This window comes from Ovis aries, chromosome 18 (genome assembly GCF_016772045.2).
Source record: "Ovis aries strain OAR_USU_Benz2616 breed Rambouillet chromosome 18, ARS-UI_Ramb_v3.0, whole genome shotgun sequence".
NCBI lineage: Eukaryota > Metazoa > Chordata > Mammalia > Artiodactyla > Bovidae > Ovis > Ovis aries.
The window spans coordinates 63,405,744-63,688,775 of record NC_056071.1 but is presented as its reverse complement, the minus strand read 5'-3'; the positions used below and the strand labels follow the sequence as shown (position 1 = coordinate 63,688,775).

General features: G+C 46.6%; 2 protein-coding genes, 87 non-coding genes and 3 pseudogenes across 104 annotated transcripts; 1 reads left to right on the top strand and 91 right to left on the bottom strand.

Moving 5' to 3' along the window:
- Positions 1-84,834: 84,834 nt before the first annotated feature.
- Positions 84,835-265,596, bottom strand: LOC105606646 (uncharacterized). Of its 16 annotated transcripts, XR_009597285.1 has the most exons (38): positions 265,487-265,596; positions 264,975-265,310; positions 259,158-259,271; positions 254,738-254,808; positions 254,488-254,633; positions 253,856-254,018; positions 250,748-250,861; positions 239,734-239,804; positions 236,865-236,952; positions 230,036-230,121; positions 200,901-213,194; positions 198,956-198,997; positions 198,040-198,089; positions 196,269-196,327; positions 193,876-193,959; positions 192,997-193,056; positions 192,021-192,091; positions 191,575-191,633; positions 190,588-190,671; positions 187,211-189,704; positions 185,000-185,087; positions 184,154-184,229; positions 183,182-183,262; positions 179,511-182,517; positions 178,782-178,873; positions 175,616-177,132; positions 174,736-174,819; positions 174,071-174,155; positions 173,458-173,520; positions 168,199-173,019; positions 167,637-167,781; positions 166,801-166,877; positions 164,596-164,668; positions 162,625-164,089; positions 161,618-161,674; positions 160,671-160,756; positions 154,187-159,827; positions 153,024-153,551 (listed from the first exon to the last, which is right to left on the bottom strand). XR_009597285.1 is itself a non-coding variant. In XM_060401931.1 (5 exons), the coding sequence occupies exon 4, from the start codon at positions 93,142-93,144 to the stop codon at positions 92,134-92,136; it is 1,011 nt and encodes a 336-aa protein (XP_060257914.1). In that variant the 5' UTR covers positions 93,145-119,470; positions 119,561-120,274; positions 120,359-120,683; positions 121,211-131,473; the 3' UTR covers positions 84,835-85,219; positions 86,328-92,133. The 16 variants fall into 16 exon arrangements, 6 of the variants coding, with proteins under 6 accessions (XP_060257914.1, XP_042091437.1, XP_060257913.1 ...); XR_009597279.1 differs by lacking the exons at positions 153,024-153,551; positions 154,187-159,827; positions 160,671-160,756; ... (3 more) ...; positions 166,801-166,877; positions 167,637-167,781 and having other exon boundaries at positions 170,374-173,019; positions 175,616-175,688; positions 176,461-176,654; ... (2 more) ...; positions 187,472-187,523; positions 189,628-189,704; XR_009597280.1 differs by lacking the exons at positions 153,024-153,551; positions 154,187-159,827; positions 160,671-160,756; ... (3 more) ...; positions 166,801-166,877; positions 167,637-167,781 and having other exon boundaries at positions 170,374-173,019; positions 175,616-175,688; positions 176,461-176,654; ... (1 more) ...; positions 187,211-187,282; positions 189,628-189,704.
- Positions 90,774-90,883, bottom strand: MIR323C (microRNA mir-323c). Its single transcript, NR_107934.1, has one exon. It is a non-coding gene; the product is annotated as a microRNA mir-323c (primary transcript).
- On the bottom strand, positions 91,286-91,411 carry MIR410 (microRNA mir-410). The gene has a single exon (NR_107933.1). It is a non-coding gene; the product is annotated as a microRNA mir-410 (primary transcript).
- On the bottom strand, positions 91,619-91,725 carry MIR369 (microRNA mir-369). The gene has a single exon (NR_107932.1). It is a non-coding gene; the product is annotated as a microRNA mir-369 (primary transcript).
- MIR412 (microRNA mir-412) lies at positions 91,766-91,889 on the bottom strand. The gene has a single exon (NR_107931.1). It is a non-coding gene; the product is annotated as a microRNA mir-412 (primary transcript).
- On the bottom strand, positions 91,916-92,016 carry MIR409 (microRNA mir-409). Its single transcript, NR_107930.1, has one exon. It is a non-coding gene; the product is annotated as a microRNA mir-409 (primary transcript).
- Positions 92,433-92,537, bottom strand: MIR3957 (microRNA mir-3957). Its single transcript, NR_107929.1, has one exon. It is a non-coding gene; the product is annotated as a microRNA mir-3957 (primary transcript).
- Positions 92,817-92,930, bottom strand: MIR541 (microRNA mir-541). Its single transcript, NR_107928.1, has one exon. It is a non-coding gene; the product is annotated as a microRNA mir-541 (primary transcript).
- On the bottom strand, positions 94,739-94,868 carry MIR377 (microRNA mir-377). Its single transcript, NR_107927.1, has one exon. It is a non-coding gene; the product is annotated as a microRNA mir-377 (primary transcript).
- MIR496 (microRNA mir-496) lies at positions 96,347-96,465 on the bottom strand. Its single transcript, NR_107926.1, has one exon. It is a non-coding gene; the product is annotated as a microRNA mir-496 (primary transcript).
- MIR154B (microRNA mir-154b) lies at positions 96,870-96,978 on the bottom strand. The gene has a single exon (NR_107925.1). It is a non-coding gene; the product is annotated as a microRNA mir-154b (primary transcript).
- MIR154A (microRNA mir-154a) lies at positions 97,183-97,287 on the bottom strand. The gene has a single exon (NR_107924.1). It is a non-coding gene; the product is annotated as a microRNA mir-154a (primary transcript).
- MIR323B (microRNA mir-323b) lies at positions 100,514-100,623 on the bottom strand. The gene has a single exon (NR_107923.1). It is a non-coding gene; the product is annotated as a microRNA 323b (primary transcript).
- Positions 101,274-101,384, bottom strand: MIR485 (microRNA mir-485). The gene has a single exon (NR_107922.1). It is a non-coding gene; the product is annotated as a microRNA mir-485 (primary transcript).
- MIR668 (microRNA mir-668) lies at positions 101,423-101,527 on the bottom strand. The gene has a single exon (NR_107921.1). It is a non-coding gene; the product is annotated as a microRNA mir-668 (primary transcript).
- Positions 101,972-102,078, bottom strand: MIR134 (microRNA mir-134). The gene has a single exon (NR_107920.1). It is a non-coding gene; the product is annotated as a microRNA mir-134 (primary transcript).
- Positions 102,336-102,461, bottom strand: MIR382 (microRNA mir-382). The gene has a single exon (NR_107919.1). It is a non-coding gene; the product is annotated as a microRNA mir-382 (primary transcript).
- MIR487A (microRNA mir-487a) lies at positions 105,291-105,393 on the bottom strand. The gene has a single exon (NR_107918.1). It is a non-coding gene; the product is annotated as a microRNA mir-487a (primary transcript).
- Positions 105,709-105,809, bottom strand: MIR3959 (microRNA mir-3959). Its single transcript, NR_107917.1, has one exon. It is a non-coding gene; the product is annotated as a microRNA mir-3959 (primary transcript).
- On the bottom strand, positions 107,721-107,827 carry MIR655 (microRNA mir-655). The gene has a single exon (NR_107916.1). It is a non-coding gene; the product is annotated as a microRNA mir-655 (primary transcript).
- MIR544 (microRNA mir-544) lies at positions 108,631-108,731 on the bottom strand. The gene has a single exon (NR_107915.1). It is a non-coding gene; the product is annotated as a microRNA mir-544 (primary transcript).
- MIR539 (microRNA mir-539) lies at positions 110,240-110,349 on the bottom strand. Its single transcript, NR_107914.1, has one exon. It is a non-coding gene; the product is annotated as a microRNA mir-539 (primary transcript).
- On the bottom strand, positions 111,013-111,119 carry MIR487B (microRNA mir-487b). Its single transcript, NR_107913.1, has one exon. It is a non-coding gene; the product is annotated as a microRNA mir-487b (primary transcript).
- MIR381 (microRNA mir-381) lies at positions 111,505-111,632 on the bottom strand. The gene has a single exon (NR_107912.1). It is a non-coding gene; the product is annotated as a microRNA mir-381 (primary transcript).
- MIR3956 (microRNA mir-3956) lies at positions 112,431-112,559 on the bottom strand. The gene has a single exon (NR_107911.1). It is a non-coding gene; the product is annotated as a microRNA mir-3956 (primary transcript).
- Positions 113,188-113,293, bottom strand: MIR1185 (microRNA mir-1185). Its single transcript, NR_107910.1, has one exon. It is a non-coding gene; the product is annotated as a microRNA mir-1185 (primary transcript).
- MIR376A (microRNA mir-376a) lies at positions 115,142-115,244 on the bottom strand. The gene has a single exon (NR_107909.1). It is a non-coding gene; the product is annotated as a microRNA mir-376a (primary transcript).
- MIR376B (microRNA mir-376b) lies at positions 115,518-115,623 on the bottom strand. Its single transcript, NR_107908.1, has one exon. It is a non-coding gene; the product is annotated as a microRNA mir-376b (primary transcript).
- Positions 115,745-115,849, bottom strand: MIR654 (microRNA mir-654). Its single transcript, NR_107907.1, has one exon. It is a non-coding gene; the product is annotated as a microRNA mir-654 (primary transcript).
- On the bottom strand, positions 115,896-116,005 carry MIR376D (microRNA mir-376d). Its single transcript, NR_107906.1, has one exon. It is a non-coding gene; the product is annotated as a microRNA mir-376d (primary transcript).
- MIR376C (microRNA mir-376c) lies at positions 116,266-116,370 on the bottom strand. Its single transcript, NR_107905.1, has one exon. It is a non-coding gene; the product is annotated as a microRNA mir-376c (primary transcript).
- MIR376E (microRNA mir-376e) lies at positions 116,642-116,747 on the bottom strand. The gene has a single exon (NR_107904.1). It is a non-coding gene; the product is annotated as a microRNA mir-376e (primary transcript).
- MIR3958 (microRNA mir-3958) lies at positions 119,327-119,430 on the bottom strand. The gene has a single exon (NR_107903.1). It is a non-coding gene; the product is annotated as a microRNA mir-3958 (primary transcript).
- MIR495 (microRNA mir-495) lies at positions 121,268-121,393 on the bottom strand. The gene has a single exon (NR_107902.1). It is a non-coding gene; the product is annotated as a microRNA mir-495 (primary transcript).
- MIR543 (microRNA mir-543) lies at positions 122,711-122,833 on the bottom strand. The gene has a single exon (NR_107901.1). It is a non-coding gene; the product is annotated as a microRNA mir-543 (primary transcript).
- Positions 124,517-124,619, bottom strand: MIR1193 (microRNA mir-1193). Its single transcript, NR_107900.1, has one exon. It is a non-coding gene; the product is annotated as a microRNA mir-1193 (primary transcript).
- MIR494 (microRNA mir-494) lies at positions 124,917-125,013 on the bottom strand. Its single transcript, NR_107899.1, has one exon. It is a non-coding gene; the product is annotated as a microRNA mir-494 (primary transcript).
- On the bottom strand, positions 127,798-127,901 carry MIR329A (microRNA mir-329a). The gene has a single exon (NR_107898.1). It is a non-coding gene; the product is annotated as a microRNA mir-329a (primary transcript).
- MIR329B (microRNA mir-329b) lies at positions 128,093-128,216 on the bottom strand. The gene has a single exon (NR_107897.1). It is a non-coding gene; the product is annotated as a microRNA mir-329b (primary transcript).
- MIR758 (microRNA mir-758) lies at positions 128,814-128,913 on the bottom strand. The gene has a single exon (NR_107896.1). It is a non-coding gene; the product is annotated as a microRNA mir-758 (primary transcript).
- Positions 129,114-129,214, bottom strand: MIR323A (microRNA mir-323a). Its single transcript, NR_107895.1, has one exon. It is a non-coding gene; the product is annotated as a microRNA mir-323a (primary transcript).
- MIR1197 (microRNA mir-1197) lies at positions 129,266-129,394 on the bottom strand. The gene has a single exon (NR_107894.1). It is a non-coding gene; the product is annotated as a microRNA mir-1197 (primary transcript).
- Positions 129,632-129,732, bottom strand: MIR411B (microRNA mir-411b). The gene has a single exon (NR_107893.1). It is a non-coding gene; the product is annotated as a microRNA mir-411b (primary transcript).
- On the bottom strand, positions 129,791-129,893 carry MIR380 (microRNA mir-380). The gene has a single exon (NR_107892.1). It is a non-coding gene; the product is annotated as a microRNA mir-380 (primary transcript).
- On the bottom strand, positions 131,047-131,100 carry MIR299 (microRNA mir-299). Its single transcript, NR_107891.1, is given in 1 exon segment — positions 131,047-131,100. It is a non-coding gene; the product is annotated as a microRNA 299 (primary transcript).
- On the bottom strand, positions 131,477-131,601 carry MIR411A (microRNA mir-411a). Its single transcript, NR_107890.1, has one exon. It is a non-coding gene; the product is annotated as a microRNA mir-411a (primary transcript).
- MIR379 (microRNA mir-379) lies at positions 132,738-132,862 on the bottom strand. Its single transcript, NR_107889.1, has one exon. It is a non-coding gene; the product is annotated as a microRNA mir-379 (primary transcript).
- On the bottom strand, positions 153,032-153,105 carry LOC114109238 (small nucleolar RNA SNORD113/SNORD114 family). Its single transcript, XR_003585917.1, has one exon. It is a non-coding gene; the product is annotated as a small nucleolar RNA SNORD113/SNORD114 family (small nucleolar RNA).
- MIR3955 (microRNA mir-3955) lies at positions 154,023-154,128 on the bottom strand. Its single transcript, NR_107888.1, has one exon. It is a non-coding gene; the product is annotated as a microRNA mir-3955 (primary transcript).
- LOC114109237 (small nucleolar RNA SNORD113/SNORD114 family) lies at positions 155,934-156,009 on the bottom strand. Its single transcript, XR_003585916.1, has one exon. It is a non-coding gene; the product is annotated as a small nucleolar RNA SNORD113/SNORD114 family (small nucleolar RNA).
- Positions 156,745-156,816, bottom strand: LOC114109232 (small nucleolar RNA SNORD113/SNORD114 family). The gene has a single exon (XR_003585911.1). It is a non-coding gene; the product is annotated as a small nucleolar RNA SNORD113/SNORD114 family (small nucleolar RNA).
- On the bottom strand, positions 159,371-159,446 carry LOC114109217 (small nucleolar RNA SNORD113/SNORD114 family). The gene has a single exon (XR_003585898.1). It is a non-coding gene; the product is annotated as a small nucleolar RNA SNORD113/SNORD114 family (small nucleolar RNA).
- Positions 161,220-161,293, bottom strand: LOC114109214 (small nucleolar RNA SNORD113/SNORD114 family). Its single transcript, XR_003585895.2, has one exon. It is a non-coding gene; the product is annotated as a small nucleolar RNA SNORD113/SNORD114 family (small nucleolar RNA).
- Positions 162,167-162,239, bottom strand: LOC114109233 (small nucleolar RNA SNORD113/SNORD114 family). Its single transcript, XR_003585912.1, has one exon. It is a non-coding gene; the product is annotated as a small nucleolar RNA SNORD113/SNORD114 family (small nucleolar RNA).
- LOC114109221 (small nucleolar RNA SNORD113/SNORD114 family) lies at positions 162,793-162,869 on the bottom strand. The gene has a single exon (XR_003585901.1). It is a non-coding gene; the product is annotated as a small nucleolar RNA SNORD113/SNORD114 family (small nucleolar RNA).
- On the bottom strand, positions 163,976-164,047 carry LOC114109234 (small nucleolar RNA SNORD113/SNORD114 family). Its single transcript, XR_003585913.2, has one exon. It is a non-coding gene; the product is annotated as a small nucleolar RNA SNORD113/SNORD114 family (small nucleolar RNA).
- LOC114109225 (small nucleolar RNA SNORD113/SNORD114 family) lies at positions 165,159-165,230 on the bottom strand. The gene has a single exon (XR_003585905.1). It is a non-coding gene; the product is annotated as a small nucleolar RNA SNORD113/SNORD114 family (small nucleolar RNA).
- On the bottom strand, positions 167,023-167,095 carry LOC114109213 (small nucleolar RNA SNORD113/SNORD114 family). The gene has a single exon (XR_003585894.1). It is a non-coding gene; the product is annotated as a small nucleolar RNA SNORD113/SNORD114 family (small nucleolar RNA).
- LOC114109227 (small nucleolar RNA SNORD113/SNORD114 family) lies at positions 171,038-171,110 on the bottom strand. The gene has a single exon (XR_003585907.1). It is a non-coding gene; the product is annotated as a small nucleolar RNA SNORD113/SNORD114 family (small nucleolar RNA).
- On the bottom strand, positions 173,663-173,737 carry LOC114109204 (small nucleolar RNA SNORD113/SNORD114 family). Its single transcript, XR_003585885.1, has one exon. It is a non-coding gene; the product is annotated as a small nucleolar RNA SNORD113/SNORD114 family (small nucleolar RNA).
- Positions 175,207-175,278, bottom strand: LOC114109226 (small nucleolar RNA SNORD113/SNORD114 family). Its single transcript, XR_003585906.1, has one exon. It is a non-coding gene; the product is annotated as a small nucleolar RNA SNORD113/SNORD114 family (small nucleolar RNA).
- Positions 176,195-176,266, bottom strand: LOC114109207 (small nucleolar RNA SNORD113/SNORD114 family). Its single transcript, XR_003585888.1, has one exon. It is a non-coding gene; the product is annotated as a small nucleolar RNA SNORD113/SNORD114 family (small nucleolar RNA).
- On the bottom strand, positions 178,399-178,473 carry LOC114109218 (small nucleolar RNA SNORD113/SNORD114 family). Its single transcript, XR_003585899.1, has one exon. It is a non-coding gene; the product is annotated as a small nucleolar RNA SNORD113/SNORD114 family (small nucleolar RNA).
- LOC114109220 (small nucleolar RNA SNORD113/SNORD114 family) lies at positions 179,349-179,419 on the bottom strand (annotated as a pseudogene).
- Positions 180,344-180,418, bottom strand: LOC114109210 (small nucleolar RNA SNORD113/SNORD114 family). Its single transcript, XR_003585891.1, has one exon. It is a non-coding gene; the product is annotated as a small nucleolar RNA SNORD113/SNORD114 family (small nucleolar RNA).
- LOC114109229 (small nucleolar RNA SNORD113/SNORD114 family) lies at positions 180,915-180,984 on the bottom strand (annotated as a pseudogene).
- Positions 182,998-183,070, bottom strand: LOC114109215 (small nucleolar RNA SNORD113/SNORD114 family). Its single transcript, XR_003585896.1, has one exon. It is a non-coding gene; the product is annotated as a small nucleolar RNA SNORD113/SNORD114 family (small nucleolar RNA).
- LOC114109240 (small nucleolar RNA SNORD113/SNORD114 family) lies at positions 183,734-183,814 on the bottom strand (annotated as a pseudogene).
- On the bottom strand, positions 184,529-184,602 carry LOC114109212 (small nucleolar RNA SNORD113/SNORD114 family). The gene has a single exon (XR_003585893.1). It is a non-coding gene; the product is annotated as a small nucleolar RNA SNORD113/SNORD114 family (small nucleolar RNA).
- Positions 189,205-189,279, bottom strand: LOC114109242 (small nucleolar RNA SNORD113/SNORD114 family). Its single transcript, XR_003585920.1, has one exon. It is a non-coding gene; the product is annotated as a small nucleolar RNA SNORD113/SNORD114 family (small nucleolar RNA).
- LOC114109211 (small nucleolar RNA SNORD113/SNORD114 family) lies at positions 190,179-190,256 on the bottom strand. The gene has a single exon (XR_003585892.1). It is a non-coding gene; the product is annotated as a small nucleolar RNA SNORD113/SNORD114 family (small nucleolar RNA).
- On the bottom strand, positions 191,343-191,419 carry LOC114109205 (small nucleolar RNA SNORD113/SNORD114 family). The gene has a single exon (XR_003585886.1). It is a non-coding gene; the product is annotated as a small nucleolar RNA SNORD113/SNORD114 family (small nucleolar RNA).
- LOC114109206 (small nucleolar RNA SNORD113/SNORD114 family) lies at positions 191,841-191,915 on the bottom strand. The gene has a single exon (XR_003585887.1). It is a non-coding gene; the product is annotated as a small nucleolar RNA SNORD113/SNORD114 family (small nucleolar RNA).
- On the bottom strand, positions 193,521-193,593 carry LOC114109216 (small nucleolar RNA SNORD113/SNORD114 family). Its single transcript, XR_003585897.1, has one exon. It is a non-coding gene; the product is annotated as a small nucleolar RNA SNORD113/SNORD114 family (small nucleolar RNA).
- LOC114109231 (small nucleolar RNA SNORD113/SNORD114 family) lies at positions 194,482-194,558 on the bottom strand. Its single transcript, XR_003585910.1, has one exon. It is a non-coding gene; the product is annotated as a small nucleolar RNA SNORD113/SNORD114 family (small nucleolar RNA).
- On the bottom strand, positions 195,845-195,919 carry LOC114109209 (small nucleolar RNA SNORD113/SNORD114 family). Its single transcript, XR_003585890.1, has one exon. It is a non-coding gene; the product is annotated as a small nucleolar RNA SNORD113/SNORD114 family (small nucleolar RNA).
- On the bottom strand, positions 196,765-196,836 carry LOC114109239 (small nucleolar RNA SNORD113/SNORD114 family). The gene has a single exon (XR_003585918.1). It is a non-coding gene; the product is annotated as a small nucleolar RNA SNORD113/SNORD114 family (small nucleolar RNA).
- On the bottom strand, positions 200,452-200,524 carry LOC114109222 (small nucleolar RNA SNORD113/SNORD114 family). Its single transcript, XR_003585902.1, has one exon. It is a non-coding gene; the product is annotated as a small nucleolar RNA SNORD113/SNORD114 family (small nucleolar RNA).
- On the bottom strand, positions 202,611-202,684 carry LOC114109224 (small nucleolar RNA SNORD113/SNORD114 family). The gene has a single exon (XR_003585904.1). It is a non-coding gene; the product is annotated as a small nucleolar RNA SNORD113/SNORD114 family (small nucleolar RNA).
- On the bottom strand, positions 205,498-205,572 carry LOC114109223 (small nucleolar RNA SNORD113/SNORD114 family). Its single transcript, XR_003585903.1, has one exon. It is a non-coding gene; the product is annotated as a small nucleolar RNA SNORD113/SNORD114 family (small nucleolar RNA).
- Positions 207,949-208,023, bottom strand: LOC114109236 (small nucleolar RNA SNORD113/SNORD114 family). Its single transcript, XR_003585915.1, has one exon. It is a non-coding gene; the product is annotated as a small nucleolar RNA SNORD113/SNORD114 family (small nucleolar RNA).
- On the bottom strand, positions 209,663-209,740 carry LOC114109228 (small nucleolar RNA SNORD113/SNORD114 family). Its single transcript, XR_003585908.1, has one exon. It is a non-coding gene; the product is annotated as a small nucleolar RNA SNORD113/SNORD114 family (small nucleolar RNA).
- On the bottom strand, positions 211,778-211,852 carry LOC114109235 (small nucleolar RNA SNORD113/SNORD114 family). The gene has a single exon (XR_003585914.1). It is a non-coding gene; the product is annotated as a small nucleolar RNA SNORD113/SNORD114 family (small nucleolar RNA).
- On the bottom strand, positions 238,779-238,884 carry MIR370 (microRNA mir-370). Its single transcript, NR_107887.1, has one exon. It is a non-coding gene; the product is annotated as a microRNA mir-370 (primary transcript).
- RTL1 (retrotransposon Gag like 1) lies at positions 245,872-269,551 on the top strand. The gene is made up of 4 exons (XM_015102054.4): positions 245,872-246,096; positions 246,306-246,384; positions 255,467-255,526; positions 264,500-269,551. Exon 4 carries the CDS (start codon positions 264,585-264,587, stop codon positions 268,584-268,586), a length of 4,002 nt encoding a protein of 1,333 aa, XP_014957540.2. The 5' UTR covers positions 245,872-246,096; positions 246,306-246,384; positions 255,467-255,526; positions 264,500-264,584; the 3' UTR covers positions 268,587-269,551.
- On the bottom strand, positions 251,894-251,970 carry LOC114109252 (small nucleolar RNA SNORD112). Its single transcript, XR_003585930.1, has one exon. It is a non-coding gene; the product is annotated as a small nucleolar RNA SNORD112 (small nucleolar RNA).
- Positions 264,585-264,676, bottom strand: MIR136 (microRNA mir-136). The gene has a single exon (NR_107876.1). It is a non-coding gene; the product is annotated as a microRNA mir-136 (primary transcript).
- MIR432 (microRNA mir-432) lies at positions 264,771-264,860 on the bottom strand. The gene has a single exon (NR_107875.1). It is a non-coding gene; the product is annotated as a microRNA mir-432 (primary transcript).
- MIR127 (microRNA mir-127) lies at positions 266,244-266,357 on the bottom strand. Its single transcript, NR_107874.1, has one exon. It is a non-coding gene; the product is annotated as a microRNA mir-127 (primary transcript).
- On the bottom strand, positions 267,344-267,457 carry MIR433 (microRNA mir-433). The gene has a single exon (NR_107886.1). It is a non-coding gene; the product is annotated as a microRNA mir-433 (primary transcript).
- MIR431 (microRNA mir-431) lies at positions 268,224-268,314 on the bottom strand. The gene has a single exon (NR_107873.1). It is a non-coding gene; the product is annotated as a microRNA mir-431 (primary transcript).
- Positions 269,552-272,539: 2,988 nt separating the features above from the next.
- Positions 272,540-272,634, bottom strand: MIR665 (microRNA mir-665). Its single transcript, NR_107885.1, has one exon. It is a non-coding gene; the product is annotated as a microRNA mir-665 (primary transcript).
- Between the last annotated feature and the right edge of the window lie 10,398 nt (positions 272,635-283,032).

Here is a 283,032-nt window from a genome sequence, read left to right as displayed (position 1 = left end):
CAAAAAGTCAGATATGACTGAGCGACTGAACTGAACTGAACTGAAGGAAGAATATTAAGGCTTCTGTGTTCTTGCCTGGAGAATCCCAGGGACGGGGGAGCCTGGTGGGCTGCCGTCTATGGGGTCGCGCAGAGTTGGACACGACTGAAGCGACTTAGCAGCAGCAGCAGCAGCACCTCAGCAGTAAAGAATCCGCCTGCAATGCCAGAGATGCAGGAGGCGCAGGTTTGATCCCTGGGTTGGGAAGATCCCCTGGAGGAGGGCCTGCCAACCCACTCCAGTATCATTGCCTGGAGAACTCCATGGACAGAGTAGCTTGGCGGGCTATAGTCCATGAGGTCGCAAAGAGCTGGATACGACTGAAGCGACTGGGCACACACACAAGGAAGAATGTTCCAGTATTCACAAGTGTCTCTCTGTGAGATGGGTGTGGGGAGGGGCTGAGGTCCCCTTACCACTCACAGTGAGGTTGCTGGAGGCTGGAGAGGGCTCTAGTCCTGGGCCTGGCTCCCAGGCCTCCATGTGCCCAGGTTGCTTGCCCACCAGTTCTCCTGGCATAACCCTGAGACAAGTTGGGAGGTGGCTGGTGGCCTCTCTAGGATTCCAGCCCTGGGAAGTGAGTCTGTCCACCTCCTGTGGGGAGTCTGCACATGGCCTCCGCGAGTTCTGACCTCAGGGCTTAAGGTCTGCACCCTTCCCCAGTGCAGAGCCTGGGAGGCTGGGCCAGTCTGAATCCTGGTGTGTGAGGGCACACTCTCGGGATGGCACCTTCACAGGGGGTCACAGAGTCTCCCTGCTTCAGGCGACCCCCACCACCACGCTGCAAGGCCCACCGCCCTTCGTCCCACAGCAGGCCCTGGATGGGGAGCTCGAGCCCCAGGGTCACTTAAGGGCAAAGGGACTTGGCCCTGCTCACTGGCCCTGGCACTGAGCTGTTGAAAATAGCTGTGCCACCGAGTGAGTTCTGAAACACGAGAGCTTGTGCCCAGGAGCTGGTGCTAGTACTGGGGGTGGAGGGGGAAGGTGGACACAGGAGAGAGGAGAGCTGCATCCATGCTCCAGACAGCTTTCAGAAAGGAGGCTGTTTGCTTTGGGGCTGGCAAAGCTGCCAGGCATGTTCATGGCGGTGGGACCACAGCCTCAGGGGAACCGATCTGCTGTTTCTTGGAGAGCCCCGCTCCTGGCCGTCCATCCATGCCAAGGCCTGCACTGCTTGGGGCACAAGGAGAGGCCCTCGGGGTGGGGGTGCTGAGGGCCCCCGGGGCCACACAGGATGGGGCGCAGCATCCCCTGGCTGGTGATTTCAGGAAACGGAGCGTGAGGTGGAGCCATGAGATCAGGGAGGATGGGGGCAGCCACGGAGGGGAAGGAGACGGTGATAGGAAGGGAGGCAGAGACCCCAGGGGGCCCGAGTGGTCACGTGTCCCTCGTGGGACCTGGGGCTCCGTCTCTGAGGCCCTTTGTGTGTGCAGCCAGCGTCCCCATCAGGGCGGCGGGGACTGCTGCTGCCCCGGTTCCGGTTCCCTTCTCCTGACTCTCTGCCGCCTCCCTGCAGCCCGAACCTGGCCTCCTCTCCACCAGAACCCTGGGCTAAGGACTCAGAGCAGGCAGCTTGGCCACTGTGGAGTCTTCCTAAGGTCTGAGATGGGAGAGGTGAGTGCCAAGCAGCCCTGAGGAGTCAGAGGGAAGGGAAGGGAAGGGTACTGTCTCCCTCCAGCTGCACCGCGGGTGTGCCACATGGCCAGGCCTAGGTCCCGGGGCCCTGCTCGGCTCTGCACACCATGTCCACTCAGGAACCCTCCTGTGGAGGCTCACAGAAGAGAGGGACCAGGTGTAGCGGCCTCCTTCCTACCCACCCCTAGTCCCTGCCCTCCCCAGGTGAAGGCAGGGGGAGTCCTGCCTTCTTGGATGGGCGCTCCTTGCCCCCTGATGTTCCCTTCTTTAATCTCTCCCTTTCTTCCTCCACCTCTAAGTAGCCCCAGGCCTCTGCTCTTACCCGGTGGGTGTGGAGGCCAGGACACCCAGAAATCAGCCCTCCAGAGCTCTCCTGGCTGTGGAGGAGGGACCAACACACAGGTGGTCACAGGTCAGGGGGATGCGTCCCCTACGATGCTGACCAGGGAGCTCAGATGGCTGGGGAGGGGCCCGGCTCCACCAGAGAAAAGTAGAAGCTGGTTTCAGGCAAAGGAGGTCGTGGGTGCGGGCAGAGCCTGGCTGTGCCCTGTCTGGCTGACCTGGAGCCCAGGAAGCCCACAGGCCTCCTCCTTGAGGGCAGGCAGTTCCCAGGGGCCTGGAGTGTCAGGCCAGATGTCCGAAGGACCACAGGCTTCAGAAAAGGGCTGTGAGAGGGCACGAGGGCTGCATCTGTGGAAGTGGCCAGAAGTCAGAGGCAAGGAAGACAGCAAGGGGGCTGTCACAGTAACCAGGAGACGGCAGGGGTTTGGGGAGCCTGGAGCTGTGACTGGAGAAGCTTCGAGACCCCTGAGACCATCTGCCAGGAAAAGGGCGCCCCCCTGGGTGGGCATTTCCCAGCCTTGGGAGGGGAGCATCCTACAGCCTCCTCAGCTCCATCACCCCCAAGGCACGACACCCTGTGCAGCCCCCCATGCTTCTGGAGCTTGATTCCAGCTCCGTGGCCTCACGGGATTGGGCCCAGAGTAAGAGGTGCGGTTTAGCGCACGACTTGTTCCTAAGATGGCAAATCCAATTACCCTAAGGACCTTGAGATAGAGAATTGATCCTGGGCTACCCAGATGACCCCTAGTGCAATCATAAGTACCCCTGTGAGAGGAAGACTTGATGCAGCAGCAGAAGGCAATGTGCCCACAGAAGTGCCATGCTGTGGTGCTGGCTTTGAAGGTGGAGGGGGCTCATGAACCAAGGAACGCAGCTTTAAAAGCTGGAAAGCTAAGGAGACCGATTCTCCTGGAGGGCTTCCAGCCTGCACACACCTTGTTCCTGACCCAGTGAGACCATTCTGGACGACTGGATCCAGAGCCGTAAGAGACCACATTCCCATTGTAAGTCACTGAGTTTGCAGCAGCCCTAGGAAGTGAGTGCAAGGATTTTCTGGTCAATAAGCAGGGCAGGACTGGGATCCCTGAAAGAAACTGACAACCAGAGGAGCCAGCTTTCTGCTTCCAGTCCGGTCTACAGCACAAGGGAGAGGACGTTGATGTGGACAAGGTGGGCTCATGTTGACGGGCAGGACTGCAGCTCAAGCCTGCTCGGGCAGCTGAAACCGGGCAGCATCAGTTCAAGAAAGAAGGGCTCTGTGTAGAGAAGGAGCTCCAGGAATCTGAGGAGGATTGGGTCTCTGAACACTAAGCTGTACACGTGCCAGGCAAGGCTCCCTGAGGCTGGGCCGGGGGTCATTCTGGGCAGATGTGGACTGGATTGGTCTCCAGACCTGGAAGATGTTCACATCTCAACTGGCTGGAGTGGAGACACTGGAAAAGCCACACTTCAAAGTAGGACGACAGCAAGGAGATCAAACCAGTCAGTCCTAAAGGAAATCAACCCTGAATACTCATTGGGAGGACTGATGCTCAAACAGAAGCTCCAATACTTTGGCCACCTGATGCAAAGAGCTGACTCATTGGAAAAGATCCTGATGCTGGGAAAGATTGAGGGCAGGAGGAGAAGGGGATGACAGAGGATGAGATGGTTGGCTGGCATCAACGGACATAGTCTGAGCAAACTCCAGGAGATAGTGAGGGACAGGAAAGCCTGGTGTGCTGCAGTTCCTGGGGTTGCAAAGAGTCAGGCACCACTGAGCAACTGAGCAACAACAAAACCAGCCCCAAAGGAAAAGCTGCACAGTTTAGAAACGTCTTGAAAAGAACAAGCTTACCCACAAGAGAATTAACCACCAACTGAAGCAAAACTCAGTATTTTAAATAAAGGAGATGGCAAAACCAGACATTTAGCCCAAGAGCATCAAAATGTCCAGAATTTAACAAAAAGAGGAAAAACACAATTCATAAAACTATTAGTAAAAAAATTGACCCCCAAATATGGAATTAGTAAATATTTTTAAAATCATTAGGAATATGATCTTGGATTCAAGGAAAAATATGCACTTAATGAGGAAACAAATAGAGAATGTCAAAAGAGCAAAGAAAACTATTCAAAAAAGAATAACATGGGAATTTTAGAACTGAAAAATGCTAAGTATCTAATGTGAGTTAGATGGGCATTACAGAAGATTAGCTGTCTACAGCTAATATCACACATAACCATGAAGAAGACTGAATGCTATCCCTCTGAAGTAGAGAACAAAGCAAGGATACCCACCCTTATCATTTCTATTCAGCATGTGTTGGAGGTCCAACGTGGTGCAGAAAGACATAGCAGCTATAGCAGATATACAGGTTAAGTGAATATATAAAATATGCATTTGCAGACAACATATTTATCCATGTCCTGGAGAAGGAAATGGCAACCCATTCCAATATCCTTGCCTGGAGAACCTTGTCTCTCCCTTGTGCTGTAGACTGGACTGGAAAGGCATCTAAGCAGAAAGCTGGCTCCTCTGATTGTCTGTTTCTTTCAGGGATCCTGGTCCTGCCCTGCTTATTGACCAGAAAATCCTTGTACTCACTTTCTAGGGCTGCTGCAAACTCAGTGACTTACAACAGGAATGTGGTCTCTTACGGCTCTGGATCCAGTCATCCAGAAGGGTTTCACTGGGTCAGGATCAAGGTGTGTGCAGGCTGGAAGCCCTCCAGGAGAATCAGTCTCCTTAGCTTTCCAGCTTTTAAAGCTGCGTTCCTTGGTTCATGAGCCCCCTCCACCTTCAAAGCCAGCACCACATGGACAGAGGAGCGTGGTGGGCTACAGTCCATGGGGCCGCAAAGAGTCAGACATGATTGAGTGACTTTCACTTCACTTATTTATCCATGTAGAGAACCTCAAAGGATCTACAGCCTATTTCCTAGAACTAAGTGAATTTACTAAGACTGCAGGTTATGAGGTCAATTTTTAAAAAATCTACAGGAGTATATGAAAATGGAGAAAACTGTAAAACAGTGAAATTAACAATATCACCCCAAAGTCAAATATTTAAGTATAAATCCAACAAAATACGTGCACAAACTGCATGTAAAAACTCAAAAGCACTGATGAAAAAAATAATGACCTACATAAACGGAATAATGTCCATCGACCAGAAAACCAATTACTGTTAAGACTTCAAATCTCCCCAAATGGATCTATGAATCTCCGAAGTATATTTTCCAGGTTATTCACAGGCTTATTCTAATATTTATATGGACAAGCAAAGAAACTAGAAGAGCTAAAATAATTTCGAAAAGAAGAACAAAGTTGGAGGCCTTACTATCTGATCTCAAGATTTGTTATAAACTACAGAAATTAAGACAGCATGGGAATTGGTAGACGGACAGATCAATGAAAGGGAATAGACTCCAGGAATAAACCCGCTCATCCAGCCAGTTTTGATTTGGGTGTACAGGTAATTCAATGGAGGAAAAACTGTCTTGTCAATAAAAGATGGTGGAATAATCGGATATCCGAATGTGAACTGTGAAACTTTCCTTATACTGCAAAGCTTACACACACACACACACACATACACACACACACACACACACACACACACACAAAGTTCAGAATGGGTCCTAGACCTAAATGTAAAACCCAAAGCTACAAAACTTTTAGAAGAAAATATAGGAAAAAATCCTTATGGTTTTCCTTGAATCAGTTAAAGATTTCTTATGTATGTGCGTGCCCAGTCACTCAGTCGTGTCTAACGCTTTGCAACACTGTGGTTTGTAGCCCACCAGGCTCCTTTCTCCATGGGATTCTCCAGGCAAGAATATCAGAGTAGGCAGCCATTTCCTCCTCCAGGGGATCTTCCCCCACCCGGGGATCGAACCCACATCTCCTGCACTGGCAAGAGAGCCTCTGGGAAGCCAAAAGTTTCTTATAAATGATACCAAAAGCACAATTCATAAAAAAATAAAATTAATAGATTGGACTGCATCAAAATTGATAATTCTAGTGTTTCTAATGTTGTCACTAATACTAAAATATAAGCCACAGATAGAAGAAAATATTTGATAAACACATTGCTGATAAATGACTTTTATCCCAAATGTATAGACTCTCACATGCCCCAGTGGTGGAGAGGGTATGAAGCAACTCAAGCCTTCATTTTTACTGATTGAGATGCAAAATGTCACAACTTTGCAAAACAGTTTGGCGGTTTCTTACAACTTTAAACACATGCTCACCACACAGCCTGGAAACCCAGCTTCCAGGTATTTATCCAAGGGAAATGAAAACAAATGTCACACAAAACCTGTATTTGAGAGTTTGTGGTGACTTTATCTACAGTCACCCGAAATTGAAAATGACACAAATATCATTTGACCAGTGAATGCATAATCAAAGTGAGCTACAGCCACAAAGTGGACTGCTATACAAAACAAAACAAATGATGGATAAATGGATCAATATGATGAGATTCAAAAAGCGTATGCTAAGTATGTCTGGACAAAGCTATAATTCAAAGAGATACACACCCTTCTGTATTCCTATCGGCACTGTTTACAACAGCCAAGACATGGAAACAACCTGAAAACTGTCCATCAACAGGCGAGCGGATAAAGAGGATACAATACACACGGAACACGGATAAAGAAGACACAATACACACGGAATGCTAGGAGGAAAGAAAGAAAGTGAAGTCGCTCAGTCGTGCCTGACTCTGTGCGACCCCATGGACTGTGGCCTGCCAGGCTCCCCTGTCCATGGGATTATCCAGGCAAGAGTACTGGAGTGGGTTGCCATTTCCTTCTCCAGGGGATCTTCCCGACCCAGGGGTCGAACCCGGGCCTCTTGAACAGCAGGCAGACTCTTTACCATCTGAGCCACCAGGGAGGCCCACATGGAACAGTACTCGGCCATAAAAAGAATGAAATAATCCCATTTGCAGGAACCCGGATGCAACTAGAGATTATCATACCGAGTCAAGAAAGACAGATAAAAGCAGTTATCATATGATGTCACTTATATGTGACATACCGTATGATGTTACTTACGTGAAATCTAAAAAGTGACCCAAATGAAATTATTTATGAAACAGAAACACATTTACAGACATAGACAATAGACTTATGGTTGCCAAAGGGCAGGTGGGCTGAGGGAGGGTGGGGTTCAGAGCTTGGGACTAGGCTAGCAGAGGCTAACGATTATTTATACAGTGGATAAGCAAGGTCCTGTCGTATAACACAGGGGGCTATACTCAACATCCTGTGATAAACCATAATAGGAAAGAAAATGAAAAATAATACACACACACACACACACACACACAATATATATATGGGGCTTCCCAGGTGGCGCTGATGGTAAAGAACCTGCCTGCCAATGTAGGAGTAAGAGACCCAGGTCGGGAAGATCCCTGGAGAAGGGAATGGCTGCTCACTCCAGTATTCTTGCCTAGAGCATTGCGCGGACAGAGGAGCCTGGCGGTCTATAGTTTGTGGGGTTGAGAAGAGTTGAATATGACTGAGCGACGAACACCAACAGCATCCATATACATGTATAACTGAATCACTTTGCTGTACAGAGGAAATTAACATAACATTTAAAATCAAACATACTTCAATAAAACATCTTAAAAAAAAAAAAAGACCTGTGCAAAGCATGGCAGAGCAAGAAACTCAGGGAAACCACGTTCCCTCAAAAGCAACAAAAAGTCTTGCAAATGGTAAAATTCCACCATTTTGGAATGAGAGCAATTATAGGCAGAGAACAAACTGAAGGGTTTCAAGAGAAACTGCTGAAGCTCAGAGAGAGCAGTGAGTCTGTGGCAGTCCAGATCTGCGGCTGTTCTGGTCTGTGCCCTTTTTGCAGCTCAGGGTACATTCTGTGAAAAGCTCAGACCCAGAGCGCAGTCAGTAGTTTGACAGGGAACTAGATTGTGCAGGAAAATCTCTATTCCCAGGGTGTTATTACTCTTTGATTTGACTGTGAGCTCGGCTCTGTGAACAAAGCCCTATGCCCAGGGCGTTACTGAAAAAGAAAAAAAAAAAAAAAGGAATCTGCTGGTAACATCACAATTGTCAGAGGCTGCGATTTCAGTTAGCGCAAAGGAGAGAGCCTGGTCAAAATTTAAAAGGAAGACCTGGAGAACTGGGAAACTAAAGGGAACTTTGAAGAGTTCCAACACATTCTGAGGTTCGAAAATGTTGTGTGAATGCACAGGGCTAGGAGGGCACAGGAGTGGAAAAGAACCCGCCTGCCAATGCAGGAGGCATAAGAGGCACCGTTCGATCGCTGGGTCGGGAAGACCCCCTGGAGGAGGGCACGGCAGCCCACTCCAGCACTCTTGCCTGGAGAAGCCCATGGACGGAGGAGCCTGGTGGGCTACAGTCCATGGGGTTGCAAAGACTCAGGCAGGACTAAAGCGACTTAGCATGCACACAAGCATACGTGTGCCCAGGAAAGATCTGGAAAAGGCCGAGAGTCTGTTACTCCCCGCGGACTGACATTGAGGCCCTCTGAGAGCAAGAAGGAAAAACTAGGGACAGTGTGGAAACCACCTGAAGTTTGAAGGTCACCTTCACTCACAGATAAACTTGACTAAGGACGGAAAACTGATGGTCAGGGCAGTCAAGGAAATCTGCTCCATCACTGGCTGAGCGCGATGCTGTACAGACATGGGGCGAACCCCAGGAAGCCAGGCTTTAAGACGCAAGCAAGGACTTCAAAACACAAGAAAAAGTAAGCAGAGAACTCGGCGGCTGCACACCGCAGGGAATACACTTATCCCAGGAAAGCCACTAAAGCAAAAGGCAGCAAACACAGAAACAAAGGCAAACAAACAGCCCCCGAAACCCCAGCAGCGACACCAGTCCCTGGAGGGAGAGGAGCTGATGGCAGAATTGTTACAAACCGTCATTTAAAATTTCCAGTTTTCAACAAAAGAGTCTGACCCAGGCCCTGAGACAAGAGCGTATGCAGAGGAATGGAGCACTGAACAGAAAACACCCCTGGGGCAACCCAGATGTTGGATTTAGGAGGCAAGCAATTTACATCAGTTAGTGTAAATACGTTCAAAGAACTTTAAAAACTATGTTTAAAGAATTAAATTGAAGAGAAAAAAAAATAAAAGAGCCAAGTATAAATTCTGGAGTTTAGAAGTACAAAATCTGAAATGAAAAATCCACTAGAGAAACTCAACCACAAACCTGAACTCACATAAGAAAGAATCTTTGTGTTCTTAGTCGCTCAGCGGTGTCCAACTCTTTGCAACCCCACGGACTATAGCCTGCCAGGAGCTTCTTGTCCATGGAATTTTTCAGTCAAGAATACTGGAATGGGTTGCCATTTTCCTCCTCCAGGGGATCGTCCCGAAACAGGAATCAAACCCATGTCTCTTGCATCTCCTGCATTGGGAGGCAGATTCTTTACCACTAGCATCACCTGGGAAGAGATTAAGAACAGGTGGCAAGAATACACAAAAGAACTATACAAAAAAGTCTTAATGACCTGGATAACCATGATGGTGTGCTCACTCACCTAGAGCCAGACATCCTTGAGTGTGAAGTCAAGTGGGCCTTAAGAAGCATTTTTACGAACAGCGTTAATGGAGGTGATGGAATTCCAGCTGAGCTATTTCAAATCTTAAAAGATGATGCTATTAACGCCAGCTGCACTCACTATGCCAGCAAATTTGGAAACTTCAGCAGTTGCCACAGAACTGGAAAAGGTCACTTTTCATTCCAATCTCAAAGAAGGGCAATGCCAAAGAACGTTCAAACTACTGTACAATTGCGCTCATTTCACATGCTAGCAAGGTTATACTCAAAATCTTTCAAGCTAGGCTTCAACAGTACATGAACCAAGAACTTCCAGAAGTACAAGCTGGGTTTAGAAAAGGCAGAGGAACCAAAGATCAAATTGTTAACCTTCCCTGGATCGTGGAGAATGCAAGGGAATTCCAGAAAACCATCTACTTCTGCTTCACTGACTATGCTAAAGCTTTTGATGGGTGTGGATCACAATAAACTGTGGAAAATTCTTCAAGAGATGGGAATACCAGGCCACCTGACCTGTCTGCTGAGAAGCCTGAATGCAGGGCCAGAAGCAACAGTTAGAACTGGACACGGAACAACAGATTCAGACTGGTTCAAAATTGGGAAAGGAGTATGTCAAGGGTGTATATTGTCACCATGCTTATTTAACTTATATGCAGAGTACATCACAAGAAATCCACAATTCACAGCTGGAATCAAGACTGCCAGGAGGAATATCAACAACTTCAGATATGCAGATGACACCACCCTTATGGCAGAAAACGAAGAGGAACTCAAGAGCCTCTTGATGAAAGTGAAAGAGGAGAGTGAAAAAGCTGTCTTAAAACTCAACATTCAGAAAACTAAGATCATGGCATCTGGTCCCATCACTTCAAGGCAAATAGAAGGGGGTAAAGTGGAAACAGTGACAGATTTTATTTTCTTGAGCTCCAAAATCACTGCAGACAGTGAATACAGCCACAGAATTAAAAAACACTTCCTCCTTGGAAGGAAAACAGTGGCAAACATAGTTGTCGTTGCTCAGTCGGTTAGTCATGTCTGACTCTTTGTGACCCCAAGGACTGCAGTAGGCCAGCTCCTCTGTCCTCCACTATCTTCCGGAGTTTGCCCAAATTCATGTCCATTGAGTCTGTGTTGGTATCTAACCATCTCAACCTTCTCCTTTTGTCTTTAATCTTTCCCAGCATCAGGGTCGTTTCCAATGAGATGGCTCTTCACATCAAGTGGCCAAAGTATTGGAGCTTCAGCTTTAGCATCGGTCCTTCCAATAGTCTTCAGGGTGATTTCCTCTGGGATTTAGGTTTGTCGTGCTTTTACTTCCAAGGAGCAAGTGTTTTGGTTTGTTTTGTTTTGTTTTTCATGAGAAACCTAGACAGTGTATTAAAAAAACAGACACATCACTTTGCCCACAAAAGTCCATATAGTCAAAGATATGGTTTCTCCCAGAAGTCATGTATGCATGTGAGTTGGAGCATAACAAAGGCTGAGCACTGAAGAATTGATGCTTTTGAATTGCGGATCTGAAGAAGACTCTTGAGAGTCCCTTGGACAGCAAGGAGATTGAACTACTGGATCCTAAAGGGAATCAACCCTGAATATTCATTGGAAGGACTGATGCTGAAGCTGAAGCTGCAATTCTTTGTCCACCTGATGGAAAGAGCTGACTCATTGGAAAAGACCCTGATGCCAGGAAAGACTGAGGGCAAGAGGAGAAGGGGACGACAGAAGGTGAGATGCTTAGATGGCTTCACTGACTCAATGCACAGGAATTTGAGCAAACTCTGGGAGATAGTGAAGGACAGGGGAGGCTGGCATGCTGCAGTGTGTGGGGTCACAAAGAGTCAGACGTGACTTATTGACTGAACAGCAACCAGAAGAAAGAATTAGGAACCAAACAATTTTCAAAGAATGAATATCAATTCTTCACAGACTCTTTCAAAAAATAGAAGAGGAGGAAATACTTCCTAAATCATTGTATGAAGCCATTATCGTGACGCCAAAACCAGAAAAAGATATCACAAGGAAAGAAAACTACAGATCAATATGTCTTATCAATATATATGAAAAAATTCAAAATCAAAAATCAAAAAAATCAAAACTCTAAAACAGAAAACATTTCAAATCAAATCCAGGAAAACAGAAAGAAAATATACAGCATGATCAAGGGGATTTATCCCTGGAATAAAAAGTTGATTTAACATTTAAAAATCAATTAATTAATATAATACACATCAATAGAATAATGAAAACCCAAGCCACACAATCATCTTAATATATGCAGGAAATAAAGCACACGACAAATTCCAGCACCTGCCCTCATGCAAACACTTGAGAAAAAAGCAATAGATGGAAACTTTTTCAAACTGACAAAGGTCATCTGTGAAAAACTCACAGCTAACGTTATGCTTAATAATGAAGTCCTGGATGCCTTTTCCAAAACATCGCCAATACAAGAAGGCCTACTATCATTTCTATTCTGCATTGTACTAGAGATTCTAGCCTTGGCAATTAACAAAGAAATAAATTAAATACAATCCCTATTTGCAGCAGCTATGACCTTGCATTTAAAAATGCATGTAAAAATTATTAGAACCTATGGGGCTTCCCCGGTGGCTGAGTAGGAAAGAATCTGTTTGCCAATGCAGGAGATACAGGTTCAGTCCCTGGGTCAGGAAGATCCCCGGGAGAAGGAAATGGCAACCCACTCCAGTGTTCTTGCCTGGGAAACCCCCAGGACAGAGGAGCCATGGGGTCACAAAGGGTCAGACGTGATGTGCACACATACATATAAACTAGAACAGCAAGGTTATGGCACATGAGATCAATAGGTTAAAAAAGCAGTTGTATTTCTCTGTACTGGCAATAAACAACCCAAAATGAAATTAAGAAAACAAATCCATTTACAATAGCATCAAAAAGAATGAAATACTTGGGAATAAATTTACCAAGAAAAGTGCAAAACTGACTATCTGAAAACTACAAAGCACTGTTGAAAGAAGGCAGCTCTAAATACGTTTTTAAAAATTCTATGTCCAAGGATTGGAAGACTTAATGTTGTCAAGGTGGCTGTCCTCCCCAAACTGATCAGTGAGTGCAACGCTGTGCGTGTGCTGAGTCTATTCAGTCGTGTCTGATTCTTCGGGACTGTAGGGACCATAGCCCGCCAGGCTCCTCTGTCCATGGGATTCTCCAGGCAAGAATACTGGAGTGGGTTGCCATTTCCTTCTCCAGGGGATCCTCCTGACCCAGGGATCGAAGCCAGGTCTACCACGCTGCAGGCAGACTCTTTACCGTCTGAGCCACCAGGGGCTCCTGAAATATAACATGTATATTATGACCCTATGTGAAATAGGTGACCAGTCCAAGTTCTATGCATGAACCAGAGCACTCAAAGCCAGGGCCCTGGGACAACCCAGAGGGATGGGGTGGGGAGGGAGGTGGGAGGGGGGCTTGGGACACCCATGGTTGATGCATGTCAATCTTTGGGAAAAACCACTACAGTATTGTAAAGTAATTAGCCTCCAATCAAAATAACCAGATTAATGGTTTTTAAATGATGTTTTCAAAAGTCTACTGGTGGAAGCTTTTCAAAATAGCCCAGAACACCAAAAAGATAATTTCTGTATGGACACTTTGCAGGAAGTTACCGTTCTGCATCCTGAAGGTACCTGTGGCTCCTGTTGTAGGACAGTGAAAGCTTACCGCAACCTAGAGGTAGTTTTTGCTCGAAGAAAGATGATTGTATTACTAGGCCACGTCTTGTAACATTACACGCATTGTTCCTGGACTAAATGTAGCCCAGTGAGTCTGCTGCAAGTTCTAAGAAACCGAACTAAGGCACAGCCGAAGTGTAGGAACAAAACCAACGTAAAACCGGTGAGTCCAGCACACAGAGCCAGCACACAACCCTGAATGCAGCCAAATCTTAAATGAATGGAGAAGAAATACTTTCTGAGTAGGTGACATTTGCGAAGACACTCAGTGCTGGAGGAGAGAAGACAGAAAAGGACAGAGAGAGAAAAGGAAAGATAAATTATATCTGCATGCTCATCATCTCACAGCTATCCCATTGAAAAGCTAAAAAGGCCTACAACATAGGACACAAACATTAACAGCAGATGGCATACGTAAGTCTTACTTGTTTGTATTAAATGTCAGTATATGAAAGACTCCAATTAAAATGCAGGAATTAGAAGAAGGGACAAAAGGTAGGACTCTCCTCTATTTGAGCTACATGCATTTTAGATACTAAGACTCAAACAGCTCAAAAGCAAATGGATGAAAAAAGATATGCGTTACAAATAGTAACAGAGAACTGAAGTGGCTGCTTTAATATCAGATACAACGCACTTTAAGATAAATGTTGCTAGCGAGATGACATTTTAAAAGGATAAAAGAGTCAATTCATCAAGTAGCGACAATCATAAACATCTGTGCTCCTAACAACTAAGCCCCAAAATACCTGGAGAAGAAACTCAGGAATTGAAGATAGGAACAGACAATTCAGCAAGAGTAGGTGGAGATTTCAAAACTCCACTCTCAATAATGGGTCTAAAAGCTAGAAGACAAGGGCTGGAAGACTTGAACAACACTGTCAACCCACTAAACCGAACAGGAATTCACAGAGCCTGTCTCACAGCAATAGCAGAAGACTTGTTCTTCTCAAGTGCTGCTGCTGTTGCTGAGTCGCTCCAGTCATGTCCGACTCTGTGTGACCCCATAGACGGCAGCCCACCAGGCTCCGCCGTCCCTGGGATTCTCCAGGCAAGAACACTGGAGTGGGCTGCCATTTCCTTCTCCAATGCAGGAAAGTGAAGTCGCTCAGTCGCCTCCGACTCTTCGCGACCCCATGGACCGTAGCCCACCAGGCTCCTCCATCCATGGGATTTTCCAGGCGAGAGTGCTGGAGTGGGGTGTCATTGCCTTCTCCACTTCTCAAGTGCACACAGAGCTTTTTCCAGGGAAGATCATATATTATGCCATAAAACAAGTGTCAGTAAGTTTTAAAAGATTTTAAAAGGACAGACATCATACAGAGCATGCTCTCATGAGAAGTCAATGCCATGGGTGTCCCTGGTGGCTCAGTGGTAAAGACTCTCCTGCCAATGCCAGAGACGGCGTTCAATCCCTGGTCTGGGAAGATCCCCCAGGCTGAGGAGCAACGAAGCCCGTGAGCCGTGACTACTGAGCCTGCGCATGGAGAGACCGGGAACTGCGGCTACGGAAGCCCGTGCACCCTGGAGCACTCAGCAGCAAGAGACGCCTCGGCAATGACAAGCCCCCACACTGCAACTGGAGAAGAGCTCGTGCAGCCAACAGGGGAGACCCAGGACAGCCAAGAAATAAACAAACTCGTCAAACAAATAAACAGACAGAAAGACAAAGGAAACTTGGGAAATTTACACTTACTGTGAAATTTTAAAAATATGTTCCTAAATGACAATGAGTCAAAGAAAAAAAAAGTCACAAGGGTAAGCAGAGCTCATGTGGAGACGCATGGAAACAAAATCACAACATACTGAAACCTGTGGGATGCAGAGAAAGTGGTGCCCAGAGGAGAATGCGTAGCTGTAAATGCCTACATTAAAAATCAGAACCGTAATGTAACTTTCTACCATAAGAAATAGAAGAAGAAGAGCAAACTTAATTCTACCAAGTTCAAGAAAGGAAATCAACACTGAATTTTTATCGGAAGGACTGCTGCTGAAGCTGAACCTGAAGCTCCAATACTTTGGCCACTTGATGCGAAGAGCCAACTCATTGGAAAAGACCCTGAGGCTGGGAAAGACTGAGGGCAGCAGGCCATGTGGGTGGCAGAGGATGAGATGGCTGGATGGCATCGCTGAATCAACGGACACAAGTCTGAGCAAACTCTGGAAGGTAGTGAAGGACAGAGAAGCCTGGCGTGCTGCAGTCCATGGGGCCGCAAAGAGTCAGACATGACTGAGTGAATGAACAGCGAGAAGAAAGCAAATAGTGCAGACCAGGGTCAAAAGTTAACGGAAGAGGGAATGGAGGACAGTAGAGCAGATCAATGAAACCACAAGTTGGTCCTTAAACTAGATTAACAAACCTGACGAGCCTTTAGCTAGCCTGACCAAGAGAAGACCAGAACTCAAAGTAGCAAATCAGGAATGAAAGAGGCGACATGACTTTCAACCTCCTGGAAGTAAAAAGTGTGATAAGGGGATACTTTGAACAATTGCATGCCACCAAGTTAGATCACTTGATGAGATTATTTCTGAGAAAGCACAAAATATACAAGAAAGTGGAAAAAAAAAAACCTTGAATACATTTGTGAAAGAAATCGAGTTAGTAATCACAGCTCTCTTCACAGAGAAAAGCCAGGTACTAGCTGGCCTTACTGGTGAATTCTAACACATGTTTAAAGGAGAATTAACAATAGTCCAAACCCAAACCAAAAAACCCGAAGAGATAGGAGTACTTTCCAACTCATTTTATGCAGCCGGCATTATCCTGATACCAAGGCCAGACTAAAACATCATTTGAAACAAAAACCAATAGCTCCTGTGAATATAGATGCAGAAATCTCCAATAAAATACCAGGAAACTGAATACTGCAATATAAAAATAAAAAAGCTTACACAGAAAGACAAAGCAGGATTTATCCCAAGAAAGAAGACTGGTTCAACAACAACAAAAAAATTCAATTAATGTGATACCCTATATTAATAGAAGAAAATATAAAAACCATATGATAATTTCAACAGATACTGAAAAAAGCATTTGACTAAGTCCACCACAGATTTGTGATAAAAACTCTAAATAAAACTGAAAGTGAAGGGAACATTTTCAACCTGATAAAGAGTATCTAGAGGAAACCTACAGTAAACCTCAAACTTAATGGTGGAAGCTTGGATGCTTTCTTGCCAAGATCAAGAGCAAGACAGACACGTCAGCTCTCATCACTTCTCAGCACTGTACAGAAGTTCTAGACAGTGAAATCAACCAAGGGAAAGAAATACACGACATCCAGATTGGAACAGAGGAAGCCCCTGAATCTTTGTTTTCATCAGGTAACGTGATCTTACATATAACTAACTCTAAAACACCCATAAAGAAAACTACTGGAGCTGATAAATGAATTCAGCAAGGTTACCAGATCAACGTACAAAAGTTAGTTCTGTTTCAGTAAACCAGCAATGAACAATCAAATGAAAATTTAAGGCTGAAATACCTTTCACAACAGAATCAAAAACATAAAATGCTTTGGAACAGATTTAGCAAAAGAGGTGAAAGATGTACTGAAATTGATGAAACGTGGCTGGTGGAAATTAAAGATCTGTTTGGACGGGGATACATTCCATGTTCATGGACTCAATACTGTGATAATGGCAATTCTCCCTAAATTGACTGATAGACTCAGCACGATCCCTATCACAATTCCAGCAGAAATTTTCTTTTCAGAAGCTGGGAAGTTGATCTGAAAAATTATATGGACATGCAGTTGTGGCCCGGAGGATACAAAACAATTTTGAAAAAGGAGAACAAAGTTGGAGGATACTGGATTAGTCTGCTAGACCTGCCAGCAAGATACCACAGCTGGGGTGGCTTGGAAACAATAGATTAATTTATTACATAAATTGTTATTATTATTTTGGCTTCACTGTGTGTTATGCAGGATCTTAGTTCTCTGACCAGGGACAGAACCTGTGTGCCCTGCAGTGGGAGTGTAGAGTCTTAACCTGGACCACCAGAGAAATCCCTTACGTAAATTACTAATAAATTGCAAATAATTCTTAAACTTACTCTGTCACAGTTCTAGAGGTCAAAATCTGAAATCAAGGTATCAGCAGGCTCTCCGGGGAGACTGTGTCCCTTGTGACTTCCAGTTTTGGGGACTCCTGCAGCCTGTGGCCACATCACCCCAGTCTCAGCCTCCAGCTTCACATGGTCAGGCCCTTTCTTCTCTTCTCTTCTCTCCTCTGTGCCTCTTCTAAGGACACTTGTCAGTGGGCCTAAAGCCCAGTCAGATAGCCCAGGATAACCTTCAGCTTAGCCGCATTGCCAAGACCACTTCTACAACTAAGGCCAGATTCACGGGTTCCAGGATTAGGATATGGACCTATCTTCTTGGGAGCCACCAGTCCACTACAGAGGACTTTCAATTTCAAAACTTACCTTAAGGCTGCTGCCTTATTAAGACGAACTTATCGATGAAACAGAAACAGACTCACGGACGTGAAGAACAGACTTGTGCTTGCCAACAGTGGGGTGGAGGGGGGCGTGGATCGGGAGTTTAGGGTTAGCAGATATGAACTATTACATATATATGATGGATTAAAAACAAGATCCTCCTGTATATCGCAGGGAACTATATTCCTGTGATAAACTAATATCCTGTGATGAGCCATAATGGAAAAGAATATGACAAAGAATGTATAGACAGGTATAACTGAGTCAATTTGCTGCACAGTAGGAACTAATGTAACGTTGTAAATCAACCCTACTTCAACAAAAATAAACAAAAAGCAAAGCAGATATATAAAAGAAAAAGAAAAAGACAGTGAGGCACTGGCATAAAGATAAGACATCTAGATCAGCAGAACAGAACTGGAAGTCCAGATGTAAATCCGTGCATTTGTGGTCAGTTGATAATCAACGAAAGCCTCTGTCTCAGGCAGGCCCTGTGCGCCTGGGCTCAGGGCAGGGCGGCCGTCCTGACCCCTGTAACTCTGCTTGGGTCCCCGGCTGGTCTTGTGGGGGAGCTTCCTGTCCTTCTCTGCCAGCGCAGACCTGCATTTGGTTTCAGCAGTGGATCCTGGGCCCCAGGTGGGTTCCTGCCCTGCCCCCAGGTAGACGGCCTTTCCTTTCGTCTTTCACTTCAGCCACGGTGGGTGTCTGTCTGCCTGTGTGTCCTCGAGGTGACAGATTTTTACTTCTGTACCGTCAGTTTAAAGCTTTGATTCTTAGGCGAGGAGGGCCTTTAAAAGTGGGTGAGGATGAGCACTCATCTCTTAGCAGACCTCCACCTGCATTCTATCCAGAGGTGCCTCTCCCACTCCGGTGCCCTTGAGGGGCCACTCTCCAGCCTGTCTTCCTCCTGTATGCCTGCTGGAGGTCCCTGAGCAAGCTCCGAGTGGGGGTAAGCCACTCACCTGGGTGCAGCCCCCTTGGCAGTCCCCCTCGAGCCTGCCCCTGGCCTCGCTAGCATTTTAGCTCTTTATTCTTACCCAGCCGCCACTTCCTGCCAGGTGAGGCCCACGTGAGCCAGTCCAGAGGGGATTGTTCTTCTTTGTCATTCAGGTGACATGACTGGAGGGTTTGTGACCTGTGGGGGTGAGTCTTTGGAGTCTTCTCTGGGTTTTTCTCATTCTTAGGGTGGAAACAACATTCTTTACAGCTTTCTTCTTCCTCCACAGAAGAAAGCCAAATCTGGCCCCTTTTCAGGGGACTGTTGGGTGGAGAATAGAAGCAGAGGCGAGCAAGGTGGTCGGCTGATGCTGGGACCCCCAGGTTCGGGGGCTCCAGGCTGATCACCTAGGAAAGGGGCTGTGGGAAGGCTCACACCGGCGGACAGAGGAGCTGAGGGTCGGGTGGAGCGGAGGGAGACACCAGGTATCCACAGGGGCTGAGAAGAAACGCTGGAGGGCCTGGGCTTCCAAGACTCGAAAACTCCTCTGGGAGGTGGATGTGGGCCAGCCCGCTCGATCCAAATAGGGCTGTGAGCTCTCTCAGCAAAGAGTCCCAGCTTAGGTCTGTCGGATCCCTTAGGACAGGCGTGCCCTTACAGCAGTGCCGTAGCTTAGGGCTGCAGTTTCCTGAAGGACATGGTCATGCAATTGTGGAAATCAGAGAAGACGAACCAAAGGGGGAAAAGCCAAGGTTCCTCTCCACTCTGAGTAATGACAGGCTCTCGGTGGGCACTGTACGCCCTGCCGGGTCCTTTTCTGGGGGCTTTCCAAGGACCCACGTGGTAACCGTCCCAGTGATCACGTGGGGCAGGTCCTGTTATCCCTGACTCTCACCCACCAAAGCGGAGGCAGGGGTGTGCCTGAGTTCCCTGCTGTAGGAGCTTGAATGGGCCCCCCCCCCCTCAAGCTGTGTCCACGTCGGAACCCCCAGAAGCTGTGACTCTGGCCTCGTTTGCTGATGTCATGCAGCCAGGATCTGGAGGGGAGATTTTCCAGGTAGGCCCCAAATCCGACGGCAGCCGTGGAGATAAAGGAGACCGAGCAGATGGAACAAGGCAAGGCTTTTTCTTCAGAGCTGCTGGGGCCGGGGGCCGGCGCCCCACTCACCCCTGGGGAGCCTCATAGACGGGCGAACGGTGGGGTTCACGGTGGGAAAGGCGGGCTCGTGACCCACGGGGCTGCTGGTCTGGGACGGTGGGGGACTCATGGGAGGGGGGCTCCTAGGGAGCCCGTTAGGGGCGCACTTGGCTCTCTCTGCCGGGCCCCACATTGGAAGCAGGAACAGGAATCGGGGCAGCGGTGAGTTATTGATCAGGTCCCAGTGATGGTTACAGGGTCACTGCCCCCTGGCCCCTGCCCTCTGACCTGCAGGCGGGCTTCCTGGGCAGTTTGCTGGAGGGACGGCTTGGCTCCCAGGGCCAGTGGCCACAAGCAGTGGGGTCAGAGGTCCTTTTCCAGGTATGGTCTGCTCATTACCCCTTCGGGCATTCGGTCTCCCACTATTGTGTCTCCAGGGCTAAGTTCTGCATCTGGAGGGACACAGAATTTGGAACTATGATCTCCCGGGAACAGGGCCATGTTTCAGGGCTCTGGGTTCCCCTGGGACAAGCTCATGGCTTTTGGGCCCCCAGGCTCCCTCAAGACTTCAGGTTTTAACACTGTCATCTCAGGTGAAGGCTCTGCTGTGCCCCATGAGTTCCCCCGGGACAGGGCCCTGGTTCAGGGCTGTGGGCACACTCAGGGCAGGACCAAGTCTTTAGGACCGTCAGCTCTCTTTCCAGAAGGCTGTGGTGTGGATCTGTGAGCTCCCTGGGAACAGTCACTTCTCTCAGGATGGGAGCCAGGCCTTGGGCACAGCGAAGTCCCCAGGGGAGCCCCACCTCTGGGATGCCCGGCACCGAGCAGTCTGTGGCCACGTGCTGCCCACAGCACTCTCATCCTAAGGCATCCGACAGCCCCGGAGCCAGAGTGCTTTCCTGAGAGAGCTCAGAAACCTAGGACACAAACGTTTACTTGTCCACGCTCTGCCTGATGAGTGAGGGTTTGCGGCAACCAAGGGGCTGGGTGGGCAGGTGGAGACCATGAGGGGTGGTCCCCCAACGCCTGGGGAGCTGCCCAAGGAGAAGCAGGGGTGTCCGTGTGGCTCTCCAGGCTCTCCCCATATCTGAGCAGACAACATGTGGCTCACATCTCCTGTTTGCGTTTCAGTGCTTTGCACTTGGAGAGGATTTCTGTAAATCCTATATATTCCAAATAAATCTGCCTCCAAGCTGAGGCTGGGAAGGGCTTTTCCCACCCTCCTCCCCACACTGACAGCCCAGCACCCGAGGGGCCGGGACCATATATACACAGAAAGCAGGTTTCCCAGATGTGCTCATCACCGCTGGGGCTTTTTGCTTCCACCCATGGTGGGAGCGGCTGACGCAGCTTGTCATTCTATCATCCACGCACGCCTGATGTTCTGCCCAGGGATGCATGGAGAGAATGCAGCCAAGAGCAGGCCAGAGCAGGCTCTAAAAGTCCAACCTGACCCCCCAGTGGCCCTGGATTTGGCCGTGCTGACCTGCACTCCAGGTGGCTTTGCGCTGGCTCTCCACTGCTTTGCACAGGCCAGTCTTTCGGCCTGGACCTCTCTCCCGTGCTCTTTCCCTGCTCATAGAATAACAGGTCCTCTGAAAGACCCAGCTCTGAAAGACAGCCACACACACAAGCCCACCAAGCACAGTCCTTGTCACTTTTCTCCCAGCAGAGACAGTGGCCCCTCCCCAGGCATCCTGTTTCTTCTTTGTAGAACAGGGTCATCACGGCACCTACCAACAGGGCTGGGACGAGGATGAGGCAAGAGAGGCCCCTTGCCTGGGGTGCAGCATTTAAAGGGGTGCCAAAAAGTCAGTCGTCAAGATCAGTAATGCTTTAACACAGTCTAGTAAAAAGGCAAAATTGGGACTTCTCTGACAGTTCCGGGGTTAAGTCTTTGCCTTCCAATGCAGGGAAGGTGGGTTCAATCCCTGGTTGGGGAGCTGAGATCCCACGTACTGTGTGGCCGAAAAAACAAACAAACAAGCAAACAAACAATATTGGTTTTGAAACAATTTTGTAACAAAGACAACAAAGATTTTTTAAATGGTCCGCATAAAAAAAATCTTAGAAAAAGTCAAAATTAATGCAGATATATCCATGATGAATAAAATATCGAAATTGTAAATGAAGATAAAACTAGTACATCTGAGGTTTAGTTTTTGGTCTCAAGCCACAGTACGCTGGGCACGGCACCACCTGTCCTAGCAGGTGGGCGCTCCTGAGTGTCCGGGGCCGTGAGGGCATTGTGTTGCCCACGGATAGCCGGCCTGCGGCGGTCTGCTGCCTCTTTGGCCCTGGGCTCCAGCACACATCACAGTTTCCATGATCTCCTCATGCTCATTTTTCTTGTTCCTGCAGCCCATGGCCAATGTTAATAACTGTGAAATTAAGGAACCCGGAGTTTGGGGACAGAGAGGCTCTTCGTCATCTTAGCAGGCCTGCTCTTTGAACAGTGGGGGAAATAGAGGCTCAGGGGGTGGGTCTTGCCCAAAGTCAGGGGTGGGGCCAGAGCGGAGAGCGTGGGGTCTGCACATAAACTGCCTCCCTCCTACACCGAGATGCTCCCCACCTCAGAACCTTGCAAACCTCAACTGCAGGCCCCACAAAGGTCCTGCCAGTGAAGACGGGGGAAGCGGGTCCTGTCTGTCTCAGGCCTCCGTGTTCTCATCTGTACAATGGGCCACGTCCCCTCCTGCTGTAAGAAGGCAGCCCTGCCCTTTCCCCAGTCTGTCCCATTTTCCTCTGACTGTTCAATTCCAACCTAACTCAGTTTATTTCAGTCCAGTCTGTTCTGTCCATTTTTCTCCACTTCCCGTTTCAGCCTGCTCTGTCGGCCTCGGTTAATTATATTTCACTCATTCATTCTATCTTGATGGAATTATATTTCATCCCTTCATTCTATCACACACACACATCCCTGTGTGTGTATTCCATCCCTTTCTGCTTTATTTACTTCATCCATTCCATCCTATTTGGTCCACCCATGCCACTGTGTTTCCCCATCCTGCATGAAACCCTCTTTTCAGAGTCCCCGGTTTTCTTTGTCGGTTTCAGTGGAAACATCCATTCTGCTAGCCGTGTTCCCTGGGCCCCGCTTGCCGCCTTTGCAGCAAATGCCCACATGAGCTCATGTTTTGTGGTAGGGTTTTTTTTTTTTTTTTTTTTTTTAAGTCAGCAACCGTGAAGGCAAAGTGAGGCCTGTCTTTCATTAGATATCTCCCAGATTCATTTCTGATCAGCCTCCATCCTCGGAGATGTCTGTAAGATGTCAGCTGCGAGCGTTCCTACTACCTGCTGCCTTGGGACTGCTGCTTTGTGGCTGCAGGGCTACTGGGAGCTGTGGAGGGGGCGGGTGAGATCTGGGGGGCTTCAGCAACATCTCAGCTCTTTCATAAGGAGAATGTTCTTGGGATGTTCAGCCTGATCTAACTTTCTTTTTTTAGAATATTTCATGTGACTTCCATTTATTTATTTATTTTTGGCCTTGCATCTGGGATCTTAGTTCCCCGACCAGGGATAGAACTCACATCCCGCTGCAGTAGGAGCTCAGTCCTCATCCACTGGACCACAAAGGAAGTCCCCTGATCTCTCTTACTTCCTGACCTGTGCCTTTTCTACTTCCACAATTGTCGTTAGATAACAAGGATAGCTGTCGTTTATCCAGTGGTCATGTATGGATGTGAGAGTTGGACTATAAAGAAACCTGAGCACTGAAGAATTGATGCTTTTGAACTGTGGTGTTGGAGAAGACGCTTGCGAGTCCCTTGGACTGCAAGGAGATCCAACCAGTCCATCTTAAAGAAAATCAGTCCTGAATATTCATTGGAAGGACTGATGTTGAAGCAGAAACTCCAATAATTTGGCCACCTGATGTGAAGAGCCGACTCATTGGAAAAGACCCAGATGCTGGGAAAGACTGAGGGCAGGAGGAGAAGGGGACGACAGAGGATGAGATGGCTGGATGGCATCACTGACTCAATGAACATGAGTTTGAGTAAGCTCTGGGAGTTTGTGATGGACAGGGAGGCCTGGAGTGCTGCAGTCCGCGGGGTCGCAAAGAGTCAGACACAACTGAGCTCACAGGTCTGCATGGCACACTCAGGGGCACGCCCACATTCCATCTCTGGGCCCCACCCTCCGCACCAGGCTCCATCGCTGAGGCGATGGGATCCAAATGTCATTTAAGGAAAGTCCATTGCTTAAATGCTGTTTCCTTTATTGTTGTGAAACTATGTCTCTGGGTGGCCACTGATATTGGTTTGTGGTCCAGACCTTTTTCCTTTTATGTACAAATGTCTAGGTAGTTATCCTATCAAAGGTATCATTCAGTCTTGTCTTTCGAGGACTTTTTTCACTTGTGGACAGATTTTCATGGCATTGCGTATAGATCTGCTGTATTTTTATTGACAGCATCACATTCTGTCAATTGTATGGAAGTATTATACATAAGTATTATTGTATTGAAGTATTATTTTGTTGAACGATTTTTTCTGTTGAAAGACTTTTTATTTTTGCTTTTACAAATAACAGTCTGGCAAACCTTCCTGTAGCTATTTTTTTTCTATTGAGTGGATTTTTAGAAGTGCTATTGACTGGTTAAGGAGGATGCATATTTTAAAATGTATTCAGTACGACCAAATTCTCTTTCAACCTGTCCTTTGAATCAAGTCTCCATTCTCTAGCTGGAGTGACCTTTGTGAAATGAATTGATCTTGTGATTCCTTAACATTTAGAACAAAGAAACAGCCAAGGGGAAAAAAAAAAAAAGAAAAAACTGGAAATGGGATGACTTTGTGTCCTGGAGGAAGTGGACTGTATTGTGAGGCCAAAGATTTATAAATTTCAAGAATGTGCAGGGAGGGAGGTGGGAGAGGGTTTCAGGATGGGGGGACACGTACGTACCCGTGGCTGATTCGTGTTGATGTATGGCAAGAGCCATGCTTATTATAAAGTAATTATCCTCCAATTAAAATAAATAACTAAAAAAAAGAATATGCAAGACAGAGTGAATCCAAATGTCCCAAAGACCATAAAATTTCACCCCCTCCACCCCGGCCTCGCCTCCCAAGCCCCACACTGGAGCTGGCTGCCTAGGTGCAGGTTCCAGAGATTCTGAGGGGGGCCTGCCTGGGGCCATGGCCAAGGCCAGCCCAGCCAGACCCAAGCAGATGTGCTCAAAGTTGCCAGTGAGCTTGAAACTTGAGAAATCCCTCTCTTTGCTCCTCAGAGTTGTATTCTCCTTTCCTATCAAATGGAGACACTATATCCATCCACTCCAGATGGTTTTTACTAAATGAGAAAGAAGTATCAACTTGTTTTGTGAACGCCAAAGGGTCCTCCAGCTGTGAGGCCTTCAGTCACCTGAAACGGGATCATTTTTGTGCCACAAAATAACAGTGTGATCTCGGCACTGCACCCTGCTTTGGCATCCCCATCCTGGGGACACGCACTCCTTTGCCTTCCATTTTATCTATTTCTGGTATCCGTTCCCCTGACTTGGTCCTGTCTCTCTGATTCCACTCTGCTCTCCGCAGTGGGTCTGAACACGGACTGGGGGTGGCTCAGGAGGCATGTGCTGGGGTTGGTGGATGGCTGGGTGGAGGGGTGGGGGGTGTCCTGGCAGGTGACACAGGACAAGCCTGTCTCCGGTGGGAGGGATGGTGAGGATGAAGGTGCCGGGAGTCCTGGACCAGTCCCCGTGTCTGCCACGCATCCTGGACCTGCTGTCTGGGGAGCTGGTGAGATCCTGCCCAGGATGCCTTCAGTGGAGAGTGGTCTCCTGGAGAGGGCTTGTCAACAGAGCTGTGGTGTGGAGACCTTGTCACCTGGAAGCCAGCGTCTGTCCTTCAGATGGGAAGACTGAGGTTCAGGGAACCCCAACTCCATCTCTAGTGGTCCCACTGGGCCACAAATACCTGTTCTTGGGGTCAATAGGAGAAGCCAGACGGGATGTAAGACCAGACCAGAGCCTGCAAGCCATCCTGGGAGGCAGAACCTTGGTCACACAAACACACAACGACTTGCTTACCTCCCCAGTGCCCAGCTGGTCCAAGGGGAGGGTAAAAAGTGCCACCCCTGGTGTCGACCTGCTCCTGGTGACTGGCTAAGTTGACCTCGGGCATTCTGGGATGTCCTGATCCTGTAGCAACAGTCCAGCCCCAGGACGGGGGTCCCCTTCCTGCAGTCTGCGCCCCACCAAAGGGCTCTGGTGCCCGGGGGCTACTTCTGCCACAGCCCAAGGGGGATGGCATCTGAACATTATTAGCCAAGCGCAGCCCCTACAGGGGCTCAAAATTGGTTGAGCCTCCCAGTGGGAAGATCCAATTTTCACCTGGGAAAATGTGGAAGGAGGGAGGCGGGTGATGGCTCTTGAAGTGCCAAGCACTAGCCCATAGTTGTGTCTGAAAGGCCAGAGGCTGCCCATCTCCTGGCCCCGCAGAGTGGAAGGGGTGCCAACTGCTCCCCCCTAAGAACCCCTCGCTGTTCTGAGTGTCTTGGTTTTCATGCCTGTAAAGTGGGGAGGCTTCGTGAACCTCCAAGCCCTGCAGTCTTGCTCTGGGACCACCTCCCCCACTTCAGGCTGCTCTGAGATTACAACATTCAGTAAACCCCTGGGGTACTTGCTCTGTACCAGGCATGATGCCAGGCACTGGGTCTCAGATACCAGGCTGACCTTGACAGAGCTGACCAAGCCGAGTGATGTGGTCGGGAGGAGGATGGAGGAGTGCAGGCTGCGGTGGGAGCTCTGTAAAGGGCCCAGGTGAGAGGCTGCCGCTTAGTCATTCAACAAACACTTACTGACTAATTTAATAGGCAAAAAACCCAGCAGCAAACAAGGCCCCTGTACTCCTGGAGCTGACATTCTAGAGGATGAGTGGCAATTTGTTGTTCAGCTGCTAAGTCACGTCTGACTCTTTGTGACCCCATGGACTGAGGCACACCAGGCTCCTCTATCCTTCACTGTCTCCAGGAGTTTGCTCAAATTCATGTCCATTGATTCGGTGATGCCATCCAACCATCACATCCTCTGTCACCCCCTTCTCTTCCTGCCCTCAATCTTTCCCAGCATCAGGGTTTTTTCCAATGAGTCGACTCTCCTGGGTGTCCATCAGTTCAGTTCAGTTGCTCAGTCGTGTCCAACTCTTTGCAACCCCATGAACCACAGCACACCAGGCATCCCTGTCCATCACCAACTCCTGGAGTTCACCCAAACCCATTTCCATTGAGTTGGTGATGCCATCCAGCCATCTCATCCTCTGTCATCCCCTTCTCCTCCTGCCCTTAATCTTTCCCAGCATCAGGGTCTTTTCAAATGAGTCAGCTCTTTGCATCAGGTGGCCAAAGTACTGGAGTTTCAGCTTCAACATCAGTCCTTCCAATGAACACCCAGGACTGATCTCCTTCAGAATGGACTGGTTGGATCTCCTTGCAGACCAAGGAGAGAGTCTTCTCCAACACCACAGTTCAAAAGCATCAATTCTTCAGTGCTCAGCTTTCTTTATAGTCCAACTCTCACATCCATACATGACTACTGGAAAAACCATAGCCTCGGCTAGACTATTACTTTGTTGGTAAAGTAATGTCTCTGCTTTTTAATATGCTGTCTAGGTTGGTCATAACTTTCCTTCCAAGGAGTATGCGTCTTTTAATTTCATGGCTGCAGTCACCATCTGCAGTGATTTTGGAGCCCAAAAATAAAATCTGACACTGTTTCCCCATCTATTTGCCGTGAAGTGATGGGACCAGATGTCATGATCTTCGTTTTCTGAATGTTGAGCTTTAAGCCAACTTTTTCACTTTCCTCTTTCACTTTCATCAAGAGGCTTTTAGTTCCTCTTCACTTTCTGCCATAAGGGTGGTGTCATCTGCATATCTGAGGTTATTGATATTTCTCCTGGCAATCTTGATTCCAGCTTGTGCTTCTTTCAGCCCAGCGTTTCTCATGATGTACTCTGCATATAAGGTAAATAAGCAGGGTGACAATATACAGCCTTGACGTACTCCTTTTCCTATTTGGAATCAGTCTGTTGTTCCATGTCCTGTTCTAACTATTGCTTCCTGACCTGCATATAGGTTTCTCAAGAGGCAGGTCAGGTGGTCTGGTATTCCCATCTCTTTCAGAATTTTCCACAGTTTATTGTGATCCACACAGTCAAAGGTTTTGGCATAGTCAATAAAGCAGAAATAGATATTTTTCTGGAACTCTCTTGCTTTTTCGTTGATCCAGTGGATGTTGGCAATTTGATCTCTGGTTCCTCTGCCTTTTCTAAATTCAGCTTGAGCATCTGGAAGTTCACGGTTCACGTATTGCTGAAGCCTGGCTTGGAGAATTTTAAGCATTACTTTACTAGCATGTGAGATGAGTGCAATTGTGCGGTAGTTTGAGCATTCTTTGGCATTGCCTTTCTTTGGGATTGGAATGAAAACTGATCTTTTCCAGTCCTGTGACCACTGCTAAGTTTTCCAAATTTTCTGGCATCTTGAGTGCAGCACTTTGACAGCATCATCTTTTAGGATTTGAAATAGCTCAACTGGAATTCCATCACCTCCACTAGCTTTGTTCATAGTGATGCTTCCTAAGGCCCGCTTGACTTCACATTCCAGGATGTCTAGCTCTAGGTGAGTGATCACACCATCATGATTATCTGGGTCATGAAAATATTTTTTGTACAGTTCTTCTGTGTATTCTTGCCACCTCTTTTAAACATCTTTTGCTTCTGTTAGGTCCATACCATTTCTGTCCTTTATTGTGCCCATCTTTGCATGAAATGTTCTCTTGTTATCTCTAATTTTCTTGAAGAGATCTCTAGTCTTTCCCATTCTGTTGTTTTCCTCTATTTCTTTGCATTGATCACTGAGGAAGGCTTTCTTATCTCTCCTTGCTGTTCTTTGGAACTCTGCATTCAGATGCTTATATCTTTCTTTTTCTCCTTGGCTTTTCGCTTCCCTTCTTTTCACAGCTATTTGTTAGGCCTCCCCAGACAGCCATTTTGCTTTTTTGTATTTCCTTTTCTTGGGGATGGTCTTAATTCCTGTCTCCTGTACAATGTCACGAACCTCCATCCATAGTTCATCAGGCACTCTGTCTATCAGATCTAGTCTCTTAAATCCATTTCTCACTTCCAATGTATAGTCATAAGGGATTTGATTTAGGTCATACCTAAATGGTCTAGCGGTTTTCTCCACTTTTTTCAATTTAAGTCTGAATTTGGCAATAAGGAGTTCATGATCCGAGCCACAGTCAGCTCCTGGTCTTGTTTTTGCTGACTGTAGAGAGCTTCTCCATCTTTGGCTGCAAACCAATAGAGAAGTACAAAAATGGTTTGTCAGACCATAATCACGTTATGAAGAAAGAAAAATCAGTGATTCTTGTAGTATGGCCACAGCTGGTGGACAGGAAGCTCCTCTAGATGGGGTGGTCAAGGAGGGCCTCCTGGAGGTGACAGCTGGGCAAAGTGCCAGGTGGCTGGCTGCCCAGGCCATGGTTGCTTGAACACATGGGCTGGACACCAAGATTTGCATCTGAAGTTGGACAGTCTCCTCCCTCACTGAGCGCAGGAAGGTAGGTTGGAGTGGAAGGACCTCCTCCACAGGGCCTGTCCTTCGCGGGGCCTCAGTCTCCCCATCTGAAAGATGTCAGTGTGGACCCACTGACATCCATACATTTTTATTAGTTTTGCTTTGGGGTTCAGTCAGCAAATGTGATTCCCCATCTTCCTCCTGTTTTTCTTCCTTCTTTGCCTGGTAAGTGTAGTTTTCAAATTTCTCCCTTCCATCAGACTTTTATATATTTTTTTAAGATATAGTCTTTGAAAGCAGCCTATTTTTACTTTTCCTTTGGCAAGATAATTTCGAGTCCTTTTCTCACCACCTATGTCAATTTCCTTTGTTAATTTCCAAGCCTCTGCTTTCAGCAGGGGCCTCACCTCTTAGTACTTAATTGATTTCTTCTATCGCATAATACCATGGTTTCATCAATAAGCAATTTTAGAACCGCTGTCAATTTCTTTTTTTTATACCATTTGATCTGCCCGGAGGTGAGTACTCGGATTAGACACAAGATGAGCTTTCATTACCTCGCTGATGTCAATTTTCCCTCTGGCCCCTTTCATTGAGGCAAGAATATCTTCGGGACATTCTGTACACCCTGGTAATTACTCTGCATTTTATTCACTCCCCTGCTTCAATCTGGTGGGTTAAAAGTATAAATTAGCACATGTTTCCCATTTCAAATGTTATTTTACCATTCAGAGATTCTATACACGGACCCACGCTCTCCCTAGCTACGGTCTCCCCGTAAGGTTGGACCATGCCACCAGGATGATTTTATTAAGCGGGATTTTTCCCTTTTTCTGTGCCTGTCTCTGATGATGCCCTGTGCCTGTTTATCACCTTTCCTTTCGTCTGTGCTTCCCTCGATACACGGTCAAGTCCAGGAGGTGGACTTGGCAAAGGAGGCATTGGAAAGTGGGAAACGACAGGGTCTCGAGGGGACTGACCGTGGTGGGCATAGAAAGGCCTTGGGAAATATCGCTTGGCTCCGTGCTCACCAGCGCCTTGGTGTCTGGGCCAGGCAGACAGGATTTAGACACAGCCAAGACACTGCAGACCCCTGGTAGACTTTTCACTATCTTGAAGAGAAATCTGTCAAAAACATTCCAGGCTGTTTTAGTTTGTATCGACCGTCCCCCGCCTCTGTGTCTCCGGAGAGGGATTAGTTACTGACGAAGCCGGCTGACCTACAGAGCAGGGCTGACGCACGTACAACCTGCCCCGTGACCCCACCTGCCCCCAGGGCCCCCGGGTGCATGGGAACCGCCATTCTAAAGACGACAGTCGTTACTGTAGATGGGGTGCGTGTCCAGCCCTCCCAGTCTGCTCCCGAGCCGCAGCGTGCCACTAAGAAGCTGCCACCCAGCTCTTGTCAGACCCCACGGTGGGCAGGCACCCCCGGCCCCCGGCCACCTCCCTCCAGCCCTCTCACAATCCCCCCGGAGCCTCTGCCTCGGCCTTAGCTGTTCAGTGAGATGAGCCATCAGTCTGTGCTGAAATCAGCTGCGCCCAGAGCATCTCTGTGCTCCCCGTGAGGAGGTGGGTTCTCACCTGGGGTGGGGGGTGGCGGGGTGGAGAGTCGCTTCAGAAAGACTCTAGGGACCGCCTCCAACTGGTCTCAAGACCGCAAACAGTCCTGCGCCCCCTGACCCATTGATCGGGCCTGTCTCACCATCATTTCACTCACATGCTTGTTTCACTCGCTGGCTGTTTCTCTCTTCCCCTTGGCTGCCGGGAGACTCAGCAAACAGGTCTTCAAGGTAGGCATTCAGTGAGCCCAGCCTCAGATCTGGGTCCACTTGCTGCCCCTGCCCAGGTCTTCCCCCTGGCCTCTCTTTCCCCATCTTCTCATTTTGCTCATTCATTTATTCTGTCCCTTCCTGAGCACAGCCTCAGGGCAGTCACTGCAAGGGGCTAGGATCAGAGCAATGACCACGTGGGACAGCGCTCAGGCAGGTTATCATGTAGTGACATTCGAGAGTCAGCAGGTACATTAGAAAGAGCCTTTCAAACCAGTGATGGGCTCTGGGACAAGGACAAAACAAGAACATGGATGGGATAGTAAGTGACCATCAGGCAGGAGCTGCTTTACAGGGGTGGGCAAGCGTGGACAGGGGAGAGAGCTCTTTGAATCGGTGACACTTTAGCTGAGAGTTCATTAATGAGAAAGAGCCAGCTGTGGCAAAGCCTCGTGCCCAGGAAAGACCTCAGATATTCTGGGAACAGCTCGTGTGGCCAGAGCCAAGATAAGAGGACAGCCCTGTAGGCTTTGCCTCTCCCTATGGATTTTAGGTGACCTTGTGCACACCCTTCCTGAAATCCTTCCCAGAAATGAATAGATGAATTAGCAGATTCCTATATAAAGACTGAAGGCGGCAGAGGATGAGTTGGTTGGATGGCATCACCATCTCAATGGAGATGAACGTGAGCAAACTCTGGGGGATACTGGAGGACAGGGAGGCCTGGAGTGCTGCAGTCCATGGGATCGCAAAGAGTTGGCCACAACTGAGCGACTGAACAACAGCAACAGGAAACACAAATGTGTCTGCACTCGGCACCTCTGCCTTTTGCGCTCCCACCAGCAGTCTATCTCACTCGAGTGCACAGTGTGTGTGTGGTGTGTGTGTAGGTGTGTGGTGTGTGTGTAGGTGTGTGTGTGTAGAAAATGACTTACTCACCATGCCTCAGTGCTCACCTTAGCAGAACAGGGTCCCAGCAATACCTTCCTCGTGGTGTTGTGGATTATGAGTTAATACTGGCAGCGGGCTGAGTACAGGGCCTGTGCTGTGGAAGGGCTCCGTACACGTCAGCTCTCTTTACCAGTGCGTGTACATTTGACATATGGGGCTGGTTAGAGAGGGCCTGAGCCTGGACACGGCTACTGACCCGGTTAGTCACATGAGATCTGATGGTGAGTGTTTCTGTGGACATCTGGCAGGACATATATAATCTAATAAGAATCTGTAACCTCTTTAAAGCGTACGAAGTGTTTTCCCCGCTCTTCTCTCATTTGATGGGAGAATGACCTCAGCTGACGGGAACCCTCGTGACTGTAAACAGCCATGGCTCAGATGGGTTTTCTTCCTGCTGCGGGTCCACATTCAGCCCCCGTGGGAGGGGGCCGGGGTCGGGGTGGGGGGTGGTACAGAGGCTGGGCCCAGAGAGAGGAGGGGGGCTCAGTCGGGTCACAGAGGCTGAGACTGCTGACTCTGGGGTCTCTTTATTACCACTATCTCTGAGGTCTCTTTCAGGGAAGGAGGGTGGAAGATGGAAAAGTATTTTGCTCCGTGGAGCTGGGGAAGAAGAGGGGTCCCCAGGAAAGGGACCTCAGCTGTGTAACAAAGGCTGTCTAACCCCTAGGAGTTGTTCTCCGAGAACCCAAGAGGCAGCCTTGCCAGGTGGTGAGCCCCCCGTCTGGGAGTCTGCGAAAGGGTCTTGACACCTGGGAGCCCCGGCCTTGAACGAGGGTCTCCGGACCTTATATTCAGGGCCAGGCAGGGGCTCCGAGGCTGTGGGCCTTGCAGACCGGATAATCTATTCTGGCTTGACTCTGGCTCACTGTGTGTCATCCACGAAGCCCCCTCCCAAGCTGGGCCTCAGTTTCCCTGCCTGGAAAATTATGGGGAGGGGGCAAGGTAGTCCCTGAGGCCCTCCTTTCAGCCGCTTCTGAATTCTCAAATTCCACAAAAACGGCGGGGCTGTCTCATGCCCTCCAAGTCCAAGGAAGAGCTGGGGACTTTGCACACCCCCTACCATCAGCCCCTCTAACTGAGAGCCCGGGGTCCGGGGGCCATGTGGCCCTGGGCGTGCCTGTTGAACCTCCTCCTCACGCACGTGCAGGACCCCGGGGTGCAGAGAAGCTTCCAGAGCAAACATCTCGGGGCACAGGGCCAAGCTGCAAACAGAGGAGGCCCCGTCCCTTCCCCTGCTCCTGGCCGCAGGGGCGGCTAATTGACCACGGGACAGTATCTATGGCGCGTATACAATAAACATGACTTCAGCCGTCTGGAACCGTCTTCCTGCCGAGCTGTCCATCACCGCCGCGGCCGCCGGCCAAGTGCTGGGAGAAAGTTCTCGCTGTGGGGCCCCACAGGGCTCTCTGCTCGCAGAACACGGCCTTCAAGTTCACCAGCACGGCTGCTGCCTCCGCCCAGAACTGCTTCTTCCCTGCAGGTCACTCCGCAAAGGCCGACGCGGAGCCGCAGAGAACACGGATCGTTTCTTCCTTGTGATGCGAGGAGATGGAGGAGGGAGATTCCTGCCCAGGAGGCAGAGACCAGAGAGGCCTAGTGACTTCTCAAAAGTCACACAAGAGTTGTTCTCAGACCCTGGGTCTAAACCAAGATCCGTCTGTCTCCTGTGTCGTCCCGTGACTTCCAGGAAGAACGACCACAGTCTAAGGGGCTTACAACAACAGAAATGTGCCTTCTCACGGTTCTGGAGGTCCGAAAGCTGGTATCAGGGTGCCAGCAGGACCATGCTCCCTCCTAAGGCTCCAGGGGCACAGACTTCCTGGTCTCTTCCAGCCTCTGGCGGCCACCAGCGTTCCTTGGGTGGTGGCGGCATCACCCTGACCTCTGCCTCTGTCTCCACAGGGCCTCTTTCTCCTCTGTGTCCCGTCTTCTGTCCCCTTTTAGGACACCTGTCCTTGGACTTAGGTGTCCAAGTGAAGACCAGGACAGCTTCATCTCAGGATCCCGTCTCCAAATCTGCAGAGATCCTATTTCCAAGTAAGATCACATTTGCTCACTGGATTGGTGACTTAGGGCACGGACTTGTCTTATGGAGGCCACTGTTTAACACATGTTTAATCCAAGCCCGTGTCCCTGTTAGAACCCACTTCAGTTGGGAAGAAGGAGCTATAGGTTTGAGAGGAAGGCTCCAGTGTGCTGGCTGTAACTTGGTGTAAGCCCCCAAACCAGACCCTGCCGCCCTAAGGATCCTTCCTCTCTGCAGGGGTCCTGGCAGTTTCTCGCATCTGGCTTGGTGGGCTATTTGAGGTGGGTGTGCAAAGGGGCTAAGGCCCAGGGAGGGGACATGGTTTAGGGTCCAACAGAGGAATGGAGCAGAGCCTGGAGGTGCCTCGGCTCCACAGCTGCCCGCCCGTGAGCCCTGCAGGCTCTCTCCACCTCCACGTGGCTTGAGGATGTTCCCTGTGCTGCTCGGACTGAGTTGTTGCTGTCCCCAGGGATCCGCTCTTCCCTCCACCTCTCATCCAGGCTGTGAGACTGGGGCTAGACTTGGAGATCTGCAGACGCCCACAGAAATTCTGTTGGGTGTGGGAGTTAAGTAAACTCTGCTGGGGACTTTGGGTAGGGCCTTGACGTTAGGGTAGGAGCCCTGGGCTCTGCGATCAGCCAGGCCTGCTATGGTGATAAATTAACTGTTTCGAGACTCTGATACCCCCACATCCCCAGGAGAATAAAAGGCCATGTCCCCTCCCCAGGGCCAGCCTGTGGTCGTCAGCTCCCAAGGGGCCCCAAGAGCAGAGGGAACTAGCTGGTTGTAGGGATGTCAGGAGACACAGTCCAGAGCTGAAGGTCTGGTGGTCTTCTTCTGGGGGCTTCAGGCACAGAAGGACTTGGAGTTTGGGACTCCAGGTCCCAGACTTGGGACTGGCACCCCTCAAGTCCTTGGTCACAGGCCACAAGCAGGGTCCGTCAACCTGCTTCTGCAACAAGGCCACGTCTTAGCCTTGCTTGGAAACTCACTGGCCCGGCAGTGTCTTGGGGGCTTGGGACCCCAGCCTGGGAGGCTGCAGAGGAAAGCATGAGGTAATGGCAAGGGCGTGGGGTCCAGATGCACGAGATGGTTCTTGTCAAGGGCAGGGGCCCCTGGCTGGGGAGGGACAGCGCTGTGAGAGCCCCACCAGCCCCGCGGGCCCTGCCAGGAAAGGCTCCGGGCATCTTTCCACCGCCCCTGCCTTGGTTACTCTCCGCCCCCGGCGTCGGCCAACATCAGCAGCTGGCCTGTGTGACACGCCATAAAGCACTCTTCAAGGGAAGCTCAGGATCTTTCCTTTAAAGCCCCCTGGGTTTGAAGCAGGCTCCACTACCCAGCCGGAGAGATGCCTTAATACAAATCTTCTCTTTGGTGGGGGCACTATTGACTCCTAGAGGATCCAGAGGCCCAGGGCTGGTGTGTGATCCAGGCAAGTCATCGGGAGGCTCAGGCTGTTCTACAACTTGATTCTTTTCTGGGGTTGTTTAGGGTTAAATGAGGACCTTAAAAAATTGACACATAATATATACAGAAAAGTGCCTAAATTGTAAGAGTGCAGTGTACTGAATTTTATATCCAGAAACACTCAAGAAGCCACCGTCTACCCACAGAATGTTCCCCTTGTCCCAGGAACCCCTGCCTCCCAGTCAATACCCCCCACAGAGACAGCAGCAAAGCTATCACCACAGCCTGGTGCTGCCTGCTTCTGAACAAGTCTAAATGGCTTCCAACAAAGGTCCGTCTAGTCAAGGCTATGGTTTTTCCAGTGGTATGGATGTGAGAGTTGGACTGTGAAGAAGGCTGAGCGCCGAAGAATTGATACTTTTGAACTGTGGTGTTGGAGAAGACTCTTGAGAGTTCCTTGGACTGCAAGGAGATCCAACCAGTCCATCCTAAAGGAGATCAGTCCTGGGATTTCTTTGGAAGGAATGATGCTAAAGCTGAAACTCCAGTACTTTGGCCACCTCATGCAAAGAGTTGACTCATTGGAAAGGACTCTGATGCTGGGAGGGACTGGGGGCAGGAGGAGAAGGGACGACAGAGGATGAGATGGCTGGATGGCATCACTGACTCGATGAACATGGGTTTGGGTGGACTCCGGGAGTTGGTGATGGACAGGGAGGCCTGGCGTGCTGCAGTTCATGGGGTCGCAAAGAGTCGGACACGACTGAGCGACTGAACTTAGCTGAACTGAAACGGTCTTGAGCACTGTGTTCTTCTCGGTGTCAGCGACTTTTTATGTCAACAGCAGATCCTGGAGATTCAGCTCTGTTGTTGCCTGTACTTTATCCCTTTTCCTAGCCGTGTAGTATTCCTTCGATGCCTCAGTCGTCAGGTCTGACTCTTTGTGACCTCATGGACTATACAGTCCATGGAATTCTCCAGGCCAGAATACTAGAGTATTCATTCCCATCTTTACAAAATACTGAAGTAGCATTTCCCTTCTCCAGAGGATCTTCCCAACCCAGGGATGGAACCAATGTCTACCACATTGCAGGCAGATTCTTTACCAGCTGAGCCACAAGGGAAGCCCAAGAATACTGAAGTGGGTAGCCTATCCCTTCTCCAGTGAATCTTCCCAATCCAGGAGTTGAACTGGGCTCTCCCACTTTGCAGGCAGATTCTTTACCAGCTGAGCTACCCGGGAAGCCGTTGACGGCTCTAACATGATCGTATTTGCCCACATTGCCTTCAGTCGGTGTGTGGCTAAGACTGTCTCCAGCAATCCGGCCCTTCTGGTTTGTAACCCAAGGGTGCCTCTTCCTCTCCTCTTGATACTGAAAGCTCAGCCTTTCTGTACACCAGTGCCGAATCAAATCTCAGAGACAGAGTTTTGCATGAAGTAGAAAGGAATAGCTTGGTGGGAGGGAGGTCAAAGAAGGAGGGGATATATGTATATATGCACAGAGAGAGTAGAGGACAGAGGAGCCTGGCGTGATGCAGTCCATGGGGCTGCAAAGAGTTGGACATGACTTAGCAACTGAACAACACCAACAAATACAGAGCTGATTCACGTTGTTGTACAGCAGAAACTAACACAATATTGTACAGCAACTATAACCCCCCCAAAAAAACTTTAATAAAAAAGAAAGAAAAGAATAGCTTTATTGCTTTGCTAGCAAATGGGGATACAGAGGGCTCCCACGCCGCAAAACTATGAGTCTCCACCTGGGAGTATTTGGTGAGGAGTTTTATAGCAATGGTTCAAGGGTGGGTTTGCTGATAAGATTAGAGTGTGTGCAGGGCCTGCCCTAAACCTGGTCTCAGGCAATCCTGATGAGCTTCTCTGATTCCTTTAGTCTGACTTCAGCTGGTCTTTGGTATGGTGAATGGTGACATCTTCTATTTGTTGGGTTTTAATTCTATAAAAGGGCTTAAAGTGTTAAAGTTTCTTAAAGAAACTGTTTAAATTCTATTGTTATTGTAGGTCAGCCAGTAAGTCATGTCTGACTCCTTGTGACCCCCTGAACTGCAGCAGGCCAGGCTTCCCTGTCCTTCACTATCTCCCGGACTTCGCTCAAACTCATGTCTGTTGAGTTGGTGATCCTGTCTAACCATCTCATCCTCTACTGCCTCCTTCTCCTTTTACCCTCAATCTTTCCCAGGATCAGGGTCTTTTCCAATGAGTCAGCTCTTCACATCAGGTGGCCAAAGTATTGAAGCTTCAGCTTTAGCATCAGTCCTTCCAATGAGTATTCAGGGTTGATTTCCTTTAGAATTGACTAAAGGGGCTTAAAGAACGTGTGTCCTTTGAGGCAGCGCCAAGACCCTGCCTCAAGGCTGCACCACTGTTTCTTGGCTGCTCCTTCCCTCCCTTCCTGGATTAGCAATAGTTCAAATGTGCCCTTTCAAACTCAGAGAAAGTCATCAAGGCTGAACAGAAAGGCTTCCTGTGCCCAGGAGCCCCTACATGGTCCTGCCTGGTTTCACTTCTGCAGCTTTGCACACCTGCTTGAGCCTCCCCGGGAAGGCAAGTGCTCACAAAGACAGAGACCCGCTGTGTCAGGGATGGAGAGAAATCAAATCCACTGGGTGACTCCTCACCAGGGCTGAAGGGCCCTCATCCCTCAGTTCAGGGCTTGAGAGCTGTAGGAAGGGGCCAGGTTCGAAGGAATGGAATGTCCCTGGAGCTGCCCCCAGGGGCAGCCCATCCTTCCCTCTATTCCAGCCCTAGGACAGCCTCTCGAGAGGTCTCCGAGAGGCAGGCCTTATCCCATTCCTTTCCAGGTTTCTGGTCCATACCTGTTGCTGGAGAAGGAGGGAAATCTGTGTTCAGGACCCAGTTCCATTAGCTGGAACTCAAGGTCACAGCATTTCATCTAGGAGCTTGGTGCCAAGGGCAAGTGCTTGGCTTCCTGAATCTCAGTTTCTCAATCTGGAAAATGGGTATCATTACCATGACAATTAAACCACAAGCTATTTTAAAGTGCTCAGCCCAGGGCCTGACACACAACGTAAGCTTCCTGTGTGGTCCTTTCTGCGTTTCACTCAAAGAATCGTATTTTTTCCTCCCAAGAAACTTCTCCCAAATATTTTCTCCTTACCGCTTCTCTCTTAACTTTTCAGAAAGTTTAAATAATTGACCCAGTTATCCCACAGCAAATAAAAATGATTTTGACTTCAAATTCAACTTTTTCTACAACTTTCCCCTCGAGGAACTAAGGCTTGGGCCTCTTCTCCTATGTGACCCGCCAGAGGAGGGGGCCCTGGAGGGCTCCAACTCTCTGGGGGTCCTGGGAAGCAGAGAGGCTAGGTGTCACCTCCATCCTGGCCCTTGGAGCTCCCACCCTTCCATGATCACCCGAAATAAAGCCTCCCGCCACCCCTCCAGAGGTCGTGACCATGAACCATAGTGCTAATTAATCACTTACTGGAAGCTGTCCCCTCCCTGGGGTGGTGGGCGGGACTAGGGGTGTCTGTACATGTGCGTGGGTAAGTGTGTGTCGCCAGAAGGAATACTCATAAACTCTGGGGGAACGGTGGTTTTGGAAGACAGATCTGCATTTCTGAGGGAAAAGACACTAACAAGATCTCGGTGGCCAGCCAAGTTCCCTCTCCGGCCTCTCCAGCAAGGGTCTGAACAAGGCCCTATGATCAAGGGCATCTGGGGCTCTCAAGAAACCTGGATACCCCTGGGCCAAGTGTTTGGTTTCTGCTGATGAGCACTTTAATGAGGGCATTCAGGAGGGCCAGATGGCCCTGGGGTGAATGGTTGACTCCCTGAAAATAGCCTCAACTGGCACTTGGGCAGAAGAGGTTTAAAAAACAGAAACAATCTTCAAAGGAGGCCTGGCACTCTCGTGGCAGGGCCCAGGGACCCGTTCCCCAGGGAAACTCACCCCTGTCCCCTGCAGGGGGTCAGAGAGGAGCTCTCACACCCCGCCTGACAGAGGCCAGCTCGGGCGCCTGGGTGGATGAAGGAGCCTCGGGGGTAGTGGCTTTCCCACCTTTGCCCCCCCCCATAACCCCCACCGTGGTCAAGTTCACCCACCAGTGCAGAGTGAGGCCAAACACACAGAACATGGGCTTGGAGCAGGGACAGTTTTACTACAGGGCCGTGCAAGGAGATTCTGTGGCTCCTGCCTGAAAACCCGTACATTTGTGTGACATTCTAGACTCCAGGGACTGAAGCCAGCCAGCATCTTCTGTCCATGGAATGTTTTCAGGCAAGGTTACTGCAGTGGGTTGCCATCTTCTACTCCAGGGGATCTTCTCGACCCAGGGATCCAGCCTGGGTCTCCTGCACTTTTTCAAAGCCGGGTGAGGGAGGAGGGGATTCTGAGAGGTGTGATGAGCCCCTTCCCAGTTCTCAGATGGGCTGATGGTGAGGGGACATCAGTGGTGTCACAGGGGTTAACATTATCAGTCCTTAGACTCCAGGAGGTCTGGAGCTTCCTGCTCTTGGTCATCAAGTAATTAACAACTTCCTTTTGGTGCGGGGAGGGTGCAGGGTGGGGGGCTGGTGTTCACATCTGTAAAACAACTCAGGAAATGTGCTTCAGGTAGGGTTATCTGGGTGTTCCAGAGAGGAGCTAAAGCAGACGTCAGAGGAGAAGGGCTTGCTCCGGATAGGCCCCACTGAGTCCTGCTCGGTTACATTTCCAGCCTGGATGGCGGTCTCCAACTCAGCCAGAATGTCTCTGTAGGAGTTTCTATCCCAGACCTGGGGCCATAGGACAAACACGGTGTCAGCGATTGGAGCCTCCCCCGCAGTATCTCCTTAGGCTGGAAGATGCCCCCATTCCCGCCGCCTTGGCTGGCCATGACCTTCCGGGTCCCTGAACTGTTGTCCACATGAGGGAAGCCCTCCTCCGGGGCCTCTCACCCCGAGCAGGCAACACTGATTCTGGAAGAGATTGTCTCAGACTCTTGATGCTGTTAGAGAGAAAATTTTGCACAGGACCAGTTAAAAATGATAAGGAAAGGCTTTTAGCCAAGACAGCTGTAACAGGGGTGAGGGAATGGACTGAGTGCAGCAAAGACAGCTGGACAGGTGCAGCCAGCGGGCAGAGTGAGCGGGTCTGTGGATGGAAAACTCCCGGGAGGAAGCTGGTCAGGTACCAAGGTGGGCAGGGCTTGGGTGGGATTCTCACCAAACGGAGGTGACAGACTCTTTGCCAAAACTGGGCTCGGTGCGCCCAGGGCAGACTGCGCACCAAGGTGGACACGTAGATGGGAAGAGGGTTTAGGGTGTTGTAGCCACGCTTTCTGGGAAACAAACTCACTCAGAAGGACGATGCAGATAACGGAGTGCAGTTTATCCCACTGGCGGGCCCAGCGCTGAGTCTCCTCTTAGCCAAGGACGCCGACCAGTTTTTTGTGGAAACCTTATATACCCTAAGTGGATGTGCACAAACCCGCCTCCCCAAATTCCCTGAAACTAGTCTGAACAAAGGAAAAGAAAGATACAGTCAAAGTCAACCTGAGATTCATATGTCTTAAGCCTAGGTAGTTAACAGTGGACAGTTATCAACAGGCCTGCGGTCATACCCAATAAGCATAATAGAATGTATGATTCTATTCGGTTAACACAGATAATCGGGTATTCTTTTAGGCGAAGGAGAGCCCTGGGGCTCTTCCTTCTGGGGGCCTGGTTTTCCAGCTGTTATGTCATTTCCATAGATAACTGGGCACAGAGCTCAAAGTCCACAGTCCGCCCCACGATGGAGTCCTGCTTTCAAGATGGAGCCTGTTCTGTCTCCTCCTTCAAGGGGAGCCTGGCTGAAGTCTAGTCAAGGAGGGGTCCTTGTCAGTGGCAGAAGGGGGTCCCTCCCTCCGGTCCTGTCGCCCCCGCCCTCCACAGGGCTCTTGAATTTTCTAACTCCCAGACCCACTCCTTAGTAAGGAGGCAAATCCTGGGTCTTTGTGGCCCTCTAGGCCAATCGTCTTGCTCTGACCCCTCTGGCTAGTTTGTCTCAGGACCCTCCCCTGGCTGAAAACACACTCCTCAGTCAAGATGGATTTCTTCACAGAGGTTATATGGGAGGGTGACAGTGAGAAATGGAGTATTTCCTTCCCGATCAGTAAACAAGTCTGTCACCGGGGCCCTAGGGGTAAAAAGAAAAACAAAACAGAACCAAACCTGCCTGCCGATGTAGGAGACATAAAGAGATGCGGGTTCGACCCCCGGTCAGGAAGATCCATCTGGAGGAGGAAATGGCAACCCACTCCAGTATTCTTGCCTGGAGAACTCCATGGGCAGAGGAACCTGGTGAGCTACGGTCCCTGGGGTCTCAAAGAGTTGGAGATGAGCGAAGCGCTTAGCACACAGGGTCACCAGCAACTGCAGCCACCCCGGATGGTGAGCTGGTGAGCCCTGAGGGAACTCGGGGAGTAAAAGATGCCTGCCATCCAGCAGCCATCCCAGGAGCCACTGCCTGCAGTGGTGAGCCAGAAGGGTGCTCAGAAGGTGAGAAACGCAGTACTCTGACCCCAAGATAGCTGAGGTGCGTGTCAAAAGAAGGATTTCAGTGAGCCCAGACTCTTGCATCCTCCTTTTACAAAGAAAAGCACCAAAGTTCTTAACTTTGCGTTATCTGGTTTTCTTTTAATTAGCAATAATCTTTTGATGTTCAGACTACTTGCCCCTCATTGCGAAACTTCTGTACAACCTGACTCCTCCCCTCGCCTCCTTGGAACAGCTCTTCCAGGCTCACTTGAGCGCTTTCTCATGGGCTTGAAGTCCTAAAAATTTCCACCGAATAAAATATAACTCTCAACTTTTAGACTGTGAATTATTTTTTAAGCACACAACAACAAGACTTATTATGGTCTGGCACCCCCTGCCTCTTTGACCCCTGTGGAGGCTTTTGCCTCCCCTTGGGTGTCTCCCTCGCCCCCAAGGATGGGAAATGTTTGACCTCTTGATCCTCTAGCAAGGTTTTACCCTTCTCTGTTCCTGCCATAAAGTATCCAATGTCTAGTTATCCGCCCTATTCCTGTTGTTGTTTCTTATATCGAAGGGCAGATCTCGAAATGTAGACAGCAGTCTGGTCATAAATATATAGCCGGAACCCATCTGTCTCTTGCCTCAGGAAATGTAAATAGGGGGCTGGTAGCGTCCAGCCTGGAGCCCACCTCGCATCGACCTCGTTCCAGCACTGCTGACACAGCCTGGTGACTTCCACGGGCTAGGTTAACACGGGGGAGGGGGAAGGGGATGCAGACACAGGGAGAAGTCATGCGTCCCCGCGGACTCTCATTCTGGGCCCCACACACTTTCCACCCCACGCCTCCATCCTGCGGGTGGGTGCCTCTGGCTCCGTCCTCCTGGTGGACCCTCCAACTCTGTCCTCATTTCCCACCTGCCCCCATTTCCAGCCCCCTCCCCGCTTCGGCTTCTCCACGAAGACAGGCGCTTGTTCTCCAAAGCGTTCTGAGTTGGGAGGGATGTAGTGGCTTCCAGGCTGGGGCTTCTGAGATGGAGTGGCACCCTCTCCACCGTTGCATTCCCCATCTGCCAGTGGCACCCAGAGGCCCCCCAGTGCTCCCAGGGGAGGGCAGAGGCACAGGATCCAAGGGACCTGAGCTCCCGAGTCACCCACTGGGGAAGGCTGTCCACTGAGCAGGAGGAACACTGGCATTGAGCTGGCCGAAGCCCAGACAGATCAGTGAGGGAGTCGAGTCACAGTGAGATCGGGAAGTTCTGTGCACTCTCATCCGCTACAATTTCATTAAGGGGGCACCAAGTACACAAACCCTCTCTAGCTGTCCCTGAATACAGTGTGTTTTCTAAATCCCAAGCGGGAGTTTACTCCCGCCTCTTCTGATTCTCCCCGGCTTGTAGCAGATCGCTTGGGGGGACAGGTGACTTTCTAGACCCCCGGGTCTCCCTGCCTGCACTGGAGGGTCCCGCAGACTGGAGGCAGCACCCTGGGGCTGCTCCACGGGGCTGTTTATAAAGGGGGCAGCTCACGGCAGCGTATCCATCACTGTCTTTGCGCCGCTTCTTCTGTCCACCCTGGAGCTGGCAGACTCCCCTTCCCCTCGTCTCCTTCTTCACGTGCCTTTGACGGGGAGAAATCTCCCTGACTGCTGTTTGCACAGATTTTTCTGAGACAAGCAGCCTCATTAGCTCCTCTCCTCTAATCATCTGGAAATTCTGTGTCTCTTGGCATCTCTGCCTCCCCTGTCTTCCATCCACCAGCTGTCCAACCCACAGTGCTCTGCAGAGATTTGGCTCTGGAGGAGGATGCAACCCCCTTCAGAAGGTTCTGGAAGTTAGAAGGCGGCCCCCTCCTTGGGGCTGTGCGGTGCAGAGTGCAGGGGACAGAGGGAGAAAGGGGGGTTTCAGAGTCTACGATGTCCTGGGGACTCTGAAGCTGCCGGCAGGGCAAGACGCCATCGGAGTCAGGCTCTTGGGTCACAGCCCCACTGGACCACAAATTTCCAAATGGGGGGAGACCTTGGGAGCAGGAAGTACATGTGTTTGGTGCTTACACCCCTTTGTGCTGGGAAGGAGTTCACTTTGCTCTTATCACAGAGGCCAGGGGAGGTCAAGTCACTGGGGAACTAAACTCAGAGGAGAAGCAAGCTGGTTCAAGATGCACAGTGGATGGTACAAGTGGATTCCTGCAGACCCACCTCCCCTGATTCCTCGGTCTCTTCCCCCGACCACGCGCTCTAGGTGGTCAAGGGGCCAGAACCCTGAGGTCCATCTTTAAGAAGGGGAGGCCCAGCTCCCAGCAGGCCTCGGCCACACCCAACTTTCTGGGCTTTTGTTCCCAATGCTCTGTGACCCCTGTGCCCTCAGGAACCCCTCTCCTTCCAAGGTGTCTCCCTCCTGCAGAGGCTGGTCTAACTTGGTCTCTGTTCCAGGCACTCAGACTTGCCCACCTGAGACGCTGGCTTTCTCCCCTCCAGGACTGCTGCTGAAGCCGCCAGGAGGGCAGCTTTCTTTGCCCTTCGTGGCAGCTGTACGTGCAGAAAGGATCCGCTCGTTCAGGGCCAAGATCAGATTCATTTGGAGAATTTGGAGCAAAGCCAAGGTCAGAAGACCTTTGCGCCACTGCAGTTTCCATCCACCTTGTGTTTCACAGGATACCCAAAAACAGCAACAGTGATGCCTGTGGAAAGGCAAGAAAAGAATGGGAAGAGCTGCCTTCTCAAAGCTCCTTAGGAAGACAGCATGACGCCACCACGCCTTCAGTGGAGCTGCGAGGCAGAGACAAACACCATTGTGAGTCCGTGGGGACTCTCCACCAATTTCTCAGGGAGATGCTCAACTTGGTTCCAAAGAACAAAGTTTAACTAGTTTGTAGGCGAGAACTTGATGAAAATTTGACATTTGATAAGAAACTAATTTTGGTGCGCCTTTTTAATACTTTAAAACGCTAAAGTAATAAACAACATCTATAAATGTCAAGCTTTTCTATTTTGATTATGTTGCTTTGATTTTTATCAACTTTTTTTATTAAAAACTTCACTGTAAATGAAATAAAGAAGGGGAGAAATGGCACAAGGAGATAAATTTTTCAGTTTATCGAGATGTAAGCGACAGCCTCTCATTTTTTTCTTTTCCAGCACTGGGGATTGTTATTATTTTGCTTCTCACGGTGGTTATTATGATGTTTTTATCTTTGTCTTTGAGTCTAGGAAACCTGTGATGCTAGGGGAACCGGGATTAAGTTGCAGCGTTCAGGTAGCTCTTGGCTGGCTAGCAGGGCAGGAAGATGCCAGGGTGGGTGAGAGAGGAGACGTGCTTGGACTCTCTGGCCCTTCCAACAGCTGCAGGAAAAACATGGTGCTGCCTCCTCCAGGCAGGCTCCTAGCGGACCATGCTCCTCCCTTGGCTGGTTCTGAAGCTCCCCTCTGGGCCCTTATATAATCCTCCCCAAACCTGGGTTCCTCTATACCACTCCCCACTCTGGTTTCTTGCTGGACTCTCCACTCTGGTTTCTTGCTGGACTCTCCACTCTGGTTTCTTGCTGGACTCTCCACTCTGGTTTCTTGCTGGACTCTCCACTCTGGTTTCTTGCTGGACTCTCCACTCTGGTTTCTTGCTGGACTCTCCACTCTGGTTTCTTGTTGGATTCCCCACTCTGGTTTCTTGCTGGACTCTCCACTCTGGTTTCTTGCTGGACTCTCCACTCTGGTTTCTTGCTAGATTCTCCCATGGCAGTCTAGGTGCGTGGATCTGATGCAGTCTGGGTTTCTTGTGCCCCACATGGAGCAAGTGTTTGTGGATGCTTGAAGAAGAGCTGGATGGTGGATGGAAAAATGGGTAAACGGGTAAACAGAGAGTTGGCTGGGTGATGATAGAGATGGATGGATAGGGGGAGGAGGAGGAAAGAGAAGCAAGGGAGGGAAAGTCAGAGTTTCAGCTTTGCCTACTGGTTGGCAATTTTAGAACCACAGCCTTTTAAGGCTTTAGACCAGCTCTGATTTTTTTTTTTTCCAGCCCTCCTATCTCATGAGCAAAATGAAAGGGATGTGAAAGAAAGAACTTCAGCTCATCTCCATGTGCCACGGGGAATAGGCCTCCTATAGAAGAACAACCATAACAATCATTTTCATGTTTGTTCCCAATATGCAGGAAACACGTTCACAACCTCATTCCACCCTTACAACCACGGAGAGATGAGCATCGTCCCCACTTTACAGACACTGAGACTCAGCGAGGAAGGGACTTGCCCAGGGTCAAGTGACAGACGGCCAGAATTCGGCCCGACAGGGTCCAGCCTTCAGGTCATTTTCCCCCAATAAGTCTGGTCCCTGCCCAATGGGGCGGCAGCTTGCTGGGTGCCCAGGGTGGGAGAGGGCACGTCAGCTCCACTTCAGTTTCTGCCGTTTCCTGGGAAAGAAGGTGAAGACAGAGGAGGCCGAACAGTAGTGGGTGTCTTGCCTGGGAGTGCAAGCCCCAAAGCATGATGGGTTGGTGCATTCACCCCCGAGTCTGGGCAGGTGGGGCGCCAGGCACGTGCCCGGTCAGGTCGCCAGGTTCCTCTCTCTGCTCAGCCCCCGAGAATCAGCCGGACCTGAGGTTTGCGCACAAAGCAGCAGCTTCCAAGCGGAGCCCAGGTCACCAGCATCAAAACCTGTGACTCCCCTGAGAAGCCTGCTGCCTGGGGCTCCCAAGCCGGGGTGCTCACGGCGGGCAAGCGGAGGTTCCATGCTGGAGGCGGCCTCAGGGCTGCTGTGTGGGCCCAGTGAAGCTCCACCACTCACAGTCCCTGCTCTCAGCGGATGTGCTCCTTCCTGAGACTGGGAAATCCCCAGAACCCTAAGGTTCCCAACTGTCAGAGCCCTCAGTGCCCTTGATCCAAAGAGATTGTGATCAGAGGAACCCACTCGAAAATCCCTTCGACAGATCAGAAGCTGACCAGCTGTCCCACAACAAACCAACTTGCGGCCGCCCATGTGGCTTCTGAGCAGCCCACATTCCCAGGACTGCTGGGGGCAGGGATCAGAAGGGAAGGCATGGTCTCAGTCCAGGTTCACACTGCCATCAGGGACACTGGCCTTCTCCTGCCCCCCTGCATCCCTCCCCACCCCGTCCCTGGTCCAGCAGCTTTCCCATCTGTGGAGGCAGCTTTCATTTTCCCAGTTTGCACCAAAGGACCCGAATCCCCAGTGCTCGGTGGCTCAGGACCTGCTTGTAGCTGGTTCTGTGAATTCCTTAGTTCATGCCAAGCTCCTGGTTGTCTGCAAGCTGAGGCCAGCCTGTGATTTCCCTCAGAGGTGTTTCAGGAATCTGAGCCTGGGGGCTCCCTTTCTGCACCCCCTGACTCTCCTTCCATAGCCATCTGCCCCCAAACCATCCAGGGGGTTCCCCGAGGAGACGGGACGGAGCAGCTGGGACCTCATCTTCCCTCCAGAGAGCTGGGCTGATACATCAGTTGGACCCTTGAAGCTGACTCTTGAGCAGGCTTGGGAGGGGAAGTATCACCGAATGGGGATTCTGGGTGTGGGGTGAGAGGTAACTAGTGATAACCAGAAATAACTGGAGATAACTACTGCGACCAGGCTTCGACCCCGCTCCTCCAGAATGGGTCACCATGGGCCATCGAAAAGCGTCCTCATCTCAGAGCGGCAGGACCGCAGGGCACAGGAGGGGGTCCTCCATGGCAGGACCACGGAGTGGGTGTGGGCAAGCCAGGGGATGGGGGGACAGACCTGGGGGGCAATCAGCAGAGGGCAGAAAGATGACACCAGGGAAGGCAGATTATGTGTGCTAAGTCATTTCAGTCCTTTCCGACTCTTTGTGACCCTATGGATTACCCGCTAGGCTCCTCTGTCTATGGAATTCTCCAAGCAAGAATGCTGGGGAGGGTTGCCATGCCTTCCTCCAGGGGATCTTCCTGACCCAGGGATTGACCCTGAGTCTCTTATGTCTCCTGCATAGGCAGGTGGGTTCTTTACCACCTGTGCCGCCTGGGAAGCCCAAGGCAAATTCAGTTCAGTTCAGTTCAGTCGCTCAGTCGTGTCTGACTCTTTGTGACCCTAGGGACAGCAGCACTCCAGGCCTCCCTGTCCATCACCAACTCCCGGAGCTTGCTCAAACTCATGTCCATTGAGTCAGTGATGCCATCCAGCCATCTCATCCTCTGTCGTCCCCTTCTCCTCCTGCCTTCAATCTTTCCCAGCATCAGGGTCTTTTCCAACGAATCAGTTCTTTGCATCAGGTGGCCAAAGTATTGGAATTTCAGCTTCAACATCAGCCCTTCCAATGAATATTCAGGACTGATTTTCTTTAGGATGGACTGGTTGGATCTCCTTGCAGTCCAAGGGACTCTCAAGAGTCTTCTCCAACACCACAGTTCAAAAGCATCAATTCTTCAGCACTCAGCTTTCTTTATGGTCCAACTCCCACATCCATACATGACCACTGGAAAAGCCATAGCTTTGACCAGACGGACCTTTGTTGGCAAAGTAATGTCTCTGCTTTTCACTTATTCCTGTACCGGTCCCTCCCTCCCTCCCTTCTCTGAGTATAAGGCTCTGCTTCAGGACCAAGAGCTCAGAGATGACCACCCGGGGGTGCCCGGGGCCAGTGGGGGGCATCATGACGGAAGTCACAGCAGCGAGTGGCCAGGGGACAGGGTTGGGGTTGCAGCTGTGCCTGATGCTGAGGGGTGTCTGGGGAGGTGGCACCTGAGCCAGTTCCCAGGAGGAGGGAAGTGGGGAGAGGGAAGGTGTGCCAGGTGGAGGGCGCAGCCCAGGAAAGGGCGTGAAAGGGGGACCTCTGCCGGCCACTGCCCACCACACCAGCTGCCATCCCCTCCTCTGAGTGTCTTTGAGAGGATTTTCTGAGATTGATGCCTGCCAGGGTGAGTGGGGCAGATGGGGGAGGAGAGAAGAGTCAAGCCCCGTGTTCTGAGCTGAGCAGGGAGGTGGGCCAGAACATCCTGCACCGGGCATCTATTTTTAAACCCAAGCAGGGCCTCTTTCTTGGCGTCTCCAGGACCCAATGTTCACTCCTTTGTGAGCAGCCTCAGAGGCCCCGAGCCCCTCAGCCCCTTCGGCCTCTTAACTGCTGCTATTTAAAAGCCTCTTGGTCCCCGCCAGAGAAAGGGGGTGATGAGGGGCCTTGGAAATGAAAGGGGTCAGCCCCCCATGGGCCTGCCCTTGCAGAGGGGTCAACAAAACCCTCCTTGTGGCCCTGCCAACTGCAGGCACCGAGGGGAGCGCTGTGCCAGATGGGAGCCGTGAGCCCCCCTGCCTCCCCGGGGTGACCTGAGGTCTCTGCTGCCCACCCACAGGGCTCCGGGCCACTGGGGTCAGCTCAGGAAAGTGGTCTCAGGCTGAAGCTCCCAAAGCCTCCCCTGCCTGAATAAGGGGCCTCTCATGAACACCCTGACCCCTCCAAGCTCTGCAGTGCTCGCCAGCCCTCAGGGTCCTCGCCAGCCCTCAGGGTCCTCCCCAACACAGCCAGTCTAACCCTGTGCTAATTCCAAAACATACAGGGTGGGGAGGGGTCATTTCCCACCTCTGAGCCCTTGATCAAACTGTCCCCTCACCTGAGGACGTCTTTGGGTGTGGAGTAAGCAGAGTGGGGATGTCAGAACTTGGCATGGCCTAAGATCCTTCAAGGTCAACCTAGGGACCCTATCCTACCTCCCAAACTCGAGGTAGGTGATGCTGGCCCCATCTCAGACAGGCTGCATGACCCCAGCCACTCCCATCCTATCTTTGAAACTCATTTTCTCCATCTGTAAAATGGGCCCCCCACATCCACCTTCCTCCCCCAGTGGCTCAGAGGGTAAAGAACCTATCTGCAATGCTGGAGAACCTGTGTTTGCTCCCTGGGTCAGGAAGATCCCCTGGAGAAGGGAATGGCACCCCACTCCAGTATTCTCACCTGGCAAATCCCATGGACAGAGGAGTCTTGTGGGCAACAGTCCATGGGGTCACAGAGAAGAACACGACTGAGCACTAACACTCACTTTCAACCACCTTCCTCCTAGTCTGCAAGGATGAGTGAAACACGGCACTTGAGCTGCTCGGTGCAAGCAGGCACCTGGCATCTGGTCTCCCCTTGTCCCCTTTCTGGGACCTTTGTATCATTCATGAGGGTCTCAGCCACGTGGGAGGCCAGCGTGGGCAGGGCCAGCCCTTCTGAGTTCACACCTGAGCCCCGGGAACACGAGCTTGTGTCTGCAGATCTCTGGCTTCCAGGGTCCCTTTCCTCCTGGGAGATGGTTGCACTTGGGGTCCCCTGGCCCTCATCCCCGCTGGACAAGCGTGATGCTGACCCTGGTGGGTCAGCCAGGCAGCCCCTGAGAGCGCAGTGCTCCCCCAGGCAGACCCTTCTGGGCTCCAGGAGAAGCGCTGGGCCACAGCAGCCTGGGGCCTGCGGGAGGGGGTGGCAAGCGGGGCAGCAAGAGGCCACTGGAGGGGCAGCAGGTTCCCAGGTGCAAGGAAGAGCCCTGTCCTCTTTCTTAGCCCAGGGGGTGCCTGGACGGATGTGCAGCCACGAGCAGGAAATCAGCCACGCTACAAACAAGCTCAAAGAGAAGAAAACCCGGAAACTGCGTGAGAATCCTGACCCAGAGGACAAGAATACTCCGGAGGCTTGGCCACCTGGGCTGTGTGGTGGAACCAGGCCTGGCCATATGGGGCCCAGTGCTTGGTGGACGCCCTGCCCTGCCCTGCCAGTGACCTTCAGGAACCAGTCCAGCTGGGGCTCGTATTCAGCACTCAGGAAATCCCAGCGTCAGCCCATTTTGCAGATGAGTAAACTGATGGGGGTGGGTGGGTGGGAGTGGAGTCCCCTATGGAGCAATGAGTCCATTCCGGAGTCTGGCCACCCCACCCACCGCTGGGCAGTTCCCGGAGGTCAGAATAGTCTCTGGATTCGCTGACAGCACCGTCCATGGACTGAGGCCAAAGGGCGGTCTTGAGGCAAGGCCTTGCCTTGTCCAGGGGCTTCTTACCACTTTCTTCCAGCCATGACCACGACCATCAGCAGGTCATGGGGCAGGGACTCACCCATGGGTGGGGAGGCAGACTGAGGCCAGAAGCCTGCTCGAGCTCAGTCAGCTGCCCTACTGGGCTGTGGGCTGGCAGCCCCGCCAGGATGTAACTCACATCAACTGGCAAGACTCGGGCCAGAGAGGATGAACATGCGACCAAACTCTCCCGGAGCTCAGTGGCAGCACCTGTAAGGCCGGGGTCCTCTGCCTTCAGGCTTCCCATTCTCTCCGGAGACCAGGCTAAGCCCCACCCCAGGGGCCCCTGATCCCTACGGTTCTGGGGTCCCTGTTGCATCTGTGCAGCACTACCTGTGTCCCACACCGGCCCCCGGGCTATGTCTGGCTCTGCAGGTGAGGGGACATTGGACCAGCTCATCTCCGGATGGTCCCCACCCCATCTCTGAAGGCGCCCGTCCCCTCACGGCTTGACTCTGTGCCGGGTCTCCCCACCTGGGAGGCGAGAGGCCACACAGGTCTCCGAGGGTCTGTCCGGCTCTGGGCGGCTGAACGTCCTCCACCCTTTACTTCCCTCCTCCACGGCTCAGAACCTTCTGCCCTGCAGAGCTTTGCAGTCAGGGCCCCAGACCCCCAGAGCGGTACCCCAGCCTCCTGGCTCTGAAATGCTCAGTGAATCTCTCCATCCAAAGAGTGACCTTCCCCTACTCTGGGCTCTTGAGCTCCCCGGTTAGAGTTCTCACACAGCCCTGCACCCCAAATTCCATTCTGAGGTCCTTGGTCGCCATAAGGCCCTGCCCCTTGGGGCCTCCACCCTCCACCCAGCCTACGTTCCGCCATCAGGTGGACCTGGGGGCCACCCGGGGCTGTGGTCCTGCCTCTGGGCCTGGCCCTCGGCCCTCAGGAGAGGATGAGACTGGGGTGGGGTCTCAGGCTGGGAAATGAACCTTTAGGGAACACGTCCTTTCTCCCCACAGGCCCCTGCAGGCACCCTCGAGCGCTGCCCCTGAAAGTCTGAGCCCCTTTTCCCTGCTTACGGAGGATCCCAGGGCCTGCCAGAAACGGTGCAGACTACAAGGGGAGCAAGTCGGACCACTGGCCCTCCCTAGGCGGTCCGGCCACCGCCCCCAGGGGAGATGGGAGGGCCTGGGTGACGGGGCTTCCAGTGGCCACAGGCTCTTCTGGGTGCTGGGGCTGGCAGCCCAGCTGGTCTCAAGCTGCGGTGCTGGAGGAGGTGGGTGGTGATGCTAGAACTGGTGACCTCTGGGTGCCCACAGGAAGCCTGCACAGGGTCAGGGGCTGGGGTGTGGCTCCACCTGGTTGGGCAGACTCTGCCAAGTGGGCAGAGCTGAGCGGGCTGCAGAGTTGGGGAGCCCCAGGTTAGGGGGACATGGGGGCGGTGAGGACACCCAGATGTGGTTGAGCCTGGGTGTCAGGGGGCTGCCGTGCCCGGCTCAGAAAGCAACCGCACGTTCAAAGTCCTGTGCAATGGGCCTCTCAGCCTTGACGTCGGTGAAGGGACCCTGTGTTCCTCCCTGGCCTGGGCTCGGCTTCTCCAGGGGCTCTCAGAGTTCAGAAGCCCTTTTTCCCCTCTCCCGCATGCCACATCCTTCTGTCCAGACGAAGTGGCCCTGAATGACCCCCTGGAGGTCCCCTTGGCAGCTGGAAGAGTCACCAGGCTTAAGGGCGGAGCCGTCCCAGGGCGGTGGGCCGGAGGCCTGGGACACTGTGGCTGGGGGCAGTGACTAGGACTCCAGGGCGACAGTGAGTGGCCCCACCTGAGGTCATTCGCAGCCCCTGGCCGTGGCCCAAGGCCCCACCATCCACCTTGCAATGTGTCCAGATCACAGGGGAGACACGCCGCTTGCTCACAGCCCAAGGCCATTGGCTGCCTCGAACCCCTCACCCAGCAGGCTGCCCCACCAGCCTCGGCCCTGGCCAGCTTCCAGCCCTGCCCAGGCCCCTCTCACACCCTGGTCCCCTCTGGAGCTGCCCTGATCTCTCCCGGGGATCCTGAAACACCCACCGTGTGGAAAGGGCCTGGAACTCAGAGTCCGGGAAAAGGAGGGTGCAGGCCACGCTGTCTCCTCCTTCCAGGGCCTTGTCTAGTCTGTGTCCATTTTTTCCATCCTTGAGATGGGCTGCGTTGACCGCACTACTGTTGGCAGGCGACGGAGGGAGTGCACCTCGTGGGAGGCGCACGCCTGCGATCAGTGTTTCCTCGGGGCCGGCCGCCTCTACTTGTCTCCGGGTCCTCGGCAGCCAGTGGGAGCCAGTGCTCAAATGCCCTTAAAAAAACATTCATACTCACTCCCTAACATCTATAACCCCATTTACATTTCAGGGGAAATCGAATCCTCATGTTTCTGATTCACTTACAGCTAACTGGTGAGCGAACGGTTATTCATCAAGGGGCAGCTTGGTTCAAACCCTCTGAGGTCTCGAAAGCTCCAAGGCAGAGTCTTTTCTCCCTGCAGGGATCCCCATAGGTGGATGGAAACCCTCCCCTGAGGTTGAGGGGTGGTCGCCTGAGATGCTGCATGAACGCCACAGACCTCCAGGCTGCAGACCAGTACCTCCTGTCAGATCAGCAGCTGAGTTAGATTAGAAATAAAGTGTGCAATGAGGCTTCCCAGGTGGGCTCAGTGGCAAAGAATCTACTTGCCAATGCAGGGGACATGGGCTCAATCCCTGGGTCTGGAAGATCCCCTGGAGAAGGACATGGCAACCCACTCCAGTCTTCTGGCCTGGGAAGTCCCACAGACAGAGAAGCCTGGTGGGCCACAGTCCATGTGGTCGCAAAGTCAAACATGACTTAGCGATTAAACAGGAGAAGGCTACGGTACCCCACTCTAGTACTCTTGCCTGGAAGATCTCATGGACGAAGGAGCCTGGTGGGCTGCAGTCCATGGGGTCGCGAAGAGTCGGACATGACTGAGTGACTTCACTTTCGCTTTTCACTTTCATGCACTGGAGAAGGAAATGGCAACCCGCTCCAGTGTTCTTGCCTGGAGAATCCCAGGGACGGGGGAGCCTGGTGGGCTGCCGTCTTTGGGGTTGCACAGAGTTGGACACGACTGAAGCGACTTAGCAGCAGCAGCAGCAACTAAACAAAAAAAATGCGCAATAAATGCGATGCACTTGACTCCTTGGAAGACAAGTTAGGACCAACCTGGACGGCATGTTCGAAAGCAGAGACATTACTTTGCCGACTAAGGTCCGTCTAGTCAAGGCTATGGTTTTTCCAGTGGTCATGTATGGATGTGAGAGTTGGACTGTGAAGAAGGCTGAGCGCCAAAGAATTGATGCTTTTGAACTGTGGTGTTGGAGAAGACTCTTGAGAGTCCCTTGGACTGGAAGGAGATCCAACCAGTCCATTCTGAAGGAGATCAGCCCTGGGATTTCTTTGGAAGGAATGATGCTAAAGCTGAAACTTCAGTACTTTGGCCACCTCATGCGAAGAGTTGACTCATTGGAGAAGACTCTGATGCTGGGAGGGATTGGGGGCAGGAGGAGAGGGGACGACAGAGGATGAGATGGCTGGATGGCATCACGGACTCGATGGACATGAGTCTGAGTGAACTCCGGGAGTTGGTGATGGACAGGGAGGCCTGAACTGAATAATCCCAAAGCCACGCCTCTTACCCCCGGTCCATGGAAAAACTGTCTTCTACAAAATCAGTTCCTGGTGCCAAAAAGACTGGGGACCACTGGCTTAGAGATGCCTCATGGTGTTCTCTGTCTTTATCTTTGGGCAGGCTGTCCCTCTGCCATCACCCTCTGTGTCCAAATTCCCCTGCTTATAACGATGTCAGATGTGTTATGTCAGGGCCTGCCGTCGTTACCTGAACTTTGTGGTGGTTTAGTCACTAAGTCACGTCTGACTGTTGACCCCACGGACTGCGGCCCGCCAGGCTCCTCTGTCCACTCCAGGCCAGACACTGCAGTGGGCTGCCATTTCCTTCTCCAGGAGATCTTCCTGGCCCAGGGATCGGTCGAACCCGGGTTCCCTGCATTGCAGATGGATTCTTTACTGACAGCCGCCAGGAACTTGATGACCTCAGTAAAAACGCTGTCTCCAGACAAAGTCCCAGTCTGAGGTACTAGAGGTTTAGGATTCCCAAGTATCCTTTTTGAAAGCATGAAAGTGTCAGTTGATCAATCGTGTCCGACTCTGCAATCCCATGGACAGAGGAGGGTCAATCCCGTGGACTGTAGCCTGCGAGCCTCCTCAGTCCATGGGATTCTCCAGGCAAGAATCCTGGGGTGGATAGTCATTCCATTCTCTAAGGTATCTTTCCCACCTAGGGATCGAACCCAGGACTCCCACATTGCAGGCAGACTTCTTACCATCTGAGCCACCAGGGAAGGCTTTGCAGGGGTCGGGGAGCACACTCAGCTGATAAAGCTCCCCAGTGGATGGGATGACCTATGTCTGGGTCTGGGTCTGGGATGGTGCAGCCCAGGTGGGTGCCCAGGTCAGACCAGTGCCCACAGCAGAGCGAATGAGCCAGAAATGGTTCTGAAATAAAGGTCCTTCAGAGGAGCCGGGTTAGGGGGGGCGGGCGGGCACCTGTGAACACAGAGAGGACCCGAGTGGGGTCACTATGCTGTGTGGTCAGCCCAGGCTGTGGGTCAGAATCCCGGGATGGAACTCCAGCTCCACACTTGCCCCTGAGATCTCAGGCTTCTTCATAGCTGGAGCCTCAGTTTGCCAATCAGAGAAGTGGGGTGGTAACCACTGCTTATGGTGCAGACCCAGTACCTGGGGCCCCAGAAAAAAGCCTGGGTGGAAGGGCAGGTCTGGGGCTTTCACTGCAGCCTCAGGCCCTGGGCAGCCCTTTAAGCTGGCCAGTCAGACACAAGGCTGCCAACAGGGAAGTCACCCTGCGTGCCCTGGAGATATTGCAGGAACGGGTGGAGGACAAGGGCAGATTTCAAAACCATAAAATTCTTAAGTTTCTCCTATTTTCCTACGCGTGTTCCCTAATTTCCCCAAAAGACCACTTAGCACTTGGGCCTGTTTTAATGGTGGAGAATTACTGTCGGGACCTACTTGCCAGGAACTATCCACCCCCCTCCACCACCCCCGTCCCAGTCACACCCTCAAAGTGCATGCCTGGATTAAGTGGAAGGAGAAATGGACCTAGATGAGCCAAGGTGGATAAGAGCTCTCTCCTCCCAAAGACCGTGGGGACGCGGAGGGGTGAGGCCCACCCCTAGCCAGCCCCTCCAGCCCCACCAGCGCCACCGAGCCCAGGGCCATCCCAGCCCTGTTGATGGAGCAGAGTCTGGAAATGGCTTTCAGCCCAAAGGCCTTGGCCTGTTGGCCGCAGAGGCCAGGGGGCTGCCAGGCCGAGCCGGCTTGGGCTGTAAACACTTCCTACCAGCAGGAGTGAAAAGAGGCTCCTGTCCCCAGAGCCGCTGTCTCTGTTTCCAAGTGGCTGTTGAGGAATCTGGCGGCAAGCTGGAGGATGCTCCCAGCCTGGCGGGACATGCCGTCCAAGCCCCGGCGCCTGGCTCCACGGCTCCACACGTGGGCCCTGCTGCGCCGTTGGGTAAGGCCGCCTCGGTTATTTCCAGTATTTTGCAAAGAAACAATGTTTATGTGATGTTTTACCACTGGCAATTTGCTCGTGGTTTTCGATGGGTGCCAAACAAGTCTCGGAAGGCCGTTGTTCTGGAAACGCGTGTGGGGTGCCAGGCCTGGGCCTCCCGCCTTCAACAGCTGAGCCTGAGAGCGGGACTTGATGTCCACTCAGCCTCTGGGGCGTCGCTTGAGGGCTGGAGTCACGTGCTGCTGGGCCAGCCCCTCCCTCTGTCCTCAGCCCAGGCCCCACAAGGGGCCTCTAATCCCAGGAGCAGGACTAGCTGTGTAGAGGCCAACTCAGGAGTCTGGGGGTGGTGGTGGTGGGGTGCCCTGCCCTCGGGGCTCACTGACACCTCCCAGCTGGACGAGAATGACCCATGGACCACCGCCCCCCAGGCGAATTGTCACCTTTCCTCTACTCGCCTATCCCTCCTCCAATGGCCCCTCCTCCTGGAAGCTCTCTTGTTTTTTCTTTTACATTTATTTGGCTGCACAGGCTCTCAGCTGCAGCACACAGGATATTTGCTGCTGCAGGCAGGACCTTCAGTTGCGGCATATGTGAGCTCTAGCTCCCTGCCCAAGGCTCGAACCTGTGCCCCCCTGCATGGGGAGCATGCAGTCTTAACCAATGGACCACCAGGGAAGCCCTGGCCCCATCTTCTTACTAGCAGCTTCAGAGAGCACTTCAGGCTTGAGTCAGGAGCCCCAAGGTTCCTCCCTTCACGCCCCCAGCCCCCACGGTCCTAACCATCTCAGCATCCCATGGACCCAGGCAGCTTCTCTCCATCCCCCGGACCAGGTCACCTCCATCTCCTCGTGACGGGCAGGAGCCTCTGCTAACGCTCCCCCCAGAACCCCCAACAGCATCCAGGGTGGACTCCTGAGTGGGAAAACCAGAGCCTGTCATGGCCCACAAGGTGCCCATTGTGTCTCTGGGCACCACCGGCCTCTCTAGCCCCAGCTGCCATGAGCAAGATTCTTCTGTCCTGAAACACCCCAGGTCATGAACCAAGGGTTCTTGCTGATGCAGCTAACCTGGTTTCTTAGCACAGTCCCCAGAGTGGGCAGGTCCCCTGAAATCCCCCTCAGCTTCTGCTATGAGTTCACCAGGCCAGGGACTGACCGTGCCCACCCCATGCTCACCCATTGGCCCTGCTGGTCTTCCCAATGTCAGGACGTCCCCAGTCTATCAGGGGACAGGGCTGCCTGAGACCATAGCAACTGTCTGTCTACCGTGGGCTGGCAGGTGAGACCCTGAGAAAGGGGACCCTCACCCCTCATGCCCCTATCTGGGACAGAGAGGCTCCAGGGAGGGGCAGGCCTGGAGGAGTCTCCTGGGCAGAGTGAGGAGTCGGGTCCCCTTTTTGGGCCTCAGTCTGCACTCGTGGTAAAGAACCCGCCTGCTAATACAGGAGACACAGGAGTCATGGGTTCTATCCCTGGGTCAGGAAGATCCTCTGGAGAAGGGCGTGGCAACCCACTCCAGTAATCTTGCCTGGAGAATCCCAGGGACAGAGGAGCCTGGTGGGCTACAGTCCATGGGGTCGCAAAGAGTCGGACACGACTGAGCGATGGACACACACACGTTGCACCTAACGGGGATTCCAGATCAGTCCCGTGGACTCCAGGCTCTGCACGTCTTCCTCGCAAGCCTTGGGCCCAGCATCAGTCTGTGAGGGCCTCCTTCCCTGAAACCTGAGCCCTGTCCTTGCAGACACATCTGGGCTCCTCTCCAGGCCCAGCACCCTCATAGCTCTGCCCCGTCACACAAGCTCCTCCTCCTGTCTGGGACTTGGCGGCTCCTCTCTGGCAGGTGGAGAAGCTTCCAAGATTGGGGCTGCCCCTCCTCTGGCACCTCTCCCAGGGGCCCTCTCCCTCCTCCTAGCACCCCCACACCTGCCAGGATTACCTGTTCCTTCCCACACCAACCTTCCCGTGCCCAGGCTGGCTTCAAGCTGGACCCAGAGGGGTAGTGGCAGGTTCCTGGGGTCAGGGGGACAGTAACCCTTTGCCAAGTAAAGAGATGTCATCAGTTCAGTCGCTCAGTGATGTCTGACTCTTTGCGACCCTAGGGACTGCAGCACACCAGGCCTCCCTGTCCATCACCGCCTCCCTGTCCATCACCAATTCCCAGAGCTTGCTCACACTCATGTCCATTGAGTCGGTGATGCCACCCAACCATCTTATCCTCTGCAGTCCCCTTCTCCTCCTGCCCTCAATCTTTCCCAGCATCAGGGTCTTTTCAAATGAGTTAGTTCTTCGCATCAGGTAGCCAAAGTATTGGAGTTTCAGCTTCAACATCAGTCCTTCCAATGAACACCCAGGACTGATTTCCTTTAGGATGGACTGGTTGGATCTCCTTGCAGTCCAAGGGACTCTCAAGAGTCTTCTCCAACACCACAGTTCAAAAGCATCAATTGAAGAATTCTTCAGAACTCAGCTTTTTTTATGGTCCAATTCTCACAACCATACATGACTACTGGAAAAATCATAGCTTTGACTAGACAGACCTTTGTTGGCAAAGTAATGTCTCTGCTTTTTAATATGCTGTCTAGGTTGGTCATAGCTTTTCTTCCAAGGAGCAAGTGTCTTTTAATTTCATGGCTGCAGTCACCATAAGCAGTGATTTTGGAGCCCAAGAAAATAAAGTGTCTCACTGTTTCCATTGTTTCCCCATCTATTTGCCATGAAGTGATGGGACCACATGCCAGTTTCTTAAATGTTGAGTTTTAAGACAGCTTTTTCACTCTGTTCTTTCACCTTCATGAAGATTAAAAATTTTTAAATAAATTAATTATCTACTTATTTTTGGCTGCCGTGTCTTTGTTGCTGCCTGTGGCTTTCTCTAGTTGCAGAAAAGGCTCTTTAGTTCTTCGCTTTCTGCCATAAGGGTGGTGTCTTCTGTGTATCTGAGGTTACTGATATTTTCCCCAGCAATCTTGATTCCCAGCTTGTGCTTCATCCAGCCCAGGATTTCTCATGAGGTACTCTTCGTATAAGTTAAATAATCAAGGTGACAATATACAACCTTGATGTACTCCTTTCCCAATTTGGAACCAGTCTGTTGTTCTATCTCCAGTTCTGACTGTGCTTCTTGACCTGCATACAGATTTCTCAGGAGGCAGGTAAGGTGGTCTGGTATTCCCATCCCTTGAAGAATTTTTCAGTTTGTCATGATCCACACAATCAAAGGCTTTGGCGTAGTCAATAAAGCAGAAGTAGATGTTTTTCTGGAACTCTCTTGCTTTTTTGATGATCCAACAGATGCTGGCCATTTGATCTCTGGTTCCTCAGCCTTTTCTAAATCCAGCTTGAACATCAGGCAGGTGTTTTAAAACTACATTTGCTGTCAGGCTTTTAAAATTTTCTTAATAAATTAATTATCTGCTAATTTTTGGCTGCCGGGTCTTGGCGGCTGCTTGCGCTTTCTCCAGTTGCAGCGAGTGGGGCGTGCTCCCCAGTTGCGGTGTGTGTGGCTTCTTTCCGCAGTGCCTTCTCTTGTTGCAGAGCACGGGCTCTGGGGCAAGTGGGCTTCAGCAGTTGTGGTGCATGGGCGGGCCTCATGGCTCCATGGCACGCGACATCTTCTCAGACCAGGGATTGAACCCATGTCCCCTGCATTGGCAGGCAGATTCTCACCACTGGACCACCAGGGAAGACCCATCAGGAAGATATCATACATGAGAGCCCTTCCTCGAAAGCGCGAGCAAAACCCAGCTTGCGCGGGGAGCGGAACACTTCGCACAGCTCTGGGGCTGGGTCCCGCCTCCACCCATCACTGGCCGGGCCACCTTGGAAATGCTCGAGAAGCCCTCTGCTCCTGTCGGGTGGGGATCATGTGAGGGCAGGCCCTGGCATCTGTACATGTCAGCTGCCATCAGCACCCCAGCTGTGCCTGTCACTGCACCTCGGGGATGCAACGAAAGAAGGCATGTGCAGCCCTGACCTGGAATCCTGGTAGCCCCGACAGAGGGTGGAGTGGGAGGAGCTTCCAGTCCTGCCTTTTGTTCAGGAACAAGGAGGCCTGGGGGACTCCTAGCCCCATGGACTCAAATCCAAGTATCTTGTTTTCTTGTTGCTGCTGCAATAAATTACTGTGAACTTAGCATCTTAAATAATACAAAGTGATTATATAATAATAATAATACTTCCAGAGGGCAGAGACTCAAAATGGTTCTCACTGAGTTAGAATCAAGGTGTTTGCAGGGCTGTGTGCCTTCTGGAGGCTCCGGTGTAGAATTTGAGTTTTTGCCTCTTCCAGCTTCTAGAGGCACCTGCACTCAGTTCTTGGCTGATGGCCCCTTCCTCCATCTTCAAAGCCAGGAGCACGACATCTTCCAATTTCTTTCTTTGGCTTCTGCTTCCATCGTCTCCTCTCCCCCCACCACCCCTCTTTTCTGTCCCTGACTCTCCTGCCTTGCTGTTGTAGGGACACTTATGCTTATATTGGGCCCATGAAGATAATCCAGGCTCATCTCCCCATCTCAGGGTCCTTAACTCAGTCACACCTGCAGAAGTGACATAGTCACAGGTGCATATATGACATATTCACAGATACAGATGTGGGGACTTGAACATCTTTGGGGGAATTATTTGGCCCAACACAGCTTGGTTGTTGGGTCCCAGCTGTGTTCTGATCTTCAGCCTCTGGCCCTCTACTCCACCAACCCTAGAGCTAGACTGGGTCGGGATCCTTGGTGATCGTGTTACTCACCCAGCTTTTTCTCACTCTCTCAGTGGGCTGGAAAGCTATAGCCCCGGAGAGGAGCTCTGACTCTAGAGCCTAAAGACCTAAGTTCAAATCCCAGCTGGTCACTTAGTAGCTCTGGGACCTGGGTAAGTTGCTTAAACTCTCTGGCATCAATTTGCTCATCAGTAAAGAGGGGCAACAGTAATATCCACCCCATGAAGGTAAGGTCAGGACTTAATGAGGCAATAGATATAAAAAGCTTGAAATATCAGTGCCACGTCCTTAGCTCATCCATGTTGTCCCAAATGGCAGTATTCTTCTTTTTGTTGTTAAGTTGCTCAGTCATATCTGACTCTTTGCAAACTTGTGGACTGTAGCCTGCCAGGTTCCTCTGTCCATAGGATTTCCCAGGCAAGAAAACTAGAGTGGTCCATTAGTTTCTCCAGGGGATCTTTCCCAGCCAGGGGTTAAAACCATGTCCCCTGCTTGGCAGGTAGATTCTTTACCATTGAGCCACCTGGGAAGCCAGAGATTAGCACATAGCAAAACTCAAAAATTAGGGCCTTTATATTTGATTGAACAGATAAGACTTGTGATTAAGTCAACAGCCCTCCATCTACCATTTCCATAGACTTGGTTGGTAACTGCAGTCTAGACACCTAAATATGTTCTCAATGAGCATCTGGGTTCTGCAGGTCAGGTACTAAGGATCCAGATAAAATGTATTTCCCTGCTTTCAAGACAGTTTACCTTTTTTTTTTTCCCTTACTCATTATGAAAGTGAAAGTGAAAGTCGCTTGATCATGTCCAACTCTTTGCGATCCCATGGACTACACAGTCCATGGAATTCTCCAGTCCAGAATACTGGCGTGAGTAGCCATTCCCTTCTCCAGGGGGTCTTCCCGACACAGGAATCAAACTGGGGTCTCCTGGTTTTGCAGGAGGATTCTTTACCAGCTGAGTTACTTACTCATTATACTTTTATAGAAACACAAATGCAAAATCATGTAATAAAAATTCAAATCTGTGTAGAATCTTTGTTACGAACTTTGTCTTCACACACTTGCCCTGCAGTAGAGCATAGAAAGGCATCAGGCAGAGTCTAAGTGAAGCTCCGTGGCTCGAGTGAGGTTGCCCACCCCCTGGCTTGAATCCCAACTTTAACACATCACAGCTAACTGCCTTGAAGTTACACTCTTTCTCCCTTGGATTCCTTATCTGTAGAACAAGGTTATAGACAGTACCTACCTCACAGGTTGTTGAGGGAATATAAATGGGTTGACTTGTGTAAAGGGCTTAAAACAGTGCTGGGCACATAAGAAGGGCTGAGAAAGTATTAACTATTACTTTCTTTTCATGACTGAATGATATTCCAAGGTACATACATACCACAGTTTCTTACCCATGTCTCCATCGAGGTTATTATCTTGGATACTGTGAACGAAATTGCACTGAGCATGGGATACAGGCACATTTTCATTTATGCTTTTTATTTTCTTTGGATAAATAGCTACAACTGGAATTACTGGATCATAAGGTCATTCTGTTTTTAATTTTTGAGGAACACATTCTGTTTTCCATAGTGGTTGTACGAATTTATATTCCCACCAACAGTACACATGGGTTCTCTCTTTCCCCCCACATTCTCACTAACACTTGTTATTTGCTTGTCTTTTTACTAATAGCCATTCTGACAGGTGAAACATGTGATCTCATAGGGGTTTCAATTTGCATTTCCCTGATGATTAGTGAGGTTGAATATCTACCTTTTCATGTACATGTTGGGCCATCTGTATGTCTTCTGTGGGAAAATATCTATTCACATCTTCTGCCCATTTTTTGATCAGGTTATTTGTATTTTTTCTATTGGTTCCTTATATATTCTGAATACTAACCCTTTATCAGATATACGATTTGCAAATGTTTTCTCCCATAGAGCTGATGGCGCTTATATTCTGTTGATGGTTCCCTTTGCTGTGCAGAGGCTTTTCACTTTGATCTAGCCCCGCTAATCTGCTTTCACATTTATTGCCTGTGTTTTTGCTGTCATCTCCAAGAAGGAATTGTCAAGACCGATGTCAAGGAGCTTTCCCACCATCTTTCCTCTAGGACTTTTGGTTTCAGGTTCCACATTTAAATCTTCAGTCCTTTTGAATTAACTTTGGTAAATGGTGTAAGATAAGAGTATAGTTTCAGTCTTTTGCATGTGGATATTCCATTTTTCCAGCACCATTTATTGAAGACTCTATCCCTTCCCATTTGGATGCTTTGGGTGTTCTTGTCAAAGATTAACTGACTGTATATGCAGAGGTTTATGTCTGAGCTCTCTGTTCCAGTGGCCAATATATCTTATTTTATGCCAATATCATACTGTTTTGATGACTATAGCTTTGTAATATAGCCTAAAATCAGGATACATGATGCCTGCAGCTTTGTTTTTCTTTCTCAAGATTTCCTTGGCTATTTGAGCTTTTTTTGGGTTTCATATGAATATTAGGTAGCTGAGAAAAGAAGAGAAGCAAAAAGTAAAGGAGTAAAGGAAAGATATACTCGTCTGAATTCAGAGTTCCAAAGAACAGCAAGGAGAGCTAAAAAAGACTTTCTAAGTGAGAAATGCAAAGAAATAGAGGAAAGCAATAAAATGGGAAAGACTAGAGATCACTTCAGGAAAATTAGAGACATCATGGAAACATTTCCTTGCAAAGATGGGCACAATAAAGGATAGAAACAGTATGGATCCAACAGAAGTATAAGATATTAAGAAGAGGTAGCAAGAATACATAGAAGAAATGTACCAAAAAAAAATCTCAATGACCCAGATAACCATGGATGGTCTGATCACTCACCTAACTTAGAGCCAGACAACTTGAAGTTAGTGCTAAGGCAAGTGGGCTTTAGGAAGCATCACTATGAAAAAGCAAGTGGAGGTGATGGAATTCCTGCTGAGCTATTTCAGATCCTAAAAAATGATGCTGTGAAAGTGTTGCACTTAATATGTCAGCAAGTTTGGAAAACTCAGCAGTGGCTACAGGACCAGAAAATGCCAGTTTTCATTCCAATCCCAAAGAAGAGCAATGCCAAAGAATGTTCAAACTACCATACAATTTCACTCATTTCACATGCCAGCAAAGTAATTCTCAAAATTATCCAAGCTAGGCTTCAACAGTACATGAACCGAGAACTTTCAGATGTTCAAACTGGATTTAAAAAAGGTGGAGGAACCAGAAATCAAATTGTCAACATCCATTGAATCATATAAAAAGTAAGAGAATTACAGAAAAACATCAACTTCTACTTCATTGACTATGTAAACCTTTTACTGTGTGGATCACAAAAAACTAGGAAAATTCTTAAAGAGATGTGAATACCAGACCACCTTACCTGCCTCCTGAGAAACCTGTATGCAGGTTTAGAAGCAACAGTTAGCACTGAACATGGAACAACTGACTGACTCAAAATTAGGAATGGATTACATGAAGGCTATATATTGTCACCCTGCTTATTTAACTTATATGCAGAGTACATCATGCAAAATGCCCAACTGGATGAAGCACAAGCTGGAATCAAGATTGCCGGGAGAAATATCAGCAACCTCAGATATGTGGATGATACCACTCTAATGACAGAAAGTGAAAAGGAACTAAGGAGCCTCTAAATGAAGGTGAAAGAGGAGAGTGAAAAAGCTGGCTTAAAGCTCAACATTGAAAAAAACTAAGATCATGGCATTCAGTCGCATTACTTCAAGACAAATAAAAAGGGAAACAGTGGAAGACATGACAGGGTTTATTTTCTTGGGCTCCAAAATCACTGCAGATGGTGACTGCTGCCATGAAATTAAAAGACAGTTGCTCCTTGGAAGGAAAGCTATTTCAAACCTAGACAGTGAATTAAAAGGCAGAGACATCGGTTTGCCAACAAATATCCATAGTGTGGAAGCTATGGTTTTTCCAGTAGTCATGTATGGATGTGAAAGGTGGACCATAAAGAAGGTTGTGCACCAAAGAACTGATGCTTTCAAACTGTGGTTCTGGAGAAGACTCTTGAGAGTCCCTCGGACTGCAAGGAGATAAACCAGTTCATCCTAAAGGAAATCAACCCTGAATATTCATTGGAATATTCCAATAGAATATATTGGAATATTCCATCGGAATATTCCAACTGATGCTGAAGCTGAAGCTCCAATACTTTTGACACCTGATGCAAAGAGCCGACACCTTGTAAAAGACCCTGATGCTGGGAAAGATTAAAGGTAAAAAAAATGGACAGCAATGGATGAGATTATTCATTAGAATCACTGACTCAATTAACGTGAATTTGGGCAAACTCCAGGAGATAGTGGAGGTCAGAGAAGCCTGGCATGCTACAGTCCATGGGGTCACAAAGAGTTGGACATGACTTAGTGACTGAAGAGCAACAAGAAATACAATATAAAAAGATGTCAATTATGACATTAAATGAGAAGGAAATGGCAACCCACTCCAGTATTCTGGCCTGAAGAATTCCGTAGACAGAGGAGCCTGGCAGGCTATGGTCCATGGAGTTGCAAAGAGTTGGACCCAACTGAGAGGCTATCACTCACTCATGACATCAAAGACATAAAACACAGGGGATGAATTAAAGTCTAGGCTTTCTGTATGCAATCAAAACGAAGCTGTTATCATCTTAAAATAGACTGTTATAACTATAATAGGTATTATGTAAGCTCACTGTTTAAAAGCAGAGACATTACTTTGTCAACAAAGGTCTGTATAGCCAAAGTTGTGGTTTTCCCAGTAGTCAGGTATGGATGTGAGAACTGGACCATAAGGAAGGCTGAGCCCCGAAGAATTGGTGCTTTTGAACTGTGGTGCTGGAGAAGACTCTTGAGAGCCCCTTGGACTTCAAGGAGATCCAACCAGTCCATCCTAAAGGAAATCAGTCCTGAATATTCATTGAAAGGACTGATGCTGAAGCTGAAGCTCCAAAATACTTTGGCCCCCTGATGCAAAGAGCCAACTCATTAGGAAGGATTGAGGGCAGGAGGAGAAGGGGATGACAGAGGATGAGATGGATGGATGGCATCACCGATGCAATGGACACTAGTTTGAGCGAGCTCTGGGAGATGGTGAAGGACAGGGAAGCCTGGCGCACTGCAGTCCATGGGGTCGCAAAGAGTCAGACACGACTGGGCGACTGAACAGCAACAAGCTTACAGTGATCTCAAAGGAAAACCTACAGTAGACATGCAAATGACAAAGTGAAAAGGAATCGGAGAATACACGGCGGAATGTCATCGAATCACAAAGGGAGAGAGGAAGAGGGGAAAGGAGAGGAGCAAAGGAACCGCAAAGTGGTCAGAAAACAAGCTCCCCACACCTACGTCTTCAGCTCAGCTCAGTCGCTCAGTCATGTCCGACTCTTTGCCACCCCGTGGACTGCAGCACGCCAGGCTTCCCCGTCCATTACCATCTCCTGGAGTTTGCTGAAACTCATGTCCCCATTGAGTCGGTGATGCCATCCAACCATCTCATCCTCTGTCGTCCCCTCTCCTCCTGCCTTCACTCTCTCCCAGCGTCAGGGTCTTTTCCAGTGACTCAGTTCTTCGCATCAGGTGGCCAGAGTATTGGAGCTTCAGCTTCAGCATCAGTCCTTCCAATAGGACTGATTTCCTAGGTCTCACTTACCAGGAATTAAAGTGTAAGTGGATTAAATTTTAAAATAAAAATCCATAAAGTGGCTGAATCAGCGAAAAACCAAGACCACTATGTGCTGCCTACAGGATACTTACTTCAGCTTTAAGGACACGCATAGGCTTAAAGTAAAGGAATAGAGGCGTTTACATGCAGTTGGGAAAAAAAAGATTCATCAAAAGTATGTAACAATTATAAACACATGTGTACCTAACGCTACAGTACCTAAATATTAAGCAAATATTTGCAGACCTGATGGCAAAGATAGAGAGCAATGCAAAAGGAGCAAAAGACTTTAATACTGCACTTTCAACAGTGGATGGACCATCCAGATGGAAGACCAATAAGGACGTACTGGACTTGAGATATACTTCAGAGAAAATGGCTCCAACACATATGGCAATTCCACACAATCCTCTCAAAGCACACAAAGAGGTTCTCCAGGTTAGATTACTATGTTAGGTCACTAAACAAGGCTTAGCAAAGGGAAAAAGACCGAAATTTTGTAAAGTATCTTTTCTGATCACAAATGGTATGAGACTAGAAATCAATAATAGGAAGAAAACTGTAAAATTCACAAAAATGTGGAAATTAAACAACACACTCCTGAACAAGCAATGAGTCAGAGAAAGGATAAAAAGGTAAATTTTTTTTTAAATTTTAAGAAAATGCAAATGGAAATGCAGAATACCAAAACTTTACAAGATGGAGTAAAACCAGTTCTAAGAGGGGAAGTTTGTAGGAAGAGGTCTACATTAAGAAAAAAGATGCATGTCAAATAAACAACTTACTTTTATACCTCAAGTAACTAGAAAAAGTAAAGAAACTAAGCCCACAATTAGTTGAAGGAAGGAAATAATATAGATCAGGGCAGAAATAAAAAGAAAAACAACAGAAAAGACTGTCAAAATGAAGAGCTGAGAGATTCAAATAAGTAAAATCAGAAATTAAAGACAAGATGTCACCATTGATAACAAAAATACAAAGAATCGTAAGAGATTTACATGTCATTGATTCGCAGATGGCATTATATCATAGAGGGAAAGTCCTAAAGATTCCATTAAAAAACTTTGAAACTAATAAATTAATTCAGTTGTTGCAGTTGCTAAGTCGAGTCCAGCTCTGTGACCCCATGGACTGCAGCACACCAGGTCTCCCTGTCCTTCACTATCTCCCAGAGTTTGCTCAAACTCATGACCATTGAGTTGATGATGCCACCCAACCATCTCATCCTCTGTTGCCCCCATCTCCTCCTGCCCTCGATCTTTCCCAGAATCAGAGTCTTTTCCAGTGAGTCAGCTCATCACAACATGTAGCCAAAGTACTGGAGCTTCAGCATCCGTCCTTCCAAGGAATAGACAGGGTTGATTTTTTTAGGATGGACTGGTTTGATCTCCTTCCAGTCCAAGCAACCCTCAAGAATCTTTTCCAGCACCATAGTCTGAAAGCATCAATTCTTCACACTCAGACTTCCTTATGGTCCAACTCTCACATCCATACATGAGTACTGAAAAAAAAACCATAGCTTTGACTAGATGGACCTTTTGTCAGCAACTTGATGTCTCTGGTTTTGAAAATGCTGTCCAGGTTTTTCATAACTTTCCTTCCAAGCAGCAAGCAGCTTTTAATTTCATGGCTGCAGTCACCATCCACAGTGATTTTGGAGCCCAAGAAAATAAAGTCTGTCACTGTTTCCATTTTTCCCCCATCTATTTGCCGTGAAGCGATGGGACTGGATGCCATGATCTTAATTTTTTTAATGCTGGGTTTTAAGCCAGCTTTTTCACTCTCATCTTTCACTTTCATCAAGAGGACATGGAAACAACCTAGATGTCCATCAGCAGATGACTGGATAAGAAAGCTGTGGTATATATACACAATGGAGTATTACTCAGCCGTTAAAAAGAATTCATTTGAATCAGTTCTGATGAGATGGATGAAACTGGAGCCGATTTATACAGAGTGAAGTAAGCCAGAAAGAAAAACACCAATACAGTATACTAACACATATATATGGAATTTAGAAAGATGGCAATGACGACCCTGTATGCAAGATAGGAAAAAAGACACAGCTGTGTATAACGGACTTTTGGACTCAGAGGGAGAGGGAGAGGGTGGGATGATTTGGGAGAATGGCTTTCTAACATGTATACTATCATACTTTTGGACTCAGAGGGAGAGGGAGAGGGTGGGATGATTTGGGAGAATGGCTTTCTAACATGTATACTATCATGTAAGAATTGAATCGCCAGTCTATGTCTGATGCAGCATGCTTGGGGCTGGTGCATGGGGATGACCCACAGAGATGTTATGGGGAGGGGAGGTGGGAGGGGGGTTCATGTTTGGGAACACATGTAAGAATTAAGGATTTTAAAATTAAAAAACTGAAAAGAAAAATAAATAAATAAATAAAAAAGAAAAAAAAAAGAAACAACAACAACAAAAAAAGAGGCTCTTTGGTTCCTCTTCGCTTTCTGCCATTAGGGTGGTGTCCTCTGCATATCTGAGGTTGTTGATATTTCTCCTGGCAATCCTGATCCCAGCTTGTGAATCATCTAACCCAGCATTTCACATGATGTGCTCTGAATAAAAGTTGGATAAGCAGAGTGACACCATATAGCCTTGACATGCTGTTTCCCTAATTTTGAACCAGTCCGTTGCTTCATATCAGGTTCTAACTGTTGCTACTTAACCTGCATACAGGTTTCTCAGGAGGTAGGTAAAGTGGTCTGGTATTCCCATCTCTTTAAGAATTTCCCACAGTGTCTCGTGTTGTAACCCACACAGTCAAAGGCTTTAGTGTGATCAATGAAGCAGCAAAGGCACAGAATACAAAATCAATATATAAAAATATGTTGCATTTCTACACATTAATAACAAATTATCAGAAAGAGAAAACAAGAAAGTAATTCCATTTATAATTGCACCAAAAAGAAAAAAATACTCTGGAATAAATTTAACTGAGGAAATAAAAAGTCCTGTAGAGTGAAAACTGTGATATCAATGGAAAGAACCTGAAGAAGAGACAAATAAATGGAAAGATATCTGATGGTGTTGAACTGGAAGAATTAATATTGTTAAGGATCCATACTATCCAAAGCCATCTATAGATTCAATGCAATCCCTGTCAAGATACAAATGAAATTTTTTATAGAAATATAACAAACAATCCTAATATTCGTATGGAACCCCACCCCCCCTACACACACACAAACTGAAGAGCCGAGACAATCTTGAGAAAGAAAGACACATCTAGAAATATCATGTTTCTTGATTTCAAACTATTCTATAAAACCATAGACATCAAATAGTACGGTACTGGCATAAAAACAGAGACATTGAGAAAGAGACCGTCTTTTCTCCTTTGTGTATTCTTGCCTCCTTTGTTGTGGATTTCCTGAGCGTAAGTGCTTGGGTTTACTTCTGGGCTCTGTCATCTCTTCCATTGGTTTACACGTCTGCTTTTGTTTCGGTATCATCCTGTCTTGATTACGGTAGATTTGTTATACAGTCTTAAGTCAGAGAGTGTGATTCCTCCAGCTCTTTTTTTCTCTTTCTCAAAATTGTTTGGCTAGTTGGCGTTTTTGTGTTTTCCATGCAGATGTTAAAATTATTTGTTCTAGTTCTATGAATAATGTGATTGGTATTTTGATTGGGATTGCACTGAGTCTGTCGGAGAAGGCAATGGCACCCCACTCCAGTGGTCTTGCCTGGCAAATCCCAGGGATGGAGGAGCCTGGTGGGCTGCCGTCTCTGGGGTCACACAGAGTCGGACACGACTGAAGCGACTTAGCAGCAGCAGCAGCACTGAGTCTGTAGAGTGCCTTGGGGTAGTATGGTAATTTTAACAAAGTGGGTTTTTCCTGTTCAGGAACATGGTACATCTTTCCATCTTTCTCTGTTGTCCTCAGTTTCTTTCATCAGTGTCTTACAGTTTTTGGAGCACAGGTCTTTTGACTTCTTAGGTAGGTTTATTCCTACTTATTCTTTTTGATGTGATGATAAATGGGATTATTTCCTTAACTTCTCTTTTGTTACTTTGTTCTTAGTGTATAGAAATGTAGCAGGTTTCTGTGTATTAATCCTGTATCCTGTGACTTTACCAAATTCATTGATGAGCTCTAGTAGTTTTCCAGTGGTGTCTGTAGGATTTTCTATATAGTATCACATCATCTGCAAACAGTGACTTATTACATCTTCCAATTTAGATTCCTTTTATTTCTTTTCTTTCTCTGCTGTGGCTTGAACTTCCAATATTGTGTTGAATAAAAGTGGTGAGAATCGTCACCCCTGACTTAGTCTTGATCTTGTTGTTCAGTTGCTCAGTCGTGTCTGAGTCTCGACTCTTTGCCACCCCATGGACTGCAGCATGTCAGGCTTCCCTGTCCTTCACCGTCTCCCAGAGCTTGCTCACACTCATGCCCATTGGGTGTTATGACATCCAACCAGCTCATCCTCTGTCATCTCCTTCTCCTCCTGCCTTCTGTCTTTCCCAGCATCAGGGTCTTCTCTAACCTGTTGGCTCTTCGCATCAGGTGGCCAAAGTATTGGAGCTTCAGCTTCAGTGTCAGTCCTTTTAATGAATATTCAGGACTGATTTCCTTTAGGATTGACTGGTTGGATCTCCTTGCAGTCTAAGGGACTCTCAAGAGTCTTCAGCACCACAGTTCAAAAGCAGCCATTCTTCAGTGGTCCAATTCTTCAGCTTTCCTTATGGTCCAATTTCCACATTCCTATGATCTCATTTCTGATCTTAGAGGAAATGTTTTCAGCTTTTCAACATTGAATATGATGTTAGCTGTGGGACTGTCATATATGACCTTTATTATGTTGAGGTGTGTTCCCTCTATGCCTGTTTTCTGGAGAGTTTTTATCATTAATAAATGTTGAACTTTACAGAATGCTTTTTCTGCATCTATTGAGAGGATCATATAATTTTTATCCTTCAATTTGTTAATGTGGCATATCACATTGATTAATTTGTGGGTATTGAGAACTCCTTGCATACCCTGGAATAAATCTTACTTGATCATGGCGTATTATCCTTTTAATGTATTGTTGGAGCCAGTTTGCTAAAATTTTGTTAAGAATTTTGCCTCTGTTTTCATCAGTGATGCTGGTCTGCAGTTTTCTCTTTTGTGTGGTAACTTTGTGCAGTTTTGGTATCAGGGTAATGCTAGTCTTATAGAATGAGTTTGAAAGTGCTCCTTCCTTAGCAATTGTTGGGAATAGTTTAAGAGGATAGGTGTTAACTCTTCCCTAAATGTTTGGTAGAATTCACCTGTGCAGCTGTCTGACCATGAACTTTTGTCTGCTGAGAGGTTTTAAATTACTGACTCAATTTCATTACTGGTGCCAGTCTGTCCATATTTTGTATTTCTTCCTGGTTCCCTTTCTTCTAGGTTGTCCATTTTATTTGTGTTCAGTTGTTCATAATAGTATTTTATGATCCTTTGTATTTCTGTCGTGTTGATTGTAACTCCACCTTTCTCATTTCTTGATTTTATTGATTTGAATCCTCGCCTTTTTTTCTTGATGAGTCTGGCTAAAGGTTTATCAATTTTATTTATTTTTTCAAAGAACCAACTTCTAGTTTCATTGTTCTTTTCATGGTTTTCTTCGTCTCTGTTTCATTTTTGCTCTTATCTTTATGATTTGTTTCCTTCTACTAACTTTGGGTTTATTTGTTTTCCTTTCTCTAGCTCCTTTAAGTGTTATGTTAAGTTGTTTAAGACTTTTCTCATTTCTTGAGATAAGTGTGTATTGCTATAAACATCCCAACTAGAACTGCTTTTGCAACGTCCCATAGGTTTCGGATCATAGTGGTTTGGTTTTCATTTATCTATAGGCATTTTCCAACTTCCCTTTGACTTCTTCGGTGAAAACTGGTTGTTTAGCAGCATATTGTTTAGCCTCCACGTGTTTCTGTTCTTTTTGCAATGTTTTCTTATAGTAGATTTCTAGTCTCATAACACTGTGGTCAGAAAAGATGATTAATATGATTTAAGTTTTCTTAAATTTACCAAGGCTTGTTTTGTGGCTTAGCATGTGCTCTGTCCTGAAGAATGTTCCATGTGTACTTGAAAGTAATGCGTATTCTGTTGCTTTCAGATATACAAGAATATACAATGGGCAAAGACAGTCTATTCAATAAGTGCTGCTGGTAAAACTGGACAGCTACACGTAAAATAATGTAATTAGAATATTCTCCAACCTCATATATAAAGATAAACTCAAAGTGGGTTAAAGACCTGAATATAAGACTGGATTCTATAAAACTTCTAGAGGAAAATGTAGGTAGAGCACTCTTTGACATAAATTGTAGCAATTTTTTTTTGATCCGTCTCCTAAAGGTAATCAAAACAAAAACAAATAAATTGGACCTAATTAGTCTAAAAAGGTTTTTCACAGCAAAGGAAACAATCAATAAAACGAAAAGACAACTTCCAGAGTAAGAGGAAATATTTGCAAGTGATACCACCAGAAGGGGACTGATAGCCAACATATATAAACAACTCATACAACTTACCATCAAAAACAAACAACCCAACTAAAAATGGGCAGAAGACCCGAATAGATAGTTTTTCAAAGAGGAAATGAAGATGGCCCAACAGGCACGTGAAAGGATGATTAACATTGCTATCATCAGGGAAATGCAAGTCAAAACCACGATGAGGTATCACCTCACCCTGTCAGAGTGGCTGCCATCAAAAAGAACACAAATAACCAATGCGGCCAAAGAAACATGAACCCTTGTACACTGTTGGAGGGAATGTGAATTGGTACAGCCACGGTGGGAAACGGAGGTTTCTCAAAATCCTAGAATTAAAACTACCATATGTCCCAGCCATTCCTCTCCTGGTGTATATAGAAAAACAAGCCTCTAAGTCGAAAACACGCATGCACGCCAATGTTCATAGCAGCATTATTTACAATAGCCAAGATACGGAAGCAACCTGTGTTCATAAACAGATGAGTAGATAAAAAGATGTGATTTATACACACACACTCACACACCGTAGAAAACGGTGCTGTGCTTAGTTGCTCAGCCATATCCAACTTTGTGACCCATGGACAGTAGTCTGCCAGGCTTCTCTGTCCACGGGAATTCTCCAGGCTAGAGTACTGGCGTGGGTTGCCATGCCCTCCTCCAGGGGATCCTCCCAACCCAGGGATCGAACCCAGGTCTCCCCCATTGCAGGCAGATTCTTTACCATCTGAGCCACCAGGGAAGCCCAAGAATACTGGAGTGGGTAGACTATTGCTTCTCCAGGGCATCTTCCTGACCCAGGAATCAAACTGGGGTCTCCTGCATTGCAGGCGGATTCTTTACTAGCTGAGCTACCTGGGAAGCCCTGTAGAAAACTACTCAGCCATAGGGGGAAAAAAATCAATATTTTGCCATTTGCAGCAACATGGATACAGTTTGAGGGCATTGCGCTCAGTGAAATAAATCAGAAAATGAAAGACAAATGCTGTATGATATATTCACTGGAAGGACTGACGCTGAAGCTGAAGCTCCAATCCGTTGGCCACCTGATGTGAAGAGCTGACTCATTGGAAAAGACCCTGATGCTGGGAAAGATTGAAGGCAGGAGAAGAAGGTGATGACAGAGGATGAGATGGTTGGATGGCATCACCAACTCAATGGATATGGGTTTGAGCAAGTTCCGGGAGATGGTAAAGGACAGGGAAGCCTGGTATGCTGCCATCCATGGGGTCACAAAGGGTCAGACACGACTGAGCGACTGAACAGCACCACCACCAACAGGTATTATGAAAATACAGATGTTCAGTTTCACTAAACATTGCTGAAATGCAAATCAAAACCGCCACGAGGTAACAGGCCTTACGTATTAGAATGGCTATTACCAAAAAGACAACTGTTAGCTAGAATGCGGGGAAAGAGGGAACCCATGTGCATTGTTGGTGGGAATCTATATCGGTGCAGTCACTAAGGAAAACACTAGGGGTGTTCCTGAAAAATTAAAGATAGAATGACCACACGACCCGGCAATTTCGTTCGTGGGTATTTATCCAAAGAAATTAAAACACTGACTTGAGAAGGTTTGTTGCATCCCATGTTCACTGCAGCATCATTCACAATAGAAAAGTTACGGAAACAACTTAGGAAGAACGGGGAAAGAAACGGTGGTTCATACGCAGAATGGAATGTTACTCAACCGTAAAAAGAAGGGGATACCGCCATATGAGACGCGGATGACCCTAGCGGACATGTGAAATAAGCCGCTCAAAGAAAGACAGCTACTCTCACTTGTTGTCACTCACATGTAGAAACTTTAAAAAGGTGGTGGAGGGGGCACTTCCCGGCTGGTCCAGTGGCTAAGACTTCATGCTCCCAAGGCAGGGAGCCTGGGTTCCAGCCCTGGTCAGGGAAGCCACAACTAAGATCCCGCATGCCACAGCCAAAGACCGGGCACAGCCAAATAAATAAATTTTAAACAGGTTACCTTTGGAACTGATTTTTTTTCCTTTCTCTTGCTTCAGATGTTCATCAAGTACATAAAGGTTAGCAGCCTTCTCTTTTGCAATATTGAATAATAGGGCACGGCATGTGACTGCACTGTGGAAAGCAAAACGAACATGCTTTAAGCAACTTTTCATGTTTGTAAATTATATTGTATAATTAAAGAATAGAAAGCAATGTGCTGTGACGGAGAACATCGTAGTGCTCTTATTTCTTTTCCAGAAACCAAAGCAGTGATTTACACTTATATTTTTACCATCACAACCAGAAAGTATAGTGTAACTGTAATGAAATAAATTAACCTAAAAAAAAAAATGTTACACCCATAGAAACTGAGAGTAGAAGAGCAGTTGCTGGGACCCTGCAAGTGAAGAGGTTGACTAAAGGTATAAATTTCAGTTTTACCATAAGCTATGGGGATCTGATGTACAGCGTGGTGACTGTAAGTAAGTGTTAGTTGCTCGGTCATGTCTGACTCTTTGTGACCCCATGGGCTGTAGCCCGCCAGGCTCCTCTGTCCATGGGATTCTCCAGGCAAGAATACTAAGTAGGTTGCCATGCCCTCTTGCAGAGGATCCTTCCGATCCAGAGATCAAACCTGGGTCTCCAGCATCTACATCATCCAGGATTTGGTAAACGCAGATTTTTTACCGCCTGAGCAGTAACTAGAGTTAACCGTAATGTTCTGTATGCTTGCAAGCTGCTAAGAAAGTAGGTCTGCAGTCTCATCACACAGGAAAAAGGTAACTCTGTCAGATGATGAATGTATTCATTAACTTGATTATGGTAATTATTTCATAACGTACAGGTACACCAAAACCATCACACTGCACACGTTAAATGTATAGCCTTGTCAGTTACACCTCAATAGAGCTGAGGGGAAGAAAAAGAAAAAAAAAAAATCCTAACCTAATGACAAACGCTCAGAATCACACTGCAGGTAAGTGCGCTCTGACAGATACCAATACCTGGTTGAGCTTGACTTTGCTCTTTACTGGGGAAGAAGGAGGAGCCCTGCCCCCCAAGAAGCTGGCCTGGTGCTCCCAGCCAGGGGGTTGGGGTGGGGAGGTGTTCTCCTCCTGGACATAAACCATCTCACAGACACCAAGCTCAGGCAAGGCCCCTGGAGAGGCGGTGGGAGGAGACAAAGCGAGGCCACTTCACGACTCTGTCTCAGCACAGAGAGAAGCAAGGTCGCTCAGCCACCCACAGAATACCAAGCAGCCCCTCTCTTGGCTTCAGCGAGGGTCAGCTGTCAGCTGCTTCTTTCTCAGTTGCAGCTTCGTCTTCACCTTCTCATCTGCAGAAAAGGTTCATTGAGATGACCAATCACAGAAGCTTGCGTTCTGAGAGAGAATCCAATCCATCTAGATAGAGCCCTGCCTCCTTAGACACACTCCCTAGCCTCCCACCCAAGCCCACATCAGGTCACACTGAGATGCCCCCAGTCTCCCTAAGGTACATGTGATACCCCTGACTTGTTAAGTTCAGGTGGGATCCCCTCTGGCCTCTGACCCAGGGCACTGACAGGCCAGCTGTGTGGTTCCGGACTCACCCGGAAGTTAGAGGACCAAAGAGGGACACTCAGTGATTGGCGGGTGAGCATCCTGGGCAGAGGCCCCGCCCACCGGGGAGAGAGGACCCGGAGGCATCTCGGCCACGTGGTATTCTGCGATGTGGCAATACCTTCCCGGGGACCTCCAGGGTTTGGTGTTGCTGGCAGCGGAGCAGGGAGTCCCCCAGGGATATTTGGGACCTGCGGGCAAGTGGGTGGGCTCTGTGGCTTGTGAGGACAGCTGTCCATCCCCATGCCAAGCTGCCCCTGTCCTTCCACGGTTCAGACCCCTGGACCCGGAGGTCTGCATCTTGAAACCAGCTTCTCCTTTCTGCTGGTCCAGGCTCACAACTGCCCCTGTCCTCCTGCAGGCTTCCGGGGTTGGGGTGGGGGGTTTTGCTGGTGGTTTAGGAAGGAGGAACGGTTTGCCGGAAGGAGGATCTATGGGGTGGCATGGGTGAGAAAGAGGGGGACCAGGGGAGAAGAAGAGGAGGCCTGCTTGCAAAAGCTTAGCTGGGCGGGGTGGGGTCTCTCTGTGGGAAGCACCTGCCCCCTCCTGCGTCTGACTGTGTGTTCTAGAAAGTGTGAGAGGAATCCAGCAGCTCAGAGTAGGGGTCCAAACTGGGCCCTGCGGACTTCGGAGATCACAGGGCCCAGCTGGGCAGATTGGCACTACTGCTGCTGCTGCTGCTGGGTCGCTTCAGTCTTGTCCGACTCCGCGCGACCCCATAGACGGCAGCCCACTAGGCTCCCCCGTCCCTGGGATTCTCCAGGCAGGAACACTGGAATGGGTTGCCATTTCCTTCTCCAATGCATGAAAGTGAAAAGTCAAAGTGAAGTCGCTCAGTCGTGTCTGACTCTTAGTGACCCCATGGACTGCAGCCCACCGTGCCTACAAAGTAGGGATTCCCACTGTTCGCAGTTTTTCGTTTTACCGCCTGGAGACTGAAGGCTCAGAGAGGCCTGAGCCTGCCCAAGGTCACACAGCAGATTCTCAGAGGAGCCTGGGCCGGGTCATCCAGGGGTGTCCTACAGGTATGGGAGCTCCTCACCCCCACCGCAACCTCCACCGCCCCCCGCCCCCAGACCTGGGCTGATCCCTGGTGGGGACACACCAGAGGACCCCAGGCTGGGTTCTACCTTTCCCACAGGGGAGAAGGGGCAGCCCCCAGCGCTGCTGTCTTCAGGATAAACCCAGCACCACGGCGGGGGTCCTAAGCCTGAGAAGCCAAAGGCGCAGACAGATTGATCTCCCTCCTCCCCCAAGCAATTCTTGTTTGCTTGCTGCCCACACTTCCCCAAGTCCCCAAGCTGGGGTGGGGTGGGGGGGGGGGGGGGGCCTCTAACTGTGAGTGATAATGGCACACGGTTCCCCAGGGGCGGTCCCCATGTGGGGAAAGGTCAAGATCTCTTGCAAGCCCCTCATTGCCCACCGCCCTTTTCCCTCTCAGTCGCCTCTCCCGCGCGCCCCTATCCTGCCCGGTGATCCACGGTGCCGGTGCCGGTGCCGACGAAGTCTGCTCTGAGTCCCGGCCCCATCTCCCCCCGCCCCGCCCCACCCTCCATCCTGCGCCCCACACGAGATCCGCGCCCTCAGCTCCCCGCCCCACCCCGCATCCCCGGCGCAGGGCAGGATGGAGCTGTGCAGCCCCCACCCCGTCACCGAGCCTCGCCGTCCCCCCAACCCCAGGGCCCCCGGCCCCGCAGCGCCCCACTCCCCGCCCCCGCCGGTCCTGACGCCAGGAGCCGGGCGGTGTGTCAGCCGGTGACTCAAACCTAGCGCACTTCATTTATTCAATAGCTCTGGGCCTGAAAAACACCGGCTAAATTGCATCCCATTTTCCCCAGGCCCATTAGCAACCAGCAGCCTCATTCCCAGTAATTCCGCTGAACCACCCTCGGCGGGCGGGCGGGGAGGGGTCTTTGTTCCGCTGCCGCCCCCGCCGCCTGGAGAGAAGCACAAACTTTGCGAAGCCGGGTACAATGGTCTGCCTGAGTCACTGGTCAGACGGTGGGACACCCGGGGCCCCGGACCGCCCCCCTCCAGCGCCCCCACCCCTGCCCACTCAGTCCTGTTCTGGCCTTTTCTCTGCCCTTAATGGCTTTACCCCTGGTTGTGCCCACCGCATCCCCTCAAAGTCCACCTCCCTGGGTCCCCAAGTTGGGTTTTCCCTGGGGGTCCCCACAGCCTTGTGGCCCTGACCACCGGCTGCCAGGGGTCCAGGGTGTCTGTTGGAACAGTCACAGCCAGCACCTTCGTTTCTGGAGGGTTTGCCGTCCCATCAGGGGCTCTGCCTGGCTCCCCTGCACCAGCTCTGCCACGGTGGCCTCTGCAGGGGACCCTGACTTGGAGTAGCACCCCCTCTTCCTCCTGCTGGTTCCAGACCCTCAGGCAGTTGGGTTCTCAAGCCAAAGCTGACATTCTTCCAGCTGAAAATGGGAGGCGTGGTATTAGAAACTGCCAGACGGGAGGCAGGAGCTTTCCTGGAAATAAAAGATGGAACCCCACTTGTAATCAGGCAACTTCCTGGGCCCTGGGGCGGGTAGCGGGGTGGAGGGGCAACCTGGGGCCTTGGGCTCCTCCCACTGCGCTGAGGGGATTGACCCGTGGCCGCTTCTCCTGAACACTGAGAGTGGATCCCCAGTCCCACTAACTGCCCCAGGCCTCTTGGGGTCTCACACTCTCTGTCTCCAGGCCTTGCACATGTTCCAGATCACTGGCTCTCTGTCCAAAGCATGAGATGTTCCGAAACCACTGGTTCCGTGGAAACTACATGCATGAAAAAAGCATACACTGATGGCCGTTGTCCTGTTACAGGTTACCAAGCGCCAGGTGGCCAGGAGAGGCCGTGGAGGCCCCAGGGAGACTCCTTTTGCGGCAGACACAGGCATAGAGAGGCCCAGGCATTGAAGGTGTAGGAGGGAACCATACAGCACGTTTCAAGCTGGGCGAGCTCCGCACGGACCCGCTCAGCTGTGCACACACGAGGCAGGGAAGCTGGACACCCACGGCTGTTGGGGCCTGAGGGGGACCGTTGGAGTGAGCCGCCATGGCAGAGGGGTCTGCACCGTCTCTGCACCCCAAGCCAGGGAAAAGGAAGCCTTAGTAAAGCCCACACCCATGGCCCCTTCTCCCTCCTTGTGTGTATGGAGCAGCCACCAGCCCCCTTCCTTCTGGACCGGCCTCAGGAAAACATCAGCACCAGGAGGATGATGTCAAATGGAAGCTGACAACAGACAAACAACAGCCCCACCGACCCAGCCAAGACTCGGCAGGAAGGGGCCCTCGGCCCCTGCGTACTGGGAACCCCTGCGCCGGTAACCGCTCATGGCCCTTCTGAGGGCTCCGTTCGCATCTTCCTCTTCTGTGGGGGAGAGGCTGTATGCAGTGGCCATGCCTCAAGCTCAGGGTGGTCTGTTCCATGCACCCAGCATCCCCCGTGTCTGCACCAGGCATGGGGGGGGGTGGGTAGGGAAGCAGAGGAGGCTGGCAGAGAGACCTTGGGTGAGGGAGCACCAGCTATCCATGTGACGCTGCTCCAAGCGTGGTGTCGGGTCTCTTTCCAAAAGACCCAGGTCATCCAGTAAGGAAATGAAGGCTCAGAGGGTTTGGGTGGCTTCCCTAAGGTCACACAGCACAGAGCTGGGCTGATGGCTTAGGTGCTGGAGGGTGTGAGGTGCTTGCAACATCAATGGCACTTTTGTTCCTGTCCTTGTGTTCAGGGATGAAGGGTTAGAACCCAGATGGGGAGCGAAGCACCTTTAAGCCATCAACCCCCTGCCCTCCCCACCCCCAGCCTCCTGTCCCTGTCCTGGGGGCTGGAAATGTAATTGTATTCTGGAAAACAAGCTTTCTTCCTGTAAGAAAACTTGATTGTCTTCTTGGGTAGGGGTCATCCCAGCCTGGCTTCATCAGCTGTTTGGCCAAAGGAGGGGCGTATCTGCTGAGCGGTCCTCAGAGAGAGAGCTTGCCCTCTGTGACCCTGGGAAGCAAATGAACGTGGCCATTAGGGGAACTGGGTATGAGCCAAGTGACCGCCAGCCTCAGAGAAGAGAAGGCTTACCACCAGGAGGCCAGAGTGGGGTCAGCTTCATTAGCAACCAGCAGAGATGAGAGTCCTGTGACTCAGTGGCATCAGGGAGACCCACAGGCAGCTGCACAGGGGGTTAGTTGCTTTAGTCTCAGAAAGGACTAGTGAGGACCCATGCTTAGAGAGGACCGGGTCCACTCTAACCCCAGAGCTTGCTTCTAGCCCAGCTCCTCATCCAGAATGCTCACTTTCCGCTACCGCCCATCACTCATCCCTATCTCTGGCAGCAGACATTTCTGCTTCCTGACTCCCTTGGCCTCTTTGCACCCTGTCCAGATTTCCTGACCTTGGCAGGCGCACAGAAAGCCCCCTCTTCCTCAAGCGCGTCTCTGCGAGTGTGCGCACGTGCACACAGCGGGGTCTGCAATCGTTCACTCACGTCCACACACATTCCTCAGCCCTCTGACAGTCCGCGGTGGGGGTTGCAGGCTCAAAGGACAGAGTACCGTGTCACAAGGCGCCTTGCTGAGGTTTAGGGCCGCCAGATCACGGGTTCCCACTGTACCCAGGACCAGCGCAGCCTGAGTCACAGCACTGACCGCTGGGAAGCATTGCCTAAACCCGTCTGTCTTGTCCTCTGACCCCAAGCTCTGCTACATAAGGTTCATATGAGGGTCCCCAAGCCCAAGGGCTCTCCGTTACATCACTGATTCTCTGGCTTCTCCCCAGGGCCAAGCCGTGTGCTGAGTTCTGGTCATGTCCCCCAGCATCTAACTCTATGCCCCTGGCTTGAATTCCTTCTCTGGTCCCTCCTGTCAAAGCCTCCAGCCACCCCTCCCCATCTCCAGGCTCCACGGTCCAGAAGCCAGGACAGAAGGGTCCCTGGGGGGGAGTCAAGTCTGAAGGCTGCTGAGAAGTTGACCTCCATGAGAATCAAATTATGACCTCTCAGTTTGGTGATGAGAGGTCAAGATGTTAGTGATCATGGCGAGGGGATAAATAGTGGAGGACACCACCATCCAAGCCACAGAAGTAAAGGGAGGAGCCTTAGGTACCTCATGGGGTCTCAGAAACAGCGTGCAGCGAATCATCTCATGGCTAATATTCATCCACTTGCTCGGATTAATTCGTCTAATCCTCGCAACAGCTCCATTTGACAGATAAGAAGACTGAGGCCCACAGAGATGAAGTAGCACCATGGTGTTAAACTGGGATAAGAACTCAGGCAGAAAAAAAAAAAAAGAACTCAGGCGGTTGGGGTACAGATCCTGGGCCCTAGGGCTCCTGCCACACTGCCTTGAGTAATGGCTGTGCTCTGCATGCCAGGGAACCAGCAGAACCGCTCTGAGGCCCCAGCATCCCCGAGAGGACTAGAGTCCCATGAAGGGCTACAGAAAAGAATGAGGAGAGGCCCAGCCCCCAAGCCACAGGGGCTAGACTCAGACCACAGGTCCTCTCCCCATCCTCTGCCAGGACCAAAGCTTCATGAGCAGTGATGCTCAGCTTCCAGCTGTTCCCTCTAGGAAGCTGCAATTCCCCTAGGTAACTTCTAGAAATTTCCATGGACAGTTCTGGGTTGATAGTGCATTGGGGGAAAAAAAGAGCAAAGGGGCAGAGAGCAGAGGCAGGGGAGCCTGGAGCAGGAGCAGGGAGGAGGTGAGGCATCCCAGGGAGGAGTGGGAGGTGAGCCCTGCCCTGTCCCACCTCCTGCCAATGCTGAGGCTGGCCTTCCCTGGGTAATGGAGGGGTAGAAATTATGGCTGTGTAGTTTGGTGGTCAAGGGGATGGTAACCCCAGGGTTTGCAGGGCTGGTCATGTGGGGTGATGGCACAAGAAGGGACTCTTGGGACTTTGATGTCACAGTCTGATTCAATTACACCCATTTTACAGATGAGAAGACAGAGGCCCAGTGCAGGCAAGTGACTTCCCAGTGTTAACTTGGAGCCAGGATCCTGAGAAGCTCTGCATCCAGGTTTGTGCCATCTGTTTGCCCAGACCTTCTCCATGGGCTTGGATGTGGCGCCCAGCTCCTGCCTGGTGCACGGTAGGTAAGGGTGGTGGTGGTGTCACTCTTGGAATGGTGGGCCAGCCCCAGGGGAATCATGATGAGGAAGGCAGGGTGGGCTGGGGCCATTGGAGGCCAAATACCCACCCCAAGCATTTCCCTAGGAAGCCAGTCCCTCGGCGCATCTGTCTGGGAACCCTCAGCACCCTTGTGACCTGCTGCTGCCTACCTGGATGTGCTCTGAACGTAATGGGCCCTGTTGCTCAGGGTTCTGTTTGCAGGTAACCTCTGGAGCCGGGGAATGGATGGGGAGTGCCCAGGACCTGGGTGCTGTGGCCAGTAGTAACGGGGTCCTGGACCATCCGGAGCGGGTGGTCTCCAGGTGCGGGTGAGTCAGGCCGCAGGCTTGCTGTGACTTCAGGATCCCTGGGGACCCTAACCAGCCATGGGTCAGCATGAGGGAGCCCCCCACTCTAATGAGAACCTGATCTGGTCAGCACTTCGTATATCCTCGAAACCTGTTTCCCTCTCACCCCATCTGCAGGACAGATGACCATTTTGTAGATGAGGAAACTGAGGCTCAGTGACAGTAAGTGCCAAAGGCTGAACTTGAACCTAAGACCTCATCTGGGGCCCACGCCCACCAGACCCCACTCTACCGGGTTTTCCATCTGAAAGAACAGCACCCCTACACATCCCCTGGGCTTCCCTGCTAGCTCAGTTGGTAAAAGAATCCGCCTGCAGCGCAGGAGATCACCTCCAGCAGAAGAGACACAGGTTCAATCCCTGGGTTGGGAAGATCCCCTGGAGAAGGAAATGGCAACCCACTCCAGTATTCTTGCCTGGAGGATTCCATGGACAGAGGAGCCTGGTAGGCTACAGTCCAAGGAGTCAGTCGAACACGACTTTAGCGACTAAACCACAGCACCCCTTGCCAGGTGTATACACCCATTTCCCCTGGAGAAGGCAACTTATACCTGTTTCCCAAAGTCACAGTCACTTTCAAGAGTGGAAATATTTTTCCAAAGGTAGAGTTTGCCCCCATCAAGGGACTCTGGAGAAGCGGAAAATTCCCAGGGAAAGGGGCTGGAGGTTTGAGGGTCTACCCCATGGCTGTGTTCACCAAAGGTCTAAGCTGGGGGAGGGGGTCACTGACACTAGTCAGAGCAACCTCTCTGGACCTGTTTCTCCTCTGTCAGATGGGGGACTGTCCATCTGGAGGTCTGTGGGGGGCTGGAGACGGGGCCCTCCACCCAAAACCCTGGCAAGAGGGTGGCTGCCTGCCTCTCCTTTGCTGTAGAGCTGGGAAGAAAACCAAGCTGCCCCCCTCGCCCCCATGGTCCCCCCAGCCCAGACTGAGGTGGTGGGCAGAGCGCAGGCGAGAGGCTCTGGGGAAAACAGCATGAGTCACCCGCCGGCCGGAGCGTGTCCTTCCCGGCTGAGAACCGGCGGTGGCAGGTTTCATAGGTAATTATGTAATTGATGAGGCTCTCGCTCGCGGCTGCTTCTGAGTCAGCCCGGCTGTGTCGTGACCAGGCGGAGGCTGGCAGAGCGAGGCGTGGGCAACGGCTCTGCCCCTGGGCCCTGGCCTCTCTGCTCGCGGGGGCTGGCAGTGGGGCCTGGGCGGGGCGGGGGGTAGCGCGTGCTGTCTCAGTCCTGCAGTGTGTCCTTCTATGGCCCTGGTTCACGTCAGGACGTGAGCTCACATGCATGGCAGCGGACTGCAGGAAGATGCTCTGTGGTCAGGGTGGGGGTGGGGGGCAGCTCTAGGGGAAAAAGCCTTCCCAGAGGCAGAGGGTCTTTGTTTTGAAACCCTCCACTTAACAAACGCTGTCTCCGAACATACAGACACACACATGTGCATTTAAGATTTTGATAATGTATTTATTACTTAAATGGTCTGCATTTGAAGAGTATCTGAAGAGGAAGAACAGGAATTCTTACATCCTCTAGCCAGCATTTTCACCTTCCAGAAGTCCCGATATCTGGTGGGCAGGGCATGGTCACTGGCTTTGAGTTTGTCTCCCCTGGGCCCACATTGTCCTCCCCAGGGTCCATGTGAAGGCCAGGCTGTCTACGGCAGGACTGGCCCCCTGGAGATCGGTCTGGGTGCTTCAAATGGTGGTGGGGTGGGGGGTGCAGGGGCCTCCCCCAGCTTCCTGAATGCGGCAGGCAGGGTGCTATGCGTCGGTCTGCTGGGGCATGGGTGCCCTCCGCCTGGTTCATCAGCGGGGACCATGGCGCAGCCCTGTGAAGCAGGAGGCAGAGGAAAGGGCTGAGACTCCAAGATGGGGTCAGAGAAAGCAAGTGGGACCCAGTGCCCCCACCACCAGCCCAGTGTCGTACTGGGGTCCCGGACAGTGCCCAAGACTCCCGGATCACTGGGCCCAGCTGGCACAGGGATCTGCCCCCTACCCCACTCCCGACTCTGCTTCCCTTCCTGGGAACCCACTGCCCTGGACAGAAAGCAAAGGGGGACACCGGGCCCGAGGGCCCTGGGGGTGTCAGACCAGCCTCCCCTTCCTTCTTTCCATCGCTTCTTCTCCCAACCAGGCCCCCTCCCCACTCAAGCCCTTCTTCGATTTTTCCTGGCTGAAACCTGCCACAGACACCACCACACCCGTAAAGAGATAAATAAATAAAAGAAAAACAACGTCAACTGTGAAAGGCAGTCCAGAGCTGAATGTTTTCCGGCCTGAGTTAATTACACTTTAAATTGGCATGTTTACTGATGGGGGATTTCAAGTTAGCAGAGACACCCCCTCCCCAACTGTTTGTACAGTAAAGCTCCACAGGCTGGCGGGCTCCCCCAGGCCTTGGCAGGCCCTGCCGCTCCCCTGCCAAAGAGAGAGCGTAACAGAAACATCTACTATTTTTGAGTGTTAGAGAAAACGAAGATATCGCAGATGGTGGAAAGCAGTATCCTGGCCGCTTTTCCTACACCCCAGACTCTGCTGCACCTTCTCGGTGGCGTCCTGCCCCAGGGAGACCAGGGAGACTGGGGACCCCGGGCTGGGGGCTCAGGGCACCCAAGTCAGGGCTCAGCCTGCTCAGGGCCCCGCATGCTCACTGCAGCCTTGCCCTGGGGGGCTTCCCTCCCTTTTCCACAGCCAGAGGGCATGGGTTTGGCCTCTACTTGGAGCAAGGCTGCGGGGCATTCCAGGGAGGACTTGGGTGGCTCCATTCCTTTCAGTCACTCAACAAACACTGTTTGAAGCCCAGAGGAGCTACTCTGGGTAAGGTGGTCCTGACTCTCCTAACAGTGTGGGCTCCCTGAACCCTGTGTGTCCTGGGCAGACCCCACCTCTGTTCCAGGCCCAAACGGAAGTCCACTAGTGCTTCTGATGGGCACTTACCAGACTCAGAGAATGCCTCCAGGGTCAGGTCAGGCTCCCCAGCTCACAGTCAGACTTCTCTAGGCAGAAGTCCTCCTTATGGCCACCTCTGGCTCTGCCCTTGGCTCCTGGTTGGGGTCTACCCAAGGCTCGGCCCATGGGATGTCTACACACCAGGCACTTGCTGGGTGTCAGGTCCAGAGCGCCTGCAAAGGGCAGACATGGCCAACAGCATCATATGGTGCCTTCCCTGGGGCTGAGTTCCCAACCAGGCACAGGAACCCCACAGCGACCACACCAGACACAGCCCCTCTCCCATGGAGCTTGCAGGCTTTGCAAGGAGACACCTGTTGCTCAAAGACTCAGAAGACTGACATCAGACTGCAGATTGAGGTTCTGTATGGATCAGGCTTGGTGGATCTGGGAGGGCTTCCTGTAGGAAGTGGCATTGGAGCAGGGCCCAGGGGACTCATACTGGGCTAAATGAAAACAATACTGTAGCACTAAGGGCATGAGGTGGGCACTGAGATGCCTGCCTGCCCCCCCTAGCCCAGCCTGCACTTCCTCAGGGTCCTTCCCCACCCCAGCCTGGCACTCATTCCGTCAGGCGGGGGGCAGCCTGGCTGTGCACTGTGGGCTCCTCTCCACTGCCATCAGGATAATGTGAAAATGATGAAAGAGGCTCCATCACACCCTTGCTTCTTGGCCCTTGAGCCCGTCCTCGCTGTGACAAATGGCCCCTCGGCCTCTGCAGGGTCTTTTCAGAGGCCTCGACTACAGAGCCTTGGCGGCTCTCGGTGGAGATTTATGTACATCTTCCCTAGGTTCTTCTCAGTTTCTCTGCTTCTTTATTCCCTCAAAGAGCACGCTTTTATTTATTCATCCCACAAACGTCCTGCCCGCGCCTCCTGAGTGCTTCCTCCCGGTAATAAAGACCTGATTCAGTACACTCCCTGGTTGACTACCTACTTTGCACTGTTGTCTGAGACCAGCTTCAGTTCGGCTATTCACTGACCAGCAACCATGAGCTGAGCTGACACTGCAGAGCGAGGGTCCTGGCTTCTAGAAGCTCTGTCAAGGCAGAGCTGCAAGGCAGCAACGTCACCCCCCGCCACAACCCCTTGAGAACCAAGGTACTGAGTCCCAGCTGGGATTCCCTCTCACAGCCTTGGGGTGCTGGGTCACCCCCTGTCACCCCCCTGTCAATAAGAGGGAAACTGCTTATTTGCCAGAGATGGGTCTTGATCCCAAAGTCTGAGACCGCCTCGGGAAAAACACCCACGACAAAGCACTCTGTCCCCTTGGACCTCAGCTTTCTTATCTGTATGAGGATGTAAGTGGAGGGACAGAGGAGAAGGGGAATAAACTTAGGGGTCCTACTCAGCCCTGGGATTTGGGGTTGGGGGCTTTGCATCCTCAAAGGCCCATGATTATGAGGACTGAGACCTCTGTGGGTCCCCAGGGCTGCACCAGGCGCTGACCTTGGTGACTTGGGGTGCAAGTGAGGGTGGGGGAGAGCACAGGCGAGCGGGAGCCGAGCCCACCCGGCAGAGCCCTGCGGCTGGTCTGAGTGCTCATTCTGACTAGATCTGTGCTCACCTGGGGCCAAACAGAGCCATCCAATGCGCTCAAAGCTGCTCCACATGGGCCCTGGGTATTCAGATCCCCACCATGCCCTGGGTCTTCCGATGGGGCGAGTGGCCCACCCTCTGGGCCAGGAGTGGTAGGGACACCCAACTGCAAACACCCCATTCCGGGAGGAACGGCACTAAATGCAGGTACCATGTGGGTGCAGGGGACAACCGTGAAAAGCATGGCAAGCTGAATGTCGGGAAAAGTGAGCCTACATCATCGCGCAAAAAGCATCTGTGGCCGCGGGGGCCCTTGCCCACACGGGCACCAGAAAGCGGTGAGTGGCCCTGAGTTTGGACCCACAGCTGGTTCACTGACACAGTGCCTGCGTGGTGGCCCCAAGTCACTGACCCTCTGGCTCCGGGGTCCACTGTGCCTTTCCTCCTGGCCTCTGCGCGGACAGACATGTTCATTCGGTTTGTCAGATGAAAACAGGCCCTTTGTTTATTTTGTCGTCTCCTCAAACAGTAGGTAAACCAGTAATTTGGCTTTTAATGAAATTCTGCACTGAGTAGCACAGGGTCACCCGGCTTCGGGTCTAGAGCGAGGGTGGAAGCTGCACGCTGCCCAGCGCCCGGTGCCCTGGGCTGACGCTTTGTCTCATGCATAATTCTCGAGTGGCGGCAATGTACCCGACGCTTCTCCGCGCGGCGGCCTGGGCGATGAGGGGGCTCAGGCGGCCGTGCTCATTACCGCTGTGTTGCGGCGTGGAGATGGTTACATTGGAGCTATTAAATAAAGGCTAATGTTGCCTCCCATCCACCTACATACATTTAATGTATTCCAAAGATGTGTGGATGCATTAACAACAATTTTCATCGCCAAATGTCCTCATTCTCTCAGTTCCATGCATAAAATATTAGCCCCAACACTACGCTCCAGCCTGTTACAGATGTAGTTCCCATAACACCCGGCTCTGGGTGCTGGAGAGTTGGCTAGAAGAGGGGAGGGGGCTCAATTGGGGTGTGTGGGGTTATACTGGGGCTTTTCACTCCTTTTGGAGCCCTGAAGGCACTAGAAAGTGGAAAGAAGGGCCCAGACCCAACACCAAACCTCTGACTCCCAAATGACATCCTGCAAGGGGCAGAAAAACACGGAAGATCAAATGGCTTTTAACAAATGTGAAGAAATTCTAAAACCCAATTACCATATTCATAAGCTTATCACCACATCTTCCTGAGCACCCTGGCACTTTGCTAGAGATTCACTTGCTAAGGTCCCAGCCCTCAGGGAGTTGGTCAGTCAATCAACACTCACTCACCTTTCTTCTACTCTGGTCCTGGCCTGGATCCCAGGACTGGGGGACCAGCAGGGAACGTGGCAGAAAAAATCTCCCGCCCTGAGAAATTTTACAATCTAAGGGGGAGAGAGAAAGAAAATATTAACATCCATCTAGTTTAACTTCATGTAATTTCAGATAAGCTACGAAGACAGTGTTAACAGGATGATGAAAGAGGTGGCTAGGAAGAGGTAGGGGCTAGACTGGGTGATCAGAGACAGCTTTGCCAAGCAAGCAGCATTTCATCACCTCTGGAATCCCAAACCCCTGCTCTAGAAAGGGCGCAACAATTGGTGGGGGGAGGAGGAAGCAAGAGACTCTGCTGAGGGTCCCCAAAAAGGAGCATGAAGGGCAAGCTTAGGACTCAACTCGATCAGAAAGATGGATGGACCTAAAAGGGGGATAAACCGTAAAGTGTGGCAGGCAGAGAAGGAGGTGGGCCAGTCTGGGGGCCCTGAGACACTAGTTACTGTTTCGGAGCCCAGCATGTGGGCAGGGGGGCTGCCAAAGAGGGGCTCTGGGCAGGACAAAGAGAGCCAGACTACACTCTGGAAGGGTCTCCCTGGCAAAAGGAGGAGAAGGGAGCCTGGAAGGAGGCCCAGGTGGGGGCGGTCTGTGCATTGGTCCAGGCCAGAAAGGGTGGTCCCTCCTGCAGGGCTGTGGCTGGGGCCTGGAAAGAGAGCGTGAGGACCCCACGAGAAGGAGGGTGTCTGTAGGACTTAGAGGCCTGACACTCCATTGGCGTGGTTCCTGCCGGTCTTCCTGGAGCTGGGGCAACCCCTCTGTGCCCTGGGCACAGAGAGGCCATGGGCCAGAAGAGAAACCAATGGGGGAAAAGCATGCCCAGAGAGGAGATGCCAGAGGTTAAGGATGTTGCTTCATGGGGTTGGGAATGATGCCCACGTCAGGAGGGGCTTCCAGTAGCTCAGGAGGGAAATAACAAATACCAAACAGCCTGAGGTCATCCTTTGGAGGCGCTCACCTTTCCAGGGGCCCTGGACCCTTCCCATGCCCTGGGTGATCCTGCCGTGCGGGGTCTGCGCAGGGTCGGGGTGGGGGTGGGGGGTCCCCATGTGAAGGAAGAATCAGCAGGTAAGCCTAGCCCAGCACCTTGGCAGTGCAGCAGTCAGGGACCGTGGGAGCCGGGTGGGGGGTCCGCTCCGCGCTGCTCTCAGGAGCCCTCCAGAATGGATGCAGCTGGAAAACGAACAAGCCAGTGGCTTGTCCTACATCAAGTCCCCAGGTCAACCTGTATGGAGGCTTCGGAATCAGCACCGGAGGTGTCCAAGGTGGGATTCGATATCGGAAAGAGGTTGACTGTATAATATTCATCGTTTAGAAAAGTGAACACCTCACAGGCAACCTATTTCAGGTACCACTGAACAGGGTTGACTGCAGACAGAGGCTGCTTCCCTAGACGTCCCCCGCCCCGACTTCACAGGCCCGCCCACAACCCCACCCTGACCTGGCAGTCCCGTCTAGGGCCCCGCCCACGGATGAGTCAGCACGTGCTTGGTCCTCGAGGACACCGGACACCGGCGAGCGTGCGGGAGGCATGCAAGGTGGGATTTGATACCGAAGAGAGGCCGACCGTGTATTGTGCGACATGAAGAATGCGAACCGGCCACGGGCAACCTCTCCTCAAGCATCAAGTGCAGCAGCACGCATGGCAGGCAGACAGGCCGGCCCTGGGGCTCTCCTCCAAGGGGGTCGCCCCTCTGCGTCTCAGGGCACTGGGACGCGAGGGGAAGCAGCCGGGACACATGCTCAGGCGCAGGCCATACACAGGGTCCATCCTAGGTGGGGGGCCTTATGGAGTGACAGGTGCAGGCCAGTTGGGGCGACGCCTGCAGGGACCCCCCCTGTGGTTCAGTGGCACTGGGCTTGGACAAGAGACTGAAGCCGAGCCGTTCATCACACACCAAACAAATGCTTCATGATCAGCCTCCTGGGGCAAGCCCCACCTCCTCCCAAAGTCAGCCTGCCCTCCAGGAAGCTCTTGCAGGATGAATGTGGAGCCCATGCATTCACATACCCTGGATGGGGTGGGCTTCAGGCCTGGCCCTGCGCACGAGGGGTGGGTGGTACTGAAAACAGGCCATCTGTGTTATATTCGTCATTAATAAAGCGAACTCATCACAGACAACCTCTCCTCAAGTACCCAAAGTGGCGCCTACTCCACAGACCGCAGGTGTGCACCAAGGATGCTGGCCTCCCAGGAGCCGTCCTGAGGGTGGATCAGACATCACAGGTGAGAGGAGGCAGGGGACGGACACAGCCAGGCACCGCCCCCCTCCCCTTAAGAACCTGGCCTCCACCTGGGCACCCTGCCCGGCGGGCAGTGACACGGGAAGCCCCCACCCCGTTCTCACCCCGACAAGGGCTTCGTCAACAAGCGCTCCTCCAAGGTGAGATTTGATACTGAGAAAAGATCAACCATGTATTATTCGAAGTCAATAAAGCGAATATAACACGGTCGATCTCCCTTCAGGTACCAGGAGAGATGCTGAGCTGAGGAGCCAGTGACTTGCCCTGGCCCGTGGGCCCTGCAGGCTGCAGTGGGTACGGACAGCTAGTGGACCAGGTGAAGTACATTAGAAACAATTACTTTCCAACTGGTCGACCATCCGTCCTGTACCCCAGAGTGGTTGCTGGTACTGACGTTCTTCCCTGAGGTGCCACGGCCTCCCAGATGGCCTCTCTGATGGATTTTGATACCGAAAAGGGGTTCACCGAGCAACATTCGTCGTCCAGATGCAAAGTTGCTCGGGTAACCTCTCCCCGCGTACCATGGAGAGGCTCGGACGCTTGGACTAAGGCGGATGCTTCAAGGTGGCTGAGCTTGCAGAAGACCCTCCCCACTCCAGGGCAGCTTGAATGCTTAAGACATCACCCTCGGCAGGAACCCTCCCGTGTCTAAGGCCAACCCTCCCAATGCCTCCCTGGAAGGTAAGCAAGAGACCCAGGTGGGGATCTTATCCTGCAGAGAGGTGCCCACGCTTGGGCATGGGGATCCAGTGACTGCCCATGGGCATCCATGGATATCTGAGAATGCTTCTTTCCCCCAGCCATCCCATCCTTGGGCAGTCTGCAGGTGGAACGGACCCTGACCAGAGTTAACAGAGATGAAACCCTGTGGGGCCAACTCTCCAGCCCTAGAACCCAGAGAGGGTGACTCCGGGCACCGCCCCCCATCCCCGGCACAGGGGCTCCCCTTGGAAGACGTTGCCTTTGGAAGGAGCTCAGTGAGGTGCTGTGCGTGTGCCTGACCCTGACACCCACAGCTCCACTCTCCGAGCTCCCACCAACACTGCCTCTGGCCCACGCGGAGGGGGTGGGGGGTGCCACCCCAGCATCCTTCAGTGGGTGATTTAAAATGGAGAAACCGGTTGACCCTTTGATTAGCTTCATACACAAATCACGTGAAGCACCAAACGCAAAGGGGAGAAAGAAAGAGTACGGAGACAAGCAAACGAACCGCAGACAACTGCTCTTCAGGACAAGGCAAGGCAACCCTGTCGTTCGAACCCCAGCCTTTCTCAGCGTTGAATGTGCTCGGACCCCGCCCCCCAGTGATGGGCTGGCCCCCGAGGGCTGGGGAGCAGGCGGCGTGTGCCACAGCAGAGGCCGGATTCTGTGCCCACCACCCATGTTTCGAACTTTGGAGTGGGACCGACAGCAGAATCCTTTCCCTGACGTTGGCCCAAGTTCAGAAAACCCCGTGGGTCTTGCTACAGTTGGAGCAAGAGGCCAGCCACCCAAGGTCTGTCCTAAAGAGAGAAAACATATTACGGGCAGGTGCCCTTCAGGAGTCACGGATACTGACCTGCGCTTCTGAGACTTTCCCAGGGCTGGCACTGCCTCCCGGAAGGGCTTATGGGGACCGTCTGGACATTGATGGCTAGCGGGCCAGATGACATACATCATCAATACCTCCGGGGCATGTCCTGGCGCCGCACCCCTGCACCTACCCGGGAGAGGGCTCCGGCTGCTGGCCGCCTCTTGTGGGTAGCATAGCTTCTGCAAATACTCCGGGCTGGGGGTTGTCCTGGAAAGAGACCCACCATGCCGGGTTGGTCATCTGGGAGGCCTGCCCGCAAAGGACAATCTTTTTTTTTCCATGTCCCAGGCAATGGTTTTGACCCCAGAAGCATCAACTCCAGAACCACCTCCCAAATAAGGCTCAGCCTTTGTGACCATGTGGCAGTCAGCACCAGTGTGGAGCGTGTCTGTGGGGCCAGCACGGAGCCCTGAAAGGTGCCAACACCGGGCCCCTAGGGAGCACCACACCCGGGGGACGTCATGGCCTTCCTCTGTGCTCACTAGTACTGGGTACAGTGGTCCTGCAGGACCAGACCCCACTGACCAAGGAACCTCTCACTTCCAGAGTCAGCCTGTCACTCAGAGCCCCACGAGGGGGTGGAAGGAAAGCACAAGGGAGCAGGCCAGGTGATATGTGTCCCCAAGATGGTACCTACTCCGGTGACAACACACACCCTCTTTACCAGCATGTCACCCCCAGGTCAGCACGTCGCTCTGGAAAGCTTTCTGGGCAGATGTGAGAAAGAAAGAAAAGCTGCATAAAGGATGCAGAGATTTGACCCCATCTTCCTACTGACCCCATTGATTCCCATCCAAATACATGTGCATTTAACCATCTTAATGAGAATTATACCAACATTGATTTCCATAAAAACTTGTTTTTCAGACTGAATTCCATTAAACTAATCCAATTCCCAGTTTAGCTTTCCTGGCTTCACTGTTGAACTGTTTTCATTTCTTTTATTTCCCTTGTTACGTTCTCCAAATCACTTTCATTAGGATCAATTCTTTTCCATTTAAAAATTTGAATGAAGATGTGATTTCCTCTACTTGCTTCTGCCTACATAAAATCTCCCTGTCAGAGCGGCTGCCACTGTCAATTCCACTGTGTGGCCGCCATGTCTACAATGTTCTGTTTCCCCAGGTCAAATGTGGCAGCTGACATGCTGTCAGGAAAATTGGATTCTGCCAATTTGTAGTCTGTTGAACACGCTCTGCTTTGCTGTGTGCCATTTTGGCTGTTTTTAATTTTATTTTGTGTTGATTATTTTTATTACTCTTGTTTAATGCAAATGGGATGAAACGTTGATAGCCTCTATTCATTTCATAACCCAGGAGAAAATTGAGAACAGTGTTGGGGAGATGGAAAGAGGAGAGGGAGAAACAGAGAGAGGATGAGGAGCTATGGCCTCTAAAATTTCCTAGGACAAACTCTGTGCCTAGTCACAAGGTCAGAGTGCCTTCAGAGAGGCAGAAGGTCTTTGGGGTCAGCGGTAAGATGTAAAGGTGATTACAGAGGGTCTGAGGTAAGAACTGAAGCGGATTCAGCACTGACACCCTCCTTCACCAGTCAAGCTGGTGTTCTCTGATCCATCCTCATCCACGGGACAGGTGTGGACACCCACAGCCACACTGTCTGTTCTTGATCAAGGAAGGGAGAGGTGTAGACCCTGAGCTCACCACTGGGTCCCAGAAGCCATCCCAAGCAGGATTTGATACTCAAACGAAAGTTGCCTTTGTGTGATTCAACATAAATAAAGCGAATTCACCAAAGGCAACCTCTGCTCAAGGATCAAACGTCAGCAGGGCCTGAGCACCAAGATACCTCTTCAGGAGAGGTGGCACTGTCTCCAGGGTCCAGCTGCGCATGTCCACCTGGGCGGGCGTCTAGCGGGATGCTGATCCCAACTATCCTATCTCTGGGGGCTGGCCCTACATCCAGGGGACCCCTTGCATGTGATCGAAACATACTTGTTTTTGCTTTCTTCCCATATGGGAGAGTATCACACACCAGCACTAATGGCACTAGGGGGAGGGATGGGCCCCTGAGCTGGCTTAGGCCAGACCTGAGTGGAGGATGAGGTCGCGAGCTCACAGGTCACGAGCTTGGCCCAGGCTTGGGGCAGCACGTGGTCCCTTACCCTGGAGAGGCGCAGACAGCAAGGTCCTCCCAAGGCCAGCATCTCCTCCGAGGGGTCCCTGAGCTGCGATTGAACAGAGAGGGGAGCAGCTGTTTCACATTCTCCGTTAAGTGTTGTAACCATGGCAGGGTCCACCTAGCGCCAAGCTCGCAGGATCCCTGACCTGAAGACCAGAGGCTTTTCTTCAAGGTGGGCAGGACTGCAGGGCAAGGAGGCCTTGTCACCAGGAAGACGCGGACTCACCACTGGCCTTCTTCCACTCTTCTGCCCAGGAGGCCTCCAGGAGGGCATTTCATGGAGAAAATATGTCACCTGCCATTAATTCACTCACCCAGCACCACCTTTACTGTGTGTAGCTGGGGACACAGCAGTAGGCTAAACAAAGACTCTGCCCCCAGGAAGCTCACAGTCTAGTGGGTGAGGGGACAAGAAAGGAAGATCTAAGTGGAATAACAATATCATAATGTCAGTGGTCATCATAAGAACCAGTGCTTTTTCAGCTTAACTATGTGCCAGACACTGTCTACACCCTTTGCACATGATTGAGTTTTTATACCTGCCCTATGAGTGGGCATTAACCCCATTTTACAGATGAATAAACTGAGGCACAGAGCAATGACACATCAAGTAACCTCCAGATCACATAGCTAGCAAACATAAGGTGTTAATAAACGCGTTACTGATTCTTATCTCGCACGAGGAATACATGAATCAAGCCATGGAAACGTATCTTCAGATTCCGTTGATTCTCCCTGTGGAGGAAACCCATCCTGCCCCCACAAACACACCACCATCTCCCCATTGCTGGCTTTGATTCCCAGAGGTCACCCTGAGGATAAGCATACGTTAGGGGTAGTAACACACTGCATAAATAGAGTATGCACCTTCTACTCATTCAGCCTCTTGGGATAATGCAGAAGGCCCTTCCCCTACAGGGTGTGTCAGATCCAAGGTGACCTCATACCTAAAAAGAGGCTTACCAAAGATGTTTTATTCACCAGTGAGTCTTCAAGGAAGGGAGGAAAACCAAGGTCTCACCTAGAAAGTCAGTATCATTCCTGGGAATTCTGGGCAGAGTGGCATGGGTCACACATCATCATGGGTAAATGGTTGGCTTCCTTACCCTGGAGAGGCATTTGCTGAAACTTCCCCTTGTGATGTCTTCCCAAGAAGAATTTAGTACTGAAAGGAGATTGGCCATGTAATACTCATCATAAATAAAATGAACACACCATGGACAACCTCCATTCGAGTACCCGACTCGGATGCTGGCTTCTGACGTGTCCCGGACATCGGGCCTGAGGACGGATGGGATACCAATAGTGAAGATGCTGGCAACACACTGTCAAGGAAATAGGCGTGGACTCTACTGCCCCTTCCCTGGAATTAGCACCCCTTCTGGGAAGCCATTCAGGAAGGACACACTGCAACCAAGAGGAGCAAGGCATCATGTTGAACAGAAAGAGAGCGGCACGGGGACGACTTCCTGTCAGACAGGAAGTGGATCTACAGTGAAGGTCCTGCTTCTCTGGGGAAGTTGGCATTGTGGACCAGCAGTACCCCTAGAGGTGGATGGCACATGCGGATGGAAGTGCGTGAACACAGGTGACACATATGTGGGGCGACACGCACACGCTCAGCTCAACCATCCATCCAGGCGTGCGGACATTGACTCTAGTTTCCGGGTGCTTCAAGGCCAGATTTGATACCTAAAAAAAGGTCAACCATGTATGATTCGTCAAAGAATAAAGCGAATGCACCATGGAAGACCTCTCTTCAAGTACCACCAAGTATCTCTGGTAAGCAAAGCCCCACTTCTTGCTTCATGTTGGCGCCACTTCCGGGCATCTTCCTGTGGACAGTCTCACACACACACACACAGGATGAGGACCAGGACGCACAGCATCAGGAGACCGCAGGCGCTGCCATCCAGCTGCGATCAACACTCCCTGCACTTACCCTGGAGAGGAGCTGACTCGAAGGTCCTGCGCCCTGAAGCCCTCCAAGGCGGGATTTGGTACTAAAAAATAGGTGAACCGTGTATGATTCGTCACAAGTAAAGCGAAGGCTACACGGATAACCTATCTTCAAGTTCCGCAGATTAGCACTAACCAGGTGCCAGGGCCTCATCTTCAAAGCTGGCCTCCTCCGGAAAGTCCTAAGGACAGAGGGAATACTGAGTGTTAACAAACTGGAAGAAAGGGTCATGAGTGAAACATACCCCCGAGTTCATTCAACTGTCCCATCCTAGACCCTGAAGTAGCCCAGACATCAACACCTTTGCCTGTTTGACAGGATATCTAAGAAGCACTTTCAAGGGTATTGCATGGTGGAGAGGTCAAGGGATAAGAATTCGTTATCTATCATAGCAGGGAACACAGCCTCATTTCATATTTGCATCCAAGCTGACAGCAGTGGTCCTTTTCTCACTTACACCTCGTGTCCAGGAAGCCCTCCAAAGCTGGAGTTCATTCCAAAGAAGTTGAGTTTACAATACTGCTCATAAAGAAACGGACAGCATCGGACACAAACTTTCTTATATCCCAAGATATACTGCACTGACCTCAGAGTTGTGACCTTATCTCTAAAGGTGGGTTACATCCAAGAAGTCTCCCTAAGGATAAAATGCATATTTAGGGTTACTAGACCAGCAGAAATATGATGAAAAAAAAAATCCTCCATTGTTAAAATAAATTCACATACCTAGCAAACGGTACTGACTCCATGTACATCCCAGAAGGTGGCACTATAATGAGGCATCCTGCCAAGGTGGAAGAGGATACTGAGAAGGAGGAATCTGGGTGTAATTCATGTTAAACAGACAAATGCAGAGCGCAAATGACAATAATGAGTCTTCCAAATAAAAGTGGCAGCATGGGGCCAGATCATAGGTTTTTCCCTTCTCCAGCTGCCAATGAAATAATAAATGACCATTTACCCTAAGATAAGACCAACACATAGAACAGAAAAGTGCTTATACCAGAAGAAGACATCCTTGAAATGAAAAAGTAGCTAACTTGACTCATTAAGAAGGGATATGGTTCAGAAAAACTGATGAAGAAAGATAGTGACTGAGTCAGACCCTGCAAAAGAGCTAATAGAGAACCCTCTCCTCCACATGCAGAAAGAAACGAGGGATAAAATGAAATCGAGGCCAAAACCAAGTGATACATGCACAGCTGTAAAGAATAAGAGGGAAGCCAGCCGCCAATGATGAAAGAAATCTGGGCCAAGGGATCTGAAGGACGCTGAGAGGCTTAGGGGTCTTTAGTCTTAATGTCCAAGCAGGGACAGGACACGTGACATAGGGATGGAAAGAGGCGGAGGCCTGGGATGGGAAGGAGAGTCAGAAAACGCTGTCCTGGCCTAGAGAGATGACAACAGAGGGTATTTCCATGCAAGCTCTGGGTAGAATGTGCTCCCCTGTGAGAATCCAAGCTCCTGGACCAAGATGTGGTGAGGATTTATACCAGACATTAAGGCGTGGGACTCCTTAAGCCAACAGATGAGTCCTGACTGTTGAAAGCCTGATGCCATACAAAGCCAAACGTAGAACCATCATGTTGTAAAAGGAATAACACAACACACAAATGTTAATCCCCCTGATGATAACCTCACAGAAAAAAGTTACAAAACCCAGGACGGAAAGCATTATTATGAGTCAACCAACTCACCAAAGAATAGCACTTATACCCTTAAACCTGAGAGAAATGAACAGCAAGTATTGTCAAAATGTCTAAGGGCAAAAAGAACTGAAAATCACAGGGCCAAATAGAAGAGTATGAAAAATACAAGCAGATGAGTAAAAGTGTAACAGTCAGGGTTAGACATTCTCAGAGATGAAAGACCTCACAGAAGACAGTGACCCAAAGCCTCTCTAACAAAGTATATGAAGGTCCACAAGATATGTATCTAGCTAAGTCAGAGGTATGTAGAGAGTTCATGGTTTAAAAGCTATTATGATACTGAGTGCAGAAGACAATGAAGTAGCAACTACAAAGTTCTGAGGGGAAAGAAAAAGTAGACGAGCTAAGGTGTCCCTTGTGTACATAGACAAGAGGCAGGCATCCCCAGACGTGCAAGCACTGAGCAGTGTTACTGAGCCATTCTTGAACAAAGTTATTCTGATATGAATTAAAATTAAAAGCAATTATTCTGAGATATGAATTCAAACTTAGGAAGAAAGAAGGTTTAGTTTAAGGGGGAAAAAAAGCACTAATTGTCAGCCATGAATCCATTTAAATATAGAACTATGATTTAACATCTATAAGAACTGTGATTATAGAACACAATGCAAATATTTATAATGAGAAAATTATATTGTACAGTATAGCTTTAAAAAAAAAGCAGGAGGTGGAGCTGATTTCCTTATCTTTCAGAACCTCAAGTGAAATTAAAACAGTTAAAAAATATGTAATGATCCCAACTATTTCATGTTTTACACAGTGATTTTTCTTAATCTTATAGAGATCTTTTAGGAATTAATACTTCTTTCAGAAGAGCAAGAAATATTTATTAATTCTTCTAATTTTCTTAAGCATATTCTTTATGTTAAAGTAAAATAATGGTTAACATTTTTAACAAAGAACTTTAGTAAAATTACAGTTAACATTTCAACAAAGATTACATATTGGTAAAATATTTGCATCTCACTTTGTCTTCCTTTCTATTTGGATATATGCTTGGCCAAGTATTCAGAAACTTCTAAAGCCCTGAAGCTTACTTCTGGGTTGCAGAGATTGGATACTGTCTCCCTTTGTTACTTAACATTTTCCCACACTGCTTGAATTTTTACTGTTAAGTATGTGTCATTTCTATGTCCAAGTCTTTGCAACCCTCTTTTATATGTATGGTAACAATGTAAAATAATTAGTCATTTTAAAATGAAAAACAAGAAGTTGAAACTAGCACTGCCCTCTGTCCTCAAATTTGGTAGGACTTCCAGGCCAACAGGTACGATGATTCACCCCTTCTTAGCCCAGAAAATATACTAATACTGGTTCCCCCGCTGTGACTTTGCCCACATGGCTCAGAGGTCCTCCTCTCCAGGACAAGATATAATACTAAAACAGAAGGGAACTATCCACTGGGTTTTTGGTTTGTTTTTCTTTTAGAAAACCCAGATTTCCCAGAAGCATCATGAACATCCCTATTGCCCTAATCACTTGGGTCTTAAACCTAAATCATATGGTCACCTACGAACTGACTGAATGATACGGATGCTAGCGGCACCTGTCTGGTAGTTCCAGGGCCAACTGCAGGTTCAAGTACACTGGCATGGAACCCACATGAGGGTGTCTTCCCTGCAGTCCCCATCAGCTCCGAGTAGATGCCCGGTGCAATCTGATACCGAAAAGAGATCGACCGTGTATTGGGCATCATTAGACAATGCAAACTCACCACGGACAACCTCCCTCCAAGTACCGTGAGGCAGCACTGCTGGTGGCATTCCCACATCCACACGGCCTGGGCAGCTTGGGAGTGGCCACTGGGGCGGACAGGATGCTGAGGATGAGGATGAGCGGACCAACTGGGTCAGTCCGCGAGTCAAATCCATGCCCCTGGTTCACCAACCCAGGATTCCAGGGGACAGCAATGCCACTTCCCGCACTTGGATGGCCATGCAAGGAACACGCAGCAATGCAAAGAAGCCAGCCCCACGCGAGGCATCACCAGTGAAGCCAAGAGCTCTTGAAAGACCACGTGTTTGCAAAAACAGGGAAACCACTGCCTCCTCGGTAAACCTGGCCTCACCCTAGAGGAGGTCCCTGGAGGGTGTGAGGCTACAGAGGATTAGGAAACCAGGGGTCACACAGTCTCCTGGTCTCACCTCTATCCTGACAGCTGACTCATGAAAGATGCTCCTAGGCACCCCTTCCAGGCTAGCCATGTGTATTGTAATGTATATACACATAATACTTTTAATTAGGGCATTCCTGCAGCCTCGCTTGCTTGTCCTAAAGTTGACAGCACCCCAGGAAATTGCCTCAGGGTGAGCAGGGGTTAGCGTCAATAAAGCAGGCCTCCTCAGGAAAGCACACGTGGGCTCAGCCATCCAGGCACCTACCTTGGAAGCAGCACTGGCCTGGAAGCCCTCCGAGGCAGAATTTGACACTAAAAGAGAGGAGAGCCGTGTATGACTCGCTTTGATGAATCGAATTCATCACGGCCAGCCTCTCTTCAAGTACCATAAGTGGACACTTGTGAGAAATCCATTGCCTGTCCTGCCAAGGTGGCTGCCTGTAAGGAAGGGGTGGAACAACCTTGGGTAGTGGGCCGAGTGACATGCGAGCAATTCATTGCATGCTCACCCGAGACGCACTTACCCTAAGCAGCGGTGACTCCCGCTCGTCCTCCTGGACCAGGAGGGCTGCCATCTCACTGCCATCGCCACCTCAGCACATCACGGTAGCCCCTCGAATCCTGTGATGGTTGAACCCTGGCTGCTTCCCCGCGTGGGCATCACCTCCGTGGACCCTCTGTGGAGAGATGGGAGGCCAGGAGTTAGAGGATCAGGTACGAGATCTAATCAGTAAGTATGTATTCAGGGAACAGTCATACACCCCCAACAGAAGCTGGCCACTGGCTTCTGATCCCTCAATGGAAAGCAACTCGTTGTCCCAGGAGCACTTCAAGGAGGCTGTGGCCGTGACGTGGATGCCACCACCACAACTCATCCCTTTTTAAGTCCACGCGCCCTCCCTGCCATGGTTGTCCGAATCCACGGAGCAGCCGCCGGCGCACGTCCACCGCTGTCCCCAAAGTCGGCAGGACCTCCTCCGCGTCTCCCAGGCAGGTGCGGTTGGTGCTGAGGGTTGGTGACGAGGCAGCCCAGAGGGTGAACGGAGTGCTTGCCCCTCTGGTCAACCAGTCACACACCCTGAACGGTGCTGACACCAGGGTCTCCTCTGGGGCCCAGGAAGCCGCTCCTCGCCGTCTCGGGAGGTGACACTGATGACAAAACCACGGCTGTTTCCCCGGAGTGGGAGAGGCCCTTGGAAGGCCTCCTGCAGGAGGACGCCCAGGCGAGGGGCCCAGAGGACTTACAGCTCGGACGAGCCCGCGGCCCCGGCCGGCCGGCCACCCAGTCGCGTCTTCCATGAAGAGCACGGAGTCCTCTCTTCCGGAGTGGCCGTCCCATCTGGGGTGGGCATCCTTAGAGGTAGTATTTGGTACTGAAAAAAGTGTTGTCCGTGAATGATTCGTCATAAGTAAAGCGAATCCACCACGAACAACTTCTCTTCAAGTACCACAGAAAGGCAGAGGCAAGACAGAGCAGGGTCCCCTTCCATTTCTCCGAGGGGCGCAGCCTCCGACTGCCGTCCTGCAGGCAGATGGGACACAGAGTGTTAGTGAGACAGACGACGCGCATCCCGAAAACACACTGGGGTGCAGGCGGCTGGCCACTTACCTCCCTGGAGCGGGGCAGACGCCCTGCCTGCCTCTTCCCTGGAGCGGTGACGGCATTCCCAAGTCTTCGGGGGCAGGGCTCAGAAACGAGAGGAGAGGGGCTTCGCAGTGCCAGCTTGTCCCAGCTCAGGACCCTCCGTGTGGGTGTGGACCCTGGGCTTTCAGAATAGGGACCTTGGACTTCTCAGCACAGCACACCTGGCTCTCTATCAAGCACATCTAAGCACTGCCAAGCTCCTTCATGGGACTTGTGGGGTCTAGCAGACGAGGGGAGTTCCAGAACAGCCACCATGGGGGGCTCCTGGAGAGGGAGACCCCAACTCCCTTCCCACCCCGCCATCCCACTGCTCGTCTCATCCCGGTGAACCACCCGGGAACACAATTCCCAGAAAGCTGGCATCAAAGGTCACCACCTTCTCCCCAACAACCTGAGACCAGTAGGACCGGGTTCAGTTTCCCAGTCCTCACGCCCCACACTCCTTCCGTATTTGGAACCACGACTCATCACCATGTCCTCATTTCTCCGCAGGGATTCACTGTCCACCACCGAGGGCTATCTGCACCCTGCCACCTCCTACACTGGAGGCTTGCAGTGGGTAGATGGCCTCCCGGCTCAGCCTCACCTCCAGACCATTCTTCTCTTTTCCTTTTAAACTTTCAGCTCACAGCATTTTCATCAGACCTCACTGCCCACTACCTGGATCACAGCCACCTAGGTCCTCTTTCTGGTTCACCATCCTCCTCCCAGAACACCTCCCAACCTCGTTCTTGGTAATGCCCACCCAGTGATGCTGTCCCCAGCTCTCACTGGCCTGGAGGCTGCCTCAGCTCCGGGTACCTCTGCCAACATCCCACCTGACCCTCAGGCCCATGGTCACTGCCTCTGCTTGGATCTTGGCAATACTGGTAATGATACTTCTCCCAAAGCTCCTGGGACTGACTCGCTCCAGAGCCCCCAGTTCAGCAGCGGTCACACCTGTAGACCCTCTGGTTCATCCCCGGCCCCACTTTGTCACTCCTGACCCTGGCTGGGCTCATCCAACCCATCCGTGGGTCTGCTGGCTCCACCTGTGGGGCCTCCCATGTTCTTCATGTGGAGACTCCTGTTCTCTTCCTAGCTTCCATCAGCAACTCAGAGATCAATACAATAGCCATCCATGTGGGCTCTCTATCACCACCCTTGTGGTCAGAGTGACCATTTCAATGCAGACCACACCTCCCTCCCCACCAGAATCCACCCATAGTTTCCATCACACTCAGACTAAAATCTGGAGGTGCCCAAGCCTCAGAGGCTGCCTCTTTCACCCATAGTCCAGTCCAGCCCTACCTTCCTTCTTGAGGTTCCTCAAAGATGTCAGAGAGCTTTCATGTGCCACAAGCTTCTCCCGAAAATCTGACTCCCAAACCTACTTCATTTCCAGTTCCCTCCCCAGAGAAACTTTCCCAGACCCTGTATTTAACATAAACGTCTGTTCTATCTATGCCTCTTCCTCACAGCTTGCCCTGCTTTCCTTTCCTTCGTAACTCTACAGTGGATAGAATGATATCGCTCGGCTATGACCTTCCATCTCTCCCACCAGACTGTCAAGTTCACGTGAACAAGGACTTCATCGTGCTCACTGCTCTACCCCCAGCTGAGCGGACCCAACTAAGGTCTAGAATCATCTAGTAGATAGTATGCTCTATCATGATTTGTGGGATGACATTCCTCACTGATGGATCAACTGATGGAAAATTCATTAGCAAAGTGGTTACACTCATTACAAGACAATGCAGAGAAAGAGCCCTGCTGAAAAAGCATCATGGCCCAAGCAGACATCCCTTCCGCAAAGCAATTATCCAAAGGGCTGGGTCTTATGGGGGAGGAAGCCAAGTGCGCCCCACCAGAGACAAAAATAAGACTCTGCTCAACTCACTCTCCACGTGCACTGGAAAGATGCCATGCCAACACGTCTTCCCCAGGTTGGCACTGCTTCCAGAACGCCTTCCCGGGCAAGAGTGGACCATCACAGAGTCTTTCCTGGAGCAAATACCATAAGGATGACCAGTTAGGTTATCAGACAGTATCACCCCACATCATCATAGAGCATGGTCTCCAGGGATTCATTTTATGAAAGGTCTGGTTATCTTGGGAGAAAACAATGGCAACCCACTCCAGTACTCTTGCCTGGGAAATCCCATGGACAGAGGAGCCTGGTAGGCTGCAGTCCCTGGGGTCGCTAAGAGTCGGACACGACTGAGCGACTTCACTTTTACTTTCCACTTTCATGCCCTGGAGAAGGAAATGGCAACCCACTCCAGTGTTCTTGCCTAGAGAATCCCAGGGACAGAGGAGCCTGGTGGGCTGCCGTCTATGGGGTTGCACAGAATTGGACACAACTGACGTGACTTAGCAGCAGCAGCAGCAGCAGCAGCAGCTGGTTCTCTTGGGACAGATGGCAGGTGTTCTGTGTGAACAAGATTCTCAGGGGTCGATCTTTCAGATGGGTTCAGAATCAATGACAACATCCCTTCCAGAAATCACAGTCCTACTAGGCAGCCACCTCCTGCCTAGGTTAGATTCCAGCCTCGGGGGCAACAAGCGACAAGCATCTTAAAGGATGCGCCTGCACTGTGATCCACCAGCCACGTACATACCTCGGGTGGGCACGAAAACCAAGACCTCCTCCTGGAAGGTGGGATGCTGTCGGGGAAGCCCTCCAGAGCAGTATTTGATACTGAAAAACTGGATGTCCCTGTATGATTCGTCATAAATACAGCGAACACAGCAGGGATAGCCACTCTTCAAGTACCAAAGGCTAACGCTGATGAACCGTGTCTTCACCAGAGTCTGCCTTGCCTGCAGCTAATCCTCCTAAGGACGAATTGGGGACTGGGGGTGAGGAGCATTGGGTGTGGCCCTTTGTAAATAAAGCCAACCATGCATTCCTGTCCCCTGGGAAGGGGTGGAAGCCAGCAGCTCTTCCCAGGAAGCGTTCCAGGAAAGATCAGTACTGAGAAACAAAGCTTCCCTTACGTGACTGAGCATAAAGAGAGCCAAGCAGCAAGGAAAAGGTCTTTTCAAGGGACAGGTACTAGCATGGAGGAGGAAGCAGCGCCTCTTCTTCAAGTCTGTCCTGAGAAGTGACTGGATAGGGAGGGACTGTGGATCAGTTGACATACATCATTGACAAAATGTATGTTCTCTGATCAACCATCCACTCCCCTATCACGGACCATGCCCTGCCCTCAGGCTGGCGTCCTGGTGGAGCACCTCTCCAGGTGGGAGCTTGTCCTGCAAAACAGCAGCTTGGATGTGATCAGCCAGACAGGCTGTGATGACATGACCGTGAACCCCGCCTTTGCTCAGCCCTGGGGGCTAAGCATTTAAGACCTCAATGCTCCAGCTGGGGGACGGGGGGGCTTCATCCTAACAAAGACCCAGGGTCTGAGACGGGCCATTCTTTCAAGGGTCATGGGAGGTACTTCCTTCCTGAAGGTGGAATCTGGTCTAGGCAGGGTGTGACCGGGCTCCACACTTATGACCGAGCAAGCAGTGAAGAGGGACCCTGCCGTGGACCGCACCTGAGCAGGTGCCTCCTCGTGTACCCAGATGAAGATGCCAACAGTCAGGGGCACATTAGCTCTCCCTAGACTGAGGATTGGTACCAAGAGGCATAACCTTTCTCTGGATCAGAGGTGGCCTCCAGGAACTCATCCTGGACACAGTAGGGATAACCAGAGCTGAAGGAATAGTCAACCATAAAGACCACACTCCCAGACTAAACTCTCTCTTCGAGCGAGATGGGGTGGACCTGAGTCCCAAAAAGGCCTGGCCCCCAAAATCCCTTATGGACGATTCTGTTCTGAGGGCCCAGGGGTCCTCACAGGCCACCTGTGGACCCAGTGAGGGGGACACCATATATCCCCGCCTGAAGGTGGAGCCCCACAACGCAGTCTTCCATGGTACCAGAACCTCCACCACAGACGACAGATGAGCGCCCAGTGGAGCCCGCACTGACGCGGATGACAGCGTCGGCATCCCGTCTTCCAAGCTTGGGTCACTCCTGGGCGTCACTGAGTGTGGAAGGCATTCTCGGGTTCATGGACGGGGGCTGTGTCCATCCTCCTGGCACACCCTGGGGGGCAGTTCTGCAGTGACGTACCTGAGGGGTGGACAGCTCTCTTACTGGGAAGCTGGGATCACCAGTGGGTGCTGGACTGAAGCCGTGAAAGACTCTGCCAGGCTGGCCAGGAAAGCTGCAGAGACCGGAGCACAGGGCTTCTCGGGAGCCCCCGGAGGTTCACACGGTCAAGACTCTGGAGGTAGCGGGTCATGGGGGCCCCCATCCTCCACTAAATGAGGGGTCCGGGTCAGCCTCCTATCCCCATAAGCAGGGGGGATCCAGACTCAGAGAGAGCACTGCGTGCGAGCTGCAGAGGTGGAGATGTCGGCTGGGCAGTCCTCCTCCCAAGGGAAGGGGCTGCGGCCCCACCAGCCTCTTTGTGTGCCAAGTGGGGGGACGGGAACCCTGCAGGCTCTGCCAGCAGCGCCTCGGGGAAATCTGCCTGGACGGGAAGTGGACCTGGGAGGTCAACACAGCGAGCAGAGGTGGGCCTGCCTTTCGCACACCTGGGGAGACAGATGCGACCATGTGTGTCTGGGGAGCTGGTCTGGGTGGGACCTGACCCTTGAAAACAGATGGCCCTCAGAGGAGTCTTCGGGAAGGGAGTGACCTCTCCTGGAAGGTCCCGGGGGAGCAGAAAGCACACACTCTCCACAGGGGACGGTGTAGCCTCCAGGAAGCTGCTCTGCAAAGGGCAAGTCTGGGTCTGGACAGTCAGGGCTGGGGAGAGCTCTCACTGTGGGCGAAGCTCAGCCATCAGGCCCCCACTGACCAGCCCTGCAGGAACACGGACTCAGGGGCCCTATCTCAGCCCCTCACCCCCAGGCAGGCTGGACTGAAAGTGGGGGCGACCTTGTCCAAATCAGAGAAACACACCAAGTTCACTGCAAAACCACTGCAAAGCAAGCCTGGGCCCCTCCCCCAGCCGGCCTCCCTTCCAGGAAGCATGCCTTCCACATCACGGCTGGCCCCGGGGTCACAGCTCACACCAGGCACACGCTCTCACGTCTCCTGTGCGGGCGGCCCTCGAGGCAGAGTTTGATATTCAAAGAGAGGTTAACCATGTATTATTCATGATGAGCCAAGCGAACATAACACGGATAACCTCTCCTCAAATATCCCTGAACAGTTCTGAAATGAAAACCATGGCCTCTTCCCCAGTGTCGGCGGTCTCTGGCTCCGGAAGGTTCTTCTCAGGAAGACCTGAATCCAAGGCTCAGGGAGCTGGGAACTCAGATCCTGTAAAGAAAGCCCACAGGCGGGCATCAATCATATATCCCCCATACCTGGGCCCCAGGGCTTGCACTTGGCCTCGACACCCCAGAGCTGGAACCGAGCTCAGAGACACTCCCAAAGCAGGTTCGATCCTAAAAACAGCGACAGTAACAACAAAGACAACAACAGTGGCAATGCAAGCTCCTTCGGGGATTCCTGGGAGATGGGATCTGATGCCAAGAACACGCCCAAGGAATGTGTGTCACAGGTGATGCAAAGCCATCGTGATAATACCTTTTCTGATAAAACGAAGCATATCACGGATCCCCAAGAGAGGGGGTCCCCAAAAGATGGCCTTGGCCCAGGATTGCTGCTTCGGACTGACTGGAAATGGGTGATTCCAGAATTTCGTAGTCCCAGGCATCAATGCCGCTGATGGTCCAGTGCCTGATGAGCCTTGACACTGGTGGCCTCTCCTCGGCGAGGGTCTTGTATCCAGGAAGCCCTGGGAGGTGGAATTTGACTCTAAGGGAGAGTCACCTCATGACATGTATGCATAAGAGAGCCGGGGGCTGATAACCATTGCGCACGAACAGAAGAGCGGTGTGTTGGCCTGGGAAGTGTTCTCGTGATATGGAAGGTGGGGCACAGGGGACACACATCACAAAGAAAGCACATCCTCTCCAGCCCCGAGCTGCTCCGAGTGTTGTCCACCGACCAGAAGCATTAGCATCACTTGGGAACTTGCTAAAAATGCAGAATCTTGGTCCCTGAATCAGAATCTGCCTTTTAACAAGATCCCTAGGTGATGAAAATCTGAGAAGCATATTAGAGTTTGAGGAACACCCCTCTAGCTGACAGTTCACAAGCACACACACACACACACACACGTGCACGCACATACACCCCAGAGGTGCCATTGACCACAATGTCTTATCCCAGGGTCTGTGTTCCCTTGGACTGCAAAGAGATCAAACCAGCCAATCCTAAAGGAATCAACCCTGAATATTCATTGGAAGGACTGATGCTGAAGCTCCAATACTTTGGCCCCCTGATGCAAAGGGCTGACTCACTGGAAAATCCCCTGACACTGGGAAAGAATGAAGGCAAAAGGAGAAGGGGGTGACAGAGGATGAGATGGTTAGACAGCATTGAGCAAACACCAGGAGATAGTGGAGAACAGAGGAACCTGGGGTGCTGCAGTCCGTGGGGTCACAAAGAGTCAGACACGACTTAGCAACTAAACAATAACATGTCTCATGGGAGAGTCTCTAAGACGAAGTGGTTCCAATAACAGGCACAGAGCCATAAGATGGACATTCAGTAGATCGCTCCTTAGTAGCAGTGGCAGGAAATGGACTGTGATTTCCTTAATTTTGCATCTTCTCTAAGACATCTTCATGATCAGATTTATGCCAAAGATCAGGGGGCGGGAAAACCAAATGACCCAGTCCATCTTCCAGCTGCCTAGAGAGATGCTTGACAGCAGTCTCTCGTCCAGGAATTCCTCATGGCTGAGATTGAGTAACAAAAAGAGAAAGACAGATGAATCATTACCAGCATCTTCCAAACGGCCCTGAGCACCCGAACTGTATGTCCGCCCCAAAACTGGTGTTAGTTCAAGGGGCATCATGCTGCAGGCTTGCATTCCCAGGTCACTGAATTAGTTGTCAGGGATCATCAGCAAAAACATGCTCTGTGGTAAGTTAGGCCCCCGTGTCCTCTTGCTGAAGTTAGCACCATCCTCAAGAAAAACCGTGAAGCACATCTGGACGTTTGGATACTAAAACAATGGCTATCTGATATTAATCACCATAAATACAGAGACCATACTACGGACAACCATTCTTTAAGCATCAATGAACTGTGCCATCCAGAAGAACTTGGCCTCGTCTCCAAGGTCAGTGTCCTTTCCAGAAGGTTCTTCCTGGGTAGTCCAAACAATGACGGTTAGTGGGTCAGTTTCACACAGAGTCGGCCGCCTACTCGGGGGTTGCTCACGTCCTCAGGCAGGGGACAGGGGAGCTGACAGCAGTGACTTGATCCTAAAGTTGCCTTCATGTCCAAGCAGTGATTTCAAGAAGCAGGATCTGATGAGCCTTGAATGCTGGGTCACTCATCACACACACCCATGACCAACGCAGGTCAAGACAGTACCAGGGAGCCCGGTGGCCCCTGGCCAAGCTTGGCCCTGCCGCTAGTTCCTGAAGGTTCGAGCAGTGGTCCCCCAGCACGAGTCCCTGCAAGCTCTCAGCCCACAGCCAGGCAGGAGACCCCAAAGGGTTGATACACGCATCTCTATGGAACTCGTCATGGGGTTCAGGAAGTCCGCCGAGGCAGGATTTGATACTCAAAAAGAAATTGTCCTTGTATGATTCATCCCAAATAAAGTGAACACACCAAGGATAATTTCTCCTCAAGTATGAGATAGCGACGTGGACAGGAACACTGGCACCCCCAGGTCTTCAGTTCAAGAATGGACAGGGACTGCAACTCAGCCAAGCTGAGCACACACACACACACACACACACACACATGCATCACGGACCATGTGTCTCCAGGTGCCGGGGAGGCAGAACTGAACTGCTGCTCGCTCTGCTTGGTGACCACGCCCTAGCATCCTGCAGAGGGCGGCTCGGGCAGAGAGCCAAGGACTGTCCGCCTTCCCTGGAGCCAACGCTCTTGGTGGCCCACGGTCACAGCCGAGGGCCCCACTGTACCCTGCTTTTCCGGATGGCATTAGGAGAAGGGCTTAGTGGCTGCACTTCCAAAGCCTTGGCCACCCTCACTGAACACAGTGGGCTCGAGCATCCCCACACATACCTGAGGGCGATCTGCTGCCCACATCTCAACACCGTTCCAAAATGCCAAAGAGGAATTTCGGTAATTGCATCACCATTACCAAGCATTTCCTAGCACACAGTGTCTCGACTATAACTCTGCTCTAAGCCATGTACAAGTCTTAACTCACCCAGCCCCCCACAGCCCTCCGGCCCCCCTTCCACACGACACAGCAGGCACGGCACGATGAAATATCCTTGCCCAAGGTTGCCCGGTTAGTAAGTGTCAGAGGCAGGATCCAAACACAGGAAATCGAACTCTACGGTCTGCGCTCTTGATACTGAAAAAGTGGATGACCCTGTACGATTCGACATGAGTAAAACGAACAGGACAGGGATAACCACTCTCCAAGTACCAAAGGTTAGCACGGGAAAGAAAGCCACTGCCTTGGGAGGACGTGGAGCGTCTTCAAGGCACAGTCCTGGGGACAAATTAGATGCTGAGGGTTAGTGCATCAGTTCACGGGCACCCAGCATACACGTGCAGTGACGATGCGGCCACCACCCACACCGGGACCAACCTGGCCGTCTTAGGACCCGGGTCGGACACACAGAGTGCATGCCTCCTGACCGCCCCCATTCCCACCCCACGCAGAACCAGGAGGGGTGTCACTCCCCAGGGCCCATCAACTTCTCTAAAGTCAGCCGTGTGCCTGAGATGTCACCTCTGCCAAGTGGTGACCCTGAAGCCATTTGCACACACCACTGGACACACGGTCATGCACACACGTACCGAATCCCTTGCTGTATGTGGACTGGGTCCAGGGTTTGATACTCACAGAGAGCTTGCCCTTGTATATTCTGCGTCAAAAAACCGAATATACAAAGGGCAACCTCGCTTTAAGTACCAAACAGTAGTAGCATTGGGCAGGTCCATCGCTACTGTTCACAGAGCGGGCCTTGTCTCCCAGGAAACATCCTAGGGAAGGGGTGGGGGATGCAGAATCAGCAGGCCAGGGGGCAGACACCGCCTGCCAGGTGTATGCCTGCTGGACCGCTCTCCATCTCAGCTTGGGGATGGGCAGAAGCCAGTGCCCCTTCACTGACATCAATGTTATTTTCAGGAATCACTCCAAACCAGGGCTTATTCCTGAAAAGATCAACCCCACGGCCTTCCAGAGCATGCCCAGAGCTCAGCTAGCTTCTTGCTTTCTGCAGAATGATGCTGGAGGTGGAACCAGCATGGACACCTCCTCCAGGAAGTCCTGACTATGCACCCAGGGTGAGGGGACTGGGTGAATCTACATCATGGATGAAGTCAAGGCCCCATGGTCACCATCATACCTCCCACGTGGGCCTCCTCCCCACACTCCCCATGCCCTACCAGAGGTTGGCATCACACCAGGAAGCCGTGCGAGGAGAGTCGACATTGAAAAGGAGTCTAACTCCACGTACCACAGAGAAATGGATTCAGCAGACCACGACCAGCTCCCCACGGCAGCCTCAACCCCAAGGAGGCCCTATGGAAGGAGTACAAATGGAAGGCCACGGGCGAGGAGGAAACCTAGCTCATCCCCCAGGGGGAGGCACCCACCTCTCGCAGACGGGGCCGTGGCAATACGTCTTCCCCGATGCTGGCCTCAGGGCCTGGGGACCCCCACGGTGGTCAGGCTGTACACCAAGTGGATGGTTACACACCTCAAGAGATGTCTCCACAAACACAGAGCCAGAGCCCTCGTCTTCTAGCCATCATCCTAGAGATGAACGGGATGCAGGAAGGTCAGAGGCCTGGAGAACACACGTGGAGACAGAAGCACTTCCCTCTGACCTTCAGCATCCACGTACCTGGCCCAGGGCGATGGCTCCCATGCTCCTCCCCAGAGCTGGGTGCTTCCTGCGGAGGATACTCTCTCCAGGCAGGACTGGAACCACGAATCACAAACAGAAAGAGTTCTTACAGATTCATCCTGGGGACCGTGAGCAGGAGGGTGCTGTCCTGAACATCGAAGAGGAGTCTTGGCCAGGAAACTTCAGCCTCTTCCCCTGAGTGAGCGCCACCTCTAGGAAGCCTTCTGGGATGGACTCGCAGGTGTTGGTCCATCCTGCTTGGAATCATCATAAATAAAGCCAGAGCCCTGTGGTCCACCATCACTCACGCGTCTCCTTCACAAGGGTCTGACATCAAGGTCTCTCTTCTGAGTTAGACACGGTACCAGGAAGTCTCCAGGGTGGGACTCGGTAGTGAGAAAGGGTAGGTCCACGTGCCTTTAAAAGAGCAAATCACCATTAGACTCAGCACAGACAACAGACAGCATGCACAGAAGGCCACCGCTGTCCTCCACCAGCCTGGCGCGGCCTCTGGGGAGTGCCCCAGAGGAGGACCTGCGGCTGACATCATGGCCAGAGCCCACATCTGGGGCTGGGAATCAAGGACATACCTGCGAGGGGCTGACAACAGGGTCTCCATCCAGAAGGTGGAGCTGGGTCCGAGCGCCTTCCCAGTCAGAGTTTGATACGCAAATAAGAGTCTCCCTCTGTATATTCGCCATTAATTAAGTGAACATACAAAGGGTATCCTCTCTTCAAGTACCAAAGGGCAGCTCCAGTGAGGACCACGCCGCAGCTGCCCCAGAGGGGGCTCGCCTCCTGCAGGCCCCGAGACCAAGGGGGAGGAGCCGGTGGCAACCCCGCCCCTGAGCACTGAGACCCGGCCCTGGGGTGGCTGGGCTCCCCAGCATCTCTCCAAGACAGGACTGCCTCCCAAAGCCAGAGCTGTCCTGCAGAACCCGACAGCAGGCGTCAGATGACCAACAGTCCTTCAGAGCCTGCGAAACCGCCCTTCCACCCAAAGTCTTTCCCTCCAGGAAGCTGCTCTGGTGACAGGGGCGCTGCCAGGGGTTAGAAGACACATCACATGCATCACTAAAGAGCAAAAGCAAAAGAGGAAAGCAACACAGTCCATGACCTGCTCCTCACTCACAAATCGTGCGGCACCGCTACGGTCAGCATCCCTCCACCTGCAGCTGACACTGCCCAGAAAGTCACCTGAGCTGCCACTCAAAAGCACTCATCTAGGGCAAGATTCACTAAAGGACAAAGGAATGCCCAGGGGCCAACTCTCTCCAATGAAACAGATAATGTCATCAGACATCCCAGGGTCCTCCCATCACAACTAGCTATGAGGCCAAGAGGAGGACTATGGACTAAGAGAACACTGGGCTTCTGGTCCCAGGGCAAGTACCATAAAATATGGCACTCAGGGCTACCCGGTTCCTTTCCTCTAGACTAGCAGCCACACCCACTCCCTTCCCTCAAAAGGACATTTAAGCCCAGAAGTCAGCCCAAGAATAGCCTGAGTGTGTAGAGTGGGTGGGGGCTTCCCTGGTAGCTCAGACAGTAAAGAATCTGCCTGCGATGTGGGAGATGCAGGAGCCGAGGGTTCAATTGCTGGGTCAGGAAGATCCCCTGGAGAAGAGAATGCAACCCACTCCAGTCCTCTTGCCTGGAGAATTCCACGGACAGAGGAGCCTGGCGGGATACAGTCCATGGGGTAGACCAGATGAGTCAAGGATGAGCCAGACCCTGACTTGCTGTTGAGCCTTCTTTCCTCATAGCTGGGAGACACACTGACCTTGAGGTCTCCTTCCAGAGCCTGGCATCGTGGCTGGGGACACTGGCCAGAGTGACAGCTCATGGCAGCTTCAGCATCACACTAAGCAGTCTTCCCACCAAGGAAGACACCACATCCCACACTGAACAGAAAACCACCGCATCCTCTTCAAAGCCATCATCTCTCCCGACAAGTTCTTGGGAGGATGCAGGAGATGAAGAGAAGAGACCAGGTCACAGACAGCAAGACAGAGGCACATACAGAGTGGTCAGCATGCATTTGCCCACCCTGTGGTGGTCCTGACCTCTGATTCTCCAAGAAGCCCTCCCAGGCAGGCACTCGCTTCTCAGAGAGATTGCCCTATGCATGTTAATGACAATCAAAGCAAAACCAAGAAGGATAATCTCTCTTTGAGCAAACACCACTACCAGGAGGAAAGCCGCTCACATTGCGGCAGGGCTGGCCTCTGCTCCAGGAGTGAGTCTAAGACAGACAGATTGGACAGGCGGGGTTAGTGGGCAGGCAACACGGAGCTGTGGGCAGAGTTCCTGGCCGTGGGTGAATCCTGCATCCCGGAAGTGGTACCTCCACCAGGGCCCCCTCCTAACGCTGACCCTCAGGTAAGATTCCTGCAGAAGAGGAGGCTCTAGAAAATGCTATATAAACATGGCAAACACACAGAGAACACAATTCATTCAGACTCAAAGTAATCCCGAGAGCAGTCTCAGGACTGCACAAGACCGAGGGCAAGTCAGCTGAATGGCACACCTCACACAGAGCACAGGAGACCCCTGACCACCCCCTTCCTTCTTTGATGGCGATGTCGCATCCTCCGAGGTTTCCAAGCAGCATTTGATACTGAAAACGTGGATTTTCCTCTATGATTAATCGTAAATAATGTACTCATAGAAGGAGAATCTACCTTTTAAATACCAAAGAAGGATTCTGTCCAGGAGAATTCCAATCTGTGCTTCAGTCATCAAACATGAAAGTCACGTCGGGTAGACAAGCCTCCGTGGATGGATGGACGAGAGACCCACAACGTGCATCTTACCGAGTGGGCTGCTCGGCCAGAGATGGTTCCCGAGTATGGATGAACCCCAGGTGTCCGTCCTTAACTAAGACACGGCATGCCATCCACCCACCAACCTTCCACCTGCCCAGGCCCGGAGGCCTGGGATGCGGGCCTGGCCCTCCAGTCTCTTCCAGAAACATTTCCAGAGTAGCATTTGATACTGAAAACATGGATTTTCCTCTATGATTATCTATGAATCACGTAAACATAGAAGGAATATCCACCTTTTAAATACCAAAGAAAGACGGAGTTCTGGAAAGGACCTGCGTGCGTAGTTTACCGAAAATGGAAGCAAGACGGCCAGTGAAGCTGTGTCCAGTCCTGTGGCAGAGCTGCGGCCACACGCCACGCCTCCTTGGCTGGTGCGTTCCTCAGCGAGAGGGCTCTAAAGGTGATGGTCAGCAGACATATGACGCGAAGGAAGCACATGCTCCGCAGCCCACCACCTTTCCACTAACCCAGGTTGGGGGCTCAGCCCTACCTCCTGCCCCTGCCCACGCGTCAGTCCCGATCACGTCTCCAAAGCAGCATTTGATACTGAAAATGTGGATTTTCCTCTATGATTAATCACCAAACCCGTAACCATAGAAGGAAAATCTACCTTTTAAATACCAAACAGGATGGATCCCAGGAAGCATCACCCTAGGCACGATCCATCTGAAATGAAAGACACATAGCAAAAACTGCTGAGCTGCCCTGGAGAAACCGGGACCCCAGCCTCTCCCCCCGAGTTGGCTGCTCGGCGGGAGGGTCTCCCCAAGACAAGCAGGTGGTCCGGAGACATGTGCCAGGAACGGATCACATGTGCTGGGGTCCACCAACTTCCACTTACCCTGGAGGGGCTTAGCCCCACCTGGCTCCCCTGATGGAGATTTCAGTCCAGGAAAGTTTCCAAGCAGCATTTGATACTGAAAACGTGGAATTTCCTCTATGTTTAACCATAAATAACATAAACATAGACGGAATATCCACCTTTTAAATACCAAAGAAGGATTTAGTCCCGGAAAGCATGAACCTGAGCACAACCCATCAAAAATAGGGATAGCACAGGACAGGTCCACTAGGCATAAGCCTTTGGAGCTGGTGGCCGGGAAGGTCGCCTGTCCCATCACTAAGGGGGAAGGGGGTGGAGTACATTCACTCCCTCCGTGTGTGTGTGTGTGTGTGTGTGTGTGTGTGTGTGTGTGTGTGTGGTTGTGTTCAGGGGCGACAGTTAACCTTCCTCTCTCTTCAATGAGGGGGCAGATTTTGTGTGCAGCAATGTCTCAAAAGCAAATTTAGATACTTAAAATGTGGATTTTCCTCTATGTTTAGCTGTCAATCCTGTAAACATAGAAGGAATATCCACCTTTTGAATATCAAACATTGAGCAGCCCTGGGAAGCACAAGCCAGAACATGATACAGCTAGAGAAGCTGCCACTGAAGGCCATCAGGTCCTTTCTAAACTCCAGGAAGGTACTATGACATCAGACCCTGGCCCCTTGGGGTCTGCCTTGCTGTCAGCCCCCCTGCTGAGGGAAACCCTGATATCTCCACCCCAATCAGGTCTGGAAAAGCAGAGTCTCATTCTGGAAAAGTGAACAGGCTTCGGAAAGTCACCATAAATAAAGCAAATGCAGGAGGAATTAACTATCCTTTCAGTAAGTCCTGAAAATATCATAGTGAAGCCGCTCAGTCGTGTCCGACCCTTTGTGACCCCATGGACTGTAGCCTACCAGGCTCCTCCCTCCATGGGATTCTCTAGGCAACGTTCCTAAAGTTACGGTCAATTCCGTGAAGCCCTCCTGAGGACTCCTGCAACACAGAGTGTGGTAAAGTGTACATCCTTTCTCATACCTTGGAGGGTCGAGGACATCAAAGAACCTTCTAGAAAGGGAGACTGTATTTGGAAGGTCCCAAACGCAGCACTGGTAAATTGACAGGATAGGCTGTTGGGGCGCATTAGACAAATACATCACAAACAGTACCACATCAAACCCCACCGAGAGGCAGCAGAACATGATGCTTACCAGCCACCCTCCCTCCCAACCAAAAAATTTTACAACTTCCGGAGAAATCATTTTTCAGGTAGACCGGGGGGATACAGAGACTTACCAAAATAGCTGCTGTGAATTCCTGGTAAAGCGTGCTTCCTAAAGTGAAAGTACAAGTGTTACTCACTCAGTTGTGTCCAACTCTGTGTGACCCCATGGACTGTAGCCCACCAGGCTCCTCTATCCATGGGATTGCCCAGGCAAGGATACTGGAGTGGGTAGCCATTTCCTTCTCCAGGGGGTCTTCCCGACCTAAAGCAAACAATACATCAGCAACAATCCCAGACTCAGTCCCTGTTCTGCACAGTTGCCATCACCTCCGGGAAGTCCTTCTAAACACAGATTCAATATTGAAGACAAATGGGCCAAAAGGCACTCTTCAGAAACAAAGCACATATTCTGTGGTTGACCCTCCATTCTTATTCCACAGAGAGGCACTAATACCAGTATTGCTTTTCTAAAGTTGGAATTGGTTCAAAAAAACCTTGACCTGGAAAACTACGGCCTGACACAAGGGTGGAGGCAGGCACTCCTTCTAGAGATGAATGGACCCCAAGGGGACGGGACCAGGTCACCCCCATCATCTACAGAGCCAGAGTCCCTCCCCTACAGCCTTGGCTTGCTGAGGAAGCAACCCTGAACCCCCGACGTCCCCCGAGCATCATTTATCATAAATAAAGCAAACATACATAGCCCAGTGCTTTCCACGGGCCATCGGGAAGTATGCCACGCCTTCCAGGTTGGTGTTTCCTCCATGGAGCCTTGTCCAGAATAAATGGGCCATGGATATTTGGGGGATCAGAGGGTCTAAGTTTGTGACCAACATTGCTCAAGTACCCAAGAGTGGATCTTACAAGCATGGTCATGCATGAGGAGGACATACCATTTAAGCAATAATTCCCAGTTGGGCTGTACTTTCTTAAAAACTGAAATGTAGGCAGCCAGTTGAGATTTGGAACAGACGTAGTGACTAGCCACGAAACTCCTCTGCAGGGGCCCTGGGGAATCAATGTCAACTCACCTGTTGTCTCTTCCAAGAAGCAGGCACCATGCCCTGAGTGTCCTGCTGAGGATAACATGCCAGGTGGGCTACCACGGGTCTATGAACAGATAACCGTGTCTGCTCACTGTTGGTCATTACCCCCTCCCTCTCTTGTTACCCCCACTTCCCTCTGGAATGGTCTTCCTGGAGAACTCTCCTTGAATAATCCACCTGCCTACAAGTCTCGAGGAACTCTTCTCCAAGGTTACGTATTAAAAACAGCACTCTGCTCCCCAGCAAAACTACAAAAAGATAAGTCAGAGACAATCAGATGAGCTACAGCAGAGGGGCCTTTGAGGAGGGTGTAAAGACTTTGTAGTCGCTTTCTGTTAAGAATTTTAAAATTGTAACTTTCCCAAGAAGACTGGTATTTTGTCTTAAAAAGTTATTATTAAAATAAAACGATCTGAAAAATAAGTTTTATACTAAAACATCGGTACACCTGCCACACAGTCATAACAATTCCCATGATCATCTCATCTTTATCATTATAATTTGTTCAGTGTAATTCTGGTGGCTCATCTGTTCTTTCAGAGGTTAAGCTTTGGAAACCAAAACACTGGAGGTTTTGGTTCAGGATTCTTCTAAAACTCCAAAAAAAAAGTGCTAAACAACTTTTTGTTCACATTTATTTGTCAACTGTTTAAAATAAATTGGTGTTACACAGCCTAATTTTTCACATTGACAGATTTACAGTAAAAAAACAGGATGATAGGGTATCATTTAATACATTCTCAATTCACAAAAGAAGAAATGAAGAAAAATAGAGGAGAACACTAGCCATCTGGTCAACCATCTGTTCCCATGCCCTCAGAGTGGGGTAACACCTCCCCACTCCCCACGCCGGAGCTTGACCCCTCACGTGCAGCGAATCCTTCAAGAAGGCATTTGATGAAGAAAAGAGATCAACCGTGCAATATCTGCCACAAATAAAGCAAATACATCACGGACAACCTCCTTTCGAACATCTCAGACCAGCTTCTGTGACACGCTCCTCCTCTGTCCGCTGGACATCCTCCTGCAAAAGAAATGGATGGTGAGCACTCACGCGCAGAGATAGATGCCCATCAAAGACCTCATGCTCCCTCCGAGCCTTCCTCTGACCTACCTGTACGCAGGTATGGGTGGCTCTCCCTGACATCAGCTGCAGGATGCGGACGGCCTCCCAGGTAGGAAGGAGGCTCAGTCCTGAAAGCTGTACCTTTCCTGTTTCCTTGGGTATAGGACAGAGGCATCACCAGGCCACTTCACATCCCATGGGTGGCTCAGAACCAGAATCCCCCCTCCAGGAGGTCCTCAGGGCTGCAGAGACTCTGGGCCTCTGGGGCCAGCTGCCCTCTATCTTGGTTCAGAAACCCTGGCAGGTGTTGCTGCATCTGAGCCTTCCCATCGCCCAGGAGGGCGGCACTTGACTTGGTCCATCAGGTAGGCTCTGTCAGCCACATCTTGGACAGCCTTTCTTGATGGACCGCTAGTGATAGCTGCTTCTTCTCCAAAGTTGTTTGTGCCCCCACGACAGTCTCTGAAGGGAGGACAGGCCCCCAAGGATGGGTGGGGCAGGAGTCAAGCATTCCGCAGGCAGCCGCTGAGCCCAGCATCACCCAAGTGCCACTAATGGGGCTTATCATTAATGTCTCTTCCCGGAAGCTGGAGCTGGGCTTCCGTGATGGGATGTGATATTCAAATAGAAGTGTACCCATATTTTTCATCATAAACAAAGCTAAGAAACACAGACAACCTCTTTTCTAGTACCAAACAGAGCACTGAGAGGAACCAACCCTGCGGCCTCCGGTCCCAGTTGGCAGAGCTCCAGAAACTCCTCCTAAGGAAGAAAGAAACTGAGCGTTAGGGGATCGACTGTCCAGGACTGCCACTCGAACTCTCTAGACAGCCACTGGCCACTTACCCTCCGGACCTGCCAACGCCAAGAGTCCCAGCTCCGATGGCCCCTCATCCATGTCGGATTTGATACTGCAAAGAGGCTGGCCAAGATTGATTTGTCATAAATAAAACAAATTCACCTCGGAATACCTCTCTTCAAGGACCACATAATAAAGGGTCCATGGAGCCCTGCGGTGCTTCCTGCGGGAAGATGGTGGCAGGTGCATGGAGTGCAGAGGCCGAAAGATGGGACAGCATCAACTTGTCGGTCCCAACCAGGGGGCTGACACCAATGTCCCTGCTTTGCCAATGACATCTGGGAACACGTGCCTCGGGGGCAGGACTGGAACCTAGAAAGATGGGCTGAGCAGAATTAGTCCCAGTGAAATGGCTGTCCTGGGAAAACCCCTCTTCTAGAACCTCAGGGACCGCCGCCCTCCACCACAGCAGGTGTCCCTGATCAGCCCTCCTAGGGAGGTGTGGGAGACGGTCCCCCAGGGGACGATCACAGCTAACTTCCATGCACCTGGGCACCATCCACCTCCACCTCTGGAGAGGGCTGGTGGATCGTTTTCATTGGCTCTGAGTTTTTGTAGTTGGCACTGCTGCTATTTAGTTATATTATTTCGGGAAGGGGGCCGCTTCTCATCTGAATCTCCCCCTCAAATGCTGGGTGAAATTCTTCACTCGGGAACCTGGACATGTTTACCCAGCCTCTCTTGCAGCGGGAAGTAGGAAACGTGACTGAGGCCTCTCGTAGTCATGCCCGTTCTTAGAGGCAGGCATGACCTGTAATCAAACCAAGGATGGGCAGATACCGGGTGTCCCTGAACCCACCAGCACACAGTGGATGAGGGCTCAGCCTCCACATACATACCCAGAGAGGCAGGGACACCAGAGCCCCTTCCGTGAGCCGCCATGGGGCCGGGGGGCTCCCCGCGCTGAGATTTGACACCGAAAAAGAAGTGCACCATGTTTGTTTCGACACAAATCAAGCGAAAAGAACATGGGCGACTTCTTCTCAGGTACCAGCGGTCAGCCCTGATGGGCACGGATGTGCTCACAGCCCACGGTCCGCCTGCGTGGAAGGGACACTGAGCGTCAGGGTGCAGCGGCTGGGCCTCGGCCAGTACCATCCAGTCAATGGGTGCGTGAAGGCAACGGGGCGTCTGCTCACCTGGGAGGAGGTGGACGGCGCTCCGTGTCTGCAGCGTCCGGGCAGCCCTCACGGGAGAGGTTGACACAGGGCGGAGGTAGGCCAAATGGTCATTATGGATGAAGTCAGTCCACCCCAGCCTCTCTCTCACTCACGACTCCAGGGAGAGCTCACAGGCAGAATCCAATCATCAGTACAGCCGGGTTCTGTATGTTTGCGATCAAGTCCACAAATGGTCACGCGGAGCATCATTTCAGAGGAAATGGGGTGGTCTGGGACCCTGAAATAAAATCTCCTCCATGAGTCAGTGGTTCTGCAAGGCATCCTCTTGAGAAATGCGAAGCCAAGGACCTCAAATTAGGTGGGACAAGCCACCGAAGTAGCATCTGCTGTCCGTGGACCATCCCTAGGGTGTCTGGCAAGCTCCTGACTCCAGCAGCCCCTTCTTACAGAAACTCCTGGTTCCGTCGAGAGATGGTCTAGTCTACAAGACAGGCTGTTCAGGATGACTGGTGACAAATACAGCAAGTCCATCACAGAGGGCCACTGGACAGTGGGGATGAAGACATGATGTCTTTTCCAAAGTCAGCATCACTTCCAGGAAGTCTTCCCAGGGAGTGGGGACCCTGGGGGTGAAGGAGGCAGGGGAGATGTTCTGGGGTCCAACCGTCCTTCAGGTCTCTTGGAGAGGGGCCCATGCCAATGGTGTTCCCTGGACACAAAACACATTAATTGGGGGTTACTTGTCATTCATAAATTAAACTAAGAGGACAACATTTTTGAAGTGCAAACACAGTAAATCCATAAGAAAAAGTCATTTTTCACCAAGAATCCACCTTGGGATATTGAAGATAGCTGAACTAAGAGACATATATCCTTGAAAGATAAATACAAGGTGTTTTTTTGGTTGTTTTTTTTTTTTTTAATCACTGCAGCAGCATGGGATCATCAGTTTGTATCCAAGTAAGATAAAACCCAACGCAAACTAGCCAAAACAATAAATGGAGAGAGAGGCTTCATAACTGATTGGCTTATACAACTGAAAACCATCAAGCTTCAGGCAAGGTTTGATCCAGGGGCTCAAAGATGAGATAAATCAGGGGACACTGGGGAAGAAAAAAAGATTTGGAGCGGGGGAGGGGGGGGTGCAAAAAGCTTGACCAGAGTCTACTACAAGCGCCCACATGCCTTCCGTGAAGTTGGCACTGGAACCAAGAAGTCTTCGAGGCTGAATTGGATACTGAAAAAGAAGTGCACCGCGAATGTTTCGTCACATATAAAGCGAAAAAGACACGGGCAACTTCTCCTTAAGCACCACAGGTCAGGATCATTCGGCAGCTCAGCTTCTCTACGGTGGCATCACTTCAGCAGACTTCTGAGAGCAAATGGGCCCTGCTGGTGCATCAGGCAACATGTCTTCATGAAAAGGGTGCCAGAAGGGATGTTTCACGATTGTCAAAACACAGAAGACAGCTCAAGGACGACACTGCCTCAGAGCAAGGGGAACAGCCTTGGGCCTGGCAGTGTCTCCACTGCTGACTGCTTCAGCTCGCAGAAGCACCCATGCAGACAGGACACGGGAGGTATGGTGAATGAAACCCGAGTTTTTGGCCCATGTGGATGGCTGATACATGCTCCCCTGTCCCCACATCCCACCCTCGTAACCTCCTCGTGCTGCCGTGGACCTCCTGTCATGTGTCTTTGGGTTTGGCTGTGTGACTTGCTTTGACCAATGAGACATGGACAGAAGGGTGCCTGTTGCAATTTCCAGTCTTAAGCAGGCTCTGAGTGTCCCCTTACTTTCTAGGGCCCCTGTCATGGCTGCGAGACCCATGCACCAGGCAGTCCAAGAAGAGAGTGACAGATGGTGAGTCCCACCTGCACCGCCTGGAGCAAGCCTCATCTCTAGAACTTATCTTAGATATGGCAAAAGTGAAAGTGTCTGAGTCCTGTCTGACTCTTTGCAACCTCGTGGACTGGAGCCTGCCAGGCTCCTCTGTCCATGGAATTCTTCAGGCCAGAATACTGGAGTGGGTTGCCGTTCCCTTCTCCAGGGAACCTTCCCAACCCCGGAATCGAACCAGGGTCTCTTGCATTGCAGGTGGATTCTTTACCAGCTGAGCTACCAGGGAAGGACATTCAGAATTAGTGGACCAGGAGACACATGTGCTAAGCTGAGCATATGGTCTTGAGTGAGATATCAGCATCCGTACCTTCATAGATGGTGAACTCCAGGGCTCTTTCTCTGCCATCAGTGTCACGTCCAGAATGCCTCTGAAGCAGCATCTGACAGTCTGGATGGGTCCTCCTAGGTCGAAACAATGCTGAACAACAGACACGGAGATGAGTGATGGCAACAAAGCCTCCTCCCCAAGTAATGAACGTGGACTTGAAATGCACTCAAGGAGAGGTTGGGTTCTACAGGTGGTAACGATCCAGAAGAGGCACATTGAAACCTGCCTGTGAGCACACTGAGGCCGGTGCCTCAGCTGCTCACTCACTGGTGGCGGTACAGATACCAGTGGTGCTGCCTGGAATCAGGTGTCACACCCGGGAAATCCTCTGGGGTAGTTTTACTACTGAAAAGAGATGGACCATGTGATATTCATCTCATACATGACAACCTCATCAGACAGCCTCTTTCCAGAACCCACAGAAGAGAGTTGACGTCACGAAAGAAGGTGCTCCCAACATTAGCACTATTGGCCATAGACACACACACACACACACACACACACACGCACTCTGGACAGACTGGACCCTGAAGCAGGTAAGACATGTCCTGTCTTCAGCCTGTGCTGTGGGCTGGGCCTCCTCCCGGACGCTTGCGGTGCAGGTTAACCATCCTCCTGGGAGAGGTTTGACTGGGAAGAGACGATTGACTGACGATTGCTTCTACTTATTTTTTAAAAGGCGGGAGACGGACCCCCCAAGAGCGTGACCCCTCTTCCCATACAGCAGACCCACACCGGTCCCCCATCCTCCTCCATCTTTTCCAGAGTCGCCATGTGCACCAAGACGTCATCCCACAGATGGACTGGGTGCTGGTGGATAGTCAAACGGGTGACCTACATCATAAATGAAGTGCACGTCACCGGTCTACCATCCCCTCAGCTACCCTGGAGAGCGGCTGGTGTGTCCAGAGAGTCATCCGGGCCGGATCCCACCCTGAGGCGCCACCACCCGCCGTGAGTCATCAAACAGACGAGACCCATAATGCGCAGCCTCCCGCCAACACAGCAAGCTGGGCCCTTCTCCAAACGTGGCTTCTCTTCCAAGAAGCTGTCCCTTGGAGGGCTGGATCCTGGAGGCCACCCTCCACCCCTGCCCTGCGACACACGACAGTCCTCCTTCCCCTGGCTACTCAGAGTGCAGCTGGCCACGTCCGTTCCCTGAAGGATGCACAGGGAACCGGACGTGCCTCCAGGGTGGGATTTGATACTAAAAAAGAGGTTTCCCGTGTATGTTTCATCATAAATAAAGAGAAGACAACACGGATAACCTCTCCTTCAAGTATCGAAGATAAGCCCTGGTCAAAAACACACACCAAAAAAGAAAACAAAACATCGTGCAGTCTTCCGCTGATGCTGGAGAAGTTTTCCTGAGCCTGTGTGGCCCCGGATGGACGAGTTGACATGTGTCATATACAAGCGCAGAGTCTGAATCGAATGTCTTGGGGTTGCTTCCGGAGGTCAGCCAAGAAACCCTTTAAGACTTAACACTGAAAAGAGGTCACTTGTGAAATATTTTCCACCAGTACAGAGAACATTTAGTTACAACTGCTTTCCAGGAATTGGAGCTTTCCTTGATGGGGAAACTGTAATCTCCTTCTAGAAATATTGCTATATCAGGCCTCAGGAAGTGTCCCAGCAATGGCTTGCACCCCAAGGTCAATGCATCAGGAGCAAATTCACAGATAAATCCCACATTTTGTGGTCAAGAGGCCGGAGACGTGGTCTGCAGTGAACAGACACCCAGGCCCCTGCAAGGAATCGGCTACGGGTCCAGGTAATCTTCCAAGTAAGCTGTGGTTCTAAAAACAGATGCATGATATCAAGTTAGTCCTAAGTAAAGTAAGCGCCAAGCCAGGGTAGGGACAGATGGGGATAGAGCCAGGCCTCCATCTTCCACATGAAACACCACTTAACTACTTTCCACTACCTTCCATTTAATTTAGCAGAATTAAGGAAGAAAAACAACTTTCATTTCTGGAAGTCAGTTGGCCAAATGTTTGGGCCACATCTGGGTTAGCTTTTCTGTTTTACTGCAAAACCCTTTTGACCATAATTCTTTCATGGGGGAATATTGATCTCTGTAGACTTTCATTTCACTAAGGAGGCAGGCCCACCCCAACAGGCCTGGAGAGCTAGGACTCAAAAGTCACAGAAAAAGAAACCCAGGTTTTCTCTTGTCAAGTGGTATAATGGTGCCCTCCCCTCTCTCCGTAGCTGACCTTTAGAGCTGAGGACAAAGAGGGTCACCACTCAGGCTGGCCCCCTCCACCCTGACAATCTGTCTCTGATCCCCGGTGAGCCACCAGAGCGCCCAGCCTGTAAGAACGCAGCAGCCGCTACCCTGGACACATCAGAGGCGATGGCCCCCGCCGTAACCCCACTTCTTCACCTTTCTCTATTTTTCCCCTCATGGCTCTTTTCTGGTGTAAGGAATGATGTTTGGGCATCAGCTAACAGGATATAAAAGACTGGTAGGCCTTCCTGGTGGCTCAGATGGTAAAGAAGCTGCCTGCAATGCAGGCAGCTGGGTTCGAACCCTGGGTTGAGAAGATTCCCCTGGAGAAGGAAGGCAACCCACGCCAGTATTTTTGCCTGGAAAATTCCATGGATGAAGGAGCCTGGTGGGCTACAGTCCATGGGGTCGCAAAGAGTCAGGCACAACAAGCGACTAACACTTTCACTTTCTTCAGTGCCGTTCATGGCTATCACCGCAGCCGTTCTGACACTCATCAAACCAAGTGGGGATGAAGTGGAAAGACCTGGGGCTTCCCAAGAACCCATGCCCCTTCCCCAGCTGCCACGAAAAAGCCCAGCACTGAGACATGGCCTACTGCCATTGAAGCAAACACAAGGCAGATGACCTACCTCTGTGCCCCGGCTTTGGAGCCGACCAAGAACCACTTCCTTCCCCAGAGGCTGGCTTCACCTCCATGGAGTCCTACTGGAAAGGATACGAAAGGAGCATCAGCATCAGATACACCATGCAGAGCAAGGGAAACAGATGTGTGGGTTCACTCACCCTGGACTTGAGCTGACAACTTCCGTGTCGTTCAGGACATCTTCCAAGCTGGTATTTGATACTGAAGAGAGGTTGATGTGGATGCCTCCTGATGTGTGCATGCTCAGTCATGTCCAACTCTTTGCGACCCCATGGGCTGCCGCCTGCCAGGCTCCTCTGTCCATGGAATTCTCCAGGGAAGACTTACTGGAGCAGCTTGCCATTTCCATCTCCAGGGGATCTTCTTGACTCAGGGATGGAACCTGTATCTCTCATATCTCCTGCATTGGAAGGTGGGTTCATTATCAGCTGAGCCGCTGGGGAAGCCCTTTGGTGTGAGTAATTTGTCATAAAAGATGGAGTATACGAAGGAAACCTCTCCTTGAGGATCGCAGAAAAGAGCCACCTCCAGACACACAGCTTCTTCCTGGACAGCAGCACTGCTCCCTAAGGATGAAGTAGATACAACGGTAAGTGAACCAGGTGTGTCGCAGGTAAAGCACATGGCCTGCAGTCTGCTCATTTCTCCTGGAGCAGGGTTGATGATAAAGCCCCCTTCCCTTGAATTGGTGTAGCATCGAGCATTCCTAAAGAGGCACATGCACTCAGAATTCCTACTGGAAATAAACAGCTCCTATCCCAGACCAACTCTAGAGACCCCCAAGGCCTCGTCTTGATCTCAGAACTGATTTTTCTTCCCAAAGATGTCATTATGCCTAGGACATCTTTTCTGAATAAACCAGAGATTGTGGGGCATTGGTCTAGGCAACCTACACTGTCCAGGGCTTGCTGGCCATGCAACAGGCATTCACCAAGATGGGACTTGCGGGCTAAGTCCAAGCTAAATGCAACCACAGATGACCTACCTGCGTGTTTCAGGCATGGAGCTATCTTGGGGACCATGGTCTTCCTCTAGGTGGGCATTCCTTCGGGAAGTACTCCTGAGAATGGATAAGATACTGATGGTTAGTGGAATAGGTAACTAAAATCAGAAATACAGGGCAGGCTTGTGGGCAACAAGTTATTCGTGTCCACAGCACCCCATCCCACAGGCTGAGGTCTGGACCAGAAGGCCTCCAAGGTGGGATCTGATACTGGAAAAAAGGTTAACCAGGTGTGTTTCATCCTCATGAAAGAAACGGAGACCTAGAAAACCTCTCCTCAAGTACCACCAATTACACTGGCATGAGCTGGCTCTTCCTCAGACTTGACAGCCAATCCCAGAAGCCCTGTTAATACGGATTGCAGACGGATGGTTAGTAGACCAGGCGACATGAGTCAGGCTTTGTGGTCACCCACTTATTTCTGTCCACTGGGCGGGAGCCGACAGTAAACGTCTTTCCCGGAAGCTGAGGTCTGGACCGGAAGGCCTTCAAGATGGGATTTGATACTGGAAAAGAGGTTAACCAGGTGTGTTTCATCCTCATTAAAGAAACAGAAACCCAGAAAACCTCTCTTCAGGTACCATGGGTGAACACTGACCAGAACACCAGTGATTCTTCCCCAGACTTGACCTTCGATCCTGGACGTCCTGTGAGTAGGGAACTGGACTCTGTGGCCGTTGCAGTGCTGGGTTAAGCCACTGGTTGAGTGCATGCTGTCCATCCAAGTCCCCCAGTGGAGACCTGGCAGCAGCCTCAGCATCCTGAAACTGGCATTGTGGCCAGAGGCTGGTGAGACTAGAGAGATGCTGCTCAGAAGAGCTGCCACATTTTTGGTTCACCCCTGGGGCAAACTTTTCTCAGTTACCTTAGAGACATATACGCCCCCAAGCCAAGGTGGCTTCCCCCCCCTTTAAATTTCCCCCCAAGGATTCCCTGGATACTGAGGTGTATGACCTGGGTCACACACCCTGGTCACTCCAGTACTTTGGGGTGGTACAGACAGCATGCCCCTCCCCCTGAGTGTGGATGGCCTCACAGCTGGGAGGCCCTGCAAGACAAGATCCCCTGCTGAGGACAAGTCCAGATCTGCAGTGCGCGGCACGCGGGTGGCAGACGCTTGACGGTGTTCTCTTCCGAGTCTGGCGGAGGCCTGGCTGATCCCGCAAAGTCTGCTTCCCCCAGAGTGGACACTTCTTCCGGGAGTTCTCCAAGAGGGGATTAGATACTGAGGGTTAGTGGACCAGGTCACAAACGGCACAAATGAAGCGTGTGCTCTCTGGTCAACCACCTCATGTACCCAGGCACGTGGTGAAGCCATTCTCCTCGTCTGCAAGTTAGCCCTGCCCTCGGAGCTGCCAAGCCAGCGAGGTCTGCTGAGAAGAAGGCTGCCGCGCGTCAGTCATCATCACACACAGGACAGATGCATCACAAACACACCCCACCGCGTGGCAAAGCGCGCAGAACTAGCGTGCCCACCCCGCCGCTGATGTTAGTTCCAGGAAAGCTTGCAAGGCGGGATTAGATACCGCAAAGAGGTCGACCGTGTAATGTGCGCCATAAATAAAGCGAACGCGCCACGGACCACCTCTCTCCAAGTACCAAGCAGCAGCAGTGCTGACACCGGGCCAGTGGCTCTTCCTCAAAGCTGAGATCTCCTCCTGGAAGGTCTTCCAAGGCGAAGATGTGATATCGAGAAGAAGTAGACCATGTGTCCTACGTCATAAATAAAGCGTACACACCATGGTCAACCGCGTCTTCAAATACCAGGAAGGGATGCCGACCTCGCCTCGCTTCCCTTCATCTGGGACCACCTCCCGAAGCCCTGGCAATCTACATCATGAGTTGCCAGCCATGAGCAAGGGCGGCCAAGACCACACACACTCATGCCCAATGCCACTACCACCTCCAGGATGCCCGGTAAGGCTGGGATTGAGTGCTGAGTGTTGGCCGGGGGAATAAAGCCCGTGATCTGTGCTGGATGGCGCCTACCACCTGCTTCCGAGCTGGCGTGGCCTCCAGGAAGTCCCCTCAGGCTGACTGATGCTGAGAATTAGTGGACCATGTGACATACGTCATAAAGCACACGTACGTTTTATGGTCGACCATCTCTCCACATACAGCGAAATGGTGCCGAAGCCAGACCAGCGTGTCTCCCACGACGTTGGCTTTGCCTCGGGGAAGCCCTCTGCGACTGAATTTGATATTGAGAAGACGTGGACCACATTACATACGACATAGAGACAGCGCATGTTCTGTGGTCAACCATCTTTTCAGGTACCGTGGGAAGGGCTGATGTCAGAACCGGCGTCTCTTTCCTCTCCTTAGCACCACCTTCCGGAAGCCCTCAGAGGCCAGATGCAGTATTGAGAAGAGGCCACTATGCAATGTCTGCTAGCGGCGCAGTGGACACGGCACAGAGAAACCCCTCAAGAACCCACAGCAGAGAAGACGCCGGGACGAGCGCTACGCCTGATACTCAGCACTGCCTACAGGAAGCCCCCCAAGGTGCAGCGGCTGTTACGAAAAGGTGGACTGAGTCACATGCTTTGTAAGTAAGACGTATGAAGCATGGTCAACTTCTTTTAAGTATCTCAAAGCAGTCCTGGAGCCAAAACCGATACCTCGTCTCAGAGGTGGACATGACCTCCCGGAGACCTTCGAGGCTGAACACGATACGGAAAAGAAGAAGACCACACTCCATACGCTGTTAATCACACACATGCAGTGCGGTGGAACCCTTTCCAGGTACCGTGAGGTCGGCGCAGGTGCCAGAACCAGGGCTCCGACTTGCCTCTCAGGCTGGCAGCATCTTCGGCAAGTTCCTCAAGTCTGGATGGGAGATGGGGGAAGAAATGGGCCTGTGGACCGCACATCGTCTGAAAGCACTTGAGGCCAACCAGGTCTTCATGGAGGTTCAGTGTTGAGTCCAGAGCCGAGGCGTCTTCCCCGAGAAGACTAAGCTTGATATGGAAAAAAGATAGACTGTATACGCATTGTCAATGAGAAATATGAGTCAGTGTGTCTCTTCAAGTACCTGGTGTGGCATCGTCTTGTGGGCCCTGTATCCACCTCTACATGGGCACGTGGTCCTGACGTCAGCGAGCATAGACTTGAGACTGACGGGACGCAGAAGGTGGCACAGCCCTCTGAGAACATTCTCCATGCTGGCCACGGTTACTTCAAGGACCATGGGTGAGGGGTGTGCCACGGTGGAAACAGGATAGCTCCCGAGAGGTGAGCATTGTCCTAGGGAAGCCCCTGAAGGCTGCATTTGACAGGAGAAGACGGCGTCGCAAGCATTAACAGATTAAGTACACATCTACCAGTCAACCATTCCGCCAAGGACCACGGAGCAGGGAGGGCGCGGAGACCAGCGTCGTCTCTCTTAACTTCAGGCTTTCTCCAGGAGGCTTTTGATGGCTGGGCAGGATACCAAGAAGCGGTTTACCGTCCCACATACATATTCAGAATGTATGTGGGACGGTAAACCATTTCTTCAAGTACCGCACGATGGCAGTGACGCTGGAGGATGGCTGGCATCTGCAAAGCTGCCTCTGGGGACCTCTTCACGGCTGTATTTGATGCTGAGAAGAAGCAGGTCATGGTGTCATACTAAACAAGAGTTGCGAAGTCAACCATTGTCACCGAATGCCAGAGAGCAGCAGTGATCCCGAAAGAGAAGCAAGATCCACTCCCCAGAGACGGTGAGATTTCCCGAGGCAGAACTTGATATAAGGAGAGCGAGAGCATGTGATTTCGCATCATGCAGAAAAGAACATGCCATACAGAAAACCGTCTCTTCGAGCGTCGTGGCGAGGCCTGGTGCTGCGTCCGAGGGCGCCTCCCTGAAGATGGCGTCACTTCCGGGGGCCTCGAGGACGGATTTGATACTGAGGGTTAGTGGACCGTGTTACATACGTCACAGATAAAGCGTACGCTATACGGTCTACTATCTCTCCGAGTACCACACAGGGACGCCGAGGACAGAGGCTGGGGACACGCCCAGAAAGTCTTCCAGAGCTGGAGAGAATCAGGGGGCAGGTCGACTACAATACAGACATGCGACGAGGACAAACAGGCTGGAAGTCTTGTCTCCACTGTCAGGAGTTGGTGCGGGTGCTGAAACGGGGGGCTTATCCCCAAAGCGGGCAACTCCTCCGGGAAGCCCTCCAAGGATGCAAGTCCCAAGGAGCAGAAGTGGACGGATGTTCTGCTTCATCACTCCAAAAATACCGACCAAATGCCTACTAGGTGTCAGGCACTGTGTTGGATCTGAGAGAATGGGTAGGTGGGTATGGCAGGAGGGTGGGCATGGCATGTGGCAGAGAGGAACATGTGAGGGGCTGGTCCTGAGCAAATTGAGAAAAAGAAGACGGCATGTGTGCCGTCACAAGGAACACCTGTCTAATTCTGAGCAGGCCAAGCAAATAGTCTCCAGGCACATGAAGCCCAGGTCATAAGGCCTAGTTTTGAGCATCAAAAAAGAAAAAAAAAAAAAAAATATATATATACATATATATATGCCACAAAGAAAGACTGATGGCCAAGGGAATTTCCAAGAGATTGTTCCAGGCCAGATGGGATCTTAGCAGTAACCATCGTGCCATCTTCGGTAAGCCAGGCAGATGTCATTTTGGTCAACAGACTCCCTAAGGTCAGAACCTTCATCTCATCCCCAGTCTTGGCATCGCCTCCAGAAAACCTTGGAGGAGGAATTTAATATTGATCAGAGGTGGGCTTTCATACAAACATAGGAACTTGGACATAGGGGACTATCTCTCCAGTACCGTGATGGAAGCTGGGCTGCTGGGTCTCCCTGAAGGTGGTGTCGGTTCCATGAAGCCCTCCAAAGTTGGCTGGGCTACTGGGAAGTGGTGGCCCCTGTCACACCAGTCTTTCCTCGTGCATAGGCCACAAAGCAAGCCATCTCTTCAAGGACCATGACTGAGGCTGGAAGCAGTGTCTCTCCCCCAGGCAGCATCACCTCCAGAAAAGCCCCCAGAGGATGCACGTAAAAGGCCTTGTTGCAAGATTCGGACATCAGACACGGGCCCCAGGGGTGACCGCAGAGTAGGGCCACAGCTAAACCCAGTGCCCTCTTCCCTCACGTTGGCAACACCTCCGGGGTGCCCTCCGAGGACGGATTGGATACTGAGAGTTAGTGGACCATGTTACATAGGTCAGAAATCACACAGCCTACGTTCCATAGTCTACCATCTCTGCAGGAACCGTGGAGTGGTGCTGACCCCAGAATCAGGGCTTGTCCCTGAAGTTGGTGTCGCTTCCAGGCTTAAGATTTCTGAGGCCCCATTTGGCATTAGGAAGCAGGCACGTGGGGAACACAAACTGCTCCCCTCAAATGTGGGGGAGCAGTTCTGATAGGGAAGACGTGCCCCCTCCTGAACCAGCATCTCCTGTAGGAAGGCCACGCCCACTCAGAAAGCCCGAGAAGAGACAAACCACACAGCACTGACTGTGCTTAGGCCACTGCACGGTCAACGGTGTCTTAATCACAAGAAGGGGCAGAACAGGGAGCTCTAAGAGCAGAGCTCGTTTGTGAAAGGGGGCCCTTGACCTCTGGGCAATGACCCACGTGAGCTCACCCAGGCTCTGAGAGTCCTCGCCACATGCCACACCACCCTTGTAGACTTGCGCCACAGGGCTGGGTGTGAAATGGGCTCTTCGTTCTCCTGCTCAACACCTCCACCTCCTCCCCGAGGTCTTCCCTGGGTCTCTCCATCCCCTCTCATAGCCCAACTGACAATACAACCACCCTGGATGAATGGGAGGCACAGTCTCGAAGCCCACTGCATGGCACCCCCTGCTCACAGCCCAGCTGTTGAAGACCGAACTGCCTGGAACCGTATTCAAGGCGTCAGCCTTTGTCCCCATCCTCATCCCTGGGCCCCCTGAGCCCTGATCCCACCCTCCAGCTCCAACCTTCGCATCCCCTGGCGCTGCAGGGGGCAGGCTCAGCAGCCCCCTGCCCACGTGGTCAAAGAAACAAGCTCATGTTTATCAAACACCCATGAGCTGCTGGAACTGTGAATAAAACATGATCTCTGTCCTCTGGAGCTTCTAGGCTATCAGGGGAGAGTCACGTGGAAATAATTAATGCAGAGCATTGATTTCAAAATTAAAAGGGGCCAAACTGTGAAAAACCAGGGACGTTTAAGAAGAAGGTCTGACCGCTTTAGAGAAAGCTTCTTAGAAGAAGGATAAAGTAAAAGGTGAAGGATGAGGAAGCTAAGCCAGGAAGAGAAACAAGAGAGGACCATGCAGGACTGAAGCAGAGGAGTGGACGCAGTGTGGACTAGAGGTGTCTCATGGACCAGAAGGAGCATGAGCCAGATCAAAGGCTCCTGGACCAGACAGGTGGAGCAAGGGCTGGATGGAGCACGGTAAGCAAAAGAGCATCTATGTGAATGGTACGTGGAGAGCCAGAGATGTGCAGAGACCAAGCCAGGTGACGTCTAGATCATTTAGAGCCTTGCAGCAAAGCTTAAAGATTACGGATTTTATCCTCAAGCCAAGAGAAAGAACTGATAAAGAACTTGAGTTTGGCATTTTTATACGTTATCTCTTGCAAATGGGAAAAGAAACTGCTGATATAGGAGTCTCAAAGAAGAGAGTGGTGCCCGGGACAGAGAAGGAGCCACGGACATGGAGGCAAGTGGGATGTTTGGGAAGAGTTAGGAAGAAGAGTGGAAGAGACACGGTAAAGGTCCCAGGTGTGGGTGGGGAACGGGGAGCGGTAAGACCGTGGGAAGCATCTGGGCAAGTGTTGTCCAGAAGCCAGGAGAGGGCCTCTGGGCTGGGAGCACACCTACGAGCATGGGTCGGGGGCAGGCGTTCACTTCTGAACACTCCGAGTTCAAAGCGCTGGTAAGAAATCCTAGTCCAGATGCTGAGTCGGCAATCGGATGCGGGTCACCGACGATCCTAATGGAGGCACTTCTGGGGGAAACATAGGGTCAGAGAGCAAACAAAAATGAGACACGAAGGATCCACCAAGAAGATGGTGGCTCAATATTTTTTAGACTTGAAGGACGACAGCCTGGTAGGAGCCCATGGGAAGGCTGTAGGAAGTGGGTGCTGGAAAGGGCAGTGGGAGACCCCTGAGAAGCTGAAGAATGGAGTCAGGCTCGAGGGCAGGTGCTGCTGGGCCAGAAGTAGGTCACCTCCTCCACTGGTCCTAGGGAAAGGGAAGCAAGGGGCCGGGGAGGATGAGGGGAAGCCACGGGGATTCTCTTGGATGGCCTTGATGTTCTCTGTGTCCGGGATGGGGGAGGAAGCCAGTCACATCGCTCCTTGGTACGGGGGCTCCTCTGACGCAGGGAGGGGGTCACTGGCCCAGCATCAGATAGTCCACAGAGTAGTGGGCAAGGGAAGAATGGACAGAGATGGACCCAGAAAGTACCCGTGTCCTCCTGGATAAAGTGACATGCCGCTCCACTGGCATCCTGGATCACTAGAGATGCAAGGAAGCCCACCTTTCCCTCCCACCCTCCAGACCCCAGACGGTGGCTCTTCTCATTTCCCCCGAGCCCAGGCATCACTCCACTCCTTTGCACACCTACCGGCTCATCCACTCTTTCAAGGGCACATCAACCCACCCATCCACTCGTGTGTTCTGTCTCACACACTCACCCCTCACACACATCTATTCCCCCACTAATTCACCTGTTCACTGATGTCCTTGAAGACACACAGCCACAAACACGCATGTGCCAACATCAGGCCCGTGAGGAGCCCAAGGTGGCCCTGGGGAGACTTCTGTGTTCCTGCCTCCTGGGAGCTCACAATCCGCAGAGTGACGCGAGATGACGGAGTGGGACTGAGGGCAAGGATTTCGAGTCCAGAAACAGGACAAGGTTTCAGCTCCTGCAGGATAGGCCGGAACACAGAAAGCATCGCATTCCTCCCAAAGAGCAGGGCAAGCGGGCGGGGAAGGCAAGCAGAGGAGTTGGTGAAAAGACCCACTCACCTCTTAGCATTTGGGAGGGGATACACAAGAGGAAGTGGAAGAAACAGATACATCCTCAACTGAATAATAACACAGAGGGCAGAGGGAGTACGAAATCATTTCACTTAAAAAGAAAAAAAAAAGATTTCGTTTTTACCATAGAGAAACTTGGATGTAAGCTGTTTAAAAACCAAGCAAACAAAACTGAGGTGTAACCACTAACAGACTTGGAAACTGATTGCATACTTTTTGAATCATCGAAACACAATTTTAAGAAAAATGTTATTGTTGTTGAGTCACTAAGTCATGTCAGACTCTTTTGTGACCCCATAGACTGTAGCCCTCCGGGCTCCTCTGTCCATGGGATTTTCCAGGAAAGACACTGGAGTGAGCTGCCACGCCCTCCTCCAGGGGAACTTCCCAACCCGGGGATCAAACCTGCCTCTCCTGCACTGAAGGTGGATCCTTACAACTGAGCGACTAGGGAAGCCCAAGAAAAACGTAGTGGATATAAGACAGCAGGAGAGAAAGTACAGGAGAAAAAAGGAAACAAGCCTTAAGTGCCATTTTCTGAAGTTAAAACAAGAAAATCCAGAAAACAAATGCGAGTTTATACGCCCTTAAAAGGAGTTTCCAGCTCAAGTCAAAAATCCTCAAAGCCAACTCTATGTTGTCTATGTGAAACACACATTCAACAAATTAAAAAAATAATCAAACCCAAGGAATGGGCATCCATTTTCATGCATTTGACTCTCAGGCAGCCCACACAATCATGCGACGATCTCTAAGAAAACCACGGAATTCATACAGCAGCCGCCAGCCAGCAATCAACTTCCTATCAACAGCATCCTCAGTTTTGCATATACAGCAATTTGCTCAATTTGTTTGTGCAATTCCTTAAATGATTCATTGTGGAGGTTTTCAAATGGTATTTTAGGGGTGCTTGGGGCCCCTACCACTCTCGGGATGATGCCCACAGCTCAAGATCTCCATCCAGGTCCAAACAGGGCAGCTTTGATCTGATCTATTTTACTTATTGGGGTTCTGGGTAATAGTTGGTCTGAATAAAAGGCTTGGCTGCTGTTGAAAACGAGTATTTAATTACATTTTGCTCTTATTGTTTTATAAAAATAAGTGGAAAATGGAAAAAGAAAATCACTGATACTAGTGGGAAGAGGACAGATCTTATATGTACTTAAGAAATTAAGACAAACATGGAAATCCTTAGGTGAACCCAATATGGCCAGTCCTAAGCCTCAATAATTGAATTTAAGGCAGTCAACTATGTGTTTGGAAAAAATAAAATTAAAGAACATCCATGGAATGCTAGAAATTGCCTGGAAAGGTACAGAATGTTGAGCTCTCGAGGAGCAGAATTCTTTGGAACACGCAAGTCTCTGGTTCAACTTTCAAACAAGACTTTGCCTTGAATACAGACTTCCAGAAACAATTATATGAGAAAGCAGGGTTACCTAACTCCAGAAAACAAATGAAAATGAAGCAGAAGTGCTTCTGAATTTCAAGTACCCAAGAGCAAAGTCGTTATACAGGCTGATGAAAAACACCTCTCAGAGACAGAAGGTACCATCCACACCATGACACTCACGAACATTTACGTTAGGAATAAAATAGCATCCAAAGATGGGGAAATAGAAGTACAGTTTCCAGAAACCTCTCAGTCCAAAGGCATCAAGTGGGCAAAAAGAAAATGAGAAAAATACCTCGAATCTAGAGACAAGCAACATCATATCGAACAGAAAATGAGAAATAAAGAAAACTGTTTACTTCTTCAATATTAGTTCATACTGTTCAACAAGTTCTAATCAATATAACAAAGGCAAAAAAATAGATAAATGTCATAAACTCTTAGAGTGACGTTTAAATTATGATTGTTTTATAGGTTGCTTAATTCTTTACTAAGAAAATCCAAAAGAATAAACTGAAAAGCCTATGAAATAAAATGCCTTTTGCATCCAAATCTGTATCCTATAAACAAAATGTCACCTTACTTTTCAAGGCCCTCGAGTCATTCAAAAAACTGATAAAAGAAGACACAAAGAAGATATCCATAAATTCTCAAAGTAGAAGTTTGTGTGTCCACATTTTCTAACCACAATAAAATAAGATCACAATTTAATAAGAAAGTATAGGCAACAATACAGCCCAAATAAAGTAGAAAATAATTTAAAAAGTAAGCTCCATTTTTGCACATTTTATTCAGATAATCATTTCTTCTAAGAACAAGAAGAAATGAAAAGCATTAATTACAAGAAATTGAAAGCATAATTACAAATATTTTAAAATTTTGAAAAGACTACATATTAAAACTTTTCACATGCAGTCAAAATTGCAACTAGAGGCAAATTCATATTATGAAATGCTTTCATTATTAAAGAAGAATAACAGAAAGGACATATGAACAGGTCCACAAAATAAGGAAACCAGAAGGCAGGAGTCATAAGGATAAAGGCAGATATTGGTGAATTTGAACACACACACAAAAAAGTTAAGTTGACAAATTATTCCAAGAACTGATTCCTTGAAAAATCTCTAAAAAGTACACTCCTATAGCTCATCTAATAAAAAAAGAGACAAAGTACACATGTCCAAAATTAAGAATGATAGACGATATAGAAATAGATTTTATTATACAAATACTACTTATAATTCTATACTAACAAGTATTTACATCTCAAAACATAGATTATTTTCTAGGATTAATATTAGCTTTTAAAGAATCACAGTGCACTCACTATGTGCCAGACTCAATGCAAGACACTTTATCGTTTTAATTCTCACAGTGGCCCTCTTGGCTTCAGGCTCTTATTATCCATTTAACAAGTGCACAAACTAAGAATTAGGGAGAAGACACAGTTTTCCTGAGGTCACATGAGAAATGAGAGAGCAGAACCCAAGTTGTCTGATTCCAGTGCCTGCACATGTAAACACTAAGCTATATGAGAAAAAGAAGCAAACAATCTAAAGACTTAGGAAATCCACAGTATCCAGTAAATACAGAAGAAATAGAAAAGGTCGCCAGAATTATCCCAGGAGAGTTATATAGCTAAGTTTTTTCAAGTTTTCCATGAAATAGATCATTTAAATGACGTACATATGATACAGAACACAGAAAAAGATGCAATGCTCCCCAATTCATTTTACAAAGCTAGCATAACTTTGATATCAAATGACCAAAACTTTAATTCCAAATACCAGCAGACCAAATCATGAAGTATATTAGAAGAACAATAAACAAAAACCAGGTAGAATTTGATCCAAAAATGTTTCAAAGTTATGAAACATTATTATAATTCATTTCATCAATAGATCAATGGAGAAAAACAACACAAGTATCTCTACAGATATGAAAAAAGTATTTCAGGAAATTCTAATCCATTCCTGAGTTTAATCATACATGAAGTAGATACTTAATTAGCATTATAAAAAACATACAGCCTTAAAAAGTACCTGTTATCATACTTAACATGAACCAGAAAGGAGACAAAGATTTGTTATCAACAATTTGATGTTTTGGAAGATCCAGACAATACTATAAGGCAAGAAAGAAAAATAAAAGAGACAAAATATTTTCAAATTTTTTCTATAATTGTATAGATATGTATGAAACTTTACCTAGAAATTCCAAAACATTCAACTGAAAATTTGTAGAACATATGAGAGAATTTAATGAGATAGACAATAACAATAGATACATAATCTCTTCCCTACATGCCAATAATAACCAGTTAGAAAATACAAGAAAAATTCACAACAGAAGCAATACTTAGTTCCTTGAAATAAACTTAATAACAAATTTAAATTGTCAAATTTGATGAATTGTGACTGTATATTATAAACTATGAAAGATGTAAAGCCCAACTGTCAAAACATACCAATTCTCTTTAATTTATAATTTTATAAAATTTCACAGGAAATCTATAAAGAATGTTTTTAACTTTGCTATATCACTAAAATTCACCTGGAAAAATAACAAGTGAGACCAATCAAGAAAATTTGGAAAAATAAGAATGAAGGAAGACTATTTCTATCAAATACATATTTTAACAATATGATCTATTATAACAAAGCAATACTAGGATAAGAATAGACAGATTAATGTCAAATAGAAAGCCACAATGAGAAATAAAAACTATCTAATATCTAGCATGTGGAAATGGAGCAAAAAGTTGTTTCTTACAATAATTCAATTAAAGGATTAAAGATTCAATATAGAGAAGAAATCACGAAATAACTAGAAAAAAATAAAAGTGACTAAATATATGAGCTTGGGGTAGGAAAGGTCTTTCTAAGTAAGAAGTAACTATAAGAAAAAATTAGTGATAGATTTTTTAGAAAATAAAATTTCCCATGAACAAAATGGAATGGTAAATGAAAAATTGGGGCAGGGGGGTAGGATATTGGTAATATAGGATGGAAAAACAGTTACTATTCTTACTTTGAAAGGTATTAACAAAATAAAAGATACAGCAATAGAGAAAGATGGGTAAATGACTTTCAGTTCAGCATAGTGAGGAGCATATAGATATCCACCAGCCTTGGCTCTTCAAACTGCGCTAAATGAAAGTGAAGAGATTTTGATCTTGAGCATGAGTACATAGGACAAACACAAGACAATAGGAGATTTGGAACTGATTCAGAGCTGGGAACCCTGGACTGGCAGTGAGGAGAGCTGAAAGAAAGGCCAGTGTAGTCAACAGAACCCACAGAAGTCTCAGGAACCTCCAGGAAAGCCTGGGCCTAAATAAGATCAATTGGCTAAAAGTCTGTTAAAGAAGACACAGCCCCCAGTCTTCACCTGTTAGGCAAAGCCTTCCCTAACCTGGAGAGAAGACTGAAAAGGCATTACATGCAGAGAGCAAGGCAGAGAGGACTGGAGCGGCTGGATGCGTGCACAGCCGAGGGCCAGAGCCCGACATTCAGAAGAGAAAGAAGGCAGGCTCTGTAAGCTGGGTGTGCAGACCACTCAGTCTTCCTTCCCAGACCTCACCGAGCAACAGCAACTAGTAAAATTCTACATCAGAAACTCTTTGGATCATCCAATCAATCCAAAAGAAAAAGACATAAAAATGCTAAAACCTGGGGTTCCACAATACAAAGACCAGTTAGCTCTCTCTACAGTAAACTCCACAGTTTACAAGACCCAACCACATACTGAGAGCTTCCAAATAGTTGTTTACTTTCTCTGGATGTGTGCATTGTGTGTGTGTGTATATATATCATCCATATTTATATATCTATCTATACAACAAGAGAGCTGAAAAAACAACCTAAAACGAAAGTTAGACAATGAAAAAAAAAAAAAAAAGCTTGGAGACTCTTTAAGAGAAAGACAATTTCAAAAAACTATTATTAATATTTTTAGAAATATCAAAGAAGCAATTGCACCCACGAAACAAAATTCAATACAATAATATTTGGAGTGTAACAAAAAATTCTTGAAAATCAGAGATTGCAGAAATGAAAATAGATTAAAAGATGAAGACAGAGTAATTGCTCAGGAAGAGAACAAAGAGATTAAGATATGAAAATCAGAGGAAAAATACATGAAAAGCAGAGAACCTGTCAAAGAGATCCAACATACTAAGCTCAAGAGAAAACGGATGGGAGGCCGTTGTCCAAGGAATTGAACAAGAAATGTCTACAACGGAAAGACATATGCTTTCAGATCAAAAGGGTTTGGCAAAACGGATAAACGTAGACCACAGCAAAATACGTACACGTGAAATTCAGCACACACTGAGAAAAGACGAGAAGTTCCAGAAAGGGAGGGTAACAGAAGATCACATACAAGGGATGGGAATCAGAAGTCTTCTGATCAATCATTATCACTGGAAGTTAGAAGACAACTGTTTACGCCTTTCAAATCTAAAGGGGAAAAAAAAGGTACCAACTAGAATTCTGTACCAAGCTGAACTATCAACATCAGTGTGGACTAGACATTACCCTTTTCTTATGTGAAAGATCTCCAAAAATTTACCTCCTATGGACCCTTTACCAGGAAAATGCTAGAGGATGCACTCTAGCTAAACAAGGGAGTACACAAAAAATGAGAATAACACAGGATTTACAGAACTAGGGATCCGACCAAGGAGAATCCCCAGGAAGAAATGAGGAAGTGATTCCACTATAAGGGCAGAAAGCCCAAAGATGAACCAATCCTGAACAAAAGAGGGAAGGAGGCTCCAGGAAGGGATGTCTTCAAAATGATAAAACACATTAAACAAAAATGAAAACCACTAAGTGTTTGGATGCCATGAAAGGCTGGAGATGAATTTGGGATAAGTTCATTACTAACCAACCAGAGACAGAAGGAAAAAAGAAAGACAAAACCAAAACAACTATCGACTCCACACTGCTGTAATATATAAAGACTGGATACTGATCAAACCAAAACTGAGCTAAATATATTAAAAGAAGGGGACAGACAGGTATTCTGGTGTGTGTTGAGGCCAAAGGTGGAAGATTTAAATCTTCATTTTCTGTGGTTGAAAAGTCAAGATAATGCCTAAGTTAAAAAAAAAATTTTTCTTTTGAGAACTAGAAAAATCAGAATGTTACTTAGAAAACTTGTTGTAAATGTCAAAAGAACCATTTAAAAGAGTAAAACGCTGTAGCTTAGGTGGAGTAGGGTATGGAATTGGAGTGGAGAAGGATGCTTCTACATAATCTTGTAAAGCTATTCAACTCTTTTAAGATGAAGCATATGCGTGACTTTGACAAAAATAAAACTTAATGAAAGCTGAATAAAGCAAAGAAACTGAACTGGCAATTCAGCTACAGAGAACCAATAAAGATATGGGGCAAATGCTCTAATCACAGATAATAAAAGAACTGAAAATGAGAAGAATGAAATTTGACAAACTGATGAATGTTTAAAACCTTGATAATTCCCAGAGAAAGTCACTTGTTAAACTGATTCTGAGAATGTAAAATGGTATAACGTTCAAGGGGGACAATTTGGCCGTAAAATGCTCACACCTTTTGACATGGCCAGTCCACTCTTATGAGTACAAATGTGAACATATGTGAAGATGAAAAAACAAAGCTGCTCACTCCAACTTTTATCATCCAACTTTTAAAAATCATGTAAATATCTGACAAGAGTGAGTCAATTAAATCAATTATGATATAGTCATTTGCTAGGATACTAGGTAGGAAAAAAATCATAAGATAAGAAATTACTTAATGGCATGGGAAATGTTTAGGATGTCTACTTAGGTGAAAAATTAGGATGGCTATGATGAACCCAATTAAAAATGTGGGTACATATGTATACACACACACACACACACACACACACACACACACACTCACTCACTTTTGCAATTTACAGGTGAAACCAAAAGACCAGAAGCTGGTCTTCAAAACGCTGGCAGTGGTCATCTTTGAGTGATGAGACTAGGGGAGTCCTGTTTTTCCTCTTGCTCTGTTCAGTGTTTTGCAATAAATGTGTCTGTTTTTCTAGAATTATCACATGTAATAAGATTTAGTTATCAGCTATCAGTTATCTTTTCCAGGAAAAACTCACATGATTCCCCATTCTTCATTCTCCATTACAGAAATGAAATTATCTGCATAATTTATAAAAGAGATTCAGTGTGGGGCAAGAGTGTGACGGTAACCCTGAGTCCTAAAGAGGACTCTGGTGTCCAGTCAGCTGCAAAGGGACCAATTGGGTGGGACCAGAGATGAAGGCCAGGTGTCCGGGCTGACCTCACCTCTTTGCCCTGGGTAACTTCTGAATGGCTTCACCCTCCACTGAGAGAAGCAGCTGCCAGAAATGGCCCCACCGCTACCTGCCACCGCTCCAGGTGGGCTTCTCTGGGACCTGCATGTATGCCCCAGCTCTCCTAGGATCCCCTCCAGGCTTTACCTTTTCTAAACCATGCCTGATCCTTAGTCACAGGCATACATGCCTCTTAGAGTGTAACCCAGAAAAGCAGAACTCACCCAGCGACGGAAGGGATACACCCATCGGAATCACCCACGGGAAGTCCTGTGCTCCGCCAACCACACCTCCACGGGCTCCGTGCAAACAACCTTCCAAGACAAGAGGACTGAGTCATAAAACCAAGTCCAACTGGGTGAGCACATGTCTGACCACAACCGCAGTGTCCAACCCAGAAGGGCTGTTGGACGGCAAGGCCAGCCCTGGGGACACGGAGCTGGAGCAGAGCCGCTCCCACCTTTGGGATGCTTCTAATCTAACGAGAACTGAACAGCTATGGCATGAAACTAGGGGTGCTGCATGGGTCTAGGTGCGAATGGGGGAAAGACGAGAAACTCAGGCTGGAACGTGGCAGAGGGGAGGATGCAGAGTTTCAGCCAGCCTGAATGTTCCTCAAGATAAACACAGGGCCCATGTGACCGGCTGAGTCAATCAGCGCCCTCAGCCTTCCACCCATCCAGGTAGCACTACTATTACCATCACTGTCGTCATCCTTATATCCAGGGACACACGGAATTGGACTGATGACAGTCTTCAATCCCAATACCAGCCATCACTGGCCTACAAATGGCTCTTTCAGTTTATCCTCTTTAGGCGACATTTTAAGAAGGTACTGCTCATTCGTAAACCCACCAGAGCGTCAACCCAGAGACACTGTCGTTTGCATCCCCCAGGGCTGGGTGGCCATTCTGTGCAGCCCCAGGGTCACAGGGCTCCCCTGCAGCCCTGCCATTGGAGGTGGGCACCCCCTAGTCCTGGATTATGGGAGCTGTGCTCTGGCCTCCACCTCTCACCCTGATCAGTTCTCGCCTCACCGTTCCTGACCTGGGGACCAGGCTCAGCCTGGCTCTCCCTGCTGGGAAGCAGGCAGGCTGGTCTCAACAGCAGACCAGCCCCAACCGAGCTTCTCCCGGAGGTCCTGGCAGCCAGGGCTCAGGGGCAAGAGAGCACCAAGTGGGCTCTGGGGCAGGGGGCAAGCTCAGGCAGACCCAGGGAGGCCCTGCACCAGCTCCCCTGGTGGGCAGGGCCCTGTGATCCTTGCATTTTGAAACGAGCTGTTTGGGGCAACTGTTAGGAACAGGAAGAGCATTTTCTAGATGCTTCTCTGCAGGGTTTTCATAACCCTTCTCTGCAGGTAACCAAAGTTACCGCACTAGTGGACCTGGCCAAGAGCCCTGGTTCAGTTCTCTCATCCCGACACGCAAGCTACAAACTGTGCTGTGATGTTCTCAGGACCCAAATCCTGGCATGCATGGAGATACTGCCTCCAATCCCACAGGGGGAACAGCAGACACCAGGCTCCGTGCCCAGAGCACTTCCTCACTCCTCTCTCAGCAGAGGTGAGGGGACAGTCGGGGCCGCAGCTGGGATACATCTAAGCGGGCCCACCTTCCTCCCCTCCGGGCAGCCACCAGCAGCTCACACTGACACTGGGGACGTCTCCCGGGGACGTGGCCCAGCCCCCACCAAGCTAACAGACGCCCATTGTATCATGTTGAAAAAAGACACGAGCTGGGAGATGCCTTAGATCTGCGGGAAAAGAAAATAAAACCTGGCCCCGAAATCACAAGTGAGGCTCAAGGACCTGAGAGGATCCCATGCGATGGGACAGACTTTCTCTTGCCCCAGTGGGCGAAAGGGGGTGAGAGAGCGTGGTGTTGTCATCCTTGCTTCAGTCTGCAGACGGGGAAACTGAGGCCAGGCTAGGCAGCCTCTGGCTACAACCGTGAGACTCAGGTGACGAGAAGAAGGATGCAACTCCCCTGAGAGGGTCCCTGGGGGAGACCAAGGTCCCCTGCGAGCCGGGGAGACCAGGGGAGGGAAGGCCAGTGGGGAGATTCTGCGCGGGAGGGAAAACCAACAACACGGCTGAGGGACGGCAGAACACGTGACACAGAGCACACGCGCTGCACCCGGCAGGGGGCTGCACGCAGGGGCCACGTACTCCGGTCAGGGCACAGCTCTTCACACTTTCAAGATGCTGGCAGAATCAATGAATGAAATTTGACTTCCCTTTTACAGATGACGGGCATGGGACTTGGAGAGGCCTGGTGACGTCCCCAAAGGCACACCTTGTTGTCCTTCCTGGTAGAAAGAAAAAGAAGTCAGAAGGGAAAGAGACGCAACAGAATTGCCTGTCCTCGGGGGTCCAGTCCGAGGCCAGCGTCCACTCAGCGAGGACTGTCGGCCCCTCAAGCGCTCACACACGTGTCCCATTGATTTCACGACCCGCTCAAAGTCCCCTCTGGCTTCTGGAGGGTCTGAGGCCTCCACCAAAAGCTTGAAAGAAGAGCTGATGAGGCTGACCCAGCCCGCTCCAGTTTCATCAAAGAAGCAAAACCAAACCGCAAAATTCTGTCTTGCAAACCCTCAGCCTACTCAGTGACAGCTGAAGGCTTGTTTTCAATCTTCTCTTCCCTTCTTCAGGATGGAGGCCTCAGCGACCCCCACAAACCAGACTAAGTTCTGGCCGGTGGCCACTGGGTTTCAAATTTTGAAACGGGCCTTTTGCAAAATGTTCAGTTTCAAGCCCTTGGTCCAATTGCTTACATCCTGTCCAAACTTCCTGGGGGAGTGAGATTTATTTAAGAAAGGAATAAAAGCCCCATGTTCAGCCCATTGAGTGAAAACACGTTCCATCCCAGGCAATTTCAAGGATTAAGGTTACATATCTCTTAATGAGTCGCAGGCAGAAGGCAAAGTGGAGCTGGCTACAAGAGTAGGACCAGCCTCAGTCATGAGGAAGTGCCAGTCCTTGGTGCCAAGGACCCCGATTCTCTGCCAGGGAGGTAATCTGCCCCCAGCATGGCCTCACAATCATTCCTTTGTACATTAATCCATTCTTTCACTTCATCTGCATTCTTACTGATGGATGAACCCGACTGCATAGGTTTTGTGCTGGACAGTGGGGGGTCCCAGGCACCCGACACTGAGCACCCCCAGTTGGGAAGATCAAGGCTGGCTGGGAAGGCACATGCCTAACCAGATCATGGCCTAGCAATAGGACAGGTTTCTGCACAGAAGTCACGTTCATGGCCATGGAACAGCTCTCAGTGTGGCGGGGGAACTCATCCCACCTGGGGACATGGGACAAGTCCTCCAGTGATTGAGCACTGTGAGGAGAGGGCTAAAGGATGAGCTTGTGCAAAGGGATGGAGAAAGAGACACACGCAGACTCGGGCGTAAGGGGAGTGGTCTGCTGGGTGGTGCAGGAGGCCAGGGAGCATGTGGCGGGAGCTGTGGCTGGAGGACAACGCATGAGGATCCTTGAGCATGAAGCCAAGGAGCTTGGACATCACCCCGAGGCTCTGGGAACTCATGAAAGAGCTCTAAGGAGCGGGGGAATCTTCTCCAGGCATCCTAGAAAGACGCATAGGGAGGAGGAGCAAGAAGACCAATCAGAGGCAGATGAGAGCCCAGTTAGCCTGGACCAATGTGGAGTGATGGAGATGAGAGGGGTGGACTCCCTGGGCTCCCTGGAGAGATGCTGAAGGTGGGAGAGACTGGAGTCCGAGGCAGAGTGAGGGAGGGGTCTGGGATGGTGAGTAAAACAACACCAGTGGTGCTGTAGAACATTCTAGCAACGTTAGCTAGCAACAGCTGGTGTCCCAGGCAGCCATTTTGAGAAACTCAGTGGAATATGGTAGAGGAAAGAGAGAAGAGTCAAGACATGCTTCATGCTACCCTTGCCTTGCCATTTGGCAACGCATCTAAGAGAAGTACTTGAAAGCTGATGGGGCACATCAAAGCCTGACATGCAACAGAGCCTTCCTTAACAAGTAGGGTGCTTGCATGAAGGCAGCGGTGGCTGGCTGGTCACACCTGCCAGGAAATGACCGATCAACAGCTGCACTCCAGACTCCAAAGAACACTGGTCTCTCTCTCCTCCAAGGATGACCGAAGACCCTGCTGACCTGATTGATCCCAGGGAGCTGAGCCATTGACCGGCTCTCTCCAAGGCTACAGCCTTGTCCTCCTGTGTCTCCCTGGACATGAGAGAGAAGCTCAGGGGGCTTCTCATGAGTCCAGATGGCAGGTTCACAAAGCCCTGGGCACCTGGGCTTTACAGCACTGCTCACACGTGTAATTAGGTAATTTTGAAAATCTATCTCCCACTCAAGACTGGACCCTCCACCAAGGCAGAGATGAGATGTGCCTTATTTCTTGCCGTCCAGCTTCTTGCACCACAGAAAGAGCCCAGTATTTTCTGAGTACGTGAAAGAATGAATGATTCATTCACCAAGCACTTCTGGATGCCCAGACCTTCTTCTGGGTGAGCGTGACACAGAAAGAAGACCCCCACACTCAAGAAGTCCAAAGCCCTTTGGGAGAAATTGGGAGTCCATAGCTAACGAGGCAACGTGGGCTCTGTCGGCAGTATGGACAAAGGGTGAATGAGTGAGAAGGGGCAAGTATGGGCAAAGGGAGGTGGAAAGTGGAAGGAGAGTGCAGGGAGCTGTGGGAGTGTGAGAGGCAGGGGACATCTGTGTTGAGCTGAGAGGTGAGCTCACCTCATTTCCCCAGGAACTCTGGAGAAACGTGGGAACCTGGCTCCAGTACTTGCACACACTCGCCAGTCAGATCGAAGAGTCTAGCCCAAGGCCATCAGTGCTTATCGTCCTGCTCATGGTCAGCATTAGGAGGGTCCACCAGCTACCAATATGGTCTGAACTCCTCTACGGAGGGACTGGAGTTTAACCAGATGGGAAAGAGTTGACCCAGAAGACTCAAAATTAGAGGCCCAGATGCCCACGGTTAGGAAAGAAGGTTCGATTCTACCTGTTCAGTCTGCAGTAGAAAGGTCAGTGGTTTGAGCCAACATCAAATCCTTGTGAGGGAGACGGCTATAGTCCAAGCCCAATGGCCAAGCAGCATGATCAAGTTCAAAGGAAGGATGCAGGATGAGGAGTGGGAGATGAAATCCAGGGTCAGGAGCCGGTCAAGACAAGAGAGGAAGAGGAGTGGTCAGTGTTAGATAAACCACGGATACTGGACAAACAATTGCTGGAGGGAAGGAGCGGATGGGAGGGGTAGAGGGAGGGAGGGTGGATTTGGGGCAAATGCCCCATACGGTGAAAAAGTGCGGTCAACTCACGTTTCTTGTTGTCTGTCCCTGGAAGAGGGACAGATGCTGCCTGAAAGGTGAGTAGTCTGGGCTCATCCTAACTGGCATTCTGTAAAAACTCAGTTGAACTCTTCATTCTTCTGGAACAGGGCAATACGGGTACCGCATCCATTTGGGAGCTTTTAAATGAATGCAGGCGACACTATTACAGCTCCTTAGTAATCTCAAAGGCATCTCTTCCCTCCCTGGCACCACATTATGTACAGGACAGGTATTATGTTAGGTAAGAAGAGCCTCATAAGCTTTTGTTAGATAAGGCTGGGCTTCCCAGGTGTCTGCTAGTGGTAAAGAATCTGCCTACCAATGCAGGAGATGCAAGAGACTTGGGTTCAATTCCTGGATCAGGAAGATCCCCTGGAGGAGGGCATGGCAACCCACTCCAGTATTCTTGCCTGGAGCATCCCATGGACAGAGGAGCCTGGCAGGCTACAGTCCACGGGGCCACAAAGAGATGGACACAACTGTGTGACTGACCACACACACACACACACACACACACACACACACACACACACACACAGACAAGGTTAATTCTCAGGACAATCCAGCCAGGGAGCTATCATTATCCTTATCTAAGAGGTGATGGGGAGGCTGGAGGTCCAGGGTGTTCCCCGTCTAACCCACTGTCCCGCAGCTGGAAAGCAGGAGGAAGTGGAGGAGCAGCCCCCCTCACTGGAGGCACAAAAACAAGACTGTGTTATTTTCGACCTCTTGTCTTGGCAGAGGCAGGGGCAGCTTTCGGGAAGACCCAGGGCCTCCATTCTACCAGTCCAAGCCAATGTTGCCCAAGGATGGGCCGAGGTCCAGGGCAGTCGGAACTGCCAGGATCCTGTCTCATTGTCTGGCACTGGATGCAGGAAGCTGGACTCAAGGGAGAATTTGCACGCGGGTGGGAGAATGCCACGGACCATCTGACACACCGTCACCTCCCCGCAGAGCGGCTCCCGGTGGTTCTCAGCAGGGCCATCCGAGTTCCACAAAAGCACGTGTATTTTTAGCTCTTCGTTCATTCATTCAGCAGTAATTTACTGGGCGCCTCCTAGGCTCAGGCTGGGAAGGCCCTGTGGAGACAGAGAAGAACCTGACCCAGTTCTTGGCTGTCTGGGCAGGTCAGCTTGGTGGAGACATGTAAACAAATGCTTGTGAGCAGAGGATGATGGGTAGCGCCGGGTATTTAGCATGCGCCCTGAGGCTGGGGTGTGGCTTGAGTGGTCAGGGAAGGAAGCCCAGTAGGACCTGCTCCACTCACTGCCGCACACACGGGTCACTGACTTGCTCACTCATTTATGGATCCGTTCCCTTATTCTCTCTTCCATTCACAGAGCGCTCCGTTTGTTCTTGGATGACATACTCATTCACTGAGTCATTTACTCACTCAATAATTACCCTTTCCCTCGATAACTCTAATACATGCAATCCCCCATCCGTTTGCCTATTCACTCCCTTGTTAATTAGTGCCATGCGTTGATTTATGTACTCATTAGTTAAATTATTCAACTTTGTCCTATTTTTACTGACTTTACTCCCTCACTCATTTTTTTGACTTATTCATCAATTAATTCATTTGGTTCCTCATCAACTCACTGGCTTATTCATCCCTTCCTTACTAACGTCTACTAAACCATTTATTGATAAACTCGTTCTGGAATCCGTTTATTAATTCACTCATCTTTCACTTACTGGAACACTGACCTACCAGTCTTTCATCCATTCCCTCCTTGACCTGTTTGTCACTCACCATCCACCTCTTGACAATTTTACCTACACAGAGACTCATCCACGTAAGAATGTAACCTACACATATTGATTCACTCGGTGCATTATTAATTTATTCCCCCATTCTTACACTCCACATTTTCACTCAATTTTCCATGCCTTTGTTTACCCAAAGACTCATTCATTCACTAACGCACGGCTTCATTCATTCATCGTTTATACCATTTATTCAGTAATTCATTCAACAAATATATTAGAGTGCTCTACGTGCAGTGCAGACGAGGCGTGCAGTTCCTAACGTCCTGGGTCTTACAAACCAGAGATTCAGTCATTGCCTCGGGCATCTTCTGTTTTAGGAAGCATGTGATATGTACGTGAGGTCCTGTGCTTCTGGAAACCCATGATTTGGCTTTATATTGAATTATTATATTTATCAGTTATGCCAGCTAATCCCAAAGAGTTACGTGCTGGCTGGAACTAGATCTGATTTAGATAAGAATGCCGTGACTAATACAGAGCCTGACATGGATCTGGATCTGTATTTGCTGAGCTGAAATTATTACCCTAGTATTGGTTATTTTTGCACTCTCTCAGATACCAAGTGCCAGAAAAAATTTTTAAATGTGGGGTATAGGGACCTCCTGCCATCACCCCCTATCAGATCACTAATATTTACCTGGAGATAGGATAAAAAAATAATTCAAGTAATGAATTCTCGTCTCAGCATACAAAATACCCAAATAATTTCAATGCAACACGCAGAGCAGAACTGCACACTGGGCTGCCCCATGCTTAGTGGCTGTGTCGTGGCCGACTCTTTGTGACTCTGGACTGAAGCCCACCAGGCTCCTCTGTCCATGGGATCCTCCAGGCAAGAATACTGGGGTGGGCTGCCATGCCCTCCTCCAGGGGATCTTCCCAACCCAGGGATCGAAGCCAGGTCCCCTGCATTGCAGGTGGATTCTTTACCTGCTGAGTTACCCAGGAAGCCTGAACTACACACTATGTACTATTACAACAAATATCTTTTAAAATGTTTTATTTCATAAATTTCAGTAATGTAGAATTGTAATAATTGTAACCCTTGTTTCAAAATACATTTTCACCACTGGTCCTCTTCTTACTTAGCTTTTCATAGATTTAACTGACTAAAATACAAGAACAAAAACAACGAATATTTTAACTACTATGTCCTCACTATACACAGAATTAATATTGATAGATTAAATCTTCTTGGTTAAATGGATCTCAGAGAAGCAAAACTGGGTCGACCACAATCCTTGTTTCACAAAATTTTATCATTGGAATATTCCTGGTCATTTTATATATGAATTTTATTTATTAATGTAGTCAGGTATGCATTTTCAAAAATAAAATCAATAGCAAAGAATCTGCTTCTAAACAAGAGGGAAGTAGGCATGTGCTGTGTGAGGCAGGGAGCTCAAGCTCGCTGCTCTGTGACACCCTACAGGGGTGGGATGGAGGGGGAGGCGGGTGGGAGGGCAAAGAGGAAGGGCATGTATGGCTGATTTGTGTTGACAAGTGGCAGAAACCAACATGATATTGTAAATCAACGATCCTCCAGTTAAAAGTGAATTGATAAAAAAATAAACAAGAGGGTAAGCTTTGACTATTAAGTCTCTCTGTGCACCCCTTAAACAGAGTGGTACACAGCTGAATGAAACAAATCTTTGTTTCATGAATAATCATATCATTGGTCATTGGCCACTGTGATTTTACTAGCCTGTTTATCCTTAATTTGTTTAATTATCTAAAACCCAAGGAAAACACAACCAACCTAAGAATAATATCTTTGACTAAGTCTAGAATTCATCTATGCCCTTTTTACTTTAAGAGGTAGCATTAAATCTATTTTCTAATGAAAATCTTTTTTTTTTTTTCCTTTTTCAAAATGAATCAACCATGACGTTTCTCAGACAAATTCTTATCCTTGGTGCCAGCATAATCTTTGATTTGTTTTATAACTGCATGAAACAATCTATTTTTAAAGAATATACTCATCATCTATAAACAAAATGACCAAACCAAGAATAAAAACTTAATCTCATACTTATTTTGATCTATATTCTCCTTGACCACACAGGTAACAGTTAAATAACAACTAATCATTAAATAATAACTAAAATAACCAAGGTGCAGTCATTCTGGGGCACAAAACAGATGAAAAAAAGAATAATGTTCACTGATCTTCGTCTCATTTTTTACACTCATTCATATAGGTAACCATTTCTTTAATCCTAATTTTTTTCTTTCATGAATCAAACCCACTTCAAACTAAGAGAAGGACATATATGTAGCTTAGCTGTGTCTCACACAAACCAGTAACAACTTAATGTGTGTCTTCTTAATGGACCAACGTACTTCAGACTGAGTGAGTGAAGTAATTATATTTCAGAACTGAAGTTTCAAACTGAACTGAAACTCATTTCAGAACTGAAGTAATTATATTCCTTGTTTTATAAATATCCTCAAAGTTGGTCTGTTTTGACCTCTATTTTCTTTTCAATATATTTATTGATCCATTCATTTATTTGCAGATAGTATAAAGCCAGTATCTATGAACTCTCTCAACCAGATTTTCAAACATCCTGAGATGATTCCCCCAAGAGTCATACACTGTCTTTTCACCATGGACCTCAGGGGTTCCAAACACGATTGATCATAATTTTCATTCAGATGCATTCCATTCACATCATTGGTCCAGGTGTGGTCCTTCAGCATTTAATTTGAACAGTTTTTAGATGTTACAATGAACAGCCATAAATCCGCTGTCCTAACTCAACAAATGGAGTACTGACTTCCTAAATGAGGAACAGCCTAGACCATCATCAAGAGAAGAATGGGACAAACATTAACAAGGGACATATCAGTTTTGAAATGAATGGGAAAGCTCCGTTTTGTTTTTTCTATCATTTGCGCTAAATTGTGTTAATCATAAACTTCAGCTCATAACACATTCTCATCATAGGTCTATGCATGGGATTTAATTTTAACTACATTTATTCTTTTTTAATGATACAGTGGAAACCCACAAACTAACCACCCAAACCAAGAGCTTTATTACTCACATGGTGTGCTCCTTCCCCAGAGGCATTAGGCAAAGCTCTTCATGGGTGGAGAATAACTTAATGAGTTACAGTCGATCCATCCTGTGGAATGAAAAGATGTTGACAAATGAAAATGCCTGGATTCGGGTTTCAATTAAATGAACACTAGGTAACCATGACAACAATTAATTGTAAACAATCATTTATACTACATTCTCATCTCTGGCTCTACGAATGAATGGACCTCCATTTTATTAATTAATGTATTCAGTTCATTTTAATAGCATAATAAGTACCCTTAAATGAACCACCCAACGTAAGAACTATGAATCTTGCAGACAAGAGACTCTGGGCCCTTTACCGACATCGATAAGAGGTTAGAACTTCATTTTGTAGAAGATGCCTGTTGTGTTGAATCAGATTCATCAGGGACCTCGGTTGACAACACAGTCTTATCATTGGTCCTTTTATTACCTTCTTTGTTTATATCCTGTGTTTCCTTTTTTTCAACTGTTCGACTTGCAAAAACCAGGAGTCACTATCAGATAGGCAAGCCATCCGCATGGTGCTCTGGGTGAAAACAAATCTGCTTGCTCTATGATGGACTAAAATCCCACTACCCAAGGTATAAAGTAGTGAGAGGATCAGCCATCAAATGTATCCCATACTTTCAAACCATACACTGAATATCCTAAACACGCTCCCCCAAAGAAGACAAGAACTTGGCTATTACTCACCTTCAACCATGAAGGTCTTGATCATTACAGAATGATTAGTAGTTCATGTCCATTCTATGAAGGACAAAGAAAATAGCAAAAAGAAAAAAGGGGGCGGGGGTTGGGGTGAGGAAGGAGAAATGAATAGGCATTCTTTTATAAATTAAAATGTTAAATGAAATGACAGAATATCTCTTGTCCCCAAAAAGAGAAAAATGGAAAGGAAAAAAATTCTTTCCATTGATCCATGTTTTCCCCTTGATTGACTTGCTATTTAGGTTTTGACTAATTTATTTCATTATTTATTTCCATTTCTGTTAACAAACTAGAACTCACCACTGATCGAGAGCAAGAACACTGACTATGACTCTTCTCTGTCTAAATGACCTTACCCCAAACAGGAAACTACTCTGGTTTCCTGGTCCAGTGGTTAAGACTTCACCTTTGAATGCAAGGGGTGTGGTTCTAGGACGATATTTTTACATGTACAACGCAACAGTTGTATTGACTGGTTATAGCCTAATCCTAAATGTGTAATTCATTCTCAACTCTGGTCTTTTAAAATTTTGTGTCCAGATGTAGCCTTCTGTCCATTGTTCTATAATACAACAGACTGGTAGCCCAAGGATGGAAACTCTGTTTACCACTTACACAGGCCTACAGGCTTCTGCTCCAGAAATTACCTAGCCACGACATTTACCTATGAGGAGTCACTCTAGGGAGCACAAAACAAATATGAAAAAGAATGAAACAGCCTAGATTTTGACTTTACTCTAACACACTAATGAATGCAGAGTGAGAAAGTTTAGCTTAATCTGAAAACTTAGGGTGTGCCACTTGCTTCAGTTGGCAGAAAGTTAACCCCCCTTTTAATCTAATTAGTTCGATAATAAATTTTTTAAACATTTTTTAAAGATTCTTTTTGACATGGACTATGTTTTAAAGTCTTTAATGAATTTGTTACAATATTGCTTCTGTTGTTTAGGTTCTGATTTTTTGACTATGAGGCGTAAGGAATCTTTGCTCCAGTGAAGTCTTAACGACTGAACCACCAGGGAGGTCCCTCAATATTCTTCTTACCCAAACCAGCAAGAGACAGGATTTCTGCTCTAAGAGGAACATCATCTGAATAGAACTGGTTAAATCATAATTATTTCAAGACACGCTCATTACTGGCCCATGCTTTGTCCCTTTGAGCGACTGATTGTTATTAACTTATTCATTTATGCACTCTAATGATAAAACTGCACACGCTTAGTGTCATAGCATGAATAAAACTAACATGCGCAGTGCGTTGCTCATTACCAAACTGATAACAGACAGTGTGCCTCTGTAATGGAATTCTGTGAGCACAATAGCTCGTGCTGCCTAACAAACTTTTATCAGTGCCCTTCTTTAATTTAAACAGTGCTTAATCTTTTATTTAATTTTATAAACATGTTTCCTAATTAGTAATAAAACAAATAACCAGTAGACCAAAGACATCCAAGAATGTGAAACTGACAATTCACGCATCTGTCTCTGTGTGTTGCATTCTGAAAGATAAGCAATGTGAATACTAACTCCTCAAAAATAGATTAATAATACGTGCTCCATTAAGTATGCAATCACTGTTTTAGGCCTGGCCACATTTATGCATTAATTCACTTATACTAATATAGTCATTATCCATGACCCAAAAATGCCCCAAAACAGGATAATCAAATATTTATAACAATTGTCTATAGGATCATTTTCAACAGAGCCATAGATTAGATTTCTTCTCATGGTCGACCTCAGATATGCAAAGAAGTATTATTCATCATCCTTGACTCAGATCCCACAGGTCATTAGCACAGAATCTTTGTCTTCATAGTGCAAAGTCGCTTCAATTGTATCTGACTCTTTGTGACCCCATGGACTTAGCCGTCCAGGCCTGTCTGATGGTGGCATTCTCCAGGCAAGAAAACTGGAATAAGTTGCCATGCCCTCCTTCAGTGGATCTTCCGGACCCAGGGATCAAACCCATGCCTCTTATGTCTCCTGCACTGGCTTCTATACCACTAGCGCCACCTGGAAACTCCCTTTTCTTCATTATATTCTGCCCATTGATATATTAAGTAATGACTTATAACTAAAAAGAAATATACATGAATCAGAAAAAAAAAAACTAAGAACCTTGATATCCCTAAGATCTACCTATCAAATCACTCCCCAGAAACGAGATCTGTTTCTTGAACTGACCTCAGTGCTTCATACATGGATGCCTTGACACAATTTGGCCTATCAACCAATATTGCTGGACTACAGTTGCCCTGCTTTGATTATATTCCTTATTTCTTAACAATGCACTGACCGTGATAAACCAATCCAACCAAGGCACGAACTTAAACTATGACTCACACTGGTCTCCCTGCTCCTAACACAACACTGCGTCTGGGGCCATGGCAGAATGCTAAATCCGTGCAGGAGTAATGGTTCTGAACAGCACAAAAAGAACAAGAAATAAAGTGTGAGACCTTCTATCTACTGGTTGTTTGCATTCCACCTTTCCTGGACACAGTCACTTAATATTCACTAGTTCACAGTATTCTTTCCAGTTGAACCTCAGAGTTCGAGACACATATTCATTGCACATGGCTTACATATCACCAGCAGTTCTCACTGATCCAGCATTCCTTTTCAGAGTCACAGATTATCAACAGTCTGTTCCTTTTTATTGCTGAGTAGTCTTCCCCTGCATAGATAAACCAGATTTTGCTTGTCTCTTCACCACTTGATGGACATTTAGACTATTTGTATGTGTGTGTATGCGCAGTCATGTCCGACTCTCTGAAAACCCATAGGCTGCAGACCTCCAGGACTCTCTGTGCATGGAATTTTCCAGGCCAGAATACTGGAGTGGGTTGCCATTTTCTCCTACAGGGGACATGGATTAAATATTGTCCCACTTTTGCTTCATTCATAACTGATCAAATCTCATATGCTGCCGGTCATCATTCATGATCCTTGTTAGACCCCCATTTTACTCATTTGTGTTACATTTGTATCAATTAAATCATTCATCATGGATATTAATAAAAGTCACGTTATTTAAGAAAATACACAAATGAGATCCTTAAATATTCCTGAACTCTGTCTAAAGAAGCGTTTCCCATATACACTCTGTGTGTGTGTGTGTGTGTGTGTGTGTGTGCTTAGTTGCCCAGCCATGTTCAATTCTTTCTGACCCCATGGACTGTAGCCCACCAGACTCATCTTTACTCAAACAATAAGTGAAACCAAAATAAGATCTTTGACCACTATTACTCACCATGTTCTCTTTCCTAACACAGGCAACGGAATCTTGACCAAGACAGAACCCAAGATCAGCTTGGTGCTGAGATATTCTCCTCTCCCCACTGATGTACAGTTTCCAGTCTCCATGTATGGAGTCATTTAAGTGTTTATTAATTCATAGTAATTTTTATTTTTCTTTCAATACAATAAACATCAAACATGCAACTGACTCAGGGCAATTACTGATTACTACTTATCACTGAAAATATGCTTAATTTAAGACATAATATATTCAGTCCATTTTATTATCTATTTCGATATATAATATTCATTTTCCTGACTAAATATTTTATTAATGAACAATGTTTCACCCTCTTCATCTTTATTCATTGATACATTTGCTAATTTATTCTACCATTGATTCATTTATAATTATATTTTTAAAATTCATGAGCACAAAGACCGAGAAAGAGATCACTGTATAATACTGAAATCTGTCTACAGTCATTTTAAGTATGTTGAATAGATGAGCTCTTTTGCATTTAACCTCAGACTTCTGGACACACAGAATTCACTGTATGTGATTCACACACTAGACAGCATCATTAGACAGTGACTGGTCAACTTTCTCTTCATTTGCATCGATATTTATTAATTCATTAATTAGGAAAGTGAAAGTAAAAGTCACTCAGTTGTAACCAACTTCTTGCGACCCCATGGACTATATAGTCCATGGAATTCTCCAGGTCAGAATACTGGAGTGGGTAGTCACGCCCTCCTCCAGGGGATCTTCCCAATAATTCTATTCCTCCTCATACATTACTGACCTTAGTTCAAAGGGTCAACTGAAGCAGAGACAATAAAGTAGAATTTTTCACTTTGGACCATCTTCCAGGCACACATATATATGACTCATACATCAACACTGGTCGTAATTGATCTAATATTGCCCCCCTTTTTTCAATCATTTCTATAGCATTATTGATCAAATAATTATTTCACTAATAATAATTTTTAAAGGGATGATTCACAAAATTTCAAGAATACTTTTTGTGCCCCTAATCTATATATAGAATTATTCTCACAATGACATATCTCTTGTTAATTATCCTCAGTTTTTCTTATATACATCAATATACTGTTAACTCTATCCCATATTTATCACTAAAATAGAGCTACATTCTCTAAATATATTTCACACTTTTAAATGAATAACTTAAGAAAAACAAAAACTGAGAAAGCAACTTCACTATTACTCACCCTGTATTCCTATTATGCACAGGCAACCAGAGAGCTCGCGACGGTGGGAGATGCACCGGTTCCGAGAAGCACAGACAGTAAAATAAATTAAGACACAATCACCATTTCTGAAGGGGCATCAGTGTTTTCAATTTCATTAACGATACCTTTTGCTTTACAACATACATTCCTAATTGCACCACGTTTCATCCTATTGTTTTTTTTAATGAATTTATGCATATATGCCTAATGAAATGAAAGTTGCTCGGTCTAGTCCAGCTCTTTACGATCCCATGGACTGTATAGTCCATGGAATTCTCCAGGCCAGAATACTGGAGTAGGTACCTTTCCCTTCTCCAGGGGATCTTCCCAACCCAGGGATCAAACCCAGGTCTCCCTCATTGCAAGCGGATTCTTTACCAGCTGAGCCACAAGGGAAGCCCAAGAATACTAGAGTGGGTAGCCTGTCCCTTCTCCAGCGGATCTCCCCAACCCAGGAATTGAACCGGGGTCTCCTGCATTGCAGGAGGATTCTTTACCAATTGAGCTGGGACAGAAGCTAATTTCATTATTAAAAACAAATCTAAGGCTATACAAGAATATGACCAATATTGATCACAATCAATACAAGAATATGATCTTTGGATATGTCTCATATCTCTTTACAGAAGCAATTTCAACAGAGGAACAGACTAATTTTGTTCCATGTTGGACCTCAGAGTTTCAGACACATATTTTCTCATTGTCCATGACTCCTTTATCATAAGTCATCATCACTGGTCCATGACTGGATCTATTCCTCTTCATTTGTATGTTTGTACTGATTAAATTATGAATGCGTTGATACAAATAAAAATAATACATGGTTCATAAAAACTCTAGGACAAGATCAAGGATATGCCTAACATCAGTTTGCAGAATCATTCTCCACATAGACTAAACCTTTTTAATTAATAGACCTCAATCATGTTCATTATTGATTAATCAACATAGTACTTCATATTTATCATTAGGCTGTGATAAACTTTTCAATGAATTTAATATTTTCTAATAATACTATAAATACCCTTAAACAGATGACCCAGTCCAAAACAATAATGTTGACCATTACTCACCTTGGTCTCACAATCTTGGTAACAGCAGAGGCTAAAATCAGCTCCAGCATCTATTCTCAAAAGGATCAAGCAGACAAGATGATAAAAATGTTGAGACTTTCTCTCCATTGATTCAGAGTTTTCACAATTCATTTCATAGTCATTAATTTACAGGAATACTTATTTTGCTCTTAATAAACCAAATATAAGCATTGTAACTTTATTAGTAAATGACGATCATCACTATTATTCCCACTCAAAGACATATACACTTGATTATTTTATTTTCCATTCCAATTTATGTCATCAGATTTCTACCTAATACTTTTAATGAACAGTGTTTCCTTGTTTCATATTTATTCACTTATATATTTGTTTATCTTGACATTGATTTCTTAATAATAATAATAATTTTAGCTATTATTGTACACAAAGACTAAGAACATGATCCCTGTATATGCCTGGCATCTCCCGATAGGATCACTTCAAAAGAGAGGAAAGTATTAGATTTTTTGTGTTGACCTGTGGTATTCGTCATCAAAGAATCATACCACAAATCATCATTGTTTGTCCATATTTGTCCTTGTTACCTTCCTTCATGTCAACACTTTTTACTGATCATCCATTCATTATTAACTACATGAAGAAAAAGTGCTTCAGGGTCACAAAAACGTAAAACAAGGAAGGTCCTTGGCACTTTCATTTGTCTATAGAATGACTTCCCACAGAAGCTGTCATCAATTGACCTCACAGTTTCCTATCCAGATGCATTAATATAATGTTTCATATTAACCCTACTTTTACCATGCGGCTATGGTTCACCAACATCGATTCTTTTTTTTATAAAATTTAAAGAATGCAGTGAAAATCTGACAGAAATGAAAACCACAAAACCACGAAGAGGACTGACTCACTTTGCTCTCCTAACCCTGAGCGCATCAAGTGCAACCGCAGAATCCATGACCACGAGGAAGGCTTACATTAGTCCACGGTGACAAGTCTAAGGAGGAGAAGATAAACCAGAAGATAAACAAGGCATTAAGATAGCATTTTAACTAGTCTTTGCATTCCATGTTTCCTTTAGTCATTTAAGTAGGTAGTGAATTGGGATCATTTAGACTTCAGTTTCTCCTAGGTAAATGAACAGTATCAATCTTGACACTGACTCAGATCACAGACACAAGACACAGAGAACTTAAGCAATTTACTTATCAATAACAATGTCATCTTAGCCATAAAGTTCCTGATTTACATTTGTTTTTATTGTATATTAAGAGAATTTCTTGACTAACCACTTTTCTATGGTTGAACAAAGTTTCACCAATTTCATCTTTATATATTATATCATTGATCCAATTATAAACCTAAAAAGAAAATGTATGAACATAAAACAAGATATTTGTATATGCCTGACAACTGTCTATAGGGTCACCTGGAACAGAGGCAATGGGTCTCCATTTCCATTGGACCTCAGAGTTCCAGACACGTATTCATTGCATATGACTCATACACGCACCAAAAACCCATCATTGATCCAATGTTGTATCTACTTTCTTCATTCACTTCTATGGTATTTATTTATGAATTCATTAATTCACTGAAAATAATTTTTAACTACCCAATTATTTGCAAAAAGCAAAAAAAAAAAAAAAAAATACCGAAACCACTATTCTATGTAGAGAATCATTTTCATACCAATATATCTCTTTCTTTATACCCTTTGTTTTTCTCCTACATGTCAATTCAGTGCTTATCACTGGGCTACTGCTGGCAATTCTTATTAACTGTTACTTTTCAACAATACATTAGATGCTCTGAAAAAAAATCACAGAAAGGACACAAGATTTTGACTTTTACTCACACTGGTCTCTGTGCTCCTAACACAGAGATGCAAACACAGAGCTCGAGGGCGTAGGGTCTGCAAAGAACAAAACAGTCAATGATTAAAAAAAAAAATAGTTTAAGTACAATGCCCATCGATCCTTGATTTGCACATTTCATTTACTCACATATTGAAGTATTTATAAATTATTCATAATGGATCTATTTTTCTCTTAACAAAATGAATAACAAACTTGAGACAAATCCATAATAGTATAAGTGACTCTTAATTGATATAATACTTAGTCAAAGATATACTGGTGAGCCACTTTTTCCTGACTGAGTTTCAGTATTTTCAATTTTACTAATATAATAGTACTTCTTGCCTTGCCACCTGTTTATACTTAGACAAGGTTTCACCCTTTTTACTTATTATTCCTTTTTCTTTACCTATTATTTACATTTCTTTATTGGTTCTAAAATTAATCTTTAACAATAATAAATGTAACTCGATGAAGATAATAGATGTACTGGGTATATTTCAACATCTGTCTCTAGGATGAATTAAAAGAAATACACTAGGTTTTTGTTGGACCTCAGTATCAGGATATATATTATTCATTATATAGACTCATCTGCTACCAGTCATCATCACTAGCCCAAGAAAACACCCTTTTATTTTTCATTCTCATAAACATTTGGGATTATCTGTAAATTTGCTACTAAATACACATAAATGAAAAATAAACTAAGATATCTGCAATATCTATCTCAAAAATCTTTTCCAGAGACCTCAGAGATACATTTATAGATTAATAAAGATAATATTTCATGTCAATCTGATACTTAACATGGCATTTCCCCTTCTTTGATTGTTTGAGCAAGCTCCAAGAAATCACCAAACAGGAGCTGGTGATGGACAGGGAAGCCTGGCTAGCTGCAGTGAATGGGGTCGTGAAGAGTGGAACACAACTGAGCAACTGAACTACCAACTGTCCAGTCAAACTAAACCATTGGCTATGACTTACATGGTCTTAACATACCTACCACACCAACGAACCAGAGAGCGTAACCGTGGAAGATGCTTCCACCCGCCTAGGTGCACCCATTCTGAGGAGTATAAGGCAAAGGAGATGATAATAAAATGAGGCACTCTTTCCAACGTCTCTCTACAGAATATCTTCTCTGCTGTGAATGGACAAGCTTAATCCAATATTGGACCTCAGAGTTCCAGACACGCTTCCATTGTATATGATTCATATTGATGATGACCAGACATCATCATTGATCCAACATTGGTCCCCTTTTTTCTGCACATATTTCTTTATCTTGACTGGTTAAATAAAAATCCACTAAGAAATTTAGCAAGAACAATTCAAAAAATAAAGCAAAAAGATGCCAGGTGTACACTGAAGTATTATTACTTTAATGTATCTTTCGCAATAATACACTGTTTTCCATATATACATTCATCAGTACAATAGCTCATATATCCATATTCAACACTGATGCAGCTGCCTTCTTTACCTATAGTCAATATTTCTTTACTTATATTCAACATTCAACAATAATACAGTAAATTACTTTAATGAAAAAAAAAAACAGAGAACTTCAACTATTACTCACATTAATCTCCACCTTCCTGTTATACAGAGGCAACCCCAGAGCTTCTGTCCGTGGAAGATGCTAAATCATCGGTACTGGCTTCTTTCTGAGGAGTAGGGAACACAGACGATAATAAAAATATTGACACCTAATAACCACTGGTTCTTGTTTTCTATACTTCGTTTACTCAGCATTTAGGAATGTATTACTTTTCTTTCTGTTCACATTCTTTTAATCTTGTTAAAACAAAAAGCTCAGTCTTTAGCTTGAAGCAGAGCTACTACACTGTCTCTTGAGCATTTCCAGGTCTTCCCTGGTGGCTCAGTTGGTAAAAAGTCTGCCTGCAGGAGACCCAGGTTCAACCCCTGGCTCAGGACGATCCCCTGGGCAAGGACATGGCAACCCACTCCAGTAGTCTTGCCTGGAGAATCCCATGGACAGAAAAGCCTGGTGGGCTACAGTCTCCGGGGTCAGAAAGAGTCAGACATGACTGAGTGACTAATATTTTCACTTTCATGCATTTCTATCTAATCTCGGTCAAAGATGTGACCCTCACTCATTTACTGAATACGATTCAGTGTTTTCAGGGTTTATTATGGTATCTTTTGTCTCACTCAATATGTTCCTATTTGGACAGTGCTTCACTTTCTTGCATTTGCTCAATGGTTCTTCACAGATCCATTAATAGTAACAAATTTAAATCTATGAAATCAAAAGAATATAACCTACCTATATTCCTGATATCTCTATAGAAACAATTTTACCAGATGGAAGAGACTGCTGATGTTCTGGGTTGGACCTCAGAATCTGAGACATGTTTTCATCAAATAGGACTCTTCCCATCACGATCATCATCGCTGGTCCACGATTACGTCTCTTTTCTTTATTCATTTCTATATTTCTTTTCCTTAAATCATTGAATAAATGGTAATATATATTAATCATTGAATGAATAATAATAAGAAGCATATAATAATGGTTGTTGTGTTGTGTTAGTCACTCGCTCGTGTCCGACTCTTTTCAATCCCGTGGATTGCAGTCCACCGGGCTCCTCTGTCCATGGGATTCTCCAGGCAAGAATACTGGAGTGGGTTGCCATTTCCTTCTCCATTTAATAATGGTAATAGTTTAATAATAATAAAGATAATAATTGTGATAATAAAAATAAGTATCCCAAGCATGACACACTTAATACCCCTAACCTCAGTTTACAGGATTAGTTATCATTAGGAGTCTTCTCAACCAGTTTTCAACCTCTATTCTGCCCATTATCAGTTATTTGAAATAATCATTCTTGATTATTTATCATTGAACTATGGTAATTTTTTGATTAATTTAATACTTTTTAACAATACCATGAGGACCCTCAGACAAATCACCCAATCTAAGACAACAACCCTGTCCATTGCTCACCTTAGTTTCCTCCCGATCACAGTAGGTGCGACAATTGAGCACAACGAAAGCTGCAGTGTCAGAAGCATCCGTCCTACAAAATAACAAACATGCAAGGCGGCAAAACTACTTAGATACTCTCTCCATTGATCCAAGAATTTGACCGCTCATTTGCATAGCAACTGAGGCATCAACTACATTATGCTCATATTTGCTCTTCCTCTTAATAAATCAAATGTCAAACTTGTAACTGACTCAGCCAGTAACTAATGCCTGTCACTTTCTATATCACCCTTAGCCAAAGAGGTAATACCCTCATAACATATCTTTCCTATTGATTATGAGTCTTTTCATTATATATATAATAGTAATTTTTGCCTAACCACATATTTTTATCATTGAAAAGGCAACATATTTATCATTTTTTTATATTATACATTTGTATATTAATTATTTCATTGATCCAATTATAAAAATAGAAAAAAATGCATGGTGATAATAACCAAAATAAATATCTTTGTGTATTCCTAACCTCTGCCTAAAATGTCACTTCACACACGTCAGTGGACTTGATTTCATTTGCATCAAACCTCAGAGTTCCAGACTCATATTCATTGCACACAACTCGTACGCCTCAGGGAGTCACCATCGATCCATTACTGTCCATCTCATTCGAATAGATTTCTGTTATTTATGAATCACAAATTCACTAATAATTTTATCAGCACAATTTTTTAGAAAGAGATGATATATACAGAATTATTCTTACTTTAACACACTAATACAAGAATATCACCTCTGTATATTCCTGAGATCTCACGAAAGAAACAGTTTCTCATCAGAGGGAAAACAGTGCCTATGTCTGCATCCTGGACCTCAGAGTTCTAGCCACGGTTTCATCGTTTAGGACTCTTCCCGAAACGATCATCGTCATCAGCCCACGACTGACACCCCGCTCTTTGTTCAGTTCTGTTTGTTGCCTAACTCAGTAATTCACTAGTAATAATTTTAAAATCCTATTATTCACAAAACTCTAGAAAAGTCATGATATTCCTAAGGTGTAAACAGATCATTCTTGCAACAATGTATCTCTTTTAAATTAGATACTGTTTTTCACCTATGCAGTAATCAATTAATGTGTCATAAATTTCAATAGTTATCACTGAGCTAGACTTGGCCTTCTGTTATTCTATATGGAACATTCAGCCACACACACACACACACACACACACACACGCACAGACCAACAAAAAAGAAATGAACAAAACCGAGACAAAAAAATTGGTTATCACTCACATTGGTCTCTGTGTACCTAACACAGAGGTGCAATTATAAGGTGGAGCACCAGGGAATAATGCTTAATCAGCCGAACTGACTCCCTGCAAAGACCCTGATGCCGGGAAAGACTGAAGGCGAGAGGAGAAGCGGACGGCAGAGGATGAGATGGGTGGATGGCATCACCGACTCAATGGACATGAGTCTGAGTAAGCTCTGGGAGTTGGTGATGGACAGGGAAGCCTGGTGCTGCAGTCCATGGGGTCGCAAAGAGTTGGACATGACTGAGTGAACCGCACTGATCTGAATCTTAGCCAAAGGGGTGACATAATTCATAATGGTCATCAGAGTTGGGATTTTTTATTACTATTTCTTTCCTCACCATCTATGTTCACAACTAGACAATAATATATCTGTTCTTCTTCATCTTCTATCTATCTGTAGCTTTAATGGTACTCTCAATGATCTATTAATAATTTTAAAACTCAGTCTTAGAACTTGAACTTTAAACATTCCTAACATCGGCCTACAGGAAAAAATAAACAAAGAAAAGGAGTGTGGAATGTATTGGGCCTCAGGGTTCCAGACCTTCATCATTTGTTGTCCATGACTCATCTGCTAATCGTCACTTGTACATCTGAGACCCCGTTATAGTTCATTCATTTATCTATTTATTTCGATTAAATCCTCCTTCATTGAAAATAATACATGATTAGTGAAAAAAACAAAGAACAAGACACTTGAATACCCCTGCTTCTAATTAACATCAAGATAGATTATACCTTTTACTAATAAATATCACTGCTATATATTATCAGTTAATAAATATAAGGTTATATATCATTATATTATTGGCCCATGTTAATCTTTTGCTTCTATTGCTTTTGAGAATACAATCAAAACACTGAAAACAAGTCCCCAAACCAGACCAGAACCCTGGCCATTACTCACCTGGCTCTCTGTCCCATAACAATCTGAAGCTCATGACCTTGATCTCATGGAGACTAAAGTTACCTTGAGCGTCTATTCTGAAAAGGAATAAGCAGACAAGGTGATCCCAGATATGGAAACTTTCTCTCCACTGACCTGCAGGCATGTTTATTGATGTTTTTAACGGTTCCTTTACCATAATCAATGAAAATGCATGAAGAGAAAGACCATATTTCTTTCATTTTGGACCTCAGAGTTCCCGACACATTATTCATCATCAATGACTCATATGTTGGAATTGATCATCAGTGATCCACAAAAGATGACTTTCTCTTCATTTGATATTGGCTCTTTGCTGCTCCATGGACTGCAGCACACCAGGCTTCTCTGTCTTTCACCAACTCCCAGAGCCTACTCAAACTCACGCCCATTGAGTTGGTGATGCCATCCAACCATCTCATCCCCTTCTCCTCCTGCCTTCAATCTTTTCCAGCATCAGAGTCTTTTCCAATGAGTCAGTTCTTTGCATCAGGTGGCCAAAGTATTGGAGCTTCAGCTTCAGTCCTTCGAACAAATATTCAGGACTGATTTCCTTTAGGATGGACTGGATCTAGGTTGGATCTCCTTGCAGTCCAAGGGACTCACATCATTATAACTCTCTTAAATTTATTACCAGCTTTTAGCTTCCTATCAGCTCCTTGGCATCACCGGCTCAATGGACATGACTTTGAGCAAGCTCCAGGAGTTGGGGATGGACAGGGAAGCCTGGCATGGGGTTGCAAAGAGTCAGACATGACTGAGCGACTGAACTACTCAGTTCTTTGGGATAAAAGTCATTTTCTTTCATTTTTTCTCACCCAGTCATTAGTTCTTGAGAAATCATCCAGCCTCAGACTAGGAATGAGACGATGCCCATATAGGTCTCCTGGCTCCTACAGCAAAGATGCCAGCCTAGGCTGGTGCTCCAGAAGCAATCCTTCCTTCAGGTCCCATGCATCCACTCTGAGGGGTATAAAGCAAAATGGACCAACAATGTGGTGGAGACATTCTCCACTGCTTCTTGTTTCCACACTCACAGCGGTATTCAGGCTATCCTTAACTTAGGGTACATAGAAAACCTTTTGACATTGAACCATTTTGATACCGCTGAGCCAGAATATAAAGGTTGACTAGGAGCTTCACAGGCTTCCCTCGTAGTTCAGCTGGCAAGGAATCCGCCTGCTATGCGGGAGACCTGGGTTCAATCCCTGAGTTGGGAAGATCCCCTGGAGAAGGGAAAGGCTACCCACTTCAGGATTCTGGCCAGGAGAATTCCATAGACTGTATAGTCCATGGGGTCACAGAGTCTTACACAACTGAATGATTTTCGCTAGTGACTAGGAGCTTCCCAGGTGACAAAGTGGTAAAGAATCCACTCACTAGTGTGGGAGACGCAAGAGACGTGGGTTCAATCCCTGGGTTCTGAAGATCCCCTGGAGTAGGAAATGGCAACCCATTCCAATATTCTTGCCTGGAAAATTCCATGCAAAGAGGAGGCTGACAGGTTATAGTCCATGAGGTCACAAAGAGACAGACACAGCTGAACATACACCTCTCTCATCACTTACTCTGTCCCCCTCAACCTTAACCTAAGTGGTAACAGCTGTGTGCCATTCATTAGTAATTGAAATTCAGGGTGTCCTTGGTATATTAATAGTATTTCATGGCTCACCACGTATTTCAGTAATTGGAAATTGCTTCATTTCATCCATCTTTATTTTTAATTATATATTTATGGATTCTCTCATTTTCCAATTATAATAATACAATGAAAATTCATGAACACAAAGACCACAGATAAGCCCCTCATTTATTCCTGATATCTCTATAGGATGCCTTCTCAAGTTGAGAATGGACTAGATTACTTTAATACTGCATCTCAGAATTCCAGACAAGTATTCACCATATATCACTCATAGAGCCAACATGGTTCCTATTTTCCTACATTTATTTCTACTTGTATTCATTAAATAAAAATTCAATAATTTTAGCAGTACAATTTTTTAAAAAGTCTCAATGTGTATAGAATAATTCTTACTTAAATATATCTCTCTCTTTTATAGATTGTTTTTCGTATTGCTTTAATCAAAATAATGGGTTGTATATATCAATGCGCAACACTGAAAAGCAGGTGCCTTCTTTATTTTACTCTATATTTCTTAATAATACAGTAAATTAATCTAATAAAAAACCAGAGATCCTCAACTATCACTCACATTAATCTCCATGCTCTTATTACACAAACTACAGAGCTCATTTGTCCACGGCAGACGCTAAATCATCTGAACTGCCTTCATTCTAAACAGGACAGAACACAGCTGATAAAAACATTGAGACCTAATAACCACTGATCCTTGTTTTCTATGTTTTATTTTCTCAGTATTTAGGTATTTATTACTTTTCCTTTTGCTATTTTTTAAATCTTGTTGAAAGGAAAAACTCAATCTTTAGTCTGCGGCAGAACAATTAAACTGCCTCTTACACATTTCTATCTAACCTTGGTCAAAGAAGTGACCCTCTACCATTTATCTAACAGGACGTAGGGACTTCAGTGTTCATTACAGTATCTTTCGCCTCACTCAGTACGTTCATCTTTGCACAAAGCTTTACCTTAGTTTTCCTTATATATATTTATATTTACTTAATGGTTCCATCGCAGATCTCTTCATTATAACAAATCAAAATCTATGAAATCAATGTAAGAATATAATCTGCTTATATTCCTGATATCTCTCTAGACAGAAACAATTTCACCAGAAGGAAGACACTACCAATGTTCTGGATGGGACCTCAGAGTTTCAAACATATACTGGTCCAACACTGAGTCTCTTTTCTCCCTTATTTCTATATTTGTATTGATTAAATCATTGATTAATTGGCATTAATAAAAATAATATATGATTCACTAAACATCCCAAGAATAAAACCCTTGAATATCCATAACCTTAGTTTACAGAATCATTTCCCATTAAGGCCCTTTCTCTTCTAATTCTGGACCTCAATCCTAGCCATTATCAATTATTCAAAATAATCCTTCTTATCATATTTATTACTGAGCAACTTTTTGATTAACCAAATACTCTTTTAATAATGCCGGAAACATCATCAGACAAATCTCCCAATCCAAGACAACAATCTTGAGCACTGTTCGCCTTAAACTCCTTCCGGACACAGAGGTGGTGTAACCACCACGCACAGCAGAAGCTGAGGCAGCAGCAACATCCACCTGCAGAAGAGCAAGCAGACAAAGTGATGAAAACACTGAGCTGTTCTCTCCAGCGACCCAAATATCCCACTGTTTATTTGCACAGGAACGGAGGCATTGACTGACATATAATTAGTAACTGATGAACTTATTGTCAAAGTTGGAACTGACCCAGTCAGTACCTAATACCTGTCACTTTCTATATCATCCTTGGGCAAAGAGATGATACCCTACTACTATATCTTTCTCGATGGGTATCAGTGTTTTCAATATATATTAATGGATTATTACATGATACTAATTTTTGCCTAACCACATTTTTATAATTGAAAAAGGCTTCACATTCATAGTTTTAAATTTTACACATTTTTATATTGACTATTTCATGGATTCAATGATAAAAACAGAAATACATGGAAGAAAAGTTATGACCAACCTAGAGAGCATATTAAAAAGCAGAAACATTACATTGCTGACAAAGGTCCGTCTAGTCAAGGCTATGATTTTTCCGCAGCCATGTATGAATGTGTGAGTTGGACCATAAAGAAAGCTGAGCGCCGAAGAACTGATGCTTTTGAACTGTGTATTGGAGAAGACTCTTGAGAGTCCTTTGGACTGCAAGGAGATCCAACCAGTTCATCCTAAAGGAAGTCAGTCCTGAATATTCACTGGAAGGACTGATGCTGAAGCTGAAGCTCCAATTCTTGGCCACCCAATGCGAAGAACTGACTCACTGGAAAAGACTGATGCTGGGAAAGACTGAGGGCAGGAGGAGAAGGGGACGACAGAGGATGAGATGGCTGGATGGCATCACTGACTCAATGGACATGAGTTTGAGTAGGCTCTGGGAGTTGGTGATGGACAGGGAAGCCTGGTGTGCTACAGTCCATGTGGTTGCAAAGAGTCAGACATGCCTGAGCGACTGAGCTGAATTATCTGACGTGATCATAAAAACCAAAACAAAGTCTTTGTGTATTTCTAACCACTGCCTATATGGTCATTTCAAATGGGACAACAAGCCTCAGGGTTTCAGACACGTTATTTACCATACACGACTCATACAACACGAGTAGTCATCATTGATCCAATATTATTCCTCTTTTTTTCTATGTGCACTTCTATTTCTTTATTGTATAAGCCACAAATTCACTAATAATGTTAGCAGTACAATTAAAAAAAAACAAAAATTGCCTGGATATACCTAGAATTATTCTTACTTTAATATACATCTCATTAATACTCTCAACTTTATATATGGTTCATACATCCATACTCAACCCTGAAATGCAGTGCCTTATTATAGTTCACATTTATTAATAACACATTGCAAACTGAGAAAAATTTCAACCATCACTCACGTTAACCTTCATCCTCCTCCTGTTCCGAGGCAACCATAGAGCTCATGCCCATGAACTATGCTAAATCTTCTCTAGTCCCTTCATTCTGAGGCGTGTAGAACAAAGATGAGAAAAATATCCATACCTAATGCCATTAATCCTTATTTTCCGTATTTCACTTAGTCGGGTAGTTACTACTCTTTCTTTCACTCAGTATTTTTTATTTTGTTACAAGGGAAAGTTCAATCTTTAGTTGGAGGCAGAATATCTAGACTGACTCTTTCAAATGCATTTCTAGCCAATCTGGGTCAAACAGGCACCTCTCACTCATTTATTTTGTGGGCATCTGTGTTTCCAACGTGTATTAATAGTATCTTTTGTCTCACAAAATTCCAATATGGACACCGCTTCATCCTATTTGTCCTTATATATTTATTTTTATTTGCTTAATGCTTCCACCATCACAGATCCATTAGTAATCACATATGCAAGTCTACGAAATCAGTACACGAATATACATTTTTACATTTCTGATCATTGCACGCAGGGAACACATTACTTATGTTCTGTGTTGGACCTCAGAGTTTCAGACATCTTTTCACTGCTCAGGGCTCTTTTTTTCCTGATCATCACTGGCCCAATGACCGAGCCTTCTATTTGCTGTGTATTTCTATTTGCTCAATGACTAATCATTCTCAGAGCAGTGTACTCATTTTAATTTTTTATAATTCACTAGTATTTTTATATTGAATATATGTTGATTCATTGGAGTATAATTGGTCTACAATATTGGGTTAGTTTCAACTGTATGGCAAGATGAATCAACTGTATGTATACATATACCCCCTCTTTTTTTAATTTCCTTCCCATTTAGGCCATCACAGAGCACTGAGTGGGGTTCCCTGTGCTTTACAGTAGGTTCTCATTATTTAACTATTTTATATCTAGCATCAGTAGTGTACATATGTTAATCCCAATAAATAATATGCTGTTATTCATCTATGAGTTAATCAATTCCTGTTTTCATAAAGTTCTATATTTATCACTGAGCTGCATTGTCCTTTGGTTATTGTACATGGAAATGCAAATAATACACTGTATACACAGAGGTAAAAAAGTCACTGAAACTATGATGAGAAATTTAACCATTATTCACATTGGATTCTGTGCTTCTAACATAGAGATACAATCATAAGGCGCATTACGAGACTCAAAGTGTCGATGTGTCCATTGTGAACAACAGAAAGCATGATCAATGAGAAGAAAATTTAAAAAATGGATCACCACTGACTCTCCATCATTTAACCAGTCACTTAGGAATTCAAACCTTTTTTAGAATGCAGACATTGTTTTCTCTTAACAGAAAGAATAACTTCAAATGTGAGACTGACTCAGAACAATAAAGTCAGCTCTGAATAGTTCATGTCTATCTGATACTAGGCCAGAGAGGTGACTCCCTTGAACCATCCATTTCAAAATGGACATCAAGGTTGGCACTTTTTATTAATATTTCGTGCTTCATCATATAAGTTCATAATTAGATAATAATTCATCATTTTCATTCACCTATTATCTATGTATCTTTAACAGTGCTTTCATTGATATAGTAATAATTTTTAAACGCAGTCTAAGAACTTGAACTTTGTACATTCTTAACACCTGTGCACAGGAAGAAATAAAGAAAAAGAGTATGGGTTTCATTGGACTTCAGAGTACAGACTCTTTTATACATAATCCATGGTCAGGCTATCATCATCACTGGTTCATTTGGGCCCACTTTTAGTTCATTTATACTCATATTCATATCAATTAAATCATAACTTCACTGATAATAACAAAATAAATATTTGAGTAACAAAAACCAAAGAGCAAGCCATTAAACATCCCTGACTCTTCTTTAATTAACACCAAAATAGATTATACCTTTCATTAATAAATATCAATGTTATATATTATCAACTAATCAACATATGGTCTCAAGTCATATTTATCACTGGGATATAGTTAACCTTTTGCTTATATTTACTACTTTCACAGAATATTATGAAACCACTTCAACAACACAAACCAAGATGAAAATTTTTGAGCATTACTCACCTTGCTCTTTCCTGAAAATGATATTGATCACAGTAGAGGCTGAAATCACCTTGAGCTTCTGTTCTGAAAAGTATCAAAGAAAGAAGGTGAAAACAGAGATTGAAACCTTCTCTCCATTGATCTGCAGACTTGTTTACTGATGCTTTCATTGGCTCAATTATCATGACCAATGAAAATGCTTGAATAGAAAGACACTGCTTTTCTATTGGATCTCAGAGTTTCAGACACGTAGTATTCATTATCAATGACTCATACGCCGGCATTTATCATCACTGATCCAGAAAAGAAGACTGGCTCCTCATTCCGTATTGTTAATTGATTAATTCATTGATTTGCAAATTATAACTTATAACTCTATGATTCACAAAACCCAACAAAAGACTTGACACAGCCAACTCTCATGTTTCTAGAAAAATACTGGCACCATTATGTCTTTCTCGCCTATGATCGGTTTTTCATATAGGCAATAAGCAATATAATGCTTCATACTAATCTCTTCATTCTCAACAGGATTAAAATGACCCTCTCTAACCATACTTCAAACATATTAATAACACAGCAAAAACATTAGATACGCCATTCAACCCAAGACCACAAATTTGATTATGCTCACACGGGTCTCTGGTTCTAACAGCAAAGATGCCATCCTAAGCAGGTACTCCACGAGGAATCCTTCCTTCGGGCCTCGTGTTCGCCCTCTGAGGAATACAAAGCAAAGCAGACCAAGATGGCGGAGACAGTCCCCCCTGTTCCTGGCTTCCACACTCACATTATTATTCAGGCCACCCTCAACTTAGGATACATGCAACATCTGTCAAAAACGAACCACTGGGATCTCACGTCTGTGCCAGAATCTGAAGAATGTCTTTCACTTAGATCCTGTCACCCATATCCTTTCCCTAAGTGGTATCAGTCATGCACCATTCATTATTAACTGAACTTCAGGGTTTCCATAATACAGTAATAGTATTTCTTGTCTCACTATATATTTTGATAATTAGACAGTATTTTACTCCATTCATCTTTATTTGTAATTAAATGTTTATTTATAGAATCTCATATTATCCAATTATATGGATATATGCAGCCTGGCATGCTGCAGTCCATGGGGTCGCAGAGTCAGACAAGACTGAACACATGAACTGAACTGACTGAACTGATATTCATACTCAACACTGAGATACAGCTGCCTTCTTTACTTATATCCCACATTCCTAATAATACTGTGAATCACCTTAATGACAAAACAAACTGGAAAAAAGAACAAGTATTACTCACGTTAGTCTCCATCCTCCTGTTATACAGAGGCAACTACAGAGCTGGCGTCCATGGAAGATGTTAAATCATTCTATTGCATTCATTCTGGGGAGTACAGAAAATGCAATATAATAAAAATATTGAGAACTAAGTTTACTCAATATTTAGGTATTATTTTTTCTTATTCTCTCAAATTTTTTGTTTTGTTAAAAGAAAAAACACAATAATTAAACTGCCTCTTATTTCTGCATTTCTATCTAATCTTGGTAAATAAGTGACCCTCAGAAAATGTGTTCAATTTCGACCATACTTCACCCTATTTTTTCTTTATACATTACTTTATATTTATTTAATGGTTCCGTCACAGATCCATTAATATATAACAACAAATTTAAGCCTGGAAAATCAATACAAGAATATGGTCTTTGAATAATCCAGACCTCTCTCTGGAAAAGCAGTTCTGAAAAGGGAGGAGACTGCAGGTGTTCTGGGTTGGACCTCAGAGTTTCAGACATGTTTTCATCGTTCAGGACTCTACCCGAAACGATCATCATCATTGGTCCGTGACTTAGTCTCGTTTCTTCATTCATTTCTATATTTGCATTGATTAAATCGTCAGCTAATTGGTATTAATAATAACAATACTATATGATTCAGTAAATGTCCCAGGAAAAAGACCTCCATATTCATAATCTCAGCTTAGAGAATATTTTCTCATTCAGAGGCTTTTTCTTGCTTTGTTCAACCTCAATCCTGCACATAATTCATTAATCAAAACAATGTTTCTTATCACATTTACCACTGAACTATGGGCAACATTTTTATTAATTTCATACTTTTTCATAACATCATGAGCACCTCAAACAAATCACCCAAGCCAACAACCTGACCCATTATTTACCTTAGGGCCTTCCTGACACAGAGGCAGCCGAGGACTGAACACAGTGAAGGCTGAAGCAGCGGGAACACCCCTTCTAAAGAATAACAAGCGGACAAGGGAATAAAAATATTCAGATACTCTCCCCATTGGTCCAATAATCTGTGCTTCATTTGCACAGTAACTTAGTCATTTACTAAATGATGATAATATTGACTTCTTTTTCCCTTAATGAATCTAATGTCCAATTGATTACTGCCTCAGTCAGTAACTATTGCCTATCATTTTCCAAATCACTCTTAACCAAAGAGGTACCATCTTTCCAGGACTTTTTGACCTAATGGATATCAGTCTTTTCAATATATATTAATGTATTAGTCCATGTTAGTATTATTTCCTAAAACCACATATTTTTATTATTGCAAAGTCTTTATAGTCATCATCATTTATTTTATAAATTTGCAATTAACTACTTCATTGATCAAATCATAAAAATAGAAAACAAAATGCATGGTCATAATAACCAAAACAAAGATCTTTTTATATCCGTAACCTTTGACTATAGGATCACTTCAAACAACACAATGGACTAGATTCCATGCATTGGATCTCAGAGTTCCAGACATGTATTCATCATGCATGACACATACGCCACGGGTAGTCACCACTGATCCAATATTGACCCTCTTTTTCTACATATGGTTCTATTTCTTTACTGCATAAATCATAAATTCACTAATAATCTTAGCAGTGGAATTAAAAACACAGGAGCTTCGGTGTATACAGAATTATTGCTAGTTTAATATATCTCACATTAATAGTCATTTTCCATTTAGGGTTAATCAGCATAATGGTTCATATATACATACTCAAGACAGAAATGCAGCTAACTTCTCTGCTCATATTCCACATTCCTTAATGATTGAGTGAATTTCTTTAATAAGAAATACTGAAAATGGAACTTCAACTATTACGCACATTAATCTCCATTCTCTTATTATTCAGAGGCAACCACAGATCTGGTGCCCACGACAGATGCTAAATCATCTTTAGTGCGTTCAGTCTGAGGAGCACAAAACACAGAAGAGGATGGAAATAATGAGACCAAATCGCCACTGATCCTTACTTGGGGCATTTCATCTACACCACACTAATTATTCATTATTTATTACTCCTATGTTTTTTTCTTAAACTTATTCAAAGAAAACTTCAATCTTTAGTCTGAAAAAGAATAAATAAATGGCTATTACATAGGCATGTCCACCATTAAAGGGATTCAGAATTTTGAATTTTTATTCACAATCCCATGTCTAAAAAGAAGATACTCATATGAGAACACTTTCACAAGTTTTCCTTACATGTTTATTTACGTGCTTAATGATTTCAACCACTATAACTATGAAATTAACAAGCATAGGATCTTTTTGTATTCCAGACAACTCTTTATAGAAACAATTTCAACAAAGGACATAGACTACTTATGTTCTGGGTCGGATCTCAGAAAGACTCTTCAGAAACGTTTTCATCCTTCAGGTCTCTTCCTGGAATGATAAGCATAATCGGTCCATGTGTGTGTGTCTGTTCTTTCATTTCTATTTGTTTATTGACTAAACAAGTAACTAATTAATGAACATTTTAAAACTCTATTATTCAAAGAAACCTAACAAGCCTAGGACATCACTATGGTGTAAATAGCTCAATTTCACAGCAATGTATTTCAGCATCTTTTTTTAAATTAAATGCAGTTTTTGATTTATATATTAATCAACTAATATTTCATCAAATTCTCTATTTTTCACTGAGCTATAATTGACTTTTTGTTATTCTGGATGAAAATTTCAAACTGCAACCTTAATACACACAGACACGCACAAATAACACAAATGCAGAAATCAACAAATCCATGATAAACTAAGCAAGCAAACCAAGGCAAGAAGTTGGCTATTACTGACAACTGGGCTTTCTATTTCTAACACAAAGATGCAATGGTAAGGCACAAAATCAGGGGGAAAGGCTTAATTAAAATTTTAACACTCGGTACTTGGAAAATACTCAACAAAACCTTGTTATAGCTAATATATCTCTGCAGAAACTCTCATCTCAAATGTGTCTCATATTTATTGTAAGGTTTCACAATGCATTAATCAATAGAAAGCTTCATATTCATTACTTATTTATCAATGGGATAAAAATGGCCTTATTTGATTATCTGGAGAAGGGAATGGCAACGCACTCCAGTATCTTGCCTGCAAAATCGCATGGATAGAGGAGTCTGGTGGGCTACAGACCATGGGGTCACAAAGCGTTAGACACAATTGAGTGACTAACATTATTCGATAATATTTCAAACATCTTATTGGAAAAATAATAACCAATAGAAAACAGCAAAATGAGTTAAAGAGCAGGTAATGCTCAAAATGGTCTCCTGGCTCCAAAAAAATGCATTCCAACACGAATGCCTCCCCCCAAATTCTTAGATTTATTCATCACACACAACTCACATGAAACTGGCAGGCACCAATCATCCAATGTCATCTTCTTTCACCCCATTTATTTCTATATTATTTACTGAATAAACACTCACCTAGCTCTCTGTCTCAGAGCAACCTGAAGCTCACGACCTTGATCACTATGGAGGCTGAAATCTCCATGAGCTTCTATTCTGACAAGTACCAAGCAGAGAAGGAGCGCACAGAGGGAGCCATTTGCCCTTCACAGATGTGTATGCATGCTTTCTGATACTTTCATTGGCTCAATTACTGAAACCAATGAAAATCCATGAAGAGAAAGACCACATTTCTTTTCTATTGGACCTCAGAGTTCCAGACACGTATTATTCTTCATCAAAGACTTACACGTTGGCATGGATCATCACTGATCCGAACACCATGACTTTTCATTCAACACTGGTAACTGATTCACGCCTTGATTCACTAATGACAATTTTCACACTATGGGGTTAAAAGGAGGCCAAGAAAGTGTCATATGGCTCGTAGGTCTCCAGAAATTTTTCACATCATTCCATCTCTGTCTTATCTTTGCCATCGCCTTACCCCTGCATCACTTCCTCGTTCACCAAGAAACTGATACAAAATGGCCTTCTTTCATTTTCTGTCACCTAAGTGAATAGTGCAATCTTTACTTTTAGAGAAACCACCTTAGGACAGATGAGGAATGAGATGACTCTCACATGGGTCTAGGGTCTGTGGTTCCAACAGCGAAGACGCCATCCTAGGCTGGTGCTCCATGAGGAATCCCTCCATCAGATCCCATGCATTCACCCTGAGAAGTATAAAACAAAGCAGATCATCAGGGTCGTGGAGACACTCTCCACAGCTCCCTGCTTCCATTCAGGCTTTCCTTAACTTAGGCTATGTGGGAAATCTCTTGAAAACAAACCACTTGGATCTTACTGTAGAGCCACAAGACAAAGGCTGACTATTACTTACCCTGTCCCCGCCATCTTTTCCCTAAGTGCTAACCTTTATGGCCCATGGCTTCCTCATTGAAATTTGAGGTGTCCTTGCCATATTCACAGTCTACCTTGTCTCAACCCATACTTCCAGGACTGGCGATTGTCTTCCGCCTTTCACGTTTACATCTCTTCGTGTGTTTAGGAAGACCCACTCTATTTGTCCATTCTACTCAACAGAAAGTTCCAGCATCAAAACAAGGACCATGAGACCCTGATGCATTTTTGACCTCTGCTATAGTGTCACTCCCATCAGGGTAATGGATGGACTTGATTCCATTTGCATTGGACCTGAGTTCCAATCACGCATTCATCATACACAATTCAAACACCACCCAGTAGTCATCATCGATCCACTGTTTCCTCTTCACTGATTTCTACATTCTTTAACCATTAATTCCAAACATCTCTCCTAGATACACCCCCTTAAATGTGATCATTACTCACACGGGTTTCTATAATCGTAAGGTTCACGACCATGGACTACTGACAGTCTATTCAGCTCAAAGGCGTCGATTCTCATGAATAGAGTCCAGTCCATGAAAACCAAAGAAAAAGAGAGAGGAAAAAATATTTAGGGTCACTGATTCTTCCACTCCAGATTTCATGTTCTGAATCATGAGGAATCAATACCTATTTCATAATGCAAAGATGTTGCTTTCTAGAAATAAAACTATCCTCAAATTTGAGAATATACAGTCAATACAAGTGATTCTTCCTGTGGTTCATCTGCATGGCGCTTGGCCAAGCAATTGATCTCTTAGGTTCATATGTTGCTAAACGTGCATCCACAGAGGCAATTTTTATCATTATTTCTTGCCCAACCGCACTTGTCCAACCGCAAGTGTCCAAAGGAGACACTAACTGACCTTTCCTACTCAATCTAGTAGGTATATCCTTTCAAGGGACCTGTCTTTTGATAACAAGAAATCTAAATTCACTAACCCAACCTAAGAATATGACTTTGTAGATTCCCAACATCTGTCCACATGAAGAAAGGCAAGTAGACAAGAGGGGATATACTGTCACGGCCCTCGGGCTTCCAGATACTCGGGGTTACTTGCCCACCCCTCCTCCTCTACCCAAGTTCATCTTTGCATCCGTTAGGCACAGCTGTAGGTCTTTAATTCATTCATTTTGATCATATAAATCATCACATCATCAATGCTGATGAAATAAAAGCAGGATGACCCCAAGCACAGCAAAAAGACCCTTGAATAACTACCACCATCGAGGAACCAATGAAAATCCATGAAGAGAAAGACCACATTTCTTTTCCATTGGACCTCAGAGTTCCAGACATGTATTATTCATAAGTGATGACCCATATGCTGGCATGGATCATCATTAATCCAGAAACCATGACTTTTTTTTTTTAAAGGTTTTTCTATGTGGACCATTTTTAGAGTCTTTATTAAATTTGTTACAATATTACTTTTCTTTTTATGTTTTGGTATTTTGGTCATGAGGCATTTGGGATCTTAGCTCTCCAACCAGGTATCAAACCTGCACCCCTGCCTTGGAAGGTGAACTTAACTACTAACTAGTGGGCCACCAAGGAAGTCCTTGATTGAACTTATTACAATGAAAACAATTCAGCCAATTTCCCAAACCAGGATGGAAATCTTGGCCATTACCCCCCTGGGTCTCTGTCCCATAGCAACATGAAAATGATAACTTTGATCACAATAAAGGCTTGAACTTTGATTCTGAAAAGTATTAAATAGAGAATGTGATAAAAATACTGAGACTTTCTCTTCATTGATTGACATATTTATTTGGTGATTCTTTCATTGGTTCAATTATAATTAAGAATGAAAATGTAAAAAAAAAAAAAAAATCTGTTTTGCATTAGACCTGAGTTCTAGACTTGTATTTATCAGACACAACTCATACCCCACCAGTAGTTATCATTGATTCAATGTCATACCTCTTTTAATTCATTATTTCTATATTATTTATTGCTCAATTCATAATTCAGTAATAATAATTTTTAAATGGTTTTATTGGCTATTTGGATTTCATTGATTGATTGTATGCCACAGTTCACAATAATAAAGTCAATACCTTTAAACAAAACACTGAAACTAAAATCAAAATTTCTCTATTACTCATATGGCCTGCACAGTCCTAACACGTGAATACAACCAGGGATCTCATGACTGTGGAAGAATGCTTTCACCAGTTTAGGAGTACCCACTCTAAGGAGTACAGAGCAGAGAACATGACAAAATAGAAACCTTATCGCCACTGATCCTTGTCTTCCAGCGTTCATTTACTCATTCAGGCATTTATTAATTTCTCATAATGTAGCATTCTTTTAACAAAGGAAACACTTAAACTTGAAACTGACCCAGAACAATAATGTTGACTCTTACTTATCAGTGTCTTTATGACCTTTTCAGTAAGAAGGCAAAATGCTTAGCTTAATGGGCATGAATGTATTCAATTTTATTAATAATATTTCTTACCTCACCACATATGTTCCTAGTAGACAGCGCTTCCCTGTCTTCTTTTTATGTGTTCTTTTACATTTTTAATGGTTTGCTTATTGATTATCATTGATATATCTAAATATATAATCTGCTGCTGCTTCTGCTGCTGCTAAGTCGCTTCACTCGTGTCCGACTCTGTGCAACCCCATAGACACCAGCCCACCAGGCTCCCCGCCCCTGGGATTCTCCAAGCCAAGAACACTGGAGTGGGTTGCCATTTCCTTCTCCAGTGCATGAAAGTGAAAAGTGAAAGTGAAGTCGCTCAGTCGTGCCCCATGGATTGCAGCCTACCAGGCTCCTCTGTCCATGGGATTTTCCAGACAAGAGTACTAGAGTGGAGTGCCATTGCCTTCTCTGTATATATAATCTAAATATATCTAAATTTGTAAACTCCAAAATGAAATAAGATGTTGGTGCTTTCCTAACATCCATCTCTGGGGTCATTTAAAAAATCAAAGAGTGACTAAATTTTGCTTTGTGAGGAATCAGGGTTACAGATACACAGTATTGACCAGAGACTCCCATGCTTCCAGTCATATGGTCCAGGAGGGGCTCTTTTCCCTACTAACAGCTACATTTATTAATTCATTATTATTTAACTGAGCATAAGTTACACAAATAAATCATAAGACCCTCGAATATCTTTGACATCCATCTAAACAATCATTTCCGCTGACAATCAACTCTTTCATTAACTGATCTCAGTGCTTCATATATGAATTAACTGTCATATTGCTTTGTATCGATGGTATTTGACATCAGATTTTGGGAATTTTTTACAATATTTTTAATAATATCTTTTTTTAATTATTTTTAATAATATCTTTTAAAAATATGGCTTAATCCAAGACAAGTACATTGACTAGAACTCACATTGTTCTCCACTCTCCTAACATACAGATGCAACCGCAGGGCTCCAGACCAGGAAAGATGCTTAAGTCAGCTCAAGGGCATCCATTCTGAGGAGTACATGGGAGAGCAAATGACACACAACTGAGAACTAATCACTGATCCTTGCTTTTGCATTCCATTTTTAGTGATTTAGCCAATCATTAATTTAGAATGCTCTAAATTATTTCATTTTCTCTTAAGAAAATGAAACTTAAAACTTGTCCCTAACAAGAAAATGAGCAGTGACTACAACTATTGTCTATATTATTCTTACCCAAAACTTAACAGTCAGGCACTGTCTGCTTCTCTTTGGACTTCTTTTCAAATTTATTAATAGTATTTCTTGCATGAACACACAGTTTTTCAATTAAATAAGGATATACTCATTCAGCTTTATGTACATATTTATAGATTGTTTCATTTCTCCGATTAGAACAATAAAGTGAAAACGCATGAATGAACACAGAAAAAAATAAGATCCCTGTATATTCCTGATTTCTATCTATGGGATCTTTACAAGCAGAGATAACGTATTGGATTCCCTTCTCCTGAACCTCAGAGTTTCAGGCACACATTATTTATCATCTGTGATTCAAACCACCAGTCATCATCATTGGTCCAGGATTGGCACAATTTCTCTTTGTTTATTCACTCATTAATTCACCCTAATCATATGGTAAATACTGTTAAGTAAATACTCAAATTAACAAAAGAATGTTTACTATTACTTACACTGGCCTCCATACTTTTATAGAGGCAACCAAAGGCCTTGGGATCATGGAAGATGGTTAAATCATCTCAAGTATGTCCAGTCTGTGGAGTACAGAGCACACTAGTTTATAAAAAAAGATTAGGATCTTATCTACATCGATCCTTCCTTTCCACATCACTTACTCCATTTTTTTGTATCTATTAATTTTTCATTACACATACACATTTTTTCTATTAACAAAGAGAACAAACTCAACCTTGGAACTGATCCAGAATAGAACTGACTCTTAATTAGCCATGTCTACATGATCCTTAGCCAAAGAAGTAACATACTTGAACCATTTATTCCTCAGTGGGCTTCAGTGTTTTCAAAATTTATTAGTAATATATTTTGCCTCACCTCATGGTTGAATACTACTTCATTTTCTCCTTCTTCCTTCTCTAATGATTCTATCTATGATCCATTCATAATAAACCTAAATCTATAAACCTAAGAACATGCTGTTTGTGTCTTTCTGACAGTTGTCTATAAAATCCTTTCCAGATTAAAGTTTGACCACGTTATTTTGGGTGTTGGATCTTAGTGCCTCAGACACTTTTCTTCATCATCTACAACTCATATGCCACCAGTCATGACGACTGTTATGTGGTCCATGTCTACTGTTTGGGTCTCGTTCTCTTCATGGATGTCTGTATTTGTATTGATCAAATTATCAATTATTGAATTACTAATTTTCATAATAAGGAAAAAATAATTCCTTATGAAAAAGCCAAGAGTAAGATTCTACAGTTTGTCTCTACAATCACTTCCCACATGGACTGTATCTCTTTTGTTATTCAATCTTAATGTTACATGCTATCAATTAATCAACAAGTTTCATAGGTATTTATTATTGATAATAGCTAACTTTTTAATTTAAGAATTTTTAATAATACCAAACACGCCTTTAAATGAAGACTCAAACCAAGACAAGATTTTTGATCGTGACCTACCTTGGTCTCTTTGCTGACAGAGACACTATGATAATCTTCATTGTAGCCGAAGCTGAGGTCCACTCCAGTATCTGTTCTGAAGAGTACCAAGTATACAACGTGATTAAAAACGGATCAAGACACTCTCACCATTAATCCATACTTTCTACCATTCATATACATAGTAACTTAGATATTAATTTATAGTAATATTTATTTTTCTCTTAATCAATCAGATATTAACTTTAGTCTCCTATTGATTCTGTTACAAAAATATTTTTTTTAATTTTTTTTACAAAAATATTTTTGAAATCTCTGACCACAAGTCGAAAACCAGATCCTTGCATATACCTAAGAAATGTCTAAAGCAACATTTCCTACCAGATTCTTTCTGTGTTGGACCTCAGAGCTCCTGACACGTAGTATTCACTATACATGACTCATATGCGCCAGTCATCATCATTGGTCCAGATTTAACCTGTAGTCTTCATTTTTTGTTTAATACAATCATTCACAAATAATAACAAAATTAATGTGTGTAAATCAAAAGACCTAAGTAGTTTCTGGAAAATTCCTAACATGTCTCCTAACAGACTCAGTGTTTAATATACCAATTAATCAACATCATGCTTCCTACCAACACCACCTTCATTATGAGGCTATGATTGGCCTTCCATCACTATATTTCATAGATTTTTGTTTTTTTGGCTGCATAGCATGTGGGATCATAGTTCCCTGAAAAGGGACTGAATCCACGTCCCTTGCAGCAGAAGGATGGAATTAAAACCACTAGACTGCCAAGGAAGTTCCAAGTCTTTATAGTGAATACCATTAGCTACGTCAGTAAGAAATTTAACTATTACTTACACTGGTTCCTGCACATAGATAGATGCAGCCATACATTTTTTGATCACAGGAATCATGGTAGAAACTTGAACAGCATTGAGAACCCATCCTGAGGAGTACAAAGCATAGCAGATGATAAAATAATTCAGGCCTTATGTCCATTGATCACTGCTTCCACATTTCATTTTCTTAGTCATTTAAATATATACTAATTGATGTTAATAATTCTGTCCCATGTCCTAAAAAAAGAACAACTCTTAACTCACTACTGACACAGAGCATTATCAGTGACTATATATTATCTCTGCCTATGCATGAGATAGTTAGCTAAAGAGGTCATACCCTTGATCCAATTATTTCTTAAAAAATACTCATACTTCCAAATTAAATTAATAGTATTTGTTGTCTCATCTCCCATAATTGAACAACACTTTACCCTCTTGATCTTTATTTACTCAAGTAATTGAATAGATTTGTTATTGATTTTTTTTGTAATAATAATGCCACCAAAATTCATGAACCACTAAGGTCCAAGAACTTTGTCCAGGACTAAATTCTAGGACTAGCATTCCTAGCCCGCCTCAGGATCACATCCAGCAGAGACAACAGACCAGGTCTCTTTCTGTATAGTACAACTCAGTGCCAGACACAGGCCATCCATCACCCCTGATGAATTCATACCCTACTAGCTGTCCTTTGTTGGTCCACAATTTGCCCTCTTTCTCCTCATTTATTTGCATACTTGTTGATTTTTAACTTTTAATTGACTAATATTAATTAAAAAATTTACATGAAGCACAAAACCTCAAGCACAAGAGCCTCAAGCATCCTTAACATCTGTGCATACAATAATTTCCCTCAGCAATTTTCAGTCTAGGTTTGCACCTACTCATTAAGGACCATGTGTGACATATGAATTGCATAATGGGCCCCAGCAAACTTCTTAGATTATACTTAATGCATGTTTTAAACAAAACAGTGAATATTCTTAAACAAGACACCCCCACCAGGATAAGAGCTTGGCCTATTGACTCACATTTGTCCCCTTGCTCCTAATACGGAATTCACTGCCATGGCAGGAGGCTTACCTTATTAGTTCAGTTCATTCTGAGTATAAGCAATGCAGATAAAACCTTGAGACATTCATCCCATTAACACCTGCTTTTCTCATGGCATTTTGTCAGTCACTTGTGTATCTATTATTTTATAGTGATTTATTTCTTTTTTTCTAAAGTAAACAAGCTACTTGAACTCAGACTCAGACTCAAAGCTGCTGCTAAGTCACTTCAGTTGTGTCTGACTCTGTGCTACCCCACAGACGGCAGCCCACCAGGCTCCCCTGTCCCTGGGATTCTCCAGGCAAGAACACTGGAGTGGGTTGCCATTTCCTTCTCCAATGCATGAAAGTGAAAAGTGAAAGTGAAGGCACTCAGTCGTGTCTGACTCTTAGCGACCCCATGGACTGCAGCCCACCAGGCTCCTCCGTCCATGGGATTTTCCAGGCAAGAGTGCTGGAGTGGGCTGCCATTGCCTTCTCCGCAGACTCGAAGCAAGAACAGACTAATTTGTTTCCCTGCCACTATCATTCTTCCCCAAAGTGTAACTTCCTCATCCGTTTACTGCTTAATGAGAACCTCCTTAATGAGGGTCTAAGTTATATTAATAGTAAGTCATGCCTCACCACATATTTTCATACTCGGATATGCTTCACCATTTTCATTTTATACACTGACATATTTGTTTATTCTTCCATTAAATTATTTAAGATAATAAAATCTAAATTCATGCACCACCAAAGACTGAGAATATATTCCTTGAACATTACTGAAATCTATCCCTTTCCACAGATGTAAACATAATTTTTTTGTCATGGACCTCAGTAGTTTGTAGATGTTTTGATCATAAAAAAATATTTCAAAATGCATTCCATTCCCATCATTGGTCCATGGCAGGCCTTTTTCTCATAATGTGAACGCATTGTGCGTGTCTGACTCTTTGTGACCCTATGGACTGTAACCCGCCAGGCTCCTCTGCCCATGGGATTCTCCAGGCAAGAATACTGGAGTGGGCTGCCAAGCCCTCTTCCAGAGGATCTTCCTTACCCAGGGATTGAACCCACATCTCCTGCATAGCAGAGAGATTCATTACCGCTGAGCTATTGAGGAAGCCCATGAACCCAATCAGAACTAAATATTTTTTCAGAACTAAACTACTGACTAGTATTATACTTACATCTCCAATGCGCTCTTCCTCATGATGAAAATAGCTTATATTGCTACCAACTAAGGAATGTTTAGGGAAAACCTAAAACAAAAATTTAAAGAGCTGTAAAACTGGATGACTGGTACTCAAACTGTTTTTAAAATCATCCAAAGTGATCCAATTAATCATAATCAAATTAATCATAAATTTTCATTTCTCATCATTCATACAGATCTGTCCTTGATCGATTTTGTTCATCTATGTAGTCATATACTCATTTCTTAAACATACTGGCAGTCCAGAGACCTTGGTCTTTTCAGTTCAGCTGCACCCATTTAGTGGTCTGCAAAGATAATGTTAAAAGAATGAGATATTTTCTCCATGTGCATGCATGCTCAGTTATATCTGACTCCTTGCAACCTCAATGACAGTGGCCCACCAGGCACCTCTGTCCATGGGATTTTCCAGGCAAGAATACTGGAGTGGTTGCCATTTCCTGCTCCAGGGGATCATCCCAACCCAGGGATTGCATCCGCATCTCCTGTGTCTCCTGTGGGTGGATTCTTTACCATCTGAGCCAACTGGAGAGCCCCCTTTCTCCATTAAATATTTAGATATTTATTAATTACTAAATTTGTTATTTCTTGAAAAATATGCTACCTGAAACTCAGCACTGACACACAGCAAGACCACTAATTATTATGACATATATTTGACTTTATCAGTGATGCTCTAGAAACATTGTTTCCTGATAGGCAGCATTAGCAGAACTTGGGAACATATTAGGAAGACAGATAAATGGAAACCACAGTAACTGTACTGAGTCAGAAATGCTGACTCTGGGACCAGCAACCTGTCATCTAACAAACCCTTTGGGTGATTCTGATCAAGTGTGAGAACCCTGCTGTACATTTACCGAACCAGAGAGGAAATACCTTTGATCTACTGGTTTCTTAACATAATGCTGCACTTCAGAACTAGATGAACAAAAATTTCTATCTAACCATCTACCTATTGATTCCTTAATTTATTCCTATAGACTACTGTAACAAGTCCCCCGTATCTATCTAAACCCCAGAATTAGATTCTTGAAAATTACAGAAATCTAACTAAAGACTTATTCCCACGGATAATAATATCAAATCTCCTTTTGAAATGAACTTCAATGATGCAGAAATGAATTAATCACAAGACACATTCAGAATGCATTCCATTCACATCATGGGTTCCTGCTTGACTCTTTCTCATTTAAATTCTACCTTCTTTAAAGATGTAAAAAAGAACCATCACAGACTCACTATCCACTCCACATTCAAGCACTGCAAATATCTTACATTTTCCTGCAGGTTGCTTCACTAAATTAATAGCTTAGATCTTCTTGACAGAGGAATGTTTGTAAACTGTGGTGCAAACCTAATCTGGAATAATAAGTAGCTGTGAAGGAGAATGTAAAAGCCTCAAACTTTTAGAAAATTATACTGAATTCAATAACTTCATAAAACTTGCCACACTGCATATCTTCAGCATATATCCATATTTGGTCTTCCTTAACGTTATTAGTTGATAGCTAGTAATTAGTAATTTTAATTTTCATCTGTCCATTCTTTAATTCATGAAGTAATTTCACAAACTATTCATGTTTTTAAATAAAATGAAAAATGCCAATAGTGCGGGTGCATGCCAAGTCACTTCATTTGTGTCCAACTCTTTGTAGCTCTTTGCAACCCTATGGATCATCCCCCACCAGATGACTCTGTCCGGGGATTCTCCTGGCAAGAGTACTGGAGTGCCCTCCTCCAGGAGATCTTCCTGAGCAAGGGATCAAAACGGTGTCTCTATGTCTCCTGTATTGGCAGATGAGTTGGGCATTCCTCTTTATCTACTTACTTCTATTTTATTCTACCATCACTCCATTAGTAATAATAAATCTTACTCGAGGATGTCAAAATAAGAATGTGATTCTTGATATATTTCTAAATCCATCTACCAGATCATTTCCAAAAGAGAGATTCAACTAATTATCTTTTGTGTTAGGAGTAACAGACACATAGTATTCATTGCCTATAATTCATTTGCCACCAGTTGACATCACGGGTCTATGTTTGAGTCTCTTTTCCTTCATTCATTTCTACTTCTGATCAACTAAATTAAATTAATTCATTGATAATGATATAATGCATACATGATTCCACAATCCCAGAACAAGATATTTGAATATCCTAAACATACTATATAGAATCCTATCTCATGTAGACTTTATCTCTTTGATCAATGAACTTCAATTTTTGTTAAACAACATAATATTTCATTATCAATTAATTTATATAATGTTTCAAATGATTTTTATATTTGGACATAGTCCGTTTTCATTATATTTATTATTTTTTAATATCACTGTGAAATCCTTAAACAAATAAACAAAGACAAGAACTTTAACATTTACTAACCTCTCTTACCCTCCTGAGAGAGGCAACATGATGATCTTAATCAGAGCAGAAGCTTAAATCAGCTTGTAGGATCCATTCTGGATAGTACCAAGCAGAGAAGATGATAAAAAATGGAGACATTCTCTCCATGTATTCACTTTTTCCATCAAAGAGTCATTTATGTATTTACTGATTAATGGTAATATTTATTTATTTTTCACTTAACAGATGAAGCATCAAAGTTGTACCAGATTCAGAGTAGAAACTATTACTTATTGTCTGCATCATCCTTGGATAAAGATATAATACACTTGATCCATCTAATATTGGCTTCAATTTATATTAGTATTCTTTTCATGACTATACATTTTAAGAATGAACAATATTTCAGCCTCTTCATCTTTACTTAAACACTTGTTTATTTATTCTGCCATTTATTCTTTTAGAGTAAGAGTTGGTAAAAATTCATGAACACAAAGACCAAGAACAATATCTTTATATTGAAAATATTCCTGACATCTGTCAATAGAATCAGTAGAATCAATAGAGGGATTGGGCTAGATTTCTTCCTGTTGGACCTCAGAGTTTCAGACACGTGAGTACTCATCGTATGTGTGACTCATACTCCACTAGTCTTCATCATTGGTCCAAGTAAGGAACTCATCCTTCATTCTCATATATATTTACTGATCAACTCATCAGTTCACTAATAATAGTAAAATAAATATCTGTGAATCACAAATACTCAAGGAAAAGATACTTAATATCTATCTATATACTCATTTGCCACATGGAATATACTTCCTTCATTGATCATCTTCATTGATATCAACACCAATTAAGCAACAGAACATCTCCTGTCACTTCTGTATTCATCTATAAACCATGGCTACTCTTCTTTGAATACATTTAATGCTATTTTTATTATCACAATGAATAAACAAACACCCAATCCAAGAGAAGAATTTGACAACTACTTACATGACCCACATGTATTTATACACAGGAAAACCAGCAGAGGCCCTGATCCCAGTCAAATGCTTAATAAATTCAGGTGCATCCATTCTGAGGAATACAAATCAGAGCAGATGATAACAAAATTGAAGGACACTATACTAATTTTAGTTTTTACATAGTTGCTTAGGAATATAGTACATTGGGATCATATTTATTAACTTATTCTTAACAAACAAAACAAGGTCAAGCTTGACAAAGACCAAGAATAAGAACAATTACTGTCATTTACTGTCTGCATCGTTCTTAGCCACAGAGGTCAAGGACCTGAACTTAATGAACTTCAGTATTATCAATCAATATTAAGAGTTTTCATTGACTCACCACATATATTAAGAGTGAATATACTCCAACATCTTCAATGTAATTTATTTACACTTGTACATTGATTTTTTTCTTTGGGCAATTTTTCATAGTAAGATGAAAAATTGATAAACTCAAGCCAAGAAAATTATTCTTTTGTTTTCCTAATATTTGTCTGTAATAGTATGCCAAATAGAAGCAACAGATTATATTTCATTTTTATTGGACCTCAGGCTTCCCTTGTGGCTAAGCTGGTAAAGAATCTGCCTGCAATATGGGAGACCTGGGTTGGGAAGATCCCGTAGAAAAGGGAAAGGCTACCCACACCAGTATCCTGGCCTGGAGAATTCTATGGACTGTACATTTCATGGGGTTGCAAAAAGTTGGACACAACTGAGTGACTTTCATTTTCACTTTTTTTGGACCTCAGAGTTTCAGGCACATATAGTATTCACCATCCATGACTCATACGCCATCAGTCATCATCACTGGTCCATGTATAGGCCTCTATTTCCTCATTCTTATCGGCATAAGTCTGTTGACTAATTCATTAATTAACCAATATTAATTACATTTTACACTTTTATAATACAGTGAATACATGAGAAAAAAGTTCTCAAAGACATAAATTTTAATTACTGTATTACTCACATCAGTCTATAGAGTCCAAGTCCACAGAAGATACTGAAACCCACTGGTGTGCGTCCATTCTGAGGAGTACAGAGCAAACAAACAAACAAAAAAAAACAACTAAGACTTTCTCTGAATTGGTCTTTGTTTTCTTCAGTTATGAGTACTATTTTTCATAATTTATGCTTATATATAAGCTTATATATAAAGATAATAACGTGATCCTTAGAAACACGATTCTAACATCTTTCCGTAAGATCACTGCAAACAGAGGCAGCAGACTTTGACTGGACCTCAGAGTTTCAGACACGAAGTGGTCATCGTCCGTGACTCATACTCCACCAACAGTCATCACTGGTCCAGACCTGAGCCCGTTTCTTCATTCTCATGCACATTTTTCATGATCGGTGCTTTGAATTACATTTTACAAAACCTCATGAAATACAAGAACTTGAACCTTTACTCACATTCTTCTCTAGGCTCTCAATACACAAAGGGAACCATGGAAAACGCATATATCCGCTTGAGTGCACTGATTCTGGGAGGCACAAGGAAAAATAAACAATGAAAAATCGAAATCTTTCTTTTCTCCCTCAGTCTTTGTTTTCATAATTTTTTGATTTACTCAGGTAACTATTAACTCTTCTAAACATATGTACATATGATCTATATATAAATTTATAATATTACAAAGTTGACATTCTCTACTTGAGACAGACCCAGGCTTATCAAACTGGGTCCTACTTATCAATGTCATTGTCTGCATGATCCTTAGAAAAGGGGGTGACATCACTGGTCCATTTACTTCTCAACAAGCATCAGTTTTCTCAGTTTATATTATTTCTCGCCTCACCACATACATTCATGGGTGGACAAGGCATCAGTATCACCATTATTTTTTTCCATGTCATTTATTAGTTCTGTTATGGATTCATTTATATTAATATAGAAACCTATGAATTGAAAATTATAAGAAGAATATAATTATATATTCCTAACATCAATCCATAGGCTCATTGATGAGAAAGGAAACAGATGAGATTTTTGTGTGTTGGCCTGCAGACTTCCAAACGTGTGGCATGTGAGTGACTTATGCCACACTGACCTGAAGCTAGGCGTCTTTCTCTCATTTTCCTCTACATTCCTTATACATTAATTCATCAATATACTAATTGAAATTAAGTAAATATACACGAACCACAGAAACACAAGCGCAAGAGCCTTCAGTATCATTCTTCTTTAGAATCATTGCCTAATTGAATATAGCTCTTCCATTAGTCACTATTGTAAAAATAGATTAAACACCATCCTGTTTCATACATTTCCAGTTTAATTGCTGGACCGTAGTTGGTCTCTTTTCTTATACTTAATACATTTTAAATTATTACATGGAAACCCTCAACACATCACCCAAACCAAGCACAAGCTTTGATTACTACTCACAGTGGGCTTAACGCTCCTACAGTGAGGCCACCATGAACTTCGAGGTTCAGCATTCTGTTTCTGAGAAGAACAAAGCAAAACACATAACAAAATCAAGACACTAAATCCATTATTGTGTGCACTCTGCCTTACACTTAGTCTATCAATTACTAATATACTAATTTGGAATGATACTTACAAATTTCCTTTTTTAAAAAATGAGTAATATTGAACTGGCTATGGACCCAGAATAAGAACATCTATATTAACATGAGCCAAAGAAGTTAAGGCACTCAAACCACTTATTTTGCTTAATGGAATTCAGTATTCTCAATATATTTTAGTGGTTTTTATTGCCTTACCACATATCTTCATGCTATTAATCTTCACTTTTTAGTATTTATACATTGTTTCTTAATTAATTGATCCACTTATAAGAAGAATCAAAATCCATGAAAATAATCTAAGAGAACAGTCCATTTAGATTCCTAAAATCAGCCTATAGGATCATTTCAAAAAGAGGCAATAGACTCTACGTCTTTTCCGTAGACCTCAGATTCCAGAATGAAGTTGTCATTGTCCATGACTCATACTCCACCAACGGTCATCATTGATCCACATTTCAGCCTCTTTTTATTCACTCTCCTGTACGCTAATTCCTTATTCCTAAATAATAGTTTCTAAAACTCTACAATTCATACAAAGCCAAAGAATAGGAAACTTGAGTATTCTACGTCTGTCCTTAGGATCATTTATCACATGATCTGTTTCATTAATTACTCTTACTCTACCCTAAATTTTAACTTTAAAAAAGGCTTGGAATAATCTCATATTTATCATTGGCCAATAAATATGCTTTTTAAAAACCTATCAAAAGAAGACAAAAACTTCACTACTCACATGGGCCTCTACACACCACAGGCATGGAGACAACCAGAGAGCACGTCCGTGAAAGAGCTTTTCAACCAGCTCCACTGGTCCATTCTGAGAGATACGAAGCAGAGTAGACGAGTCAATACAAAAGAGACCTTCTCTGAACTGATTTTCCTTTCCATATTTTATTTATTTAAATCACTTTGATAAGTCATTAATTTTTCATACTTGAATTTTTTTAACAAAAGGAATAACCTCAAATTTAAGATTGACGTAGAAAATAAAACTGACTCTAATGATCAGAAAATAAAAACTGACTCTGTGATCTTTGATCAGTTGATACCTAAGAGGCATCAGTGTTTTCAATTTCTATTAATAATAATTCTTGCCTCACCACATATCTTCACAGTTAGATAACACTTCACTCTCTTTTTATTTATCTATTCCTTTATTACTTCTTTAATACTCCTTCATCTATTTATTTACACTTCTTTAATAGTTACATTATTGATCCACTAACAATAATAAATTTAATCAAAGAACCCAGGGTAAGACTATGATCTCTATATATTTCTAGTATCTGTCTCCACAAGATCATTTCCAACAAAGGGATTTGATTAATCATGTTTTGTGTTAGACCTCAAAGTTCCAGACACGCATATTATTCACCATCTACAATTCATGAGGCATCAATTATCTTCATTGCTTCATGCTGACTTTCTTTTTTTTCATTCATTTCTACCTTTGTATAAAACCAATCATTAATTCATTAGTAATAATAAAATGAAAAAAAAGTCACACCATCCAAGAATAAGATCCCTGAATATCTCCAGTATCTATCTATAGAAATATTTCACACATGAACCGATGCTCTTTCCTTAACCAATGTCAATGCGGCACAATACTAATTTAAAAATATGTTTCACAGCATATTTATCATTGGCCATAACTTCTTTATTTAATACTTCAAATAATTCAAGGAATACATTTAAACACGTGACCCAATCTAAGGTGACAAACGTGACCATCATTCAACTTTTTCTTTTTCTGATCCAGAGGCAATAGGACAATCCTGATCACAGCAAAAGCTGAAATCAGCTGGAGCGTCATTTCTGCATAGTACCAAGCAGACTCCGGCGATATAAATTTGAGATATTCTATCCATTGAGCCCTACTTTCCACAATTCATACATAGTCACTTAGGTATTTATTAATTTATAAAAAAATGCATAATATACTTGATTCATCATTCATTTTAATTCATATTGATGTCATTTCTCTTTACTACACATTTAAGTAGACAACAATACTTAACCCATTTGTAGTCATTCAGTCATTTTTATTCATTTATGTACTTTTTGATTCTATCAGTAATATTATTATAATAATTTTAAGAAAAAATTTTAATTTAAAAAATTAAAATTAATTAAAAATTAAAATTTTTTAAAAAAATTTAAAAAATTATTATAACAATATTACTGACAGAATCAAAAAGTATATAAATGAATAAAAATGAATGTTTGTTTGTTAAGGGAAACACAATTAAGTATTGCTATATATATTAATTTATAGTAATATTATATACTATAGTACTATATACTATAGTATATAGTAATATTTAATTGTGTTTCCCTTAACAAAACAAACATCCAACTTGCAACAGACTCGGATCGATAATGGGCTACTACATATCAATGTCTATATCATCTTTACTCAAAAATACATAACATACTTCATTCATCAGTTATTCATTTTAAGTCATATTAATGTCATTTCTCTTTACTACACATTTAAGTAGAGAACAATACTTAACCCATTTTTAGTCATTCATTCATTTTTATTCATTTATATACTTTTTGATTCAGTCAGTAATATTGTTATAATAATTTTTTTAAAAACTTCATGACCCACGAAGAATAAAACAAGGTCCCTACATATTCCTGACATCTGCCTGTAGGGATACTCCCAACTAAGGAGATTAACTAGATTTCTTTCGCTGGACCTCAGAGTTTCAGACACACAGTATTCATTGTATCCAACTCATATGCCATCAGTCATCATCATTGGTCCAACCTTCAGACCCTTTTTCTTCATTCTGATCTACCTTTGTTTCCTGATCACTTTACTAATTCATTAATAACAATAAAATAAGTACCTATGAATCGAAAAACTGAAGGGCAACTCCTTCAATATGACTAACTTGTGCGTGAAGAATATTTTGGCTCATGGAATATATTTATTTCAATAATCAACTTCATTGCAGTAAGTATTGACTAATCAACTTTATTCTCATCTGTATAAGTTCATTAGTTACCTCATTATTACTAATGCTAATTATATTTCAAACTTTTCATAATACAGTGAATACAGAGAGAGAAAAGAGCTTTCAAAGACACAAATTTGCTTACTGCATTACTCACCTCGGTCTACAGAGCGTATGACCGTGGGAGATGCCGAAATCTGCTAATAGGCATCCATTCTGAGGAGTAAAAAGCAGAGGAGGTGATAGAAAAAAATTGAGACTATCTGTATATTGGTTCTTATTTTCTTCATTTCATTTACTCAGTCACAAAGGTATTTACATTTTCCATGGTTTACATATCTGTGAGCATAAATAGAAATATAATGATACGATCCTTAGACAAAGAGCTAATTCCTTTGGTCTATATATTTCTTTATGTGCATCAGTTTCTCTAATTTAGATTAATATTATTTCTGGCCCCACGAAATACACTATCGTTGATAAGGCTTCATTCTTGTTTTTAGTTATATTTTGTTTATTGGTTCTATCATTGATCAATTTATATTAATAATATAGAAATTCATGAATCCAAAATTAGAATAATAATATTGTTGTTTACTCCTATCACTGATCCATAGAATAATTTGCAACAGAGGAGATAGATTTTGTTTCTGTTGAACAAAAAGTATTTACCACGGTATTTACCATATATAATTCACACGCCATCAGACATCATCATTGATCCAGGTTTGGACCTCTTTTTCTTCCTCCCATCTACTTCTGTTTAGTGATTAGTTCATTAATTTACTAATCATAATTAAATAAATATCTGAGTCACAAAAGCTCAGGGATAAGAGCCTTCAGTAGCTTCCTCATTTTTCTTTACAATCACTGCTTAATTGAGTATACTTCTTTCATTAATCACCCTCATTATTCTAAAGCTAGATTAATCAACCCAGTGTTTCATACATTTCCAATTTAATCACTGGACCATGGTTAGTATTTTTTTATCCTGAATATATTTTTCAATACTTCAAAGAATAAACTAAACAAACCACCCAAAGTAAAATCAGAACACTCTTATGTTGGTTTCTAAGTACAGGCAAATTTAGAGGCTGCTCTGACCAAGGCGTATGCTTAAATCAGTCGGAATGTGTCCATTCCAAAACATGATTGAGATGCTTTCTCTATTAATCTTTGGATCTACATTTCATTATTCAGTGACTATGCTATATATTACCAAGGTTAATACATAACTCTTTGCTAGAAAATAAACCACACTGAACACTCTACTAATGCAGAATAAATACTGGCCATTATTTATATTATCTATAACATCTAGCTGGAGGAAATATGCTTGAAGCATTTATTTTTTAACTAACTTACTGTTTGTTTCTTATTTCTAGCCTTACACGCTCAATCGCTCAGTTGTGTCCGATTCTTTGTGACCCCATGAACTTCAGCCCACCAGGCTTCTCTGTCCATGGAATTTTCCAGGCAAGAATACTGGAGCGGGTTGCCATTTCCTGAGTGGGTTGTCATTTGCTACTGCAGGGGATCTTCCTGAACCAGGAATCAAACTCACATCTCTTGTGTCTCCTGCATTGGTAGGCAGATTCTGTTTTGACTACACCACCCAGGGAGGCCTTCTAGCCTTACATTTATAATAAAGCAGTTGTTATAAAATACATATCTATGCTGGAAAACAAAACCTTCAAGTATCTCTAACATCTTTCCATAGACTCATTTGGTTTTTTTCTGAATTTACATTTTGCTGATTATGTACACGGTTGCAAATATTGATAAATCAACATAATGGTTCATGTCAGTTCCAAATGTATTAGGGGGCCATGGTTGGCCTTTTAAAATTATATTGTTATTTTTTAATATTATAGTTAACATCCTAAACAAATCACCACAAGAAATAAGACTATAACTTTGACTCTTACCTAGAGCTCCTGACCAGGAAAGATCTTTAAATTAGCTTGGCACACCCACCCTGAGTACAAAGCAGAGAAAATGAAAAGAACTAAGATATCATGTTTATTAATCCATGCATTTCATCTTTCATTACACCAGTAGCTTAGGTATCTATTTATTAGGGTTACTATTTACTGACGTTTCCCTGAAGAAAGTGAACATCAAGCTTAACACTGAGCCAGAATAGGAAGAGTAATTATTACATGTACTTTCTATAGCATCATTAGCCAAAGACATGACTTTCTGAACTGAACCAGTCTTTTTAACATTTATTTACAGATTCTCTTACTTCCTGGGACATTACTAGAGTTGGACAATGCTTCAAACTCTTTATTTATTTGTATACAGTTGACCCTTGAACAACACAAGTTTAAATTCTCTGGGTCCATTTATACACAAATTTTTTTCAGTAAACACAGTACTTATGTTTTTCTTTTAGGGATCTTGAAATTGACTAAGTATGGGAAAACTTTGTGTTTGATTAGAGATCACAATATGTGATATGAAAAGAATCAGGGTTTGATTTTATCTAAACTATTTCAGACCCCTGTCCTTGAGTGAGTCATTTAACAGTTCCTTTGATTTTCAAGCACAGATAGCCTTATGTGACAAAACTATGTCTTTATAGAGGGAGGCTTAAATCAACTGTGATTCAAATTAAAATTGATAATACATTGTACATTAATTAATTGAGTAATTAACTGTGAAAATAAATAAAATGGTCTTCCTTTTTTCTTCTTAATTGACCACAGATGTACTGAATTGGCCTACATAAGACCTCCATTCATTTAATTTGTACTTGTAGCCATTTATCCCTTTCAATAATAGAGTTAACACCCATGACAAACCACCAAACCAGAAGCAATTACTTTGACTGTTACTTACATAAGTTTCTACAGTCCTTAATTGAATCATTGAGCATCCATTCTGTAGAGTACAAAGCAAATATTAAAATAGACAGATAAGACAGGCAGGTAGAAAAATAAGGCAACCTAGATTCAGGTTTTTTTAGTTAAACTCAAGTCAACTAAACAAGTGATGAGGCATAAACGCTAGTACTTATTGTTTATTAAAACTCTGAATGACATAATGATTGATTGAACCAAGTATTAAATTTAATGAATATAATGAGCACCTCTGAAACTAACATCAGACAGAAGAATAAGCACTGTGACTATTACGCGGCTGTGTGCATGCACTCTATCCGGTCAGGTGAGAGCTATAGCTGTTCAGTTGCTAAATCGTGTCACAGCCCCATGGACTGTAGCCCACCAGGCTCCTCTGCCCATGGAATTCTCCAGACAAGAATACTGGAGTGGGTTGCCATTTCCTTTTCCAGGTGATCTTCCCGATGCAGGGATTGAACCCAGGTCTCCTGCATTGCAGGCAGATTCTTTACAGTCTAACCAACGGGGGAAGCCCATGAGCTGTAACACCTTTCCAAATGAAATTTGTGTGGAAAGAACTCAGGTAATCTCAACCTTAGATTCAAGCACATTCTCAGCGATTGTCCATGCCTCTTCCACCTTCAAAAATGTATTTATATATATAACTACACATGGAGCCATCTTATCTTACATTTCTTAAAGAAACTACACCAACAACCAGGAAGAGAAATACTCTCTAAATATAACAACCATTCCAAAACTTAAGAGCCTAGCTCCAGTTCCTTTATCTAGATAGCAATTGTTAGAAGTGGATTAATCACTCTCCTTGTTTCACAACAAATGGTCCAAGTAACTGATTAAAATATTAACTTATTACTTGATACATTTATAATAGTAACATTAATATTTGTGACACAAAAGAATCAGGACAGTATTAATGCCTGTCCATATGCTCATCAGGCACAGGAAAAAGATTAGATAATTTTTTTAATTAAAAAGTAACAAAGATCATTCGATTAATCATAACTGGTCATGTGACATATTCTTAACATAGATCCCTGTATAAAGCCTTCTCTCTATTAGGTAGATAGTTAATCAATAATTAAGTAAAAGCTTTGCCCTTCTCTCAATAAAACAAAAACTAACAAACCAGCCCAGAAATAGAGCATGAGCTCTTTACATCCACTTATGCAAATGTTCTTTACCCAAAGTGGTAAGCTTTAGTCAATTTATTTTACTGGAACCCAGTGCTTAAGAAATGTATTAATAATGATTTTTATATTACATATATTATATTATACTCTGTCATATTTGAACCAGGAATAAACCATTTTGTCCTTATTCATTTATACTTTCTTGATTTATTCATGCATTGATTTACTGAAAATACAATACTAACAAGCCCAAACACAAGAACAAACTCTTGAATATTTTTAAATCCTTGAGCAAGCTCATTTCCTATAGAGATAACAAAGAGAAATGAATCTTTTTACAATGGACCTCAGAGTTATAGGGTTTAATCAAAGTCCTTGACTTCAGACACCCCAGGGTACTCATCATCGATCCAGGCTAAATAATCTTTTACTTCATTTATACCTTTATTTATTGATCCATTCACTGATCCACCAACAGAAATAACATCAATGGCCGTGAATAGAAAAAAATGCCAAGAACAAGATCCTTAGAAATGACCAAGATCTGTATGCAGGCTCTTTTCCCATAAACTAGATCTTTCTCAACAGATGCAACCTCTTTTCTAGTGGTTCTCATTGAGGTATGTATGGATCAGTGAACACCCCTGCTTCATATGCATCTTACTCCAGCTCTCGTGCACTTTCCTAATCTAAATAATTCAATTAAGTCTAATGAAAAAATTCACTCCAAAATCTTATGACAACATCTTTTGACTAGTACTATTATATTTGAGTCATTAGGATCCTTACCCACTAAGGAACCGCCAAGATCTTCCTCAGAGAAGACTGATTGAAGCAGCCAGCCTTCATTCTGTAGGGTCGAACGCCAATGTTCAAAAGAAGGAACAGTCCAGATGTAGACAGATTGAAAGGATATTAGCTGTGTGACACTAGGTTAATCATGAAGTCCACTCAAGTCTCATTTTCATCTTTGACCCATGAGGAGCACTCATTCTTACTACTTGGTTTAACTAATACTTTCAGATACTCCAATGAGCACAGTTGAGTTCATCGCTCAAAAAGAAAAATTGATACTACTGCTCATACCTGTCTGTAGACCCCTACCCACATAAGTAAAAGCCTAGATGATCCTTTTAATGGACTCAATTTGCAGAGAAATGGGTGAATTTAGAATTTATCATTCATGGCATATTCTCACCAAAGTCTATGCTTGGCCCTACTCACACATTAATTCAACTGTTCACTGTTCTATTTATTCTGGCATGGAATTATTCATGGAATATGTGATCATATGTTCAAATATGCAAACACACAAAGAAAATGACAGAAATCCAGAATGGAAACAACCCAAAATAGAACTGATTTTCATGTGCCCGTCTACATGTTCATACTAAACTAGGAAGAGAGAATTAGTGGTATACATAAAGATGAGTCAGTATTCTTCTTTCTTACTGAGCCATGTTTGCCTCCTTTTAAACTATTGCCTGTGATTAGAACTTCATCTATTTATATGTAAGAAGACATCAATATTTAGGAACTAACATTAAATAAGAAACTTGAATAATATTTATTATCTCCATATGTCTATTTCAATACCCATAGAGATTTAAAATCTACGTGGCTTTGTTGTTTTTAATGAATGAATGAATGATGTCGCTCAGTCGTGTCCGACTCTTTGCGACCCCATAGACTGTAGCCTACCAAGCTCCTCTGTCCATGGGATATTCCAGGCAATAGTGCTGGAGTGGATTGCCATTTCCTTCTCCAGGGGATCTTCCCAACCCAGGGCTTGAACCTGGGTCTCCCACATTGTAGACAGAAGCTTTACCGTCTGAGACACCAGGGAAGTCCTATAAAACTCATTGTAAAGACTTGGATTAACAATAACCATTTTCATAAGGCACATTCTGAAGATGAGCTATGTTCATCCTTTTCTCAATTAGATAATTACTTAATCAGCATTTATTTATGTCATTTTCCCTTCTCTAAATAAAGCAACCAACTAGCACCCTACCTACATCAAGCAATGCTACTGAATCTGATGCATGTCTGCATACATACTCCTTTGGGGAAAAGACTCATATTTTATGAATATATTTCACTAAAATTCAGGGCTGTGTGCTGTGCTGTGCTCAGTCACTCAGTCGTGTCTGACTCTGTGTGACCCCATGGACGGCAGCCCACCAGGCTCCTCTGTCCCTGGGATTCTCCAGGCAAGAATACTGGAGTGGGTTGCCATGTCCTTCTCTGTTCAGTGCTATAGTAATGTATAATAATAATCCATGTTTGTTACATACTCACATAACCGGTCCATGCTCAGCTTTCTTTATATTTACCCATGTTTATATTTCTTCATTTACTCATATATTCATTTACTTTGGTAAAAATCAATCTATCTCCAGAAGACGTCTGTGATCCAGATATCTGAATATTCTGAACTTCTGCTGTATACTTATTTCCATAAAGGAAAAAAAAAAAAAAGAAGGCCACTTGTAAATGATGGACCTCAGAGTTAGATATCACTTTAATCAAAATGTTTGATTCAGACACCCTCCAATCTCATCGCTGGTCCAGGCTTAGCGCTCTCTTTTTCTTTGTTAATTTAGACCTCCATTATGCCATGAGTCACAAACTCGCAGAACGGGATCCTTGCTATAACTGATCATTGCCTCTAGGCTGATTTCTGACAGAGTTTGCAGACTAGATATAAGTGTAACCTTGCATCATGCCGGGACCATCACAAAAAATGGGCCATAACTGGGCCATACACATTTAATTCAATCGATTTTAAACATGATGTAATGACTATCCGAAAACCACAATGTACCCTACATCTGGAACACACACAATAAGTTGCCCCTTCTAGGAGTTTCCTCTAAACAATTAATAGGCTGGGTCTCTAACAATATTGAAATATTAAACCAACTGTGGTGCTGAAATAATATGGAATAGATAACAGTTTTGAAAATGTTAATTGAATGCATTCCATCTCTTTTTAAGATGAATCTCAGAGGTACTGAAACGTGTTAATTCTGCTCCTTGGCCCATAACACCTTCTTCCTACTGGTCATTACTTGGTGTTCTCAGACTTGGTTTTATGCATACAGCCTTTTATTCTATTGAACTACTTCAGTGACCACACATGAATAAACCATACAAACCAAGAAAAGAAACTTTTGTTACTTACATTGCTCCTTACCCACAGAATAGCCAACATCCTCATCATTGGACAATAACTCAATTCAATGTGGAGTGTTCAATCAGACAGAAAAAAAAAAGATTTTTTTAAAGAATGAAAAGTGTAAACTTGGATTTTTAAAACAGAAGTTAGTTCTACATTACTAGATTAATCAGAAACATTGGTTTCTGCCACATTTTCCTCAGTCAATCCAACAGAGGAATCCTTTGCATCTACTGACTTACTTTTTAGTGTGACATAAACTGGTAAAGACTTTCAAAATGTTTTTATGAAGACCTTTTAATCCATCACCCAGCATATGACTTATATTATTAAAATTTGTCTATATATCCCTACCAAAACAGAAAGGCCAGATAACTTTTTAATGGGGGAGATTTTGATGAATTTAAATTCTTCTAAAAAACAATTTGACTATATCATACACTTTAACTCATTAATTATTAATTAATTAATTATTAAATAGCTCTAATAAATGGATGGAAAATCCCATGGATAGAGGAGCCTAGTGGGCTATAGATCACAGAGTCACAAAGAGTTGGACACAACTGAGCAACTGAACAACACCAAATAGCTCTAAAGACAACTTAACTTCCAAGACCTTTTTTAAAAAGTAAAATGCGTACAGATAGAGTCATCTGCTACTCAACACTAAATGTTACTACATTCAAGTTTCCTGACTGATGACATTTTCTCCAACAATGGAAATATTCTCTGTTAGCACTGCCCATTATGCATACTACAATATATTAAAGAGATAACTGACAAACACATACTATATAGCATAGGGAATTCTACTCAGTATTACTTAATAACCTGTACAGGCAAAGAATCTTAAAAACTGAAATATATACACACAAAATTAATTTACTTTGCTATACACGTGAAAATAACACAGCATTGTAAACCAACTGAAAGTTTTAGTGAAAGTTGCTCAGTCGTGTCTGAGTCTTTGAGACCCCAAAGATTATACAGTCCATGACATTCTCCAGGCCACAATACTGGCAGGGGTAGCCTTTCCCTCTCCAGGGGATCTTCCCAACCTAGGGATCAAACCCAGGTTTCCTGCATTGCAGGCGGATTCTTTACCAGCTGAACTAGAAGGGAGGCCCAAGAATACTCGAGTGGGTAGCCTAGCCCTTTTCCAGTGGATCTTCCCAACCCAGGAGTCAAACCGGGGTCTCCTGCATTGCAGGCAGATTCTTTATCAATTGAGCTTTCAGGGAAGCCCTCATAAATCAACTATACTCCAGTTTTTAAAAATGGCAGGCACTGGCCACATAGTGTTACTAAGAAACTAAATTTTTATTTTTGACTATTTGAATTTAAATGTTAATAGCAATATATGTTTAGAGAGTAGGGTGTATATTATCCTTCCCTGAAGAAGGAGGGGCTTGGATCTTTTTTTTTTAAGTGGACTTCCAGGGAGTAAAACAAGATTAGCTGAGCTCCTTCACATATTACATGTATTCCTCACTGGCCCTCAGTTTTTACTCTTTTAAATAATACAGATATGAAATTATGCTTTGACTCACTTGTAATAATGGCACCAATATTGGTGAAACCTAAAGACACTTAACAAACATACTGAGAGACACTAAATCTATCCATCTGCTTACCACAAAAATCTTCAACATGCATCTACTTGATTAAAAATAAATATCAGTGAACACAAGAGGATTCACAACTCTCATGCTGAAACATTTTCCACGTTTCAATAACTATCTAATCACTTGTATCTTATTTTTCACTATTGATTATATTAAACAACTATTTATCAAAATATTTTGTACTATCACGATTTGTTATATTACTATTGATCTTATCTATTATATTAAGTATTATTATAATAAATTATATGAATATTTTAAAAATAAGACATATGGCCAGAAGCTCACCACCAAGAACACTGATATTCACATATGTCTACCTACACTTTCTCAAAGGAGGAGCACCCTTAGTCTAGCTTACTGAACTCCACTTTTCAGAAATGTATTAACGATAATTTTTGGTTCATAAGCTCCTTTCACAGCTGGATAAGGGGTAGCTCTCCTCTTTATTTCTACTTCATTTATTCATGCATCGATTTACTTATAATAATACCATCCATATTCATGAACAACAAAAGGTCAAGAACACAATCCTTGAATATTTCTGACTTCCTTTATAAGCACATTTCCCAAAGACACAATGGACCTCAGAGTTACAAACTGGGTTTAATCAAAATGGTATTCAGATGCCCCACGCATACTCATCATCGATCCAGACTTGGTATTCTGTGTCTTTGTTTGATATGTTGTTCTTGACATATTCATTGATTCACTGATAATAATAGAATGTTCATGAATTAGGAAAATAAAACCAAGATGCTTGAAGATATGAATATGTTTGTGAAAGTTCACTTCCCACAGAGCTAGAGAAATAGCTTTTTGTGCAATGCAGCCCAGCATTGAAAATATGAATTAATCCATTTCCTTGTATCATATCAGTTCCATGTTAGCCATTGGTCCATGCTTAGACTTCTTGCATCCATATTTTAAAGATAGGACAATGAACTTTCATTTTCTACCATGGTTAAGAAAAAGGCAAAATTTTGCATTTTCTAATATTCCCCTCCTTGATGGGTTCATAGTCTATAACAATATCAATAGCGTTTATATCCCTTGTGGTATGAAAATTAAAATTGAAAAAAATTTTAAATTTAAATTTGAGTTAGAGAAATTAAGTGGAACACTAAGACTCTTCAAAGTCCCTTGGACAGCAAGGAGATCAAACCAGTCAATTCTAAAGGAAATTAGTCCAGAATATTCATTGGAAGGACTGACGCTGAAGCTGAAACTCCAATACTTTGGCTGCCTGATGCGAAGAGCTGACTCATTGGAGAAGACCCTGATGCTGGGAAAGATTGAAGGCAGGAGGCGAAGGGGACAACAGAGGATGAGATGGTTGGATGGCATCACCGACTCAATGGACATGAGTTTGAGCAAGCTGGGGAGATGGTGATGGACAGGGAAGCCCGGCCTTATGAAGTCCATGGGATCGCAAAGAGTCGAACACAACTGAAGGACTGAAGTGAACTGAAACTTTTCAGAAAATGAGTGACATGCTTTTCATCCTTTTGTCCTAATAAATTCACTCACGCTGAAATGGATTAATCATAAGTCATATTCCTAACATATTTTAATCATTGACCAATGCATGTCCACGTTAGAATTGTTGATGTATGTAGCCATTTATTCCTTAATATCTCAGTGGATACCCATGACCAAGCCCCCAACAGAACATGAATTTTATTACTTACATTGATCTCTTCTCTCTTTATCTAAGAGGTAAAAGTCAAGATCTTTGCCATGAGTGAATAATCAAATCTGGCAAAATGCTTGCTCTGAGCAGTTAAAAGCAAATTTTAAAAAGAATCAATCTGCAATTATCCACTTTAAATGATCACTAATTAGGTAACCATAATCCTTGACTTGCATCTTATTTTCAACATTTGGAAAGAGCTCTACTTTATATATATTAACTTGTGCAATCTTTTATTTTATAAAATATGATGGATACCACTGAATCTAGCAGTAAACACCAGAAAAATAACTATAACTATTAAGAATATGTCTCTGTATATATTACCCATGATGGGCTGAGACCATCTTTTTCACTGAACTTCAATTGTGTGGAACTGGATTCATGGGAGAGGCAACTCATGGCACAATCTCACCAAGGGTCCAAGCTTGACCTTACTAAATAAATTTATTAATTTGCTCACTAATTCCTTTATTTAATTACTCATGGAATAATAAGACCATTTCTTTATTTTTCTAAAAGAATTCCAAAAAGTTTAAATAACCATCAAAACAGAACTGAAACACTATTATTTATCAAAGTCTGTGTGTACCACTGGAAAAGCCTAGAGTGTTTTATCTTCCCATGGACAACAGCTATGTAAAACATGATGAATTAGGATCTTTCCATCCAATTGCATGCCTTCCACTGATGTACTATTGGCTGACTTTTTGAAAAAGTGACTGAGATACAGATGTATACATTTGATCACTTATAATTATACTTCAATATCTGTGACCCACGCACATTGGATAAGGACCTTAGATAATATCTACATTTGTCCTCATGTCATCAGCCAAAAGAATAGCAAACTGGTTCTTTTAATGTTTGTTTGTATGCAACATAAAATTGCATAAAAAAACTGACTTAAACACAAATGTGGTTGAATAAAACAGTCTCATCATTGTTCCATGTTCTCCCTCCCAATTACCCAGTTTATTCAATAAACTATTCATGTAAATGTATTTCTCTTTCCTTAGTAAAATGATTGATTGGCAACATGCCTCCACACAAAACAAAAACATTCAGTTTTCTGTGCAAATGACCATCTGCTCCTTACAAAAATGACAAGAGCCCTGACTATAAAGAATCTAAAAAAACTGTTTTCAGAATTATCGATGTTTCGTTACATACCTTACAAAGTTGGACACATATATCTCTTATTCCTTGATCACTGCCATATTTTAATTCGTAGGCTAAATTTATTTTAATAAAGTTATCCATACCCTAAACCAAAAAGCCTGAGAAGAAGGTGTGGTGGGTTCATTTCCCACAAAGAGAATAATGAGATGCTCTGTTACGGACCTCAGAGTTGCAGATGGGCTTAATCACAGTTCTTGCTTGAGAAACCCCATGAGATTCATCACTGATCCCTGCTAGGAAATTTCTTTTCATGTATTGATTAATTTTCTGAGACACACACACACACGAAACACAATCACAAAATTCCAAAAATCAGATTCTGAAACTTCAGTCTCTCGCCCTGTAGAGCTAATAAAACAACATTTCTTCTGTAATGGAACTGAAAGCTACACATGCGGATGGTTCAAAAATCCCTGCTTTCTATCAAACCCACATTCAGCATTCCTTCCTATGTGGCCCTCTCTGATCTAATTCATTCGTATGTCAAAGATGGTTCCATGAAAACATAATGAAACTACCATCAGCAATCATCTCTAGGCTGCTGGCAAAGTTATCAGCCCCTGTACCCACATGCAGATGGTGAAAACAACCGTGGAGAAAAGAGAAGATAATACTAAATTAAATCACTACTATCTTCTGCTAAAGTGACCTCAGTTGTACTGGTTTAGCTTAAACACAATTTGGGGTTCGTGACACATCCCCATCACTGGTCCATACTGGAAGTGTTTTCTGTATTTCGTGTATGTAGTACATAATTATTACTTTGGAATTCTTCAGCTGACCCTCATGAATAGACTATTCAAACAAAGAATGTGAACCAAGGGACTCACTTATATTATACTTTATGCTGCTTGCTCACGATAAAAATTCTTTATTAAGTGATTAAATCAGCTGTCCTATGTTGACTCTGGGGAGGAAAACAGCTGATTTAGAATAGATTTTGATTTTATTTTTTTAATGATTGTTAGTCAGGCAGAACTAGATAACAATAAACTTTGGCTCAAAATCAATTTTTTACTAATCCAGGATTGAATTTTTAGTTATGAATAATATAATAAACATTATTCAGTCCACCACCAAGCCCCAGATTGAGATCTGTAGGTGATGGACAGGGAAGCCTGGTGGGCTGCAGTCCATGGGGTCGCAAAGTGACAGACATGGCTGAGTGACTGAACTGAATGATTACAAATACCCATCTGTTAAGTACATGATTAGTAAGGCCACTCGGTCTCATCTGACTCTTTGCAATCTATCCACTGTAGCCCATCAGGTTCCTCTGTCCATGGGATTCTCCAGGCAAGAATACTGGAGTGGGTAGCCATGCCCTTCTCCAGGGGATCTTCCTGACCCACGGACTGAACCTAGGTATTCTGCAGGTGGATTCTTTACCATCTGAGACACCAGGGAAGCCTCTAAGTTATGGTTACTTGAAAAATATGATGGATACCACTGAATCTAGCAGCAAACACCAGAAAAATAACTATAACTTTTTATAGTTATAGGCTAACACCTTTTCCTTTCTTAAAGAAAAAAAAAAACAACAGACAGCATTGTACCAAAACTCAAATCATTTGACCACAGATACTAATGCATTCCATGTGAAAGAGGACTACAAATTAAACCTGTCCATTTTACTTCAAGATTTTATTAGTATTAACACTTATTTTATTCCATTCTACTAACTGTTCCAGGAGCAGGTCTCTTCCTATTTCAGATGTACAATTCTTTCTTTATTCATCTGCTGATTCACTTGCAATAATATAATCCACATCCATGAACCACAAAAGCCCAAGAAAATCCACATTGTCTTTCCCCATCTTCTCCTACTACTTAATTTCTACAAAGAATATTGACTGATTCTCTACACAGAATGGACCTCGGAGTTACACAGAAGGCACACTCAATGTTATTAATTCATTCACTTCCACCAATAGCCATCACTGATCCAGGCATAACTTTCTATTTCTTAATCCACATATCCCTTCCTGAACTAATTCATTCGTTCACAGATTCACGAACAATAATTACACAATCAATAATCTGCAGTGACATAAAACTAAGAACAAAGCCTTGAACACAACCAAGGGCTGTTCGTGGCCCTGTTAATGTAGCATGAAAGGACTCAATCACTTTTCACAATAAGGCTCTGTTTTTGCACACAGGGGTTAATCAGCAAACTTCCTTCCTATCGGTCCCTTCCTTGAGATCAGTGCCCACCTGCTCCTTTTCCACTTGATTTGTCCTGATATTAAACCTGGTGATCAACAGGAACAGCCCTATGATCTTAGCCCACAACCAACAAAAAAGACATCTGCCGTCCTCCAAAGTACTCCAGCCTCAAACAGTTAACAACTGAATCTTAATCAATTAAGAAATGGATTTAGCAAATGTGGCCAGAATATTAAGTAGGAAGTTAATATAATACTGCTCTGAAAATATGTGAAATTCCTTGCATCCCTTTAGTAATGAATGATCCCTAGTGGGGCTGAGTTGAATTAATCATAAATGTTAATTTATGACACATTCCAATCATGGGCTCATAATTGGCATTCCTTAATTTCATGTGCTATTTGACTATTTATTTTATTGAAATAATTCAGTGGGGTCCCATTAATAATCCCCATCGGAGCTTAGAACACCAACACTGATATTTCCTTATTTCAGTCTTTAAGCTCCTTAGTCTCAGAAGTAATAGCCAGGGTCTTCACCATTAAAGCTGATTAAGTCAGCTGTGTGGTGTTCATTTTATAAAGGGGGAAAAAAAGTCTATTATTAACAACTCTAAAAATAGAGTTAGCTTTTTTAAAATTGATATTTGTAGGGAGGACTAGATTAATCATAAACTAACTTTATATCATATTCTCATCATTTTCCTAAGAAGGGTACTCTTTCATTTACGTAAGTTTGGCTGTCAAATAATATGAATACCACTGAATTCACTGCTCAACAAACTACCATCAGAGACATCTTACTTTGCCTGCTACTTACACGGGAAGAGCCCAGGATCACCTTATTGGACTTAACTTCTATGGAACTGGACGTATTTTGTTCATCAGACAATCTCACCTATTCACCACTATGTGTATTTAGGGATTCATTCACTTACTGATTTATTGTGTTATTCAGGGAATAATACTATCATACCTTTATTTTTCTAAAGGGAGCTCAAAATGGCTAGACACCAACCCGGAATCAAGTCACTGGGCCACGGAAAGGCTTAAGCATGTCTTTCAAAAAGTAGACGAGCTTAGAATTTTCCCTAGAATATCTAACTCAGAAAACAAGACGGATCAGTATCCTGATACCAAAACAGGGGTTCAAATTGGTATGTAGTTTGCTGACTTTTTAAAAGAAGATCAAGATATAAAATTATAACCTCTTCCTCTTATACAGATATATCAATATCTGTGATCTTATCCACTAGACAAGACCACTGAACAAAATTTTTGTCTATCTATATAGCCATTGCCATTGAGGAGAAACGACTTGTTTCATTTTTATTCTTTTAATAAAAATCAACGAAAAAACGGATTTGGTTAATTAGAAGTGTTGTCTTACAAAACATTCTCACCACCGGTCTCTGTCTCTTAATTAAATGTGGTTACTTAAACAAGAATTTATACAAGTTAATGCATTTTCATTTCCTTAATACCACAACCACCCAGAAATGTAGCACCAACACGGAACAAAAACTGTTATATACAGATGACCAGATATATATACACTTCTTTCCAGAATAGTAAGGTCCTTTACTGTTAATGTACAGTAAACAGTCTCAGTTAGATTTTAATAACAATCCATGTTTTATTATATTCCTTAATAATAGGTACATGATATTTTTTTAAAATTTATTGACATATTTTTAATCTATGGGTCAATATTATAATAAAAATACAATCCATCCCCAAGAACCACAAAAGTACAAACGCAAGGTACCAAGCACTCTTGTCCCACAGAGGGAATAATTTAGCCACGTGTCTTTACGATGGACCTCAGAATCACTTACGGGTTTAATCAAAACTCCTATTTCAGATACCCCATGGAACTCATCATCGATCCAGACATGTTTTTCTTTCTGTATTTACTTCTTAATTGATCCATGAATAATAACACAATTATAAAAGTCCAGGAACAAAATCTCCTTTTATAATGGACCTCGGAGAACATGCGTGATCAGTGAACATAATTCATATAAAATTCATATTCAACATTGATCATTTTGGGTGCTTCTTCTATTTAACTGCCCATGTTCTACAGAGGGTTCAGTGAAAGGGGTGGTGAAGTCAGCATCTTTAATCACTTCTGAAACACAGGGTCTTCCATGGGCTTGTGGAGGGCCACACGTTATTAGCCAGTGCTACCAGCATGGTTTGTGGAGGAACATACAATGTACTGCTGCATGCCCGCACGCTCAGTCACTGAGCAGGCTGCCACTTCATCCTCCAGGGGATATTCCAGACCCAGGGATCAACCCACCTTTCATGCACCTCCTGAATTGGCAGGTGGACTCACCACTGAGCCACCTGGGAAGCCCCCAAATGTAATATAAAATAGTTCTAAAAATGAATGAAATGACTGCTCTCTTTTTTTAATTGCCTCAGTTATGCTGAATTAGACTAAACATAATTTTTTATTCATACCATATTCCTGTCACTGGTCCATATTTGAGATTTCTATTTCCTGTATACACACGTTGATGCTTTTGAAATAACCACGAAATGTTTGTGAACAAATCATCCTGTCCAAGGATAGGAAGTTCAAGTCTTCCTTACTTATTTCTCTCTATGTTCTTAACCCACAAAGCTAGCTGCCTAGATTTTGCTTCTTGGAAAATGAATGTGTGCTGTCCTATGTTCATTCTGTGGAGGAAATGGGAGAATTAAACTAGAATTTAAAAGTAATTTAGCTTTGTGGAACTACGTAGGTACGAACTTCAAGCCTTTCTAATTTAAAACCACCACCTAAGAATAAGAAAGACACTTATCAAAACTAGCTTTGTATTTTAACAGTTTAACAGAAAAAAGATAATTTTAATGGTGCTACTTTTGCAGGACTGGGTACATTTAAATCTTTATTTGGGTACATTTAAATACATCCAATAAGGGGTATATATCCAACACATACAAACAGCTCATATAACTCAATATTTAAAAAAAAATTGTGATGGGCAGAAAAACTTAATTTTTTTCCAAAGAGAAAATGCCAGGTACCCAACAGGCACAAGAAAAACCGCTCAGCCTCACGAATGCAAATCAAAACTACATGAGATATCACCTCACACTTGTCAGATGACCACTATCAAAAAGAACACAGATAACAAGTATTGCCAAGGATGTGGAGAAAAGGAAACCTTCATATACTATTGGCAGGAATGTAAAATGTGGAAAAGAGTGTGGCGGTTTCTAAAAAAAAACAAAAATATAATGATCATATGATCCAACAATTCCACTCCTGGGTTTATATTAGAAGAAAAAAAAAACCACTAATTCAAGAAGATGCATGTACATCAATATTAACACCAGTATCATTTACAATTGCCAAGATATGGAAGCAATATACAGCCCATTGGATTCTCCAGGTCAGAATACTGGAATGAGTAGCCTTTTGCTTCTCCAGGGGATCTTCCCAACCCAGGGATCAAACCCAGGTCTCCTGCATCGTGAGCAGATTCTTTACCAGCTGAGCCACCAGGGAAGCCCAAGAATATTGGAGTGGGTAGCCTATCCCATCTCCAGCGGAGCTTCCCAACCCAGGAACCAAACTGGGGTCTCCTGCATTACATGTGGATTCTTTACCAGCTAAGCTACCAAGGAAGTCCATATATTAACTATATGTCAATTTAAACTAAAAAAAAAAAAAAAAAAACAGAAAAAGAAAATACCCACAATCTCGTAAAATATCCTAATTTCACATTCTCAGTGGTGACTCCGCTTAATTCAATTTATATGTTCATTTATTTATTAATGTAACTACTCAAGGAATGATTAAACCATACGTCCATCATATGAAGAAAGTCAAAATGGCAAGCCAACTAGTACTCCAGAACAGAAATATTATTATATGTAATGTACTACATGTTGCTTATCAAAAATGTAAGTAGGTTAGGAATTTTTTCTTTCTATAACATCAGTAGCAAAAGCTCAAACTATTAAGATAACATTTTTTTAATTCGTTCAATTATAACAATACATCAATATCTATGAAGAGAAAGAAAATAAACTCTGAATGACACAAACATCTGTCTATCCAGTTATTAGTCATAAACATAACTGACTAGATTATGTTTGAGTTAATAAAATTTAGAGAATACAATCTGGTCAATCCTAACGCTTCTTACAGGATCTGTCCTCGAATGTGCCCACAGCTATATATTGTCATCCTGTTTATTTAACTTATATACAGAGTATATCATGTAAAATGCTGGGCTGGATGAAGCAAAAGCTGGAATCAAGACTGCCAAAAAAAATGTCAATAACCTCAGATATGCAGATGACACCATCCTTATGGCAGAAAGTGAAGAGGAACTAAAGAGCCTCTTGATAAGGGTGAAAGAGGAGAGTGAGAAAGCTGGCTTGAAACTCAACATTCTAAAAAATAAGATCATGGCATCCGGCCCCACCACTTCATGGCAAACAGATGGGGAAATGATGAAAACAGTGACAGACTTTATTTTCTTGGGCTCCAAAATCACTGCGGACAGTGACTGCAGCCATGAAATTAAAAGACGCTTACTCCTTGAAAGAAAAGCTACGACAAACCCAGAAAACGAATTAAAAACCAGAGACACGACTTTGCCAACAAAGGTCTGACTAGTCCAAGCTATGGTTTTTCCAGTAGTCTGTATGAGAGTTTGACTATAAAGAAGGTTGAGCGCCGAAGAATTGATGCTTTTGAACTGTGGTGTTGAAGAAGCCTTTTGAGAGTCCCTAGGACTGCAAGGAGATAAAATCAGCCAATCCTAAAGGAAATCAGTCCTGAATATTCATTGGAAGGACTGATGCTGAAGCTGAAGCTCCAATCCTTTGGCCACCTGATGTGAAGAACTGACTGATTGGAAAGGACCCTGATTCTGTGAAAGATTAAAGACAGGAGAAGAAGAGGACGACAGAGGATAAGATGGCTGAATGGCATCACCGACTCGATGGACATGAGTTTGAGCAAGCTCTGGAAGCTGGTGATGGACAACGAGGCCTGGCGTGCTGCAGTCCATGGGGTCGCAAAGAGTCGGATACAAGTGAGCGACCAAAAAACAACGACAATCTTGCCAATGAGAAAGCACCACCCCTAGGTGGGTTCTCTGGTGAATTCTATCAGGATATTTAAGGGAAAACAATTATACCAATTCTCTTAAAATCTCTTTTAGAAGATAAAAGTTGAGAAAATTTTCCTAACCCATTCTATGAAGCCAGCATTACTGCAATATTAACACACAAAAAAACTATAGAACAATATCTCTAATGAACATAGGTGCAAAAATCCTCAACAAAATATGACCAAATGAATCCAATAATGTATAAAAAGAAATACAGTATGATCCACTGGATTTAATCCCATCATGCACATCACATCAAAAGGGTATGTGATCAAAAGGAGAATACCCACATGATTATATCAATAGAAGCAGAAAAAGCATCTGATAAAACATAATATTCATGAGAGAAAAAAACTCTCAGCAAACTAGAAATAGAAAGGAACTTCCTCAACTTGGCAATTAAGATCTATTAAGAAAATACCTAAAGCTAGGCCTTACTCTCTGCAAGGGCCCACACTCTGTGGAGGGTGCTTCTCTCTGAATCTGAATAAATCCACTTTTTACCTATCAAAAAAAAAAAATACCTATAGCTAATATCATAACTAATGAGAAAATTTGAAGCTGTCCCACTAATATCAGTATCAAAGCAAGGATGTTCTCTCTCAACACTTCTTTTCAATATTGTATAAGAAGTTATAGCAAACATAACAAGAGAAGAAGAAACAACAAGTATACTATTCGTGAAAGAAGAAATAAAACTGTCTTTGTTAACAGATGACATGGTCATCTATGTAGAAAATACAAAAGAACTAACAGGAACTCACAAGCAATTATAGCACGGCTGCAGGATACAAAGTAAATAAAAGTAATCACTTTCCTATATAATAGCCATGAACAAGTGGGATTCAAAATTTTGACAACCAAAAAATGAAATATGTATAAATCTAACAAAATATGTGCAAAAACTATATGCACAAATCTACAAAACTCAGATGAAAATAATCAAAGAAGAACTAAATATCTGTAAAGGTATTCCATGCTCATGGATAGGCAGAGTTCATACTATCTAAATGCCAGCTCTTTCCTTGATCTGTAGATTCAAGGCAGTTCCAATTAAAGTTCCAGCAGGTGTTTTGTGGTTGTAAACACCGTGATCCTAAAGTTTATATGAACAGGCCAAAAAAACCAGAATAGTGAACACAATGTTGAAGAACAAAGTTGGAGGACTTACATCACCTGACTCTAAGATTTACTATAAAGCTACAATAATCAAGACAGTGTGGTATTGGTCAAAGAACATATAAAGTGATCCATGGAACAGAAGAGAGCCCAGAAATAAGGCCCACAAAAATATGGACAACTGATCCTTGACAAAGGATCAAAGGAAATACAATGGAACAAAGGTAACCTTTTCAATAAGTGGTGCTGGAACAACTGGATGTCCACATTAAAAAAAAAAAGAAAAGAAATACAGCCACAGATCTTACACCCTTCCTGAAAATTATCTCGAAATGGATTATAGACCTAAATGAAAAATAAAAAACAATAAAACCCCGAGAACAAAACATAAGAGAAAATCCAGCTGATCTTCTGTTTGACAATGACGTTTTTAAAATACAACACCAAAGACACATTATGTGAAATAATTGATAAGCTGCAATTCATTAAGTTTCTTTTCTGCAAAGAAACTTTCAAAAGAACAAAACACAAGCCATAGACTAGGGGAAAACTATTTGCAAAAGACATGTTTAATAAATGACTCTTTCTAAAACTTACAAAGAATCCTTAGAATCAACAGTAAGAAAATAAACAACTTGATTAAAAAATGAATCAAAGATCTGAACAGACAGCTCGCCAAAGATGATAAACAGATGAAAAATAAACATATGAAAAGACACTCCACATTACATGTCATGAGGGAAATGCAAATTAAAACAATGAAGCACCACTACACACCTATTAGAGCAGATATTTGGCAGTTTATTATGGAAACTAAACATATTCTTACCATACTATCTAGAAATCACACTCCTTGGTATTTACCCCTAATTGGCAAAACTTGGAAGCAGCCAACACATCCTTCAGTGGGAAAATGGATAAATAAACTGTTTTACATCAAAATAATGGAAGATTATTCAGCACTAAAAAGAAATGAGCTATCAAAGTCATAAAAAGGCATGCTGCTGCTGCTAAGTTGCTTCAGTCGTGTCCGACTCTATGTGACCCCATAGACGGCAGCCCACCAGGCTCCTCCATCCCTGGGATTCTCCAGGCAAGAACACTAGAGTGGGTTGCCATTTCCTTCTCCAATGCATGAAACTGAAAAATGAAACTGAAGTCGCTCAGTCGTGTCTGACTCTTAGCGACCCCATGGACTGCAGCCTACCAGGCTCCTCTGTCCATGGGATTTTCCAGGCAAGAGTACTGGAGTGGGCTGCCATTGCCTTCTCCGTAAAAAGGCATGAAAGAACCTCAAATTTAGTATGACTAAATTTAAAAAGACAATATGAAGCGGCTATGTATGGTATAATTCCAACTCTACCAAATGCTGAAGTTGCCAGGGGTTAAAGGGAGAGAAAAATGAAGTGACACAGAGGATTTTTAGGGCAGCGAAATATTCTGAATGATACCACAGTGGCAGATATATGTCATTATATTGGGTTGGCCAAAAAGGGGGTTTTTCCATAAAATGGTACAGAGAAACATAAACTTTCTCACGAACCTAATATATTTGTCCGAACCCACTGAATTTACAGCCAAGAGTGAACTCTAAAGTTGACTATGGACTTTGGGTGAAAGTGATGTGTCAGTGAAGGTCCATCAGTTGTAATAAATGTACCTTCCGGTGTGGGATGTTGATAATAGGAGAGGTGATACACATGTAGAGAGCCAGGGCGCCCGTAGGAAATCCCTGTACATTTCGCTTAATTATACCACGAACCTAAAACTGCTCTTAAAAAATAATGCCTTTCGGAAAAGGGAGCAACGCGTAAAAAATAACAGAAACAAAAAAATCTGCTCTTCATCAAATGCAACATCGACTCTCACATGAAATTGTCTTTTCTGTTTCTTACTCAAAAGTACAAGAGCTTTGATCTATTTAATTTTATTGGAACTCAGCACTTCCAAATGGTATTAGTCTTGTTCCTTATTTAATTACGTACTCTCATAATTGGTCCTTTCAGCGCCTTCCTTGTCTTCATTCATTTCCATATTTTATTCACACATTGATTTACTTAAAATATAATCTATAAGCGAGAACCTCAACAGACCGAGAATAAGAATGACACTTCTTCACTTCTGCTACATGATCATGTCCCACAGAGTTAATGGGGTATTTTCTTTTTCTAATAGATCTTGGAGCTATAAAGCTTAGTAAAGTAAAATTCTGGATTCAGATACCCCAGGATACTCATCATTGGTCTAGGCTTGGCATTATACTCCTTCATTCATTTGCACCTTTACTGACTGAATCATTCATTGATTCACTACCAAGAAAGTCAACACAGAAAAGTCAAGATAAGAAAGTCAACACGGAAAAATGTCAAAATTAAGATTTCTGAAACTTCTAAGATCAACTTACAAATCTCAGTGTCACACACAGATTTATTAGCGTCCTCATTTCTTGGAAATTCTGTACTCATTGCTGATCCACGCTTACTCCCTTTCATTTAATTTGTCCCATGTTAAATATAGTAGACTGAACGACCCTGAAGTGAAGTGAAGTGAAGTCGCTCAGTCGTGTCTGACTCTTTGCGACCCCATGGGCTGTAGCCTACCAGGCTCCTCTGTCCATGGGATTCTCCAGGCAATAGTCCTGGAGTGGATTGCCATTTCCTTCTCCAGGGGATCTTCCCAACCCAGGGATCGAACCCAGGTCTCCCGCATTGTAGACAGACGCTTTACCGTCTGAGCCACCAGGGAAGCCCCACTCCACAGCTGGAACCCTGGCGATCTCTACCATCTTCCTATGTGCTCTCACTGAAGACTCAGTAGCCAAGGTCACCTGAGGACATTTCAATTAGCTATGGTACAAAAGGAAAGTGGAATAGTTATCTACTCTGAAGCAAATGAAAATGTCCTCCATCTTATTTTCTTTCACAGCCTAACATAGGTTGAATTGGAGTAATCTAATTTATTTTTGTTCATAATACATTCTTATTACTGGTTGAGGCATGGAACTTTTTATTTTCCTGAAATAAGCATGAACCAAATCTAGAACTTCTACTATTACTTAGATCTGTTTTAGCACTCTGACCCACAGAAATGATGCCAAGATTTGCACCAATGGAGAATAATTAAGTCAAAAGTGTGGTGGATCCATTGTGCGGAGTTAATAGTGGATTTTAGAAAGAATCTGAGTCTATAATTTATATTTTTCAAGGAATATTAGTAAGACTATACTAGATCAATCATAAACTTTGATTCATGACACATTTTAATCAAAGGGCCCAGAATGGCTAGCATATTATTTATTGACTTATCTAGAACTCAACACAAGAATATGAAATGGTGATTACAAGAATCCCACAGTGTACTCTCTCCCAACACGGTAAGAATCTATCAACGTATAAACTATAATGGAAAAGAATGTAATGTATATGTATGTATGTATATAGATAGATATGTAACTGAATCACTGTGATGTACAGCAGAAAATCAACACAATATTGTAAAAATCACCTATACCTTAATAAAATGTTTTTAGAAAAAGAATCTAGAGCATTTTTCCTAATAGTAGATGTCACTTGTGCAGGATGGGATTCATTTAAACACTTCTTTCATGGCACATTTTCACCAACAGTATATGCTGCTGCTGCTGTTGCTAAGTCGCTTCAGTCGTGTCTGACTCTGTGCGACCCCATAGACAGCAGCCCACCAGGCTCCCCCGTCCCTGGGATTCTCCAGGCAAGAATACTGGAGTGGGTTGCCATTTCCTTCTCCAATGCATGAAAGTGAAAAGTGAAAGTGAAGTTGCTCAGTAGTGCCGAACTCTTAGCGACCCCATGGACTGCAGCCTACCAGGCTCCTCTGTCCATGGGATTTTCCAGGCAAGAGTACTGGAGTGGGTTGCCATCGCCTTCTCCGTCATTACTCCCAGACATAACCAATTAGATCCTACCTTCTTATTTTCAATAAGCAGTCAGCACTTCTCAAATAAGGCACAACATTGATTTCCAGGTATTTATCTTTGTATGCTATTTATCCAAATATATTTACATTGGAATTGAGCACTTTAGAAATGTATTAATAGCAAAAATATATTAAACACTCATAATTGGACCACATATGGCTTTCCTTGTCTTCTATATAGATACACTCACTCATTCATTAATTTGCTTATAGTAAGACCATCCAGACCTATGAATATTAATTTCCTGAGAACAAAATCTTGAGCATTAACTTCTGTTGTACAGGCATTAACTAGGTCTCTGACCTCAGAGATATGGGGTTTAACCAAATCATTTATTCACACACACCTCAGATATGCATTGGTTCAAAGTTTGCACCTTTCAATTCATGTGTACCTTTGTCTACTGATCCCCTAATTAAGTCACTAATAATAATAAAGTCAATGTATAAAATTCAAAAAACCCTAAAAACAATATCCTAGAATATTACTAAGGTCTATCTATAGGCTTCTTTCTCATAAAACTAAGATGCTACATCTTTTTTGCAGCAGATCACAACATTATACACAAAGATTATCAGCTTACTTGCTTCATGCCAATCCCATATTTATACTTTATCTACTATGCCTGTCCTTCATTCACGTAATTCTTCCATGTTTTAAAGATGGTACATATGGTAGTCAGCCTCCAAGACGGCACCCAAGGATTCCTGGTTCCTAGTACTCGAAGCCTTGCAGTCTCCTCCCATATTAAATCCTGCCTGGCCTCTAAACCCAATAAAATACTCGACAGGCTGACAGTGTATGACCTCTGAATCTTAATTATACATACATTGAGCTTTCTGCCTCCCTTTCTCTTGTATTGATTGCTCTTGGGGAATCAGCTGTCATGTTGTGAGGACACTCAAGCAATCTTGAGGAGAGGTCCATGTATAAAGAAACTGTGGTCTCCCTGCCAACGACCAGCACGAACTTTCTAGCCTTCTGAGTGACTCATGGAGACAGATCCTCTGGCCCAAGCTTTCACATATCTGCAATCCTACCTGACATCTTGACCGCAAATTCACAAAAGACCCTAAATCAAAACTGCCCACTAATCCTCTCTAGATTCCTGCCCCATAGGAAATGTGATGCATAACATATATTGACTGTTGTCTTCAGTTGCTCAGTTGTAGGGTAATTTGTTACACAATTAAAAAAACTGATATCATACAATCATCAACCACCAAGTGTCCTATCTCACAATGAGGACATTGATACTATATTCTCTCATCTTATCTACTCCCCTTTCAAGGAGTTATGACCTATTCTTTATCACAGATGAAAGGTTTAAATTAACCATGGTATAAAATAAAATACTAAAAACACTGAAGATGAATAAAAGTTCTCCATCATTTTTAATGGACCTCAGGTTACTCATAACACCTGGTTAATTGCCACTTTTGGCCCTGCATGGCATCCTGTAGTCTTCCCAGTGGCTCTGAAGTAAAGAATTTATCTATGATGCGGGAGACACAGGTTCAATCCCTGGTTCAGGAAGAGCCCCTGGAGGAGGAAACGGCAAGCTGCTCCAGTATCCTTGCTGGGAAAATCCCACGACAGAGGAGCTATAGTCCATAGGGTCACAGAGAGTCGGACACATGGCCTTCTTCGATTTTACGTATTTGGTTATTTTTCTTTTGACATAATGTCAGGATGAACAAATCTCGCTACCCAGGGACATGAATTTTGACGACTGTCGTCTACCAAAGTCTCTTGATTACTTGTGTGCGCTCAGTCACTCAGTCGTGTCCAACTCTTTGTGACCCCGTGAACTGTAGCCTGCCAGGCTCCTCTGCCCATGGGAATCCCCAAGCAAGAATACTGGAGTGGGTTGCCATTCCCTTCTCCAGCAGATCTTCCCAACCTGGGGATCAAACCCAGGTATACTGCATTACAAGTAGATTCTTTTCCATCTGAGCTACAGGGAAGTTCCTCAATACCCTACCCAGAGGTAAAAATTAAACTCTTAAGACTACTGAACAATTAAATCAGCGATGGTGCTTTCATTCCGTGATATAAGATGCACACTTTTATAAAGAATGGAATAGGATAAATTTAACTTTTTTAAACAAGCTGGAGTCACAAGGTACTAAAGTAATCATAAACCTTGGATCCTGTCACATTCTTGTTATAGATTTTTTTATATATTGACTTGTTTACTGCTTAATTTTTAATTAATATAGCAAATGCTGTTAAATCCAGCACCTAACGCAAGAATAATTCATGTAACTGGTATTCTGCTGATCTATATACTCCCTAACCACACAGTTTACAGCCTCATTCATCTTTTTTAAAGGACCACATTCACGCATTGCTTAGAGTAGGCTGTGAAATATTGGTGGAATATTTACCTTAATTTTTCATCGACTTTTATTTTTTTTCTTATGTAAATACTCCAAGAATAATTTGATAAGACAAGAATCACTTTTTCATTGAAAATAGTATATCGTTACCTTTGTTTCAGGACACCTGCTCCTCACTGGCTCATGTACTAGCTTCTTTTAAATAACTGACCAAAATATGAACTCATTCATTCATTTACTTTTAACAACACATTCAAAATGAATTCAAGCCAGGACCCTGAAAGAGCATACTGACTAGCAATAGTATCTTTCCATACACTCATTCTCCACAGACAACTGGTTAGAGCCTTTCTTGTTTCGTTTAAAATAATAGACAGTAAACAGGGATTTGATCACATATACTAACATATTCTCAATACTTAGCTATGTTTGGCCTTTTTTCAATTAGGCACTTATTTAAACAATTATTTTTAATGTGAATGGTTTGTTCCTCTCCTAAATAACCTAACAACCAACTAGCCAACACCAATCCAAAAGCCCCATGGATCCTTGTAATAGAATATCTCCTATATGGAAAACAGTTAAGTAAGACCGGATCTACTTAGGTTATGATTAGTACTTCAGGAAATAATATGTGAGTAATCCTTGCTCACTGCTGACCTGAATCATTGGACATCACTCATTTGCACTTTTTCATTTATTCTTGCACCGCTTCACTTAGGATACATTTCACAGACACTAAGAAATAAAGCTCAGGAAACGCATCTTTGATTCCTCCTGACTTTCACTCTAAGCCCCTTTTCCACTAAGGAAATAAGATTTATGTTTTCTAATGAATCTCAAAGTTACAAAGCTTCATCAAAATCCTTGACTCACACATCTCAGAATACGCATCATTAGTCTATTTTGAACATCTTTTTCTTCCTTTTTTATGTGTTGTTTATTCCTTTATATAACGATTCACCAATAATATCATCCATCCTCATGAATCCCCAAGAACAACATCTTTGACTATCACTAATAGCTGTCTATATATGCCCACTTCCCATTGTGCTAAAAGACAACATTTTTGCAATATTCTTAAGTACTTGCTTTTTGCACATAGAAACTAATCAGCACCCTTACATCATATCAGTCCTGTTGGTCCATTAGCTTGGCCCTTTTCATTTAAAGACAAAGCCATGAATAACTAAGGGATCCATAATCTCACTGCACAACTAGAACAATTCTGTCCATCTTCCAGTGTGCTCCCCTGTCAAAAAATTAATACCCTAATTCTTTACCAGTTGAGCAGTACTTGAAATGCACTGCGAAACTGAAACACAAGGTTTAGCAGCCCTGGAAATGAAGGAAACAGCTGCATCCCTTTTACTGAATTTTAAGAGAACTAAAAAATTAATCAATCATAAATCCCAATTCTGGCCCACGTTGGTGTTACTGGTTTTATTTATTAATATACCCATTTATTACTTTGGAAAATTTAAGTGACACCCATAAACTAACCTCCCAACCCAAGAACATAAACCCTGTCACTTACATTACCCTGTTCTGTCCTTACCCACCAAGCTTGTAAAAGCCAAGATCTTTAGCACTAGATGATGATTAAATCATCTGTAGTATGTTCACTTGGTGAAAACGTAGACTTTCAACAAGTTTTCTCTAATGGAAGTTAGGTTCTCAGTGTTAATTATTAATATAAACTTCGGTCATTTAATCATCTCATCATTGCCCAAGAATGGCACTCTTTATTTATTGCCTCACTTAATTTTTATTTTTAAATAATACAGTGAATACCAATGTGAGACTACAAAACTTTATCACTCGTAAATATGTGTCTACATACTCCCTATCCATAAATCTAACAACTTGGTGATTGCTTATAATGGAAATCACTTGTGCAGCATTGGATAAATGTAGATCTTTATTTCATGGTATGTTCTAACCAATTCACATGATTTTTCTGAGTTATAATGTCTAGCGATTCATTTATTGATTTCTGTATATAATTAGGCATGAAATAGATTATTTACAAATTCGTCTAAAGAATTTCTCCATATAAATGTTGTATGTGTACTTAGCCAAAGTGGGGAGGAACCCAGAGTTCTCCTTCTTTATCTCGACAATATTTGGATATATCCGGAGTACACATTACATCTGGTTCCAGACACATGTTCCTCCCTGGCCCCTCTTTGGGCTTCTTTTGAATAACTAATCTATATATAAAATGCATTCCTTTATTCTCTTGTAACAATTTATCAAGATCAATGAAAAAACACCAAAGTACTGCATAAGACCACTGGATATCCTTCTTAATGCTCATAGCCTATTGACGTAACTGACTAAATCCTCTTTTGATGTTTTTTAAATAAAACTCAGTGAATATAGATAGATTAATCTTAACTCTGATCATATGACAAAGTCTAATTTTGCTTTGTGTTTGGCCTTCTCTCAATAAAACAACTATGTAAGCAACTCTTTATGTAAACTGTTTTTCGTGTTCTTTTATAATTAAAACAGCAAAACCAGCAATCAAATCAGCCACCTGGACTCTTGGTTATCTCTGGATTGTCCCCGTGGAAGGGTGCAGAGCTCTAATCTGTTCATCTACAGAACCCCATGTTTCCAACATGCACTAATAATAATCTTTGTTTTATTGCATAATTCCATAATTGGTCTCTGTGTGGCCCTCCTTATCTTTATTCATTTACGTACTTATTTATCCATTCCTGAGTTCATTTCCTAAAGAGTTTACCTTCTGCCTTTTTCTCAATAGGCAACCAATTTCAAGATGGGAATTAATCACAATTTTGGATTCAGACCGAACCCCCACTCTAGGAGTCATCATTGATTGATCCAAGCCCAGCACTCGTTTTCCTCAATTGTTTACCCCTTCATGTATTGCTTCATTCACTAGTCCAGTAATAACATAATCACTACAGATTCATCATAAAACCCTCAAAATATGATTCTTGAATGCTACTAAGATCTATCTATATGCTCATTTCCTATAGAACTAGTAACACTAGATCTCCTTTTTCAATGACCCTCAATGTGGACATACGTGCTTCCTCCCATGGAGATCTTTTGAAGGGAAAGTGTTGATATCAACTGTCATGTGAATATAAGAGAACAGCAAACATCTCTGAAAATATATGAAACATTTTCCAAATTTTTGGAGGAGTCATCAGTTGTGCAAAATGGAATTAAACATCATCACCTACGGTTCATTAGCTAGTCTGCCATTGGTACTGTACTGCTGCTGCTCCTGCTACGTCGCTTTAGTTGTATCCGACTCCGTGCGACCCCACAGACAGCAGCCCACCAGGCTCTGCCGCCCCGGGATTCTCCAGGCAAGAATACTGGAGTGGGTTGCCATTGCCTTCTCCATTGGTACTGTACAGTATTCTTTAATCTTATATTTATGTAGCCATCTAATTTTTAAAAAATATTTCAGTGAACAATGAACAAATTCTCCTAACCAAGAACATAAACTTGAAATGTTACCCAACTTGGTATATATGCTTCTTAAACAGAGTAATATCATCCAAATGCTTCTTCATTAGATATGATTAAGTCAGTTATGGCATATTAATTCTGAGGTGAAGTGGAGGCTTTAAAAATAATGAAAAATCATGAATTTAGGTATGTTTAGAGGATACTAATTGCAGAGTTCTAGATGAGACCTAAAACTTGTTTCATGTCTTTGACCCAGGAACATCACTATTTTTTATTTACTCAATTATTTAATTTTCATTTTAAGCTATATACTGAACACCACTGAATCCACAATCTAACCCACAAGTCAGAACTTTAAAGTCAGATTTTCTTCTTAATGAATCTTCTTGTGCAAATCAGATACATTTTAACCTTTGTTTTTCATGGCCCAAGCTTGGCTCGTCTTTAGGTATTCATTCACTCCCTCATTCATTCATTCATTTAATTACTCATGGAATAAGTTCACCAGCTGCTCATTATATAAAGAAAACAGAAAATGCTAAAATGGGCAGCAACCCAGAAACAAAATACCATTATGTGCATCTGTCTATGTGCACATTATGCAAAATAGGAAAAGCATAGATTTTTTTTAAGTAGGAAAGTCAACTGTGTAAAACAGGATAATCACTATGTTTATTCCATAATAGAGTGCCTCACTGGTGTGCGATTTGCATCTTTCAAGTAAAATATGAATCTATTCATTCATTCACTAACAGCAATATATAATTATAACATGTCACTATTATAATTATAACTCACTGGACAAAAACTTTCCAATAATATTAGCATGTGATCATATACTCACAGTCAACCATCTTAAATTAGCCATAACTCTTGTTATAGGACTTATTCGGATCACTGGTCCATGATTTTCTTTCTATTCGATATTTAATTATTTGTGCAAACATTTCGCCTTTTTCTTAACAAAATAAACAATCGGCAACCAACTATCAATCCATCAATCCATCATAACAGTATTCAATCTTGGGCATACTTGTCTATTTGCTCTCTGCCAAAAGAGGTAAAATCTTGATATATTTATTTTCCTAGACCTAAGTGCTTCAGAAATATTTGAAAATATTCTCATAATTGAACAATGTATGGCTTTCCTGTCTTCATTCCTTCCTTCCTGACTTTCTTTACTCATGCATTATTTCACTTATAATAAAGAAAATCCATACCCAAGGAACACAGAGCTTAAGAACAAAATCCTGAATGCTCCTTTCTTATGCCACAAGCACCTTTATCTAGAGGGCATAACTAGATCCCCTCTTATAACGACCTCAGAGCTAGAGTTTAATCCAAGACACTCATCATGGATCCAGACTTGGCATTTTTATCTTCTTCATTCACATCATTCCTTCAAGATCATTTTTACATGAATAAATTATAATACAATCAATATCCATGAATTATAAATGCCAAGAACAAGATGAATGATGGTTACTAAGTTCAGTCTATTTACATTTGTCGCACAGAACTAACATATTTGATGTCTTCTTTCAATGCACCTGTGTTGCACAGATAATCAACAGGTGTGTTTCAAAGCAAAACCATATTGATAATAGGTTTCTGCTCATCTCTTTACCCAATTTGTCCATATTTTAAAAGTGGTAGAATAAAACACTATGAACTGCCATCTTCCCTTACAACTAAAACAATGTAATTTTCTTCCTATGTTCGCCATCCTCAGTAAGTAAACAATCTTGATCTTCATCAAGGACTGGATGTCTAAATATACTTTGGGTTCATACTAAAATGGGACATTATGTGGCCCTAAAAATTATTAATCGTGCACCTTGGTACATAACATCCCCCTCTCGATCAACATTTGGTATTCTTTAATTTTATTTATATATGTGAAACCAGTTTTTTAGAAAAATAATTTTCTGAAAATCCAAGAACAAACGTCCCAAATTGAGAACATGAACTTCAAGAGTTGTCTATATTGATCTTTGTGCTTTTTACTGACAATGGCAACTGCTAAGAGAGTGGCCATTAGAGAATAATTGAGTTGTCTGTGGTATGTTCACGCAGTGGAGGAAAAGCCAATTCTACACAGTCTACAGTAGATGGTTTTAAAGGGATGTGAGCTTTGCACTGCCAGATTAATCATAAACTTTAATCATACCATTCTCATAATTGGTAGAAAAGCTGCAATCCTTTTATTTATCAACTTATTTTTCATTTTAAGCTATATAGTAATAAGCATCAGTGAATCCAATACCCAACTCAAGAACAGAGTTTTTAAATATCACAGGTACATAGCTGCATATTCTCTGCTTTTAAGTTAATGGCCTACTAATTATTTCCATGAACTATGTGCAGAATTGGACAGCTTTTTAAAACTAGTGTCATGGCACATTCTCACAAATAATCCTAGCTTTATCTTACTCTATAACTTTACAAAGCCTTTCATTTATTTATTTAATTTGCAATGGAATAATCTGACCAATTTATTTTCCTAAAAAAATATATCACTTATAGTAAGATATAAAATATATTGTATACATATCAAATATGTAATAAAACATATACTGTAAATATAAACTATAATAAAATTACATATATGTGTATACATATATATATATATATGAAGTATTAAACTCTCTAACTGAAACCCAGAACTGAAACACTATCTTCACATGCATAAGTCTCTATGTGACTTAGAAGGAAGAAACTAGGTCCTATTTTCTTGATGTGAACATCAGTAGGATAGATCAGTATTAGCTATCAACCTTACTTCAGAACACATACTCCATCTTTGTTCATAGTTTCCTTTTTAAAATAATCATTCAAGATAAATCATATTATCTCAATTACCTGAGAATCTACACACTGTATACTTGAATACCAAAACTGCTAACAATGGCCACCAGGCTAATTACCCACAGAAATATGTGACTAAATCATCCTCCCACCAACTTTGAATGCCAACGTGGATACGCACGTGTGACCCTTTCTGTCTTCATTCCCTCCCACATTTATTTATTCATTCATGCATTCCCTGATTCATTTACATCAATAAACCCCATAATGAGGAACCACTAAGACCCGAGAACAGACCCCCAATTTGCCCTAAACTCTATCCCCTAAAAGGGAAAAAAATAACTCTTTTTCTAATGGACCTGCTGCTGCTGCTAAGTCACTTCAGTCGTGTCCGACTCTGTGCGACCCCATAGACGGCAGCCCACCAGGCTCCCCCGTCCCTGGGATTCACCAGGCAAGAACGCTGGAGTGGGTTGCCATTGCCTTCTCCAGACCTGAGTTAGGGTTTATTCAAAATTCTTGATTCACATACCCCAGAACTCTCATCACTGATCCAAGCTCAATACTCTTTTTTTTATTTACTCCAATACTCTTTATTTATTTACTTATAATTGTTTATGGATTGTTTGTGCACATTATTTATCATTTCATTCATGGTTTCATTGATGTTTTTTAAAAATTGAGTTCTATGAATCACAAAAACCCAAGAGCAAGATCTTTGAATTTTGCACAGAGTTAACAAATGAGGTCAATTTTTTATTGAATCTCAAGTGTTTCAATATAGATTAATCAATAACTGTGCTTCATACCTTTCCCATGTGGTTTACTACTCTCTACTTGCTCAGCTTTCATGTAATTTCTTCATATTCTAGAAGTAGTACGATGAACTTACTATCTTACCCCACAACTAGAGGACTGACAATACTTCCTCTCTTGCTAGGCGCTCCCTCCTCCAGGATTTAACAACCTAGACTGTCATCAACTGAGAAACACTCCTACAATGTGGTACAAAAATAAAATGGAATATGAAGCAACTGCAAAAATGAAGGCAAAACCTTCGAACTTTGTTTTAACGGCTCTCTGTTGCACTAACAGAGATCGCTCTTAACCCATGGTTCCTGACACAGTCTCAGCAGTGGTCCACATGTGGCTTCCTCTGACTTTGTCTGCAGTAGCCACTCATTCCTTTGAAACAGTTCCATGGATCACATGAATTACCTTCAAACCAAGAACACAAACGTTGTTACTTACATGAGTCCCTTTGCTTTCTATCCACAGAAGTGACAGACAAGATCGTCAGCACTGGTAATGAATAAACCAGGTTAGGTGTGTCGAATCTGTGGAGTAAAAACAAGGGTTTTAGAAAACTGAAGATGCAGTGTAGATTATTTTAAGAGACCTTAGTCTTGCTGAAATAAATCTATCATAGAATCTCCTTCTAATCACATTCAATTATCCCAAGAAGAGCTCTCTTTTTATTTTGTAAATTATTAATGTACAACATGAAGACAACTGCTCCGTCTATATTTTAGTATAATAATTAAGAACTATGTCTGTTCCTAATTCTTTCTATCAAACCCTACCCACATAGTTAAGAGCCCACATGACCATCTTTATGAGTGAGGTAAATTTACATCATTCTTTCTTCATATGGTCTCTCACCATGCTTGACCTTACTTTATGACTTCATTCATGTATTTATTTTTTATTTGTTTAGTCGTAGAATAATTTGTCCATATTTTTTCCAAAACAATGCAAAGTGGTCTAAAACACTATTGTAGTATTTTCAGATTCATATTTATATAGAGAACTGTCTCTAAAGTTCTTTACCTAAAGTGGGCATAGCCCAATCCCCTTTTATTTATATGACATATCAGAAGAGTACAGTTAGATTAATATATGATTTTTAATGATACAATATCCTCATTGGTCTATGTCTGCCCTCTTTTAAATAACCTCTTCCTTCACTGGGGCTTCCCTGATAGATCAGTTGGTAAAGAATCTGCCTGCAATGCAGGAGATCACGGTTTGATTCCTGGGTTGGGAAGACCTGCTGGAGAAAGGATAGGCTACCCACTCCAGTATTCTGGCCTGGAGAATTCTATGGATTGTGTAGTCCATGGGGTTGCAAAGAGTCGGACACGACTGAGTGACTTTCACTCACTCACTCCTTAATTAGCTACCGATAATATCACCTACATACCCCAGGAAAGAGTCCAAAATAAACGAACATCTGCCCATAAGCTCAACACCCAAAGAAGAACAACTAAACGTATTTTTCAAAAATGATACTGGTTGAGACAATCTGATTAAATATGATCTCTTCTCATATCATGAATTCTTAATATTGGCCCATGCTTGATCTTCTTTAGTTAGATAGTTCTGTGATCAATTATTGTATTTTCATTTTTCCCCTTTCTTAATAAAATTAACAACCACCAACCCAGAACAACACTGACTCTTACATAGAGCTGCCCATAGGCTCTTTATCAACATGTTAAACACCCTGGCCCCTTTATTCACTGGAATTCAACCTTACAGAAATGTTTCAAGAATAATTGATATCTCATTATGCACTCTCATGATTGGTGGTTATCTCACTCTATCTCTTTGTCTTCATTAAATAATGTTTATTTATTTACTCATTACTGATTCATTAATAAAAGGATCTACACCTAAGATCTATCAAAGCCTGTATTCCTAACTTCAGTGACAATCTCGTATCCTACCAAAGCTGTAAATTAGGTTTGTGTCTAAAAACCTCAGCGCTATAGGGGTTAGTCAAAATCCTTGGTTTGGACACCTCAGAGTACTCATCAATGATCTAGGCCTGGGTCATTCTTCTTTCATTTATACATTTATTAATTCATTGATTAATAATGAATCAATATCCTTCAATAACCATAAAGCAAGACTTTAAGAACATTACTAACTTCTGGGTTTTGCTCATTTCTCTCAGAACTAAAACACTGTATCTATAAAAGACCTCACTGTGGGATTTCATGCAAATCCACACTCATAATGGCAATTCTTGGTTCTTTAATGCTTCTTGAATTTGTTTGGATTTTAAATGTGCAACAAAACAATCCAGGAACACCTTATTTTACTTCACTAACAATTTTCCAACTCAGTAGTCTCAACAGATTAAAAGTCTAAATCTTTATTCCCAGCAGAATGTGTAAATCAACCATGGTAAAAGAAACAAATAAAGCGAAATAGAAACAACTGTAAAATGAATGAAACATCTTCCTTTATCTTGTCTTTTAATGGACCTCAGTCATTCAAAGTTGGGCTAATCTGGGACTTCCCTAGTGGTCCAGTGATTAAGGTTGTGAACTTCCACCAAAGAGCCCATGGGTTCAATCGCTCGTCAGAGAACTAAGACCCCACAAGCCTTGAGCACAGCCAATAAACAAACAAATAAAATTGAAAGAAAAACAAAGTCAAGTGTATCTAAAAGTTTCCCTGCACATTTCTCCAGTATTCATTCTTGATCCTTTTTATGTATTTATCTATCTATTATTTAATTTGATTAGTTATGAATTAATATAATCCTATGTCTATTGTTCGAAAGATAATTGACAAGAGTAAATCAAAGCTCACACAACTCAATATCATAAAAACACACAACCCCCAAAAAATAGACAAAAGATTTGAGTTTCCAAGTTCATTTCAAGTTTTATGTTTCCAAAGAAAACATACATATGGCTGACAGGTATATGAAAAGATGTTCATATTGCTATCAGAGAAAAGCAAATCAAAACAAGAAGGAGGCATCACTTGTCAGAATGGCTATTATCAAAAAGTCTACAAAAAACAAATGTTGGAGAGGATATGAAAGGAATACAAGCTGGTACAGCCTCTGTGGAAAACAGTATGGAGCTTCCTTTAAAAACTAAAAATAAAGCTACCATATTATCCAACAATTCAAGTCCTAGGATATATCTGGTAAAAAATGAAAATATTAATTCAAAAAGATAGTTGCACCCCAATGTTCATAGCAGTCCTGTTTATAATAGCCAAGATAGAGAAGCAATCCAAGTCTCCAGCAACAGACAAATGGATAAAGAAATTTTTATATATACATATATGTTAAAATATATATATACACACACATAGACATATGTGTATTTTATATGTGTGTGTGTATATATAATGGTATATTGAAAGTGAAAGTTGCTTAGTCGTGTCTGACTCTTTGTGACCCCCACGGACTATACCATCCATGGAATTCTCCAGGCCAGAATACTGGAGTGGGTAGCCTATCCCTTCTCCAGCATATCTTCCCGAACCAGGAATTGAACTGGGGTCTCCTATACTGCACGCAGATTCTTTACCAAGTGAGCTATCAGGGAAGCCCCACTACTCAGTCATAAAAAAAGAATGAATTTCTGCCATTTAAAGCCATGCAGATGAACTTAAAGAATAGCATGCTTAGTGAAATATGTCAGGCAGAGAAAGACAGAACCTGTATGATAAAACTTATGTGTGGAAATAAGGAACGATATGAGTAAATGCATATGCAAAGCAGAGACAGATAATAGAGAACAAGCCTATGGATAGAATTAGAGCATCGTATTCCTAGGTGGCACACTAGTAAGGAATCTGCCTACGAATGTAGAGGACACAAGAGACACGTGTTCAAGCCGTTGGTCAGGAAGATCCCCTGGAGAAGGAAATGGCAACCCGCTCCGTACCCTTGCCAGGAAAATTTCATGGACAGAGGAGCCTGGCGGCTACAGTCAACAGGACTGCACAGTCAGACACAACCGAGCATACGTGCAATGTCCAGCAGAGGCTTTAAAAGGTACAGAGGTGGTTTTGCTCGGCCTCTGGAGCTTCAGGTTTTCACTATTAGACAAGCATGACCCAGACACTACACCTCCTTCATCTCAGGACTTTGACTAAGAAGGCAAGAAGTGAAGTCAACCCACAGCCTAGAGCACAAACGCTGCTGCAAGACACCTATGTTAGAAATAAACACGACTATTGCTGTGATGATTGTTATTCTGTGAGCCAGTGAAATTGCGGGCTACTTGTTATGCAGTGCTATCGCAACAATGACTAACTCATACATTTCCTCCCTTTTATTTTTAAGAATTGATTCATGTATTGTTTTTTTATAATAGTCAATGAAGTCACCACGAAGGTACCATCAACCCTAACAAAAACTATAATGTCTATCCATCTCAGCATTTGTTGCTGTTGTTTCCTCAGTCGTGTCTCACTCTTTTGTAACCCCATGCCTGCCAGGTTCCTCTGTCCATGGGATTTCTCAGTAATGCATGTATATATACAAGGCATGGATATAAAAGGTGGCTAAATCTTTGCAATTCTTACCCATAAACTCTTTATGAAATTAGCTTCAACTGTACAGAAAGGTATTAATACAAATATTTGCTTCATGATATACTTTCTTCTTTGGCCCTTGTCCAGTTCTCTACACACTGACAATTAGTAACACCTGTCTGCCCGTTCCTCACCAACAAATGTAAAGGAGACCTTTTATTTATGGACAACAGTTACTATTAACCTGTTAACTACAAATGTTGGTACACGGCATATTCTCTTCTTTGCATCATACATGGAGTCTCTATTATTTGTTACTCATTTTTTTGAAATAAATAATACTATTACAATGAGTATCTGCAAAACAACTCTTCAACCTACCAACTTAAAAATAACTGCCTGATACTCTCTTACCAAAATACACAAACCTTCAGTGTTAGAGAAATGTTCACATAAACTTGGGGGCATGCGTTGAAAGTATACTTAATAGTTGATAAAATAAATGAATAAGCCTATGTCTATTTTTCATGAACAAAAGACTTTTTTGCCAGTGAGTCTCAGCCATGCAGAACTGGATTAATTATCATCTTTTTCACATGGTACATTTTCATCTCTGGCCCATAATTAACCCTCTTTTATTAATTTATGTATTCAATTATTCATACCTAATTTTCAAGAAATTCTCATTAACTAACCACCCAATGCAACTAATAGAGTAGCCATTTTCCATATATGACTATTTAAATTTAAATTAATAAAGATAAAGTAAAATTAAAAATTCAGTTCTCCATCCTCATTAACCACATTTCAAGTGCTCACTAGTCACATGTGGCTGGTGGCTACCATATTGAACAGAACAAATTACAGATCATGTCCATCTGCGCAGAAATTTCTATTGGACATAAAATACATTCTTTACCTGTAGCTAATAGGCTAGAACTGTTTCTAATGAAGCTAAATGGGACTGATCATAATTCTTTATCATTGGTCTATGCTGATTCTCCTTGGTTTTGATCATTTCTAAAAGAGTTTTAATTAACATCCATAAATCCAATCTCTGACTCCACAGGTAGAACACCAAGGCTGTCTTTCATCTGCGTTTGTGTTCCTTGCTCAATGAGTTAATAGCCTAAATCTTTATCCATGGAGGGCTGTTTAAATAAGCTAAGCACATACACACCATGAAATACGAAAGAGCTGGTGAAAGGAATGAAACATGTCAAAAGCATAGGGCTAAGTTCACTGTAATCCGTTCATCATTGGGTCGGTCTCATCACCAGTCTACATTTTGGATATTCTGTATCTTATATGTTTATCATGGGTTTCCCTCATGGCTCAGATGGTAAAGAATCTGCCTGAAATTCAGTAGATCTGGTAAACAAATAAATAAATGTATTAATTTATTTAGCACTGAAATTAACATCCAACACACCATCGTGCAAAAACAGGAATACTGAATATCTGCTCCTTAACCATACTTTAAATGGACCTGGGATGTAGAGAATTGCTGTTTTAGTTGGGAAGTCTTGTCTGACTCTTTTGCAACCCCATGCACGATAGCCAGTTAGGTTCCTCTGTTCATGGGACTTCCCAGGCAAGAATATTTGAGTGGATTGCCATTTCCTTTTCCAGGGAATCTTCCCAACTCAGGGATGGAACTAGCGTATATTGGCAAGCAGCGTCTTTACCACAGGAACCACCAGGGAAGGCCCATGTACAGAATCAGAAAAATTTTAATTCTGGAATAATTAAATATTATTAGCAACTCATGTTTGCCCTCTCATTCTATTCATTAATTTACTTACTTATGAACACCCTTAAACCACTGTCTAGCTGAAGATTTAAGAACAATAACTATTACCTACATTTTCTTTGCCTTATCCTTATCACCCAAATAAGAGTCAAAATTCTCATAAAAACTGCAGGATTAAATAAACTATGCTGTGTCTATTTCATGCAACAGAAAGCAACTTTTTAAAAGAATGAACAGCCTGGATCATTTTTAATGAGTCTCACTTGTGTAGAACTGAATTAATCAGCCTTAGTTTATGAAACATTATCCTCACTGCTCTGTGCTTTGTCCTTTTAAATTTTATGTATCCCTTTAAAACAAACAATAAAAGGACACTCATGAATCTTACCCAAAATATAATAAGCTACCAATTCTTTTCATTTCTATGTGTATCTCTCACTGAGTAAACAGTCTAAACTTCACCAAGAGGAAAATGTTGCTAAAACCATAGTGTATAATAGCAGAATGGTACTAAAATACATGAAATAGCATATTTTTGTTTCAACTCCTTCAAATTTGCAGAACTGTGTAGTCCTAAATCTTGGGTCATGTTATATCATCTTCTTTAGTCCATGATTTCACTAATTTTGATTTTACTAATATAAACACCCATTTCTTTATAATAAATCAATAAACATATAAGAACACACTATTCATCCCAAGGCTAACGGAAAGTAACAATTATATTTATATAAACATATATATTATTAATGTGTAATATAATCACACACATATATACATAAATTAACATAATGATCCACATATATAATTCCTTTATTATTTGCTCATTTCTTACAGAGAAAACAGCCCAGTTATATCATTTTTAAATTCAGTGACAGGCCAAATGAGAGTCCTCATCCTGAGTTCAGGACAGTGTCTCATCACTGGTCTGTGCTTGGCCATCTTTGATTTTATTTGTGCCCATTCATGTTCAACAGCGCATATGCACCCGTCAGCCAACCACCCAACCATAAAACACCACCACTAACCATCACTTACATTGGCTGGTCCATGGCTCATTTCCCACAGAGGTCACAGCCAAGGTCTTCATCAACAGTGTCATCAGACCCACTCTGGGGCCTCCACGCTGTGGAACACAAGGCAGATATTCGAAACGGTGAAACAACCCAGATCTTCTCTGACAGTCGTCGGGTGAGCAGCACAGAATTAATCACCATCTTCAGTTCCTCACACATTCTCATCACTGGCCCAATATGGCTCTCATCGTACATATTTTCCATCTAATAATTGTATTTATTACAAGAAATGTGCATGAATTCACCACCCTAATGAAAAACAAGCACAGTGACTGCGACAAACCTCCGTCTCTATGCTTCTTCCTTACAGAAGAACCAGCCCTGATCGTCCTAACGACTCAGCTAGGCTGAACTGTGAACTAATGAACTTTGACTCCAGACATATTCCCATCCTTATTCCCTGGTCGTCGTTGCTCTTGTTTTCACTTAGTTTTTTGAAATACAAGCACACATGAACTCAGCACTAATCCACAACAAAAATATCGATTAGTCCTTACAGACCAGTGCTTCTGATCTACAGAGGTCAGAGTTTCTGTATTGCTGTTTTAAATAGTCCACAATAGTATAGTAATGGATTAATCTTTAGCCAAAATCCATAAAACGTGATCTTTGGTGGCCCACTCTTGGCTCTCATCCTGGCGTGTATTTTATTTACTCATCTAATTCACTCCGAGTAATATATCAAAAACACCTGAAGCCACCATTCAGCCCAAGACCGGTGACTATTCTAGCTCCCTGTAGACACACCTCCTACCCACAGTCCCAACAGTCCTAAAACTTACTGGGTATTTGCTTTGTTATTTTTAATAACTACTGTTGGGTAGAACTGAATTAGTCAGAACGCTTGTTTGAAAGCGCGGTCATCATGCTTGCTTGGCTCTCTTTAATTCGATTTCTGCACTTATTCATTTGTACAGTAACTACGTAGCAAACACTCACTAGTGCCTGCTTTTATCTGTCTACACTTCCCTTCCTGCAGCCAAGATCTCTTCTGGTGCACAAACCCCAGTGTGCTCATGCTATGCAATGCAGACCCCCACGAAAGAGAAGAAAACAGCCCAGACCTCTTTGCGTGTTAATGCCAGGTTAGCAGACCTGGGTTAATCATCACCTTTTCTGCAGACCCATTTTCACAACTGTGCTACTCAAGGCCATTATTTCTTTATTCTTTGATTTTTTTTTTTAATAATAGAATGAAGGACCACAAACCACTCTGATCTCTTTTTCACATCCCTCGGTTGTGAAGAATTAACCGCAATCCTTGGTTCATGACCCCCTCTCCTCCCGATGCCCCTCGTACTTTACTGACTACGCAAAGCAGTGCAGTAACCATGCAGGGCCCCCACCTTCAGCGCCTCCCCTCTTAGTTCCCTGCTGCCCTCTACTTTAAACAAGGACCCCCACATCCCCTGTGTCCTCTCCCCTTCCCCTTTACACACGTAAAATTTTACCACATATGTATTCTTAAAAAGTATTTTCCACAGTTCAGTGGCTGGCTGGGCCTCTGCAGGGCCCGTGTCAAGGGGGAGAATTAAATACACACGATGGACTTCGGAGCACACCCATCAAGGGGTGGTAAAAGGACCAGAAGCTCTTTATCTGTGCTCGCAGTCATGAGGCAGTGTGGCCCAGGGGCTGAAGCACATATGCCTGCCACACTGCCTGCCTCCATAGCCAGCCTAAGTCTTGGCAAGCTGGGCCACCTCGGAAAAGTGAACTGACCTCTCTCTCTATGCCCGTTTTCCCCACCCGCAGTCACAGCAGCAGTCCCTAAGCAGCATCAGCTATTCTCTGCATGCCAAAGTCAGCCGGGGAACCCATCCCTCCGCTCCCCAGCTCTGAGCCCCTCCCCCACATCTTTCTTCCGTCTGCAGCAGCTGTGGTGCTAGACAGACAGACAGACCAGGTTCCACCCCAGCAGGCACTCGAGAGCGGTGTAACTGCAGAGACGTGACCTGGCTTCTCTGCCTTGTGCCCCAGACTCGTGCGACCGGTCGACTGCGGACAGCGACACCCGTGAGGGTCCAGTGCGGGGATGCGTGGGACTACAGACCTTTCCGCAAGCTCCCACCCTGCACTCACCCTGCCCCTCCCCCGCCCCCACGTCGCCCACCCCGCGGGTCCAACACCCCCGATCTGATTAGAGAAACGAGTGATCTCGATGCTCAGGCCAAGCCGAGGGTTTCCGAAAGGATGGGCCTCGGGCCGGAAATTGTTGGGATCTGTTCTTTTTTGGACCCGGCATCAAAGCTTAAACAAGTGCCCTGGAAAACAGAAATCCAACTAAGGGATGCGCTTTGTAAAACTAAAATTCATTTCATGAAATGGGCCTGCCTTCTGGGGAGTCCATGCCCTGAGATTCTTGATGGTCGCATTGTTTCCCAGAAACCAAAAAACCATGACCTTAGTGACAAGATACAGCCAGCTTCCTTCCTGCCCTCCCAGACTGGCCTGGTGGGAGCCCAACATGCTGGCCCCAGAGCAACTCTGAGGCATGAAAAATAAAAAATACAATGACAAGTTAAAACATATTCTAATATGTTCATATGTTAAAACATATGCAGTTGTGCATATGATATAATATATACACACAAACATACCCACGTGGGGACCTACATGAGGAAGTCATGGGAAGACCCCTAGCTGGGGATCCTGACACAGGCTCCTGCCTCTGCCTTGACCCCACCTCGGAGCACTGGGCGCTCCCCTTGCTGAACCTCAGGGGTCAGTGATCTCCCGGGCTTCCCTCCCTCCCAGAGGGTGTGAAAATGAAAAGCATAAAGTTCAAGTGCAAGTTTCCTCGAAGAGACAGAGGACCGTTAACGCTGTACCTCCCGCCCTGGCGTGTAGTGTCCGCAGCATGCCTTGGCGTCCAATGTCCCATCTGATCTTCACAACGGTCCTGTGAGTAAGACACGATCATCACAGTGAGCCAACACTTACTGGATGGACACTCTCCACCAGGCACCATGCTGCCTACTTTGCAGTCATTGACAATGCTCTGGGATGAGAACAATTCAACAGCATCTTTCTTATTTCCCCCAAAAATGTTGTGAGCATGTGCTTGGTGCCAGATACAGGCCAGGGAAGATAGCAATGAATGAAACAGACAAAATCTGAGAGCTAACATCCTTGCAGGTGGAGACAGGAACAGATAATATTCAAAATAAGTACAACATGCAGTTTCTAAGATGTTGATAAGAACTGCAGGGGTGTACAGGAAGCAGGGAAAAGAATGAGAGAAAACAAGAGGGAATTCCCTGGAGGTCCAGTAGTTAGGACTCCATGCTTCCACTGCTGGGGATCCATGTTCAATCCCTGGTGAGGGAACTAAGATCCCACAAGCCACATAGCATGGCCAAAAGAAAGAAGAAAACACCAAGGAGGAGAAAGCCTCACTGAGAAGGTGATATCTGAGCAAAGGCATGATTAGTCCCATTTAACACACGAGGAAACAGAGCCTCGGAGAAGTTAAGTGACTTACAGGTGGTCACACAGCGAGGAGACGCTGGCAGCCAGGGTGGTGAGTCTGGCCTCAGCCTGCCTTAATCGTGGAACCCCAGTGCCTCGTTTTTCAGTAGCTCTTGCTCTCTGCTATCCAACTGTCAGCCCACAAAGTGAATGTGTGAATGCATGCGCAGTCCTACAGGAGGGTTCACCTCCCCTGCCACACAGGCATCTCCAGGATGGACTAAGAGTCCTGGACAAATGAGCGAACCTTCTTGGAGGGAGATGGCAGTGGTTGACAGTTCCCACGGAACTTGCATGGATTCCAGGATCAGGTTATCCTGAGAAAATATGCCCAGCATGGCCTAGCAAGTCAGCAGAGATGCTAAACCCATCTCCTACCACATGGTTGTTAGGGCATCCAAATGCATTCGCTCCCCCTGGTGCCACCCCACACGCAGCCACACGCCACCTAGGCTTAAGTTGCAAATGTTCTGCCCAGGAATGGGAGGAGGTCACCCACCCTCGTGTCTCACATGGTGTGAGACTCAACTGGAACCATTCTTTGTGCCAACTGGCCAACCTCAAAAGACCAAACAAGAAACAAGTCTAAAGTGGCTATTTTCTAGGCTCCCCTGCACCTCCCCCCCCCCCCCAAAAAAAAAAAACACGTAGTGAAAGAAGTTTGGTGACAGTACACATGGGAAACTTGCCCACTGCTTCTAGAAGCCAGGAAGCTGAACCAAGACAACTTTATTTCTTCATCTTGCCCTTCACCTACTCAGCTTCTTCTCAGCTCCCATCCAATCTCTCTAAAACTCTCAAGACCCCCAAGAAAATTCCTGCAGGGCAGCTTCACCTATTCCAAGGCTTAAACTTTCGTCAGATGGATCATGCCCATTGGGTACATATAACTCTTGTGTACATAACTAGAAATGAAATCGTCGACGCATATTCATTTTTCTGTTTCACTGACTGCCCTCTCCAAAGGCAAAGGCTCACACACCTCTATGGGTACCTATTCAGCTGCCTGTAAAGTATGGATAAAGATTACCAGTCAGACATACTAAATGCCATCTCATGGAAAACAGCAATAACAACTGCAATTTTAATTATAATGAAATGTTTATTGCATCCTCACCATATGGGAAACATTGCTCAAAGCACTTTAAGTGTTTGACTCATTTCATCTTCAAGCACCCATTAAAAAAGTATGAACACTACTGGTATTTCCAGACTACAAATGCGGAAACTGAGGCACAGAGGTTAAACACTTTGTCCGAACTCACAAAACTCATCAATGGCAGGGCTGGGATTGAAATCTGAGCATGTGGGGTGTGTGTAACAGGACTTAGCCCCTAAGCAGATTATCAAAACACAACTGCTGGATTTAAGCCAGGTCTCCAGGGGTACCACTGATTGCCCCTTCAGCCCCCTGGCTGCTTCCCTCTCTCCTTGCCTTGCACCCCTTCTGCCCTCTAGAGTCTACGTCTGCTTCCCTGAGCATTCAGTCATAATCGGAGCTTACTTGTATAACTGCACTGCAGGATGTCAATGATAAGTTTGACCCCTACATGTGCGATAACTAAAAGTGAGATCAACCAGAGAAGGAGTTGCCTGAGAAATAAATTTAAGGTCTGGGGGACAGAAGTTTGGCTCCCTGACAGGCCAGGAAGCTGAGTGTGACATGGGTGAACCCCAAGGAGTACAGATTTTTTCCAGGCATGGTCAGAGAGAAAAGGAAACAGGAAGAGAGTATGGGTTTGGTGGAAGGGCAGACAAGGGATCAAATCCTAGCTCTGCAATTGCCCCCTACATGCTGTGGGGCAAGACATGGGCTGCTTCGAACCTCCACTCCCTTCTGTCTTGACTGAGGATGATAGCTGCTGCGGTGGAGGGCCACTCTGATGACTGAAGACTATGTTGAGCATGGGGTTGGGCTCAGGGCTCGGTCATCCAGGAGAGGCAGGGCTGCAACTGAGCAGCTCAAGCACCACCTCTGGGACTAGGTCCCCAACACCTGGCAACCCACCCGTTGCCCGGAGTCCCCTGAGACTGCGACTGTGCTCAGAGGCAGAACAGAAGGCAGGAGCTTTCCCAGCAAGCTCCACTCAGAGGAGACCTCTCTTCACAAATCGAGTGAGCCCTTTGTGTTGGTGAGAAACTGACTGTTCCCCCTCATTTATCCATCCATCCGCCCTCTGCACCTTAATTCACTCCCTCAAATCAACAGCCTTCATCAGCCGGCCAGCCACCCCTCCACTGCTTTATCTTGATGCATCCATCCTTCCGACAGACCTGGGTCGGGATCCTGGGTCCTGCTTCCTAGCCAGTCTCGGACAAGTCACAACCTCTCCAAGTCCTCTCATCTGTGACATAAAGGAACATCAGACGTAGCTAGGGCAACGATTTAAAGAGCGCATGGACACACCAGCAACTGGCCTGAGCAAAGGACCCTAAAACCTTCCTTCCCACTGTGTCTACAATGGGGCTAGGATTTACGAGGGAAGAAAGCCACTGTACCTTGCACGATGTTTTCTAGGAATTATCTGCAATGTTTCTGTGGCGTGCAAACCCCTGTGGCACCTGGGACTGGGCGGTGGCCAGGGCAAGTGAAGGTGGGGGTCCCTCCTGGACACACAGCAGAGAGTGCCACCTAGTGGGCTGGCAACCTGTGGGGTCCTGAGTGGGTCCCACGTTGCAGCAGCTGCTGTCGGCTGCAGGACAACTGAGCTGCAAGCCAGCTGGGAGGTCCCAGCCTCCCTGACTGTAGGCTGCTCTGCTGGGATTCAGTGCACGCACTTTCCTCATCACTCAGAGGGTCTGGACTGCCAGGAGCCTTTTGTTTTGTGGATGATTGCCAACTCTGATCTGCCTACCCCAGCCTCTCTTTAGAAGTTTCCGGGGGGGCTGGGTGGAGGATAACTCTAGCAGCCACTGTTAGCTAGTATGTCTGCTATGTATTAAATACAGGGCTGGGGGCTTCATGCACATTATCTCAAATCCTCTCAATTAGCCCAGCGGAGACCCAGAATTTGCTTCACTTTCAGTGAGAAAACTGAAGCTTCCTGAGGTTGGGTTACTCACTTAAGGGGAAAGTAGCTATGCAAACCCCTGGATTTGTAGCTGCACTTACTTCCTACAATCCCAGTGCCCCCCTTGAAAGTGCAGGAAAGAATTTGGACACTGATTTGAACAAGCCGAGTGTAAAAGAAATTTATGAGTCAGTTGGGGCTATTTGAATGCCGAATAGCTATTGGATGACACTAAGAAAATGCTGTTAATTTTTTAACTGTGATAATGGCCTTTGGTTATGTTTGCAAAACAGAAAAGAGTCCTTCTTTGTTAGAGATGCATACTGACAAATGCTGGAGGAAAAGGTATGGTGTCTGAATTTGCTTCAGGAGTCTGGGGGCAAGTGGGAGTAGTGGAAGGACAGGATGGAGTCTGGATGGAAGGAGAGGGGCTGGGAGTTGTTGGCCTGCAGCAGTAGGAACACGGCAAATTGTGATGAAAACAGGTTACCATTTTCTCCACTTTTATGTTGTTGGAAAGTAATCGTAATCAAAAGTTTTTAAAATAAACATGTAAAAATAGAGCGCAGTAGTCATGAAATGAAGATAATAATAATAAACAATATCTTAAAGTGCAGGAGCCAAGGAAGTGGAGATGCAAAGCCACATAAAAGAGCAAAGGGGTCCAGGGTCTGAGCTGACTCCTTCCTGGAGGGCCGTAGGGGGCTGACTCACAGGCAAAAAAAAAAAAAAAAAACAAGCCTCAAAGTGGAAAGGGGACAAGAGAGGGGCCTGGATGGGTGAAAGCAAGCCATTCTAAGGTGGGGAGGTTAAGGAGAAAAAGCACAAGGGTGCAGAGCGAGACACCTACCTGCTACCCCAGTTCCCTACCTCCCAGACCCTCCTACGCACCCCTCCCAGCCACTGCTATATCCCTCAGACCTCCCCATTCTCCACCGGACGCCCAGGGCCATCTGGTCCCTTTCCTAGGCACTCCTGCCCCTCCCCAGCCCCCTCTGCCCACCCCCCAGGTCCTCCTAGTACCGTGTACCCTCTTCTGACTCCTAAAGGGCCCGCTGGAGCCCCCCTTCTCCACGGCAGACCTGGTCACCTGCTGACTCCTTCCCTGGGACCAGCTCAGACAGGATTCGGCTATCGAGCTTGTCTAACTTTTTTTCCTTTTTCTTTCCTTATTTGGCTCTTTGGGGGACAAGCAGAGGTGGCTTTGGCCCTCCAGCTGTGTGCCAAGCTGGCCCCACCGTCACCAGCCCCTCTGTTCCCCACCCCAGCCCTCCTCTTTCCGGCCAGTGACATCACGAAACTCACTGACGCCCGAGCCCAGGTCCACACCAAGCTTCCCAGACCCCTGGGCCCCTCACCCCTGCCTCCCCTTGCCCCCCTCCCGCCTCTCCCCTCTCTGGCCCTCCTGCAGCTGCCAGACTGCAGTCTGCTTCCTGGGCGCCTGAGCATCCTCTGCCCCGCCTGCAAATGCTCCCTCCCTCAGCCTTCCTTCCCCACTTTGGAAAGCCAGCCATCGGACCAGCTCCCAGCTCCCGGGACCCTCCCCTGCTGCATTGCAGCGTGGTCCTTTCTCGGTGAGGGCGGGGCGCAGCCTGCAGTCACCCCCAAGGTAGGGTGAGCCGCCCCTCCCTGGCTGCCCCCATCCCCCTGGCGCGCACGGCGCATGCAGGTATCTGGGGCTGGCAAGAAAAATCAAAATCGCCGCCTCCGCAGAAGCCAAACAAAAAAAAAAACAAACAGGGCCCCGGTCCCCATGGGTCTGCCTCCCCCTCCTCACTTTCCGGGCTCAAAAATGTGGCCCAGGCAGCCCCCTTGTGGCACTTGGGGGCGCCACAGACGCTCGGCTGGTATCTGAAGAACTCAGTCTGTCTTGATTCCACTGCACCGTGAGTTGGCACAAATCTCAAGTGACCCAACTCCTGCCCAGCTGCAGAGCCGCCTCTCTGAGTGGGGGGCGCAGTTCCCCTCTCCTTCCTCCTGTCCACAGCACTCCCCATGGCTCCCTCCCTCCCGGACATGGAAGTCTCCTGTTTTGAATACTGCTCGGAGGAGCAGACAGGTGTCCGGGGATGTGCACTGTGGCCGGGGTGGGGGCTGGAGGGACGGCACGAGAACAGGGGCTCTCCGACAGAGGTGATGGGGAAACTGAGGGGCAGGGTGGGCCCCCGACCTCGTCTGTGTCAGAGAAAGGGGCTGGGGTCTCTGCCCTTGAGAGCGGGCTCTAGGCTGGGCATTTGCCTGGGGGAGGGGACTCCCTCTCTCGGCCCTCAGCCATCAAGCCTTCATCCACGCCACAGCTAGTCCTGCCCAGGAAGCTGCCCCTAGTGGGCCCCCCGGATGCTCTCCCGCCCCTCCCTCTAACTCCCCATCCACGCAAACAAGACCCAGCCCCCTTGATCTGCAATCTGCTTGACGTGGGCAGGGCCCCCTCTACGTCAGGTTAATAATGCCACTTTTATAAGGCTCTGCCAATAGGTGCTACCACCTAATTTGGAATCTGCCCTTCAAACGGATTGGGCCACAGAGGAGCTGGGATCTCAAGCACCCACTGCTGGGAGGTGCTTATAACTACTCACTTCGTCCCCTGCCCACCCACAACCCCCAGCACTGAGCACAGCCTCGCTGAGCTCTCTCCAGCAGCAGGGTGTGGTGGGGAGTCTCGGACAGACTGAGGTTCCAGCCTAGCTGGCCCTCACACCAGCTTGAGAGTCGGTGAGTATGGGACTTCATCTTTTCCTGCCTCAGTTTCTCCATCAGGCCAATGGGGATTTTTGAGGCTGGTGCTCAAGAGAGTTCCTGCTGGGACTGAGTTCTAGACAGACAGCCCAGCTCGGGGCTTGTCTCCTAGAAGACAGGGCTCCATGATGTCAGTTGCATCACTTGATTAACAGTGACTGACTCCCTTCTCTTTCCCCCACTAGACTGAGCTTGGAGGACAAGAAGCCAGCCGATTGGCACTGCTCTGTGTCCAGCCGTCCAGCCAAATCTGGGCCCGGGAAGGTAGGTGCCCTGCAGTGGTTTGGAGAATTGAGTGCCCGGAAGGATGGCTGCACCCCATAGTTTGTGGGATGCTTGAACTCCACTGGGCTTCTCTTCCCAGACACCCCCGCCCTTTGTCTAAGCTAGTCCTTCTAGGGAGCAGCCAAGAAAAATGTTCCTTTCGCCTTACCCCGGGGGGCCCCTCGTGCTATCTGTAAACAGTGCCAATGCTTGCCATATTAAAGGCAGGTGTGGGCTTGCCCATCTTTTTTGTGGCCTACTCTAAGCATCTACTGTGAGCTCACAGGCCCACAGGCCTCCTCTGGCTGAGTTAATTTGTGCTGCTGGAGCCCACAGAGGGGTCTCTGCCCCGTGAAGTCCCTGTCTGTATTCGGAGCAGGGCCTCCGAAGGCCGGGCGGTATTCTTTGCTGCGACACTTGTTACATGCGTGCGTGCGTCGCTCCCTGAGCCCCATGGTCTACCCTAGCAGCCCTGATGAGCTGTCTAGTGAGTGCTGGGCTGCACTTATCTCATTTAGCCTCCCCCTGAGCCGGTGCGGAAGCCCCTCTCATCTCCGTTTCACAGAGGAAAACCCGAGGCTCTGAAAAGTAAGAGGAATCGCGTGGTCTCCCAGTTAGAGAGCCGGGAAGCGCAGCCAGGGAGCCCCCAGCCCTGCCGCGGGCGCCTGCCGCCGCTGTCGCCGCCGCTGTGGGCTGACCAGGGCCGGCCCGGCTGCCGGCAGCTCCTGCGGAAAAGGCAGGGGGGTTGCATAGAGAGCGTTCTCCCTAGCAACTAGCAGAGGGGCCATAAAAAAACAAGAGGGCTCGGAAGCCGCTTAACAGATAGCTCCCGAGCAGCTGGACCCGGGAGGGGAGACCCGCGCCCTCCCCTGGGCTCTCTGTAGAACAGCAGGGCAAAGGGCTCCGTCCCGGATGCGGGCGGGCGGGCCGGGGCAGACGCGCCCCGGGACAGGTGTCGACGGCCGAGATCGGACGGGGCTGGGGAACCCCTCGCCTGATCCCACCGTGGACGGGGGGCTCGCTCTGGAGAGCCCCGGGAAGGAGCCTGCCGCCTGCAAAGAGCCGAGGGCAGAGGGGGCGAGGGGGCTGCGTCGGAGCCGCGGAGGCAGATGCAGAAAGCGGGGAGGGCTCCGCGAAGCAGCTCGGTGTGCGAGCCCCGAGCGGGCTGCTCAGGGAGAGAGGGAGCTCCCTGTTACGGGAGGCATCCGAGCAGAGAGAGGCAGGCCGGTACTTGGCCGGGAGGCTGCCGCACGGCTCCCTGCCCAGGCTGGCAGCCCGCGCACGTCTAGGCCTTCGAGAAGCTCCTGCAGCGCGAAGTCCCGCGCGGGGCTGGCCGCGGCGGAGGCGGGCTGGGGTCACAGCAAGGATGCTGACGCGTTCCCAGGTCCCTAGCCCTGCGCTCAATGGCAGAGGCACCGAGATGCCGGTGGAGCGCTTCTGTCTCGGTGAGGCAGTGAGGGAGAGGAGCGGAGAATGGGGGTGAGTGCCGGCCGGCGCGGGGAAGGGGGGAGGGTGGGGGGCTGTCCTGCAGCCAAACCCCCATCTCATGGGCTGGGCCACCTGGAGTGGTCAAGGTCTCGCCCCGGCTCCCAGGCCCAGAGACGCTGGCCTGGGTCCTCTCTGAGGCAACAGGCTGGAGCAGAGGGTGGGGGAAGCCTTTCTGGGGTGGGGGGGACAGAGGCAGCGCAGGAAGAGCGGGTGGCGGTGTTGTCTGTTGAGTTGAGGGGCTGGCCTGGTCATGGGAAAAGCAGAACCCTTTTCTGGAGACTGGGCCACAGCCCCAGATTCGGCCGGCTGCTGGACCGTGACTTGGATGCGCTGAGGACTAGTGAAAGCCCCCTCGCCTGGCAATGGGGGCGAGGGGCCTGCATGTTGATGAGTGCGGTCCGGGCTGTGTGTCAGGCGCTGGCCCTTTAGGCCCATTCATGGGGGCTCGGTTCCCAGGAACTCTGGGTGGACGGGGCCTTTATCAGGGGACCCCGCTAGACGAGGCTCTGTTCTGCAGTTTCTAAAGGAGTTTTCTTGTCTTTGTTCCCGGTGCAGGCACTGAGTGTGTGTGAGTGTGTGTGAGTGTGTGTGAGTGTGTGTGTGTTTGTCAGGCTGGCTGAGGGGCCAGCCCGGGGTCCTTGTCCGAAATGACCAGGCTGCCCTCAGTCTCTCTTGCGGGTAGGGATGCACCTCTCATGGGCAGGCAGAAAAGATTCGGGGAGGGCCAAGGCACCTAGAGACCCCAGGGCGAGCCCCTTGTCACTACTGCCTCACTGTCCCCCTCCTGACAGCCCAATCTGCCGGGCGGGCTCTATCTGTCGGCCTCGGGGTCCCGACAGCTGCTCGGACCCGCCGTGGGGGGGCAGCAGCGTGTTGCAGGTGGAGTGCGGGCTGGCTCCGCAGACAGACAGACAGACTGCCCCACCACACTGCTCAGGCGCTGGGAGCAGCCCTGGGAGGAACTGTTTGCTTTCTCAGAGCCTCAGGGAAAGAGTGTTGTGGGGGGGGGGGGTGCTTTGCGGTTGTTTGCTGTTGTTTTAATCAATTAAAAGATGGCTCTGAAACTGTCGCTGCGAAAATGTTTGGTTAAGTATTTACAAGTGCGTCACCGCCTCTGCGGCATCGCATGGAGGTGCAGGGGGGAGGGGGGAAGCGGGGTGCGGCAGAAGAAATCACGCACTTAGAAAATTTTGCAAAGAAAGGCTTCTGATCGGGGAGAGCCCCAAAGAATTCTTTGAATAGCTTTGGTATCGATGAGAAAAGTCACCTCCCCAAATCTCTAATGGGGCAGGGGCCGCAGGGCAGCCCACCTCTGGGCCCCGGCGGGTGAGCTTGACTGCGGACGGGAGGGGGCCTCCCACTAACAGTTCGTCTTGCCCCTCACACAGGCACAGCCTGGCACCCTCGCCTGGACACAAGGGTGTTGGGGATGCAAGGGGCTGCACGGTAGAGGCACAGACGGCTCCCCTAACAGCGCAGAGAAGCAGCACAAGACGTGGGTCAGCCCAAGCCCAGGCTCTGGAGTGAATACACCGAAAATTTAGGAGAGAGGGGTCTTTGTGCTCTGTGGCCGAGGAAGTTCACTTTTGTGTCAAAGGCCAGCCATGCTTCCAACTAGGTGAGGCTGCACCGAGGCACAGAAACCTCATTTAGGCTGGGCCCGGCCCAGGGAGCCGTTTCTGTGAAATTTAGGAGAAGTCAGGTTTAGCCAGAAGTTTTTCCAGGAATTATTAACCTCTGGAGACTGTAACCACTGCTCCTTGTGAACCGCTCTTGCCAAAGTCTATAAAATACAAGTCTAAAAAATCTGCCTGAAGAGCAGTCCGATGTTTTATATGTATTTATAAAAAAAAGAATAAATGGTGGCCAAACTTTTTAGGAGAACCCAATTAAGACCAGTGGGGGCAGCCCCTTTCCGCCCCCCGCAGGGCTTGAGGAAAGGCCCCGAATCTCCCCTGGGGGTGTCCGCGCCAGGGCGAGGGGAACGGGCTGCTCCCCGCCCGGCACTTGCCCTCTCAGCTCCGTTGGCCCCTGTGGGTCTCCCTGCCCTGAAAAGGAGCTGCCTGTGCCTCTGGAGGGAGGTTAAGCACTTGGGACAGGATGAGATGGAAAGGCTGCTGGTTTCTGCTGCAAACAGCGTGGAGGCTGCTGCAGAGGGTGATTTAGTTGTGTGACTGTCCCGCTCGACCCCTCGGCATTCTGGGGGTGGATTAGCATTCCTCCTGTGACATCAGGAAACTGAGGCCCAAAAATCCTTGGGGATTTGCCAAAGACACACAGCTCTGTGTGTGGCCCTGGAGCCATGTGTGTGCTCAAGATGGCTGCCCTGATGGGGGGCTCCCTCCCACCCCCACCCCAGGGAAAGAGAGGGGACCAAAGCCCGGAATGCCCTGGTGCTTCTGCTCCTCCCAACAAGCAGGCGAAGGCCTCTGCCCCCACCCCAGGGCGAAGCAGGCATGGCCTCACGGCCCCTCTACACCTGGAAGCCAGTACTCTTTCTAGAACGTGACGTATCCCAAGCACCACTCTCAGCCCGGTCCTCTCCCCAGCACGTCCCCATCACACCAGCTGTCACCCTCAACCCAGCTGTCGTTCCTCCGTCTCATGTTCCAGAGCCCGTTTCTCTCTGGCAAGGAGCAGGTCACAAAAGGCACAAGGAACCGTTTCCAGGGTGTAATTATCCTCCCAAAACACATCACTGCCACTCCAACCCTCAGATGTAAAGCACCCGACCCCTGCACCCCAGGACTCAGGGTTCCCAGGGCCTCGGGGAGCCTGGCATTTGCACTCAGGAGGGTGGGACAGAGCAGTTTAGGGGAAGCCAGCCTGCCCCCCGGGTATGTGTCTGCAGTAAGACGGCATTCTGAGGACTCACCCACTGCCGCAGAGCACTCAGCCAGTCCTCTGAAGCTGCCCCTCGGCCCAGGGGAACACGAAGCGGTTTTCAACTAGGGGAGGTCAGATCTAGGCAACACGGGAGCCGAGGTCACTGAAAAGGGTCAAGGGAAAAAGGGTAATTAACATGTGGCCAGTTTCACAAATTCTAGAAAAAGGCAAACCGTTCTTCTGGACAAGGCAAACAAGTCAGGCATGTCAGAATTTCACAGACCACACTTTGCCGAAATTTTAAATGAGGTGTTGGGGTGGGGGGGAAGACGTGCCTCTAAATTTGGGCTCACCCAGGAAATATTTCAAGTCTGGTCTTAAGGGCCAAGGCGAAGCTGGCTGGAGCCCCAAAGGGTAAAAGGCATGGCACACACAGAGAACAAGGCAGCTGGTGGGGGCCGTAGTGCGCTTAGCACACGTATGTGCACGTATACGTGTGTGTGTGTGTGTGTGTGTTCATATGCTCACACGGGGAGGGGGCACAGGGCTGGGGAGCCTCCAGCCAGACCCTGAAGGGTCTTAACATGCCAGGCTAAGGTTCTTGGACCACATCCCAGAAGCTCCGGGAAGTCAGATGGAGGATTTAAAGCAAGACAGTGACAAGGTCAAAATGGCATTTTAGAAAGATCACTCAGTGAAAATAAACTTCGCTGCAAACCATTTAATCTAGCTATCCCACCTCTAAGAAGCCGGGGTAAAAGCACAGTTGGGGATGTGTTTACATATTCAGCTACAAGAATGCTCATTGCAGGGTCGTTAGCAATAACACACTAAAAAACAAAAACGGGACAGCTTAGATCTTTTTTAGCTGGCATCAGTTCAGCAGAATCCTATTAATTAAAACCTCGGTTCATGACACGCTCTCCTCATTTATCTATGCCAGGACCACTTTTATTTTATCTGTCTTTCTTATTTATTTTCTTAAATCATATAATAAGCACAACATGAACCAGTGACCCGCCCGACGACTAGGACTTTGACCAAAGCGTCTATATGCACACACTCGCCTCCCCCGGCAGACTTACAGCTGGGGTTTTCAACAATAAAGGAGGCTCTAATAAACAATGGTGCAAACACACCCCGGAATATTAAACAGCTCTTAAAAAGAATGAAACAGCCGAGACCTATTGTCTTTAATGGACCTTAGTATTTTGTGCAGAACTGGATTAATCATGATCCTTTGTTCAAACACACTTTTTCATCACAGATCCAGGCATGTCCTGCTTTTCTTTTTCTACTATATGCATTCATATATTCATTTGTAATAACGACATAAACACTCGTGAGCCCACCCCTCAAATCTAGACCTTAGCAATTACTTAACACCTGCTTCCACAAGCCAGCACCACCCCCACGCCCCACCATGGGGTAAGAACCCTGGGGCTTTCATGACAGCAACGAGATGGTTAACCCAACTCCAGTATGTGTTCAGATTACAGGCTACTAAGGTGTTGTAATAAGGAATGGTGTTTTTTTATGATCTCCAAGCAGGATCTTGAGTGAAGAGAAACAAGCTGTGCAAAAAGAAATATACATTGTGATATAGCTTACATAGAAAATAAACAGAATCATATATTGGAGGGGGGTCTATTTAGATAGATATGCAAATGCACAGGAAAAAAAAAAATCTGAAACCAGACACCTGACTCAGATAACAGCACTTAAAATGGTGGTGGTTGGTGGGGAGGTGGGAAGTTGGGGAGGAGAGAGGAGTTGATGATGGTTTTAGCTTTTATCCACAGTGTTTGATTTTCAGTAATAGGTATATTAATTATCAATGCATTTCTTGCATAATTAAAATAAGCATTTTGTGTGTGGGTTTTTTTGTTTTGACTTGTTTGTGGGGGTTTTGTTAGCTTTTAGCTTTTTTTCGTTTACAAGTACAAAAGGAAGCACATTTTGGCTGATGGATGGGGAGTGGGTAGATACCCCCACACACACATCAGTTCTGCAGACACGAAGGATTTATCCTGCCCCCCAGATTACTCTTTTTTGAAGTCTTCTGCTCTAAAGCAGGAATGCCCCAGGTCTCTGAGTGGTTAGCAGGTGATATGAGGCCAGCAGGTGTTTGCCCACCGGCTGGAACTGTACCTCCCATGGGCCCCAAATCCCTTCAGACCTGCAGGGCGTGTGTCTGCAAGGCACCTATTGGGGAGAAGTCCCTTTCCTCCCCAAGAGCTTTAACAAGCCTAAGAGCTAATGCCCTGGCCCGTGTTTTCAAAGCTTAGCAAAGTGGAAATCAGGACTCAAGAGAATGTGAGACGAGACAGTCCCGGGCGAAGGGGACACAGGAGCCCCAGGGGAGCAGCACACATGCTCCGGCAACCCTGCGGCTTGTTGGCAGAGACCCGGGGGCTCACTGTGTCCTCTGCCGCTGATTCCCAGGCAGAACCCACAGCTCTTATGTTGCCCTTCCCCAATTCTAACCTACAGGGCGTGTGGCTGACATGCTCCCTGAAAATGGGGTGCAGGTCCTTGCCTGCTGCTCCCCACGTGTCCAGGGTGGCATGCCACACCCTGACTTCTCATCAGAACCCCTCCCTCCCCCAGACACTCCAACCTCTGCCTGCATACTAAGCTTCAGACCCAGCCCCCCAGGCCCCCTCCAGCTGTCGCAGGCATGGAGCTAACTGCGCAGCTAAGAAGACCCTTTATCTTTATGCAGATAAAGACATCAAGGCCCAGAGATCCCAAGAACACAAAACCAGGCCAACCTGAAACCCAAATCAATCTAAAGTCAGGTTTTGTCTTGGCCTCCATCCACACAGATGAGCTGATCAGTTAGCTGCTTAAGGTCTTCCCCTCCCTACGCTGACCAGGCAAGACCTTCTAGAATTCTCGCCCCTCTGCCAGGCAGACACTTATTTTCAACCATGACTCTGCACAAAAGAAATGTGAGCCCAGGTTAGCCAACCCTCCACCAACACGACCAGCTCTTAATCACCTTTTCCGCGCACAAGCCCCTGCTATTTATTACGTGGCACTTTATTTTGGATGGGGTTTGATCCTGGCGAATACTTTGAGATGTCTGTCATAGTTTTTGCAGATACCAAAGATGCTTATGATAAATAAAAGTAAAATACAGTTCCCAGGTTACCTGCGTCTGCCTCCGGACCAGGGTAATTCCATGTGAAGATGCTCTTTCCTCCAGAAGGCTGCGTGAGTCCCACTGGGCCAATAAAAGTTACAGGGTTGACTCAAGGAAAGGGCCTCTGGACCCACGGCTGACCTGTTTATCCCTCCAGGTGTCCCTCTGGATTCTACAAAAATGAGAAGGGCTTTGAAAGGGACAGTTAGGGGACAGATACACTGAAATGACACCCATTTTTGCATCAGTTGATCACCTACTATGCACCAGGCACTCTCTAGTTTCCTCCATTAAAAGCATCAAGGTGATCCTTGAAGATGGCTGTCCCCATCCTAGAGGAGCCAGTGAAGGGAATTATAATCCCTTGACCAAGGCCACCAGCCTCCACCCAGAGGAGCCTACCCTCTCTGCCCCAGAGCAGACCCCCATCAAACAGGCCCCTCACCCCTCCTCGTAATCATAGTGAAAGATTTTAACACCACCCTGGGTTGGGGGGCACGTAATGTAAGGGACAGTCAAGAGGAACAGCATTGTTTTGGATTTTTAAATTAGACTACCATCGTAAGGTTCACCACCCCCAGCCTTTGAGGGCCTTACCCCTCCAAAGAGGCTGTCTGTATGGCAGAGCAGGGCGTACGTACCTGGGGAGAGGGGTGTCTTTGAGGTCAGCCTAGAAGAGCCTCACACTCCCCTGGGTGGGGCTGCCATCCTGGCGGGCCAGGGCTAGGCCTCTCCTTGGCCTTGGGAGCCCACTGACTCACTGCCCGCCGGGGGCAGTGAGCCACAGCTGCAGGACAGAGAGCTCAGGTTAGATCCATCCCGAGGACTCTACGCATTTACATACTGTTCACATGTACCAATCAGGGGATAAAAAGCAATCATTTTTCAGACCTTTTGATTCGATCCTGGGCCAGGCATCTACTCCCTTCCTGGAGAAAGCCGCCATCCAACCTGCCAGCCTCCTGCGAAGGGAGAAGAGAAAATACCCCCCAGGTTCCCAGGCTGAGGGGCAGCCCACCTCTCAGATTCCCCACCCCCAGGCCTCCCCTCCTAATGCTGACAGCCCTACTGTGTGCCTAGGGGGAAGGAGGGCAGAAAGAGTAGCTAGTGCAGACTGCTGTCAGGGACAGGACTGAACACTGCAGGGTCCAGTCGAGGGGCTTGCTCAAGGGGCTTCAGAGCTTGGGGGTCACAGAGCAAGGGCGGGGCCACAGGGCCTCCGGTGTGGACCTCAACTGGCCTGACACGTGGGCAAGGCCAACGGGACTCGCAGTCTGTGTCAGACCAGAGAGAGAAGTGAGGACGGCCCATGGGGTCTGAGGTTTGTCCTGGGCCTCAGGCTCCTCTTCTGCAAAATGGGGATAAGAAAACAGTCACACCTCCAAAGGGTGTTACAAGGATTAAGAGAATGAAAACAGCGCCTGGCACAGAGTAAGGACTTAGATGATGGAGGGAGCCAGACGCAGTGCTGGGGGACTGTATCATGTGACATGACGTGGGCCCCTGAGAATGGCAGGACACAGCCCTGAGTGGACTGAGGTCCCTACTGTGCAGAGTACGTGTGCCATCCCAACCTGGCCTTTCATACTTAAGAAACCTATTTATCCAATAACCTTCCAGAAAGAAGCGGAGCTCCAGCTGACGGGACAGAAGCAGAGCCACTGATCGCCTGTGTCAAAGGTAAGGCTCAGGGTGAGGGGGTCCCATGCTGACCTCCCGCCCCCAAGGTGGGTGGAGGGGTGGGGCTGGGCCGCCGCTCAGAAACAAAGGTTAAAGGATTTGTCTGTCTGCAAGAAAAAAGCCGTGACATGGAGGACTCAATGGCTCTGTACAAACACTTGAGTGGCTATAATTAGCAGGCTCTGGGCCAGCTGTCCTGTCCCTCTGCCCACACCCAAAGTAGCCAAATTGATTGGAAATCAACACAGGAGGTCTTCCGGGAGACCGAGGGCAGACCCTGAGGTCCTCATTCTTTCAGTCTTGCCTCCCATCGAACCATGAAATGGAAGTGGCTCCTCTGGTCCTCAGGGGCTCTGAATGGCCACTGCCCACTGCCCATGGGGTGTCAGCTCCTGCCACCCCCCCAACCCCGTCCACCAGTGCAGAGAAGAAAGCCTAAGCTTGGCTTTGATCACTGCCTCTGCCTCTTCCTTCCTAAACCGGGCTCTCTGAATCCCAGTTAAAGCCGTGAAGCAGGGAACACGCCCCACCCCGAAAGGAACAAAGTTAGTGTTAGGGACCTGGTGCCCAAGGTCAGGCCTGAAATATCCATTTTAATAAATGAATGCTAATAACCCCGGTCTGAAGGACACGTGCCTTCTGCATCTAGACACCCCATCCCTTACTAGCTCCAGACACGACCTGCTCAGTGCTGGGGCTGTTCAATGGTCCTGATCCCAGGGGCCCTCGCCACCACTAATTACGGCTCCCGGGCAGGGCGCGTGACCCTCTGGACTCTGGCTCCCTCACTTACAAGGCAGGGCGTTGTCATCTCGTGGGGTTAATGGGAAAATTAAAGTTGATGCCATGCGTGAAAACGCTGCCTGAATCCATCTGACCATTACAATTATAGTGGGTTGATAAAAGTGATAATCACAAGAGTCCTAATGATAATAACAAGCCCAGACTCATTTGGAGCATCTCATAGTACACGAAGGGCTTGCGGCACCCCACTCCCCTGGGAAGGCGGGGCTCCCTCCATTAAGTAAATGGAGAGACTGAGGCCAGTCTGGGCCGAGTTGCCTGGCACCAAGGCCCCACCCTCCTGCTCCAAGAAGCCCCATGCTCCTGGGCCTGCAGCCACAGCACCCCAGGAACAGAGGGAACCCATCAGAGACTCAAAAAAGCCCACTGAAGCCGCTCTCAGCCTGACTCTTAAACCTGGACCAGCACTAGAATAAGCCCCCCAGCTTGTGTTCCCAAGAACACCCAATTTCTAAGAGCGATTGGTGGAACTGAGCTCCACCTACTCTGACAAGGGGCTTTCCAGGTGGCGCTAGTGGTGAAGAACCTGCCTGCCGATGCAGGAGACATAAGAGATATGGGTTCAATCCCTGGATTGGGAAGATCCCCTGGAGGAAGGCATGGCAACCCACTCCAGTATTCTTGCCTGGAGAATCCCCATGGACAGAGAAACCTGGTGGGCTACGGCCCATAGGGTCACAAAGAGCTGCATACAACTGAAGCAACCTAGCACGCACACACATTCTCAGACAACCACTCCCTGCACCCCTGCTCCCCAGGGTCATCCCTCTGACCCCTCGCAGGACCCCTGAACTATAGGAGCCACGTGAGAAGACCCTTTCCCAAGCCTCCTTGCAGCTCTGGGGAAACTGAGGGTCAGGAGAAGGGCACGCTCAAAGTCAGCGAGGGCCCGGGGCTAGCAGCTGGTTCGGGCGCCCTCCCCTACCCACTTGCCTTGAAAGGCAAGAGCAGTCCCAGGGAGCAGCTGGTTGGCCCCGCCAATCGGGGCAGCCCAAAGAAGGAGGCCACTGGCCGCCTGACCCCTCTCCCAGCCCCGCCCGCAGGCGGCACTCTCCCCGTCCCCTGGTTATTCTGGGCAGAGTGAGCCAGCTGCCCCCTGGAGCCGCCCGTCAAGTGGAAAGGCGGGCAGGCACTCAGCGGAGGGAACACGGCTGGGTCAGGGGCACTGCCCATGCCCTGGATGGCCGGGGGAGAGGTAGCAAGGGGCTGTGCAGACCCTCTCCAGGAGGACCCCTGCCCCGCCTGGGCTGGAAGTGAAGGAGGAGCCCAGGGGACAGTACTCGCTGTCTTCTTGAGTCACATGTCCCCTTTCTAGACACTAGTGTCCCCAGTGATGTCCAAGGCCCAATGGGGCCGGACAACCTAGCCCCTCTGTCCAGGCCCCAGGGGGAGGTAAAGGAGGATGGAGACTCGCTGTTCGGGGTCAGTGAGAGGGGTCTCCCATCTGGAAGGACCAAGGGGGTCTTTGACACACGTCAGGGGGTTGAGTGCTCAGGAGTGGGGGACCCCTGACTTGAACTCTGCTCGGCTAGCAGTCCCTGAAGGTCCCAGGGCCCCAGGGCCCCAGCCCAGCTCTCCACGGGACCCTCCAGGAATCCCCCTCAGAACTCCCAGCACCTTCCTCCTCCTCTGCTCCCGACCAGCCAGCTGAATTCAGAGAGGGAGCACGCCACTGGTCTGTACCAGGGGAACCAAGAAGGCCCCCCAGCCTCAGTCTGCACACCCTGACCTTGGCATTAATCTAACAGAAAAACGAACAGCCTGCGGCCCTTCCAGCGCCCCTGCGTGCCCACCCACACCTGGATGCTCCCCTCTGTCCATGCTGCCAGCAGGACTGGGGCAGCGGAAGGGCCATGTGAAGACAGTGAGACCACCAAGGCCCCACGACCCCCAGCTGTCTCCATCGTGGTCAAGTCCACGCGGTTCTGAGCACCCCCTGCAGGCCACGCGGGGAAGGCCGGGGTCTTCGCCTGACAGCAGGTGCCCAGAGAGCTGGGGGGCTCCAGGTGTGGCGGCCAGCACCTGGGAGGCCGGCAAGGTGTGGCCTCTCCCCTAATTCCTCCACTCCCGCCCCCTGCCCCAGGCTCAAACCCTGCCCCTAAACTTCCTCTCATCTCCTCTTCCAAGCTCTATTTTTAAAATCAGATTTCCTTTACTGCACAAGTGAGCTGACAGTGAGCGGGGGGCGGGGAAGGTATTCGTTGAGGGATTGGCCCCCCGCCCCTCCTCCACACCCAACCCTTCATAGACACACGTTGGCAGCCCTGACCCAAAGGGCCACTTGCTCAGAGGCGAGCAAGGAGCTGACCTGACCGCAAAGGCTCCGGGCACTGAAGGTGGTGAGGCTGGACTGTCTGTCTCTGAGTGTCGGGAGGGGAAAGAGAGTCCAACGCAAAGACCCCAGACCAGCTGCACAGCCTGGATTTTGGAGGGTTGGTTTTTCTTGTTTTTTTTTTTTTTTTTTTCCGTTAAGATTAAGAATTTCCAAGTCAGTAGATATTGCTCAAAGAAATTTTCATGAGCCTTGAGACTTCAACATGATCCCAGCTGCGTTTATAGGACTGGGAATAATACTTCTTTAGAGCCCAGAGAAGAGGCAGGGGCAGCCTCTTGGGCTGTGTGGAGCTGTGGCAGGCAGGCCCATGGAGGACAGGGGTCAGCAGGAAGCCCACACTGGTTTCTAAAGCAGTATGCGGCAGGACCCGGGCCCCGACGATGCCCAAAGTCCGGGCAAAGGGACAGACAGCTGAGCCCAGTGGAGACTCAAGAGAGCTCTCACCAGGGATTCAGGGAGACCCCTGGCGCTGCCCCGAGACCCCAGGCTCACCTCCGGCACAGTACTGAACACGAGGGCGTGTGGTCCTCATCTCTTACTGGTGATGTTTCACAAGGCAAGGCTGCCTCCATTTCTTCATGCTAGAGTAGGGGTCTAGCATAATGCCTGGCCCAAAAGAAAGAGTCAGGACATTCTATATGAATTAATGAATCATAGGTACAGAGACAAGTTCAAAAAAAACCAAGGAATCTGTGACAATAAAATCAAGATGCGTTTGGGGGTACAAGAAGTAACGAACCCCAGTCTTTCAGGAGGGAAGTGTGAAAGGAATAAGGAACTGAAGCTAGACAGTAAAAAATTTTGATTTCATGCAAATTTAGGCTTTCTACTCTAAGTAATAAAGAGCCATGTAAAGATTTCTCAATATAACAAACACTTGGTCCAATTTTCATTTCATGCTCAGGCAACTGGATTTTATGTTATGGACATGAAATGTTAAGGATTTTAAACTGAAGATATCATGACTAAATGGAGGTGCCACGCTAAGATGTAAAGACATTTTGTTAGTGATGATTAAAAAGATTTTAAGCGGGGGCTGGGGGCGGTTTCATGAATAGATACGGAGTTTGGAGGGAAGTAGTCTGGACTTTATTACTGAGACGTGACACAATCAAACTTTTATAATTACGCTAAGGAGTTTGGATTCTTGCCCATGGGTTTGAAGAAATACAATGGGGAGATTTTTTGCTTGTGGGAGGTAAGTAAGTAGAAAAACATAAAACATATTTAAAGGCTTTGGATTTTATGAATGGACAATGAGGAAACATTGGGAAGTTGTTGACAGAAAAGTGAAAGCCACACATTTAAGTATCACGCTAAAACATCCTTTATTAGTTGAGGGGGTGTTAAAGTCTGACTTTCCGAGCATACCAAGGAAATTTGATTGATGTTGACAGCAACGTTGAAAGACTTTGATCAGAAAAGTTCCATGACCAACATTGGGAATACGCAAAGAAATGTGGAATTTACTTTGAGGCTCTGATACAATGAGATTTTTGCAAGTGCCTAGGAATTTTATTTCAGCCAATAGAAAGTTCTAAGAGGGATGTGCTGAGTTTCGTTGTATTTGATAAAGAGTTTGCAGTGAAATTACCAAATAAAATTCACATTTTATGCTAAGATTTTGAATTTTTATTCCCTAATTCCACAATCAAGAGACATTGTAAGATTCTTAGGGTGAGGTGACAAGATCAAAGTTTACTGACTGTGCTAGAAAGGGAGAATTTTATTTTAAGGAATGACAAGATCGAATTTTTATATCATGCTAATAAGGATGGATTTACGCCAATAAAGGGTTTCAAGGAATGACAGGGTAAGATGTGTGGGGTTTTCTAATAGACTGATCCAATGATAAATTATATGATAAAATGTTGCATTTTATGAGTAGTTGGGATTTTATGTTATAGGCTATGAAAAAACCTTGAAGAGTTTAAAATTGGAGAGTTACATGATCAAATGTACACATTTCAGGAGAGCCACAAGAGCAGATTTTTATGACAAAGATAATATGTTCAGATTTTTATAACATGCCAAGTAGATGTGATTTTATGTGTGAATTGAATGAATTGAAGGCATTGGAGCATCTCATTCGAAGGAGGGATATGATCTCATTTTTGAACCTCATGTAGAGGCGTCTGGATTTTAGCCAATAAAGGATTTTAAAGAATGACTGACTAGAGTTTAGTCTCCAGGGGAACTAGCTGGTAAAACATATTTTAGGCTAAGGTGTCTGGATTTGATGAAGCAGACAATGAGGGTGCGTCGACAGTTCAGGGGAGGCACCCCTTGGCAAAAGTGAACCCAGTTTGTGCTTTATGCAGGCAACTTGAGCATTTATGGCAAGTAAAATAGAGGCGGGGCGGGAGATACAGGGGCTATAGGGTTGAATTTAAATAGCATGCTAAGAAGTTTGGGCTCTATTCTGAGGAACAGTATCAGTTTTTTGTGCCGGGCTAAGGAATTTGGATGTTGGCCATTAAGAGATTCTCAGAGAGTGATATGGCAAAATGTCTGTGTTTCATAAACAAAGGCTGCATAGAAATTGTACAGTAAAATATGTCTTTTATGCTAAGGAGTTTAGGTCCTATATGCTAAGGACTTTAGTGACTAGAGATTTTATAAGACTTTAAGCAGAAGTTACAAGACCAAATTCATGTTTCTTGCAAGTGTGGCCTTTAACGAAATGGTCAGACTTTAATATCATGTCTAATTACTGGTTTGGAATTAAGCCAATAATACAAAGTTTAAGAAGTGACCTAGTGAGATTTGGGGTTTTATATCCATCAGTTTGCAGATAAATTCATAATAAATTTTTTTTATTTTATCCTAAGTGATTGGAACTTCATGTTATAGGCAACGAAAAGAAACTTTTGTAACCTTTAAATAGAGAAGTTATGGATAACTTTTATGCATCTTGGTAAAGTTTAAATCCTATGTTAAGGAATATTAGTACTATCAGGTAATATCCGGAATATAGTAATATCAGGTTTTAACAACATGCCAAGGATATCAGACTTTAGGTTGAAATTGGGAAAGTTGAAGGATTTAATCAGGTACCTCAAATTTATAAATATATTAAGAGTAGACTTTATATTAAGAAGGGGATAATCTAGTTTTTAAATCATTGTGCTAAGGTGCTCAGTTTTTAGCTAATTAATGGTTTTAAGAGACACACTGAGCTTCTGTATTTTAAATTGTAACCAATTTAACATTTTTTTATTTTAAAATTCAAACTTAAACAATTTATTTTAGTCAACAAAGCACCTTAAGAGTTTTAAAAGACATACTGAAATTTTATATTATAACTTAAATCAATTTAAAATTTTAGCCAATAAATGGTTTTAAGGGTTGTAGGTGACATTTAGGGATTTTACATTCAAAATTTTTAATTTAGCCCATTTAAATTTTTAAATTTTAAATTAGACAGTACAGTGTTTTAATAATTTTTAGACATACTGAGATTCTGTATTATAAATTTTAGCCAATTTAACATTTTTAGTTTTAAAATATAAAGCCAATTTAATGTTTTGATTTTTAAATTCAAATTTTAGCCAGTTTTTATTCTTAAATATTAAATTTAGCCAATAAAATACTTAGGAGACAACTGAGACTTTATATTTTCAATTTTAGCCAATTCAAAATTTTTAATTTTCAAATTCATATTTCAACTAATTTAAATTTTAAATTTTAGCGAATAAAGCATTTCCAGGGTTGTAAGATACATAATGAGATCTTATATTGTAAATTTTAGCCAATTTAAATTTTTTAATTTTAGCCAATAAAGGGCTTCAAGGGTTGTAAAAGACATACTGAGATTTTCTATTTTAAATTTTAACCAATTTAAAATTTTTAATTTTTAAATTCAAATCTTAAGCAATTTAAATTTTTTATTTTAAATTTTAGATAATAAAGCATTTTAATGGTTGTAAGATACATAATGAGATTAAGAGACATAATGAGATTTTATGTCTAAATTTTAGACAATTTAAATTTTAAAATTTTAACCAATAAAAGATTTTCAGAGCTGTAAGAGACATGCTGAGTGAGGTTTTTATTTCTAATACATGAGTTGGCAGATGAATTAATTTGTCAACTTTTGTATTTTAATTAGAGACTTGGAATTTTACAATAATAATATATAGTTTACAGGACTTTTATGAAGGAGAAATGAGTTAATCTATGTGACGTGCTATATACATAATCTTATTATAATGGATATGAGGATGGTGATGACAGTTTTACCTAAAAAAAAATGTTGTCTCTACTTTGAAATAAAAACATGATCAGAATTTTCTATTATTTTAAGACCTTAAATTTTATCCAGAAAATGATTCTGATGAGTTTATGTGTCAGGAATTTTTATGCTAATGGATTTGCATTTAATATCATATACTGCGAATAAACAGAGAAGGCTTTAATCAGAGGGACTGCAGAATCAAATTTAACTGTCATGCTAACAAGAATGCATTTAATTTTGAAAAGCAGCATATCATGTTGGAAAGGCTGGATTTTAGCCAATGAGGAGTTTTTCGCTAGGGAAAGCATTTTTTTTTTTAATAGATTGGCCCAGAGGCTAAAAAGAAAACTGAGAAGCAACAAAAAGTGTTAAATGGCTCAAGAACGATAACTGTAGAGCTAATTAATTGGATAGCCAGAACTCAATCTGCCCTGCTGCAGCAGAAAAGCACGTTAACAATCCCAATCAAAACATCTCTGTCAATTCAGCCTTGACCCACTAAAGATTTTCCAAAATCAATTCTTCAGTCACTCAGATGTCAAGGTTATCTCATGCCCTCCCCACACCCCCATGCCTTACTGAATATCCCAGCTCTACTAGCTACACCCCAGTGCTGGGGGGAGACCAGCCCAGGACAGGGAGGCGCGGCCACTGGGGCAAAGAGATTGGAGGGTCTGTAAAGACTTTTGCAGGAGTGGAACTGAGGCCAGATGTTTGAAGTTCCTGAACCCCCGCAGACAAGGAGGGCTAGTCTTGGGAGAGTGCAGATTTTAGGAGAGGTGGGGACATGATTGGTAGGTCTCCCCTGACAGCTCAGAGCTGGGGAGAGAACTCAGCCCTGGAAGTCGGTGAAAGAGAAAAAAAATCAGCAAAAATTCCGAGTCAGAATTAAGTCACAAATGACACGTCTCTGGCAGACAGTAGGTACTTTCTAAACATTTCTGGGGGGAGGTGGGGTGGGAATAGAAAAGCCAGAATCCAGATCACGGCTTCCACCTGTCCCCAGTGTCTCCTTTGAATCTAGGAGAAGAAATAAGAGCTATTTGGGGCAGCTGACCCAGCTGAAGGGATCACAGCCAAGTGCCCATTTTCTGCTCGCGCCCTGAACTTGCTAACCAGTAGGCACCTCTCCTGGAGATTCCCACCTCAGCCCCGAGGGGGCCCAGCCTGCCAGGGGTGGCTTTGGATGGCGCTGAGATGTGACCTCTGTGACCTTCTGGTGACCAAAGAAGGGCAGGGAAGTTGACCAGGCCTATGTGCCAGGCTTGAAATGAAGTGGCCAGTGCATCCTGCCAGGTGCCAGCCTGCCACAGGGCCACTCTGGGCACAGCACGCCACAGAATTTATGAACTGTGAATTTCTCACAGCCATGGGGGAAGCAAGCAGGCCAAACAGGCAGAATAAGCCTCGGAGATCAGGTGCAAAGGTCAGGGGGTTGAGGATCTCTTCTCTCCACAGGGTGCCCCAAGTTAGACCCAGGGAGTTTCCCCCCAGCTTCAGACTAGGTGGGCATCTGGCTTGTCCTAGAGACCCTGACCTCATGAGACCCCTAAACACTGCCTTTCTTCCCCCCACTCTCGCCTCTCCCCACTGCCAGGTTCTGATCTCTGACATCCCAGGCGCTGACCAGACGCGTCACGACCTTACCAGTCTTCAGAGAACACTCCTTTCCATCCGACGAAATGATAGAACCCTCTGAAGACTCATTTGAGACGATGATGGAGCGTAAGAATCCATCATCAAAACAAATGGAGTCCTCCGAGGGCTCATCCGAAACCACCGTGGAGACGCCGCCAGGCGGCAGAGCGGAGGCGGCGGGGCTGGCCGGCGGCCTGGCCCAGGAAACGGGAGAGCAGTCCATTGACCTCCGCCAAGACATGGAGGAGCCATCCAGTGGCCCACATAGGGAAATAAAGGATCCACCCAATGACCTACTCCAAGACTTGGAGGAGTCATGCGAGGGTTCTCATCTGGAAGAGGGGGGTCCATTCGGAGGGGCACCTGGTGGAATGGAAGAAGAAGAAGAGGACAACCCATGGGAGTCCCAGGAAGACCAAGACTACTACACTGACCTGGCTGAATCGGAGGAAGACGAGAGTCCCGAAGAGCCAGACAGCTCAACAGTGGAGGTCATGGGCATGGTGAGGTCCATCATCTCTCTGTATTTCCGGATGCAAGACCTCAGAGAGCAGCAGCGAGTGGCGGAAGAGATCCTGATGAACGCGATCAACAAAGGCCAACTGCCGACCCCGAAGCAATTCTCAGGTGATCGCAGAGAATACCATGAGTTCATCGTGCTCTGCCAGCTGATCTTACAGAGCTACCCAAGAGTGTTCTGCAACGACCGCCTGCGAGTGGGGTACGTCATCAGTCACCTCTCGGGCATGGCTATGGAATGGGCCAGCGACCTGGTGGAGAAAGAAAGCTCCATGATTGATGACTTCCCGGCCTTCCTGGAAGCCATGAACGACACGTTTGAGTACCGCCAGGCCCTGCGGGTAGCAGAGGATGCCATGTTCAACCTCAGGCAGGGGGACCGCGCCGCCATCGAATACATCAACGAGTTCCAGAGCCTCGTACCCACCTTGGGCTGGCCAGACGAAGTCCTCCAGGCCCACCTGTGCCAGGGGCTCAAGGAAGACATCAGGCAGTATCTGTTCAGCATCCCGCAGCCGAATTCGCTGGAAAACCTGATTGCGCTGGTCCTGCAGATAGAGGACAAGCTGGCTGAGAGAAGGGCGATGCTCAGGCTGGCCCCGGAGGCCCGCCCACGGCACCTGACCTGGCTCGACTCACCTGTTCCCGAGAGGTGGACCGTGAGCACCTGGCTGCCCAACGAGTTCCACCCTGGCATCAAACGCAAGCACCTCTTCCTGCTGCTCCTCGTGAGGGTGAACCCCTACCACAGCGTGGCGGTCCAGGCCCTGGTCGACTCGGGAGCGACCAGCAACTACATGGATGAGGGGTTCGCCCAAGAGCACTACGTGGAGCTCTACCAGAAGCCCTACGCAGAGTTGGTCCAGACCGCGGACGGCTCGCTGGTCGGCAACGAACCCGTCTGGCTCTACACCGAACCCCTGGTGTGTTTGCACCAGAACCACCAGGAGTCCCTGGAATTTGACATCGTTGCTTCATCCAAATTCTCCGTGATTCTAGGCATCAAGTGGCTCCAGCTCCACGCCCCCGACATCGACTGGGTCAAAGGCCGCTGCACCTTCCACTCTCCCTACTGCCTGAAGAATTGCTTCCGCCCGCCCCCACCATGCATTGCTCTGGAACACCATGCCGTAAGCCTACTGCCCGGATTGCCACACCAGTACTCCGACCTGGCCGACGTGTTTAACCCGAAGGAAGCAGATGAGGAGACTTCCGACCAGCCAAGCTCAGACGGATCCGATGATCTTTCTGAATCAGAGCCCTCTGAGCTTCAGCAGGCTGGAGACAGTGATCAAAGCGAGGAGACCTTTTACGACTGCGCCTCCACCGCGCCGTGGGAACCTGTGGATGCCGGGGTGCAAGAAAAAGCCAAGCAGGAGGAATTCTGGGACCTGCAGGACATGCTGACCAGCAGGCATGACTACATACAGATGATTCCAGAACTGTTCGACCAGTTACACGGAGCTACATGGTTCACCAAGCTGGAGCTGCGTGGGACCATCGTGGAGGAAAGCATGGACATACACCAGACAGAAGACGTATGGAAAGTGGCATTCGGTTTGGAGCTCCAAGAGATGGCGAGCTACCAGCCCTTCCTGATCTGTGCAGACCCTATCATCCCCCAGGGCGTGATCCACTTCATCCTAAAGGACATGATCGGCCTCTTTGTCATCTCCTACGGGCAGGACGTCCTGGTCTACTCCATGAGCCAGGAGGAGCATTACCACCACGTGCGCCAGGTTCTGGTCCGCTTCCGCTACCACCACGTCTACTGCTCCCTGCAGAGAAGCCAGTTCCACCGGCACACTGCCGAGTTCCTGGGCTTCGTCGTGACCCCCAAGGGGGTGAGGCTCAACAAGAGCATCGTCAGCACGATCACAGGGTACCCCACCCCAGGCTCGAGGAAGTCCCTGCGAAACCTCATGGAATTCGCCTTCCCCTACCGGCACTTCGTGGAACGGTTCGCCGACATCACAGAGCCCCTGGTGCGGCAGCTCCGGGCCGACCAGCCTTTCGACTGGGGTGACAAGGAGCAGGAGGCCTTCGTGGGCCTGAAGCGGGCATTCCGCAAGGCGCCCCTCCTCTACCACCCCAAGCCCCAGAACCAGTTCTACTTGCAGACGGGCGTCACCAAGACGTCCCTGTACGCCAGCCTGATCCAAATGGACAAGCGGACTGGCAAGAAAGCGTGCTGCGCTTTCTACTCCCGCAACATCTCCCCGATGGAGGTGGAGGCCTCGCTGGCGGAGATGAAGATCCTTCCAATCCGGGCTGCCTTCATGGTGTGGTGCCGCTACCTGGAGAACACCGAGGAGCCCATCATGATCCTTCTCAACAAGGAGGATCTAGCCTCTCTGAACAATGACAGGCTCACCGTACTTCTCCCCGGCCACTGGGTCTTCTTCTTCGCCCACTTCAACTTTGACGTCAAGGAGATGCCGACATCGGAGGACGCCCAGCCCCTGCCCCGCCGGCAGAGGCTCCGCAAGAGGGCCCAGCAGAGCCAGGCCGCCACCACCACCAGGCCAACGATGCTTGTCACCATGCGGGGCCCCCCTGGGGGTCAGTCCCCAGAATCAGAAAACGAAGAGGAGAGTGAAGATGCCCTTCACCCAGACGAGCCCAACGGGCAGAACCTCCAGCACGGGCTCCTGGCGCTGATACCCGTGGACCAGATATTCAACAGCTTCCTGGCCCACTTCAGCATGGCCCAGATCAGGGCAGTCATGCTGCACTTCTACCGAAGCCTCCTGCTCTGGAAGAACCTCCTGGCCATGGCCGCGCTCCTCGTGATGCTGCGGTTCAGGAGGCGCCTGGCCCTGCTGCCCGCGCCTGCCGCGGACCCAGCCCGGCCGCCCCCACAGCGCTCTCTACGCCTCTTCCTGGACGCGTCCCTCCTCACCAGCAGCGGCATCGCCAGCGCTGTCACCCAGCTGTTCACCCAGATGCCACCTCTCGTAGGTGCCAATGCCCTCCCGCCCGAGGAGCTGGCCGAGCTGTTCCTGGGCCCCAGGCCCTGGCAGCTCCACTCCCTGCATGGCTTGCGGATCACGCCCAGTTTCTGGCAGATGCTGTGCCAGTTCTTCGGCATCGGGGGCCCTGCCCTCGAGGGCACCCAGACCCACCCGAGCCCACGCCTGGTGCCGCATGTCGAGGGCGATGATTGTGTCGTCTTGCGAGACGCCCTGCAAGACGACCTGCAACGTTTCCGTCAGTGTGGCCTGCATGACGGCCTGCAAGACACCTCGCAGGACGCGCAGGACGCGCAGGGCGGCGCGTGGGCCCGCAGGCCCCTCCAGCACCCTCCCACCCAGGCCGAGGCCCTGGCCCGCCTGGCCGACATCCGCAGCACCCAAGGGCTCTCCATCGTGACCCACCGGGAGCTGATGGCCAGAGCCCTGACCGACTTCCTGGCCGCTGTCTCCACCCAGGCTCTGCCTACCCTGGTCGAGGCAAGCCCACCCAGCGAAAGAGCCACGCTGGAGGAACTGCCCAGCGACTCCGACGAGGATGCTGACCTCGACTGAGCGCGCCTCCTCCCCACCACCCCGCCGCCCCACAGAACCTCCTTCCAGCACCTCCCCGTGCCTCAGCCTGCTTCGCTCAGACCCCTGCACCCCCTTCCTGCCCCTCATGACCCAAAGGGAACCACCTGAGAAAGGGCACGCAACCAACTCATCAACCAGCAACAGTTTCTGTACCAACGGACCAACAACCGGACTATTCCAGAGCCAGCTCAGGGCTACACAATTCCGTCTTAATTCAACAGGTGCCAGGTCTGCAACTGGGCATGAGATCAATGAGAAGAGGGCAGTGATGAGCAGGAAATGACCCCATGACCCAAGGCCAGGTGAAAACTCAGCACAGCAGAGGCAGCCAAGCAAGCAAGTGCCAGGGACCCACCACCCCCTGGAGTGGCGAAGGGCCGCCTTGGGCCACCATGGGACACTGACCTCGGGTGCTCCGCTGGCTTCTTCTACCTCCACAGCGGTGTTCCTGCTACCCTGGGCCCCGCCCCCCTGCCCCGACGTCTCGTGGTGTGTGCCGTGGTGCCTTCCCCACCCCCGCCTCCCTGCAAAGCAGCGCCCGCCCACCAGTGCCCCCCCAAGTCTGGTCCAGCTCCCTCAACACTGACTGTCTGACCCTGACCTCCGGCTCTCACCTGGATGGTGCTGCTCCACAGAGGGTCCCGACGTACCAGTACTTACCAGACTCGCATCCTCAGGAGTCCCCCACGACTCCTGGGACACTGATGGGATGACCTTGCCCGGTGCAGCTCCCTCCTCCGTCTCCCAACACTGACAACACAGAGGCCCGGAGGCGGAGGGGCTCCGAGGGAGACTGAGAGACTGAGTCAGCCAGCGGACTGTGCCAAGTAGCTAAGAGGACTCCTACCAGACCACCGCTCTATGCCACGGGGAGGAGACCCCGCCCCCAGCCCTTCCCCCTCTGCCCCTTCCCACCCCCCAAAATAAAGCAGAATAAAAGATTATCTGACTTTGTGGTTTGTTCCCAAGGTGCAGGATGGGGTGCAGACAGGGCAGGGGGATGGAGGGGAAGCACGTGGAGTGGGGCAGGGGTGGGGAAGACAGGCCCACCCGGCGCCTGGCACTCTGTCTGGGGGAGGCGGATGTGGGGAGGGACCCTGGGAGCTGCCTCTTCCCGAGGGCCTGGATTAGGGACCCCAGAAACTCAAGTCCCAAATTTTCCCACAAGAGAAATGAGGGTGGGGTGGGGGGTGGGCTGGGCTTTCCCCCCTCAACTCAAAGGGTCTGCAAACCAAGGAGCCTTGGCCTCAACCAACTCTCCCACTATCACCCCTAGTCAGAAGGTCAAGGTCACACTGCCCTAAAGATGGCAGAAAGGCTGTTCTGAGGGTGCACTGCCCTGGGAAACGGGGAGGGGGTTCCAGGTGAATGAGGACAGCGGGGAGGGGGCGCTCAGGCCCTCAAGGCCCACTTACCCCCAGCCTGGCCCATGCTGACCCAGAGCCCCTCTGCCTGGCCGCAGGGCCCAACCTTGGACCTCCCAGAGCACAACTGCCCCCCCCTCCACACTGAGACCACTCCTGGTGGGGGACACGGAACCTCCACTTGGGGAGGGGTCCAACACGGAGCATGTCATGTGCCCCAAGGGTGCCCTCTCAGCTCAGCTCTACCCCTGATGGCGGCACCATGAGACCACCAAGCAGGTCTCAGGTTCAAAGCCAGGGGCTCCGCTCTACCTCTGGGCTTCCCTCCGCCCCGGGCCCCCACTGACTGCCCGCAGCCCTCTCCTAGCCTCCGTCTCCTTGTCTGTCGCTCGGGCCCATCGGAGCTGCTGTCGCCATGGAAGTCACACTCTAGTTCCTGTCCTCCACCGCACCCCGGGCGCTTATGCAGAATAAATTCAGGAAACCAAGGCCCAAAGAGGGCAGGTGGCCTGAGGGTGGCTGTGAAGGAGTCAAGAACAGAGCCAGGACTGGTGGCCTCTGCCCTCTCCCCCTGGGCCCTCCACCCCCACCACACCCTGCACACATACTGTCACAGGACCCAGGAGCAACCCCATAAACAGCCACCATCACCACGGCCCCAGGAGCCCAGGCCACCCCATTCCTGTCCGCTCCCTTAAAACAGCCCCAAGAAGCCAGCCCAGGGTTCTCCCCAGGAAGCAAGTCCCAGGGCTCAAGGTCAGGGGCTCATCTCCAGGAACCCCAAGTCCCCCTAAGTGGCCCTGCCCCTAACGTGCTGGCTGGCCCTGGCTGGTAACCATCTGGTCTTCAGACCTGTTCTCCCATCACCAAATGTGGGGGGAGTGGGGTAGGAAGAGGGGAGGGGGGCCTCAGGGGCAACAAGACACAACTTCCAAGGGTCTCTGGTTCCTAAAATCCCCTGTTCCCGGGTGACGTGCTTCTGCGGTCTCCCGAATCCCTCAGCGAGGGGCAGGGCCTGGGGGCACAGGGGGGAAGCCATGCCCAGTCCCCGCCCCACCCCCAGCTCAGCTGTGCAGGGGGAGGGGCAACAGACGACCTCTCGGCCAAGGTCAAATTTGTCACTGAACAACCCAGCCATGCCCAGATGTAGGGGCCCAGACGCCCACCAAGGTGCACCCGCTTACCCAGGTGCCAGCCCCAGTGGGATCACCAGCACCATCATGCCGGCACAGCAGACATAACCTGGACACAGTGGACACTGGTGTCCTGGCCTCACTGGGACCCCCTCCCCAACCCAGCCAGAAGGGGCTTTAAACCCATTTCCAGAAAAGAGAGGCCACTCTCAGGCCAAGAGGACCAACTCCTGACAAGGCAAAAACTACCTGGGTGATAATTCCCCACCTCCCTAGAAAAAGTTTAAAGAACACAATACAAACCTGTTTGTCTCCTGGAAGAAAAAAAAAAGAAAGTTGATATTGACTGACATACAGGGTGGCGACCGCATGGCACTGCAACAAACATGGAAAGTCAAGAGAAGAGACAACTCACACAACCACCTGTGCCCAGGTGCCCCCTCCCCTGCCAAGACCACTGGCATCCAGCGAGCTCGGACAGCGTCTCGAGACCCAGGGGAGCCCCGAGTCTCACCCAAGTAAGGCTGCCAGCCTCTCCGCCACCTCCCTGCCCCTCTCAGGCCACCCAACCCCACCCCACCCAGGCCCAGGAGCTACCAGGCCATACACAGGGGCCTGTTTCTGGAACCATCAACAACGCATACTCACAAGCAGAGGATGGCTACTCACCACTCAGGTCGATTCACCATTCTTCCTGTTGGTGGCCACAGGTGGGGTTAGGGGCCCCCAACACAGGCCCCCATGTTAGGGGCTGTGATAGGAGCTTCAAGACCCCTCCCTGCCCCCAGGGTGACATCCGAAGTGAGCAAGAGGCTGGCAACACACAGGGCCCCAGCCCCAGCGCACCCGCGTCAAGGAGTGGAGGGAAGGCCTCTCCTTGGGCAACATCAAGGCCTTTCGTGGTGGGACCTCCATCTTTTGCATGTCACGTCATGTTCCAACACCTACGCCTGACAAACACATTTACAACACACTCCCACCATCTTGGCAGGCCCCGCTGTCACTAAAGTTGTCCCCTGGCCAGGAAGGCCTCCCTGACCTCCACAGGGACCTCCTGATATGGAGAGGGAGGGGAAGGGGCGAAGGGCTTAGAGGAGAGGGGCTGGCCCGCCGGTCCCGGCTGGGCCTCCGCGCTGCAGGTGAGGCCGCCCCCACCCAGCGCCCCACACATGTGCCGGGGCCCCCACTCCATGGGCGGATGACGCCGGTCACACAGGGGCTCGGCGCGCCACCTCCCACCACGCACAGGCCCCGAGCTAGCAAGGGACCCCCACGGCAGGAGCCAGGGCCCAGGGGACACCAGTCCAGTGTCCTCAGGCACCCAGCCCAGACGAGAAGGACGGGGCACCCGCCAGTTGCTTCCGGCCAAGGCCCCCAGTGGACCCAGAGCTTAGGAATCCCGGGGGAGCTGGGGCGTCTCCGGATGGGGTTTGAGGGAGAGTAAGCAGCCGCCTGTGAGGGGCCTCGGCCTACTGGTCATGAAAGAGTCCTGGGCAGAGGCCAAGACCCCTCAAGGAGACCCTCCTCCAGGGGCAGCCCTGCCCTGGCCAGGCCCCGTGCCCCCAGTCCTGGAAGCAAAGGGCACCACGGTCTCTCTGATGTCCACCTGTCTGTCCCGGGGCTGGTCCTCGGAGAGCGCGCCTTCCAGGGAACACAGCCATGACCCCGTCAGCAGAAGCCCCAGGGCTGGCCCCGTCCCCACCTCTCGGCCTGTCTGCTTCTGGCCACCAAGTCCGATGGTGGGCCCCCGGAACCCACCCCTCGGGAGTGTCCCACCGCGGACCTAACCTTCCCCCTCCGAGGAGGGGGCCCTCAGAGACGGCCCAGCCCAGGCCAGGAAGAGGCTGGCAGTGGTCGACAAGCTTGAGGACATGGCCCTGTGTGGCCAGGACCCCCCAGGAGCGCCCAGGGTCTGCACGTGCATGAAGGGGACGAAGAAAGGCATCATGGAGAAGCTGGTGACTGTGCAACAACGCCTGCATGAAGTTGTTCTCGCCCAGTCAGCGTTACACACAAGTGGCAGGGCTCATATGACATGACCGGGAAGGGGCTCCAGGTGACACGTATTGCGGGGGGCGGGGTGCTCCACAGGATACATGAGAGGGAGAGGGGCTCAAGAGGACACAGGAGAGACGTGAGGCTTCTCAGTATAACACAGGATGGGGGACTCATGCGGCACATAGGTGGGGCAGGGGGTGTATGTGAACAGAGTGGGCATGGGGCTCAGCGTCACACCCAGGAGGAGGAGGGGCTCAGTCGGACCCAGGAGTAGAGTAGGAACTCTATGTGGCACGGGGGGCTCAGTGTGACATGAGAAGGGGAGTAGACATGCAAAATGTGAAAGGGGGCGGGGCTCAGAGGGAGACATGAAGCGGAGGGGCTCAGGGAGACATGAAGGGGAGGGGCTCAGAGAGAGACATAAAGGGGAGGGGCTCAGAGGGACACATAAAGGGGAGGGGCTCAGGAAGACATGAAAGGGGGAGGGGCTCAGAGGGACACATGAAACGGGGAGGGGCTCAGAGGGACACATGAAAGGAGGCGGGGCTCAGAGGGACACAAGAAAGGGGAGGGGCTCAGAGGGACACATAAAGGGGAGGGGCTCAGAGGGACACATAAAGGGGAGGGGCTCAGGGAGACATGAAAGGGGGAGCGGCTCAGAGGGACACATGAATGGGAGGGGCTCAGAGGGAGACATGGGGGGCAGGGTTCAGAGGGATGAAAGAAAAGGGGAGGAGCTCAGCAGGATACATGAAAGGGGGAGGGGCACAGAGGGACACATAAAGGGGAGGGGCTCAGAGAGAGACATGAAAGGAGGCGGGGCTCAGAGGAACACATAAAGGGGAGGGGCTCAGAGGGTCACATAAAGGGGAGGGGCTCAGAGGGACACATAAAGGGGATGGGCTCAGAGAGAGACATGAAAGGAGGCGGGGCTCAGAGGGACACATAAAGGGGAGGGGCTCAGAGGGACACATGAAAGGGGAGGAGCTCAGGGAGACATGAAAGGGGGAGGGGCTCAGAGGGATACATGAAAGGGGAGGGGCTCAGAGGGACACAAGAAAGGGGAGGGGCTCAGACGGACACATGAAACGGGGAGGGGCTCAGAGGGACACATGAAAGGGGAGGGGCGCAGAGAGAGACATGAAAGGAGGCGGGGCTCAGAGGGACACATAAAGGGGAGGGGCTCAGAGAGAGACATGAAAGGAGGCGGGGCTCAGAGGGACACATAAAGGGGAGGGGCTCAGAGGGACACATAAAGGGGAGGGGCTCAGAGGGACACATGAAAGGGGAGGGGCGCAGAGGGACACATAAACGGGAGGGGCTCAGGGAGACATGAAAGGGGAAGGGGCTCAGAGGGACACATAAAGGGGAGGGGCTCAGAGGGATACATAAAGGGGAGGAGCTCAGAGGGACACATAAAGGGGAGGGGCTCAGAGGGACACATAAAGGGGAGGGGCTCAGAGGGACACATAAAGGGGAGGGGCTCATGGAGACATGAAAGGGGGCAGGCCTCAGAAGGACACATGAAAGGGGAGGGGCTCAGGGAGACATGAAAGGGGGAGGGTCTCAGAGGGATAAAAGAAAGGGGGAGGGGCTCAGCAGGACACATGAAAGGGGAGGGGCTCAGAGGGATACAAGAAAGGGGGAGGGGCTCAGAGGGAGGCATGAAAGGGGGAGGGGCTCAGAGGGACACATGATAGGGGAGGGGCTCAGAGGGACACATGAAAGGGGAGGGGCTCCGAGGGACACATGAAAGGGGAGGGGCTCAGGGATAAAAGAAAAGGGGAGGGACTCAACAGGATACATGAAAGGGGAGGGGCTCAGAGGGATTCAAGAAAGGGGGAGGGGCTCAGAGGGATACATGAAAGGGGAGGGGCTCCGAGGGACACAAGAAAGGGGAGGGGCTCAGAGGGACACATGAAAGGGGGGGGGCTCCGAGGGACACATGAAAGGGGAGGGGCTCAGTGGGATACATGAAAGGGGAGGGGCTCAGAGAGCGACATGAAAGGGGAGGGGCTCAGCAGGATACATGAAAGGGGGAGGGCTCAGTGGGATACATGAAAGGGGAGGAACTCAGAGGGACACATGATAGGGAAGGGGCTCAGAGGGACACATGAAAGGGATAGGGGCTCAGAGGGATAAAAGAAAGGGGGAGGGCTCAGAGGGATACATGAAAGGGGAGGGGCTCAGAGGGACACATGAAAGGGGAGGGGCTCAGAGACATGAAAGGGGGAGGGGCCCAGAGAGAGACATGAAAGGGGGAGGCGCTCAGAGAGACACATGAAAGGGGGAGGAGCTCAGAGGGGACATGAAAGGGGAGGAGCTCAGAGGGACACATGAAAGGGGAGGGGCTCAGGGAGACATGAAAGGGGGAGGGGCTCAGAGAGACACATGAATGGGAGGGGTTCAGAGGGAGACATGGGTGGCAGGGCTCAGAGGGATAAAAGAAAAGGGGAGGAGCTCAGCAGGATACATGAAAGGGGGAGGGGCTCACAGGGACACATGAAGAGGAGGGGCTCATGGAGACATGAAAGGGGGAGGGTCTCACAGGGATAAAAGAAAGGGGGAGGGGCTCAGCGGGACACATGAAAGGGGAGGGGCTCAGAGGGACACAAGAAGGCGGAGGGGCTCAGAGGGACACATGAAAGGGGAGGGGCTCAAAGGGACACATGAAAGGGGCGGGGCTCAGAGGGACACATGAAAGGGGAAGGGCTCAGGGATTAAAAAAAAGGGGGAGGAGCTCAGCAGGACACATGAAAGGGGGAGGGGCTCAGAGGGAGACATGAAAGAGGAGGGGCTCAGAGGGATACATGAAGGGGAGGGCCTCAGAGGGATAAAAGAAAAGGGGAGGGACTCAACGGGATACAAGAAAGGGGAGGGGCTCAGATGGATTCAAGAAAGGGGAGGGGCTCAGAGGGACACATGAAAGGGGGAGGAGCCTAGCAGAATACAAGAGAGGGGGAGGGGCTCAGAGGCACACATGTAGCGGAGGGGCTCAGAGGGAGACATGAAAGGGGGCAGGGCTCAGAAGGACACATGAAAGGGGAAGGGCTCAGAGGAAGACATGAAAGGGGGCGGGGCTCAGAGGGATAAAAGAAAGGGGGAGGGACTCAACAGGATACATGAAAGGGGAGGGGCTCAGAGAGACACATGAAAGGGGAAGGGCTCAGAGGAAGACATGAAAGGGGGCGGGGCTCAGAGGGATAAAAGAAAGGGGGAGGGACTCAACAGGATACATGAAAGGGGAGGGACTCAGAGGGACACAAGAAAGGGGAGGGGCTCAGAGAGATAAAAGAAAGGGGGAGGAGCTCAGCAGGATACATGAAAGGGGAGGGGCTCAGAGGGACACAAGAAAGGTGGAGGGGCTCAGCGGGATACATGAAAGGGGAGGGGCTCAGAGGGATACATGAAAGGGGAGGGGCTCAGAGGGATTCAAGAAAGGGGGAGGGGCTCAGAGGGATTCAAGAAAGGGGGAGGGGCTCAGAGGGATACATGAAAGGGGGAGGGACTCAACAGGATACATGAAAGGGGAGGGGCTCCGAGGGACAGAAGAAAGGGGAGGGGCTCAGAGGGATAAAAGAAAGGGGGAGGGGCTCAACAGGATATATGAAAGAGGAGGGGCTCAGAGGGACACAAGAAAGGTGGAGGGGCTCAGCAGGATACATGAAAGGGGAGGGGCTCTGAGGGACACATGATAGGGAAGGGGCTCAGAGGGACACATGAATGGGATAGGGGCTCAGAGGGATAAAAGAAAGGGGGAGGGCTCAGAGGGATACATGAAAGGGGAGGGGCTCAGAGGGAGAGATGAAAGGGGAGGGGCTCCATGGGATACATGAAAGGGGGAGGGGCTCAGAGAGATATAAGACAGGGGGAGGGGCTCAGAGGGAGATATGAAAGGGGAGGGGCTCAGAGGGATACATGAAAGGGGAGGGGCTCAGAGGGAGACCAGAAAGGGGGAGGGGCTCAGAGGGAGTCATTAAAGGGGGAGGGGCTCAGAGGGATACATGAAAGGGGAGGAGCTCAGAGGGAGAGATGAAAGGGGAGGGGCTCAGAGGGACACATAAAGGGGAGGGGCTCAGAGGGACACATAAAGGGGAGGGGCTCAGAGGGACACATAAAGGGGAGGGGCTCAGAGGGACACATAAAGGGGAGGGGCTCAGAGGGACACATGAAAGGGGAGGGGCTCAGGGAGACATGAAAGGGGGAGGGGCTCAGAGGGACACATGAAAGGGGAGGGGCTCAGAGGGATACAAGAAAGGGGAGGGGCTCAGAGGGACACAAGAAAGGGGAGGGGCTCAGAGGGATACATGAAGGGGAAGGGCTCAGAGGGAGACATGAAGCGGAGGGGCTCAGAGGGAGACATGAAGGGGAGGGGCTCAGAGGTACACATGAAAGGGGGAGGGGCTCAGGGAGACATGAAAGGGGGAGGGGCTCAGAGAGACACATGAACGGAGGCGGGGCTCAGAGGGACACATAAAGGGGAGGGGCTCAGAGGGACACATAAAGGGGAGGGGCTCAGAGGGACACATGAAAGGGGAGGGGCTCAGGGAGACATGAAAGGGGGAGGGGCTCAGAGGGAGACATGGAGGGCAGGGCTCAGAGGGATAAAAGAAAATGGGAGGAGCTCAGCAGGATACATGTAAGGGGGAGGGGCTCAGAGGGACACATGAAGGGGAGGGGCTCATGGAGACATGAAAGGGGGCAGGGCTCAGAAGGACACAAGAAAGGGAAGGGGCTCAGAGGGATACATGAAGGGGAGGGGCTCAGAGGGAGACATGAAAGGGGAGGGGCTCAGGGGGATAAAAGAAAAGGGGAGGGACTCAACAGGATACATGAAAGGGGAGGGGCTCAGAGGGATTCAAGAAAGGGGGAGGGGCTCAGAGGGATACATGAAAGGGGAGGGGCTCAGAGGGACACAAGAAAGGGGAGGGGCTCAGAGGGACACATGAAAGGGGAGGGGCTCCGAGGGACACATGAATGGGACGGGCTCAGAGGGAGACATGGGTGGCAGGGCTCAGAGGGATAAAAGAAAAGGGGAGGAGCTCAGCAGGATACATGAAAGGGGGAGGGGCTCAGAGGGACACATGAAGAGGAGGGGCTCATGGAGACATGAAAGGGGGAGGGTCTCAGGGATAAAAGAAAGGGGGAGGGGCTCAGCGGGACACATGAAAGGGGAGGGGCTCAGAGAGATAAAAGAAAGGGGGAGGGACTCAACAGGATACATGAAAGGGGAGGGGCTCAGAGGGATACATGAAAGGGGAGGGGCTCAGAGGGATTCAAGAAAGGGGGAGGGGCTGAGGGATACATGAAAGGGGAGGCGCTCAGAGGGATATAAGAAAGGGGGAGGGGCTGAGTGGGCTACACGAAAGGGGGAGGGGCTCAGAGGGATACATGAAAGGGGAGGGGCTCAGAGGGATACAAGGAAGGGGAGGGGCTCAGAGGGATACAAGAAACGGGGAGGGCCTCAGAGGGATACAAGAAAGGGGGAGGAGGTGAGAGGGATACAAGAAAGGGGGAGGGGTTCAGAGGGAGACATGAACGGGGAGGGGCTAAGAGGGACACATGAAACGGAGGGGCTCAGAGGGATAAAAGAAAGGGGGAGGGCTCAGCGAGATACATGAAAGGGGAGAAGCTCAGAGGGACAGATGAAAAGGGGAGGGGCTCAGTGGGATACATGAAAGGGGGAGGTCTTAGTGGGATACATGAAAGGGGAGGAACTCAGAGGGACACATGATAGGGGAGGGGCTCACAGGGACACATGAATGGGATAGGGGCTCAGAGGGATAAAAGAAAGGGGGAGGGCTCAGCGGGATACATGAAAGGGGAGGGGCTCAGTGGGATATATGAAAGGGGAGGGGCTCAGAGAGCGACATGAAAGGGAAGGGGCTCAGCAGGATACATGAAAGGGGGAGGGCTCAGTGGGATACATGAAAGGGGAGGAACTCAGAGGGACACATGATAGGGAAGGGGCTCAGAGGGACACATGAATGGGATAGGGGCTCAGAGGGATAAAAGAAAGGGGGAGGGCTCAGAGGGATACATGAAAGGGGAGGGGCTCAGAGGGAGAGATGAAAGGGGCAGGGGCTCAGAGGGACACAAGAAAGGGGAGGGGCTCAAAGGGATACAGAATGGGGGAGGAGCTCAGTGGGACACATGAAAGGGGAGGGGCTCAGAGGGACACATGAAAGGGGAGGTGCTCCATGGGATACATGAAAGGGGGAGGGGCTCAGAGAGATATAAGACAGGGGGAGGGGCTCAGAGGGAGATATGAAAGGGGAGGGGCTCAGAGGGATACATGAAAGGGGAGGGGCTCAGAGGGAGACCAGAAAGGGGGAGGGGCTCAGAGGGAGTCATTAAAGGGGGAGGGGCTCAGAGGGATATAAGCAAGGGGGAGGGGCTCAACAGGATACATGAAAGGGGGAGGGCTCAGTGGGATACATGAAAGGGGAGGAGCTCAGAGGGAGAGATGAAAGGGGCAGGGGCTCAGAGGGACACAAGAAAGGGGAGGGGCTCAGTGGGATACATGAAAGGGGAGGGGCTCAGAGGGCGACATGAAAGGGGAGGGGCTCAGCGGGATACAAGAAAGGGGGAGGGCTCAGTGGGATACATGAAAGGGGAGGAGCTCAGAGGGACACATGAAAGGGGGAGGGGCTCAGAGGGATACATGAAAGGGGAGGGGCTCAGAGGGAGACATGAAAGGGGGATGGGCTCAGAGGAAGTCATTAAAGGGGGAGGGGCTCAGAGGGATATAAGCAAGGGGGAGGGGCTCAACAGGATACATGAAAGGGGGAGGGACTCAGCAGGACACATGAAAGGGGGAGGCCTCAGTGGACACATGGAAAAGTAAGGGGCTCAGTTTTACCCAGGAGCAGGGGAAGAGTTCAGTAGGACACAGATAGGAGCCCCAGGGAACACATGGAAGGAAGAGCATCTAGTGGGACTTAAGAAAAAGTGAGCAGCTCAGTGGCGCTCATGGACACAGGACAGGCAAGGTGTCCGTGAGTAACCTGAAAGGGGGAGGAGCTCAGTGGGACACAGGGCAGGGGGAGAGGCTCCTCGGGGCACATTCCGGGGGAGCGGTTCAGTCGGACACATGTATGCCGCAGGGCTTGCATCTAATGTACGGCTGGGGGAGGGTCTGCTGTGACACACGGACACGCGGTGGAAGAGACCTCTCCTGACACACGAGTGCAGGTAAGACCAGGTGAGTCACAGGTGGGAGGAAAGCTCCATGTGACACCTGAGTGAGGGACCCGGTGTCACACACGAGTGAGAGAGGGTGAGCATGGCTCAGTCATGAAGGAAGAAGCACTCAGTGTGCGGGGCGGTGCAGACGGCTGTGTGTGGAGGAAGAGCACCACGTGACCAGGAGGAAGGGGAGGGGCTCGGCGGACCCATGCACGGGTCACGGGGCTCAGGGTGACCCGTGAGGCAGGCGCAGCGTGACCCAAACGCATTCAGATACTTAATGCGGTACAGACGTGGGGAAGGAGCGCTGAGTGACATGGGTGGCGGGAGGGAATCCATGACACGTAACTGGGGCGTGCTAGTGTGACCAGGGTGGACGAGAGGCTCCGTGTGGCCCATGGGCAGGGGGTCTTGGGTGACATACGGGTAAAGAGGGGCTCCATGTGACTCACGAGCCAGGAAGGGACTGGCGTGAAAAACGTGTGGAGGAGGGGCTTGGCCTGACATAGAAGTGGGGGGGCCCAGTGTTACACGCTGCAGAGGAGAGACTCAGTGTGACACTCGGGGTGGGGGCGTGTGTGACCTGGTGGGGAGGGATTCCAGTGATGCATAAATACGGGAGAGGCTAGTGAGACAGAGAAGCGGGGAGGGCTCGGTCTGACACAAGGCCAAAGAGTACCTCTGGGTGACGCCGCAAGGTGTTCGTAGGACAGCTAAGTGCGGGCGGAGCTCAGTGTGACGCTTACACGGGGGGAGGGAAGGTGAGACACGAGAGTAGGCAGTCCCCAGTGGCTGGGCAGGAGGCTCACGACAACACACAGGGGCGGAGGCGCTCTGTGTGAAGCAGGAACGGGGCCTGGGGTCACCGTGGCTCAAGATGGGAGAGGGCCAGTAGGAGACCACAGTGAGAAGGCTCCGTGCAACATGCGGGTGGAACAGGGACAGAAAGTGACCGACAGGTCAGGGAGGGGCTCTGCGTTATAATTAAGAGAAGAAAGGACTCGAGTGCGACAGGTGAGCAGGAGCCAGGGTAACACAGGAGAGGAGGAGGACTCCATGGGACACATGAGCAGAGAAGAGGCTCAGGGTGACTCCTGAGTCCAGGAGGGACTGAGTGGAGAGGGGAGCTGTGTGACCCAAGATGGGAAGAAGGGGCCTCTGTGACACCTGCATGGAGGAGGGTCTCTGCGAAAGGAAGAGAGGGTCGGTATGACACTTGAGTGGAGGAGGGTCTAAATGTGACACCTGAAGGAAGGAGGGCTTCTGTGGGATACCTGCGTGGAGCAGGGTCTCTGTATGACATCCAGGTGGAGCAGGGTCTCTGTGACTCTGATCAGAGGAGGGACTCTATGGGACACCTGAGTGGAGGCGGGGTTTTTTGTGACATCTGAGTGGAGGAGGGGTTCTTTGTGACACCTCAGTGGAGGACAGGTTCTATGTAACACCTGAGTGGAGGCGGGGTTCTTTGTGACACCTGAGTGGAGGCGGGGTTCTTTGTGACACCTGAGTGGAGGCTGGGTTCTACATGATACCTAAGTGGGTAAGGGACTCTGTGTGACATCTATGTGATCTGTGTGACACCTGAGTGGAGGAGGGGTTCTATGTTGCACCGAAGTGGAGGAGGGGCTTGTGTGATACCTGAGTGGAGGAAGTACTCTGTGTGACACCTGAGTAGAGGACAGGTTCTATGTGATACCCGAATGGAGGGCGGGTTCTATGTGACACCTGAGTGGAGGACAGGTTCTACATGATACCTAAGTGGGTGAGGGATTCTATGTGACATATATGTGATCTGTGTGACACCTTTGTGGAGGAGGGGCTCTGTGTGACCCCTAAGTAGAGAAAAAGGTCTTTACTCTCAGTAGGGAGGAGTATACCTGTGGTATGAACCTCGGAATGCTTTTCAGCCTCAATCATCCCATGAAGAGCAGCCCCACCAAGGGAGATGATGGACATCCTCATGGGGGCCCCCTTCCTTGTGCCCTCTCATCCCTATAGACTCTCAGTCAAGACTGCACATCCCACACTACTTCTGATTGTTTCAGACTCTAATAGGTAATGTAACAATCCTGAAAGTTAAAGAAGTCCCTCACCAAAGGGAGAATTCCAGACCTAAACCATGTGATGACCCTCAAGGTCCCCTAAAGCTGAGTCCACTCCAATCCCTAGAGAGGGCCTTGAAGACCTCCACCACAGCACCCCACAAACTGGCCCCCCATTACCAGAAAGTCTACAAGGTCTTCATGGATACTAAAAGGTTCCTGTTTCTGACTCTCCAAGACCTGGAAACTTCCCAGATGGATATTTTGACCATCACCACTTGACCAACCAAAGACATTCACGTCGATAGATCAAACCATCCTTGCCACTATGATTCAAAACCATCCCACGGCTGGGAAGTCCATGCACTCCTCCCCACCCACTTCCCTTCTCTCATGTCATTCATTCCTTCCTTCCAGCTTTGGTGGAAAGAGCACAAAATTCCATCCTTAACCCTCCCTCTGAGTCCTTTATGACACTCGGGGAACCATTTGAGCATCAGTTTTACCATCTGAAAAGGGAAAAATGTGAACCAACATCAAAGGATCTGGGCAGGAATGGGAGATCCCCAACAAAGGGGACAATGAAGAGGCTGACCCAGGGAATGGGTGCACAGTACAGGAGCTAAGGCTACCAGTGGGGCCAGACCTGTGCCAGGGCCCTGGGGACAACGACCCCCATGAGCAGGCTGGGAGGGTCTGG

Bases quoted from the DNA above. Each gene is read 5' to 3' on its own strand.
- RTL1 (XM_015102054.4), top strand. From the start codon at position 264,585: ATGATAGAACCCTCTGAAGACTCATTTGAGACGATGATGGAGCGTAAG.
- LOC105606646 (XM_060401932.1), bottom strand. From the start codon at position 93,144: ATGATGTATGTCATCTGGCCCGCTAGCCATCAATGTCCAGACGGTCCC.